General features: G+C 38.2%; 10 protein-coding genes and 4 pseudogenes across 11 annotated transcripts; 9 read left to right on the top strand and 5 right to left on the bottom strand.

Moving 5' to 3' along the window:
* Positions 1-7,141: 7,141 nt before the first annotated feature.
* Positions 7,142-8,077, bottom strand: LOC122701036 (olfactory receptor 2L8-like). The gene has a single exon (XM_043914052.1). The coding sequence runs from the start codon at positions 8,075-8,077 to the stop codon at positions 7,142-7,144; it is 936 nt and encodes a 311-aa protein (XP_043769987.1).
* Positions 8,078-18,291: 10,214 nt separating this feature from the next.
* LOC122701041 (olfactory receptor 2L8-like) lies at positions 18,292-19,227 on the bottom strand. Its single transcript, XM_043914057.1, has one exon. The coding sequence runs from the start codon at positions 19,225-19,227 to the stop codon at positions 18,292-18,294; it is 936 nt and encodes a 311-aa protein (XP_043769992.1).
* A 14,935-nt stretch (positions 19,228-34,162) lies between these two features.
* On the bottom strand, positions 34,163-35,101 carry LOC122701048 (annotated as a pseudogene).
* A 30,800-nt stretch (positions 35,102-65,901) lies between these two features.
* On the top strand, positions 65,902-65,998 carry LOC122701205 (annotated as a pseudogene).
* Positions 65,999-92,440: 26,442 nt separating this feature from the next.
* On the top strand, positions 92,441-93,576 carry LOC122700019 (annotated as a pseudogene).
* Positions 92,734-242,630, bottom strand: PGBD2 (piggyBac transposable element derived 2). 2 transcript variants are annotated; one of them, XR_006342714.1, is made up of 5 exons: positions 242,385-242,630; positions 238,509-238,572; positions 234,175-235,932; positions 180,504-180,651; positions 92,734-93,621 (listed from the first exon to the last, which is right to left on the bottom strand). XR_006342714.1 is itself a non-coding variant. In XM_043912541.1 (3 exons), exons 2-3 carry the CDS (start codon positions 238,523-238,525, stop codon positions 234,171-234,173), a joined length of 1,779 nt encoding a protein of 592 aa, XP_043768476.1. In that variant the 5' UTR covers positions 238,526-238,572; positions 242,385-242,629; the 3' UTR covers positions 233,863-234,170. The 2 variants fall into 2 exon arrangements, 1 of the variants encoding a protein (XP_043768476.1); XM_043912541.1 differs by lacking the exons at positions 92,734-93,621; positions 180,504-180,651 and having other exon boundaries at positions 233,863-235,932; positions 242,385-242,629.
* Positions 105,031-106,413, top strand: LOC122700025 (polyadenylate-binding protein-interacting protein 2-like). Its single transcript, XM_043912548.1, has one exon. It carries the CDS (start codon positions 105,167-105,169, stop codon positions 105,524-105,526), a length of 360 nt encoding a protein of 119 aa, XP_043768483.1. The 5' UTR covers positions 105,031-105,166; the 3' UTR covers positions 105,527-106,413.
* Positions 128,911-130,142, top strand: LOC122700020 (olfactory receptor 2AJ1-like). Its single transcript, XM_043912542.1, has one exon. It carries the CDS (start codon positions 128,911-128,913, stop codon positions 129,877-129,879), a length of 969 nt encoding a protein of 322 aa, XP_043768477.1. The 3' UTR covers positions 129,880-130,142.
* On the top strand, positions 139,846-141,042 carry LOC122700785 (annotated as a pseudogene).
* Positions 151,156-152,124, top strand: LOC122700024 (olfactory receptor 2L2-like). Its single transcript, XM_043912547.1, has one exon. The coding sequence runs from the start codon at positions 151,180-151,182 to the stop codon at positions 152,122-152,124; it is 945 nt and encodes a 314-aa protein (XP_043768482.1). The 5' UTR covers positions 151,156-151,179.
* On the top strand, positions 180,558-182,911 carry LOC122700023 (M-phase phosphoprotein 6-like). The gene is made up of 2 exons (XM_043912546.1): positions 180,558-180,599; positions 182,037-182,911. The coding sequence occupies exons 1-2, from the start codon at positions 180,573-180,575 to the stop codon at positions 182,493-182,495; spliced, it is 486 nt and encodes a 161-aa protein (XP_043768481.1). The 5' UTR covers positions 180,558-180,572; the 3' UTR covers positions 182,496-182,911.
* Positions 184,158-185,516, top strand: LOC122700021 (olfactory receptor 2T2-like). The gene has a single exon (XM_043912543.1). The coding sequence runs from the start codon at positions 184,493-184,495 to the stop codon at positions 185,438-185,440; it is 948 nt and encodes a 315-aa protein (XP_043768478.1). The 5' UTR covers positions 184,158-184,492; the 3' UTR covers positions 185,441-185,516.
* On the bottom strand, positions 210,438-211,028 carry LOC122700026 (thymosin beta-4-like). The gene has a single exon (XM_043912549.1). It carries the CDS (start codon positions 211,011-211,013, stop codon positions 210,804-210,806), a length of 210 nt encoding a protein of 69 aa, XP_043768484.1. The 5' UTR covers positions 211,014-211,028; the 3' UTR covers positions 210,438-210,803.
* LOC122700022 (olfactory receptor 2M5-like) lies at positions 211,545-212,465 on the top strand. The gene has a single exon (XM_043912545.1). It carries the CDS (start codon positions 211,545-211,547, stop codon positions 212,463-212,465), a length of 921 nt encoding a protein of 306 aa, XP_043768480.1.
* Positions 242,631-278,746: the final 36,116 nt, after the last annotated feature.

The raw sequence follows: 278,746 nt of genomic DNA, 5'->3' as shown, positions 1-278,746 counted from the left end.
CTGAGCGACTTCATGTACCACAACTTCCTTATCCATTTGTCTGCTGATGGACATTTAGGTTGCTTCCATGTCCTAGCTATTGTAAACAGTGCTTCAATGAACATTGGGGTACATATGCTTCTTTCAGTTCTGCCCAGCAGTGTGATTGCTGGGTCATATGGCAATTCCATTCCCAGTTTTTTAAGGAATCTCCACACTGTTCTCCATAGTGGCTGTAACTGTTTGCATTCACACCAACAGTGTAAGAGGGTTCCCTTTTATCCACACCCTCTCCAGCATTTATTATTCATGGACATTTTGATGATGGCCATTCTGACCGGTGTGAGATGATACCTCATTGTGGTTTTTATTTGCATTTCTTTTTTAATAAAGAGTGATGTTGAGCATCTTTTCATGTGTTTATTAGCCATCTGTATCTCTTCTTTGGAGAAATGTCTGTTTAGTTCTATTGACCACTTTTTGATTGGGTTGTTTGTTTTTCTGGTATTGAGCTACATGAACTGCTTGTATATGTTGGAGATTAATTCTATGTCAGTTTCATTTGCTATTAGTTTCTCCTATTCTGAGGGCTGCCTTTTCACTGTGCTTATAGTTTCCTTTGTTGTGCAAAAGCTTTTATGTTTAATTAGGTCCCATTTGTTTATTTTTGCTTTTATTTCCATTACTCTGGGAGGTGTGTCATATAGGATCTTGCTGTGATTTATGTCAGAGAGTGTTCTGCCTATGTTTTCCTCTTGGAGTTTTATAGTTTCTGGTCTTGCATTTAGATCTTTAATCCATTTTGGGTTTATTTTTGTGTATAATGTTAGAAAGTGTTCTAGTTTCATTTTGTTACGTGTGGTTGACCAGTTTTCCCAGCATCACTTGTTAAAGAGATTGTCTTTTCTCCAGTGTATATTTTGCCTCCTTTGTCAAAGATACGGTGTCCATAGATACATGGATTTATCTCTGGGCTTTCTATTTTGTTCCATTGACCTATATTTCTCTTTGTGCCAGTACCATACTGTCTTGACGACTGTAGCTTTGTAGTATAGTCTGAAGTCAGGAAGGTTGATTTCTCCAGTTCCATTCTTCTTTCTCAAGGTTGTTTTGGCTATTTGAGGTTTTCATGTTTCCATACAAATTGTGAAATTATTTATTCTAGCTCTGTGAAAAATATCATTGGTAGCTTGATAGGGATTGTGCTGAATCTATAGATTACTTTGGGTAGTATACTCATTTTCACTATACTGATTCTTCCAGTCCATGAACATGGTATATTTCTCTATCTATTTCTGGCATCTTTGACTTCTTTCATCAGTATTTTATAGTTTTCTATACATAGGGCTTTTGTTTCTTTGAGTAAATTTATTCCTAAGTATTTTTTTCTTTTCATTGCAATGGTGAATGGTATTGTTTACTTAATTTCTCCTTCTATTTTTCCCTTGTTAGTGTATAGGAACACAATGGATTTCTGTGTATTAATTTAATATCCTGAAGCTTTTCTATATTCATTGATTAGCTCTAGTAATTTTATGGTGGTATCTTTAGGGTTTTCTATATACAGGATCATGTCATCTGCAAACAGTGATGTTTTACTTCTTCTCTTCCAATCAGGATTCCTTTTATTTCTTTTTCTTCTCTGACTGCTGTGCCTAGGACTTCCAAAACTATGTTGAATAGTAATGGTGAGAGTTGGCACCTTTGTCTTGTTCCTGATATTAGAGGAAAAGTTTTCTATTTTTCTCCATTGAGGATAATGTTTGCTGTGAGTTTGTCATATGTGGCCTTTATTATGTTGAGGTATGTTCCTTCTATGCCTGCTTTCTGGAGAGTTTTTTTTTTTTTTTTAATCATAAATGGGTGTTGAATTTTGTCAAAGGCTTTCTCTGCATCTATTGAAAGAATCATGGTTTTTATCATTCAATTTGTTAATATAGCATATCACATTGATTGATTTGCAAATATTAAGGTACCCTTGCTTCCTTGGAATAAAGCCCATTTGGTTATGATGTATGATCTTTTAAGTATGTTGTTGGATTCTGTTTGCTAGAATTTTGTCGAGGATGTTTGCATCTATGTTCATCAGTGATATTGGCCTGTAGTTTTCATTTTTTGTGGTGTCTTTGTCTGGTTTTGGTATTAGGGTGATGGTGGCCTCATAGAATAAGTTGGGGAATTTACCTTCCTTTGCAATTTTGTGGAAGGATTTGGGTAGGATAGATGTTAGTTCATCTCTAAATTTTTGGTAGAATTCACATGTGAAGCCATCTTGTCCTGGGCCTTTGTTGGAAGATTTTAGATTACAGTTTCAATTTCAGTGCTTGTGATTGGTCTGTTCATATTTTCTATTTCTTCCTAGTTCAGTTTTGGAAGGTTATATTTTTCTAAGAATTCATCCATTTCTTCCAAGTTATCCATTTTATTGGCATATAGTTGCTCACAGTAGTCTCTTATGATCTTTTGTAGTTTTGTGTTGTCTGTTGTGTGATTTCTCCATTTTCATTTCTAATTTTATTGACTTGATTCTTCTTCCTGTTTTTCTTGATGATTCTGGCTAATGATTTGTCTATTTTGTTTATCTTCTCAAAGAACCAACTTTTAGTTTTGTTGATCTTTGCTATAGTCTCCTTTGTTTCTTTTTCATTTATTTCTGCTATGAGTTTTATTATTTCTTTCCTTCTACTAACTTTAGGGTTTTTCTGTTCTTCTTTTTTAGTTGCTTTAGGTGTAAAGTTAGGCTGTTTATTTGATGTTTCTCTTGTTTCTTGAGGTAGGCTTGTATTGCTATCAGCCTCCCTCTGGGCACTGCTTTTACTGAATCCCATAGGTTTTGGGTTGTCATGTTTTCATTTACATTTGTTTCTGTGCATATTTTGATCTCCTTTATGACTTCTTCTGTGATATATTGGTTATTCAGAAGTGTGTTGTTTAGCCTCCATACGTTTGTATTTTTTATAGTTTTTTCTCTGTAGTTGATATCTAATCTTACTGCATTGTGATCAGAAAAGATGCTTGAAATGATTTCAATTTTTAAAAATTTACCAAGGCTAGATTTGTGCCCCAAGATGTGATCTATCATGGAGAATCTTTCATGTGCACTTGAGAAAAAGTTGAAATACATTGTTTTTTGGTGAAATGCCCTCTAGATGTCAATTAGGTCTAACCAGTCCATTGTATCATTTAAAACTTGTGTTTCCCTGCTAATTTTCTGTTTGGTTGACCTATCCATAGGTGTGAGTAGGGTATTAAAGTCCCCCATTATTATTGTGTTACTCTTAACGTCCCCTTTCATACATGTTAGCATTTGCCTTACGTATAGAGGTGCTCCTAATGTTGGGTGAATATATATTTGTAATTGTTTATCTTCTTGGATTGATCCCTTGATCATTATGTAGTGTCCTATGTCTCTTATCATGGTCTTTATTTTAAAGTTTATTTTATCTGATATGAGTATTGCTACTCCTGCTTTCTTTTGGTCTCCATTTTCATGAGATATCTTTTTCCAGCCCCTCACTTTCAGTCTGTATGTGTCCCTATGTTTGAGGTGGGTCTCTTGTAGACAGCATATATAGGGGTCTTGTTTTTATATCCATTTGGCCATGGATTTGGGTGGACTCTGGGAGTTGGTGATGGACAGGGAGGCCTGGAATGCTGCGGTTCATGGGGTCGCCAAGAGTCATGCATAACTGAGTGACTGAACTGAATGTTTATATTCTCCTGTTATTTAAAATTTCTGATTTATCCATTTAATGGTTGCCTAGTGATTTACCATATGTTATATTGAAACACACATAGACATTTCCTTTTTGTTGAACATATATATATATATATATATGTTGTGAATATATATATATTCACAACACACTTCCCTGTCCTTCCTGATCTCTTGTAGTTTGCTCAAACTCATGTCCATTGAGTAGGTGATACCATTCAACCATCTTATCCGCTGTCATGGCCTTCTCTCTTGCCCTCAGTCTTTCCCAGCATCAGGGTCTTTTCCAATGAGTCAGCTCTTTTCATTAGGTGGCCAAAGTATTGGAGCTTCAGCTTCAGCATCAGTTCTTCCAATGAATATTCAGGACTGATCTCCTTTAGGATGGACTGGTTGGATCTCCTTGCAGTCCAAGGGACTCTTGAGAGTCTTCTCCAACATCACAGTTCAAATGCATCAATTGCTCAGCCCTCAGCCTTTTTCATGGTACAGCTCTCACATCTGTACATGACCACTGGAAAAAACATAGCTTTGACTAGACAGCCCTTTGTTGGCAAAGTGATGTGTCTGCTTTTAAATACACTGTCTAGATTTGTCATAGCTTTTCTTCCAAGGAGCAAGTGTCTTTTAATTTCATGGCTGCAGTCACCTTCCACAGTGATTTTGGAGCCCAAGAAAATAAAGTCTGTCACTGTTTCCATTTTTTCCCATCTATATGCCATGAAATGATGGGATCAGATGCCATGATCTAAATTTTTCAAATGTTGAAGTTTTAAGCCAGCTTTCTCACTCTCCTCTTTCACCTTCATCAAGGGGCTCTTTAGTTCCTCTTCACTTTTGCCATTAGGGTGGTGTCATCTGCATATATGAAGTTGTTGATATTTCTCCTGGCATCTTGACTGATAGCCTGTGATTCATCCAGCCTGGCATTTCTCATGATGTACTCTGCATATAAGTTAAATAAGCAGGGTGGCAATATACAGCCTTGACATACTCCTTTCTCAATTTGAACTAGTTCATTGTTCAATGTCTGGTTCTAACTGTTGCTTCTTGTCCTGTATACAGGTTTCTCAGGAGGCAGGTAATGTGGTCTGGTATTCTCATTTGTTTAAGAATTTTCCACAGTTTGTTGTGATCCACACAGTCAAAGGCTTTAGTGTAGTCAATGAAGCAAAAGTAGATGTTTTTCTGGAATACCCTTGCTTTTTCTATGATCCAGTGGATTTTGGCAATTTGATATCTAGATCCTCAGCCTTTTCTAAATCCATCTGGAAGTTCTTAGTTCATGTACTGTTGAAATCTAGCTTGAAAGATTTTGAGCATTATCTTGCTAGAATGTGAATTGAGTGCAATTGTGCAGCAGTTTGAACATTCTTTGGCATTGCTTTTCTTTGGGAGTGGAATGAAAACTGACCTTTTCCAGTCCTGTGGCACTGCTGTTTCCAAATTTTCTGGCATAGTAAGTGCAGCACTTTAACAGCATCATCTTTTAGGATTTGAAATAGCTCTGCTGGAATTTCATCACCTCCAATAGCTTTGCTCATAGTAATACTTCCCTATGGCCCACTTGACTTCACACTCCAGGATGTCTGGCTTTAGGTGAATGATCACACCATCATGGTTATCTGGGTCATTAAGAACTGTTTTGTACTGTTCTGTGGATTCTGGTCACATCTTCTTAATATCTCCTCCTCTGTTAAGTCCATACTGTTTCTGTCTGCTATTGTGCCCATCGTTGTATGAAATGTTCCATTGGTATCTCTGATTTTCTTGAAGATATCTCTAGTCTTTCCCATTCTATTATTTTCCTCTATTTCTTTGCCTTGATCACTTAAGAAGACTTTCTTATCTCTCCTTGTTATTCTTTGGAACTCTGCATTCAGATGGGTATATCTTTCCCCTTCTCCTTTGCCTTTAGCTTCTTTTCTTTTTTCAGCTGTTTGTAAGTCCTCCGCAGAAAGCCATTTTGCCTTTTGCATTTCTTTTTCTTGGGGGTGGTCTTGATCACTGCCTCCTCCACAGTGTCACAAATCTCCACCCATAGTTCTTCAGGCACCCTGTCTATCAGATATAATCCCTTGAATGTATTTGTCACTTCCACAGCATAATCATAAAGGATTTGATTTAGGTCATATCTGATTGGTGTAGTGGTTTTCCCTACTTTCTTCAATTTAAGTCTGAATTTTGCAACATGGTGTTCATGATGAGAGCCACAGTCAGCTCCAGGTCTTGTTTCTCCTGACTGTATAGAGCTCCTCCATCTTCAGTCACAAAGAATATAATCAATCTGATTTTGGTATTGACCATCTGGTGATGTCCATGTGTATAGTTGTCTTTTGTGTTGTTGGAAGAGGATGTTTGCTGTGACCAATGCGTTCTCTTGGAAAATCTGTTAGCCTTTGCCCTGCTTCATTTTGTACACTAAAGCCAAACTTGCCGGTTACTCCAAGTATGTCTTGACTTTTTACTTTTGCATTCCAATCCCCTATGAAGAAAAGGACATCTTTTTTGGGTGTTAGTTCTAGAAGGTGTTTTCCTAAAATATAGATACATATCTCAAGAAAATTCACTAAAGTTATTAAATTTAGGCTACTCTTGTAGCTTAAAATGAACAAGGAATTCTCACAGTCTAAGGGGAAGCAAATCAACTCTGGAGAGTTCCTGAGGTTTCATTCAAGAGAAGGGAAAAGTGTTGGGGAGAGAACAGCAGAAGGGCAGCATCTCATAATTTCGCCAATTGTTCAGTATACTACATTTAGGTGTAATTCCTCTCTTTTAGTATATGTGCTGCCAAAGTGAGCATAATTCCTCTCTTTTAAACTACAGTATGGAATTTGTATCCATTTAGTTATGGTGATTTTAGTAACTAATTATGAGTCAGCTATGCAATAAGATATTTATACAGTAGGATATGAGCTTATAACACCTAATATATATTTAAATGACTTTATCTCATCATCTCATAGTTTAAAATGCACCTTTCCTTAGCATCTTGTATTATAAAAGATACCAGTTTATTTTAATATTAAATGTTGAAAATCACCTAAACCTGGTTCATTTAAAATAATTTTTATTTATTGTATTTCAACTTATCTTGCTAATTTTAATAGTAAGCCAACTAATGGAATTTTAGTTCATCTGAGGTCCACAGTGAATTTATATTTTATTAGAGAAAATTTCTAATAATGTCATAGATTTCAAATACTATTTAACTTAACATGTAAACTAATTTTCTTGAATTTTTCCTAACATAATAATGCCCCCATGAAAAATTAAGGACCTCCATTAGAAACCTGGAAATCACACATGAAAAGTTTTATTTACATAGGGTTGCAATCACCCTGGCTTCCTGAACCACACAACACCTTGGGATTTAAACTCTGAACTGTAGTTTAGTCCATGGTCACAAGCATGTTCTTTTCACAGCTGAGAAGTGTTCCTTATCTACTAAGATACCCCACATCTCCCCATCAACTTCATGAGCGCTGCCACCACCTCCTTATTCCTCAGGCTGTAGATAAGGGGGTTCAGCATGGGAGTGAGGATGTTGCTGAAAAGAGAGAGAGCCTGGTCCTGCTCTGGACTGTGTGAGGAAGTGAAAGTCATGTAGATGAATATGTTTGGGCCAAAGAAGAGACTTACCACAGTTAGGTGGGAAGAGCAGGTGGCCAGGGCTTTTTTCCTGCCCTTGACAGAGTTCATACGGAGGACAGTGAGGAAGATGAGTGTATAGGAAGCTATGATGAGACTGAAAGGCACAACAAGCAGTACAATGCTTGTAACCACCACCACTAACTGGTACACTGACGTGTCTTCACAGGAAAGCTTAATGAGGACTGGGACCTCACAGAAGAAATGGTGGATCTCCCTTGACCCACAGATGGGAAAATGCATAGGGTAGACTGTATGGATAAATGAACCTATGGAGCCTCCAATCCAACATCCAGCAACCATGTGCAGACAGAATCTGGGGCTCATGATGGTGAGATAACGCAGCGGGATGCAGACAGCCACGTAGCGATCATAAGCCATGAGAGTCAAGATGAGGCATTCTGACATTCCCAACATCAGGAAGAAGAAACTCTGCGTTCCACAGCCAATCCATGATATGGTCCTTTTCCCTGTGAAAAAGTTAGAGGCCATCTTCGGGACAATGGTAGAAGTTAATGTCAAGTCAATGAGGGAGAGTTGACTGAGGAGAATGTACATGGGTGTATGGAGCTGAGAGTCCCCCCAAATCAAGACAATGAGAAGTAGGTTTCCCAGGAAAGCAAGGGTGTAGATTAAAATGATCACAAAGTTGAGAACAATGGAATGCTGAAACTCAGGAAAGAGTCCCATAAGGATGAAATCAGTTACTGATGACGCATTCCCACCCACCATGCCTCTAAAAGAAATATAACAGGGCTGGGGAACAAATCAAATGGATTAGAACAACGGACACTCAGTACATGTCTTGTATCAATATGTGGATCTAAAATTTTATATCTTTCCCCTCAACATTGGACTCTCACAATATGTGCCATCAACTCATCAGAAGTATTTAACTACATATTATTTAGCATTTGCCTAGAAGTGTGTTAAATAAAGAATATTAAAAAAAAATGATCCACTTTAATCCCTCTTTGCCTCACTTGGATTCACCTTGTTTTCCTCTTTCTTTCTTTTCTTTCTTTTTTCTCTCTCTTTGTTTTTACTTGGAGAATTTTATCGTAACAATGGATCTACTTTCTACAAATTTGAACCTCAAAATGTATATATTATTTCTGATAGTCATGGACCCTGATTATTAACTCTTATAGATTTGGGCAAAAGAAATGCCAAATTAATTCACTCAACTTAGTTTTGAAAATCACAAATCAATTACTTTTCAAATTTTTAATGAAGCATCCCATTGATTTACTTTTTATGGCTAAGTGCCATCACAAACAGGCTTCCCAAGTGGCACAGGTGGTAAAGAAACTGCCTGCCAATGCAGGAGATGCAAAAGACACGGATTCAATCTCTGGGTTGGGACGATTCCCTGGAATAGGAAATGGCAACCCATTCCAGTAATCTTGCCTGGGAAATCCCATGGACAGAGGAGCCTGGCCGGCTATAGTCCATGGGGTCACAAAGAGTTGGACTTGACTGAGCAACTGAGTAGGTATGCATACCATCATAAATGGAGTAATAGAAATTCCTAGACTTACATAATTATCTGCCAGGAGGCCATCAATATTCCCTATTTTTGACCAAATAAAGCTTATATTTTCAGTTTAGAATTTTAGATTTTCCATGACTTGGTCCAAGATACTTTTTAAAACTTGTGTGTTGTGTGTTAGTTGCTCAGTCGTGTCTGACTCTTTGTGACCCCATGGACTGTAGCCCACCGGGCTCCTTTGTCCGTGGGATTCTCCAGGCAAGAATACTGGAGTGGGTTGCCATTTCCTTCTCCAAAAAAGAGAAACCTTAGATTCCATTAATTTAAAACAGATAACCCAAATTCCAGTCAAATGTACGTTCTCATGGTTTCTCCACATAGCTGAACCTTTGCTTTTATTTCTGCTCAGAATTATCAGTATACTGAAAGGTGAAGAAGAAGCAATTTTCCTATCCACATTCCTACAGTCCCTAATCACATCACACATATAATTATTTATCATCATAGCTAAGAGACAGTGTAGATTGGTGTCTAAGGGCACATATCAGGGGCTGCATGTGTGCTCAGTTACTCAGTCGTGCCTGACTCTTTCTGACCTCAATGGACTGTAGCCCTCCAGGCTCCTCTGTCCACTGGATTTTTCAGGAATGAAGACTGGAGTGGCTTGCCATGTCCTCTTCCAAGGGATCTTCTCAATCCAGGGACTGAACTAATGTCTCCTGCATCTCTGCCCTGGCAGACAGATACTTTACCACTGGGACGCCTCAGGGTATCAGGGGCTAGGATACCCAAATTCAAGCCTAGCTGCATCATTTATTATCTGTGTCTCATTTTCCCTATCTTTAAAATAAGGAATTTAATCAAATACTTCAAGAGGGTAGTCATGAGCCTTAGATGAGTTATTATTATATATGTTTATTATAGTTTTCCATGTATACATCTTTCTCCTCACATAAATGTTAAGGTTTTAAGTGCTAGGATTATGTTTTACTTATCTATATCTCAATAAAACCAGCACAATAGCTATAGAAGAAGATATAGTCAATGAATATTTAATCAGAAGGTTGAACAAACCCCATGGAGTTCAGCAGTACACATTTCCATGTAGAATATATGACAAATCCCTCACTCGATTGGCATTGAAGATGAGAACTAAAGCTCTTTCCCTCCATGTCATCTTACGGAAAAGTGGATTTTCTGCTCCTGAATAAGACAATTGCTGTATATGGGGAAATTTCATATTCTTTGGTGTTTCCTCTCAGAAGTGCAGTGATATAGCATAGACATCAAAATAGCTGGAAATCCTGTTCTCTATTAATGCAGCAGGAATTTCATAATTTAAACAATGCCCTTCTTTGGTTTAACATGATGGTTCATTTCTGAATGTGTTTATCCAGATGATTTTTGTAACAAAATATCATTAATAAATACTATTATTGTTCCTTTAGTAACAACTCTGCTAAAATATAAATTGTGAAGGTAATCTTGTTAGAAATGATCAGGAAGCACAAATTTTGCTAGTCATATTCATATTATTTCAGAAGAGTTATAGAATAGTTCTTGAAATACTTTTACCATCCACTTATTTTTCATTCTACATTTACTTAATAATCACTATATTTTACACATTCTCTACTAGGTGTTGAAGAAGGGGCAACAATGCATTAAGATAAGTCAATACCTTCAGTGAACCATGAGTTTAGATATGAAATCATTTATATCTACTAATGACAGAAGAGTGAAATAAGTGCTATAACTAAGTCTCCTATAGGGTGACATGTCAACACAGAAGACAGAGCTAATGTCTGAGGAAGATGTAAGTGGGTACTTAGGTAAGATTTAATTTGAGTTCTATCTACCTTGCGCTGTGCTTAGTCGCTCAGTCGTGTCTGACTCTTCGTGACCCCATGGACCATAGCCTGTCAGGCTCCTCTGTCCATGGGGATTCTCCAGGCAAGAATACTGGAGTGGGTTGCCATGCCCTCCTTCAGGGGATCTTCCCAATCCAGGGATCGAACCCAGGTCTCCCGCATTGCAGGTGGATTCTTCACCATCTGAGCCACCAGGGAAGCCCCTTATCTACCTTAGTACACAGCAACTCATGTACATTTGAAGATTGAGGCAACACAGACTTTGTTGTGGTTAAAAACGGAGGAAAAAAACAACAACACAACACTTAATGATTGATGGCGAAAATCACATTTCCTAAGTAAGTGGGAAACAAATTAGAATTCTTACACATTTTTTTGTTCAACTGTTTTGAACTATATAACTATGAAAGCCTGAGGTTTTCTCATTCCTGAATAACCTCATGGCATTCTTAACTGTACATTTATGTCACACCATGTAACTTGTCCTGCCATTTACTTCACTGAGTTGAAACATCCAACTCTTTTGGTGTTTTATGTTGAACTCATATGTCTACTAAAAATACTTGATTTCTTTTGCTAGAATAATAATCAAAGGACTTTCAACTTAAGTGTGAGTATGAAGTATGGCAAACATTCTAACATTCAAACATTCTAAATCTCAAAAATCATCAGTATCACTGTAGCCACCCTGTTTGACAATTTGCTTTAGGTCTGTGCTCCTAACTTCAATTACCTAAGCTATGATATTCATTAAGTTTATGAGTGGTTAACTTTATAACAATGAGAATACAACTGGCAAAAAGGTTAATGAAGATGACAGAGTAACGAAGTCAGTGTTTAAAAATTTTGGAGCCAAAGCTTTAAGAAAAAGCATCTATATGTGTTTAATTTTTTTACTTGATACTTTTACTTAGCTTTTTATAAATACTTATTAAATAATAACCAACTACCTGAAAATGAATTGTTGATTGGTGTTTAGGAAGTAGAATCCTTGGATCATAGCATAATGAAATTATATACAGTATTTTAAAAATAGAACAATCAACTATCACTTAGCAAATATTTCTGTATTATTTATTAAATTTTTCTCACAAAAGTGGATCAATTTTATTAGCTTAATTCAATGGAATAAGTACTTACTGAGAGTTGACTCTGAATATATTTCCATTATTTCTCTAATATGGAAGATAAATCTACTTACAACGAGGACAGTGTGATATTAACCTGTAGAATTTTATTGACCCTTTAAAACTTTTTACAATGATATGACTACTACATCATCTTAGGAACAGAGTTTGCCCTTATTGTTAGCATACTTCGAGGTCATACCTATTATGGGTTCATACAAGGCAGATGGAAATGAAATCACAACTCAGTCATCAAACAGCTTTTCTAAAGCAACAGGATTAATTCAAGAAATTATCAAGAGATTAAATTGTTTCCTGAGTTTAGGTGCATCTTTGGATATCAGTTTTGAGTCTAAATGAATAGAAATTCTCTTTCTCAAATGTTTTACTTGACATCTTAAATGGTACCTGCTTAGTATTATGCTGGGTTTGATTATATGAGTATTTGTGACTTATTATTTAAGTGATGTAATTCCTACAGATAGTCAAACAGAAATGTAATTTTATGTAGCTTTCCCCTAGACCTCAATCCCGGGAAGCCTACAGTCAGATTTTTATTTTCCTTTGACAAATACAATCACCAAAGTCTGACATTTGAGGACTTATATAGATTCTCTACATAATTTCCCTTACTAGGCAAGGTTCAAAACTCCTTATTTTTCTGTTTCATATCTACCTTAAATTCTATTTGTTTCCAATCTCCTCTGCCTCTTGGAATTGCTGATAACTTCCAGATTTTCTGTGATCAGGTACATCTTCTCACTATGCAGCATTAGCCCTTTATTTTGCATAGAAAAGTGAATGCAACTGACTTGATGTTGATGGCAAGTCATGCATTTTGAAAGTGAGACCAGTGGCTATGATTCTATGATACTATGTACATTAAATACTGGTTGGTATATCAGCAAAGGTCTAGATAGAATGCTTAATAATTTCCCATCAAGGGTCTGGAGACCTTGGTAGTGAATGACTTATGGGAACACAGTCCCCAGACTTTAATTAATTTTGATCGCAGATTGTAATAGGAAAACTTAGAAATTAACTGGCAAAAGTTAAAATGTACAAAAATATTTCTCACCATGGAAAAATATTCAGATATTTTAAAATATTTTCGCATGATAAACCACAAGGCAAATGATGAATTGCCATCAGGGACATGTAATCTGCCCTATGATAAATTTGAAATATAGAAGGATACTCAATATTCAATGTTTATACATTTACCTCGCCCCCCCCAGAAACTTCCCCCAATTTTTATATGATTCTTTTAGCCAATATGAGTTATAAAAAAGTTAATTATATAGCGGTTTGATAATATAGCTTCATTTTAACATACTAACATATGGTAAATAAAATTAACTGAGATCAGAAGGACCTAAATTAATGGTCATCCCTCCAATTTTTTAACTGTAAATTTTGTTCAAGTAACTTAAATTTCTGAGTTTTAGTAATGTTGTCTGTGAACGTGGGCATAGTAAAGCTGCCTCACTAGGCAGTGTTTTATATAACCCATTGGAATTAACAAAATCAATGGAGTCCTTGCAATGTTTCTCAGGAAGTCAATGTGAAGTCTGTCTTGGTTAATTATTACCTGGTTTTGAGGGTATCTTTTGCATATCTAGAGCAAAACACAATATCTAAAGACTTAATGTTTCCTGTCTCCAAAAGCAGTCTGACTGACTGAATATTTACCCACAAAAACTCAAAAATAATTTGCAAAATAATTATCATGAAAACCAGATTGTTTTGAAATATGCACTTCAATTCTTTAAAAACAACTAGAATTGTCAAAGGAAATAAAAAATTAGGCAAATATATTCAGAAAAAGTTGGAAAAGTAATGTACCTTAGTTAAAAAAAAGGGTTGGGGTGTCAGCTCGAGGTGCCGCTGCCGCAGCCTCCGGAGCCGCGACGCCTAAAGGAGGGAGAAAGGGAGGCCGCGAAGGCCGGGCCGGCAGTACACCAGCCCGGAGGACATCGATGCCCAGCTCCAGGCCGAAAAGCAGAAGGCCAGGGAAGAAGAGGAACAGGGAGAAGAAGGTGGAGATGGGACTGCAGGTGACCCGAAAAAAGAGAAGAAATCCCTAGATTCTGATGAGAGCGAGGATGAAGAAGATGATTACCAGCAAAAGCGCAAAGGCGTGGAAGGGCTCATCGACATTGAGAACCCCAACCGGCTGGCACAGACAACCAAAAAGGTCACACAGGTGGACCTGGATGGGCGCAAGGAACTATCACGGAAAGAGAAGAAATCAAGATCAGAGAGCGAAAGAGCGTTCCATGAAGGTGCATTTAGCGGGGAAGACAGAGCAAGCCAAACCCGCCCTGGCGCCGCTGCAGCAGCCCCTCGCGGCGAGGAGCCCCCCACGGCCTGGGGCCTCCTCTTCATCTTGTACGGAAGTCGTTTGGGGGGGATGGTGGGTGAGGGCTGGGGGAGGGGCAGCCGCATCTTTGAGACAGAAAGATGCAGGACAGCATTTCATATGTAACCATTCAAATGTTTTGACTGTTTTTAGAATTCAGAACCCTTGTTGTGGGGTACCCGGGAAGTGGGTTAAGAGGAGCTTCCATTTGTCTGGTAGATTGCGAGGCAGGGGGAGGTTGGGGCCGCACTAGCTGCCGACAAGTTTGCGATGGCCTGTCTGCCCACCCCCGGTGTGTGTTCCCTGGGTGCTCACTCAGAGGGGCTGGCAGTTGGCAGCCCGTGCCCATGGGTCCCTGAGGGTCACGGCCCATCCCGGCCAGTCCCCTCTGACGGATGCCTCCCCCTGCCCTTCCCACCCCACTCCCTGCCCCCTACTCTGGCCAGGCCCCGGCCCGTTCGTAACCCTGCCCACGGGTCATTCCGAGAAAGCTGTTTACGGTGCAGCACCCAGGCACAACACGCTCCGCAGATTCAACTTGTATATTTGGCAAATTAAACTTGACATTATCATAAAAAAAAAAAAGAAAAGGGTTGGAAATAATTGCATAATTTTATGTTTCATCAATGAAAATGCAATTATAAATTAATATGTAGTATTTTGGCAATATCAACTCTTTGCATACAAATGTATAAATTAATAAGTGTTTAATTTGTACAAGTGGTATGAACAAACATACCATACACTACTCCGGATTTTTGATCAAAATTTTTGCCTTGTTATATTGAATTACTGCTTTGCATGTGTGCTTACACTTTCATGTTATAATGCAGCTGTTTGAGGACAAAGATAACACTAATTCATCTTTATATCATCTGTATTTAGAGTCAGCAACCTACCACCAAATCTGCCCTGCTGCATACATTTGTATGGCCCATGGGCTCAGAAAATTGTGTGAAATTCAAATTTCAGTGTCCTTCAGGAAGGTTTATTAGAATACATTCATTCTTATTAATTTCCATATTAGTTACACCTGCTTCTATACTTTCAGGGTTGATTAGTTGTGGCAGAGACACTATAGATCACAAAGCCTAAAATGTTAAATATCTGAATCCTAAAAGAAAAAGTTTGTTGTCTTTATAAGTTTATTGAAAACATATTCACTAACTGTTAGTGAATATTAAATATGACATTATATTTAATTTTATTCTCCATTTTAAGAATGAAGGGATAATCAGGCTGGTGATATTCCCTAGAATGGTTTCATTCCAAAGATGGGTATATCTTTCCTCTTCTCCTTTGCCTTTAGGTTCTTTTCTTTTCCCAGGTGTTTGGAAGCCCTCCTCAGACAACCATTTTGCCTTTTGCATTTCTTTTTCTTGGGGGTGGTCTTGATTATTGCCTCTTCTACAATGTCACAAACCTCCACCCATAGTGCTTCAGGCACCCTGTCTATTAGATCTAATCCCTTGAATGTATTTGTCACATCCACAGCATAATCATAAGGGATTTGATTTAGGTCATATCTGAATGGCCTAATGGTTTTGCCTTCTTTCTTCAATTTAAGATTGAATTTTGCAACATGGTGTTCATGATGAGAGCCACAGTCAGCTCCAGGTCTTGTTTCTCCTGACTGTATAGAGCTCCTCCATCTTCAGTTACAAAGAATATAATCAATCTGATTTTGGTATTGACCATCTGGTGATGTCCATGTGTATAGTTGTCTTTTGTGTTGTTGGAAGAGGATGTTTGCTATGACCAGTGTGTTCTCTTGGAAAATCTTTGTTAGCCTTTGCCCTGCTTCATTTTATACCCTAAAGACAAACTTGCCTGTTACCCCAAGTATGTCTTGACTTTTTACTTTTGCATTCCAGTCCCCTATGAAGAAAAGGACATCTTTTTTGGGTGTTAGTTCTAGAAGGTGTTATCTTAAGATATAGATACATATCTTAAGGAAATTTACTAAAGTTATTAAATTTAGGCTATTCTTGTAGCTTAAAATGAACAAGGAATTCTCACAGTCTAAGGGGAAGCAAGTCAAATGGAGAGTTCCTGAGGTTTCATTCAAGGGAAGGGAAAAATGTTGGGGAGAGAACAGCAGAAGGGCAGCATCTCATAATTTCCCCAGTTGTTCAGTATACTACTTTTAGATATTATTCTTCCCTTTTAATTATAGTATGGACTTTGTATCCATTTAGTTAATGTGATTTTAGTAACTAATTATAAGAGTCAACTGCCAGGAGCCAACACACGAGACCCTACCCATGACAAGGTCATGAGGGGGAAAACCTTACAGGCAAGGCGGATCAGGTTTTCAGGGATTTCGAAAAGGCCAGCTCACGAGATCCCACCCATGACAGGTCACGAGGAGAAAGCCTGACAGGCAAGACAGATCAGGTTTTCAGGGATTCTGAAAAGCTGCCCCCGGCGCTCACCTTAAAGATGATATCTGTCTTTCTGATGCTTGCTTCAATAGACTTCTCCCTAATTTCTGTGACACAGGCAGAAGGCCTTCCCTGATCTCTTCCCAAATAAGAATCAATTTAGAACTTTAATCAATAAGTTTTCCAGGTGGTGGTATTTTATGAGATTATCCAGGGTGAAAGGAGTGTTTTAATTTAAACTCCTTTGCTGGTAGTTTGTTTGCCAAATGCATTTATGCCCTTGGTACTAATATGCAATGATTGCTTATAATATCCTAATAATAAAATAGCATAAAGAACCTGATTATATAAAAGCCCTAATAGACATAGAGCCTTTTTGAGGGGTGAAGGAGTCCTATTAGAAAACATAAAAAAAAACTATTCTAAAGGTGGTTATTGGGTTGACGTTTACTTGCTGTGTTTTTGCTTTTAATGTGCTAAGGTTGTGTTATAGAAACCGTTGTTAATATAGATCTAGAAAAATAAGAGCTTAGCCCTAGTGTGGTAACAATGAAATGGTTGTTAATTATTAGTCAAGAGTGCTAGGCAGGGTCTGCCTCACCAAAGTCGCAGTCAGTGTGGGGTAAACTTTTTAGATAAACGCAACTGACAACTTCTGCAGAAGGATTAATTTTTATATTAACAAGGTTATACTTCTACTCTGTACTGTTGCCCTATGAGACTGCTACCTTTCAGTTAAGGTCACCATAAAAATGGAAAATAGGTTTACATTCACCTGACCTGCATAAAATGTTAATAAGCCCCATGGCCAGAAGATCATGTGCTAAAATTTACTATAGAATTAGAAAGCAAAAACCATCCTGCTTTTCCTAAAAAACAAAATGATGTAATACTAATCTTGTGTAAGCATGAGTAAGCGTCTTGTACCTTGAAAACATTCTGAGTAAGTGTATAAAAGCTATGGTAAAAAATAAAGCATTGCCAGACCTTGCAAATACCCCCGTCTGGTCACTCTCTCTCTCTCTCTCATCATCCTGAGACTTGGCCCCATCAAGGCTAGTCTCACATGTCTTCTCTCTCTCTCTTGCCGACGCCGTTCATCCCGAGGGTACCCCCTGGATACTGCTGAGGCTGGACCCTGACAGTCAACTATGCAATAAGATATTTATACAGTAGGGTATGAGCTTATAACCCCTAATACATATTTAAATGACTTTATCTCATCATCTCATAGTTTAAAATGCACCTTTCCTTAGCATTTTGTATTATAACAGATACCAGTTTATTTTAATATTAAACTTTGGAATTCACCTAAACCTGGTTCATTTAAATAATTTTTATTTATTTCAACTTATCTTGCTAATTTTAATAGTAAGCCAGCTCATGGAATTTTAGTTCATCTTGAGGTCCATAGTTAATTTATATTTTATTAGAGAAAATTTCTAATAATGTCATAGATTTCAAATACTATTTAACTTAACATGTAAACTAATTTTCTTGAATTTTTCCTAACATAATAATGCCCCAGTGAAATGTTAAGGACCTCCATTAGAAACCTGGAAATCACACATGAAAAGTTTTATTTACACAGGGTTGCAATCACCCTGGTTTCCTGAACCACACAACACCTTGGGATTTAAACTCTGAACTGTAGTTTAGTCCGTGGTCACAAGCATGTTCTTTTCACAGCTGAGAAGTGTTCCTTATCTACTAAGATACCCCACATCTCCCCATCAACTTCATGAGCGCTGCCACCACCTCCTTATTCCTCAGGCTGTAGATAAGGGGGTTCAGCATGGGAGTGAGGATGTTGCTGAAAAGAGAGAGAGCCTGGTCCTGCTCTGGACTGTGTGAGGAAGTGAAAGTCATGTAGATGAATATGTTTGGGCCAAAGAAGAGACTTACCACAGTTAGGTGGGAAGAGCAGGTGGCCAGGGCTTTTTTCCTGCCCTTGACAGAGTTCATACGGAGGACAGTGAGGAAGATGAGTGTATAGGAAGCTATGATGAGACTGAAAGGCACAACAAGCAGTACAATGCTTGTAACCACCACCACTAACTGGTACACTGACGTGTCTTCACAGGAAAGCTTAATGAGGACTGGGACCTCACAGAAGAAATGGTGGATCTCCCTTGACCCACAGATGGGAAAATGCATAGGGTAGACTGTATGGATAAATGAACCTATGGAGCCTCCAATCCAACATCCAGCAACCATGTGCAGACAGAATCTGGGGCTCATGATGGTGAGATAACGCAGCGGGATGCAGACAGCCACGTAGCGATCATAAGCCATGAGAGTCAAGATGAGGCATTCTGACATTCCCAACATCAGGTAGAAGAAACTCTGCGTTCCACAGCCAATCCATGATATGGTCCTTTTCCCTGTGAAAAAGTTAGAGGCTGTCTTCGGAATAATGGTAGAAGTTAATGTCAAGTCAATGAGGGAGAGTTGACTGAGGAGAATGTACATGGGTGTATGGAGCTGAGAGTCCCCCCAAATCAAGACAATGAGAAGTAAGTTTCCCAGAAAAGCAAGAATGTAGATGAAAATAATCATGAAGTTGAGAACAATGGAATGCTGAAACTCAGGAAAGAGTCCCGTAAGGATGAAATCAGTTACAGATGATGCATTCCCACCCACCATGCCTCTAAAAAGAAATATAACAGGGCTGGGGAACAAATCAAATGGATTAGAACAATGGACACTCAGTACATGTCTTGTATCAATATGTGGATCTAAAATTTTATATCTTTCCCCTCAACATTGGACTCTCACAATATGTGCTATTAACTCATCAGAAGTATTTAACTACATATTATTGAGCAATTGCCTAAAAGTGTGTTAAATAAAGAGTATTTAAAAAATGGTCAAATTTAGTTCCTCTTCACCTCATTTAGATTCATTTTGTTTTCCTCTTTCTATTCTTTATTTTTTCTCTCTCTTCACTTTTACTTGGAGAATCCTGTAGTGACAATGGTTCTACTTTCTATAAATTTGAAGCTCAAAATGTATATATTATTTCTGATAGTCATGGACCCTGATTATTAACTCTTATAGATTTGGGCAAAAGAAATATCAAATTAATTCACTCAATTTAGCTTTGAAAATCACAAATCAATTACTTTTTAAAATTTTAATGAAGTATCCCGTTGATTTACTTTTTATGGCTAAGTGCCATCATAAACAGGCTTCCCAATTGGCACGGGTGGTAAAGAATCTGCCTGCCAATGCAGGAGATGCAAAAGACATGGATTCAATCTCTGGATTGGGATGATTCCCTGGAATAGGAAATGGCAACCCATTCCAATAATCTTGCTTGGGAAATTCCATGGACAGAGGAGCCTGGCAGGCTACAGTCCATGGGGTCACAAAGATTCAGACTTGACTGAGCAACTGAGTAGGTATGCATACCATCATAAATGGAGTAATAGAAATTCCTAGACTTACATAATTACCTGCTAGGAAGCCATCAATATTCCCTATTTTTGACCAAATAAATCTTATATTTTCAGTCTAGAATTTTAGGTTTTCCATGATTTGGGTCCAAGATACATTATAAACCTTAGATCCCATTAATTTAAAACAGATAACCCAAATTCCAGTCAAATGTACATTCTCATAGTTTCTCCACAGGACTTAGGTATTCACACAGCGGAAGCTTTGCTTTTATTTCTGCTCAGAATTATCAGTATACTGAAAGCTGAAGAAGAAGCAATTTTCCTATCCATATTTCTACAGTCCCTAATCACATCACACATAGAATTATTTATCATCATAGCTAAGAGACAGTGTAGCTTGGAGTCTAAGAGCATAGGTCAGGGGCTGCATACGTGCTCAGTCACTCAGTCGTCTGACTCTTTGTGACCGCAATGGACTGTAGCCCTCCAGGCTCCTCTGTCCATGGGATTTTTCAGGAACAAATACTGGAGTGGCTTCCCACGTCCTCCTCCAAGTGATCTTCCTGACCCAGGGATCGAACCCACATTTCCTGCATCTCCTGCCCTGGCAGACGGATAATTACCACTGAGACGCCTCAGGGTATCAGGGACTAGATTACCCAAATTCAAGCGTAGCTGCATTATTTACTATCTGTGTCTCAATTTCCTCATCTTTAAAATAAGGAAGTTAATCAAATGACATCAAGAGGGTAGTCATGAAGCTTAGATGAGTTATTATTGTATATGTTTATTATAGTTTTCCATGTCTACGTATTTCTCCTCACATAAATGTTAAGGTTTTAAGTGCTAGGATTATGTTTTACTTATCTACTCTATCTCAATAAAACCAGCACAATAGCTATAGAAGAATATATAGTCAATGAATATTTAATCAGAAGGTTGAACAAACCCCATGGAGTTGAACAGTAAACATTTTCATGTAGAATATATGACAAATCCCTCACTGGACTGGCATTGAAGATGAGAACTAAAGCTCGTTCCTTCCATATCATCTTATGGAAAAGTGGATTTCCTGCTCCTGAATAAGACAATTGCTGTATATGGGGAAATTTCATATTCTTTGGTGTTTCCTCTCAGAAGTGCAGTAATATAGCATAGACATCAAAATAGCTGGAAATCCTGTTCTCTATTAATGCAGCAGGAATTTCATAATTTAAACAATGCCCTCCTTTGGTTTAATGGTGATGGTTCATTTCTGAATGTGTTTATCCAGATGATTTTTGTAACAAAATATCCATTAATAAATACTATTATTGTTCCTTTAGTAACAACTCTGCTAAAATATAAATTATGAAGGTAATCTTGTTACAAATGATCAGGAAGCACAAATTTTGCTAAAGTCATATTCATATTATTTCAGAAGAGTTATAGAATAGTTCTTGAAATACTTTTACCATCCATTTATTTTTCATTCTACATTTACTTAATAATCACTATATTTTACACATTCTCTACTAGGTGCTGAAGAAGGGGCAACAATGCATTAAGATACAGTCTATAATTTCAATGAACCATGAGTTTAGATATGAAATCATTTATATCTACTAATGACAGAAGAGTGAAATAAGTGCTATAACTAAGTCTCCTATAGGGTGACATGTCAACACAGAAGACAGAGCTAATGTCTGAGGAAGATGTAAGTGGGTACTTAGGTAAGATTTAATTTGAGTTCTATCTACCTTGCGCTGTGCTTAGTCGCTCAGTCGTGTCTGACTCTTCATGATCCCATGGATGTAGCCCGCCAGGCTCCTCTGTCCATGGGGATTCTCCAGGCAAGAATACTGGAGTGGGTTGCCATGCCCTCCTTCAGGGGATCTTCTCAATCCAGGGATCGAACCCAGGTCTCCCGCATTGCAGGTGGATTCTTCACCATCTGAGCCACCAGGGAAGCCCCTTATCTATCTACCTTAGTACACGGCAACTCATGTACATTTAAAGTTGAGGCAACACAGAGTTTGCTGTGGTTACAAACACTTATTGATTGGTGGCAAAAGTCACATTTCCTAAGTAAGTGGGAAACAAATTAGAATTCTTACACATTTTTTTATTCAACTGTTTTGAACTATGTAACTCTGAATGCCTGAGGTTTTCTCATTCCTGAGTAACCTCATGGCATTCTTAACTGTACATTTATGTCATGCCATGTAACCTGTCCTGCCATTTACTTCACTGAGTTGAAACATCCAACTCTTTTGGTGTTTTATGTTGAACTCATATGTCTACTAAAAATACTTGATTTCTTTTGCTAGAATAATAATCAAAGGACTTTCAACTTAAGTGTGAGTATGAAGTATGGCAAACATTCTAACATTCAAACATTCTAAATCTCAAAAATCATCAGTATCGCTGTAACCACTCTGACAATTTGCTTTAGGTCTGTGCTCCTAACTTCAATTACCCAAGTTATGATAGTCTTTAAGATTATGAGTGGTTAACTTTATAACAATGAGAATACAACTGGCAAAAAGGTTAGTGAAGATGACAAAGTCAGTGTTTAAAAATTTTGGAGCCAAAACTTTTGGAGAAAGTTTGGAGAAAAAACATCCACATGTGTTTAATTTTTTTACTTGATACTTTTACTTAGTTTTTTATAAATTATTATTAAATAATAACCAACTACCTGAAAAAAAATTGTTGGTTGGTGTTTAGGAAGTAGAAACCTTGGATCATAGCATAACCAAATTATACACAGTATTTTTTAAATAGAACAATTATCACTTAGTAAATATTTCTGAATTATTTGTTAAAATTTTCTCACAAAGTGGATCAATTTTATTAGCTTAATTCAATGGAATAAATACTTACTGAGAGTCAACTCTGAATATATTTCCATTATTTCTCTAATATGGAAGAAAAATCTACTTACAAAGAGGACAGTGTGATATTAACCTGTAGAATTTTATTGACCCTTTAAAACTTTTTACAATGATTCAGTAATATCATTTTAGGAACAGAGTTTTCCTTTATTGTTAGCATACTTTGAGGTCATACCTATTATGGGTTCATACAAGGCAGATGGAAGTGAAATCACAACTCAGTCATCAAACAGCTTTTCTAAAGCAACAGGATTAATTCAAGAAATTATCAAGAGATTAAATTGTTTCTTGAGTTTAGGTGCATCTTTGGATATCAGTTTTGAGTCTAAATGAATAGTAATTCTCATTCTCAAATGTTTTACTTGACATCATAAATGGCACCTGCTCAATATTATGCTGGGTTTGATTATATGAGTACTTATGACTCATTATTTAAGTGATGTAATTCCTACAGATAGTCAAATAGAAATGTAATTCTATGTAGCTTTCCCCTAGACCTCAATCCTGGGAAGCCTACAGTCAGATTTTTATTTTCCTTTGATACATATAATCACCAAAGTCTGACATTTGAGGACTTAATGATAATCATATAGATTCTCTACAGAATTTCCATTACCAGGCAAGGTTTAAAACTCTTTATTTTTCTCAGTTTCATTTCTACCTTAAATTCTATTTGTCTCCAGTCTCCTCTGCCTCTTGGAATTGCTGATAACTTCCAGATTTTCTGTGATCAGGCACACCTTCTCACTATGCAGCATTAGCCCTTTATTTTGCATAGAAAAGTGAATGCAACTGACTTGATGTTGATGGCAAGTCAAGCATTTTGAAAGTTAGACCAGTGGCTATGATTCTATGTATATTAAATACTGGTTGGTATATCAGTGAAGATCTAACTTGATAGATTGTTTAATAATTTCCCTTCAAGGGTCTGGAGACCTTGGTAGTGAATGACTTATGGGAACACAGTCCCCAGACTTTAATTAATTTTGATTGCAGATTGTAATAGGAAAACTTAGAAATTAATTGGCAAAAGTTAAAATGTACAAAAATATTCCTCACCATGGAAAAATATTCAGATATTTTAAAATATTTTCACATGATAAACCACAAGGTAAATGATGAATTGCCATCAGGGACATGTAATTTGCCCTATGATAAACTTCAAAAATAGGATACTCAATATTCAATATTTCTACATTTACCTCGCCCCCCCAGAAACTTCCCCCAATTTTTATATGATTCTTTTAGCCAATATGACTTATAATGAAGTTCATTTTATAGCAGTTTGATAATATAGCTTCATTTTAATATACTAACATATGGTAAATAAAATTAACTGAGATCAGAAGGACCTAAATTAGTGGTCATCCCTCCAATTTTTTAACTGTAAATTTTGTTCAAGTAACTTAAATTTCTGAGTTTTAGTAATGTTGTCTGTGAACGTGGGCATAGTAAAGCTGCCTCACTAGGCAGTGTTTTATATAACCCACTGGAATTAACAAAATCAATGGAGTCCTTGCAATGTTTCTCAGGAAGTCAATGTGAAGTCTGTCTTGGTTAATTATTACCTGGTTTTGAGGGTATCTTTTGCATATCTAGAGCAAAACACAGTATCTAAAGATTTAATGTTTCCTGTCTCTAAAAGCAGTCTGACTGACTATGACTGAATATTTACCCACAAAAACTCAAAAATAATTTGCAAAATAATTATCATGAAAACCAGATTGTTTTGAAGTATACACTTCAATTCCTTAAAAACAATAGACAATTGTCAAAGGAAATAAAAAATCAGGCAAATACATTCAGAAAAAGTTGGAAGAGTAATGTACCTTAGTTAAAAAAGTAACCTTGCTTTTAAATACTTTAACCCCTTCATCACACATGTAACTCTCCAAAGGGTTGGAAATAATTTAATAATTTTATGTTTTATCAATAAAAATACAATTATAAATTAATATGTAGTATTTTGGCAATATCAACTCTTTGCATACAAATGTATAAATTTATGTGTTTAATTTGTACAAGTGGTATGAACAAACATACCATACACTACTCTGGATTTTTGATAAAAATTTCTGCCTTGTTATTTGAATTACTCTAGCATATGTGTTTACACTTTCATGTTATAATGCAGCTGTTTGAGGACAAAGATAACACTAATTCATCTTTATATCATCTGTATTTACAGCCAGCAACCTACCACCAAATGTGTCCTGCTGCACATATTTGCATGGCCCACGGGCTCAGAAAATTGTGTGAAATTCAAATTTCAGTGTCCTTCAGGAAGGTTTATTAGAATACATTCATTCTTATTAATTTTCATATTAGCTACACCTGCTTCTATACTTTCAGGGTTGATAAGTTGTGGCAGAGACACTATAGATCACAAAGCCTAAAATATTAAATATCTGAATCCTAAAAGAAAAAGTGCTATCTTCATAAGTTTATTGAAAACATATTCACTAACTGTTAGTGAATATGAAATATGACATTATATTTGATTTTATTCTCCATTTTAAGGATGAAGGGATAAGCAAGTTGGTGATATTCCCTAGAATGGTTTCATTCCAAATGTGATATCTTTGATGACTAAAATAACCACAATCTCTAGTACTGGTATTTGGTTGCTAACCTTGCAAAAATGTTCTTTTAATTTCCCACCAATAAAGAGAATGGGGCTTCCTTGGTGGCTCAGACAGTAAAGAATCTGCCTGCAATTCAGGAGACCTGGGTTCGATCCCTGGGTAAGGAAGATCCCTTGGAGAAGGGAATGGATACCCACTCCAGTATTCTTGCCTGGAGGATTCCATGGACAAAGGAGCCTGGTGGGCTACATTCCTTGGGGTCACAAAGAGTCAGACATGACTGAGCAACTAACACTTTCACTTCACTTTTCAATAAAGAGAATAAAAAATGTTCAGTTATTATGTGGGAAGTACAAGTAGTAATTATTCACAGTCTTGCTATAGGGCAATGTTAAAACTCTCCATAGCAAATATTGCTAGAAGTGTGAGGTAAGCATACAAATGGATAACAGCCAGACTCTGTATCAAAACAGAATTTTTACCCACAACTTTGAGCAATCAGCCCAGGAAGCCAGCCTATAATCTCTAGTAACCAATTCAAGAGATCAGATGATAACCCAATAGCAACTGATGTGAACCAGTTAAGACCTGATTAATTATTATTAGTCTTAGTTTTTGTGCTCATTTCCAACCTATGACCAATTGGAAGAAGCCAAATATCCTCTCCTAATCAATAACACAGGACAGTCTGGTTTTAGTTAGCCTGCCTATAGCTTCCACAAGTCAAAAACCTCCAATAGGGCATACATGACACCTTCATTTTTCCCACAGTGAAGTTTTCCCACTCCTCTGCTTGACTTTGATTCTCTACCAAACTGAAGTGATGGTAGCTGATTCCCTTACTGTAAAGCCTTAGTCACTCATTTGTGTCCAACTCTTTGTGACCCCATAGACTGCAGCTCGCCAGGCTCCTCTGTTTTTGGAATTCTTCAGGCAAGAATACTAGAAACAACAACAACAAAATTATAGGAGAATAAAATAAAAAGTAAAAAAAAAATACTAAAATGGGTAGCCATTCCCTTCTCCAGGGGATCCTCCCAACCCACGGATCTATCCTGGACCTCCTGCATTGCATGCAGATTCTTTACCTTCTGAGCCACCAGAGAAACCCTCCTTACTGTAAAAGCTCTAATTAAATATCCTTGATATTCTCTCATTTGTATTATTTTCAATTATTTCCACAGTAGTGTTTAAAATGGTGTGTGGATTCTTAAACAGGAGCTATAGAAGAGTTACAATTCAGAATCCTGGGATTTTAAAGTTGTCCATGTCTTCTATAGCAGAGCGTGGCTTATCATTGGACATACAACCTGATGTCAGAAACTGAACACCTGTATATGACAAGTGACTATGCAGCAGGAGGAGCCTACCATGAGCCATTATTTTAAATGGATCAAATTATGAGTTTAACCAGGCGCAGCAATCCAACATATAATGAAAATGATGTATTGAGAAACTGAATTAAGCAGATTCAGAGATCGTAAGTAATGATCCATGAATGGTACCACGAATGGTAGCCTAATCAGTCTTCAAAGACATCTACTTTTGTTAAACCAATGCCTCTTCCTATTCTCATATAAGATCAAAGAATGGAAAAGGCAAAAATGTGAACCTAATTCACTGATGCATTGGTTTAGTACATTGGTTTAAGCCAAAATAAGGGATTTCTTTTACATTATGATCCCATTCTTAGGAGACCCTAAAGGACAGTTTTGTGTGAAAATCTTCCCTCAGGGCAGAGGTTTAATTATATACTCTGTATGTAGAGAGAGGTAGACTGAGATAAGGACATACATAACTTAAGCCATGGTTAATGGTTTGGCTAGTTTTATGTGGCCTGGGGAAGCATAATTTGAAAATCAGAAACAAAGAAGTCTATGGAAGGAGCGTGAGTGTGAATGAATCTGTAAGATAGGAAGAAACTGAGCAGAACTTTCTATTTCATATCAGTGTCTTCTTAGATCACCCATTATTGAATGGCCACTGAAGAAAGAGGTGGGCAGAATGACTTATCCAGTAAAGGTCATGTAGTTTTTATCAATGGCCAACCTGGTGTTTATATATAATAGGACCATGAATGGAATGACTATGAATGCAATGAAGCAGGCTGTGCATGGGTCCAATACCATGGGTACCCTTGAACCAAAATCAATCAATTGGGGATTATCTAGAAACCAATGCTGAATGAACAGTACGATTGTCACATTGGACCATAGTACCCCACACAAGACAAGGAAGCTTCTTCATGGAATTGGCATCTATGGTGGTGAATTTGATTTTTATTCTCTTCACTACCTCTTCCAGTATTTCCTCAAGAGTTTGCACAGTTCCTAATTGAGAAATACTGAATCTTACATCAGTATTGCCTCAGGCAAAGGTGCCTATTTTACAGTGATGGGCCTGTGGCCCATGCATGTATGCCCTCATGATTCTTTCATCCTACCATATGACAATTCATTGGGAAACAGTTAACCTGATAGAACAACAGAATACGTTTAAAGTTTCTTTGAAGATTCTAGCTCAAGGTCAGGGAGATGGGGTGTTGTCTTCTAGGATGTGGTATATGTACTGAATCAAGGGTTATCACATGGTGCTATAACACAATACCTGGAATGTATCAGTGCAAGGGCTAAAGCAATGATTGCTTCTTCCTCCCTTCACTCTGTCACTTGTGACATTTATGCTTCCCATGACCTCAAGCTTAGATTCTGTCAAAATATAGGTCTTGAACTTGAAATGCAACTGTGGAAGTAACTCCTGAGAATAGAAATTGACCAAAGGAGATTGAGACTGGTGAGGGAATTTTTCTTTCTACTGACCTTCAGTTAGATAATTCTGGAAGGCATTATGTATGCTTCTTAGGAGTACCAACAAAATAGAACTCCAGCTACACACAGTAACATTCTTGAATACTGTATAATATGAAAATCTTATAATTGGCAGTCCAGTGGTTAAGACTCTGCACTCCAAACACAGGGGGCAGAGGTTCCATTCCTGGTAGAGGAACTAAGATCCTGCATGCTGAATAGTGCAGCCAGAAAATGAACCAACCAACCAAACAAAAAAGCCCAGTAAAAACTTTGTATTTTTCCACCTTCTCTATGTCACTCTCCCTATGGTATCACTCTTGCTTCCTGAGATCATCTCCCAAGTCCCTGTATCAGGCTCTGTTTTCAGGAGAACTCAAGACAAGAAATTCTTCAAACTTATTTCCCACCACTTTTTCCTTTCCTGCTACTTACAATCACGAAGGCTTGGAGATATCAATACCCTAAGTACTTCACAAATTCTAGAATCCCCTGCATTCTGTTCTTTATCCTGAAATACATTTTCTCTTTTCCTCAACTTGGTTACTCCCTATTTTCATGTTTCAGCTTCAGTAAAACTTCATCATAGATCAACAATACTTCAATTTAAAAAGTAAACTTCATCAGAGGAATCTTCCTTGACACTCCCTAAAATGTATTAAACTTGGAAGTCTGCTCATCCCAACATTATTTTTTACTCAAGTATAGTTGATTCACAAGATTTGATTAGTTTCAGGTGAAATTAACATTTTTCACAGAAAAATGATTCAGATATATAATTTTTTTTTCAGAGTTTTTTCCTTACAGGTTATGACAAGATACTGAATGTAGTTCCCTGTGCTTTACAACAAATCCTTGTTGTTTATCTATTTTACATACAGTAGTATACATCTGTTAATCCCTTACTTCTGATTTATCCCTGTGGCCTTTTCCCTTTGATAACTCTAAGTTTGTTTTGTATGTCTGTGAGTCTGTTTTTGTTTTGTAAATAAGTTCACTTGTACTATTTTTAGACTTCACATATAAATAATATCATATAATGTTTTTCTTTCTCTGTCTGATTTGCTTAGTATGATAATGTCTAGGCCCACTCACATTGCTGCAAATGGCAATATTTCATTCCTTTTGTAGAAGTAATATTCCATTTTCTATTGTGTATGTGTATATTCTTTATCTATTCATTTGTTGATGCACACTTAGGTTGCTTCCATGTCTTGGCCAATTATAAATAGTGTTGATATGAATATTGGGATGCATATGTCTTTTCAAATTACAGTTCTCATTTTTCTGGATATAGGTGCAGGAATGACAATCTTGGATCATATGGTAACTCCATTTTTTAAAAGAAACTGCATACTGCTTTCTATAGTGGATGCATCAATTTTCATTTCAACCAACACTGTAAGAGGGTTCCCTTTTCTTCACGCACTCTTCAGCATTTATTGTTTGTAGTCTTTTTGATGTGCCCATCCCAACATTAAAAATAGACAAATTTTAATTCATATGCATTTTATGGGACTTTGATCACAAACATTAGCATAGTTTATGGCACATAATATTTTCACAATATGTTATATTCAATTTGATAAATATGATTGGTAAATCCTTGAGAGTAATAAGACCTCAGGAAAGAAATGCATCTTAGTTCTCATTTTCTTTACTTAAGCAGGGTATTTAACATGGTTCAGATATATTAAAGAGTCACTATTCTAGAGAACCATATGGTAGATGTCATTTGGGATTTAATTAGAATTTTTTTTCAGTTTTCTCAGGTGATAAATACATCATGAATACCACAAAGTACTATAAGGATACTAGGCTTTCCAGCTGGTGCTAGTGGTAAAGAGCCCTCCTACCAATCCAGGAGATATAAGAGATGCTGTCTTGATTCCCGGGTGAGAAAGATCCCCTGGAAAAGGACGTGGCAACCCACTCCGGTATTCTTTCCTGGAGAATCCCATGGACAGAGGGGCCTGGCAGGCTACAGTCCATGGGATCACAAAGAGTTGGACATGACTGAGGCGACTTAGCACACATGCTATAAACACAAAACAACTTTTCAAGTTATTTTATGAAATGATAGCAAAATTGAGTTGTAGAAAACAGTGAGAAAACAGTTTTAAATATATTTTTTCATGGGCAAAAAACTAATTGTTTGAGGCCCAATCTGGTTGCTTGCTGTAATTAAAAAACATATTTAGCATATGATGTAATTATCCTCTCATTTTACCTTGTTTCTGTGGCCATGTCCCTTTAGTAGCTTCTTTCTTTTGATACTGAAGAGCATGTGTACTATTCAATTGCTTAACTGCTTTGCTGAAGCCAGTGACTATGTTATTAACTCTATGTGCCAAGTATGATCTATCAAATCCCTTATGATTACACAGTGGAAGTGACAAATAGATTCAAGGGATTAGATCTGATAAAGTGCCTGAAGAACTATGGATGGAGGTTCATAACAGGTACAGGAGGCAGTGATCAAAACTATCCCCAAGAAAAAGAAATGCAAAAAAGCAAAATGATTGTCTGAGGAGGCCTTACAAATAGCTGAGAAAAGAAGAGAAGTGAAAGGCAAAGGAGAAAGGGAAAGATATACCCATTTGAATGCAGAGTTCAAGAAAGCCTTCCTCAGTGATCAATGCAAAGAAATAGAGGAAAACAATAGAATGGGAAAGACTAGAGATCTCTTGAAGAAAATTAGAGATACCAAGGGAACATTTCATGCAAAGATGGGCACAATAAAGGACAGAAATGGTATGAAACTAACAGAAGCAGAAGACATTAAGAAGAGGTGGCAAGAATACATAGAAGTATACCAAAAAAAAGATCTTAATGACCCAGATAACCACAATGGTGTGATCACTCAGCTAGAGCCAGACATCTTGGAGTGCGAAGTCAAGTGGGCCTTAGAAGCATCACTATGAACAAAGCTAGTGGAGGTGATGGAATTCCAGCTGAGATATTTCAGATACTAAAAGATGATGCTGTGAAAGGGCTGCACTCAATATGCCAGCAAATTTGGGAAGTTCAGCAGTGGCCACAGGACTGGAAAAATTAGTTTTAATTCCAATGCCAAAGAAGGGCAATGTCAACGGATGCTCAAACTATCACACAATTGCACTCATTTCACATGCTAGCAAAGTAATACTCAAAATTCTCCAAGCTAGGCTTCAACAGTACGTGAACTGAGAACTTCCAGATATTCAAGCTGGATTTGAAAAATGCAGAGGAACCAGAGATCAAAATGCCAACATCTTTTGGATCATAGAAAAAGCAAGAGAATTTCAGAAGAACATCTATTTCTGCTTCATTGACTACACTAAAGCCTCTGACTGTGTGGGTCACAAGAAACTTTGGAAAATTCTTAATCAGATGGGAATACTAGACCACGTTACCTGCCTCCTGAGAAATCTGTATGCAGGTCAAGAAGCAACAGTTAGAACCAAACATGCAACAATGGACTGGTTAAAAATTGGGAAAGGAGTACATCAAGGGTGTATACTGTTACTCTGTTTATTTAACTTATACGCAGAGTACATCATGTGAAATGCTAGACTGGATGAAGCAGAATCTGGAGTCAAGATTTCTGGGAGATACCAATAACTTCATATATGCAGATGACACCACCTTTATGGCAGAAAGTGAAGAGGAACTAAAGACCTCTTGATGAAGGTGAAAGAGGAGAGTGAAAAAGCTGGCTTATAACTGAACATTCAAAAAACGAAGATCATGGCATCTGGTCCCATCACTTCATGGAAAATACATGGAGAAACAATGGAAACAGTGACAGACTATTTTCTTGGGTTCCAAAATTGCTGTGGAAGGTGACTGCAGCCATGAAATTAAAAGATGCATGCTCCTTGAAAGAAAAACTAAGACAAACCTAGGCAACATATTGAAAAGCAAAGACATTGCTTTGCTGACCAAAGGTCCATTTAGTTAGAGCTATGGTTTTCCCAGTAGTCATGTATGAATGTGAGAGTTTGACCATAAAGAAGGCTGAGCACTGAAGGATTGCTTTTGAACTGTGGTGTTGGAGAAGATTCTTGAGAGTCCCTGGTACTGCAAGGAGATCAAACCAGTCAATTCTAAAGGAATTCAAACCTGAATATTTATTGGAAGGACTGATGCTGAAGCTGAACCTCCAATACTTTGGCCACCTGATGGGAAGAGCTGACTCATTAGAAAAGACCCTGATGCTGGGAAAGACTGAAAGCAAGGAGAGAAGGGAAGGACAGAAGACAAGATGGTTTGATGGCATCACCAACTCAATGGACATGAGTTTGATCGAGCTCTAGGAGATGGTAAAGGACAGGGAAGCCTAGGGTGCTGCAGTCCATGGGGTTGCAAAGAGTCTGACATGGCTGAGTGACTGAACAGCAACAACCAGGACACAATACACAGTTATTTGGCTAAGTTTTCACCAAACCCATTTTCTTTTCCTCCGGTGACACAGCTTGAAGATATTTTCCAGCCTACCATTCAGGAAGATGTGGCATAGGACTTGCTGTTGTCACTAAGCTGTGTCTGACACTTTTGCAACCCCATGGACTGTAGCTCGCCAAGCTCCTCGGGAATTCCCAGGCAAGAATATTGGAGTGGGTTGCCATTTTTTTCTCCAGGATATGTTCCTGACCCAGGGATCAAACCTATATCTCCTATATTGGCTGGCATATTCTATACCACTGAGCTGCCAGGAAAACCCATGGTAATTCAGTATGGGTAGATGTCATGTTTGCCACTTCCCTGCCTAGCCTGTAAGACCAACTCAGACATTTCTGCACTCCTTTTTGCTGGATATACATCAAAGCCCATTCAATCTTAGAAATCACATGCTGATGATGTCAGAACCTCTGTCAGTCTGGATCACTGAGTATAAGGAACAGAACCACACATTCTACCTCTCTAAAGATTAGACTTTTATGAACAAAACACAAACTTTTATTGTGTTAGTGAGCTAAGATTTGGGAGGGATATCTGTTATATCAGCGACCATTACTTTTACTAATGTTCTGTCTCTCTGAGATCTTGAAGGGATCGTGGGAATCTTCTCCCTGCATATCAAGACACGGTTCCTTTGTTTGGCTATAATATTGTTGACCTCCATGAGATTCTGATAGGGTAATGAGATACAATCTACTAACAAAACACTGTACTGTCTTCATCTCTCCTTTATTGCTCCCCCACTTTCACCACCCAACTTTTTCTCATAGGAAGTGGGGAGGGATAGGACATTCATCTCTCCTTGAAATTTCTTTCTCAAAAATATGTTGGTTTTGTTTTTCTGAGAGAAATGAATAATGGGAGATGAGGTTAGAGAACTAAGAAACTGTAAAGTAACAAATCTCTGAAAACTCCTAGTGTAACTATGAGGTCAGAATGAGATTTCATTAAGTTAAAAGATATGAAATATAGTCAATAGATAATTGTTCCTTAATAGTTGTCAAAGAAATAAATTTGTTTTTCACTCAATCAAAGAAATACTATTAACCTGCAGAAAACAGTTCTTCTTGGAGAAAATTAATGACCCTGTCTCCTTCTTTGTTCTACTCTCTGACCAGGCTGATACTTAGTCAAATGTTAGAATAAGTAGTCCCAGCTTTTCTATCTCTGTGATGATAAAAAAAATAATGATGGAAATCCTCATCCACTTTTGTGGATGAATTAGGAAACTGAGTATATAGGTTTCCATCTATGTGCTATTAAAGCCTTTTTCTCCAAATATTTCTATGAAAGCAACTCATAACTGAACTTAATTATTTTGTTTCAAACATAATAAAGTAACTGGAGAGTCAATATTTCTAAAATAATATATGTTCCTAAATAGGAATTCTGTGTAGAGGGAGAAAAAGCAAACCAGGAACTTGGACTTCCATATTGAAATTAGCTTTATGGTAATGATATTTCTTAAATTACTTTGATACCAGCTTCTTCCTCAGGACCCTTCTCAGGGCCCCCACCACCTCCTTGTTCCTCAGGCTATATATGATGGGGTTCAGCATGGGAGTAAGTATAGTGTAGAACACAGAAAGACCTTGATCCAATGCTGGGGTGTGGGAAGAGCCAGGTGTCATGTACACCACTATGCCTGGCCCCAGGTAGAGACTCACCACAATCAGGTGAGAAGAGCATGTGGCCAGGGCTTTGCTCCTCCCCTCAGGAGATTTCATTTTGAGAACAGTGAGGAAGATTTGAATGTAGGAGGCAAATATGAGGTTGAAAGGGATGAGGATAAATATGATACTTACCACAAACACCACCATCTCATAATCTGAAGTATCCTGACAGGATAGCTTCAAGACAGCTGGCATCTCACAGAAGAAGTGATTTATTTCCTTTAGACCACATACAGGAAAATGCATGGTGTAGATGGTTTGAATGAGTGAATTTAGAGCACCCCCAGTCCATGATGCTACTGCTATGAGCAAACAGACCTTAGAATTCATGATGACTGTGTATTGCAGGGGATTACAAACAGCCACAAATCAGTCATACGACATGAAGGTTAGAAGGAGACACTCAGCACCACCTAGACTCAGGCAGAAAAACATTTGGATTCCACAGCCGGTGAAAGAGATGCTGTGCTTCCCTAAAGAGTGGTTGATGACCATCTTAGGAACTGAGCTGGAGATGTAGAACAAGTCAATGAGAGAGAGCTGGCTGAGTAAGAAGTACATGGGAGTGTGGAGGTGAACATCCAGCCAGATCAGGAAGATGAGTATGGAGTTCCCTGTGAGGGCAATGAGGTAGACCAGAAGAATGAGGTAGACCAGGAGGCTGGCATATTGGAACTCAGGAAAGAGGCCCAAGAGGATGAAATCTGTAGTAGATATGTTATTTCTTTTTGCCATATCTCAACTTCCTCTATGATGGCTGATGCGTTGTGGGAGAAAAAAATATAGGACATCTCGTAAATCTTATGCCTAGTTATGAACCTTTATTTTAGACTAGCTATTCCCCTATCCATTCTTTCTATGTTTTAGTTGAACAAAATGATATTTAAAATGTCTTGAGGAACTTACAGTCTTCTCACTGCCTGCCAGTGTAAGAGATGTAAGAGATGCAGGTTTGATCCCTGGGTTGGGAAGATCCCCTGGAAGAGGAAATGGAAACCCCTCCACTATTCTTGCCTGGAGAATCCCATGGACAGAGGAGCCTGGTGGGCTAGAGTCCATAGGGTCGCAAAGAGTTGGACACGACTGAAATGATTTAGCACGCACATGAAGAACTTATGGGTGGTGAGCATATGGAGAGTTGGGGAGGGTGAAGCATTCAGACAGGGCATGGAACCTCCATGTCTTGCATATTTCTTTCATCTGAATGTTCATCCATATCTTTTATCACATCCTTTTATGATAAATCAGAAATCCAGTAAAAAAAAAAAAGGTGAGGTTCACCTGTCTTTAACTTATTGTTTGATAAACACTAAATGCTGATCACTAAATGCTGATCAATTTACTCCACTATTTAAAAATTATTTCATATCTACACAGTTATCATACCCATCCAAGAATTAAAAACTCATTATTTGGAATTTCCTAGGACAATGAGACTCCATATTTTGGTCTCCTTTTTGTTTTTGACTTATCAATGGGGCCATTTCCTCAAGTGTCTCAAGTAGATCCTACTCTCCTCTGTCTACATCATTTCCCTTGTCAACCTTTCATAGCTCCATGCAGGACCAAATACATATTTTAAATGGCAAAATTAAAGGTGGTACCCTTTTTTCAAAATTATTAAAAATTTCAAGATGGCAACATTAGATCATTAAATCACACACATGCCACTCCTAGGCACAGGACACTATATGACCTCATGAGTGAAGCTTTTCCTGATTCTATGAGTTCAAGCTCTCAGAACAATATATTTACCTGTCTATCCTCTTTGGAGCTCACTTCTGTATTTCCAACAATTTCTTAAACACTTTCATCACATATCCTGCCAAGACTTCCAATTTATCATGCCAAAACTGAGCTCAACTCTCACCTTTTATGCCTTGATTATTTCAGTCATCGCCTCTCCTCTAACAGAAACATTCAGGCTTATAACATTGAGACCGTGTTTATTTATTCTTCCTTATATATTTAATTAGTTAATTGATCTAACCATATTTAACAATCAGTATCTCTCAGACATTCCCCTCTTTTCCAAACTTATTATTTCACTCAATTCTAAATCTTTAGTCTTCTTCTGCTGATTGTCCAGACTCCTTCTTCTTCAAACATAATCATATTAAAGCATAGCTGTGATTGAGTCACTCTCCGTGACAACATTTGAAATGTTCTCCATGAATTAGTGAATTAAGCTCAATCTGCTTATATTTGCATTTAAATACTCAACAAGTTTGTCACTAATTTAGCTGGCCAATTTTTTTGTATTGCAATAAAAATTTTCCCTTGTAATGACTTACACCATAATCTTATGAAATATCATATCTTTCCATCTTCATGCATTTACTTATGTACTGATAGTTTTCCTTTTATTTAGACCAGGCTCCCTCCAGTAAAGGCTGTCTCAAATCCTTCCCATTATTTAACATTCTGATCGATGTCAGTACCTTTTTGAAGTCTTTCTTAAAACTCTGTCCATTCCAATCCAAATCAAAAACTGATTTTACCTTCTTTCTAAAATATTTGATTCCCTTTGAATTTCAACACTTGTAATAGAGAAGTAACTTTAATACCTGTAGTTGATAATCCCTACATATTGTTCCCTCAGTACAATTTCACAACATGGATCATAAAATAGGTAAGTGTATAAGAAAATATTGGAGTGCAGATATTTCAAGATTATTATATCTTTGCTATTATTCACTTTTGTGAACACATGAAAGTGAAATATTTCTTTACTTTGACAAGCTCAGTGCTCAAGAAGTATGTCTGACTGCTGTCAGAAATCATTGAAACCTAGAGTTAAAATAGCTCATGAAAAAAGGAGTTGAATAAAGACTGGGAGGAGAAAGAGAAAGAAATGGAATGGAGATAAAAGAAGTAAAATAAGAGGAGGGGGAAGAATAAGATGTTAGAGAATGTAAAGAAAAAAGAAGAGGAAACGTGTCAACTGAAATGATGCCCATGGACGTCTCTAGCAGTCCACTAGTTAAGAATCCCCCTTTCCACTGCTGGGGACATACGTTTGATTCCTGCTCAGGGAACTAAGATCCCACATGCCACGAGATGTGGCTAAAATATAAAATAAAATGGTGCCCAAGTTTTATTCTTTTATGATATTATCAGCACATACCGTAGATATTATTTAAAAAACTCTGCTTGTGGGTCACTTTTGAGGCTTAGAAGCCCTGGGTCCTTCTAATCACTTGTGAGTAATCATTTATGTGAATTAATGTACTTGTTAATTAACTTTTTATTTTAACAAATTTTCCTTATGGCTCTTTGTCATAATCAAAATACAGTTTGTGAGAAATGTGCTTCTTCTATTATGTATGATAGTAAATTAGTTTTAGAAAAACCAAGAAATTTTCTCAATCACAAAAAAATTGGTATAGAATCAGCTTTACTGACAGAATTTGACTTCTCTTCATGACCTAATTAGGGCTTCCCAGGTGGCACTAGTGTTAAAAGAATCTTCCTGCCAATGCGGGAGACACAAGAGACGCAGATTCGATCTCTGGGCTGGAAAGATCCCTTGGAGGAGGAAAATGGCAACCTACTCCAATATTCTTGCCTGAAAAATTCCATAGACCAGAGAAGCCTGGTGGGCTACAGTCCATGAGGTTGCAAAAAGTTGGACATGACTGAGCGACTGAACACAACATGACTTAATTATACCATGTTTACAAAGAAATCTGAATTTTCTATGATGAGAGGCAGAGACAGCTAGATAAACACATGCACTCAAATCTTCAAATTGGGTGAGAGTTATTATGCATCAGCTTAATTCCAACTGGCAACCTGGTTTCAAGCTTGGCACTAGAACATGACTAAATACTGGAATGCAGCCAGATTCCATCTCCAAAAGCAGGAGATGTAATGTGCAGTCTATGGACCTTTTTAGAACTAGAATGTGTTACTGAAACCAGTGGACATTTATCACCAACAAATACAAAAGCAAAGAAGTCTCCTGCTCTTGGACCACTGCTTATTAACTGAGATTAATTCCTGTTGTTCATTTTATACTATAGGATAAGGAAAAAAGGTGGGTGGGACACCATAGAAATAGAAGGTAAGGGAATAAGGCAGTTGATAAGAGGGAGAAATAGGGAGAAAAGGAGAGAAATAACTGGGCTCTTAGCTAGAGCTCTCTCGGCTTTTACTGCTACACCCACCACATTGCTGCTTCCCCTGTCACTCAATCTGTTAGCAACAGCTTCAGGCATTAAACCAAAAACTTCTACCTCTAATATCAGTGGCTTACGTGTCTGTTCTGTAGAATCCTATGATAGTTATCGCCTGGCTGTTTTTGGAGGAAAACATGTTTAGAACTCTCCCCTAAACTTCATCAGGATCTAAGTTTCTCTCCACTAGAGAAAAAGCAGAATAGGGGGGTGGGGCTGATGCAGAGAGCTGCTGCTTCTCACTATTCCATCATATAGAAAGAGACCCTGGAGCCTGTGTTCCAGGAGACCCAATGGGAGCAGAGAAGGGGATGGAGCATAGGACATTTCCAGGGCTTATAGAGGTCATGCAAGTCAACCTTTCCTCAAATAAGGTGATCTCTGCAACAACAGACAAGAAAACAAATGGCGAGAACTTGCTTACCAAGCATTAAGTGCGTGTGTGCAAGAACGCTCAGTTGCTTCAGTCGTGTCCAACTCTTTGTGATCCTATGGAGATTTTCCAGGCAAGAATACTGGAATGGGTTGCCGTGCCTTTCTTCAGGGGATCTTCCTGACCCAGAGATTGAGCCCGAGTCTTCTACTGCTCCTGCTTGCAGGTGGATTCTTACTACTGAGCCTCGGGGAAGCCCACCAAGCATTAAATAGTACTAAATAAAGATGCCACAAATATTCACTTAAAAAATAGGTTCATAGTAATAGTACTATTTCCACTTTTGCTGAAGTGAAACAGGGGCACAGAGAGATTCTATAATTTCCCATTCAGCTATCAAGGAGCAGAGTCAGGTTTCAAACCAGGACCCTGAGCAGCTCTACAGCCAGGGTCTTCTGCCTCTCAAATGCCATAGAGCTCAAGGATGTTTTCCTTCTCCTAAAAGTTTTCCACAAGGGTTCACAATAAGTAGGGACACCTGAGTGCTGAAAAAAAGAGAGGGTGGGGAATTTAGGTGCTGGAAAAGTGAAATGTGCTATATTAGAAGTGTGCTACATTTCTAACCAATCTACGTAGAAACAGCACAGATATCAACAGTGATATTGGGAGAGCAGAAAGAGGATGGTGCGAATGGACACAGCACTGAAGTGAGATAGGAAAAAAAATTGGAGAGGCTGTAAAAATATGGATAACAGTCCTTGATAGAAGGCTGAAGGAAGGAGTGATTGTGCCTGACAATGTAAGAAATCATTAGTTACATGATATTTATAGAGAAGTTAACATCTTTCAAGCAGTCCTTCATAATTTATTATTATTCTCATCTCTTTTTCAGTTTTAGTTTTTATCTATATATCTATCTCCACCACTAGTCCATGAGTTTTTTGACTGCTGTGATCCTGCCTCATTTATCTTGATAACCTCCACATTTAGTATTATTTGTAGAACATAGAAGTTGCTAATAAATGAAGAATGAATAAATCATAACTCTATGAAGAAAATAGTATCATCTCTATTTTTCAGACAAGAAAACTGATGTTGAAAGATTAAGAAGTTGGCCCAAGTTTTCACAAGTATATGACATATCCTGAGTCCCTAGTCTGTCATGTCACAATTCCATATTTCATCTCTATTCCCGTAGCATTGAACAACTAATGAGAACACCAGGAGTTTGGCCAAAGGTTTATTTGTGCTGGCATAGTTACCTCACATGAACCATTTATTGTTGTGCTGTAAAATATAGCATGGAAGGAGACAAGCTAAATGGTCTCCATATCCTTTTAGAGCTTTAATTATGAAAATTCTCTGCTGCTTAGTCACTCAGTCATGTCCAACTCTTTGTGAACCCATGGACTGTAGCCCCCCAGGCTTCTCTGTCCATGGGACTATCCAGGAAAGAATACTGGAGTGGGTAGTCATTCCCTTCTCCAGGGGATTTTCCTGACCCAGGCATCAAACCCTATCTCCTGCATTGCAGGCAGATTCTTTACCATCTGAGCCGCTGAGGAAGCCCTGGAAAATGCCCTAGTAGTGGCAAAAAGTGGCAGGGATTTGTTTTTTCTTGGAGGAAGGGCTGAAAATAAAGTACAGGTTAACTTACTATTGTCGTAGTCATTCATTTATTTCTACATCTATTCCCAAGCCCTGACCCAATCATGTGCCTATTAATTGTAATTTTATGCTTCAGAAAATGCTTGTATAATGACTAGAAAATGCCAAGAAAATGACAAACCTCAGGATATTGTTCTAGCAAGTTGATAACCTCTTAGGCTTATTCAAGTCCATCCGATCTCTTTTTCTTATAAATGTTGGTTTTCAGACTTTTGTTCAGTGGATGGTGACTGTTCTCACAGGAGACACCTTGTGTTTTTAAGGAATGAAAACACACATATGTCAATGTGATATTGACAGAAATTAACACATCTTCACTTTCATCGGGTCACAGGCTTAGCCCTGAGGACAGGTTGTGATGCCAAAATAAACTATGGATTAAATATGAGCTGCGTCTGAGGGAGTGAAACCTTCCTCAGAGTATTAAAGTGAAGTATTTCATAAAAGGAAGCAAACCTCTTTCATTCTGGTGACTTAATAGTGCTTAGGGCCTTGTTTCAGATCCCCTGTGGGATTTCTGTCCTTTCACTTTAATGATTAAGATCATCCACTTCCCTGAGCTTCCAGAACTTCTCAAAGGTATACCCACAGTTAAACAGCCACTTTTCCCCCCACTGGACCCTGGAATATGTAAATAATATCACCTCCTTTGGGGCTCTGAGCCTGTTGTCATCTTAAAGTTTCCCTAGGGTTTTGTTTCTTGCTGATGAGTAGAAGGCCTATGAATTCCCGTAATGCTTTGTGAAATTAGCTAAGTAAACACTTGATTTTTTTCTCATGAAAGTAAAAGTATGATGAAAATGTACAAGTATGTGTTAATAAGAATAAGTTCTTATTAAGAAGTTGCTCGCAAGAGAAGATATTCTAGGAGTTTGATGATTCAAATTATAGTCTTCAGGAATAATATGTCATATTTATCAAAAGACTATTAAAAGCTGCATTTGGATAGACTTTCAAGCACCATTCAGAACTGATTCAAATTAAACTACTGGCCTTTTCTTTTATTTTTTTAAATTTATTTTTAGTTGGATGGTAATTGCTTTACAATGTTGTACTGGTTTTTGCTGTACAACGTGAATCAGTTAAAAGAATACATAGATCCCCTTCCTCTTGAAACTCCTTGCCACCCCAACCCCATCTCACCCATCTAGGATGTCACAGAGTATCGAGTTGAGCTCCCTGTATTATATGGCCACTTCCAACTAGCTTCTACTTTACATATAGTAATGTATATGTTTATAAGCTACTCCCTCACTTCATCCCACACTCACCTTCCCCTGCTGTGTCCACAAGTTCATTCTCTATATCTGTGCCCTGAAAATAGGTTGATCATTACCATTTTTCTAGATTTCATATGCTCATTAACATATGGTATTTGTTTTTCTTTTCTCTTTCTGATTTACTTCACTCTTTTTTTTTTCTACTTCACTCTTTACAACAGGCTCTAGGTTCATCCACTCACTACAACTGACTCAAATTCATTCTTTTTTATGGCTGAGAATATCCCATTGTATATATGTACCACAACGTTTTTATCCATTCATCTGTTGATGTACATCTAGGTTGTTTTCAAGACCTGGCTATTGTAAACACCGCTGCAATGAACATTGGGGTACAGGTGTCTTTTCAAATTATGAGTTCCTCAGCATATTTAGGGATTGGGGGCAGGAGGAGAAGGGGACGACAGAGGATGAGATGGCTGGATGGCATCACCGACTCGATGGACATGAGTTTGAGTAAACCCTGGGAGTTGGTGATGGATGGGGAGGCCTGGGGTGCTGCAATTCATGGGGTCGCAAAGAGTCGGACAGAACTGAGTGACTGAACTGAACTGAACTGAACAGCATATGTGCCTAGTACTGGGATTGCTGAATTGTATGGTAGTTTTATTATTAGTTTTGTAAGGAATCTCCATACTGTCCTCCATAGTGGCTGTACCTGTTTACATTCCTACCAACAGTGCAAGAGGGTTGGTTTCCTTTTTCCACACTCTCTCCAGCATTTGTTTGTAGATTTTTTGATGATGGTCATTCTGACTGGTGTGAGGTGATACCGCATTGTGGCTTACGTTTGCATTTCTCTAATAATAAGCGATGTTGAGTATCTTTTCATGTGTTTATTAGCCATCTTTATGTCTTCTTTGGAGAAATGTCTCTTTAGGTATTTTTCCCACTTTTTGATTGGGTCGTTTGTTTTTCTGATATTGAGTTGTATGATCTGCTTGTATACTTTGGAATTAATCCTTTGTTAGTTGTTCCATTTACTATTATTTTTTCCTATTCTGAGAGTTGTCTTTTCACCTTGTTCATAGTTTCCTTTACTGTGAAAAGCTTGTAAGTTTAATTAGATTTCACTTGTTGTTTTTGTTTTTATTTCCATTATTCTAGGATATGGGTCATAGAGGGTCTTGCTGTGATTTATGTCACTGAGTGTTCTATGTTTTCCTCTAAGAGTTTTATAGTTTCTGGTCTTAAAGTTAGGTATTTAATTCCTTTTGAGTTTATTTTTGTATATGGTGTTAGGAAATGTTCTAATTTCATTCTTTTACGTGTAACTGTCTAGTTTTCCCAGCCCCACTTATTTGAAGAGACTATCTTTGCCACATTGTATGTTCTTGTCTCCTCTGTCAAAGATAAGTTTCCTATAGGTGTGTGGGTTTATCTCTGGGCTTTCTATCTTGTTCCCTTGGTCTATATTCTGTTTTTGTGCCTGTACCAGACTGTCTTAATGTAGCTCTGTAGAGTACTCTGAAGTCAGGAAGGTTGATTCCTTCAACTCCATTCTTCTTTCTCAAGATTCCTTTGCTTATATGGAATTTTTTTTGTGTTTCCATACAAATTGTGAGGTTTTTTGTTTGAGCCCTGTGAAAAATGCCATTGATAATTTGATAGGGATCACATTGAATCTGTAGATTGCATTTGGTAGGACAGTCACTCTCACAGTATTGATTCTTCCAACCTAGGAACACAGATGATCTCTCCATCTGTTTATGTTTTCTTTGATTTCTTTCATCAGTGTCATAGTTTTCTGTATACAGTTCTTTTGTCTCCTTAGGTATGTTTATTCCTAGGTATTGTATTCTTTTTGATGTAATGGTAAATGGGATTGATTCCTTAATTTCTCTTTATGTTTTTCTTTGTTATTATATAGGAATGCAAGTGATTTCTGTGCATTGATTTTGCATCCTGCAACTTTGAATTCATTGATTTGTTCTAGTAATTTTGTGGTAGTATCTTTAGGGTTTTTATGTATAGCATCATGTGTCTGCAAACAGGGGGAGTTTTACTTCTTTTCCTTTTGGAATCTGGATCCTTTTAATTCCATTTATTCCTCTGATTGCCATGTCTAAGACTTCCAAAACTATGTTGAACAGTGGTGGTGAGAATGGGTGCCCTTGTCTTGCTCCTCATCTTAGAAGGAATGCTTTCAGTTTTCACCACTGAGAATAATGTCTCTTCTGTGGTTTTGTTGTATATGGCCTTTACTGTGTTAATGTAGGTCTCTTCTATGCCCATTTTTGAAGAGTTTTTATCATAAATGGGTGCTGGTTTTTGTCAAAGGCTTTTTCTTCACCTATTGAGGTTATCATATGGTTTTTATCTTTCAGTTTGTTAATATGGTGTATCACATTGATTTCTGTATATTGAAGAATCCATGCATCCCTGGGATAAACCCAACTTGATCATGATGTATGATCTTTTTAATGTGTTACTGAGTTCTGCTTGCTAGAATTTTGTTGAGCACTTTTGCATCTATGTTCATCAGTGATATTGACCTGTAATTGTGTGTGTGTGTGTGAGGTCTTTGTCTGACTTTGGTATCACTGTGGTGGTGGCCTTGCAGAATGAGTTTCAAAGTGTTCCTTCCTCTGCAGTTTTTTGAAAGAGTTGCAAAAGGATAGGGTTTAGCTCTTTTCTAAATGTATGATAGAATTCAGCTGTGAAGCTATCAGGGCCCTGGGCTTTTGTTTTTTGGGGAGTTTTTTTTTTTAATCACAAGTTTAATTTATGTGCTTATAATTGGTTTGTTCATCATTTCTCTTTCTCCCTAGTTCAACTTTGTAAGGTTGACCTTTGCTAAGAATCTGTCCATTTCCTCCAGATCATCCATTTTATATGCATTTAGGTGTTCATAATCGTCTCTTATGATCCTTTGTATTTCTGTATTGTCTGTTGTAACCTCTCCTTTTTCATCCTAATTTTGTTGATTTGATTCTTCTCCCTTTTTTTCTTGATGAGTCTGGTTAATGATTGGTTTATTTTGTTTATCTTCTCAAAGAACCATATTTGTTTTATTAACCTTTCTATTGTTTCCTTCATTTCTTTTTCATTTATTTCTGCTCTGATCTTTATGATTTCTTTCCTTCTACTAACTCTATGGTTCTTTTGTTCTTTTTCTTGTAGTTTTAGGCATAAATTTAGGTTGTCTATTTGATGCCTTTCTTGTTTCTTCAGGTAGGATTGTATTGCTATAAATTTCCCTCTTAGAACTGCTTTTGCTGCTCCACATAGGTTTTGGGTTATCGTGTTTTCATTGTCATCTGTTTCGAGGAATTTTTATTTCCTTTTTTATTTCTTCAGTAATCTCTTCATTGTTTAGAAATGTATTGTAAATAAAATTAAAAAAAAAAGAAAAAAATAGAAATGTATTGTATAATCTCTAGGTGTTTATGTTTTTACAGTCTTTCCCCCTGTAACTGATATCTGTCCTATAGTGCTGTGGTCAGAAAAGGTGCTTCATATGTTTTCAATTTTCTTAAATTTACTGAAGCTTCATTTGTGACCCAACTGATTCTTGCATTTTCTCCATTTTATTTTCAAGGTATTGGATCATCTTTGCTATCATTACTCTGAATTCCTTTTCAGCTAACTTGCCTATTTCCTCTTCATTTATTCGGTCTTGTGAGTTTCTGCCTCATTCCTTCATTTGTGCAGTATTCTCTGTCTTTTCATCACTTTTTTCTAAGCTAATATATTTGAGGTCTCCTTTTCCTAGGCTTTAGGGTCATATTATTTCTTCCTTTTGCTTTCTATCCTCAATGCATAAGGTTGGTCCAGTTTTTTGTTTAGGCTTCATGTTGGGAGTGACTTGTGCCTGCATTCTGAAGGGCAGAGGTGAGTTTTCATTTTTTCCCTCTGATGAGTAGGGTTGTTTGAGATGGTATGTTTTGGGGTATCTCTGGTAATCTTGTCTGCTGTTGATTGAATCTGTATTTTTCTCTTGCTTGCTAGTTGGGTGAGGCATCCTGTACAGGGTGCTGTCAGCAGCTGGGTGATGCTGGGTCTTGCATTTAAGTAGAGCCTTTCTGGGAGTTCTCACTAATTAGTACTCCCCTGGACTAAGAGTTCTTTGGCAGTCTAGGGTCCTGGACTCAGCAGTCCCACTCCAAAGGCTTAGGACTGATCCCTGGGCAGGGAATGAAGACTCCACATGTTACTTGTTATAGTATTAAAGGTATACAAATGTATAGTATTATATGTATGTATGTATAGTATGAAACTCCAATACTTTGGCCACCTCATGCAAAGAGTTGACTCATTGGAAAAGACCATGATATTAGGAGGGATTGGGGGCAGGAGGAGAAGGGGACGACAGAGGATGAGATGGCTGGATGGCGTCACTGACTCGATGGTCATGAGTTTGAGTAAACTCTGGGAGTTGGTGATGGATGGGGAGGCCTGGCATGCTGCGATTCATGGGGTCGCAAAGAGTCGGACACGACTGAGCGACTGAACTGAACTGAACTGACAGTGTGTATTATATGTATGTATATGTATGTATGTATACATAGTATACATAGTATGTATGTATAGTATATATTATATGTATGTATGTATAGTATGTATATGTATGTATTATAGTTATGTATAGTATACAAATGTGTAGTATTAAAGTATACAAAACAAACAAACAAAAAGCATAACAAAAGATAAAAGTTGAACCCAGAGGAATGGTAAGTGGAAAATGGGACTAATAATAACAAAAACAATGGAGCCTACCCCCACACACATACGCATAAACAAAGCCAAAACAGTCCAAAGAAAAAAAATACACTAGATTGATCTGGTAGGCAAAGGAAATAAAAATTATATTGACCAATTAAAAACAAAGTTAGCTAAAATATAATCCAGGAAGCCAAACCAAATCAGAGTGCCAACTGGTGAATAAAGCAAAGAAAACAAAGCAAACTAACAAACATGGTTAAAAAAAGAAAAGAAAGAAAGAAGAGGAAGAAAAGGTAAGAGGAAAATAACAGAAAAGCAAAGTTAAATAGACGTAATAAGATTTGTATGTGTTATAAGCCTTAGATACATATGTATATGAATAATAGATATATAGCATGGATGTCAATCATTAACATATCTTGGTAGCTTTAACCATTTTAAGATTTGTACTTCCTATTAAACATGTTTAATCATGCTTTGCCATTTCAAAAAAAAAAAAAAAAAAGATTTGTATGTGTTAAAGGATGACTACAGCAGGATAAGAACAATGAGAAAAACAAAGAAACAAGACAGAAAAAAAAAGCACTTCAATGAGCCAAAATGGAGTTAGAAGTATATAAATGAAATTAAAAGTGTGGTTGAAAAAAAGAAAAACAAAGTTCTCAAGGTTGTACTTGAGACCAAAGAAAACAAACTATAAGAGAGCAATTTAATGAACAAAAGAAATAAAAAAATAAAGTTAACCAGTTAAAAACAACTAACTAAAACACAAAAGAGAGAAAGACAAACAAACAAACAACAACCAAAAGAGAGCGCCAAGTGAGAAATAAAGCAAATAGGACAAACAGACAAAAATAGGACAAACAGACAAAAATTGCAAAGAAAATGAGAGAAAAAACAGAAGAGCAAAGTTAAAATAGAAGTAAATATATATATATATATATTTATATTTATATATATATACACAAACAAGCAAGATCAGAAAAGACAAAACAGCAAACAGTAGAAGTAGAAATATATGAATTAAATAAAAGTATTATTAAAATAATTCTGTTCTCATAGGTTCTCAGTTATCAGTGTTCTTGATCCCGGTTTCAGACACAGCCTTCCTCCACCTTCTTAGGAAGCCCTTCAGTTCTGGGGAGGGCTGGTCTCTGGACCTACTGTGGGGCAGCTCAGACTCTAGTCTGGCCCTGCTCATATGTTTACTTGCCTCCAATGTCTGCAGCTGCCAGACCTAGAGTGTTTTCTTATGTGAAAACACTCATTGTCCTTTTACATATTCCATAGACACACAGTCTAACTAGTTGACTGTGTGGATTTCATCTGCACCTTGCGCAGCTGATAGGTTTTCAATTCTCCTTTCTTAGTTGCTCCACCCCTAAAGCCCAGTTGTGGTTTTATTCTCACCTCTGTGTGTGAGCCAGCCACAGGAGTATGCTCCTGAGGTGTCCCTGGAGGACTTGGGTCTGCCCTAGTGAGGACAATGAATAGAGGTGGCATGACTGCTTGGATTGCAGGGATCTTGGCAACACAAGGTGTGCAGAGAATATGGCAGCCAAGGGCATAAGAGATATGGCTCTACTAGGAGCCTTTTCTTGCCTCCAGCAGCAAACACTCAAAGGGCAGCCCTGACTGGTGCCTCTATTGCTCAACTGATAGCACTGCCAAGCAGGGAGAGAAGGTCTATAGTAGTGGCTCTAGTCCTGTACACAACTCAGCAGTAGCTCCTTGCTTTCATGGGTACCCAGTTTTTCTCCAAAAGACATTCCCTATTGTGAATTTCCTCCCTCCCATTCCTCATGCCAAATCCCATCAGTCAACAGCTAGCTGTCTTCTACCTGAGATTCTAGCCCCCAGCCTTGGTGCACACCTGTGGACCTGTGTCTCAGTCTGGGATACATACAGCTGCAGAACTGATTTTGTGGTTTTCACTCTTTTCAGACTCTCACAGATCAGCTGCTTCACCCTCCTTCAACAGCCTCAAGTGCTTCCCTTCTGTTCCAACAGATTTCCCTGGATGTAGGAGTCTGTCTCCTGCTTCAGTTTTCCCACCCCCACTGCAGGTCCTCTCCTGATTTTGCTCTGTTCCTCCACCTCCCTTCTTTCTTTTGCCATACCCAGTCATGTGTCAAGCCACATAATTCTTTCTGTTGGTTAAGGACTCCTGCTAGTATTCTTCCAATGATCTGTGAAAACTGTGTATTCGTAGATGTATTCCCAATGCATTTGTGGACAGAGATCATGCACTCAATATCCACCTACTCCTCTGCCATCTTGGTTCTCCCCAGTCTTTCCCTTTAAATCCACTTTACTCTCTCTATTTGTGATATAATCCTTGAAACTAATGCTGCCATGAGAGTAACTACTCAACAACAACAAAAAACTGCTGTATCAGATCAGAAAAAATTTTATATGGCTTTAACAGCTTTATTGAGTTATAATTCCTATACTATAAATTATACACATTTAAAATGTATAACTGGCTAAGTTTGACATGTTTACCCTATTAAAGCATCACAGCAATCAAGATAGTGCCATGGTAAAATATAGCAGTCCATCTAAAAGGAAATCAGTACTGAATATTCATTAAAAGGACTAATGCTGAAGCTGAAACTCCAGTATTGTGGCCACCTGATGCAAAGAACTGACTCATTTGAAAAGACCGTGATGCTTGGAAAGATTGGAGGTGGGAAGAGAAGGGGACAATAGAGGATGAGATGGTTGGATGGCATCACTGACTCAATGGGCATGAGTTTGAAACTCCGGGAGTTGGTGATGGACAGGGAGGTCTGGTGTGTTGCAGTCCATGGGGTCTCAAAGAGTCAGACATGAGTGAGAGACTGAACTGAAAATATACCACAATTTGGTTATTTATCCATCTATTGATGGACATATGGGTTGTTTCCAGTTAGCGGCTATTAAAACTAAAGCTGTGAAATTAGCTTTTAGAGAAATTAATTTTTTTTGCCTAAAAAAATTGTCAGTCGGTATAATAAAAATGTATTTTGTCAATTATATGGTTTCATTTCACTTGGATAAATACACAGGAGTAAAATGACTGGATCAATATGTGATTTCTGAAGAGCAGAAATTTTTAATTTTGGTGAAGTATAATTTACTTACTTGTTTAATTTACTTACTTGTTCTTTTATGGATCAAGCTTTTAATATTATAACTGAAAGATCTTTGCCAAACTCAAGACCACAAACGTGTTATCCTGTGTTTTGTCTTAGAAGTTTTAGTTCTAGATTTCATGTCTATGATCCATTTTGTTACTTTTTGTATAGGGTACACATATGGATGGATGTTCACTTTTTTTATATGGATATCCAGTTGTTTCAGCGCTGTTTACTTAAAATACCTCCTCAATTTCACCACTCTCACTCAAGAAGTCTCATAAAATAAAATGTAAATGCTTTCAAATCCATTGTTTACTGAAGATAAAAAATACAGTCCTGTACACATATTAAAATAAGATATGCATCACAGCCAATGTCTGCCTCAAAGCAATGAGTTCAGACAGACCAGGTCAAACTCCAATTATCTTCATATAAGTGTCACACAGAATGCACTTTTTAACTTGAATCAGGTAGCATTAACAGGTACATGAAACATCTCAGAACTAGGGAGCTCAAAATGAAATCTTGGGTTTCTTATATCCCAATTGTCACTGAGGCATATCCTTATTCCACAGTCAGTCATAACAAATAAACACTGTGGGAGTCTCTTATTGAAAATAATTATTCTCACTGTTGTGCATGTGTGCTAAATCACTTCAGCCATGTCTGACTCTTTGTAACCCTGTGGATTGTAGCCCACAAGGCCCCTCTGTCCATAGGATTCTCCAGGCAAGAATACTGGAGTGGGTTGCCTTGCCTTCCTCCATGAGATCTTCCCAACTCAGGGATCAAACCCAGGTCTCCCTCATTGCTGGTGGATTCTTTACCATCTGAGCCACCAGGGAAGCCCCTGAATACTGGAGTGGGTAGTTTATCCTTTCTCCAGGGGATCTTCCAGACCCAGGAGTCGAACCGGGGTCTCCTGCATTGTAGGCGGATCCTTTACCGGCTGAGTTACCAGGGAAGCCCATATGTATGTGTGTGTGTGGGTATATACACCATTTCACTTTATTCATTCATCTGCTTCATCTATTGATGGACCCTTCGGTTGTTTCCATATCTTTTCAATTGTAAACAATGCTACCATGAACATTAGGATGTGTGTATCTTTTAGAATTACTGTTTTTGTTTTCTTTGGTATATTTCAAGAGTGGTATATAATGCTGGGAATTGCTGGGTTATATGGTAGCTCCATTTTTAGTTTTTTTTTGAGAAAACTTCTTACCGTTTTCCACGGTGGCTGCTCCAATTTATATTCCCACCAACACTGTATGAAGGTTCTCTTCTCTTCACATCCTCATCAACGTTTGTTATTTGTGTTTGTTTTGATGATAGCCATTCTGACAGATGTGCGATGATAGCTCATTTTGTTTTTGATTTTCATTTCCCTGATGATTAACATTGTTGAGCATCTTTTCATGTGCCTGTTGGCTCTCTGCATGTTTGCTTTGGAAAAATGTCTATTCAGGTCTCCTGGCTATTTTTTAATTGGGTTTTTTGGTTTTTTGATGTTGCCATGAGTTGTTTATATATTTTATATATTAACCACTTATTTCTCTTTCCGTTTTGTTGATAACTTCCTTTGCTGTATAAAATTTTTAAGTTTAACTGGGTTCCATTTGTTTATTTTTGCTTTTACTTCTGTTTTAGGAGGCAGATCCAAAAATATTGCTACAATTTATGAATAATATTTGCTGTATGTATTTACATGCTCCAGTGTTGGATGATATTTATTTACTATTTTTATATTCACTTGATGAACTGACCCATTTGTCAGCATATAGGGACCTTCTTTGTCTCTAGTGACAAATTTACTGAAAGTCTATTTTATGTGCTTTAAGTAATATCACCTCTGCTCTCTCTCTTTTGGTTATCATTTAATGGAATATCATTTCTCATCCCTTCACTTACAGTTTGTGTATGCTCTTAATAAAATAAATCTCTTTTATGAGGCATATTGTTGGTTCTTGCTTTCTTCTTTAATCTATTCAGTTACTTTGTGTCTTTTGTTTGGAAATGTAATTGTTCATTGGTCAGAACTTATAATTAGCATTTTGTTAATTATTTCTGATTGTTTTGTAGTTCTGTTCTTTCCCTTCTTGCTGTTTTCCTTTGTGATTAGTTGACTTTTGTAATGGTACTTTAAAAAATTTCTTTTCTTACTCCTGTGGATCTACTAGGCTTTCCTTTGTGGTTGCCATAAGGTTTACCTAAAGTACATTTAGTTATAATAGTCTATTCAAAGATGATAAAAATAACTTCAGATTCAGTCAAAACCTCTACACTTCAACGTCTCTTCCCACAGAGGCCACTGCTCCTTTTGAAACATCATTTCGACTTGACTCTGATCTTCAGATTGCAGCCATCTTTTATTCTCTTTGCACTTTTGGACCTTGATATACTGCCATATCCATTGTAGTTTTCCTATAGGGTGTCCTCATATTTCCACATTTCTAAGCATTTCCTGTACTAATACCCTCCTAACTTATTTTAACTTGAATGTGCCATCGTTTCATGCTGGCACCTTACTGATACTTGATTGATGAATGATTTTTGATAAGTTCTCTATTGCTTGAATGCCCACTCTATTCATTCACTAATTGCTTCTCTGCCTCAGCTGGAATAATTACCCATCTTTCAACACCTAGAAAAGACATCCTAGGATCTTCCTATGGAAATTTTACCTAGATTACATCTCACCTTAATTATAGCTTAGATAATTTTGCTGAGCACTCTGTTTTTTCATAGAAAATTTTATGGGTTTCTGGCTCAATCAATAGGGTATTATATTTTATTGTAATTATTAATATATCTTCCTTTATCCCTAGTGTAGATTCATTTAATATTCTTGGATATTAACCATCTGAACCTTTTATTGCTTTATATCAATTTTGTAGCACCACATTTGATACAGAGTAGACACATAAGAATTGATACAGAGTAGACACATAAGAAATTTTCCTTTGATAAATGAGTGAATGGATGATTTCCTTACCAAAAACTAAGTTATCTGGAAGGATCAGTATGGGGGCTTCTAGCTTTCACACAACTTAAGAAATTTACACCATGAACAATCCTCTTACTTTTACACAGCTGTATTACTAACGGCAGAGAACAGAGAATGTGTTTCCCATAATCAGAAATGTGGCTCACATTAAGTTGAAGATTCCATTGAAGTAAGTCTATTTAATACTCAATCTGTTTAATATAAAAATTTAACAGTTCTCTCAAAACAGATGGCCTAGCATTTGTTGTAGACTTTTTTGATGGTCATCCTGACTGGTGTGGGATGACACCTCACTGTGGTTTGAATTTGCATTTCTTTAAAAATGAGAATTGTTGAACATCTTTTCATGTGTTTGTTAACCATCTGTATGTCTTCTTTGGAGATATGCCTGTTTAGGACTTCTGCCCACTTTTTGATTGTGTTGTTTCTTTTTCTGATATTGAGCTGCATGAGCTGCTTGTATATTTTTCAGATTAATTCTTTGTCAGTTGTTTGATTTGTTATTATTTTCTCCCATTCTGAGGATTGTCTTTTCACCTTGTTAATAGTTTTCTTCATTGCACAAAAGTTTTTAAGTTTAATTAGGTCCCATTTGTTTATTTTTGTTTTAATTTCCATTATTCTGGGAGGTGGGTTGTAGAAGGTCTTGCTGTGATTTTTGTCAGAGTGTTCTATGTTTTTCTCTAAGAGTTTTATAATTATTGGTCTTACATTTAGGTCTTAATCCATTTTGAGTTTATTTTTGTGTATGGTGTTTGAAAGTGTTTTAATTTCATTCTTTTACACAGAGTTGATCAGTTTTCCCAGAACTACTTGTTGAAGAGACTCTCTTCTCTCCATTGTATGTTTTGCCTCCTTTATCAGAGAAAAGGTGTCCATAAGTGAATGGATTTATCTCCAGGCTTTCTATTTTGTTCCATTAGTTTATATTTATGTTTTTTTTGTACCAGTACCATACTGTCTTGATGGTTGTAGCTTTGTAGTGTAGTCTGAAGTCAGGGAGGTTGATTCTTCCAGTTCCATTCTTCTTTCTCAAGATTGCTTTGACAGTTCAGGTTCTTTTGTGTTTCCATACAAACTGAAATTATTTGTTCTAGTTCTGTGAGAAATACCACTGGTAGTTTCATAAGGATTGTATCAAATCTATAGATTGCTTTGGGTTATTTACATTTTCAATATATTGATTCTTCCAGTCCAAGAACATGGTATATCTCTCATCTGTTTGTGTCATCTTTGATTTATTTCATCAGTGTCTTACAATTTCCTGCATACAGGTCTTTTGCCTCTTTAGGTAAATTTATTCCCAAGTATTTTATTCTTTTTGTTTCAGTGGTGAATGGGATCATTTCCTTAATCTTTCTTTCTGATTTTTCATTGTTAGTGTATAGGAATGCAAAGGATTTCCATATATTATATTATATATATTCTGTATAATTTAGGGACAACTATATTCATTGATTAGCTGTAGTAATTTTATGGTGGCATCTTTAGTGTTTTCTGTGTATAGAACTGTGGAGAGGGTATGGAGAAAAGGGAACCCTCTTACACTGTTGATTGAAATGCAAACTGATAAAAGTATGGATAAAAGTATGGAGATTCCTTAAAACACTAGGAATAAAATCACCAAACAACCCAGCAATCCCAATACTGGGCAAATACCCTGGGGAAACCAGAATTAAAAAAATTCACAGATGGCTAACAAACACATGAAAAGGTGCTCAACATCACTCATTATTAGAGAAATGCAAATCAAAACCACAATGAGGTACCATTACACGCCAGTCAGGATGGCTGCTATCCAAAAGACTACAAGCAATAAATGCTGGAGAGGGTGTGGAGAAAAGGGAACCCTCTTACACTGTTGGTGGGAATGCAAACTAGTACAGCCACTATGGAAAACAGTGTGGAGATTCCTTAAAAAACTGGAAATAGAACTGCCATATGACCCAGCAATCCCACTTTTGGGCATACACACTGAGGAAACCAGATCTGAAAGAGACACGTGCACCCCAATGTTCATTGCAGCACTGTTTATAATAGCCAGGACATGGAAGCAACCTAGATGCCCATCAGCAGATGAATGGATAAGGAAGCTGTGGTACATATACACCATGGAATATTACTCAGCTGTCAAAAAGAATTCATTTGAATCAGTCCTAATGAGATGGATGAAACTGGAGCCCCTTATACAGAGTGAAGTAAGCCAGAAAGATAAAGAACATTACAGCATACTAACACATATATATGGAATTTAGAAAGATGGTAATGATAACCCTATATGCAAAACAGAAAAAGAGACACAGAAATACAGAACAGACTTTTGAACTCTGTGGGAGAATGTGAGGGTGGGATGTTTCAAAAGAACAGCATGTATACTATCTATGGTGAAACAGATCACCAGCCCAGGTGGGATGCATGAGACAAGTGCTCGGGCCTGGTGCACTGGGAAGACCCAGAGAAGTCGGGTGAAGAGGGAGGTGGGAGGGGGGATCGGGATGGGGAATAAGTGTAAATCTATGGCTGATTCATATCAATGTATGACAAAACCCACTGAAATGTTGTGAAGTAATTAGCCTCCAACTAATAAAAAAATTTAAAAAAAAAAAAAAAAAAAAAAAAAAAAAAAAAATTCACATCTACTCCAATGTTTATTGCAGGACTATTTACAATAGCTAGTACATGGAGGCAACCTGGATATCCATCAGAAGGTGAATGGATATGGAAGTTGTGGTATACGTATATATACACACAATGTAATATTACTCAGCTATAAAATAGAATTCTTTTGAGTCAGTTCTAATGAGATGGTTGAACCTCGTGCCTATTATACAGGGTGAAGTAAGTCAGAAAAAGACAAATATTATATATTAACACACACACATATGGAATCTAGAAAGATGGTACTGACGATCCTACGGGGAGGGCAGCAAAAGAGAGACAGACATAAAGAAAAATTTTTGGACACAGTGGGAGAAGGAGTGGGTGGGATGATATAAGAGAATAGCATTGAAACATATACATTACCATAAATAAAATAGATGGGATGTGGGTGTTTGATGTATGATGTAGGGAACACAAAGCCAGTGCTCTGTGACAACATAGAGGGATGGAGTGGGGAAGAAAGTGGGAAGGGGGTTTCAGGATGTGGGGGATACATGTATACCTGTGGCTGATTCATGTTGATGTGTGGCAAAAACCATCACAAATTGTAACTATCCTCCAATTAAAATAAATACATTTAAAAATCATTTTCCCATTTAGATTATTATAGAATGCTGAACAGAGTTCCCTGTGCTGTATAGTAGGCCCTTATTGGTTATCTATTTTAAATAGAGTGGTGTATATATATCAATCCAAATCTCCTAATATATTTAATATACATATAAATGAATCACTTTGCTGTATGCCTGAAACTAACACATTATTTTTAATCAATGATACTGCAATGTAATATAAAAATTAAAAACTAAACACACACACACAAATGACCTAAAAGAGGAAATCTCTGTATTTAAGTCCCTATCCAGTAATTTGTTTTTCAATCAATTACCAAATTTTAACAAGTTTCTCATCAGGCTTGAAAAACAGTATTTGTGTTTAATGATAAAGATAAATGAAACCTTTAATGGGTCACAGGACTGGGCTTTCACCCGCTCAAGAGTAAAGGCAAGATGATATAAATTCAGCACTACTTTGGCCTTTCTTAGCCCCAATAACACCCGTCTCTTTAAATTGTTTCTCATAATATTGCACCAATGTAGATTGGGGGAAAAATGCTTATATGTTGCATTCATGAGAATATACCTCTCTTAAATTCCTCTCCTCCTATTATTCATTCTGGAAGATTCAGTTGATCTTTTTGCCCCAACTCTTTCCCCTACCAATCCCATATTTTAATCTTTCAAACTATCCTTTGAATATTTGCTCATTTTGAGTTATTAATGAAATTATTTGAAGTGAGAAGAAAGGGAAATCTAGCATAAAAAATTGTCCTGTTCATTAGGAAGGCATAAGACGTGATTGTAAAATATACATCTCAGCGTTGTGCTGAGTATCTGCCATAGACCCTTGAAACATTAGCTCATATTTAATAGATTAACAGTTGGGTCAGGCATATATTGTGTGTGTTGACATTCTACAGAAAAGAGTTAAGTAGTTTATATTATGATCAAATTCGTGGGTAAGATTTCAAAGCATAAATGATCTTGTCTCTAACCAATAAAATTAAAATCAAAGGAGTCCTTTAAGGGGAGATTTGATTATGTAAATAACTATAAGATGAATTCTCAATTGTAAGGAAATTCAATACCCATAAAGCCTGAGAAATGTGATTCAAGGGAGACAGAGGAAAAAGTTTCTAAGAGTAGCCAATTCTTGTTTTTTAATTAATTAATTAATTTTAATTGGAGAATAATCACAATATTGTGATGGTTTTTTTTGCCATATATCAATATGAATCAGCTACAGGTATTCGTGTCCCTGCCACCCATCCTGAGCCTGCCTCCTGCTCATTCTCTTTAGAGATGTTTTACAAGTATTCAATTCTAATTCCCCAAGGACGTATTAATTAAAGTCTAGGGGAATATTTCCTCCACTAAACTGAGGTAAAGCTCATGTTTCCTCCATTATGCAAAATGAATCTAAATTGAAGCTTCCTTTGCCAAACACTCTGGGTCTTTTATTTATCACAATAATCTCTGGCTCACCCATCCTGGAGAGATAAAATGGGCACTTGATTATTTTCCCTATGTAAACACCCTTCTTTCAAGTCTGAATTCCATACTTTTCACACTACAAGTTTGCTCAGCTCTGGGGACATAGAGAGCTGGGCATGCCTCACAACATGGTCAGACAAAGTTTATTAGGACATTGAGATCCAAACTGCGTATGATTATTGATTTATTTTTGACTTTTCAAGTTTTACAATTAACTATAATTGTAAAAAAGAAATTCTCACTGTGTTCAAATTCTTCTGAACTAATTATAGGCAGAATTACCTAGAGAGAGAAAACCCCATGGGTTCCATAAGGCAAATGGTCACAGGAGGTTATGAATGGATATTGGCAGACCTGAACTTGAGAAGCAGCTTCTCATCTCTGCTCTCCAGAGTCTTTCTCTCCTGAAATTCTCTTATGGGGTGATTTCCTTACCATCAGGCAAAAGTATTCTCTAGTTGGTGGTAACAGGAAAGCATGAATATCTATCTGCTTTATTCTCAGCTTTAATGAGCCTTCCTCTTTGCTTTCTAGGTGGTGACAGCAATGAACATAGACTTTCTCACTTCCCTCTTAATGCTTAGATGCTAGAAAACTTGGGATGATGAGACAAAGGCCTGAAAAAAACTGCAATTCAGTTTTCTCTGATTAAAAAAATAAAACTAGTAGTCAACATAGCTAAGTATGTAAAGATGTAGGGAGAAAACAGATATGAACATAGAATTTAGAATCACAACAATTTGAGATGCCTTCCCCCTAATGCTTAGATGCTAGAAAACTTGGGATGATGAGACAAAGGCCTGAAAAAAACTGCAATTCTATTTTCTCTGATTAAAAAAATAAAACTAGTAGTCAACATAGCTAAGTATGTAAAGATGTAGGGAGAAAACAGATATGAACATAGAATTTAGAATCACAACAATTTGAGATGCCTTCCCCCTAATGGCCAGAAAGGACAGCTTGAAGGAAGATTATGGTTATTTACTCCAAATTGAAAAGAAAAGAGAGTGGAATTTCAAGAAACTTAAGAATCCATAAATGATCCACTAATTGCATTTATTACAATTCAGTAGAAGCATGTCTTTTACTTGCTGTAATCTCGGATGAGTCACAATTTGTGTATCTACTATTCCTCATATTTAAAATTGAAATGGCTCTGTAAACCTATAGTCTTCATGGGATTGCCATAAGAATGGCATGAACTTGTAAATGAAAGCTACGTAAAAACCTCTTTAGTGTAACCTCAAAGAGATTCACCTTTTTTGTACAGTTCTTCTGTGTATTCTTACCACCTCTTCTTAATATTATCTGCTTCTGTTAGGTCCATACCATTTTTGTCCTTCATTGAGCCCATCTTTGCATGAACAGTTCCCATGGTATCTCTAATTTTCTTGAAGAGATGTCTAGTCTTTCCCATTCTATTGTTTTCCTCTATATCTTTGCACTGATCGCTGAGGAAGGCTTTCTTATCTCTCCTTGCTATTCTTTGGAACTCTGCATTCAAATGGGTATATCTTTCCTTTTCTCTTTTGCTTTTCTCTTCTCTTCTTTTCACAGCTATTTGTAAGGCCTCCTCAGGCAGTCATTTTGCTTTTTTGGATTTATTTTTCTTGGGGATGGTCTTGATCCCTGTCTCCTGGTCACGAACCTCCATCCATAGTTCATCAGGCACTCTGTCTATCAGATCTAGTCCCTTAAATCTATTTCTCACTTCCACTGTATAATTGTTAGGGATTTGATTTAGGTCATACCTGAATGGTTTAGTGGTTTTCCCTACTTTCTTCAATTTAAATTTGAATTTGGCAATAAGGAGTTCATGATCTAAGCCACAGTCAGCTCCTGGTCTTTTTTTTTTTTTTGCTGACTGCATAGAGCTTCTCCATCCTTGCCTGCAAAGAATATAGTCAATCTGATTTCAGTATTGACCATCTGGTGATGTCCTTTTGTAGAGTCTTCTCTTGGAAGAGAGCATTTGCTTTGATCAGTGTGTTCTCTTGGCAAAACTCTGTTAGCCTTTGACCTGCTTTGTTTTGTACTCCAAGGCCAAATTTGAATGTTACTCCAGGTGTTTCTTGACTTCCTAACTTTTGCATTCCAGGCCCCTGTAATGAAGAGGACATCTTTTTTGGGTTTTAGTTCTAGAAGGTCTTGTACATCTTCATAGAACTATTCAACTTCAACTTCTTTAGCATTACTGGTTGGGGCATAGACTTGGATTATCGTGATATTGAATGGTTTGCCTTGGAAACGAACAGAGATCATTCTGTCACTTTTGAGATTGCATACAAGTACTGCATTTTGGACTCTTTTGTTGACTATGATGGCTACTCCATTTCTTCTAAGGGATTCTTGTCCACAGTAGGAGATATAATGGTCATCTGAGTTAAATTCACCCATTCCAGTCCATTTTAGTTCACTAATTCCTAAAATGTTGATGCTCACTCTTGCCATCTCCTGTTTGACCATTTCCAATTTGCCTTGATTCATGGACTTAACATTCCAGGTTCCTATGGAATGTTGCTTTTTACAGCTTCAGACTTTACTTCCATCAGCAGTCACATCCACAACTGGATGTTATTTTTGCTTTGACTCTGACTCTTCATTCTTTCTGGAGTTATTTTTCCACTCTTCTCCAGTAGCATATTGGGAACCTACCAACTTGACTTCACTGTAGTGTGCATTCATTATGGCCCTGCCATGGTGGTCTACATGAGGCCTAGTTCCTATGATAATCTCAAGTTGGACCAAGTCCTCTTTGTACTTGGCCCTGTTCTCACTCCTTTGCTAAATCCTCTGATTTATAGTTTTAGAAACAAAGTATTGGGGGCCCCAAGGAAGGTTCTAATTTGAAGATACAGAGTCAAACTAACAAAGAAGATATGCCCATTTTTAATCACTAGCTTTAATACAGTCTAAATAAATTAGACTCATGTTAAGAAGCCTTATTTTTCAAATTATTCATTCACTCCACAAATATTTAATGATGGTCTCCATTTTAGGTGCTTTTAGCATCACCTTTCGAATTGCTCTAGAACCACAGTGGAATTTCTCAGTTTTTTTTTTTTTTTTCTTTCTCCTGTTTTTAGTGGTTTCACTTGTACTTCCCTGCTTTGAAACATTTTTATAATAATCAATTTCTACCATGAATCTGTGAACTTCCACAAGTATGGTAGAAGTAGGAAACTGATGATAAAACTACATAGAAATTATTGGAAAATTAGATCAATGATAGAATTGAAGAAACTGAAGAAACATATAGGTCTCATTCAATCTGTTAAAGAAGTACACCTTGCCACAACTCCAGAAATATTATATGCCTGAGTTCTCCATCTTCAAAAACATGCATGTATCCATTCACACACAAAATGACCATATATTATCATTCCTGATACACAACACTTTGCATTTCCAAAATCTTAATTAAGTATATTCAAGTTGAACTGTTAACACTGCAACCAAACAAAGAATAGAATAAAGAGAGCCAAGATGATTATAAATTTTGATAATAATTTCAAGGCAAATAAGCACAAACCAGTCAATGAAGTGTTTTCAATTTTTAGCTCAATCAAGTAGTTCATTTGAGTGCAACTAACTCATTTAAATATGTAAATTATAATAGTCCAAAGCATTTCAACATTAATTATTTAGAGAGCCATTGCGTCAATTAGAAACAAAAGGAAATGCAATTTAAATAATAATGTGCAATGACTTGAATTCAAAGACCTGTGTATAACTCAAGTTAAATGTAGGAAACAAGAACTTATTGCAAGCTAGAAATATCTTGAGGTTACATGGATAAAACCCCATGATCTACTGAGTAGATCATAAGCAGCATAATCAATATTTAAAACATTTAAGAGTTATGAAAGTTAACAACTGAACAAAAGTAAAATATGATGTGCCAAATGAGATCAATGACTCAAGAGTATTTCCTGGTTTAGAAATATTAGTTTCTTTAATGATGATTGAGTGAACTATATAAAGACCTGTTGACAGAGAAAAGACCAAATCATTTCAGCCCCTGAGCTATGACTTACAAATCAGTTCTTGTATGTCAAAGAAATTTAACACTCAGCACCTCAGTCAAAACACTATACAATATTGAGAAGATGCCAACTAGTCAGCACTCATCAAAATGAAATAGCCTAAACTTTCTTAAGTCATGCTTCAGATTTACTGAATCAAATCAAGATCCTACATGGTCCATATTCCCCACAAAGCTTGAAAAGCACTGATCTGATCCCATTCCAATTCCACTGTTCATCCCTAATTCCACTGTCTTAATTCACAGTCTCATACTCTGTTCCTTTATTGTTTCAATAGCTTCATTACTGGTCTTCATACCCCAGACTCTTCCAATCTCATACAACATCCATGCAGTCGCTGGAAGTAGGTTTTCTACTAGGACATTATGTTCCTTCCATTTCCACAAGATTTAAAAGAAACAACAATAATGCCTACCTTATAGTCAAACTCTTTAGCATGGAAATTATCTAACTGGACTCCAGACTTAATCTTGACTACTTTCTTTCATTCCTTTCATATACTCACACTTAAACTTCATAGAATTATCTCTGTTTTCCTTCTCAGAGTACTTCTTCCACTATTGAGAAAGTCAAAGTTCTTGCCCAAAATGGCCTTCTCATCTGTCCTAACCTTTTATTCATGGTGTGAACACAGAATTTGAAGCAAAAAAGTTGAGTTTAATCTTGACTTGCCAGACATGGAATGTTGGACAATGTGCTCATGCATCTATTTTCTCATATACAGAACTAGAATTAGAATACCTGTCAAGGACCTAAAGAATTCACATGTCAATTGATACTAGGCTACTGCTGCTGCTAAGTCACTTCAGTCGTGTCTGACTCTGTGTGACCCCATAGACAGCAACCCACCAGGCTCCCCCGTCCCTGGGATTCTCCAGGCAAGAACACTGGAGTGGGTTGCCATTTCCTTCTCCAATGCATGCAAGTGAAAAGTGAAAGTGAAGTCGCTCAGTCGTGTCTGACTCTTAGTGACCCCATGGACTGCAACCCACCAGGCTCCTCCGTCCATGGGATTTTCCAGGCAAGAGTACTGGAGTGGGGTGCCATTGCCTTCTCCGCTATACCAGGCTAGGAGCAGTCATTAAATATCTTTCATGTTCCTCATTTCCTGATTCAAATATCACCTGCTATATGACTATTCTGCTTGATTTTCAATAAAATTAGTCCATTCCTCCCTTCTCTTTCCAGTATGCTCACTCCCAGAGCTTTAAATCTCTAACTCTGCACTTAAGAATGTGGGATGATTGTGATTTCTTTGTCTTGAAAGTAACAGATGCTTTCCTCCATTACTAGCCTGCCTACTCAGGATCACACATCCCTGGATCTAAAGTGTCGCATGTAGCACAGTGATGATTCAGTGTTCCCTTGGTCATATGGTGATCAGAATTGGAGCATCACGCAAAAGTATACATTGCATAATTTAGTTTCATTAAGGAGATTCATGAGGTTAGTAATCTGTTTTTTTTTTTTTTTTAAAAAACAACTAACCAATCAAGAAATATGTTTATAGAAATCCAAGAATTTGCAGGAAAAAAAAAATACAGCATTTATTAAATGAAGAAAATAACCAAATTAGGATTTTGAACTTCTGGGTTTATTTTTCTTTTACATGTGAAGTAGGTTTGTGTAGTTGGTTTTTATTTGCTCCCAAGTGGATATTACAGTTACAACTATTACAAAGGAGCTACCAATATGAATGACCTGAAGACCAACAGAAAAGATCTTCCACAACAAAAGATTGGTGACCATAAAACAGAGGATTATAATTAAAATTTCAGAGGTTTTTCACAAGGAATGAAGAGTAGATCCCCACTTTGTGCTCCTTACCCTGAAGACCCTGTATTGGGAAAATGAGCACTGAGAATATTTGACTTTGAAGGCCAGTGGACTTATTTTTGGAGCACCAAAGGACTGAGGGAAACAGAAACTCCAGTCTTTAAGAGTGTACACAATATCTCATATACTTGGAGACCAAGAATAGAAATAGTAATTTGAAACTTGCTTGGATCAAATCTCACTTGTTGATCTTGGAGAGTGTCCTAGAGAGACAGGAGGCAATTGGGACTCACCTGGGGGACAGAGATGGTGAAACAGATATTTTAGGGAGCTCACCCCACCGTGAGGACATTGATGCAGCAAAGCACCATTTTGGATCTTCCTTTTCATTTATTAGTCTTGGGACATGGCCCCAAACACCAGCTGGTAGGTATCAGTCCTGAGATGCAGCAGACCATGCATCTAGCAAGGCAGACACATTATCAGACCAGATGCCTTTGGACCCACTGAACACCCAGCTGCCCCAGGACCTGATTCCAACCACTAGTGGACCCACGATACAGCCCCACCTACCAGTGGCCAACTAGCACCAGCAGTCAACCATGTCAAGAAAGGGCCCAGTCATCATAGAACAGCAAACCCTCAATATACTCGGGGCACCTTTCTTTCTCAAGGTTGATTTGGCTATTTGGGATTTTCTGTGGTTTCATACACATTGTAAAATTATTCTACCTTTGTGGGAAATGCCTTTGGTATTTTGATAGGAATTGCATTAAACCTGTAGATTGCTTTAGATAATATGGTCATTTAAACAATATTAATTCTTCCAATAATACATGGAAGAAAATAAGAATTAACCATTACCTAGTAGTCAGTTGAATCAGTAATTTAAAAACTTCCCACAAATAAAAGTCCAGGACCAGATGGCTTCAGAGTTGAATTCTACCAAATATTTTGAGAAGAGTTAATAGCTAGCATTCTCACATTTCAAAAGCTGCAAAGAAACGATTGTTTTGACTCACTGTATGAGACTAGAATTACCCTGATCCCAAAATCATACAAGGATATCAGGAGAAAGGAAAATTAAGGCCAATGTCACCGATGCAAATGCAAAACTCCTCAACAAATAATAGCAGACTGCATCCAACAATACATTAAAAGGATCATACACCACAGTCAAGTGGGATTTTATCATAAGGATGCAAATATTTTTCAATATCTGAAAATCAATGACAAACTGACAAATGGAAGCATAAAAACTATATGATCACCACAATAGATGCAGAAAGGCTTTGGATGAAACTAAGCATATTTTAATGATAGAAATTCCTCAGAAAGTGGGGCACAGAAAGAACCTATCCCAACATAATAAAGACCATATATGACAAACCCATAGTTAATGTTATACTCAATGCTGAAAAGCTGAAAGCATTTCCTCTAACATCAAAAAAAAAAAAAAAAAAAAAAGAAAAGAAAAAGAATGTCAACTGTCACCAGTTTAATTTGATATGGTTTTGGAAGTCTTAGACACAACAGTCAGAAGAAGAAATGAAAAGAATTAAAGTTGGAAAGAAAGAAACTGTCACTGTTTGCAGATGACATAATACTATACAAAGAAAATCCTAAAGATGCACCAAAAAAATCGACAGCTTATGAATGAATTTGGTAGTTTCAGAATACAAAATTAGTACACAGAAATCTCTTGGATATCTATACACTAACAGTGAAATATCACAAAGAGAAATTAGAACACAATTTCTTATACCACTGCATCAAAAGTAATAAAATATCTAGGAATACACCTACCTAGGCAAAAAACTTGTACCCTGAAGCTATAAAAAGGTTATGAGAGAAATTGAAGATGACACAAATGGATGGAAAAATATACCATGTTCTTAAATTGGAAGAATCAATATTGTTAAAATGGCCATACTACACAAGGCAATCTACAGATTCAATGCAATCCCTACCACAACAGTTGTTTTTCATAGGAAATGTGCAAAATATTTTAAAATTTATATGGAAAAACAAAACCCTTGAATAGCTAAAACAATCTAGAGAAAGAAGAACAGAGCTGGAGGAACCATGCTTCCTGACTTCAGACTATACTACAAAGGTACTGTACTACAAAGGTACAGTAATCAAAGCAGTATAGTAATGACACATACACGTATAAAAAAACAGACACATGGGTCAATGGAACAGGACAGAAAGCCCAGAAATAAATCCACACATATTAATTAAGGTCAATTAGTCTATGAAAAAGGAGGCAAAGTTATACAACAGAGAAAACAGCCTCTTTAGTAAGTGGTGCTGGGAAAACTAGACAGCTACAAGTAAAAGAATGAAATTAGAACACTATGTAACACCATACACACACACACACACAAAATGGATTAAAGACCCAAATGTAAGGTCAAATAATTCAAAACTCTTAGAGGAAAACATAGGCAGAACATTCTCTGATACAAATCACAGCAAGATCATTTTTTTGATCCACTGCTGAGAGTAAGAAAGTTGAAAACAAAAATAAACAAACGGTACTTAAACTTCAGACTTCTGCACAGCAAAGGAAACCCTTAAACAAAATGAAAATGACCACCCACAGAATGAGAAAAATATTCTCTTACCCTCAGCAGTGGATCAAAAAAATGATCATGCTGCAATTTATATCAGAGAATGTTCTGACTGTGTTTTCCTCTAAGATCACTTCTTGGCCTTTTGGCTAAGATCAAGTGTAGTATCCGTTTTCCTCTAAGAGTTTTGAATTATTTGACCTTACATTTGGGCCTTTAATCCATTTTTCTTTTGTGTGTGTATGGTGTTACAGAGTGTTCTAAAGATATTTATAAACAGAGCAACTGACAAGGGATTAATCTCCAAAATATACAAAGAGCTCATTCAATTCAATATTTTAAAAAAACCAATCAAATGTTGGTTGGAAGATCTAAATAGATATTTCTCCAAAGAAGACAAGTCATTTTCAAAACAACAACAACAACAAACCACAATAAAAACATGCTCAACATCTCTGATCATTGTTGTTGTTCAGTTGCCCAGTCATGTCCAACTCTTTGTGACCCCATGGACTGCAGCACGCCAGGCTTCCCTGTCCTTCACTATCTCCTGGAGTTTGCTCAAACTCATGTCCATTTAGTTGATGATGCCATCCAACCATCTCATCCTCTGTCACCCCATTTCCCTCCTGCCCTCAATCTTTCCCAGCATCAGGGTCTTTTCCAATGAGTCAGCTTTTCACATCAGGTGGCCAAAGTATTGGAGCTTCAGTTTCAGCATCAGTCTTTCCAATGAATATTCAGGGTTGATTTCCTTTAGCACTGGTTTGTTTGATCTCCTTGCTGCCCAAATCAAAACTAAAATGAGATATCATCTCACATTGGTTAGAATGGCTATTAAAAAAAATCTACAAATAATTCTAGAGAGGGTGTGGAGAAAAGAGGAAGCCTCTTACACTGTAAAGTGGGAACGCAGACTTGAATAGTCAGTAAGGAGAATAATATGGCAGTTTTTCAAATGGCTAAAAATAAAGTTACTCTATTGTCCTTCAATCCTACCCAGGCATATATCCAGAGAAAACCATAATTTGAAAATATTTATATGTGGAACCTAAAAAACTGGTACAAAGGTACAAATGAACTTATTTACAAAACAGAAATAGAGTCACAGATATAAAAAAAAATATGGTTATGATGGAGGTAAGAGGAAGAGGGATAAACTGGGAGACTGGGATTGACATATATATACCGAAAGTGAAAGAAAGTAAAGTTGCTCAGTCGTGTCAGACTCTTTGCGACCCTATGGACTGTAGCCTCCCAAGCTTCTCCATCCATGGGATTTTCCAGGCAAGAGTACCGGAGTGGGTTGCTATTTCCTTCTCCAGGGGATCTTCCTAACCCAGGGATTGAACCCAGGTCTCCCTCCTTGCAGGCAGATGCTTTACCCTTTGAGCCACAAGGAATAAATAGATAAATAATAAAGACCTACTGTATGGCACAGGGAACTCTTCCCAATACTCTGCAATGACCTATATGGGAAAAGATTCTGAAAAACGGTGTCTGTATGCATGTGTATAACTGATTCATATTGCTGGAGACCTGAACCACAACACTGCAAATCAACTACACTCCAATAAAAATTGAAAAGGAAAAACCCAATGATCTGAGTCATGAGGATAGGAAGACAAGGTGTCTGTTCCAGTTAAGAACATTTCTTTTAATTTTTTTTTGTTATTTTAATACAATCTCGAAAGGTTACTTTCCATTTATGGTTATTCCAAAATATTGGCCATATCTCTGTGTTGTACATCATGAGAAATGCTGGGCTGGAGGAAGCACAAGCTGGAATGAAGATTGCCAGGAGAAATATCAATAACCTCAGATATGCAGATAACACCACCCTTATGGCAGAAAGTGAAGAAGAACTAAAGAGCCTCTTGATGAAAGTGAAAGAGGAGCGTGAAAAAGTTGGCTTAAAGCTCAACATTCAGAAAACTAAGATCATGGCATCCGGTCCCATCACTTCATGGCAAATAAATGGAGAAACAAACAGTGGCTGACTTTATTTTTCTGGGCTCCAGAATCACTGCAGATGGTGATTGCAACCATGAAATTAAAAGACGCTTACTCCTTGGAAGGAAAGTTATGACCAATCTAGACAGCATATTAAAAAGCAGAGACATTACTTTGCTAACAAAGGTCCATCTAGTCAAGGATATGGTTTTTCCAGGGTCATGTATGGATGTGAGAGTTGGACTATAAAGAAAGCTGAGTGCTGAAGAATTGATGCTTTTGAACTGTGGTGTTGGAGAAGACTCTTGAGAGTCCCTTGGACTGCAAGGAGATCCAACCAGTCCATCCTAAAGGAGATCAGTCCTGGGTGTTCATTGGAAGGACTGATGTTGAAGTTGAAACTCCAATACTTTGGCCACCTGATGCGAAGAGCTGACTCATTGGAAAAGACCCTGATTCTGGGAAAGATTGGGGGCAGGAGACGGGGATGACAGAGGATGAAATGGTTGGATGGCATTACCGACTCAATGGACGTGGGTTTGGGTGGACTCCGGGAGTTGGTGATGGACAAGGAGGCCTGGCATGCTGTGGTTCATGGGGTCACAGAGAGTCAGACATGACTGAGGAACTGAACTGACTGACTGAGTTGTACTTTATAATCCTGAGCCTGTTTTACACACAATAGTTTGTACTTTACACTTCTCCCCAGGTATATTCTCCCTCCCCACCCACACTGGCATCAGCAGTTTGTTTTCTATGTATTTGAGCCTGCTTCTTTTTTGTTTTGTTCACTAGTATGTTATAGTTTTTAGATTCCAGACATAAGTGATATCATAAAGTATTTGTCTTTCTCCGTATGACCTCACGTAGCAGGATAATTGCTTTACAAGGTTGTGTTGGCTGTATAGTCTGAACGCTGCCATACAACAGCATGAATCAGTTATAACCATATGTGTATCACCTCCCTCTTGAGCCTCCCTCCATACTCCCCATTCCACCCATCTATATCCTCACAGAGCTCCAGGCTGGACTCCCTGTGTTATACGGCAGCTTCTCCTAGCTAGCTATTTTACACATAAGTGAAAGTCGCTCAGCTGTGTCCAACTCTTTGCAACCCCATGGATATACAGTCCATGGAATTCTCCAAACCAGAATACTGCAGTGGGTAACCTTTCCCTTCTCTAGGAGATCTTCTCAACCCAGGGATCAAACCCAGGTCTCCTGCATTTCAGGCAGATTCTTTATCTGCTGAGCCACCAGTGAAGCCCATTTTACACATAGTAGTGTATATATGTAAATGTAACTTTCTCAGTTCTCCCCCACCCTTTCCTTCTCCATCTGTGTACACAAATCTGTTCTCTACATCTACATCTCTATTCCTGCCCTCAAGTAGGTTCATCAGTACCATTTTTCTAGATTCCGTATATATACATTAATATACAGTATTTGATTTCCTCTTTCTGACTTCACTCTGTATAACATGCTTTAGGTTCAAGTGTTTCACATTTGTTCCTTTTTATGGCTGAATAGCATTCCATTGTATATATTTACCACAACTTCTTTATCCATTCATCTGTCAATGGACATTGAAGTTTCTTCCATGTTCTGGCTATTAGAAACTGTGCTGCAATGAACATTCAGTTACATGTGTCTTTTGAGTTCAGTAGTGGGATTCCTGGGTCATATGGTAGTTTTTTTCCTGGTTAGTTAGAGCATCTTCATACTGTTCTCCATAGTGGCTGTATCAGTTTGCATTCCCACCAACAGTGCAAGATGGTTCCCTTTTCTCCGCAGACTCGCCAGCATTTATGGTTTGTAGATTTTTTGATGATAGTCATTCTCACTGTGTGAGGTGATACCTCACTGCAGTTTTGATTTGCATTTCTCTAATAATGAGTGAGGGTTTCCCTTGTGGCTCATGAGTGGTATTGATCATCCTTTCATGTATTTATTGGCCATCTGTATGTCTTCTTTGGAGAAATATCTATTGAGGTCTTCTGAGTATTTTTTGATTTGGTTGTTTTTCTGATACTGAACTGCATCAACTCTTATCTGTTTTGGAGATTAATCCTTTTTCATTTGTTTCATTTGCAATTTGCTCTCATTCTGACAGTCATTTTTTTCTAAACTCTTTTGTGTTTACAGTTTCCTTTGCTGTGCAAAGGCACTCCCCGGTGGTCTACTGGTTAGAATTTGGGGCTCTCACCACTGAGGCCCAGGTTCAATTCCCGGTCAGGGAAGCTTTTCTTCTAGGACTTCCCTGGCTTGTAGCTCAGCTTGTAAAGAACCTGCCTGCAATGCAGGAGATCCCAGTTTGATTCCTGGGTCGGGAAGATCCCCTGGAGAAGGGATAGGCTACCCACTCCAGTATTCTTGGGCTTCCCTGATGGCTGAGCTGGTAAAGAATCTGCCTGCAATGTGGGAGACCTGGGTTCGATCCCTGGGTTGGGAAGATCCCTAGGAGAAGGGAAAGGCTACCCACTCCAGTATTATGGTTTAGACAATTCCATAGACTGTGGATCACAAAGAGTCAGACACAACTGAACAACTTTCACTTCACTTCTTAGGTGTGCAAAAGCTTTTAAGTTTAATTAGGTCCAATTTGTCTATTTTTGTTTTTATTTCCATTACTTTTGGAGGTGGGTCATAGAGGATCTTGTTGTGATTTATGTCAAAGAGTGTTTTATCTATGATTTCCTCTAAGATTTTTATAGTTTCTGGCCTTGCATTTAGGTCTTTAATCCACTTTGAGTTTTTATTAGTAGTATTTACACACACATATGTATACATATATACACACACACACCATTTGCATGTTATACATTCATTTATTGATGAACTGTTAGGTTGTTTCTGTATCTCAGCAATTGTAAATAATGCTAACACAAACAGTGGGATGAATGTACCTTTTAAAATTAGTGTTTTTGTTTTCTTCAAATATATACCCAGCAGTGGAATTGCTGGGTCAGATAATAGTTCTATTTCTTGTTTTTTTGAAAAGCCTTCATACTCTTTTACATGGTGACTGCTTCAATGTACATTCCCACTAACTGTGTATAAATATTTCCCTTTCTCTACATTCTCACCAACACTTGTTATTTGTGTTCATTTTGATAGCCATTCTGACAAGTATGAGGTGATATCTCATTGTGTATAATAATATCTCATTATTTGAATTTCCCTGATTATTAACAATGTTGAACTCTTTTCATATATTTTTTATTTTCTGCATTTCTTCTTTGGAAAAAATATCTTTTTAGGTCTTCTGCTCTTTTTTAAAAACTGGTTGTTTGTTTTTATTTTATTTTGCTATTAAGTTGTATGAACTGTTTCTATTTGCTGGATATTAATCCTTTATCAGCCATATAATTTACAAATATTTTTTCCCATTTAATTTGCTATCTTTTCATTTAGTTAATAGTTTCCTTTGCTGTGCAAAAGCTTTCAAGTTACCCATGTTCCATTTGTTTATTTTTGCTTTTATTTCTTTATTTTGGGGAATATTTCCAAAAAACATGGTTAAAAGGGACCATTAGAATTTTGATAGACATTGCACTTAATCTGTAGATAATTTTTGATAATATGAACATTTTCTAATATTAAATATTTCTAATCCATATGAAGAATGTTGTTTCATTTAACTTTGTCTTGCTTAAATTCTTTCATTAATATTTTATAACTTTCAGTGTATAAGCCTTTTATCTCCTTGGTTAAGTTTATTTCTATATATTTTTTATGCTTTTATAAATGGAGTTCTTTTCGAATTTCCTTTTTGAATTGTTTGTTGTTAATTATAACAATGAAGACGTTTTTATTCTTATGTAATAAAAATAAATGTTAAAAACTAATTATCTAGTAAACCATATCCACTAACATGTTAAAAGGATCATACACTATGATCAAGGTGGGATTTACCCCCAAATGCAAAGATTCTTCAATATCTGCAAATTAATGTAGTACAGCACATTAACAAACTGAAGAATAAAAACCATATGATCATCTCACTAGATGTAGAAAAAATTTTAGCTAAAATTCAATAGCCATTTAAAAACTCTCAAGGAAGTGGGAATACAGGGAAACTACCACAAATAATATAGGCCAAACCCAAAGTTAACATCATTTGTAATCATGAAAAACTGAAAATATTTCAAATTGAGGAACAACATAAGATTGACAAAGCAATCTTCAGATAGAAAAACAAAAATGGAGGCATCACACTTCCTGATTTCAAAATATATTACAAAGCTACGGTAAATTAAAACAGTATGTTGCCAGCATAAAAGCAGATATATAGACATATATAACAGAATAGAGGAACGAAAAATAAAGCCAAATATATGTGGCTTTGACAAGGGTGCCAGGAATTCACAATAAGGAAAAGTAGGTCTCTTTAACAAATGGTGTGGGGAAAAGCATATATCTACATGAGGAAGAGAGAAATTAGACCCTCATCTTGCACTATACAAAAAAATACCAACCTGAAATGGATTAAAACTTAAAAGTAAGAGCTGATTCTGTGAAAACCCTAGGATAAAACACAGGGAAAATCTTCAGAACAGTGGTCTTGGTAATGATTCCTTGGATATGATACCAAAAGATATACAACAAAGCAAAAAAATAAAACAAAATAGGACTACTTCAGAGAAAAACTACTGCACAAAAAAGAGGAAGTCAACAGGATGAAAAGGCAACCCATAGAATAGAAAAAAATATTTTCAAACAATATATATAAATGAAGTGATTAATATCCAAAATATATGGCGGTTCAGTTGCTAAGTCGCGTTTGACTCTTTGCAACCCCACGAACTGCAGCATACCAGGCTTCCCTGTCCTTCACTATCTCCCGGAGTTTACTCAAACTTATGTTCATTGATTCAGTGATACCATCCAACCATCTTATCTTCTGTTGCCCCTTTCTCCTCTTGCCCTCAATCTTTCCCAGCACCAGGATCAAAATATATAAGGCACTTCAAATATCAATAGCAAACAAAACAAAACAAAAACAAAAACACCCACAAATAGCCCAATTTAAAAATGATCAGAGGATTGAACAGACATTTCCCCAAGAATATATAGAAACATATATATGAAAAGATGCTCAACATCACTAATCATCAGGGAAATGCAAATAAAAAGCATAAGGAGATATCACAACACATTTGTCTAGTATTATCCAAAGCAACAACAATGGAAAATAACAAGTTCTAAAGAGGACTTGGATAAACTAAAACCCATGTTAACTGTTGGCTGGAATGTAAAATGGTGGAACTACTATGGAAAAAATGTTATGGAAGCTTATTAAAGAATTAAAAATCAAACAACCATATGATCAGCAATCTACTTCTAGATATTTATTCAAAAGAACGGACATCAAGATCTTGAAGAAATATATGCACACACATGATTATGGGGTTTGGCATTACTGACAATAGACAAGAGTTGGAAAAAACTTAAACACTCATCAGTAGATGAAAAGACACAGAAAATGTGTTATATACCTACAATGGAATATTGTGTATGTGTGCATGCATGCTCAGTTGCTTAGTTTTGTCCAACTCTTTGCAACTTTATGGAAAGGTACAAAGTTGTATCTCTTCAGATTCCTCTGTCCATGGTATTTTCCTGGCAAGAATACTGGAAAGGGTTGTTATTTCTTCTTCCAGGGGATCTTCCTGACCCAGGGATTGAACCTGTGTCTCTTGTATTGTGTGTGAATTCTTTACTGCTGAGCCACCGGGGAAGCCTACAGTGGAATATTATTCAGCCTTAACTAAGGTATTCTTCCATATGTGATAGCATGTATGAATCTGGAGAACATTATACTAACTGAAATAAGACAGTGAAAAAAAAAAAGCCCAATATTTTATGACCCCAATCATATGCCATAGCTAAATTTGTCAAATACATATAACCAATAAGATAGTCATTGTTAGTGACTATTGAAAAACAAAATATGGGCATTGCACTTCAACTAGTTTGAAGATTCAGTTACACAAGATAAATTAGGCACTTACTGTACAACACTGGGCCTGTAGTTAAAATTTGTTATTTAGTCACTAAATCATGTACAACTCTTTTGTGACCCCATGTACTGTACCCATCAGGCTCCTCTGTCCATGGAATATTCCAGACAAGAATACTGGAGTGGGTTGCCATTTCCTTCTCCAGGGGATCTTCCCAACCCAGGGACTGAACCTATGTTTCCTGCATTTGCAGGCAGGTTCTTTACCAGGACTTCCCCGGTGGCTCAGATGGCAAAGCATCTGCCTACAATGTGGGAGACCTGAGTTCGATCCCTGGGTCAGGAAGATCCCCTGGAGAAAGAAATGGTAACCCACGCCAGTATTCTTGCCTGGAGAATCCCATGGATGGAGGAGTCTGGTGGGCTACAGTCTATGGGGTTGCAAAGAGTCGGACACGACTGAGCGACTTCACTTTCACTTTCTTTCACTTTCTTTACCACTGAGCCATCAGGGAAGCCCTGTAGTTAAAATATTGGCACTTAAAAATTGTTGAAAGGGTAGATCATATGTAGTGTGTTTTTACTACACAATAAAAAGACTCTTTTAGAAAAACAAATACCATATATTAATATATATATGTATGGAATCTAAAAAAATGACATTGATGGACTTATTTTCAGGGCAGGAAAAGAGATGTAGACATAGAGAACAGGCTTGTGGACACAATGGGAGGAGAAGAGGGGTAAGAATTGAGAGTAGCTCTGGCATATATACACTACTGTGTGTAAAATAGATAGTGGGAAGCAGCTGTAAAGGACAGGGAACTCAGCTCGGTGCTCTGTCATGACCTACAGGGGTTGGATGGGGTGGGGGGGGTTGGGAGGCAGGCTCAAGAGGGAGGGAATATATGTATACTTACAGCTGATTCATGTTGTTGTACAAACACAACATTGTAAAGCAATTATCTCCCAATTAAAATTGTAAAAGACCCTTTCAAGAGGGTCAAAAGACAAGTTACACAAAGGGAGGAAATATGTATAAATTACCTATCTGAAAAAAGAGTATATATAGAATATATGGCAGGCTTTCAAAGTCAATATTAATAATCTAATTAGAAAATGGGGGAAAGAAATGAATAGACATTTCACTGAAGAACATACATAAATGGCAGAAAAGCACATGAAAAGATATTTAACGTCATTACCCATTACAGAAATGCAAATCAAAACCATGATATATCACGACATATCTATCAGAATGAATAAAAGAAAAGACAGTGACAAAAACAACTATTCAAAAGAATGCAGAGATATTAGATGTCTCATACATTGTTTTGGAAGTATAACCAGTCATTCTGGCAATATTATTCAGCAATTATATTCTTGGGCACATATCCTAGAGACTGAAAACATGCTTACACGGAAACCTACACATACTCAAGCAACTTTAGTCAAAAATGGCCAAAATTGGAAACAATCTAACTATTCTAATCTAACAATCTATTCTTCAATGAGGAATTAAATAAACTGTGATACATCCATACCATGAACTGCTACTTAGAAATAAAAATAAATGAGTGATACATTATACAACTTGGATAGACCTCAAGGGAATTTTACTGAGGTAAATAAAGCCAGTATTAGTATTTAACATTTGTCAAATAAACACATGATTCGTATAGTCAAAGCTATGGCTTTTCTAGTAGTCATGTACAGATTTGAGAATTGGACCATAAAGAAAGCTGAGTGCAGAAGAATTGTTGCTTTTGAATCGTGGTGCTAGAGAAGCCTCTTGAGAGTTCCTTGGACTCTAAGGAAATCAAACCACTCAATCTGAAAGGAAATCAACCCTGAAGATTCATTGAAAGGACTGATGCTGAAGTTGAAGCTCCAATACTTTTGCTACCTGATGCGAAGAGATGACTCATTGGAAAAGACTCTGATGCTGGGAAATATTGCAGGCAACCAGAGAAGGGGACAACAGAGGATGAAGTGGTTAGATAGCATCACTGATTCAGTGGTGAATTTCAGCAAACTCCAGAAGATAGTGGAGGACAGAGGAGCTTGGCATGCTGCAGTTCATGGGGTCACAAAGAGACAGAAAGGTCTTAGTGACTGAACACAATGACAACAATAGAGAAGGAGAACAGATTAGTGATTGTTCAGGAGTTAAGGAAAGGGGAGAGAGGGAGATTGCTGTGACTATGAAAAGGTAGTATGGGGGAATATCTGTGATGGAGTCCTTCTGTATCTTGACTGTATGGGTGGTAACACAAATTTACACATGTGTCAAAAATTCATAGATATAAACCCACAAACACAGAGAAATGGGTAGATACAGACTGGTGAAACAGAAGTAAGGTCAGTGGATTGCATCAATTCCTGATTGTAATTGGGGAAAAGTGTGTGATGCTTAATGGGATCACTCTATTATTTCTTATAACTGTGTATAAAGCTCTGTCTCAAAACTAAAATTTATATAATGGTATTTGGAGGCTGAATCTATCACTTGTGGCTTTTTGGGAGGAGAGTTAACGTATTTTTTTCCAAAACATAAAATCTCTTAGTCCATACTGATATAAGTAGTGATTGCAAAAGGAACGAGGAAGGAAAGGAGGAAGAAATGGGGGAAAGAAGAGGGATTGCTGGAGGAACAAGGACAAAAAAGAGGGAATGAAAAAAGGAGGAAAAAATCTACTGTGCAGGGGAATTCCAAATGATGTATATTGATACTTCATCCCTCAAGAAGGTGGAGCTTAACCTCTGTCTTGCCTGGAATATAAGCTGCAATTGGTGACTTCCTCCCAAAAAGCAGGATATAGAAAATGGGAGAAAAGTAACTTTACAGTTTGGAAAACATAGTCAAGTGGTAAGTCATGTAGATATCATGTACCCATAAAATAACATGATGATAAGGGTGCTTTATCTCTGCAATCTTCTTCACCAAAACCTATAACCTTAGTTTAGTCATGAGAAAAGCATCTTGAGAAACAAATCAAGGGATATTCAATGAAATGTCTGATTTAGTACTCCTCCAAACTATCAAGACCGTTAAAAGCAGTCTGAAAAACTCTCTCAGCCCAGGGCAGCCTAAGGAGACATGTTAACTAAATACAGCATGATCTCCTGAAAAGAATTCTGGGTGAGGGAAAGGACATTAGGGCAAAAATGAGTGAAATCTGAAGAAAGTGTATAATTTAGCTATTATTACTGTACAAATATTTCTTATTTGTACTAAATAACCACTGTTAATTCCATAGCAATATAAAATGTGAACAATGAGGAAAACTTAGTGAGAGATTTACGAGAACTTTCTGCAGCTTCTCTACAAATCAAGAACTTTTTAAAAATTAAAAGATTATTTTAAAGTACTATTTGTCTTTAAAAGATATCTAGTTTGAGGAACCAATTCAATTTTCTTTTGAATCTGGGATCTATTTGGATTCATAGTTAGGAGGAAAACATCCAAAAAATCTGCCTGATAAATTCTGATAGGCAATGTACTTGATTGGAGCTCAAAACAATCATTATCAACAGCAACAAAGGGATCATGAGGGGAAGAATGAGGAGATAAAAATATGGAAAAGAAATAAACCTCTTCCAAATACAAGATGCTTCCACATTTCCTTAAATTCTTCAAGGCCCTTGCTGAGTCTGGCTTCAAGAATGTGGCTGCTTTAAAATGCTGTCAAATTTTCTAATATCTTCATTTTATTTCATAATATCTGTTAATCATAGAAGCTTCTCCCCCGGGCAGGGGTTGGTGGTGCAATAACTTAGTATCTAAATCATATTCACCCTCCCTAAGCAAGGTGTCCATTTTGAGCCTTTTTCTATATTTCACCATCATTCCCTCTCCATCCCTACAGCTTGCATATCCAGCAAAAATTATGAGTGATTAAGTCTTTCCATAAAAGCCATGTTAGTCCATCTGCCTTGACACAATTTCCTATGCTTAAAATTTCCTCATTCTTATTTTCACTCATTCCTATTTATTCTATTTTTTACTTTTTATTCAACTTTAGTTGATTGACAGCATTGTGTCAGTCAGTGTTGTACAGCAAATAACTCAGTTTTACACACATATACAGTCCTTTTTAAAATGTTCTTTTCCATTATGGTTTATCCTAGGAGATTGAATATAGTTCCCTGTGCTGTGCAATAAGACCTTATTGTTTGTTGTTGTTGTTGTTCAGTCACTAAGTCATGTTGAACTCATTGCAATCCCTTGGACTGCAGCACACCAGGCTCCTCTGTCTTCCTTGTTTATCCATCCTTAGTATAATAGTTTGCATCCACAAACCCCAAACTCCCAGTCCATCTCTCTCTCTAGCCCTCTCTCTCTTGGCAGCCAAAAATCTGATCTCTACGTCTATGTCTGTTTCTGTTTTGAATTCCTACATACACTTTAAAGTTCAATCCAGATGTTATTAGTTCTGGGAAAATATTCTTTGATCATCAACCAATTTTCCATCTAGACAACTTAATCCTTCCTTGCTTATGTTACTGTAGCAATATCTACATAATTTTCCTGTGGTACTCAACTCCCAAATAATCATCTCTTTTTTTCATAAATCAGTTTAACCCATTTTATCAGACCTTAGTGCATTTATTATTTTTTTCATTTTGAATTCCCATATATAGTAAATCATTTGATGATTTTAACAAAATTTAATTAGTAGTTTAAGTCACTGCCTCTATGAATAAAATAATCTAACAAATATAGGGAAAAAAAGAAGGACTGAGGCAAAATCCTACACTTCTATTGCTTGAAATCCCATTGTTAATTGTAAAAGCATGATAAAAATATCATTAACAATATAATGTAGGTATGGTAAGTTGAGAGAGAGAAATATTATAATTAAATAATTAAAAATATGTTGATATTCATCATGGAAATAAAAGAAAGATGACTTTACTGAGGAGGTAAGAACTAAAACCGACCTTGGACAAAAGGGAGAATTTGACTAAGAATATAGGACAAAGGGGTATTCTAGACACAGGAAGTAGGTCTGGAGTGTGGGTCCTAAAAATAGAAAAGAAGGAGAAACTAAGAAATATTAGAAAGGAGAAATCAATAATTTGATGAATATTTGTATGGTTTCCCTTGTGGCTCAGCTGGTAAAGAATCCTCTGGCAATGTGGGAGACCTGGGTTCGATCCCTGGGTTGGGAAGATCTCCTGAAGAAGGGAAACGCTACCCACTCCAGTATTCTGGCCTGGAGAATTCCATGGACACTATAGTCCATGGGGTTGCAAACAGTTGGACACAACTGAGAGATTTTCACTTTCACTTGTGTGGGATTGATGATTAAAAGTCAAAGAAAGTTATAAATTTGATGTCTGGGGAAATGAGAGCAATACTGACCAAGAAAATAAAAAAATTCAGAGATGTAGATGGTAGTTTTAAAAAACTCTGGTTATATCCTGGGGGAAAGATTCCTCTAGGACATGGGTCCCCAACCTCTGGGCCACAGACCCATACCTGCTATCAGGTCATTAGATTAGAAATCAAGTACACAACATATGTAATGCTCTTGAATCATCCTGAAACTATCCCACATCCATCCCCAGTCCGTGGGAAAATTGTCTTCCAAGAAATCGGCCCCTGGTGCCAAAAAGGTTGGGGACAGCTGCCTAGGACACTACACCTTGGCATCTCAGGCTTTAATGAGCAGTTAATAGGGCTGAGTCCCAACACATCAGACCTCAGGCTGACTGGCCTCTCTACACGGAATCTCAGGCCTTCGAGGAATTGAGGAGATTCCAGCTCTGCTTACAGCTTGACAGACTGACAAGAGACAGGCTTTCCAGATCTACTTAGTTATCTGAAATGGCCTACTTTTCCTCCTGAAATGGCCTTCCCCCACCTTTTTAAACAGTAAAAATCAGAGTCATGGGCAGAAGGAATTTGCTCTTTCTAAGAAATTGTAACTGAGCACAAATTCAAGGTAAGCATCTTGATAAAGAAACAATGCACATTCTTCAGATTGTGAAAATCCATTCCTAATGCTAATTCTATAGTTTTTGTCATTAGTATTTGTGAGGCTCAACTTGTTAAGCAGATAATTATTTAGGAGTAGAAAAGTGTTATTTAAGTGACCAGATAAGTTGTGTGTGCTTTAAGTGGATATAACAATGCTGAGTGTCTTCTCATATATCCCAACCAGATAAAATGCTGAAAATTGCTTTAAAGACAAAAAGAGACCATAAGGCAAAACAAAATATTGCCATTAGGTAGAAAAATGGTTTTTGTTCTGCAAGTATCTCATTTGATAAAGGTATTGAATTCAGAGTTCAAAGGCCTGAATTTCAGCTTTGAGCTGATTGTTTATTTAACTTGTTTTCGTGGAAGGCAATGTGTTAGCTCTAGAGAGAAAAGGTGGAATTCAGCAAACACAGTTCATTGAAGATTTTATGATATAAAGGATAAGATACATGTTAACACATATAACCACAAACAATGATGAAACAGGCTTATATTTATTTTTTCTTTAAAAAATTTATTTATTTTAATTGGAGGCTAATTACTTATAATATTGTAGTGATTTTTTGCCATACATTGACCTGAATCAGCCATGGGTGCAAGTGTGTTCCCCATCCTGAATACCCCTCCCACCTCCCTCCCCATCCCATCCCTCAAGGTCATCCCAATGCACCAGCCCTGAGCACTCTGTCTCATGTATTGAACCTGGACTGGTGATCTGTTTCATATATGATAATATGCATGTTTCAATGTTATTCTCTCAAATCATCCCACCCTTGCCTTCTCCCACAGAGTCCAAAAGTCTGTTCTTTACTTCTGTGTCTCTTTTGCTGTCTCACATATAGGGTCATCATTTCCATCTTTCTAATTTCCATATATATATGTTAGTGTACTGTATTGGTGTTTTTCTTTCTGACTTACTTCACTATGTATAATAGGCTCCAGTTTCATCCACCTCTTTGGAACTGATTCAAATGCATTCTTTTTCATGGCTGAGTAATATTCCATTGTGTATATGTACCACAGCTTTCTTATCCATTTGTTTGCCAATGGACATCTAGGTTGCTTCCACATCCTAGCTATTGTAAACAGTGCTGCAATGAACATTGGGATACATGTGTCTCTTTCAATTCTGGTTTCTTCGGTGTGTGTGCCCAACAGTGGGATTGCTGGGTCATATGGCAGTTCTCTTTCCAGCTTTTTAAGGAATCTCCACACTGTTCTCCATAGTGGCTGCACTAGTTTGCATTCTCACCAACAGTGTAAGAGGGTTCCCTTTTCTCCACACCCTCTCCAGCATTTATTGCTTGTAGACTTTTGGATAGCAGCCATTCTGACCAGCATGAGATGGTACCTCATTGTGGTTTTGATTTGCATTTCTCTGATAATGAGTGATGTTGAGCATCTTATCATGTGTTTGTTAGCCACCTAAGTCTTCTTTGGAGAAATGTCTGTTTAGTTCTTTGGCCCATTTTTTTGATTGGGTCATTTATTTTTCTGGAATTGAGCTTCAGGAGTTGCTTGTATATTTTTGAGATTAATTCTTTGTCAGTTTCTTTGTTTGCTATTATTTTCTCCCATTCTGAAGGCTGTCTTTTCACCTTGCTTATAGTTTCCTTCGTTGTGCAAAAGCTTTTAAGTTTAATTAGGTCCCATTTGTTTATTTTTGCTTTTGTTTCCATTACTCTGGGAAGTGGGTCATAGAGGATCCTGCTGTGATGTATGTTGGAGAGTGTTTTGCCTATGTTTTCCTCTAGGAGTTTCATAGTTTCTCGTCTTACATTTAGATCTTTAATCCATTTTTGAGTTTATTTTTGTGTACGGTGTTAGAAAGTGTTCTAGTTTCATTCTTTTACAAGTGGTTGACCAGTTTTCCCAGCACCACTTGTTAAAGAGGTTGTCTTTTCTCCATTGTACATTCTTGCCTCCTTTGTCAAAGATAAGGTGTCCTCAGGTGCATGGATTTATCTCTGGGCTTTTTATTTTGTTCCATTGATCTATATTTCTGTCTTGTGCCAGTAGCATACTGTCTTGATGACTGTAGCTTTGCAGTATAGTCTGAAGTCAGGCAGGTTGATTCCTCCAGTTCCATTCTTCTTTCTCAAGATTGCTTTGGCTATTCAAAGTTTTTTTGTATTTCCATACAAATTATGAAGTTATTTGTTCTAGTTCTCTGTAAAATACTGTTGGTAGCTTGATAGGGATTGCACTGAATCTATAGATTGCTTTGGGTAGTATAGTCATTTTCACAATATTGATTCTTCCAATCCATGAACATGGTATATTTCTCCATCTTTTTGTGTCATCTTTGATCTCTTTCATCGGTGTTTTATAGTTTTCTATATATAGATCTTTTGTTTCTTTAGGTAGGTTTATTCTTAAGTATTATATTCTTTTTGTTGCAATGGTGAATGGAATTGTTTCCTTAATTTCTCTTTCTGTTTTCTCATTGTTAGTGCTTAGGAATGCAAGGGATTTCTGTGTGTTAATTTTATATCCTGCAACTTTATTATATTCATTGATTAGCTCTAGTAATTTTCTGGTGGAGTCTTTAGGGTTTTCTATGTAGAGGATCATGTCATCTGCAAACAGTGAGAGTTTTACTGCTTCTTTTCCAATCTGGATTCCTTTTATTTCTTTTTCTTCTCTGATTGCTGTGGCTAAAACTTCCAAAACTATGTTGAATAGTAGTGGTGAGAGTGGGCACCCTTGTTTTGTTCCTGACTTTAGCGGAAATGCTTTCAATTTTTAACCATTGAGGATAATGTTTGCTGTGGGTTTATCATATATGGCTTTTATTATGTTGAGTTATGTTCCTTCTATGCCTGCTTTCTGGAGGGTTTTTATCATAAATGGATGTTGAATATTGTCAAAGGCTTTTTCTGCATCTATTGAGATAATCATATGGTTTTTATCTTTCAAGTTGTTAATGTGGTGTATCACATTGATTGATTTATGGATATTGAAGAATCCTTGCATCCTTAGGATAAAGCCCACTTGGCCATGATGTATGATCTTTTTAATATGTTGTTGGATTCTGTTTGCTAAAATTTTGTTAAGGATTTTTGCATCTATGTTCATCAGTGATATTGGCCAAAAGGGCTTAAATTTAGTTTGTGATGAATAGAATTTGGAGTGAGAGTTTATAATGATTGAACTATCTAAGAAAGCATCACTTAAAATTAAAATGGGAGGATATATAACAGCAGTTAAATCACAGAACTCTTCTTTTTTTATCCACAAAGTTATAGAATTTTCAAAGTCTGGATAGTCTGAAATCTCAGTTACTCATCATCTGATGACTCTAGATGAGACACAAGCAACACCCTGACTGGACCAAGGCTCCATTTAAGGCAAGAGAGAATAAGATAAATGGTGACCAATTTTGTCACTAATTTTTTTTTTTTTAATTTTTTATTAGTTGGAGGCTAATTACTTCACAACATTTCAGTGGGTTTTGTCATACATTGATATGAATCAGCCATAGATTTACACGTATTCCCCATCCCGATTCCCCCTCCCACCTCCCTCTCCACCCGATTCCTCTGGGTCTTCCCAGTGCACCAGGCCCGAGCACTTGTCTCATGCATCCCACCTGGGCTGGGGATCTGTTTCACCATAGATAGTATACATGCTGTTCTTTTGAAATATCCCACCCTCACATTCTCCCACAGAGTTCAATAGTCTGTTCTGTATTTCTGTGTCTCTTTTTCTGTTTTGCATATAGGGTTATCATTACCATCTTTCTAAATTCCATATATATGCGTTAGTATGCTGTAATGTTCTTTATCTTTCTGGCTTACTTCACTCTGTATAAGGGGCTCCAGTTTCATCCATCTCATTAGAACTGGTTCAAATGAATTCTTTTTAATGGCTGAGTAATATTCCATGGTGTATATGTACCATAGCTTCCTTATCCATTCATCTGCTGATGGGCATCTAGGTTGCTTCCATGTCCTGGCTATTATAAACAGTGCTGCAATGAACATTGGGGTGCACGTGTCTCTTTCAGATCTGGTTTCCTCAGTGTGTATGCCCAGAAGTGGGATTGCTGGGTCATATGGCAGTTCTATTTCCAGTTTTTTAAGAAATCTCCACACTGTTTTCCATAGCGGCTGTACTAGCTTGCATTCCCACCAACAGTGTAAGAGGGTTCCCTTTTCTCCACACCCTCTCCAGCATTTATTGCTTATAGACTTTTGGATAGCAGCCATCCTGACTGGCGTGTAATGGTACCTCATTGTGGTTTTGATTTGCATTTCTCTGATAATGAGTGATGTTGAGCATCTTTTCATGTGTTTGTTAGCCATCTGTATGTCTTCTTTGGAGAAATGTCTGTTTAGTTCTTTGGCCCATTTTTGAATTGGGTCATTTATTTTTCTGGAATTGAGCTTCAGGAGTTGCTTGTATATTTTTGAGATTAATCCTTTGTCTGTTTCTTCATTTGCTATTATTTTCTCCCAATCTGAGGGCTGTCTTTTCACCTTACTTATAGTTTCCTTTGTAGTGCAAAAGCTTTTAAGTTTCATTAGGTCCCATTTGTTTATTTTTGCTTTTATTTCCAATATTCTGGGAGGTGGGTCATAGAGGATCCTGCTCTGACTCATGTCGGAGAGTGTTTTGCCTATGTTCTCCTCTAGGAGTTTTATAGTTTCTGGTCGTACATTTAGATCTTTAATCCATTTTGAGTTTATTTTTGTGTATGGTGTTAGAAAGTGTTCTAGTTTCATTCTTTTACAAGTGGTTGACCAGTTTTCCCAGCACCACTTGTTAAAGAGGTTGTCTTTTTTCCATTGTATATCCTTGCCTCCTTTGTCAAAGATAAGGTGTCCATAGGTTCGTGGATTTATCTCTGGGCTTTCTATTCTGTTCCATTGATCTATATTTCTGTCTTTGTGCCAGTACCATACTGTCTTGATGACTGTGGCTTTGTAGTAGAGTCTGAAGTCAGGCAGGTTGATTCCTCCAGTTCCATTCTTCTTTCTCAGGATTACTTTGGCTATTCGAGGTTTTTTGTATTTCCATACAAATTGTGAAATTATTTGTTCTAGTTCTGTGAAAAATACCATTGGTAGCTTGATAGGGATTGCATTGAATCTATAGATTGCTTTGGGTAGAATACTAATTTTTTTTTAATCTTAAAGTCTTTCCACCTTTAAAGTCAGTCTAACTTGCCTAGTCATTCAAGCACCCTGTGACATGAAACAGGCACTGATTAGTTTTGATCTCTTGCTTTGAAGGTGATCAATACAGAATACTCAAATAAAAGTTGGATATGTAAAGATATATGCCTATTTTTGGCAGTGCAAACCCACAGAGGCCTGCCATTTATTCACAAGAAATAAAGACTTTTAGGGACTTCCCTGGTGGTCCATTAATTAAGACTGCACTTCCAATGCAAGAGTCATGGATTTGATCCCTCGTTGGGGAACTAGGGATCCCACATGCCTTACGGTATGGTCAAAAGAAGAAAAAAAAAAGAAAGGCTTTTATAGACTGAACAATGGAAGGAAGGCTTAGATCTTTTTGTTATCAGAATTCCTGCATTAAAGCCTGATCAGTATTTTTGTCAAATCTGAATTAATTATCAGGATGGGAGCAAAGAGCTGAGATTAAATTGTACAAGATTAGAAAAGTAAATGGTGCTCCAGTATTTGCACTCACTGTTTCTGTGGAGAGGCTCAGATGGTAAAGAATCTGCCTTCAATGCAGGAGACCTGGGTTTGATCCTTGGGTCTGGAAGATCCTCTGGAGAAGGAAATGGCTACCTATTCCAGTATTCTGGCCTGGAGAATTCCATGGACAAAGGAGCCTGGTGGGCTACAGTTCTTGGATCTCAAAGAGTCAGACATGACTGACAACTAACACTTCCACTTTTTCACTGTTTCTGTGGAGGGGGAAGAGACTCTCCCATCTTCCTGTAAAAAACAAGGGAGATTTGGATCTTACTGTTAATGCTGACACACCTACACACATACATACACACTCACACACACATAGGTGCAGAGAGGACTAGCTTAACAATTTAGAAATGATATTTTTGAATAATGCAATCAACAAATGAATGTTCAAATCACCAGAAGGCAATCTTATCCTACTACTACTTTGTAGGATGGATGTTAAATCATGATTTAGTGATAAGTTTTATCAGGTTTTTGTAACTAATGCAATGCTTTTTCTTTAATGAACATCTGTTCTTTATAAACATTATAAAGTTTAATAGTTTCTTACATTAAATTTAAATAATTATGAGCTTTTAATACACCATTAGAGATAATTTGCATTTTTTAGGATTTTTGAAACTATTTTAATGAGTACAACTTGCTTATAATTTCCTCATTCTTGTACTGTTTTGGTCAGGTTTTTGTAATGAAGTCTTAGGAGTCTCACAGGAGATGGGTGCGTGTCCTTTTGTACACCCAACAAGAGTATGTGTAGGAGTTTAAAGGACTATACAAGTATCAATGAGAAAGATTATGCAGAACTATGAATATCTAAGAAGGAAAAGTTGGTAAGCCTGAGGGAAAGAAATCCTAATTTCACCTGTACCTATCAGGCACATTTACTATAACTAATCATTAAGGTAATATGAATTTTGGAAGAGAGGAAGTTCCTATAGGTCATGTAGAAAAAAACTTTCTCCCTTATTGTTAGTTGATGTGAATTTTCTATAAATCACATATATACAATGAGTTTATTGCCTGAATAGAAGGGTCAATTAGATTAAAAGCTTAAATAACCACAAGTGAAAATAACATAAACACAGTCCTAATGGTTAGTTTGTCCTTAAAATATAAGACCCAGACCAGAAGCTTTGGGTAAACTTGCAGAGTACATCATGTGAAATGCTGGGCTGGTTGAAACACAAGCTGGAATCAAGATTGCAGGCAGAAATATCAGATATGCAGATGACACCACCCTTATGGCAGAAAGTGAAGAACTAAAGAGCCTCTTAATGAAAGTGAAAGAGGAGAGTTAAAAAGATGGCTTAAAACTCAACATTCAGAAATGAAGATCATGGCATCTGGTCCTGTCACTTCATGGCAAATAGATGGGGAAACAATGGAAACAGTGACAGACTTTATCTTCTTGGGCTCCAAAATCATTGCAGATGGTGACTGCAGCCATGAAATTAAAAGATGCATGTTCCTTGGAAGAAGAACTATGACAAACCTAGACAGCATATTAAAAAGCAGAGACATTTTGCCCACAAAGGTCCATCTAGTCAAAGATATGGTTTTTCCAGTAATCATGTAAAGATGTGTGAACTGGACCATAAAGACGGCTGAGTACCAAAGAACTGATGCTTTCAAATTGTGGTGCTGAAGAAGAGTCTTGAGAGTCTCTTGGACAGCAAGGAGATCAAACCAGTCAGTCTCAAAAAAAATCAACCCTGAATACTCATTAGAAGGACTGATGCTGAAGCTGAAACTCCAATACTTCTGCTACCTAATGTGAAGAGCCGACTCACTGAGAAAAAACTCTGATGTTTGGAAAGATTGAGGCAGGAGGAAAAGGGAGTGACAGAGCTTGAGATGGTTGGATGGCATCATCAACTCAATGGACATGAGTTTGAGCAAACTCAAAGAGATATTGAAGGATAGGGAAGCTTGGTGTGCTGCAGTCCATGGGGTCACAAAGAGTAGGATACAGTTTAGCAACTGAACAGCAATAAAATGTCAAGAAAGATGGAAACATGGTAAGGAGTTTATGAGAGCTCTCTGTATTATCTTTACAACTTCTCTGTAAATCAAGAACTTTTCAGAAAATAAAAGTTTATTTTAAAGTATTATTGGTCTATTAAAAGTGTGTAGTTTGATGAACCAATTTAATTTTGTTTTGAATCAAGAACCTATTTGAATTCATATTTAGAAGGAAAATACCCAAAAACTCTGCTTGATAAATTCTAATGGTCAAAATAATTGATTGGAGGTCAAAAGCAATTGCGGACAGCAGCAGCAAAGTTGAGTGTGAGGGAAAGAAGTGTAGAGGAGAGTATGAAAAAGCACAGAATTCTCCAAACACAAGATGTTTCCACATTTCCTTAAATTCTTCAAGGCCCTTGCTGTGTCTGTCTTCAATTATGTGGCCACTTAAGTATGTTGATTATTCTAATACCTGTCTTTTATTTCATAATACCTGCTAATCATAGAAGCTTCTCCCTTTGGTCAGGGTGTACAATAATTTAGTGCCCAGATCATACTCGCTTCTCCTAAGCTGAGTTTACATTTGAGCCTCTTTCTATAGTCTATCGTCATTCCCTGTCCATTCCTATAGCTTCTAATCCATCAAAATTATGGATGATTAAGTTTTTCCATAAAAACCATGTTAGTCCATCTGCTTTGAACCAGCTTCCCACGCTTAAATTTTCCTCATTTCTACTTTCATTCATTCCTACTTATTCTTTAAAATTCAATTCAGATGTTACTATACACATGAAACCATCCTTTAATCATCTACCAATTATCTGTCTAGACAACTTAATTCTCCCTCACTTATGGAACCATAGCAATTTCTACATAATTTTGTTGTGGTACTAATCAGTCATATTATAATCTTTTTTTTTTTTCATAAATCAGTTTCCCCACTTGATAAGATCTTACTGCATATTATTTTTCCATTTCAGTTCTCGGCATATAGTACAGCTGTTGTTGATTTTAATGAAATAGAAATTTAATTAATAGTGTTAAGTCAGTGCCTACTAAGAATAAGATAATTTATGAAAAAGAGGGACAAAAAAGGAGGGAACATAATGAGGACTGAGGCAAAATCCTAGGCTTCCATAGCTTTATATCCTACTGTTAATTGTAAGAGAGTTGGAAAAAATCATTAACAGTGTGATGTAGGTATGATAAGCCAAGGGAGAGAGAGAGAACTATAATTAACTAATGAAAATATGCTGATATTCACTGTGGAAATAAAGGTAGATTTTGATGCAGAGACAAGACTTATACCTGACCTTGAAGAAAAGGGAGAATTTAGCTAAGAAGATAAGAAAAAGTGATATTCTACACAGGGGAAATAGGTCTAGAGTGAGGGTCCTATGAATAGAAATGCAGGAGAAAATAAGAATTGTTAGAAAAGAGAAATCAATAACTTGCTTAATGGTTGTATGAAATTAATGATTAAAATGAAAAGAAAAGTACAAGTTGGAACTCTGGGGAAATGATGGTGGTGTTGACAGGAAAACAAATAAAAAATTCAGAGTATGTAGCTAGTGGGTAGTTTTGAAAAACACTAATTATATCCTGGAGAGAAGATTGCTTTAGGCCACTACACCTGGGCACCTCAGCCCTTAACGAGCAGTTGGTGGGGCTGAGTCAGGAAGCAGCAACGCTCAAAGTGACTGGCCACTCTATGCTAAATCCCAGGCCACTGAGGAATTAGGGAGAGTCCAGTCCTGCTTACAACTTAGACTGAGGAGAGACAGCTTATCAAGATATACTCAATTACCTATCTTTTCCTACTGAATACTTTACTTTTCTTTTTAAACGGTATAATCAGAGTCACTGGGCCAAAGGAATTTTTAATATTTTACACTTTGTAAGAACTTATGACTGAACACAAATTCAAGGTAAGCATCTTGATAGAGAAACAGTCCAGTTTTTTCTGATTGTGAAAAATCCATTCCTAATGTTAATTCTATAGTTATTTGTAAATAATATTTGTAGGGTTCAATCTTGTTAAGCAGATAATTATTAATGAGTAAGAAAGTGTTGGAGAAGGCAATGGCACCCCACTCCAGTACTCTTGCCTGGAAAATCCCGTGGACGGAGGAGCCTGGTAGGCTGCAGTCCATGGGGTGGCGAAGAGTTGGACACGACTGAGTGACTTCACTTTCACTTTTCACTTTCACGCATTGGAGAAGGAAATGGCAGCCCACTCCACTGTTCTTGCCTGGAGAATCCCAGGGATGGCGGAGCCTGGTGGGCTGCCATCTGTGGGGTCGCACAGAGTCAGACACGACTGAAGTGACTTAGCAGCAGCAGCAGCAGCAAGAAAGTGTTATTTAACTATGTGACTAACAAAGTTGTGTGTCTTTTAGTCATTTATGGATATTATTTCTTCTCAAGTGGACATAGCAATGATGAACCTCTTCCCATATAGTCCAACCAGATAAAATGCTGCAAAATGCTCTGAAGTCAATGAGGGATCATAAAGGCAAAACAAAATAATTCTGTTAGGTAGAAAAATGGTTTTTGTCCTGTAAGCTTCTGTTTTGATACAGGAATTAAATCCAGAGTTCTAAGACCTGTAGTCCAATCCTGAATTGATAGCGTATCTAACTTATTTTCACTGAAGGCAACATGTCAGATCTAGAGAGAAAAGGTGGAACTTAGCAAATACAGTTCCTTCCATCACAAATTTTATGACTTAAAGGGTGAGATACATATTAACACATGTAACTGCAATAATGATGAAATATAGGTTTAAATTCAGACTGTGATGAATGGAATTTGGAGTGAGAATTTATAACTGAATCTAGCCAAGTAGGAAAGCAACACTTGTGCTAGAAATAGGATGATGTGAAACAAGCACTTACATCACAGAACCCTGCTTTCTTATTTACAAGGTCAGAAAAATTTCAAAGATCTGGCCTGTCTGAAATCTCAGTTTCTCACCATCTGATGACTCTAGATGAACCACAAACAATGCCCTGACTGCATGAAGGCTCCCTTTAAGGGAGGAGAGAATAAGATAAACGCTGACCATTTTTGTTATTAAATTTATTTTTTAAAATCTTAAACTGTACACATCTAAAATAAGGCTAACTCATTAAGACATTCACCCAGGAGAAAGGCCCTGATTAACTGTGATTTCCTGGTTTGAAGGTAATCAACATAGTATGCTTAAATAAAAGTTGGATATATAAAGATAGATGTCTCAATCTGGCAGTGCCAGCCGACAGAGTTCAGCTAGTTCTTCACAAGAGTGAAGGCTTTTAGTGATTGATCAATGGGAGAACAGACTTAGACCATTTTTGTTATCAGAATTCCTGCATTAAAAACTTATCATTATTTTTGATGAACAAATTTAAATCAATATCTGGATGGAAGCCAGGAGTTGAGGTCAAATTGCACAAGATTAGAAATGTATTGTTGTTCAGTCGCTCAGTTGTGTCTGACTCTTTGTGACCCCATGGACTGCAGCACGCCCAGTTTCCCTGTCCTTCACCGTCTCCCGAAGCTTGCTCACACTCATGTCCATTGAGTTGTATACAATGACCTAATGTTTGAGTTCACTGTTTCTGAGAAGGTAATGTTGTATTAGAGGGGGAAAGACTCTCTGCAAAAAGACTTCTTGCAAAAAGTAAAGGAAACTTGGATCTTGCTGTTAATGTTGACACATATACAATGCACACCTGTGAAGAAAGAACTAGCTTAACAATTTAGAGACGATGTGTGTGTGTGTGCTCAATCACTCAGCCGTGTCAGACTCTTTGTGACCCCATGGACCCCAACAAGCTCCTCTGTCCATGGAATCTTCCAGGGAAGAATACTGGAGTGAGTTGCCATTTCCTCCTTTAGGGGATCTTCCCCGCCCCCGGGATCGAACTGGCATCTCCTGCGTCTCCAGCATTGGCTGGCAGATTCTTTACCACTGAGCTACCTGAGAAGCCCCTTAGAGACAGTATTTTCAGTAATTCCACTAACAAATGAATGTCACAGATTGGCAGGAAAGTAATAGAATAGGATATTAGAATATCTTATTCTACAACTAGTTATTAATAGTTAGGATGGCTTTTAAATCAGTATTTAGTAATTAATTTTATCAAGTTTTTGTTCTAATGTGTAAACTTTTTTCTTTAATCTGTTCAAATGCTTAGACACATCTGTTCTTACTTTATACACTTTCTAATGTTAATTGTGCTTACATTAAATTTGGACAATTATGAGGTTTTAATACACTGTTAGAGTCACTTTGATCTTTTTTAGAATTTTTAAAACTATTTTCATGAGTTCAACTTGTTTACAAGATGAGTACATGTCCTCTTGTAACCCCAGCAGGAGTATGTCTAGGAATTTGAAGGGTTATACAGGTATCAAGGAGAAGGGTTGTATACAGCTCAGAGAGTCTTAAAAGAAAAAGTTCCTAAGCCTGAGAGAAAGGAGCCCTAAAGTTTCTCTGTGCCAATCATGCACATAAATATTATAACTAAAGTTTTAGGTAATATGAATTTTACAATATCAGGAACCCTGTGAGTTCATGTAAAAATACCTTTTTCACTTATTGACACTTGGTATGAATTTATTGCACTGAAACCATGTAGACATAGTGAGTTTATTTGCCAGAGTATAAAGAAGGGTTGATTAGATCAAAAGCTTAAAATAACCTTAAATGTACATAACACAAAACACAGTCCTAATGACCAGTTTATTTGTATGTTTATAATGTCCAAAGCCAGAAGCTTTGATTAAGCAGGAGCATTAAAATTTTTTTTAAATCCTTGTATAAATTAAATTAATACTATTTTTCATGAGCAAATAAAGAGTATATTATATGACCTGGAAATAAATGTAAATTATTCCTCAAAAATATTGCTAAGAAAATCATTGAAAAGATAAAAATGGAAATATCATTTTCTAAAAACAGCAAAAACCTGAAAATGTGCAAGTGGTGACTGTGATTTCTCAACCCAATAACAAACATTATCATTCTAAAGAAAAAACTGTAATGATCAAAAATTGTTCTTAATGTAAGAAAATATATTTCAAACATTAATGATAATGAGTCACATTTAAAAACTTACACTCTGGTTTCTAAAGTACATTATATCATGATTCAGGGTTACCGAAAAAATATGTTAAGAATTGATGCAGATCATCATGGATAAACAATTTTATGCTTGCCATTTTTGTTATAAATTATTTTAAACAAACTTTAAAAAACTGTTTCAGCACTGACTCTTTTTTTTTTTTTTTTAACAAATCTCCTCCCTTTGTGTTGTCATTGCAGAGAGTCATGTGGGGAAGGAATGAGACAGAATCCACAGATTTCATCCTCCTGGGATTCTTCCCTGAATTTAGATACATCACAGCTTTGGTTTCCATTGTTCTTCTTATCTACATGGCTGCCTTCATTGGCAACACTCTTCTGGTCCTCCTCATTTGGTTGGATTCCTGGCTCCATACCCCCATGTACTTCCTGCTCAGTCAGCTCTCCTTAATGGATTTGACTTTGACCTCTAGCATCATACCGAAGATGGTGGCCAACTTCTTCTCTGGATGGCAAAGCATCTCATTCTTGGCTTGTGGGACTCAAAATATTTTTCTCGCTGACAGTAGCCATTGGAGAATGCATCCTTATAACTGTCATGTGTTTTGATCGCTATGTGGCTATCTGCAATCCCCTGCGGTACCCTGTCATCATGAGTCCTAGGATGTGCTGGCAGATGGCTGCCATGGCTTGGGCTGGAGGTGCCCTTACTTCCTTTGGCCACACTGCTTTCACCTTACATTTTCACATCTGCAGCCCCAGAGAGATTCCTCACTTCTTCTGTGAAGTCATGGCTGTTCTTAGGATTGTCTGTGAGGGCATCTCAACCTATGAGAAGGCTGTAGTGGTGACCAGCATCCTAGTCCTGCTGCTGCCCTTATCTCTCATCTTGTCCTCCTATGTTCTCATCTTCCTTGCTGTACTCTGAATGAACTCCCCAGAAGGCAGGAACAAGACTCTGGCCACTTGCTCCTCTCATCTCTGTGTGGTGGGTCTCTATTTTGGTCCAGGTATGTGCATCTACATGAGGCCTGGTTCTGCCAAGACTCCAAAGTTGAACAAGGGTCTCTTTCTCTTTGGGACTGTCCTTACCCCTCTCCTGAACCCTCTTGCATACAGTCTCAGAAACAAAGAAGTTCTATGTTCACTAAAAAAGTTGATGGGGCGGTTTCAGTCCACCAGATAGAGGGCAGAGTTTTCCTTTTAGCTGCAAACAATCTCAGTGATGCACCTGCAAAGAGGCATTTTTTAAATTAAAATATAATCCCTGTAAGAATTATATTTTATAATACCTGAAAATGTCAACCAGTTTTTAAGAGCTGCTTCCCTCAACCTGACTTCATCTAGAAGAAAAAAAAAATGTTTGATATCCTTTCCTTTCTCCATCTTGGAATTTCTGTTCAATTGTCCTAGATGATACATTGATGAGGGAAAAGATATTATGCTCATCAGTCCTCTACACCATTCATACTTGATAGCCTTGTGTACCGTAATATTTGCCAAGTTTCTTGTTGTTTCATGAGAGAAAGGTCAATATCTGCACCTGTAGAATGAAGAATATTGTCAAGCACACAGGTGGTGCTCAAAATCATTCACTTGTTAAATTAATGAGCATTATAAAGTTTGAAGTGTTGTTTTGTTCCACAAAACAGGAATGTAGTACCTCTAAATCCTATGAAAATGCAAAGTCTTCAATCCATGTCACTGTTTACAGAGTAGTTCTTTGATCATCTGCTTTAGAATCACTTATTGCCTTTATTAATAGTACCCATAAAGTTCAGTTCTGTGTCCATCTCAGACCAGCAGAATTAGAATATACTATGTGAGCCTCAGGAATCTGAGTGGAAGACCTTCTTCCAGTGATTCATGTACCAGTGGGTAGGAGCCACTGATCTATTTAATGACTTAGATTCCTAGAGCATCATTACAAAATGATTTTTCAGTCTTAAAGTTTCCTGATCTGTTTATAATGAAGCATAGGATGAGTTAAATAGATGGCAAAAACTGTTATTTAAAAAAAATAGTAGAGGCTTCCCTGGTGATTCAGTGGTAAAGAATCCAGCTGCCAATGCAGGAGACATGGATTTGATCCCTGATCTGGGAAGATCCTACATGCTGCAGAGCAATTAAGCCTGTGAGCCACAGTCATTGAGGCTCTGGTCTAGAGCATGGAAACCACAACTGCTGAGCCCATGCACCACAGCTCCTGAAGCCCATGTGCCCTAGATCCCATGCTGCACAACAAGAAAAGCCACTACGGTGAGAAGCCTGTGCACTACGAGGAAGAGTAACCCCTGCATGCTGCAACTAGAGAAGCCTGCATAGCAATGGAGACCCAGCACAACCAAATAAATTAATTTATTAGCATAGAATAAATTAATAGTGTAGAAACTATTTCTAGCATCTTTTCTGACCACAACAGCTTGAAACCAGAAATTTACCACAGGAAAAAAAATGAGGAAAAAATAATTACATGGAGACTAAATAACATGCTACGGAATAAATGGTTCAATGAAAACATTAAAAAGAAAAATTTAAAAGAAATTAACAGATACCTTGAGGCAAAAGAAAATGAAGCACAACCATATGAAATCTATGGGATGCAGCAAAACCGTTTCTTGGTAGTTCATAGCAATAAAGGCCTTCCTCAAAAAACAAAACAAAACCAAAAGCCAAAAGAAACTCAAACTACCAAACAGACCACTTAAAATAATTAGATAAAGAACAAACAAAACTCAATGTCATCTAAAGGCAGGAAATAACAAAGATCAGGGAGGAAATAAATATATTTTAAAAGAAAAAACAACAGGACAAAAATACAATAAAACCAAGAGCTGATTATTTGAAAGGATTAACAAAATTGACAAAACTCTGCCTAGGTTCACCACGAAGGAAAGAGAACCTCAAAAAATAGAAACTGAAAAAGGAGAAATCTCAATTGATATCTCAGAAATAAGAAAAGAAAATACTATGAGCAATTATATGACAACAAATTTTTGAAAACCTAGAAGAAATGAACAATAGTCTGAGAACATATAGCCCACCAAATTGAACTGAGAGAAATAAATAATTTAAATAGAACAATCACTAGACATGAAATAGAATCTGTAATTTAAAAAACAGAAAGAAAACCAAAAAAACTCCCTACAAAAAAGTCCAAGACCAGATGACTTCACAGGTGAATTCTAACAAATATACAAGGAAGAGATTATACTAATCATTCTCAAACACTTTCAAACTATTGGAGAGAAAAGATCACTCCCAAAGATATTCTATGAATCTACCATTACCCTGATATGAAAATCAAAGATACCACCAAAACAGAAAATTAAAGGCCATGTCTTCGATGAATATAGGTCCAAGAATTCTCAACAACATATTACCCAACCAAATGCAACAAAACATAACAACAATCATACATAACCAAGTAAAATCAACCAAAAAAATACAAATAAAATATCTAGGAGTCATTGTTGTTTAGTTGCTATGTCATGTTCAGTTCCTTGAAATTGCATGAGCAGCAGGCTTTCCTGTCCTTCACTATCTCCTGGAGTTTGGTCAAACTCACATCCATTGAGTTGGTGATGACATTCAATCACTTCATGCTCTGTCATCCCCTTCTCCTCCTGCCCTCAGTCTTTCCCAGCATTAGGGTCTTTTCCAATGAGTCAGTTCTTTGCATCAGGTGGTCAAAGTACTGGAGCTTCAGCTTCAGAATCAGTCCTTTCAATGAATATTCAAGGTTGATTTTATTTTAGGATTGGCTGGTTTTATCTCCTTGCTGTCCAAGAGACTCTCAAGAGTCTTCTCCAGAACTACAATTTGAAAGCATCAGTCTTAAGATTAAGCATTCATCCTTTTTATGATCCAACTCACATCTGTATGTGACTACTGGAAAAACCATAGTTTTGAAATATATGCATCTTTGTCAGCAAAGTGATGTCTTTGCTTTTTAATATGCTGTCTAGGTTTCTCATAAGTTTTCTTCCAAGGAGCCAACTGTCTTTTAATTTCATGGCCGTGGTCACCATCTGTAGTGATTTGGAGCCCAAGAAAATAAAATCTGTCACTGTTTCCATTTTTCCTATCTATTTGTCAAGAAGTGATGGGACTGGATGCTGTGATTTTAGTTTTTTGAATACTGAGTTTTAAGCCAGCTTTTTCACTGTCCCCTTTCACTTGCAGCAAGAGGCTCTTTAGTTCCTCTTCAGTTTTTGCCATTAGGGTGGTATCATCTGCATATCTGAAGTTGTTCACATTTTTTGGCAATCTTAATTCAGCTTGTGATTCAACCAGCCTGGCATTTTGCATGATGTACTCTGCATATAAGTTAAATACACAGGGTCAGGGTACTCCTTCCCCAGTTTTGAACCAATTTGTTGTTCCATGTCCAGTGCTAACTGTTTCTTCTTGACCTGAATACAGGTTTCTCAGGAGGCAGGTAAGGTGGTCTGGTATTCCCATCTCTAAGAATTTTCCACGGTTTGTTGTCATACGCACAGTCAAAGTCTTTACCATAGTCAATGAAGCAAAGTGTATGTTTTTTTCGGGAATTCCCTTGTTTTTTCTATGATCCAGCAGATATTGGCAATTTGATCTCTGGTTCCTCTGCCTTTTCTAAATCCAACTTATACATCTGGAATTTCTCAGTGCACATACTGTTGAAATCTAGCTTGAAGGATTTTGAGCATTACTTCGCTAGCACATGAAAAGAATGCTATTGTATGGTAGTTTGAACATTCTGAGGCATTGTCCTTCTTTGGAATTGTAATGAAAACTGACATTTTCCAGTCATGTGGCCATTGCTGAGTTATCCAAATTTGCTAATATATTGAATAGAGCACTATAACAGCGTCATCTTTTAGGATTTGAAATAGGTCAACGGGAATTCCAACACCACCAATGACTTTGTTCATAGTAATGCTTCCTAAGGCCCACTTGACTTCATACTCCAGGATATCTGGCTCTAGGTGAGTGACCACATCATCAAAGTTATCTAGACCATTAAGAGCTCTTTTTGTGTAGTTCTTCTGTGTATTATTGCCACCTCTTCTTAATCACTGCTGTTTCTGTTAGGTCATTGCAATTTCTGTCCTTTTTTGTGCCCATCTTTGCAAGAAATATTCCCTTGGTATCTGTAATTTTCCTGAAGCGACCTCTAGTCTCTCTCATTGTTTGCCACTGTTTCTTTGCATTGTTCACATAAGAAGGCTTTCTTATCTCTCTTTGCTATTCACTGGAACTCTGCATTCAGTTGGGTATAAGCTCCCTTTCTCCTTTGCCTTTTGCTTCTCTTCATTTCTCAGCTATTTGTAAGCCCTCCTCAGACAACCATTTTTCCTTCTTGCATTTCTTTTTCTTTGGGATTGTTTTGGTCACTGCCTCCTGTACAATGTCACGGACCTCTGTCCATAGTTCTTCAGACACTCTGTCTATCAGACCTAATCCCTTGAATCTGTCACCTCCACTGTATAATCAATTGTAAGGAATTTGATTTAGGCCATACCTGAATGGCATCGTGGTTTTCCATACTTTCTTCAATTTAAGTCTGAATTTTGCAATAAGGAGCTTGTTATTTGAGTCACAAGTGTCAGATTTTTGGCTTCCCTGTTAGCTCAGTTGGTAAAGAATTCCCCTGCAGTGCAAGAGATCCCGGTTCAATTCCTGGGTTGGGAAGATCCCCTGGAGAAGGGATTGGCTACCCACCCCATTATTCTTGGGCTTCCCTTATGGCTCAGCTGGTAAAGAATCCGCCTACAGTGCGGGAGACCTGGGTTCGATCCCTGGGTTGGGAAGGTTCCCTGGAGAAGGGAAAGGCTACCCAGTCCAGTATTCTGGCCTGGAGAATTCCATGGACTATGCAGTGCATGGACTATGCAGTCCATGGAGTCACAAAGAGTCAGACATGACTGAGTGACTTTAAATGTAAATGTAATATATCGGAGTCACAGTCAGCTCCACATTTTGTTTTTGCTGACTGTATAGAGCCTCCCCATCTTTGGCTCAAAGAATATAATCAACCTGACTGTGGTGCTGAACTGTGTGTATTATGGCGATGAACGTGCGTAGATTCATCTTTTGCGTTGTTGGAAGAGGGTGTTTGCTATGACCAGTGTGTTCTCTTGACAAGCTTCTGTTAGCCTTTACCCTACTTCATTTTGTACTTCAAGGCCAAATTTGAGTGTTACTCCAGGTATCTCCTGACTTCCTACTTTTGCCTTCCAATATCCTACGATGAAAGGGACATCTTTTTTTGGTGTTAGGTCTTGGAGGTCTCCATAGAACTGTTTGACTTTAGCTTCTTCAGCTTCTTTGGGCATATACTTGGTTTACTGTGATGTTAAATGGTTTACCTTGGAAATAAACTGAGATCATTCTCTCATTTTTTTGAGCCTGCACCCACTGAGATTGCACCAAGTACTGCATTTTAGACTCTTCTACTGACTATGAGGGTACTCTATTTCTTCTAAAGGATATGTGTAAAAAATCTTATATGCTATGGACTATAAAACATTAAAAAAGAAAATAAAGCAGATTCAAAGAAATGGAAATATATCTGATGCTCTTGGATTGGAAAAAATTAATATTGTTAAATGGCAATGCTACCCAAAGCAATGTACAGATAATGCAATTTCTACCCAATTGCTCATGATATTTTTTCACAGAACTAGATAAAAAAAATCTATTTTTTATATGTATTTTATATGGAATTATAAAAGACCCAGAATTGACAAATCAATCCTGAGGGGGAAAAATCCCAAAGCATGAGGCATAACCTTCCCAGATTTCAGAAAATATTACAAACTTGCACTAGTCAAAAATCTTATGGTATTGGTAGAAAAGCAGACATATATATAAATGGAACAGAATAGAGACCCCAGAAATAAACTCACATACTTAAGATCAATTAATCTTCAACAAAGAAGTCAAGAATATAAAATGAGAAAAAAATCCCTTCAGCAAGTGAAGGTGAGAAAGTTAATCATTGAAATTAGGACACACCCTCACACCATGCATGAAAATAAATTCATGATGGCTTAAAGATTTAATCTAAAGGTTTGACACTAGAAAACTAGAAGAGAGCATAGGCAAAACATTCTGTGCCATAAATCACACCAATGTTTTCTTAGATCACTCTCCCAAGGCAATAGAAATGGAAAAAATATAAACAGATGGGACCTAATCAAACTTACTGGTCAGGTCATAGACTTGGATTACCATGATAGTGAATGGTTTGCCTTCAAAACGAACAGAGCTCATTCTGTCATTTTTGAGATTGCATCCAAGTACTGCATTTCAGACTTTTTTGTTGACTATGATGGCTATTCTATTTCTTCTAAGGGATTCCTGCCCACAGTAGTAGATATAATGGTCATCTGAGTTAAATTCACCCATTCCAGTCTATTTTAGTTCACTGATTCCTAAAATGTTGATATTTACTCTTGCCATCTCCTGTTTGACCACTTCCAATTTACCATGATTCGTGGACCTAACATTCCAGGTTCCTATGCAATATTGCTCTTTACAGCTTCGGACTTTACTTCCATCACCAGTCACATCCACAACTGGGTATTGTTTTTGCTTTGGCTCCATGTCTTCATTCTTTCTGGAGTTACTACTCCACTTTTCCCCCGTAGCATATTGGGCACCTACCGACCTGGGGAGCTCATCTTTCAGTGTCATATCTTTTTCCCTTTTCATACTGTTCATGGGGTTCTCAGTCATGTCTGACTCTTTGCAACCCCATGGACTATGCAGCCCATGGAATTCTCCAGGCCAGAATACTGGAGTGGGTAGCCTTTCCCTTCTCCAGGGGATCTTCCCAACTCAGGGATCGAACTCAAGTCTCCTGCATTGTAGGCAGATTTTTTTTTCATTTATTTTTATTAGTTGGAGCCTAATTACTTTACAATATTGTAATGGTTTTTGCCATACAATGACATGAATCAGCCATGGATTTACATGTGTTCCCCATTCCGATCCCCCCTCCCGCCTCCCTCCTTATCTGATCCCTCTGGGTCTTCCCAGTGTACCAGCCCTGAGCACTTGTCTCATGCATCCAACCTGGGCTGGTGATCTGTTTCACCCTTGATAGTATACTTGTTTCAGTGCTATTCTCTCAGAACATCCCACCCTCGCCTTCTCCCACAGAGTCCAAAAGTCTGTTCTGTACATCTGTGTCTCTTTTTCTGTTTTGCATATAGGGTTAGATCTGAAAGAGACACATGCACCCCAATGTTCATCGCAGCACTGTTTATAATTGCCAGGACATGGAAGCAACCAAGATGCCCATCAGCAGACAAATGGATAAGGAAGCTATGGTACATATATACAATGGAATATTACTCAGCCATTAAAAAGAATTCATTTGAATCAGTTCTAATGAGATGGATGAAACTGGAGCCCATTATACACAGTGATGTAGGCAGATTTTTTACCAGCTGAGCCACAAGGGAGCCCCATAGATTCAAGGGATTAGATCTGATAGACAGAGTGCCTGAAGAACTATGGACAGAGGTTCATGATATTGTACAGGAGGCAGGGATCAAGACTATCCCCAAGAAAAAGAAACGCAAAAAGGCAAAATGGTTGTTTGAGGAGGTCTTACAAATAACTGAGAAAAGAATAAAAGTGAAAGGCAAAGGAGAAAAGGAAAGATATACCCATTTGAATGCAGAATTCCAAAGAAGAGCAAGGAGAGATAAGAAAGCCTTCTTCAGTGGTCAATGCAAAGAAACAGAGGAAAACAATAGAATGGGAAAGACTAGAGATCTCCTAAAGAAAATTAGAGAAACCAAGGGAACATTTCATGTAAGGATAGGCACAATAAAGGACAGAAGGTATGGATCTAACAGAAGCAGAAGATATTAAGAAGAGGTGGCAAGACACACAGAAGAACTATACAAAAAAGATCTTCATGACCCAGATGACCATGGGATAATTATGGTATGATCACTCATCTACAGCCAGACTTCCTGGAATGTGAAGTCAAGTGGGCCTTAGGAAGCATCCCTATGAACAAAGCTAGTGAAGGTGATAGAATTCCAGTTGAGCTATTTCAAATCTTGAAAGTTGATGCTGTGAAAGTGCTACACTCTATACGTCAGCAAATTTGGAAAACTCAACAGTGGCCACAGGACTGGAAAAGGTCCATTTTCAATCCAATCCCAAAGAAAAACAATGCCAAAGAATGTTCAAACTACCACACAATTGCACTCATCTCACACGCTAGCAAAGTAATGCTCAAAATTCTCCAAGCCAGGAGGCTTCAACAGTATGTGAACCGTGAGCTTCCAGATGTTCAAGCTGGATTTAGAAAAGGCAGAGGAACCAGAGATCAAATTGTCAACATCCCTAGGATCATCAAAAAAGCAAGAGAGTTCCAGAAAAACATCTACTTCTGCTTTATTGACTATGCCAAAGCCTTTGACTGTGTGGATCACAGTGGAAAATTCTTAAAGTGGAAAATTCTTAAAGAGATGGGAATACCAGACCACCTGATCTGCCTCTTGAGAAATCTGTATGCAGGTCAGGATGCAACAGTTAGAACTGGACATGGAACAACAGACTGGTTCCAAATGGGAAAGGAGTATGTCAAGGCTGTATATTGTCACCCTGCTTATTTAACTTATATGCAGAGTATATCATGTGAAATGCCAGGCTGGATAAAGCACAAGCTGGAATCAAGATAGCTGGGAGAAATATCTATCTCAGATATGCAGATGACAGCACCCCTATTGTAGAAAGCAAAGAACTAAAGAGCCTCTTGATGAAAATGAAAGGGGAGAGTGAAAAAGTTGTCTTAAAACTCAGCATTCAGAAAACTAAGATCATGGCATCTGGTCCCATCACTTCATGGCAACTAGATGGGGAAAGAGTGGAAAGAGTGACAGACCTTATTTTTTTGGGCTCCAAAGTCACTGCAGATGGTGGGTGCAGCCATGAAATTAAGACGCTTGCTTCTTGGAAGAAAAGGTATGACCAACCTGGAGGGCATATTAAAAAGCAGAGACATTACTTTGCCAACAATGGTCCATCTAGTCAAAGCTTTACTTTTTCCAGTAGTCATGTATGGATGTGAGAGTTGGATTATAAAGAAAGCTGAGAGCCGAAGAATTGATGCTTTTGAACTGTGGTGTTGGAGAAGACTCTTGAGCATCCCTTGGTCTGCAAGGAGACCCAAACAGTCCATCCTAAAGGAAATCAGTTCTGAATATTCATTGGAAGGATTGATGTTGAAGCTGAAACTCCAATAATTTGGCCCCCTGATGTGAATAGCTGACTCATTGGAAAAGACCCTGATGCTGGGAAAGATTAAGGGTGGATGGCGAAGGAAACGACGGAGGATGAGGTGGTTGGATTGCATCACTGACTCAATGGACATGAGTTTGAGTAGGCTCTGGGAGTTGGTGATGGACTGGGAGGCCTGGTGTGCTGCAGTCCATGGGGTCACAAAGAGTCAGACTTGACTGAATGACTGAACTGAACTGATGGGGTCCTCAAGGCAAGATTACTGAAGTGGTTTGCCATTCCCTTCAACAGTGGACCACATTTTGTTAGAACTCTCCACCATGACCTGTCCGTCTTGGGTGGCCCTACAAGGCAGAGCTCATAATTTCCTTGAATTAGACTATTAATCCAACTTTAGAGCCTACAGACTCCAGAACTGAATTGCCTCAGGACAAACAACTAACAGGGAGGAAGCAGAGCCCCACCCATCAGCAGACAATCAGATTTCCACATAAGCAAAAGGTAAGAAAATTTAGAGCCACCAAACCAGCTTTACAATAAATGCTAAAGGAACTTCCCTAGGCAGGAAGCAAAAGAGAAGGAAAAGACCTACAGAAAATAAGCCCAAAGCAATTTAGAAGATGGTAATAGGATCATACATATCAATATTTACATTTAATATAAATGGATTAAATGTACCAACCAAAAGATATAGACTGGCTGCTGCTGCTGCTGCTAAGTCGCGTCAGTCGTGTCCGACTCTGTGGGACCCCATAGACGGCAGCCCACCAGGCTCCCCCGTTCCTGGGATTCTCCAGGCAAGAACACTGGACTGGGTTGCCATTTCCTTCTCCAATGCATGAAAGTGAAAAGTGAAAGTGAAGTTGCTCAGTAGTGTCCGACTCTTCGAGACCCCATGGACTGCAGCCTACCTGGGTCCTCCGTCCATGGGAGTTTCCAGGTAAGAGTACTTTCCATTGCCTTCTCTGATAGACTGGCTGAGTGGATAAAAACATTTTCATGTATGCACTTCCACTTACCACATCACTCTAATTAATATCCCAAATTGCATGTAATTATTTTATATTGTTAGGTTAATTATGTGTCCATTGTGATTTTATATTTTTTTGGTCTGGCTATTGATTGTGAAAACTGGAATACATCTTTTACTATCTTGATTATGTAACTATTATTTGCTTAATACCAATGTATAATAATTGGTCAACAGAAAGTAATAGAATTCTACATTTAACCACTAGCCCCACCTGGGAGGCCACATTACTAAAACTGCCATTTAATAAAAAAGCTGTAATCACTTTTTAAAATCCAAATACTCATTAGAATTATCTTGGAATTTTTTGAAAAACTTAAATGCTCAGATATTGTTTTTCTCTCCAAGGCTCCAGGTGTGATTTTAGTGAGCAGCTGTGCTTAAGAACAACAGAGCTAAAAAAAAAAAAAAAAAAAAAAAAAAGAACAACAGAGCTATATGATGATCTTTTACTTTTATCAGTTTGTTTTACTTTTTATATTTCATATTTAGTGCTCCTATTTCATTTAGTTTATGTTTTTCAAGTTCTCCAGCTATTTATTCTTTTTTCTCAGACCTTTATCAGGTGTAGTAGGAAAACTTTTGTATACACTTATATACAAAATAGTCATAAACATATATGCACCCAACATAGGAGCACTTCAATATGTAAAGCAAATACTAACAACCACAAAGGGAGAAATTGACAGCAACACAATAACAGTGGGGAACTTAAACACCCCACTTTCATCAATGGACCAATCATCCAGACAGAAAATTAATAATGGAACAAGGCCTTAGATTATATGTTAGGCTAGATGGACTTAACATATATTTATAGAGCACTCAATCCAAAAGGAGCAGACTACATATTCTTCTCTAGTGCACATGGAACATTCCCCAGGATTGACCACATGCTGGGCCACAGGTGAGCCTTGGTAAATTTAAGAAAACTGAAATCACATCAAGCATCTTTTCTGCTCACAATGCTATGAGATCAGAAATAAAGTATAAGGAAAAAATGGTAAAAAATACCAACACCTGGTGGCTAAATAATATGCTACTAAACAACCAATGGATCACTGAAGATATAAAAGAGGAAATAAAAAAATACGTACAGGCAAATAAAAATGAAAACATAATGGTCCAAAACATATGGGATGCAGCAAAAGTAGTTCTAAGAGGGAAGTTTACAGTAATACACTCTTTCCTCAGGAAATAAGAAAATCTCAAATAAACAATCTAACCCTACACCTAAAACATGTAGAGAAAGAGAAACAAGCAAAACCTAAATTAGTGAAAGGAAAGAAATCAAAGAAGAGAGCATAAAAAACTGAAATAGAGATGAAGAGAACAATTACAAAGATCAGTGAAACTGAGAAGGGAGGCTGCGGGCGAAGCGCGCGTCGAGCGGGGGAGCGGCGCTGCTTGTGGAGATCCGCGGAGGCCGACCGGATTCGTTGGCTGCCGTCCCCGCTGCCGTGCACTGGATTAAAAACTACATCTAACGCCAACCATGAAAGATCCAAGTCGCAGCAGTACTAGCCCAAGCATCATCAATGAAGATGTGATAATTAACGGTCATTCTCATGAAGATGACAATCCATTTGCAGAGTACATGTGGATGGAAAATGAAGAGGAATTCAACAGACAGATAGAAGAGGAGTTATGGGAAGAAGAATTTATTGAACGCTGTTTCCAAGAAATGCTGGAAGAAGAAGAGGAACATGAGTGGTATCTCCCACAAACTATGGACCAAATCCAAGACCAGTTTAATGACCTTGTTATCAGTGATGGCTCTTCCCTGGAAGATCTTGTGGTCAAGAGCAATCTGAATCCAAATGCAAAGGAGTTTGTTCCTGGGGTGAAGTACTAAAATATTTGAGTAGACGGGGCCCTCTTTTGGTGGATGTAGCACAATTTCCACACTGTGAAGGCAGTATTAGAAGACTTAATTGTAAAAGCTCTCTCTTGTCACTGTGTTACACTTATGCATTGCCAAAGTTTTGTTAGTCTTGCATGCTTAATAAAAGTGCTGAGACTGTTATTAAGTAAAAAGCTGTCAAACATTTACTGAGAATAGAATTGGCCCCATGGCTTGAAATGAAAACAGCAAGGAAAGAAGCACCAGTCAAGTTGTGATAAAGCACCAAATTAAATGATCTCTAAATCTAAATTAAATTCTACTTGTTAAGTGAGTTTCTCAGTTCAGTCTTAAATTTGCGTTCCCATCAAAAAGAATCTCCTTTTTCTGAAGAAGGCTTGCTGGTTAATTGGAATAATTCAGTATAGACATTTAAGTATGTCTTTAGTTACTGAGGTTACAAGGTAGTGAACCTAAGTCTCCTGGCTTTTACAGTGTGTTATCATGTAAGAAAATACTGAATTATCCTAGTGTTACATCTAAGAAAGTATGTGATTTGAGAATTCCATCCTTTTCTAAGGAGTCATTGCATCATAGCTATTACCTGTGTAAAATCTAACATTTGACCAACCCATAATTCAATTGAACAAAGAAATTATTATATAATTTGAGTGGTGCTTTTCCTTGCTTTGTTAACCATCACTACAATAGTCTGCAGCACAACTTTTCTTTTAACAAAGCTAGAACAGTTTTGGCTTCTTAAACTTCTTATTTGGGTAGGTTAAGCTGCCATACGTGTTCAGTGTGAATAGTGTTTAAGTTGAAAATATTGTAAAAAAATTATATTTTTTCAAAAATATTTAAAAAAATAAATAATAGTAGAACTGAAAAAAAAAAAAGATCAGTGAAACTAAAAGCTGGTTCTTTTTCTTTTATTTTCTTTTCTTTTTTTTAAATTAAAAAAAAATTTTTTTTTTATTAGTTGGAGGCTAATTACTTCACAACATTTCAGTGGGTTTTGTCATACATTGATATGAATCAGCCATAGATTTACACGTATTCCCCATCCCGATCCCCCCTCCCACCTCCCTCTCCACCCAATTCCTCTGGGTCTTCCCAGTGCACCAGGCCGGAGCACTTGTCACATGCATCCCACCTGGGCTGGTGATCTGTTTCACCATAGATAGTATACATGCTGTTCTCTCGAAACATCCCACCCTCGCCTTCTCCCACAGAGTTCAAAAGTCTGTTCTGTACTTCTGTGTCTCTTTTTCTGTTTGGCATATAGGGTTATCATTACCATCTTTCTAAATTCCATATATATGTGTTAGTATGCTGTAATGTTCTTTATCTTTCTGGCTTACTTCACTCTGTGTAAGGGGCTCCAGTTTCATCCATCTCATTAGGACTGATTCAAATGAATTCTTTTTAATGGCTGAGTAATATTCCATGGTGTATATGTACCACAGCTTCCTTATCCATTCATCTGCTGATGGGCATCTAGGTTGCTTCCATGTCCTGGCTATTATAAACAGTGCTGTGATGAACATTGGGGTGCACGTGTCTCTTTCAGATCTGGTTTCCTTGGTGTGTATGCCCAGAAGTGGGATTGCTGGGTCATATGGCAGTTCTATTTCCAGTTTTTTAAGAAATCTCCACACTGTTCTCCATAGCAGCTGTACTAGTTTGCATTCCCACCAACAGTGTAAGAGGGTTCCCTTTTCTCCACACCCTCTCCAGCATTTATTGCTTGTAGACTTTTGGATAGCAGCCATCCTGACTGGCGTGTAATGGTACCTCATTGTGGTTTTGATTTGCATTTCTCTGATAATGAGTGATGTTGAGCATCTTTTCATGTGTTTGTTAGCCATCTGTATGTCTTCTTTGGAGAAATGTCTGTTTAGTTCTTTGGCCCATTTTTTGATTAGGTCATTTATATTTCTGGAATTGAGCTGCAGGAGTTGCTTGTATATTTTTGAGATTAATCCTTTGTCTGTTTCTTCATTTGCTATTATTTTCTCCCAATCTGAGGGCTGTCTTTTCACCTTACTTATAGTTTCCTTTGTAGTGCAAAAGCTTTTAAGTCTCATTAGGTCCCATTTGTTTAGTTTTGCTTTTATTTCCAATATTCTGGGAGGTGGGTCATAGAGGATCCTGCTCTGACTCATGTCGGAGAGTGTTTTGCCTATGTTCTCCTCTAGGAGTTTTATAGTTTCTGGTCTTACATTTAGATCTTTAATCCATTTTGAGTTTATTTTTGTGTATGGTGTTAGAAAGTGTTCTAGTTTCATTCTTTTACAAGTGGTTGACCAGTTTTCCCAGCACCACTTGTTAAAGAGGTTGTCTTTTTTCCATTGTATATCCTTGCCTCCTTTGTCAAAGATAAGGTGTCCATAGGTTCGTGGATTTATCTCTGGGCTTTCTATTCTGTTCCATTGATCTATATTTCTGTCTTTGTGCCAGTACCATACTGTCTTGATGACTGTGGCTTTGTAGTAGAGTCTGAAGTCAGGCAGGTTGATTCCTCCAGTTCCATTCTTCTTTCTCAAGATTACTTTGGCTATTCGAGGTTTTTTGTATTTCCATACAAATTGTGAAATTATTTGTTCTAGTTCTGTGAAAAATACCATTGGTAGCTTGATAGGGATTGCATTGAATCTATAGATTGCTTTGGTTAGAATAGCCATTTTGACAATATTGATTCTTCCAATCCATGAACACGGTATGTTTCTCCATCTGTTTGTGTCCTCTTTGATTTCTTTCATCAGTGTTTTATAGTTTTCTATGTATAAGTCTTTTGTTTCTTTAGGTAGATGTACTCCTAAGTATTTTATTCTTTTTGTTGCAATGGTGAATGGTATTGTTTCCTTAATTTCTCTTCCTGTTTTTTCATTGTTAGTATATAGGAATGCAAGGGATTTCTGTGTGTTAATTTTAAATCCTGCAACTTTACTATATTCATTGATTAGCTCTAGTAATTTTCTGGTAGAGTCTTTAGGGTTTTCTATGTAGAGGATCATGTCATCTGCAAACAGTGAGAGTTTCACTTCTTCTTTTCCTATCTGGATTCCTTTTACTTCTTTTTCTGCTCTGATTGCTGTGGCCAAAACTTCCAACATTATGTTGAATAGTAGTGGTGAGAGTGGGCACCCTTGTCTTGTTCCTGATTTCAGGGGAAATGTAAAAGCTGGTTCTTTGAGAAGATAAAATTGACAAACCTTTAATGGAACTCGTCAAGAAAAAAAGAGACAGGACTAAAATGAATAAATTAGGGATGAAAAAGGAGAAGTTACAAATGACATTGTAGAAATGGAAAAGATCATGAGAGACTACTGCAAGCAACTGTATACCAATAAAATGGACAAATTAGAGGAAATGGACAAATTCTTAGAAAGACACAACCTTCCAAATTTAAATCAGGAAGAAATAGAAAATATGAATAATCACAAGTACTGAAACTGAAACTGTTGTTTAAAAACTCCAACAAACAAACATCCAGGACCAGACAGCTTCACAGGTAAATTCTATTGAACATTTAGAGAAATGTTAATACACTTCTGAAACTCTTCCAAAAAACTGCCAAAGAAGGAACACTCCCAAGATCATTCTTTAAGTCCAATATCACTCTGATACCAAAATCAAAGATATTGCAAAAAGAAAAGAAATAAAATCACCAGCCAATATTATTAATGAACATAGATGCCAAAATCCTCAACAAAATACTAGCAAATGGAATCCAATAATACATTAAAAAGATCACATATCATGATCAAGAGGGATTCCTCCCAGGGATGCAAAAAATTTTCAATATCTGCAAATCAGTCAGTGTGATACACCATATCACAAACTGAAGAACAGAAACCATCTCAAAAGATGCAAAGTAAGCTTTTGACAAAATTCAACACCCACTTATGATAAAATTCTTCAAAAACCAGGTATAGAGGAAACCTACTTCAACATAATAAAAACCATATACAGCAAATGCATAGCAAACATCCTCAATGGTAAAAAACAGAAAGTATTTCCTACAAGATCAGGAACAAGACAAGGATGTCCATTTCCCCACTACTCTTAAACATAGTTTTGGAAGTCCTAGCCACAGCAATCAGAGAATAAAAGGAATCCAAATTGGAAAGGAAGTAAAATTGTCTCTCTTGGCAGATGACATGATACTATATATAGAAAACCCTAAAGATGCTATAAGAAAGCTACTAGAGCTCATCAATGAATGTGGTAAAGAAATCTCTTGCATAACTATACACTAAAAACAAAAGATCAAAAAAATAAATCAAGGGAAAACCCTATTTATCATTGCATCAAAGAATGAAATATCTCTGAATAAAACTACCTAAGAAAGTAAAAGACCTGCATTCAGAAAAATATAAAATATTGATGAAAGTTATCAAAGATAACACAAACAAATGAATAGATATACCATGTCCTTGGATTGGAAGATTCAACATTGTGAAAATGACTATACTATCCAACACAATCTACAGGTTCAGTGTAATCCTTATCAAATTACCAATGGCATGTTTCACAGAATTAGAACAGAAAATTTTACAATTTCTATGGAAATGTAGAAAACCATGAATAGTCAAAACAACCTTAAGAAAAAAGGAGCTGGAGAAATCAACCTCCCTGACTTCACACTCTTCTATACTACAAAGCTACAGTCACCAAACAGTATTGTACTGGCACAAAAACAGAAATATAGATTAATGGAACAGAATAGAAAATCCAGAGATAAACCCAATATCTAAGGTAGACCACCTAATCTTTGACAGGGAAATCTAGTGTGCTGCAGTCCATGGGTTTGCAAAGAATTGGACATCACTGAGCAACTGAAAAACAATAATCTTTAACAAAGTAGGCAAGAACATACAATGGACGAAAAATAGTTTCTTCAATAAGTATTGCTGGGAAAGCTGAACATATAAAAGAATGAAATTAGAATAATGCCTAATATCATACACAGAAATAAACTCAAAAAGGGTCGAAGACCTAAATTTAATACCAGACAGTATAAAAGTCTAAGATGATAAAAACAAAAATAAATGGGACCTAACTAAATTGAAAAGATTTTGCATCACAAAGGAAATCATAAACAAGACAAAAATAAACCCTCCAAATGGGAGGAAATGTTTGCAAATGAATAAAATGACAAGAGATTAATCTAAATATAAAAGCAGCTCATGCAGTTCAATATAAAACATCAAACAATACAATAAAAAATGGAAAGAAGATCTAAATACACATTTCTCCAAAGATGAACAGGTAGGTAAATAGCACAAGAAAAGATGCTCAACATCACTAATTATTAGAGGAATACAATCAAATCTACAATGAAGTATGACCTCATAATGGTCAGAATGTCCATGATTAAAAAAAAACAACTACTAACATTAAATGCTATGGATGATGTGCAGAAAAGAAAACCCTCCTATTGTTAGAAATGTAAACTGGTAAAGCCACTATGGAGAATAGCATGAAAGTTCCTCTAAATAGAGCTACCACATAATCCTGCAATCCCACTCCTGGGCATATATCCAGAGAAAACTATAATTCAAAAAAATGCATGCACCTTAATGTTGACTGCAGCAGTATTTATAATAGCCAAGACATGTAAGCAGCCTAGATATTCATTAGCTGAGGAATGGATGAAGAAGATGTGCTACATATATACAGTTGAACATTGTGTGTTAGTAGCTCAGTCATGTCAGACTCTTTGCAACCCCACAGACTGTAACCTGCTAGGCTTCTCTGTCCATGGGATTCTCCAGGCAAGCATACTCGAGTGGATTGCCATACCCTCCTCCAGTAACTGAAGATTACTCACCTGTGAAAAAAGAACAGAAAAGAGTGGATATATATGTATGTATAAATGATTTACTCTGCTGTACATATGAGCATAATGCAACATTGTAAGTTAGCTATATTCAATTAAAAAATTAATATTAGACAAAATATTTTAATAGCTACTTCAGATGCCCAGAAGAAATTACTCCTGAAGATGGCCTTAGGATTTGAGTTGCAACATCAGCTCTTAGGAGTCTGTAGCCTGTTGCCCTGATGTAGAATTTGGTCTTGCCAGCTTCCACAATTGCAGAAGCCAATTACTTTGAATCAATGTCTATTGTCAGTCAATGTCAATGTCTACCTCTTTAACTCCTTCACAGGTATATATACATATATGTGTATATGCACAAACACACACATGCACACACACACACATCCTATTGATTCCGTTTCTCTGGAGACCACTGACCAATACACCAACAAACGAGAAAATATTTTTTAATGCTTAAATAAACAATTTGAAACGACTTACATTGCTAAATCTCAAGAAAACTGGAATCATGCAAAACAGAGAGTCTAAAGAATTCAGTTACACAAGAGAAACAAAAAAAATGTATAGAAAGCATTGTGCAAAAAAAGCACCAGACACAGGCACAAAAGATTTCTACCAAACATTCAAAGATGAGATTATCCTGTTTGAATTATAGAATACACAAAAGAACTATACAGAAAAGGTCTTAATGACCCAGATAACTGTGAAGATATGGTCACTCACCTAGAGCTGGATTTTTTGGAGTGTGAAGTCAAGTGGGTCTTAGGAAGCATTAGTGTTGTGTTAGTCGCTCAGTTGTGTCCGATTCTTTGCAACCCCATGAAGAGTAGCCCGCCAGGCTCTTCTGTCCATGGAATTCTCCAGGCAAAATCCTGGAGTGGGTTGCCATTCCCTTCTCTAGGGGATCTTCCTGACGCAGGGATCAAACTCCGGTCTCCTGCATTGCAGGCAGATTCTTTACCAACTGAGCCACCAGGGAAGCACTTGTTAGTAGGAAGCATTATTACTAACAAAGCTAGTTGAAGTGATGGAATTCTAGCTAAGCTACTTCAAATCCTAAAAGATGATGCTCTTAAAGACCTGCACTCATTATGCCAGCAAATTTGGAAGACTCAGCAGGGGCCACAGGACTGGAAAAGGTCAGTTTTCATTCTAATCCCAAAGAATATTCAAACTACTGTACAATTCTGCTCATTTCACATGCTACCAAGATTATGCTCAAAATCCTTCAAGCTAGGCTTCAGTAGTTTGTGAACTGAGAACTTCCAGATAGACAAGCTAGGTTTAGAAAAGGCAGAGGAACCAGAGATCAAATTGCCAACACTTGTTGGATCATGGAGAAAGCAAGAGAATTCCAGAAAAAAAGTCTACTTCTGCTTCATTGACTGTGCTAAAGCCTTTGACTGTGGATCACAACAAACTGTGGAAAATTCTTAAAAAGATGGGAGTACCAGACCACCTTACCTGTCTCCTGAGATATCTGTACGCAGGACAAGAAGCAACAGTTAGAACTGGACATGGATCAATGACTGGTTCAAAACTGGGAAAGAAGTAAGACAAGGTGCATGTTGTCACTGTGCTTATTTAACGTATATGCGGAGGGCATGTGTGTGCTTCTTGCTCAGTCATGTCTGACTCTTTGGAACCCCATGGACTGTGGCCTGCCAGGCTCCTAAGGCCATGGAATTCTCCACACAAGTATACTGGAGTGGGTAGCCATTCTCTTCTCCAGGGGATCTTCCTGACTCAGAAATTGAACACAGGTCTCCTGCATTGCAGGAAGATTCTTTATCATTTGAGCTACAGTACATCATGTGAAATGCCAGACTGGATGAATCACAAGCTGGAATCAAGATTGCTGGGAAAAATATCAACAACCTCAGATACACAAATGATACCACTCTAATAGGAGAAAGTGAAGAGGAACTAAAGAGCTTTTGATGAGGGTGAAAGAGGAGAGTGAAATGCTGGCTTGAAACTCAAAACACTAAGATCCTGGCATCCAGTCCCATCACCTCATGGCAAATATTAACAGAAGGGTGAAAAGTTGAAGTAGTGACAGATTTTCTTCTGTTGGACTCCAACATGGACTGTAGCCATGAAATTAAAGGATGCCTGCTCCTTGAAAGAAAAGCTTTGACAAACCTAGATCAGCGTATTAAAAAGCAGATACATCACTTTACTGACAAAAGTCCGTATAGTCAAGTTATGGTTTTTCCTGCAGTCATGTACGGATGTGAGAGCTGGACCATAAAGGAGGCTGAGTGCTGAAGAAATGATACTTTCGAATTGTGGTGCTGGAGAAGACTCTAGAGAATCCCTTGGCCTGCAAGTAGATCAAACCAGTCAATCCTAAAGAAATCATTCCTGAATATTAATTGGAAAGACTAATGCTGCAACTGAAACTCCAATACTTTGGCCACCTGATGCAAAGAGCTAACTCATTGGAAAAGGCCCTGATGGTGGGAAAGATTGAAGGCAAAGGAGAAGGAGCAGTAGAGAATAACATAGTTAGATAGCATCATCAACTCAATGGACATGAATCTGAGCAAAGTCTGGGAGATAGTGGAGGACAGAGCAGCCTGGTGTGCGCTAGTCCATGGGGTCAGATAGAGTCACACATGACTTGAAAGTGAAAGTGAAGTCGTTCAGTTGTGTCCGACTCTTTGTGACCCCATGGACTGTAACCTACCAGGCTCCTCCATCTGTGGGATTTTCCAGGCATGAATACTGGAGTGGATTGCCATTTCCTTCTCTGGGGGATCTTCCTGACCCAGGGATTGAACCCAGGTCTCCCGCATTGTAGGTAGATGCTTTGCCTTCTGAGCCACCAGGGAAGTCCATGACTTCCCTTCCAAGACACATGACTCAGTGACAAACAATAAAAAAAACAGGAGTATTGAAATGGAAGGATAACTAAATGAAATATAGTATTGATGATAAAACTTAAAAATAGCACAAAAATTCTGTTAAGCAAATTCATACAATAAAATCTACCTCATCCATTATAAATATATTTATAATTTAAAATACTATAACATATAAAATTGATGAATCTGATTATCTGAAAATAAAAAAACCTTAGCTTGTCAAAAATAAAAATCTCCAAGCAAAGTCAAATGATAAATGAAAAACTGCAGAAAATATGTTTACACTTGTACCACAAAGAATTAATGTTTCTAATATTTAAAACCTTCTTAAAAATGAGAGTTAAAAATCAACAACCCCTTAGAGAAATGGCAAAAGCTTTGAAAGGACAGTTTATAGATATGGAAATGCACATGGTTCTTAAATACTAAAAAATGATCAATCTGATACTCGCTCATAATACAAATTAAGATAATACTATATTAAAAACACAACACCTCACCTACAACATTGACAAATCTCCTAAAGTTTAACAACACATATTATTGGTGAGGCTGTGGAAAATCAGTTCAGTTCAGTTCAGTCGCTCAGTTGTGTCCAACCCCATGGACTGCAGCATGCCAGGCCTCCCAGTTCATCATCAACTCCCAGAGCCTACTCAAACTCATGTCCATTGAGTCAGTGATGCCATCCAACCATCTCATCCTCTGTCGTCCCAAAATAGGCACTTTCAGACATTGCTGGTGGAAACAGAAAATGATACAATCCATATACAAAGACATTTGTATTTAGTAAAATTACATTCACAGTGCCCTCCAACCTAACAATTCCACTTCTAAAATCCTAAACTGAATTTACACGTGTAAAAAATTAAAATGGTGTTGTAACACCATTTATTTTATTTTATTTATTTTATTTTATTTTATTTATTTTTTTTATTTTTTGTCATACATTGATATGAATCAGCCATAGATTTACACGTATTCCCCATCCCGATCCCCCCTCCCACCTCCCTCTCCACCCGATTCCTCTGGGTCTTCCCAGTGCACCAGGCCGGAGCACTTGTCACATGCATCCCACCTGGGCTGGTGATCTGTTTCACCATAGATAGTATACATGCTGTTCTTTTGAAATATCCCACCCTCACATTCTCCCACAGAGTTCAAGAGTCTGTTCTGTATTTCTGTGTCTCTTTTTCTGTTTTGCATATAGGGTTATCGTTACCATCTTTCTAAATTCCATATATATGCGTTAGTATGCTGTAATGTTCTTTATCTTTCTGGCTTACTTCACTCTGTATAAGGGGCTCCAGTTTCATCCATCTCATTAGGACTGATTCAAATGAATTCTTTTTAATGGCTGAGTAATATTCCATGGTGTATATGTACCACAGCTTCCTTATCCATTCATCTGCTGATGGGCATCTAGGTTGCTTCCATGTCCTGGCTATTATAAACAGTGCTGTGATGAACATTGGGGTGCACGTGTCTCTTTCAGATCTGGTTTCCTTGGTGTGTATGCCCAGAAGTGGGATTGCTGGGTCATATGGCAGTTCTATTTCCAGTTTTTTAAGAAATCTCCACACTGTTCTCCATAGCGGCTGTACTAGTTTGCATTCCCACCAACAGTGTAAGAGGGTTCCCTTTTCTCCACACCCTCTCCAGCATTTATTGCTTGTAGACTTTTGGATAGCAGCCATCCTGACTGGCGTGTAATGGTACCTCATTGTGGTTTTGATTTGCATTTCTCTGATAATGAGTGATGTTGAGCATCTTTTCATGTGTTTGTTAGCCATCTGTATGTCTTCTTTGGAGAAATGTCTGTTTAGTTCTTTGGCCCATTTTTTGATTGGGTCATTTATATTTCTGGAATTGAGCTGCAGGTGTTGCTTGTATATTTTTGAGATTAATCCTTTGTCTGTTTCTTCATTTGCTATTATTTTCTCCCAATCTGAGGGCTGTCTTTTCACCTTACTTATAGTTTCCTTTGTAGTCACCATTTATTTTATAATAAATAAAGGAATCAAAAGAAATATCTCAAATATACCTTTCCTATTTTATTTATTCATGCTCTCTTTAGGAATGCAATCCTGACATCATGATGCTTCTTCAATTTTCCCCATTATCAAAGAAAAATATACTAACATAAATACACATTTATGGAATTTTACAGTTTTGTTATTCTATATGCCATTCTGCAAGTTGTTCTCACTTGACATTACCTCATGGACATTTTTCTCAGTAGATTTGGATGTAGCACATTGCTTCTAACATATACAAAATACAAAAATATGAATGTGTGTCAAAATGTTCAGCTCATTTCCAGGATTTTGCTTCCTTGGTTAATGGTAGTTACAATAAAAATTCTAAACATATATTTAAATTGTGGTGCTGTCATTTCTGCAGAATAGTTTTAAGGTATGTGTGTTCTAACATGTTTTTAGTTTACTTTCTTAAAAGACTGTGACAATTTACCCTACCGCCAACAGTTTATGAGAAGGTATATTTGCCTGAACCTTAACTAGCACTTGATAGGGATTATGGAATAAGGTTGTAGTCTGTGAAGCCTTTATATTCACTCTAAAGTGAATTGGTTTAAACAGAGATTTAACCTTGGATCCTAAGGTCACTGACTCAATCATTAATATAATAATTACTCAGATATCTGCTCATGTATATATATCCTAGACTAAAGAATATGGACTAAAATGGTGACAAGATTTAGAAACACCTGGCTAAACTGTATCTTTTTCCCATAATTTCCATTAGCCCTCTCCTCTATTTATTTGTTTGAATAATGCATATTTTCTCACTTTTAATTAAGTGAAAGAAAGTGAAGTTGCTCAGTCATATCCGACTCTTTGTGACCCCATGGACTGTAGCCCACCAGGCTCCTCTGTCCTTGGAATTTTCCAGGCTAGAGTACTGGAGCGGGTTGCCATTTCCTTCTCCAGGGAAGTTTCCCAACCCAGGGATCGAACCCAGGTCTCCCGCATTGCGGGCAGACAGACACTTTACCGTCTGAGCCACCAGGGAAGCAGGTTTGTATAATGCATATTTTCTCACTTTTACTTAAGTACATTGTAAACACCACATCCAGGTAAGTCACACCAGCCTCTTATCATCCTTTGCCACAAGAATGAGTCCAATGATGGGGTAAAGCAGAAGTAAAGTTAAGCAAAATGTTGGCTCAATTTGTGGCAGCCTGAAGAAAAGAATGGTGAATGGTGGCTATTTTTCTTCAGAGAATAATTGTAAATAATTAGATGTGATAAATATGCTAATTTATAACAATATGCAGGTATAAAGTCATGCTAATTAAAGCCTTCAGACAAGTTCCCAGGACATTTCCCCCTGAGGTCCTCAATTAGCAAAGCATCTGGATTGTCAGACACACCCTGCCTCTGATCAGTAACCTTAACTTACAGACACTACTCATATGAATGATGATTTAGGGCCTCTTGGAAGATAAAATGAGCCTCTATCTACCTACACCGTCAACCAATCCTTAGTCTTAGTTCTGACACAGGAAAGGAGAACATAGCACTTATCACCCAGGGAGAAGCACAGAAGACACCTGGATTTCCAGGTGACAGTGACAGAATTCACAAGGTAGCTAACTTTAATATTTACTTTTGCATAAGAGAGCAGAAGATATGCCTATAATTTTCTCGTACTTCCTAAACAAAATTAATCATAGTGACATTTTACAGCTAATTTACATTAATAATGAAATCATGGGCTATTAAATACAATTTTAATTACCCAGTATATTAACTCTGATGGGCCAAGCAGATAAAATTGTCAAATTATACTGAGAATGTAGAAACAAAGTCAAAGCTATATGGATGGTTAACAAATAGTGCCTATCTTCATGTTCTGTATAAGAGTTTTTATTTAATGGTGTTTAGACTTTTAATGTTCCATCTCTAAGACAATTTTTCCTCATAAGTTATATATTAATAATAGATAAGCCTACATGTATTTTGGGCCTAAAATTTTATATTAATGATGGTGATTATGATCTTGGGCTCCAGAGTATGATAGAATTGGGTTAAAACTTCATCCCCATCACCTATATGCTCTGTGGGCTTGGGCAAAGAGTTAACATCTTTCTATACTTTGGTTTTGACATCTGGAAATTGGATGTATCAAGAGCACGCATCTCTGAAGGTCGTCAGTGAGACTGAATACAGCAACGTGTGTGAAGAGCTGAGCTGGTACTCAATAAAGGAAGGCTTGTAACTGTTATTTTCTCTAGTCAGTGAAATATGTAGTGACACAGGGGGATCTGTATAACTTTCTTCTAGATTTTTTACCAAGTTGCATATTTTGGCTAATTTTGTATAGTCACATAAAAATATTAAAAATAGAATTCATTAAAGATTCTATCCAAGGGGTTTCCCTGTGGTTCAGTGGTTAAAACTCTGTACTCTCAATGTAGGGGACTCAGTTTGATCCTTGGTCAAGGAACTAGATCTGGCATGCCACAACTAAACACCTAGTGCAGACAAATAAATAAATATTTAAAAATTTTTTTTTCCAATAAAAATAAGTTAATATTAAACTATAAATCAAAGTAGATGATTATCACATAATCCAACATGTTTTTAAAAGTCAGCTTATGAAAGGATCTTTATGTAAGAATTAACACACCAGTTAGTCTCTTAGAGATCTTGTCCAACAGTTTTTTCCTGACAGAAAACATTTGGAAGGTCATGCTAAAACCAAAGCCATCATGGGTGGGGCTATGATTTGCTTTGAGTTTTTTTCAGTTCCTGACTCATCCAGATTTAGGAGAGGTGACAGACAGGCATTCCTCTTACCAGTGAACTGTTTTGATGTCAGGGAGAAGGATAGGGGTGTGCTCATAGATAATACCTCTGCCCCAGGGTTATTAGGACTGATTTGAAGCTGAGCAGAGGCAATGTCGTTTTTCAAAGAAGTAAGAATTGAACAGCCAGAAGGCCGCTACAGGTGTGGAGTGTCCAATCCCTCTCTGTTCTATTGGGTCTCCGGGAGAGAGGCCACAATAGATGGAGATGTCTCATGAGAATCACTGGACACCATAACAAATGGCATTTCATTGGCAGGTGGGCCAAAAGGTGCCAGGCCATGTTGGCTGTTCATTCTAAGATGTGTAGTACAAAAGAGATGTACTTATTTCCACCTGGCTTTTTGATCTGATACTCTCAAGAAGAGGAAAAAGAACTTAGGAAAAAAACATTGATACAAAGGAGAGATACAGGGGCTGTGGTGACTGAAGAGTTAAATGTATTCTCTGAGAATATAGGTATACGATATGTCATTAAAGCATTCTGATTCTCTGGAGAATTTCTACTCATCTGTTCTTAAAGACTAGATTGAAACCCTTTTTGATATTCATGCCCTATTCTAGTAGGTTTTGATTGTGGTAAGGAAATCTGGGTTTTCATAAAGGTCTTTGAATCTGATGAACATGTAACTTTAGGAGATATTGAGTAAGTTGAGTTCATGCTCTAGAATCAGGTTGCCAGGGTTGGTTTATGGCTCCTTGCCACTGGAAAATTAATCCCTCTAAGTTCCAGTGCTTTTATCAGTAAAGTGAGAATACAGTTAATAATTTATATAAATTAATTCTTATGTATTGTTGAGAGAATTCAATTATAACAAATGCTTATAAAATGCTAGCATTTGATGAGTGATCAATAAGTATTATGTTATTATCACTGTTGTTATGGTGATGAATTGTACCAAATGCTTTAGAATGATGTCAATGTGCATTCAAAGTAGTATATCCAATTGCTATAAAAAAGATGTTTTAAGTGCCATGCAAATAGATCTTAACTCTCTACTAATTCTCTAAATACTCCTAAAATGTGAGAAACAGAATCTATTTGTATGGCACCTAAAGCATTTTAGTAACAAAGGTCTCACAGTAAATTGCTTATCTAAATATTTACATTGACCTAAGGCAAGAGGCAAACCCAAATCTCAGGTCTTCCTTGAAATGAACTGCATAAAAACAGACCCATCAGCAGAAACACTGTGTCTTCTATATTCATATACCTTATTTTGCATTTCTGAGGGGCAGAATATATTTCTAAGTGTACAGTGACTGTTAATTAAAAGCCATCTTGGGAAAAACAAAAACAAAAACATAGGCTCCTTGTTTGACTCTTGGCCTACACCAGGCCTATTGGTAAGAAAAGAGAATAACCTCACCCTGGGCAGAAGTGAAGCTTTGCCAAGGGTTAATTTTTAAATAAGAAGTAAATATGACACAGTGTGGATGACAGTGATTAAAAAAAGGCAGAAAATTAGGTGGATAAAAGATAATTGGTAGAAAATATGAAGGTAACATGGGGAAAATGCAAAGCAAATGGTACCATGTTGTATCACACTATTGGCAGGAGGAATGTGTGGCTACTTACTTATATCTTAACTTAGCAGAGCAAGAAGACCCCAGATTTCTGCATTGCTCTGACTCTGGTGATTGGCATTCCAGCATTAGAGATCCTTCATCTTTCTTAAGGATTTCTTAATGCTAAAAGTTTAACCTCCTCATCACCCAAACATCAGATTAAATATTAGAGCACTGTTTACAGCCAATCAATTACTGGGAATACACTTGAGAATGACAAAAACCTTAAGATTGTTGGGCACTGACATGGTCAAGGGAAATCATCTGAAGAAGATGGTAGCCCTTGTCATAATTTGGCTTGTCAGGAAAATGACCATGCATTGTTTTCAAAGTTCATATATATGTGCACCATCATCAGTGAGCATGATTTTATCTTCCTCTGCCCTCTGTGATCCCTACAGATCAGTCTGGAGAGTGAAAATGTTAAAGGTGTCACAGCTTTCCCAGATGCATAGAATGCAATAGTTCTAATACTAGGGCACCAACCATTTCTGTTAAAAGACTGTATGAAGCATTCATAATATGGCTCAGTGACAATCTAAGTAGGCTGCCTGCCTATGTAACATGTTCACAGAGGGCACTGGAATCCTCAGTAGCACAGCACATGATCGGGGTACCTGACACTTATTGTCAAAAACTACCAACATTCAGGAAACATTCACTGAATATCTGCAATATTCCAGAAGCTTGTGAAAGACTGACTTCATAATAACTTTATTAAAGTCTTCTTCTCTTGCCACTGTACCTCCTCTAGAGCAAGATCATATCAATGTGCATTGTTTCCTTTGTTTATCAGTCTCTCAGTCATGTCTGGCTCTTTGTGACCACATGGACTGTAGCATGCCAGGCTTCCCAGTTCATCACCAACTCCTGGAGCTTGCTCAAATTCATATCAATCAAGTTGGTGATGCCATCCAACCATCTCATCTTCTGTTGTCCCCTTCTCCGCCTGCCTTCAATCTTTCCGAGAATCAGGGCCTTTTCCAATGTATCAGTTCTTCGCATCAGGAGGCCTAAGTATTGGGGCTTCACCTTCAGTGTCAATCCTTCCAATGAATATTCAGGACTGATTTCCTTTAGGATGAACTTGTTTGATCTCTTTGCAGTCCAGGGATTCTCAAGAATCTTCTCCAACAACACAGTTCAAAAGCATCAATTATTCAGTGCTCAGCTTTCTTTATAGTCCAACTCTCATATCCATACATGACTACTGGAAAAACCATAGCTTTGACTACATGGACATTTGTTGGCAAAGTAATGTCTCTGCTTTTTAATATGCTATCTAGGGTTGGTCATAGTTTTTCTTCCAAGGAACAAGCCTCTTTTAATTTCATGACTGCAGACACTATCTGCAGTGATTTTGAAGCCCCCCAAAATAAAGTTCCTCACTGTTTCCATTGTTTCCCCACCTATTTGCCATGAAGTGATGAGACTGTATGCCATGATCTTAGTTTTTTGAATGTTGAGTTTTAAGACAACTTTTTCACTCTCCTCCTTCAGTTTCATCAAGAGGCTCTTTACTTATTCACTTTCTGCCATAAGGGTGATGTCATCTGCATATGTGAGGTTATTGATATATCTCCAGGAAATCTTGATTCCAGATTGTGCTTCATCCAACCTGACATACTGCATGATGTACTCTGAATATAACTTAAATAAGCAGGGTGACAATATACAGCCTTGATGTACTCCTTTCCCAGTTGGAACCAATCTGTTGTTCAATGTCTGGTTCTAACTGTTGCTTCTTGACCTGCATACAGATTTCTCAGGAGGTAGGTAAGGTGGTCTGGTATTCCCATCTCTTGAAGAATTTTCCACAGTTTGCTGTGATTCACACAGTCAAAGGCTTTAGCAGAGTCAATGAAGCAGAAGTAGATGTTTTTTTCTGAATTCTTTTCCTTTTTCTATGATCTAACAGATGTTGACAATTTGATCTATGGTTCCTCTGTCTTTTCTAAATCCAGCTTGAACATCTGGAAGTTCATGTTTCATATACTGTTGAAACCTAGCTTGGAGAATTTTGAGCATTACTTTGCTAGCTTGTGAAATGAGTGCAATTGTGTGGCAGTTCAAACATTCTTTGGCATTGCCTTTCTTTGGGATTGGAATGAAAACTGACCTTTTCCAGTCCTGTGGCCACTGCTGAGATTTCCAAATTTGCTGACATATTGAGTGCAGCATTTTCACAGCATTATCTCATAGAATTTGAAAGAGTTCAACTGTAATTCCATCACCTTCACTAGCTTTGTTTATAGTGATGCTTCCTAAGGCCCACTTGACTTCACACCCCAAGATGTCTGACTCTAGGTGAGTGATCACACCATTGTGGTTATCTAGGTCATTAGGATATTTTTTTGTATAGTTCTTCCATGTACTTTCCACCACTTCTTAATATCTTCTGCTTCTGTTAGATCTATACCATTGCTGTCTGTATTATGCCCATCTTTGCACAAAATGTTCACTTGGTATCTCTAATTTTCTTGAAGAGATCTCTAGTCTTTCCCATTCTATTGTTTTCCTCTATTTCTTTGCATTGTTCACTTAGGACGGCTTTCTTATCTCTCCTTGCTATTCTTTGGAACTCTGCATTTAGATGGATATATATTTCTTTATCTCCTTTGCCTTTCACTTCTCTTCTTTTCTCAGCTATTTGTAAGCCCTCTTCAGACAGCCATTTTGCCTTTTTGCATTTCTTTTTTTTAGGGATGGTTTTGATCACTGCCTCCTGTACAATGTCACAAACCTCTGTTCATAGTTCTTCAGACACTCTATCAGACCTAATCTCTTGAATCCATTTGTCACTTCTACTGTATAATCATAAGGGTTTTGATTTGGTTGTGCCTGAATGGCACAGTGGTTTTCCCTACTTCCTTTAACCAAAGTCTGAATTTGTCTATAAGGAGTTCATGATCTGAGCCACAGTCAGCTTCCAGTCTTGTTGCTGACTGTATAGAGCTTTTCCATATTTGACTGCAAAGAATATAATTAATTCAATTTTGGTATTGATCATCTGGTGATATCCATGTGTAGTGTCATCTCTTGTGTTGTTGGAAGAGGGTGTGACCTCTTGCTATACCAGTGCATTCTCTTGGCAAAACTGTTAACCTTTGCCCTGCTTCATTTTGTACTCCAAGGACAAACTTGCCTGTTACTCCATGTATCTCTTGTCTTTTGCATTCCAGTCCCCTATGATGAAAGGACATCTTTTTTTTTGGTGTTACTTCTAGGTCTTGTAGGTTTTTGTAGAACTATTCAACTTCAGCTTCTTTGGCATTAGTGGTTGGGGCATATACTTGGATTACTGTGATATTGAATGGTTTGTTTTGGAAATGAACCAAGATCATTCTGTTGTTTTTGAGGTTGCACTCAAGTACTGCATTTCAGACTCTTGTTGGCTAAGATGACTACTCCATTTCTTCTAAGAGATTCTTGCCCACAGTAGTAGATAAAACGGTTATCTGAATTAAATTCACCCATTCCAGTCCATTTTAGTATACTGATTGCTAAAATGTTGATGTTCACTCTTGCCATCTCCTCTTTGACCACTTCCAATTTACCTTGATTCATGGACCTAACATTTCAGGTTCCTATGCAATATTGTTCTTTTCAGCATTGGACTTGACTTTCACCACCAGACACTTCCACAACTGGGCATTGTTTCTGCCCAGAGAGGCTCAGCCTCTTCTTTCTTTTTGGAGCTATTTCTCTGCTCTTCTCCAGTAGGCTATTGGGCACCTACAAACCTGGAGAGTTCATCTTTCCATGTCATATCTTTTTGCCTTTTCATATGTTCATGGGGTTCTCAAGGCAAGAATACTGAAGTGGTTTGCGTTCCCTTCTCCAGTGGACTACATTTTGTCAGAACTCTCCACTGAGACTCTTAGATTCCATAAATAGACATGATACTTCCAATATTACATCTCACTTTCTCTCGCTTTTCTCCAGAAAGTTGGAGCCCTGAAATAAAAAAAAAAACCAAAACTGCCTACAATCCTATATCTTGTTCCTCTGCTTCATTATGTTTAGTGCTTCTGACACTTGAAATGCCCTTTCTGAAATGGAAAACTTATTGGTCCATTTAATGCAATCTCATATTTTATTGTATTAATGGTCCTTCTGTTTCCTCAAGCTTACTGAGGACAGAGGGGAGGACTTACTAAAGTTCGTCTAGAACAGACATTGGACTCAATAGACATCTATAAAGTGAAAGAATGACAAATGAGTCAGTGAAATGAGTCATGTTAAAAATGAGGGATTAATTTCTAAATCTATAAACACATAAATCTTGAATTCATCTTCTTTACCATGATTATTAGTAGATGACTACATGTCTTGATGAAAATGTATAGTCTTAGATATACCCTGTAATAAAAGGGAAAAAATGATGAACAAGTGAGACATTTTTGTTGTTCTGGAAATAACTTACAATAAAATATTGGATGCAACTGAAAGATATGTCTAGTTTTCAAATTTTACTTGACTGGCTTACCATGTAAACTAGCAAATATTATACAGCTTTGAGTCAATTTAATCAAGTCAATTAAAATCAATGAGTTTCATTTCCTTGTTTATATAATGCAATTACTATACTACATCTCTGTTTCTTAATCTGATCTAAGAACCACTTGGAGAATATGATTTAATAGGTCTGAAGGAGGGGACAGGTGATTTTTCAATAGGAAGCTGTATATAACTCTGGAACACTTGATTTCATGGAACTGTAAGAATCAAATATTGTATTATCAACTTCTCAGAAGCTATAAGCAGAAAATATGGGAACAAAATCCATCTTGTCACATAGTTATTGATAACCTGCTTCTTCAATTTACAGGCCTAGGCAATCTTGGGAGTTCAAAGTATTATATTTAAGGGAAAAAAGCAGAACTTCTCCTCTGAAAAGGCTGACAATCTACAGGGTTAAAGATTTATCCACAAGGAGAAGGCAAGGGTGGGATGTTTCGAGAGAACAGCAAGTATATTATCTATAGTGAAACAGATCACTATGCATGAGACAAGTGCTCGGGCCTGGTGCACTGGGAGATGCATGAGACAAGTGCTCGGGCCTGGTGCACTGGGAAGACCCAGAGGAATCGGGTGGAGAGGGAGGTGGGAGGGGGGATCGGGATGGGGAATACATGTAACTCCATGGCTGATTCATGTCAATGTATGACAAAACCCACTGCAATGTTGTGAAGTGATTGGCCTCCAACTAATAAAATAAAATAAAATAAAATGTATTATACATTTGGAAAAAAAAATAAAGAGCTTCTAAAAGCAAAAAAAAAAAAAAAAAAGGTTTATCCACAAATAGCTGCGGCTTAAGGCAAACTGCCTCATACACTGTGATAGACTGATGAACACAAAAGAGGCCAGAGAAGCAGCGGGTGCTAACTGGGAGGACCACAGAGGAGGGGACAGTTAAGCTGGGACTTTGAAAGTGGATAATATGATTTGTTAGTTCAAGTAAAACTGAATTGCTGTCCCTCTATCCACTGATTTTTTAAAAATATGCCTCAAATTGGTGGCTTAGTCACAACACTTCCTCCCATACAGCACTCAGAAACCTGTTATAAACTCCTGTCCTTGACATTATTTTTTCTTCCAGTTTTATTGAGATATTGACATATAGCACTGTATAAGTTTAAGGTGTACAGCATAAAGATTTGACTTACATCATGAAATAATTAACACAGTGAGTTTAGTGAACATCATCTCATAGAGATACAAAATTAAAGAAATACAAAAAAATTTTCTTTTGATGAGAACTCAGGATTTATTCTAGTTACAGCTTTCATATTTAACATATAGCAGTTTAATTATATTTATCATGTTGTACATTACATCCCTAATGTTTATTTACCTTATTACTAGAAGCTTGTACTGTTTAGTCAAAAGGACTACCTTCAGCCAGTTTCCTCTGCTCCCATCCCACCAACCCTAGTAACCACAAATATCATCTTTTTTCTGTGATTTTGTTTATTTGATTGTTCTTGAAGTATAATTGACCTACAATACAATGTTATTTTCCTGGTAGACAACACAATGATTCAGTCTTTCTATATACATTTTTATTGGCCATGCTGTTGGCATGTGGGATCTAAGTTCCCTGACCAGGGCTCAAACTCATGCCACCTGCAGTGAAAGCACGTATTCTTAACCACTGGACCACCAAGGAAGTCCTTATTTCTCTACTTTTTAAAATGATCACTATGATAAGTCTAGTTGCAATATCACCACACAAAGATATTATTTAGATATTGACTCTACTCCCCACTCTGTATATTTCATGTTTGTGACTCATATTTCTCTTTGCCCTTCAGCCCTCTATACTCTGGCAACCACCTGTTTGTTCTCAGTATCTATTACTCTCTGTTCATTGGTTTTTAGATCCCACATATAAGTGATATAGCACAGTATTTGACTTTCTCTGACTTATTTCACTTTGCAAAATATCCTCTAGGTCCAATGCACCTTACCAGTCAACCTACAAGAAACATTGCAGAATCACTCTGATTAACTGTGTGAATGTGCACAGCTGTGTGTAATAAGGGACCAGAAGGCCTTGATTCTGCCTCTTGTGCAAAGTAAACTTCTAATTATGCCTACTATATGCATTTAACACTGCTGCCCAGGCAATGTTCTCAAATCTATACTCACTGATACTTTTAATCTGCACAAGCCCCTTATGTTGTGGGTTTGCTTTAGTCCAATTTTACAAAGGAAAGAAGAGAGGCACAGAAGGATGATTCTCCTAGACCAAGGATATCAGGTAGGTAAATGTGGTCTTTTAGCAGGAGCTTTAAACCATGGTGCTGATCTTCTAGAGGTTATACTTATAACTGGTTCACAATAATCTTTCTGCTTATAGAGTTAATAAACCCAACCAAAACTTTGCTAAACAGAAGATATCCTGCCTTTTAAAATAAATAATTTCTTACAAGCTGTATCCTAGCAATCTCTTCCATCTTGACTTTTTGTTTCTCCTTGTGCAACATCAGCTAGTACCAGGAATTACCTTGATGATAGGTTAAAAGTTTACAAGGAGGAAGGTGACTTAGTGAAACTGGCAAAAATCATATTTTTATGGTTCCTCCCTAAATACTGGTGCTATATATAGTTGGTCATTCTTTTCCAGTTCAGTTGACTTAAGAGATACTTGTTGCTGTTGCCCAGTTGCTCAATTGTATCTGACTCTTTGTGAACCCATGGACAGCAGCACACCAGACTCCCCTGTCCTTCGCTAAATCCCAGAGTTTTCTCAAATGCATGTCCATTGAGATGATGATGCCATTCAACCATCTCATCTTCTGTCACCCACTTCTCCTGCCCTCAATCTTTCCCAGCATCAGAGTCTTTTCCAATGAGTCAGCTCTTCACATGAGGTGGCCTAAGTATTGGAGCTTCAGCTGCAGCATCAGTCCTTCCAATGAATATTCAGGGTTGATTTCCTTTAGGATTGACTGGTTTGATCTCCTTGCGTACAAGGGACTCTCAAGAGTCTTCTCCAGCACCACAGTTCAAAAACATCAATTTTTGGTGCTCAGCCTTCTTCATGATCCAGTTCTCACATCCATATATGACTACTGGAAAAACTATAGCTTTAACTATATGGACCTTTGTCAGTAAAGTGATGTCTCTGCTCTTTAATACGCTGCCTAGGTTTGCCATAGCTTGAGTCAGGATCAAAGTAAGGAGGACTCATGGGAAGTGGGAAAGTTCCCCACATGAGAGGAAAAGGTGGAACATAGACCACATTCAATTCTGAAAATGCTTATCTTTACTCAGGTTATCAAGGCTCTACTTCCCATCTTCAAAAGAATCTTTATTTTTCATGAAGCCTCATAAGATTGAGTGAAAATGTTGACTTTTCAAAATGTAAAATCATCATAATTGTTGTGTTGAAGCTGTGTCTGCGAAGGGCCTCAAGGTGATGACTACATTAGTTCTTGAAGAATTTTCATCAAATTGACTGACTTGTTATTGACAGAACATTCAATGTATCTGTGTTCTTATTTGGTTAGTGTTAGTGATTATAGTTTGTAACAGTAGGTACAGTGTGTAAACATTAGGTTATTAAGTAATCCATGAGATAATTAATGAAAATTATATATTTTGAGAAGTTATGCATAATGCTGAAGAGACCTCAACAGGAAAAAAGTTACAAAAAATATTCAAAGGTGTCCTGGGAGTAAGGAAAATAGACAAGGTGTACAGTAACACATCATCAGATGGAACAGTGTTCTTACAGTTGTTTCCTGGGCAATAATGTTCACCCATGGAGAGAAACAATAAGACTATATCCACAGATTTTATTCTCCTGGGGCTCTGGCCTGAGTTCAGCCACCTTATGATCCTTATCTACCTTATCCTTTTGGTCTACTGTATGGCTGTTATGAGCAATGTTGTTCTCATTCTCCTCATCTGGCTAGATTTGCAACTCCACTCCCCCATGTACTTTCTGCTCAGCCACCTCTCCCTCATTGACTTGGCCTTGATCTCAACTTCTGTCCCCAAAATGGTCACAAACTTCTTCTCAGGGGAAAGAATCATATCACAGGTAGGTTGTGGAACCCAGATTTTCTTCAGCTTAACCCTGGGAATTGCTGAGTGCCTCCTGCTAACTCTCATGTCCTATGACCGCTACGTTGCCATCTGTAACCCACTTCGTTACTCAGTCATTATCAGCCATGTCACCTGCAAAAAGATGGTCATTGTGTCCTGGACAGGGGGAGCAATAACTTCCCTGGTTCATACAGCCTATGCCATGCATTTTCCCATTTGTCACCCCCGAGAGATCCTGCATTTTTTGTGTGAGGTCATGGCCCTGTTGAAGCTCACTTGTGAGGACATTTCAGCCTATGTGAAGTCAGTGGTGGTCTCAAGCTTTCTGGTGGTCCTCATCCCTCTAAGTCTCATCCTGGTCTCCTACGCCCTCATCTTTCTTGCTGTCCTCCGCATGAACTCCTCTGAGGGCAGGAACAAGGCTCTGGCTACCTGCTCCTCCCACCTTTGTGTGGTCACCCTCTACTTTGGCCCTGCCATATTGGTCTACATGAGACCTGGGTCTTCTAAGACTCCCAAATTAAATCAATCTCTTTTTATGTTTAATGCCATCCTTACCCCTATGCTTAACCCCCTCATCTATAGTCTGAGAAACAAGGATGTTATAGAAGCTTTGAAGAGTAGAGTCATCAATAGATACCCCCTGAGAAAGATGAAAATACATCTACATTGTCATACTTGATTATAATCTTATGTTAGCATATTTATTTAAATTGCTTTCAGAAGCCCTTAAGCCTTGAAAAATTCTGTTATGAATTATATAAATGTTAGAGGTATTTATTTCAATCTTTTTGTTGTGTGAAAACAAAACATAAAATAATCTGTTCATGGTCTCAGAGCACCATCAAAGAGCCAGTTCTTCTGACACAAAATTCTGAAAAGACATTTATTTTCTAAATAACACAGAACATCATTTTTGCTCAGGTATGCCCAAGTTATCAATGCACTCACCCACTTAAATATACCTGTGAAGAAGGCATGAGCTGCTCCTTAGAACAGTGAGAAAACTCACACTTTCAGGATGGGCTCAGGAAGCAGAACTTCTGATATATACTTTCAAAACTGTGACATTAATATAGTCTGATTTTTCTTGAATGAAGAAGAGCAGCTTTTACATTGCCAAAATATCATACACATTCAACCTAATGTTAGCATTTTGTTTCATGAGAAACAAAGGATAAACCTGTCTTTTCTTTCTCTTGGCTCCAACAAATGTTTCTGTTTCTTTGTACTCCTCCTGAGTTCAAACCCATTGTCTAAGGCAACACAGCACTAATTAGTAGTCTTATGACTACAGAATTTTTACAGTCTGAGAAACTGGGATAAAATAATGGTACCTTCTATCTAGCACTGCTAAAAGGATTAAACAAGTTATAGTGAGTAAGTCAGAAAAGAAAGCAGGAAATGAGTGCTATGTTACAAATGTCTGTGCAACTAAAGGCCAGGCACTGAACTTAGCATTCAGTAGGGAAGTGAGAGAACTAGACTCTTCAAAGCCTTCCTCCTAGGCATGGCATATGGAACTTTATTTTAAAGATAATAAAAATTTACTATATTCACTTTAGGAGGAATGCAAAATGACTGAGTGCTAAAATCAGCCTTAGTCAAAGCTGAGAGAAAAAAATCAAAAACTTTCTCCTACAATGTAAATAGATTCATCTGTACCATTTCTCTATATTCCATATATATATGTATTAATATATGATATTTGTTTTTCTCTTTCTGACTTACTTCACTCTGTATGACAGATTCTAGGTCATTCCATATCACTACAAATGACTCAATTTCATTCCCTTTTTAGCTGAGTAATATTCCATTATGTATATGTAAAATAAATCTAAAATTGTATTAAAAAAATATAAATGATATTGGTGTTTTATTTTAAAAAGTTGTAGTGAAATTTTAAAATATTGTAATTATTGTAGAGAATGATAATTTCTCAGCATTATCAGCTCCTACAATCACTGTATGGTAAATATTTAAACTGATAAGTATCTTTTACTATTTTGATTATGTAACTATTATTCACTTAATACCATTATATCACTATTGGTCAAGAGAAAATAATAGAACTCTATATCACTAAAACTACCATTCAGTAGAAAAACATGTAATTATTTTTTAAAATCCAGATGCACATCAGAATTATCTTGGAATTTTGGAAAATACAAATGCCCATGTATTGACTCCTCACCCCCGCTCCAACCCCCAGGTGTGGTTTTAATCAGCAGCCATGTTTAAAATTCAAATTGTGGTGCCGGAGAAGACTCTTGAGAGTCCCTTGGACAGCGAGGAGATCAACCCAGTCAATCCTAAAGGAAATCAACCCTGAATACTTATTGGAAGGACTGATGCTGAAACTGAAGCTTCAATACATTGGCTGCCTGATGTGAAGAGCCAACTCATTAGAAAAGATCCCAATGTGGGAAAGATTGAAGGCAAAAGGAGAAGAGGGTGGCAGAGGATGAGACGGTTGAATAGCATCACCATTTCAATGGATAAGAACTTGGGCAAACTCCAGGAGAGTGAGGGACAGGGAAGCCTGGCATGCTGCAGTACATGAGGTTGCGGAGTTGGACCTGACTTAGGGACTGAACAACAACAACATGTTTAAAAACAACTGGATTACATGATGATGTTTTACTTTTATCTAGTTTGTTTTACCTTTTCTATTTCATATTCAGTGCTCCCGTTTCATTTAGTTCAGTTTTTCAATTTCTCTGTTTTGTTGTTGTTCTTTTTCACGGCTTTATCAAGCAGAGAAGAAAAGTTTTGTATATGTATGTACGTTGTCGTCATTCAGTCGCTCAGTGGCGTCTGACTCTTTGTGACTCCATGGACGGCTGTATGCCAGGCTTCCCTGTCCATCACCATCCCCAGAGCCTGCTAAAACTCATGTCCACTTAGGCAGCAATGCCATCCAACCATGTTGTCCTAGGTCATCCCTTTCTCCTCCTGCCTTCAATCTTTCCCAGCATCAGGGCTTTTTCTAATGAGTCGGCTCTTCTCATCAGGTGACCAAAGTATTGGAGCTTCAGTTTCAGCGTTAGTCCTTCTACTGAATATTCAGGACTGATTTCCTTTAGAATTGACTGGTTTGATCTCCTTGCAGTCCAAGGGACTCTCAAGAGTCTTCTCCAACACCACAGTTCAGAAGCATCAATTCTTCAGTGCTCAGCTTTCTTTATGGTCCAACTCTTACATCCATACATGACTACTGGAAAAACCATTGCTGGGGTACAGCCTCAGCAGGATCCAGGGGGTGCCCTCAGGATGAACGGTGTCAGGGAGAGAAGACATGTGAGACCAGCCTTGATGGGGCCAAGTCTGCGAGGGAGAGAGAGAGAGAGAGAGAGAGAGAGAGAGAGAGAGAGAGAGAATGACCAGACGGGGGGTGCAGCAGAGTCTGGCAAATCTTTATTTTTTACTGTAGCTTTTATATTCTAAGTTAGTACATTTTTTAAGGGGAAGATAGTTTAATATTACATCAGCTTATCCTTCACGAAACCAGGGTGTTTTCTGCATACTTCTTTGTGAGAGTCTTGTACATTATCTTCTGGCCTTGGGGCCTATTGACATTTTATGACCTAGGTGAATGCAAAGCTGTTTTCCTGTAATCTATTCTTTAATGAACACAAAGGTCAGTCCTTTTGCAGAAGTTATCAGTTAAATTTATCTAAAAGGTTTACAACACAAAGACTCTGCAGCTCTGGTGAGGCAGCCCCTGTTTAGCATTCCTGGTTAAAATGAACAATTCTGAACTCTTATTTTTCTAAATCTTTAACTATAACCACTTTTAGAATAATATTTTTATGTTCTCTAATAGCGCTTCTTCACCCCCGAAGGGCTCTGTGCCTATTAGGGCCTTTTGTGTGATCAGGTTCCTTATGCTGTTTATGATTAAGGTGTTGTGAGCAGTCATGTGCATTAGTATGCATTTGCTAAGCAGGCTAGAATGCCAGCAAAGGGGTCTAAATTGAAACACTCCTTTCATCCTGGATAATCTTATAGGATACCGCCGTCTGGCAGACATATTAATTAAAGTTCTAAGTTGATTCTGTTTGGAGAGAGATCGGGGAAGGCCTTCTACCCGTGTCACAGAAATTAGGGAGTAGTCTAATGTAGCAAGCATCAGAAAGACAGAGATCATCTTTAAGGTGAGTGCCGGGGCAGCTTTTCTAAATCCCTGAAGTCCTGATCTGCCTTACTTGTCAGGTCTTCTCCTCACGACCTTGTCATGGGTGGTGTGCAATGTGAAACCCAAATGACTCCATTTTAGGATAGCACTGCCATTTTGAGTAAAACCCCCTCCCGAGGAGAGAAAACGAAATTTAAAGAGAAAGAAACTCAACGAGCCAATCAGGGGAGCACAGGAAAGTCTCTCCCCCACCTTACTCTAACCCACTAATCAGTAGCTAACAAGACACCTTTAGTTGAAGAATTAACCAATCCCCTTAAGCTTCCCTTCCCGCTTCCCCTGCTATACAGTACAAAAATGATTCGCCGCTTTCACGGGGGGCTCCTTCGCTGTTGTGTGAAGAGAGTCCCTGCTCGAGCTTGTAATAAAGTTCCTCACTGTTTTTGCATCGATCCGCGGCTCCTGTGGTGTTTGGTGGGATTCCGCATACAACAGGTAGGATCTCGTGTGCTGGCTCCTGGCAAACCATAGCTTTGACTAGATGAACCTTTGTCGGCAAAGTAATGTCTCTGTCTTTTAATATGCTGTCTAAGTTTGTCACAGCTTTTCTTCCAAGGAGCAAGCATCTTTTAATTTCATGGTTGCAGTCACCATCTGAAGTGGCTTTGGAGCCCAAGAAAATAAAAGTCTGTCACTGTTTCCATTGTTTCCCCATCTATGTGCCATGATGTGATGGGACCAGATGCCATGATCTTAGTTTCAGGGTAACTACAAACAAAAAGAAGATATGTACAAAAGATAGAAAAAAATCAAAGCATGACATTACAGAAAATCACCAAAATACAAAGAAATGTAGCAAGAGAGGAAGAAAGTAACAAACAAACCAAGAAACAACCAGAAAACAACAAAGTGACAAACTTAAGTCCATACTTATTAATAAATATTTAAGTGCAAATAGATTAAACTCTCCAATCAAAAGAAATAGAGGGCCTAATGCAGAAAAAAAGAAGAAGACCAAAATTCTGCTGTCCATAAGAGACTTCCTTCATGTATTAGACAACACATAGCTTCCCTGGTGGCTCAGACAGTAAAGAATTTGTCTGCAAAGTGGGAGACCTGGGTTTGATCCCTGGGTTGGGAACATCCCCTGGAGCATGGCAACCCACTCCAGTATTCTTGCCTGGAGAATCTGCATGGACGGAGGAGCCTGGGGGGGCTACAGTTCAAGGGGTTGCAAAGAGTCGGACACTACTGAGTGACTAAGCACATAGACTAAAAGTGAAGAGACGGAAAAAGATATCCCATAGAAATAGAAACAAAAGATATCAAGGGCAGCTACACCTATATCTGTATAAGTACGTAAGGAGGAGAAGTAAAAGTATATAAGAAGGAGAAGGGGACGACAGAGGTTGAGATGGTTATGGCATCAGTTACTCGATGGACATGAGTTTGAGCAAGCTCTGGGAGTTGATGATGGACAGGGAGGCCTGGCTTGATGCAGTCCATGGGGTTGCAAAGAGTCAGACATGATTGAGCGACTGAACTGATAACTTATATTGCATGAACTAGGCCTTAAGAAAAAACTATAACAAGAGAAAAGGAAGATTATTATATAATAATAAAGGTGTCAATTAATCAGAATGAGGTAAGAATCATAAATATATATTCACCCAACATTGAAAAGTGAAAGCGTTAGTCACTCAGTTGTGTCTGACTCTTTGTGACCCCATGAACTGTAGTGCACCAGGCTCCTCTGTCTGTGGAATTCTCTAGGCAAGGATACTGGAGTGGATCGCCATCCTCTTTTCCAGGGGATCTTCCTGACCCAAGGATCAAACCTGGGTCTCTAGTATTGAAGGCAGATTCTTTACCATCTGAGCCACAACATTGGAGCACCCAAATATATAAAGCAAACAGATATTAAGGGAGAAATGGAGAGTAAAAAAATAATGGCAAGGGATTTCAATAGGCCACATTCAACAATGGATAGATCATGCAGATGGAAAATCTGTAAGGAAACATTGGAATTAAACTACTTAATATCAGATTTAAGCAGTAGAATATACATTGTTCTCCAGTTCACATGGAACATTTTCAAGGATAGGATATATTAGGCTGCAAAGCATCCCTAACAAACTAAAATGATTGAAATCATACCACATGTCTTTCCAACCACAATGGTATGAAACTAGAAATCAATTACAAGAAGAAAATCTACAAATATGTGGGAATTAAACAACATACTTTTAAACAACCAGTTGGCTAAATAGAACTAAAAAGGAAAATAAAAATCAAAGAAAAGTGAAAATGGAAATACAATATATCAAAACTTAGGGGATGCAGCAAAAGTAGTTCTAAAAAGTTTATAGTGACAAATGCATATATTAAGGGGAAAAATCTCAAATAAAAATTACTTTATGGACATCCCTGGTGGTCCAGTGGTTAAGAATTCACCTTTCAATGCAGGGGACACAGGTTCAATCCCTGGTCTGGGAAGATTCCACATGCCGTGGGACAACTAAGCCAGTGTGCTACAACTACTGAGCCTGTGCTCTATAGCCCATGAGCTGCAACTACTGAGACTGCATGCCACAACTACTGAATCCCATGCATTCTAGAGCCCATGATCTGCAATAAGAGAAGCCACTGCAATGAGAAGCCTGCACACCACAACTAAGGGTAGCCCCCTGCTTTCCACAACTGGATAAAGCCCACACACAGCAATGAAGACCGGAACCAATACAGCCAAAAATAAACAAATAGTAACGGCTAAATTCTTTAAAAAAAAAACAACAAACAAACTAATTTTAAACCTCAAGGACAAAGAAACACTGAGAATCACAAGAACTACTATGAACAATTACATGACCACAAATTAGATAATCTAGAAGAAATAGATAAATTCCTAGAAATGTAAAATCTACCAAGATTTAATGAAGAAACAAAATCTGAACAGACCAATTACTATTTAATAGTAAGAAGATTGAATTGATAGTCAAACACCTCCCACCAAAGAGAAGTCCAGAATTAGATGGCTTGAAAAATGGAATCTAGCAACATGTAAAGAATAATCAATGCCAGTTCTTCTCAAACTCTTCCCAAAATTGAAGAGAAAGGAATATTCCCAAACTTATTTTATGAGGCCAGAATTATCCTGATAGCAAAATCACTGATAGATAAAAACACTGAAGGACAAGAAGTTTACAGACTAAAATCCCTGATAATAAAGATACAAAAAATCCTTAATTAAATAGAGTCCCTTGGACAGGAAGGAGATCAAACCAGTCAGTATTAAAGGAAATCAACCCTGAATATTCAGAATTGGAAGGACAGATGCTGAAGCTGAAGCTCCAGTCTTTGGTCACCTGATGCGAGCAGCCAACTCATTGGAAAAGACCCCGATACTAGGAAAGATTGAAGGCAGAAGGAGAAGAGGGTGACAGAGGATGATATGGTTGCTTGACATCACAGATGCAGTGGACAAGAACTTGGGCAAACTCTGGGGGATGGTGAGTGACAGGAAAACCTGGTGTACTACAGTCAATGTGGTTGTGAAGAGGCAGACATGACTTGGGGACTAAACAACAACAAAAATACTAATCAATCACTTCAACAGCACATTAGAGGAACATATACTATGATCAAGTGAAATTTGTGACTAGAATGCAAGGATGGTTCTACATACTCAAATCAATAAATATAACATATCACATTAATAGAATTAAAGATAAAAATTATATAAGCATCTCAATAGATAGTGGAAAAAACATTTGGCAAAATTCCCAATCCATTCATTACAATACCCTCAAAAAGTGGAAATAGAAGTAATATACCTCAACATAATAAAGGCCATATATGACAAGCTCACAGCTAACATCATATCCAATAGTGAAAGACTGAATGTTTTTCTTCTGGGATTAGGAATAAGAAAAAGGTGTCTATTATAAACTGTACTTTTCCAAATAATACTAGAAGTCCTAGCAAAAGAGATCAAACCAAAAAAAATGAAAGATAGACAAACTATGAAGTAAAATTAGTTTGCAGGTATTAGTGTGAAGGCATTGCCTTCTACATAGGAAATCCTAAGGACTACAAAAAAGTTATAACTAATAAACAACTCAGTAAAGTGTAGAATACAAAACTCATAGAAAAGTTAGTTGTTTTTCTATGCATCAAAAATGAGCTGTCTAAAAAAGTAATACAGAAAATAGTCTCATTCATAACAGCATCAAAACAATGACAGAAGTAAATTTATCCAAGGAGGTGAAAGATCTGTAGAATGAAAATTATAAGACATTGACAAAGAAAATTGAAGAAAACACTAGCAAGTGGAAAGATACCCTGTGTTCAGTGGTTAGAAGAATTTATATTATCAAAAATATCCATGCCTCACAAAGCCATCTATAGATTCAATGCAATTACTATCAAGATTCTAATAGCATTTCTCACATAAATAGACAAGACAATCCTAAAATTCGTATGGAACCACGATCAGTGAGAGGTGGTATCTGCCTGAAATGAATCGTCCATACAGAAGGTGGTAAGAACATCTAGGAAGACTAGGCTTCCTTGAACTCACAGAATAGATTCCATCAAGTTTCTTGTAAGCCTGTTTCTCATATATGTTTGGTCCATAAATGTCTGTAGGTTTGGCAGAATTTAGTCTGAAACTTGCTAAGTTGCTTTCTTATTTATTTTCCCCCAGTTTTAGCGGAGTCATGGGTAAAAGAGCTAACCCTCTCTCACCTCAGTACATCTTTGGCTACTTCCATAATCTTTAATACACACACACACAGTGTGGTTGGTTTAGGAAGATTTATAGAAGTGGTAAAATTCATACTGTGGGCCTATGAAAACTGCTTATTGGAAAATTTGGAACAACAATTTATATCAAGTCACCAGTATGACTGTGCTCTCCATAGTTTGTTAAGGTAACTCCCTGAAGCAATAAATTATTTTGGCATTGATCATTCATGCAAAGGCATCAAGCTGGTATCAGTTCACTTTGGTGGCTCTGAGAGGCAAACTCCATTGAGAGTAATAAATTCTTCATTTGAAACAGAAAATGCAGACTATTTTTAAACACCTGGGCATCCATGAAACGTATGGACATCAGGGTGTATAATAGCACTTTATCAGACCTATTGGCTTCAGTTAATAAATTTGATATGTGACACAGAACAATAGTAATTTCCCACTATTACCTATGGTTACAGGCTCAAAGCTCTGCAGCAATCAAAAGGTACCAGTGAATTCAGTTAGTTATGTAGTTTAAGAGAAAATATGAAATACAATTATGCATGTGTCTCTGGGGCTAAGAGGAGACTGTAACAGAGTGCACAGATATCACTACTGAATATGGGCCCTGAGCCTTAGCCAGGGGGCTTCCCAGGTGGCACTAGTGGTAAGGAACCTGCCTGCCAGTGCAGGAGATGTAAGAGACTTGGGTTCGATCCCTGGGCCAGGAAGATTCCCTGGAGGAGGGCATGGCAACCCACTCCAGTATTCTTGCCTGGAGAATTCCATGGACAGAGGAACCTGGCAAGCTATAGTCCATAGGGTCACAAAGAGTCAGACATGACTGAACAACTTAACACGCATACACAGAACTTATCCAGGACCAGGCTTCTCAAGCACAGCCTGTATCTCCAACATCAGAATCACATGGGCTCCACTTATAGATGAAGGTTTCAGGATCTCATCCTAGACCCAAGTACATTGGGAGTACATTTTATTAATAGTAAGCAGTCCATGTGGTCCTGGTACATAGTAATGTCTAAGAGCCACAAGTCAAAGTGCAAAGTGGTTCAAGAAACCAAATAGAAAGAAAGAGACAGGGCAGCACTTCCTCCCTCTGGCTGAAGGACTCAAGGCAGAGGCCACTGTGTTCACAGAGAGTCAATAGACTACTTTATCTGCATTTCACTCAGATATCTGGGTATTTCTTTTTCTTGTGGATTAGGTTGGCCATCAATGCAAAGGGCAACTGGGGGAAGCTGTAAACCCTTGAGGCAATTTCCTTGTTTCTCTCTATATAAATGAAATAAAATTCCATCTAAGTTGACTCTAAAATACAGTAAGAATGGGCATCAACTTTAAAAGTTGTGTCCTTTCTTATCCTTCTTAGAGACATCAAATTTAATCTTTGCTGCTTGTTTAATCTCTGAATACATTTGGTGCAGGAAGACTTAGAAAACCCATTCTACTAAGAGGGCAAATTTTTCTGAAGCCCTAGTATGTTTCACTATTCAATGGCTCCTACCCTGAAGGAAATTCAATATCAAGTTAAATATATGATATTAGAGTTTCCCAGAACACAATTGTTAACTTCAGGAGATGTGTTTAGTTCATGTTATACCTAAACCATAGATTTATTTCATTAAAGTATCCTTGTGTGATACCAAGATTGCATTGACTGAAACTATGGATATGAAAAAATGCATAAATATTAGAATTGTTCACATTATCAGAAGAAGATAATTAAAAGTGAAAACGCTTGCCTACAGGAAGGGTTAGGACATTGACGGGGAAAAAAAATCTAGTGTCACTTTTATGCTCTAGTTATTAATTTTTCTCCTATGGTTTTAGCACCTTTATGAAGCAGATAAAATTCTGTTTTCAGTTCACCCAAAATCTTCTATGTTATGCCATCAATTACTAAATTTATGTTTCTGGCTTAATTCCTTTCTCATTTACACATGTGTTTAAAAGTCTCTTTTATGTTTCAGGTGAAGCTGGTAAGGAGGAAACATGGAGACAGGAAACAAGACTTTGGGTACAGATTTCATTCTCTTGGGCCTTTTCCCAGGAATGAAACATACTGATCCCCTTCTCTCTGTTGTCCTCCTTATCTACATCATTGCCATCATAGGAAACACCAGCTTGATCCTCCTCATCCGGACAGATCCCCACCTTCATACCTCCATGTATTTCCTGCTTAGCCTACTCTCTCTCATTGACCTGATTTTCATCTCTAGCAAAGGCCCCAAAATGGTGGTCAACTTTTTCTCAGGGAAGAGAAACATTTCCCTGATTGGCTGTGGGGCCCAGATATTCTTTACCTTGACTCTCGGGATAGCAGAGGGTCTCCTCCTGACACTCATGGCTTATGACCGCTATGTGGCTATCTGTCATCCTCTCAAATACTCAATCATTATCAGCCACCAGGTCTCCCAGCTGATGGCTGTGGGGGTCCTGGGTGGGAGGTGCTCTGGCATCCTTGGTCCACACGGCTCATGCCATGCACTTTCCCCTCTGTGGTCCCCGAGAGCTCTATCACATTTTTTGTGAGGTCAAAGCCCTCTTGAAGCTGTCTTGTGAGGATATCTCTGCCTGTGAGAAAGGAGTAGTAGTGACCAGCATTGTTGTGGTTCTTCTCCCCATAAGCCTCATTCTGACCTCCTATACTCTCATCTTCCTCCAGGTCCTGCAAATGAACTTCCCCGAAGGCAGGAACAAGGCCTTGGCTACTGCTCCTCCCATCTGACTGTGGTCACATTTTACTATGCCGAAGCCGTGCTAAAATACATGAGGCCTGGATCTTCTCACACCTCTGTTCTGAACCAGGCTCTATTTATGTTTGACACCATCCTCACCCCCATGCTGAACCCCCTCATCTATAGCCTAAGGAACAGGGAAGTTGTGGGCTCAATAAGGAAGATGCTCTGGATGTACCCTATTTCAAAGCAGGTTCCTATGTCTCATTGAATAGACAGTTCAGAGTTAAGATCTCCCTGGGACGCAGTAGGATCCGATAAAACCCAATGAAACTTTCCCTATCTTCATTTTCTCTCTACAAATGTTGAACTTATACCCTATCTCCTGATAAAGTCAGTTTTAGGTAACTAAATAAGTTCTCTGAGAGCAGAAGAGCACAAAACTACACCAATCTAAGTAAATATATATGAGGTCTGAATAACAACCAGTTCTCTGCATCAAAATAGCCTTTCACCTAATCCCCTCATCTTGCTTCATTTGAGTTGCTGGAATGATAGGTCCTTCTTCTTTCTTTCATTTTTTAAAATTTATTCTATGACTGGAGGAAAATTGTTTTACCATGCTGTGTTGGTTTTTACCATACCACAACACAATTCAGCCATTGGTTCTGTTGAGTCACTCAGTCATGTCCAACTCTTTGCGACACCATGGACTACAGCACACCAGGCCTCCCAGTCCATCACCAACTCCCAGAATTTACTCAAACTCGTGTCTATTGAGTCAGTGATGCCATCCAACCATCTCATCCTATGTTGTCCCCTTCTCCTCCTACCTTCAATCTTTCCCAGAATCCGGGTCTTTTCCAATGAGTCAGTTCTTCACATCAGTTGGCCAAAGTATTGGAGTTTCAGCTTCAACATCAGTCCTTCCAATGAATATTCTGGATTGATTTCCTTTAGGATAGACTGGTTGGATCTCCTTGCAGTCCAAGGGACTCTCAAGAGTCTTCTCCAACACCACAGTTCAAAAGCATCAATTCTTCATGCTCAGCTTTCTTTATAGTCCAACTCTCACATTCATACATGACTACTGGAAAAACAATACCTTCGACTAGATGGACCTTTGCTGACAAAGTAATGTCTCTGCTTTTAATATGCTGTCTTGGTTGGTCATAACTTTTCTTCAAAGGAGTAAGCGTGTTTTAATTTCATGACTGCAGTCACCATCTGCAGTGTTTTTGAAGCCCCCCAAAATAAAGTCTGTCACTGTTTCTACTGTTTCCCCATCTATTTGCCATGAAGTGATGGGACCAAATGCCATGATCTTAGTTTTCTGAATGTTGAGTTTTAAGCCAACTTTTTCACTCTCCTCTTTCACTTTCATCACAAGACTTTTGTTCTTCATTTTGTGCCATAAGGGTGATGTCATCTGCATATCTGAGGTTATTGATATTTCTCCCAGCAATCTTGATTCCAGCTTGTACTTCATCCTGCCCAGCATTTCTCATGATGTACTCTGCATATAAGTTAAATAAGCAGGGTGACAATATACAGCCTTGACATACTCCTTTCCCAATTTGGAACCAGTCTGTTGTTCCATGTCCAGTTCTAACTGTTGCTTCTTGACCTGCATACAGATTTCTCAAGAGGCAGGTCAGGTGGTCTGGTATTCCCATTTCTTTCAGAATTTTCCACGGTTTGTTGTGAACCACACAAAGGCTTTGGCATAATCAGTAAATCAGAAATAAATGTTCTTTTTCTGGAATTCTCTTGCTTTCTCGATCATCCAATGGATGATCTCTGGTTTTTTGCCTTTTCTAAATCCAGGTTGAACACTGGAAGTTCACAGTTCATGTACTGTTGTAGCCTGGCTTGAAGAATTTTGAGCATTACTTTACTAGCATGTGAGATGAGTGCAATTGTGTGGTAGTTTGAGCATTCTTTGGCATTGCCTTTCTTTGGGATTAGATTGAAAATGGACCTCTTCCAGTTCTGTGGCCACTGCTGAGTTTTCCAAACTTGCTGGCATATTGAGTGCAGCACTTTCACAGCATCATCATTTAAGATTTGAAATAGCTCAGCTGGAATTCCATCACCTCCACTAGCTTTGTTCATGGTGATGCTTCCTAAGACTCACTTGACTTCACATTCCAAGATGTCTGGCTCTAGGTGAGTGATCATACCATCATGATTATCTGGATCATGAACATCTTTTTTGTATAGTTCTTCTGTGTGTTTTTGCTACCTCTTCTTAATATCTTCTGCTTTGGTTAGGGTCATACCATTTTTGTCCTTTATTGTGCCCAGCTTTGCATGAAATGTTCCCTTGGTATCTCTAATTTTCTTGAAGATATCTCTAGTTTTTCCCATTCTACTGTTTTTCTCTATTTCTTTGTACTGATCACTAGGAAAGTCTTCCTTTTGTCTTCCTATTATTCTTTGGAACTCTGCATTCAAATGGGTGTAACTTTCTTTTTCTCCTTTGCTTTTCACTTCTTTTCACAGCTATTTGTAAGGCCTCCTCAGACAGCCACTTTGCTTTTTTTGCATTTCTTTTTCTTGGGAATCGTCTTGCTACCTGTCTCCTGTACAATGTCACAAACCTCTGTCCATAGCTCATCAGGCACTCTGTCTATCAGATCTAGTCCCTTAAATCTATTTCTCACTTGTACTCTATAATCATAAGGGATTTGATTTAGGTCATACCTGAATGGTCTAGTAGTTTTCCCTACTTTCTTCAACTTAAGTCTGAATTTGGCAATAAGGAGTTCATGATCTGAGCCACAGTCAGCTCCAGGTCTTATTTTTGCTGACTGTATAGAGCTTCTCCATCTTTGGCTGCAAAGAATATAATCAATCTGATTTTAGTATTGACCATCTGGTGATGTCCATGTGTGGAATCTTCTCTTGTGTTGTTGGAAGAGGGTGCTTGCTATGACCAGTATGTTTTCTTGGCAAAACTATTAGCCTTTGCCCTGCTTCATCCTGTACTCCAAGGCCAAATTTGCCTGTTACTGAAGGTGTTTCTTGACGTCCTATTTTTGCATTCCAGTCCCCTATAATGAAAAAGACATCTTTTTTTTCAGTGATAATTTTACATATATCAGCTCCCTCCTTCTGCTCCCTCCTTGCCCCTCATTCTACCCTTCTAAGTCATCACAGAGTGCCAGACTGTGATTCCTGTGTTACATAGCAACTTCTCAGCAGCTGATGTGTAATATTTCACACATGGTAGTGCATGTATGTCTGGCTTTTCTGGTGGCTCAGACAGTAAAGAATCTGCTTGCAATGCAGGAGACCCGGGTTCAGTCCCGGGGTTGGGAAGATCCCCTGGAGGAGGAAATGGCAACCCACTCCAGTATTTTTGCCTGAAAAATCCCATGGACAGAGGAGCCTGGCGGACTACAGTCCATGGGGTCGCAAAGAGTTAGACATGACAGAGCAACTGACACTAGAACTAGTGTGTATATGTCAATTCTATTTTCTCCATTCGTCCCCCTCTCTCTTTCCCTCACTGTGTCCACAAGTCCTTTTTATATGTGTCTCCATTCCTCCTCTTCGAATAGTTTCATCAATATCATTTTTCTATATTCCATACATATGTGTTGATATATGATATTTGTGTTTCACTTTCTGATTTACTTCACCCTGTATTACAGGCTCTAGGTTCATCCATCTCACTAGAACTGACTCAAATTCATAGATTTAGCAAAAAAGATATAAGAAAATTGCAGTGTTCTTGGAAATAAAGCGACTTATCTGAGACCACAAATTCCATTAGATTTTGTTGGCATCAAACCTCCAAATACCCATTCATTCCAGGTTTTTTAGTCAATAAAATGAAGCAAGAGCAAGCACTTTCTGGCAGTCATCACTTTTGCACATCTAATTGTACACTAAGCCATGTCTATTAACCTATTAGATATGATGAATATGTTTACCCCCTTTTCTTTTTCTTCCACTAGTCTCTAGTAATAACTGCTTATAAATGTTCCAGCTCTGACCCTTTGCATCATTACAGTTTATCCACATCTCTACCAACATGATTTTTCTGTCTGCAAATACCCATCCTCCTGGTCACAGGCTGGTCATGCATCAGTGGCCTCCAATGACCCATAGGGTGAACTATAGATTCCCCTACATGCCAATTAGGCCTTGCACGACATGGTGCAGTGAGTCTACCACCAATTCCACCATCTGCTGAGCTCCAGCAATGCCCAGAAACTTGTAGCATCTCCAGGTGACATGTTCTCTCCCAATTCCTGCAACTTTGCACAGACTGTTTCCCCTGCCTAGAAAGCTGTTCCCATCTCACTCCTCAGTCCCCTCCTCTACCTAGATTTCCCACCCTTCAGATTTTAATTCAATACCGCTTAGTTTGCACAACTTCCTCTGCTCCTGCCACCTACCTTGATGCTAATAGATCTCCCTAAGGAAATGGCAACCCACTCCAGTATCTTGCCTGGAAAATCCCATGGACAGAGGAGCCTGGTGAACTACATCCATGGGGTCACAAGAGTCGGACACAACTTAGCAAATAAACCATCACCAGGACTAAGGTCCCCTTCTGTACATCCTGTGTCTTTCAAAATGCTCACAATATGTAATTCATTAGTGAATTCATTAGTAAACTTAATTTGCAGAGCCAGTGATTCCTACCATCTACCCTCCTGAGAATCCTGGTTTCCACACTAGTTTCAGAAATCTCAGAAATGATCAATTGTAACATTGCTGACTTCATTTCCTTTGTGTAGATGAGGAAAGTGAGGCTTAAACAGGGTTAGTAACTTACTTTGTGGGATAGGGCTACTATATGGCAGAATCAGGGCAGCAAATCAAGTTCTCTCTTGGCTGGTGGAGAGCTATAGCTTGGCAATAATTGAGTCCAACAGAAATTGAGATCATTGGTGCAAGATGTGAGTGGAGGAATAATTCAATTCTTTTCTTTCTTGACCTTGGGAAAGTTTTCTGGTTGATCCAGTAGCTTTACTTTTCTTTACCTGCAAAATGTGAGGAATAACATGTCTTGTGAGACTTTTTTGAGAAGTATAACTATGAAGAGCTGTTAATCCCAAATAGAAAGTATTGAATTATTAAAATTTGCCCCATTAAAAGAAGCATTCAATTTGATGAGACATCAGTCACACTGAATTTTGCTTCATTTTGCTTACTGTCATTAATTAATATATTATATTAGTTATATATAGACATCCACCCTGTTTAAATTCATTTTGCCTAAATAACTAGATTATGTTACTTTTATGCATATTATAAATTAATATACTGTGATAATCATAATAACAACAGCAATTATTATGGGTATGGAACTTATGAGTTACACATATATAATAAATAATCTTGTAACTCCTCTTAATTCCATGACATACTATCTCTTCCATGTATTAGGTCTGATGGAACTTAGTGACTTGGCCAATGTCATGGAAATAAAGAGACAGACCTGAGAATACCCAAATTTCCCACTGTAATCCAGTGCTTTCTCAATTGAACTGTACATATAAAATGAGGGGGGAGGGTCTTAATTGTTTTCCTTTTTGAATCATTTGACTGAGGTTCACTCAGTACTTTTTAAATGTGTTAGTTTCAGGTGTACAACAAAGTGAATCTTTTATACATGTATACATATCCACTCTTTTAGATTCTTTCCCCATATAGGACATTACAGAGTACTGAGTAGAGTTCAATACAGTAGGTCCTTATTAGTTATCTATTTTATTCAATTCACTTTTTTGACCATGGGAATTCATATAAGTAGTTATCATAATACCAGTTGCTGGATCTGAAGTACAGATCCTGTGAATTGTGTGAAAGCTTCCTGTTGTGCAGGAATCCTCCTGCAAAATGCATCCTCCATTGCACACTGCCCTGGTTCTCTGTCACAAAGGTGGGGGTTTTCTCTCTAATCATCTTCCTGGAGCAACAGTGGTGGCCATTTCAATGTTACTACTGACAAGAAACATGAAACAACTTTCTACTAATCCACAGATGGTTTATTTTATTGCAATTAAGTGATTGCCCTGATTGTAACTCCAAGATGGAGACTATGAAGTCTGAGACAAGGCCCAATCACTGGGTATTCAGTATGACTGACCCTGATTCTCTCATCCAAAGACATCCTCACATGTCTGGGCTGACTAAGGTCAGTGGTAAACCTGAGTCTTGGCTCCCAGGCACCCAGAACAGAGACCGATGTCATACACATAAAGGTCAATGAATGATAGAACAGTCCGCTTGAATCCAAGCTCTAGATGGTACCTCAGAATTCCCAGTGTTCTGCATTGTTCCCTAAGAGCAGTCTAGTTCTACCTGTTGTGGAGGAAGATACTTCAGGTAATGGACTGAGCATTAGCAGGAGGCTGGGAGTCTGGACAGACCCAAGTAGGAGCATGACCAAAGCTGGGGGAGCATGACTGAGCGACTAAGGTGAGGGAGCTGGGAAAACTGTCAGGGAGCAAGAGCCTGACGCTATGGTGGGGGTTATAGTCTCTGAAGGTAGATTTCTAGGGTTCAAACTAGGTTCCTCCTCTTACAACTCTTTGGCATTAGATTCTTTTGCAAGAATTAATAAATTCTTGCAGACATCACCTTTCTCTCCTTAAAAATGGAGATGATGATAAGTGTACCTAATTTGTTGGGTTGTGGTCAGATTTTAATGAGTTTATTTATAAAGTCCTTAAAAGAGTTTGTTTAGGTTCATTCATGGGAAAAGCCTTGCATGTGATTGTCACACAAAATAAAGAATTCAAATCATGTTTCTATTATACAAGAAGGGCTATTAATCATCAGCAACACCTTCATTTTAACATTGAGTTGAAAGAATATATTTCTCAAGCATTTACCAAGTCTAAGAAATGTATAAATTATTTAAAATTTTGTAAAGGATTAAAGAATTTATGAAGCATTCTGGAGGAATAAAAAGAAAAATAAGCAAAAAGAAGGAGAAAAAGAAACACAAACAACCTGGGATCTGAGAGAAACACAAAGAGGTAGACCCACCCTGGGGACAGAGGGGGCTTTTGGCAGCTGGTGGCAATTTTTGAGGAGTGGGAAAAGAACAGAATTGCCAGTGAAGCCACAGATGATCAGTGTGTTTGGCTTGATTGAAACTATCCCACCCAGCACCTGTTAGTCAGACTTTCATCTCTCAAAATACAGACTCCTACTCCATGTTAGCTAAGCCACAAAACTCTCAGTCTGATTGGATTATGCCTCAATATATGAACTTGGGGTGACCTCTTTTGTTAACTTCCATGCTCAAAATCATCCATTATAGGTAAGCCAGGTTAAATCAATATTAGATATTTTGTAATGCAATTGACTCCTAAAAATTCATCTTACGGCTATTATGGCCAATTAGGATATACAGTTCACACTCCTTATTATATTTAACATTGAAGACAACTCTGTGAGAAAGGTCTATTGTTATCACCAATTTATAGATGAGGAAACAGAAGTGAGGAAGACAATGGAAATTTCCCAGGTCATGCAAGTACTAAAAAGTGGTGAATCAGAGTTTAAATCTCACTTTGCTTTTTAACCACCATCCTGCTGAGCAGAGAGCTGAGAGTGACTTTTTTCTCTGAATGAATTTGGCTTTGCACCCTGGTAGCTGAGCTAATTACCTACCAGGGTTGGACTGAGCTGACACATTCCCCACAGAGTTCACAGTATCTCTCCTGTCCACAGTGCTGTATTTAATCTCTGTTTCATGGCCTACCAGAGATATTCTGAATCAGCTATGAGCTTGAAGTACCAACTTCACCAAGATCATTAGTTATGACTTTATTCTACTCATAAAGAGCCTAATGTTTGACTTGATGAGCTGCATGATACTAAGGAAGATATAGAAGAATTAAGAATCTCCAGGAGGTGACAAGGATGACAACACATATGATAACCAGGTAGCCCACAGTGGAGAAACAAGTAACTGTCTTACGCTTTTGTGGGGAGACACAAGAGTTAGAAATAATTTGTGACCCTCTATGTGGGGTAACATCTTCAAAGTGCTTCAGAATAAACTCCCAGCTGTATGATAAAACCCTCCTGGAGAATTGAGCAGCTGCATGAGAATTCAGTGAATTGCTAGACCCTGAGGCAGATTATGGGGACTTCCCTGGTGACTCAGATGGTAAAGCGTCTGCCTACAATGCAGGAGACCCCGGTTCAATCCCTGGGTTGGGAAGATCTTCTGGAGAAGGAAATGGCAACCCACTCCAATATTCTTGCCTGGAAAATCCCATGGGTGGAGGAGCCTGGCAGGCTACACTCTGTGGGGTCACAATAAAGTTCATGGATCATCTGTATTTACATATACACAGTTTATAATGGTATTAAGCTGATCAGCTACTAGTTAGTTAGTAATTTGGTGAGTTTAAGAAAAATAGTTAAACTCTTTATGTTGTAAACATAGATGCAATCCTTTGTTCTCAGAGATGTGGTTTAGAGTCCCTTTATTGCCCACCTGAAAATATCACAACATTATTGTCTATATTCCAATGTAAAATAAAAAGTTTTTTTTAAAAAAAGACATCTTTGTTGTTTTCTAGACTTTGGAAAGAAGTTCTAACCAAGCCAAGTTTCAAAAAGAGCATCTTATTATTCAGGCTTCCTTGGTGGCTCAGTGGTAAAGAATCCACCTGCCAATTCAGGAGCTATGGATTTGAACCCTGGGTCAGAAAGATTCTCCAGAGAAGGAAATGGCAACCCACTCCAGTATTCTTGCCTGGGAAATTCCATGGACAGAGGAGCCTGGTGGGCTACAATCCATAGAGTCCCAAAGAATCGAACACATCTTAACATCTTTGTTGTTTTCTAGGCTTTGGAAAGAAGTTCTAATCAAACCAAGTTTCAAAAAAAGAATCATATTATTCAATATAGTCATAAATATTTAAAATACTGGCTTCAGATTTACACATTCACCAAGTATGCTCAAATTCATGCTTGAATTTGTAAATTCAACATACAATCATAAAGGCCAGGGCAGGGCTGCATAGAACCCTCTCCCTAGTCACTCGTTTCTGAGATGAACTCAGTTCATTTGCTTACTTTAACACAATGCTATCATGTTGGAAAATCACTTTGTTAATTCTTTAAACTTAGAAATATGTATGCGATAGCCATATCCAGAGCTGGAAAATTCATGCTGTTCATTTTGATTTTGCACAGGCCGCCTCCCCTTAGTCAAAAGTCCAGTTCCACTCCACTCCTTGCTGAGCAGCTCTAGGACCTTATTTGTGCATAGAAGTTGGAGGAGCTGAACAATGAGGCCAACTTGGATTTGGAAAATCATGGAAAATGCCAGCAGGTAAAGAGTTTCTTGGAAGTAGAACATCAATGTCAGCACCAGGAGCATGTGATTAAGCCATTTATATAATGATACTCTGCTAGGAATTCTGGTTTTTATCCCTGTTTTTTCAACTCTCTTTCTATGTATAGAAGCTTTTCATCCTTTTCTGTGTCCCATAAACTCTGACTGAGTGCCTGGTACTTGCCAGGTTCTTTATTGGCACTGAGAAAATAATACTTAATCAATACATTGCCCTCAGAGAACCTGCATTTTCATGGGGGAAACAAACAATAGATAAATAAACATGCAGATAATAGTAAGGTTTCAGATGATGAAGGAATGTAAAATAAGGGTGAGGGAATAAAGCAAGCCAGTGATATGCTTTCAATAGAATGGTCAGGCAGACATATCATGGGAATAATGTTCGCGAGAAGGTGGATTGAAAAAGGATACTTCTTCCATCACAAAACTGCTACTTGTCATTCTGTGTTGCCATCATGTTTCTCCACCTCCCAGATTTCTCCCTTATCCTTACTTATCCCACCTTCTCTTCTTGACATCTTTCTACAGAACTAGGCAGTAAAATTTCTCACCCATAACCAGGCCACCTGCTTTGTGATCTGTGAGTTCCCTAAGGATAAAACTAGACTTAGTTGGAGAATCTACAAGCAATAAATATGCTGACATTCCAGATTCCAGTGGTGGCTGTGCATTAAAACCCACTTTGGAAGAAGTCTGGGTGTATATCACACCACCAAGATGTATGGAACTTTCATACTGAATGAAGATCACACTTCTAATCCTTATGAAATTATAGCAACAATGTGCCAGACAATGCTAAACAGTATGACCAAAACATATTTTCTTCATTTGCATTGACTATCCTGTCAGATAGATTGCTAAATAATGTTTTTAAATATCAGTGGATGCCAAATCATTAATCTTGCCCACATTTAAATTTACTACTATATATTTGAATTCACTTCATAAATATTTGATTTTCAGGAAAAGATAAAAGTCAGTGGTATATTTACAAAGGAAGAGCAGTCTCACTTTCTGTGTTTTTCTCCCTTGATCCTTCAGATCAAACCAGTCAACTAAGACATGAAGCAAGGAAACGAATCCTCCATTACTGATTTCATTCTCCTGGGCCTCTTCTCAGACTCCAGGCATTCTGGCCTTCTCGTCACCATAATTCTCTTTATTGTTGGGGTAGCCATCACGGGAAACTCAGTCTTGGCCCTACTGATCTGGGGTGATGCCCATCTTCACACCCCTATGTATTTCCTACTCAGCCAGCTCTCTCTCATGGACCTCACCCTAATCTCCACCACTGTACCCAAGATGGTCACTGATTTCTTCTCTGGACAGAGTTTCATCTCTCGCATTGGCTGTGGAGCACAAATATTTTTTTATGTGACGCTAGGAGTGGCTGAGTGTGTTCTCCTGACACTCATGGCCTTTGACCGCTATTTGGCTATCTGCAACCCCCTCAGATACCCAGTCATCATGACCCCCAGAGTCTGTTTGCAAATGGCCATTGGTTCATGGACTGGGAGTATGCTCATCTCCCTTATGCACACAGTTTATGCCATGAATTTCTCTACTTGTGACTCCAGAAAAATTCACCATTTCTTCTGTGAAATTATGGCTCTTCTGAAGCTCTCTTGTGAGGATACCTCAACCTACGAGAAGGTGGTATTAATAACTGGCATTGTTTTCCTCCTCATACCTTTTGGACTCATCTTGACCTCCTACATCCTCATCTTTCTTGCTGTCCTTCACATGAACTCCTGTGAGGGCAGACACAAAGCTCTGGCCACCTGCTCTTCCCACCTCAGTGTAGTGAGCCTCTACTTCGGTCCAGCTATGATCATCTACATGACCCCAGGTTCCTTTCTCCCCGCGGATGTGGACCAGCGTCTCTTTGTGTTTGATGTTATCATCACCCCCATGCTCAACCCCCTTATCTACAGCCTGAGGAACAAGGAGGTACTGGGGTCTCTGAGGAACATTCTATGGAGAAAGTTGATATTTATGAAAAGATGATGCTGTTTTTTCTAAAAACACTCATATTCTCTACTGTTCTCCATTTAATGCTGCTGCTACTAGGAAAAGCTTATCTCTGGATTTCAGTTTTTCAGCAAGGGTACCAAAGAAATGACACTCCTTTCTGATTTCTAATGTGAACTATACTAAAATGGCAACAAGAAAGTTGCTATTTAACACTGTTACCTTGGAGAAATGTCTGTTTAGATCTTTTTCCCATTTTTGATTGGGTCATTTATTTTTCTGGAATAGAGCTGCAGGAGTTGCTTGTATATTTTTGAGATTAATCCTTTGTCTGTTTCTTCATTTGCTATTATTTTCTCCCATTCTGAAGGCTGTCTGTTCACCTTGAAAAGATGCTCAACATCACTCAATATCAGAGAAATGCAAACCAAAACCTCAATGAGGTACCATTACATGCCAGTCAGAATGGCTGCTATCCAAAAGTCTACAAGCAATAAATGCTGGAGAGGGTGTGAAGAAAAAGGAACCCTCTTACACTGTTGGTGGGAATGCAAACTAGTACAGCCACTATGGAGAACAATGTGGAGATTTCTTAAAAAACTAGAAATGGAACTGCCATATGACCCAGCAATCCCACTCCTGGGCATACACACCAAGGAAACCAGATCTGAAAGAGACACGTGCACCCTAATGTTCATCGCAGCACTGTTTATAATAGCCAGGACATGGAAGCAACCTAGATGCCCATCAGCAGACGAATGGATAAGGAAGCTATGGTACATATACTATACATATACTATGGAATATTACTCAGCCATTAAAAAGAATTCATTTGAATCAGTTCTAATGAGATGGATGAAACTGGAGCCCCTTATACAGAGTGAAGTAAGCCAGAAAGATAAAGACCAATACAGTATACTAATGCATGTATATGGAATTTAAAAGGATGGTAATGATAAGCCTATATGCAAAACAGAAAAAGAGACACAGATGTACAGAACAGACTTTTGGACTCTGGGAGAAGGCGAGGGTGGGATGTTTTAAGAGAACAGCATCGAAACATGTATATTATCAAGGGTGAAACAGATCACCAGCCCAGGTTGGATGCATGAGACAAGTGCTCGGGGCTGGGGCACTGGGAAGACCCAGAGAGATTGGGATGGGGAGGAAGATGGGAGGGGGGATTGAGATGGGGAATACATGTAACTCCATGGCTGATTCATGTCAATGTATGACAAAAACCACTACAATATAGTAAAGTAATTAGCCCCCAACTAATAAAAATAAATGGAAAAAAAATAAATTAAAAAAAAAAAACGAAAAAACACTGTTACCCAATTTGACTGATCATAAAATAAATATCCAATTTTCCTAGGGCTCATGGATCAAATTCCTTAGGAAGGTGACATAGGCATTTTTTTTTTTAGGCATATATATTAAACAAGCTTTACATGATTCAAAATAACCTGATTCATAACATGGTCCTGGTGCACCTTTTCAATCACATGTTCTGCGCTGGTCATCAATACACTCTGTTCTGCAACCATATAGGTTTATCCAGCTTTGGACTTTTCAGATGATTTCATGAGTCATTATTTTTATTCTTAGAGTAGAATGACTTGTACCTCTATGTTCGTCTATGGACATGTCATTCCTCTTGGAACTTTTACTTTGGTTTATTGTTGTTCTTCAGTCGCTCAGTCCTGTCTGACTCTTGGTGACCCCACGGACTGCAGCACGCCAGGCTCCCCTGTCCTTTACCATCTCCTGGAGCTTCCTGAAACTCATGTTCATTGAGTCAGTGATGTCATCCAACCATCTAGTCCTCTGTTGTCCAGTTCTCCTCCTGCCTTCAATCTTTCCCAGCATCAGGATCTTTTCCAATGAGTAGACTCTTTTCATCAAGTGGCCAAAATATTGGAGCTTCAGCTTCAGCATCAGTCCTTCCAATGAATATTCAGGACTAGTTTCCTTTAGGATTGACTGGTTTGATCTCCTTGCTGTCCAGCACCACAGTTCAAAAGCATCAATTCTTCAGTGCCCAGCCTTCTTTATGGTCCAACTATCACATCCATACGTGGCTACTTGAAAAATCATGGCTTTGACTACATGGACCTTTGTCAACAAAATAATGTCTCTGCTTTTAATACATTGTCTAGATTTAATATGCTGTTATGCTGCCACTTTGGTTATCAGCTCCTTTATTACTGATTCCATAGTTTTCCTTTAGCCCATTTTTATTCTACCTTTTATTATTGTTGGATCACACTATCACTTTCACAAATAGCTTGTAAGCTACTTAGGATTAAGACTTAGAGCGACCTAGATGCCCATCAGCAGATGAATGGATAAGGAAGCTGTGGTACATATACACCATGGAATTTTACTCAGCCGTTAAAAAGAATTCATTTGAATCAGTTCTAATGAGATGGATGAAACTGGAGCCCATTATACAGAGTGAAGTAAGCCAGAAAGATAAAGAACATTACAGCATACTAACACATATATATGGAATTTAGAAAGATGGTAACGATAACCCTATATGCAAAACAGAAAAAGAAACACAGAAGTATAGAACAGACTTTTGAACTCTGTGGGAGAAGGTGAGGGTGGGATGTTTCGAAAGAACAGCATGTATATTATCTATGGTGAAACAGATCACCAGCCCAGGTGGGATGCATGAGACAAGTGCTCGGGCCTGGTGCACTGGGAAGACCCAGAGGAATCGGGTGGAGAGGGAGGTGGGAGGGGGGATCGGGATGGGGAATACGTGTAACTTTATGGCTGATTCATATCAATGTATGACAAAACCCACTGAAATGTTGTGAAGTAATTAGCCTCCAACTAATAAAAAAAAAATAAAAAAACAAAAACAAACAAACAAAAAAAAGACTTAGTCATCGTTGAATGGTCTATGGGTTTCTCGCAATTAACAGCCTTTGAATAAACATTTGTTGGATTCAAATGTCTTAAATTTTCTTCATATTCATTTGAGAATTTTGAGAGCAAAATAGGTGATGGCTCTTCTTAATTTCAAAATATGTAAGTCAGGACTCACACTGGAACATGATTAATTTCCTAGGTTAGTGTGAAAACAAAGTGATTCCATTTACTCAGATTTGGACAGACTGAGCATAATATATTGGTGTAATTTAGTGTTTACAGAACAATATAAAATACTCATACATTTACCACATTTCCCTCAATGTTTACTATGCATTTGATTAATCATTTAAGTGTTCATATCTAATCTAAGATAGATTTTATTAAATTATATTGAACATCCTTCCTAGGTCATTGACCTAGGTCAACCTAATGTTGACCTAAGTGAAATAGTAAAGCAAAACAAATAAAAATAAACTAGTAAAATATTTAGAGACAGATAAAGGAATTTAAAAATGTTTGAAGCAGAATTAGGAAAAATGAAACTCTCATCAGAAAAATAATCTAGGACTTCCCTGGTGGTCTAGAGGTTAAGCAGGGGACACAGATTCAGTCCCTGGTCTGGTGAGATCCCACATTCTGGGTAACAATTAAGCCTGTGCCACAACTACTGAGCCTGCACTCTAGAGCCCATGTGCCACAGCTACTGAAGCCCACACCCTAGAGCCTGTGTTCTGCAATGAGAGAAGCCCTTACTTGCTGCAACTACAGAAAGCCCATACACAGCAATGAAGACCCTGTGCAGCCAAAAAAAAAAAAAAAAAAAGAAAGACGAGATTGGGTGCATTCAGGGTGGTATGACCATAGATTGGAATTTACCTGCATTACCATAAATATTAGTAGATGACTATATGGTTCTATGGAAATGTATAATCTCAGATGTAAGAGGGAAATGATGGAAAAGTGAGAATTTTTATTGTTTTGGAAATAACTTATAATAAAATACTGGATATAGCTGAAAGACACATCTAATGGGACTTCAAGTTTTAGTTGACTTACTGTGTAAACTAGTAAGTACCATACACTGTGTCAACTAGGTCATGTCATTTAATCTCAGAGTTTCATTTCCTTGTTAATGTAATGTAAACATTGTGCTACATGTGTGTTTCTCAATCTTGCCTTGTTTTAAGAATCACTTAGAGAATATGATTTAATAGGTCTGAAGGAGGGGACAGGTGTGTTTTATATAGGCAACTATAATTATAATTTTCAATAGGCAACTCTAAAATACTTTATTTCATGGAACTATAAGAATCAAACCTTGTATTGCATAGCTAACTTCTCAGACTCTATAAAGTAGAAAATATGGAAGCAAAATTTATTCTGTCACATACCTGTTGATAACCTACTTCTTTAATGAATGGGCCTAGGCAATCTTTGGAGTCAAAGTATTTTATTTAAGGGAAAAAAGCACAACTTCTCTGAAAAGATTAACAATTTACAGGGTTAAAAGAAAGATTTAGCCACAAATAACTCTGTTTTAAGACATATTGCAACATCCACTGTGATAGATTGATAAATGTGAAAGAGGTAGGGGAGCAGTGGGTGTCAACTGTGAGGGCCACAGAGGAGGGTGCATTTAAGCTGGGACTTCAAAAGTGGGTGATTTTTCAGTTAAGTAAAACTGAATTGCTCTTCCTCTATCCACTGGTTTTTGTAAAACATACCTCATGTGGCTTATTCATAACCTTTTCACAAACATCACACTCAGAAACCTGTTATAAATTGTTGTACCTAACATTATTCATTATATTTTCTTCCATTTTTATTGATACGATTAACATACAGAACTGTATAAGATTGATGTATACAGCATGATGATTTGACTTACACATAGTGAAATGATTACCACAATAAGCTTAGTGAACATCCATCATCTTGAGAGTGTTAATAGCCTTGGTAGGGAGGCCAGAGGTCCCCAAGCAGTAGGAGGAAATAAAACTGCAAGTGGCAGATATATTTTTTTTCTTTTCTCTTCTAATCCTGTGTTGTCATGACAACACCTGGTTCACCCTGAACTTAACTTTATCTCAAACCTTGAGCTAACCAATGTGTTTTTCTTATGGAAATGTTTTCTTAAGTTATGCCAATGAGCTATATATTTGCTTGGAAATGTGCCTTACTTCAAGACTCATGTCAATTGTTTTATGGCCGGGGATGACTCACCTTGTACCAATGCTATCTTAAAATGCATGTTGTGGGTGAGGGGACTGGTGCAACTCTGTTTTGAAGCATTTCTTTTCTCTAATGAGCAGTTTGCTAAGCCTGGCATGTTGCAATCCATGGGGTTGCAAAGAGTCGAACAGGACTGAGTGACTGAACTGAACTGAACTGAACTGAACAGGTATATAACTCCTTGCTAAAAACTACCTAGGGGGCACTCTTTCTGTCCCCTTCTGATGTCTATGTCAGAAGCTTTCTCTATTTCTTTATACTTTAATAAACCTTTATTACACAAAAAGCTCTGTACTATCAAGCCTTGTCAGTAGCCCTGGATAGAATTCCTCTCCTCCGGAGGCCAAGAATCCTCCTGTCATTCATGGCTCATAGCAGTAACCTTTCAATCTCATATAGATACAAAATTAAAGAAATAGAAAAAAATGTTTCCTTGGCATGAGAACTCTTAGGATTTACTCTTGTAACCACTTTCATATATAACACTGCTGTTGTTGTTGTTCAGTCTCTAAGCTGTCTTCAACTCTTTGTGACCCCATAGGTTGCAGAATTACATGCTTCCCTGCCCTTCACTATTTCTAGGAGTTTGCTCAAATTCATGTCCATTGAGTCGGTGATGCCATCCAACCATCTCATTTTCCGTCATCCTCTTCTCATTTTGCCTTCAATTTTCCCAGCATCAGGGTCATTTGCAATGAGTCAACACTTCCCTTGAGGTGACCAAAGTATTGGAGCTTCAGCTTCAGCATTAGTCCTTCCAATGAATATTCAGGACTGATTTCCTTTAAGATGGATTGGTTGGATCTCCTTGCAGCCCAAGAGTATTATCCAGCACAATTGTTCAAAAGTATCAATTCTTCCACACTCAGCTTTCTTTATGGTCCAAATCTCACATCCATACATGACTACTAGAAAAACCATAGCTTTGACTAGATGGACCTTTGTCAGCAAAGTAATGTCTCTGCTTTTTAATATGCGGTCTAGGGTTATAAAAATTCTCCTTCCAAGGAATGGGCCTCTTTTAATTTCCTGTCTGCAATCACTGTCTGCAGTGATTTTGGAGCCCAAGAAAATAAAATCATCACTATTACCACTTTTTTCGCTTCTATTTGCCATAAAGTGATGGGATTGTATGCCATTATCTTAGCTTTTTGAATCTTGAGTTTTAAGCCAGCTTTTTCACTCTCCTCTTTCACCCTCATCTAGAAGCTCTTTAGTTCCTCTTCATTTTCTGCACTGACTCAGATGATTGCACTGACTCTCTCACTGAACTCAGGTATCATCTGCATACCTGAAGTTGTTGCTGTTTTTCCCAGTAATCTTGATTCCAGCTTATGAATCATCCAGCATTTTCCATAACATAATGTGCATAGAAGTTAAATAAACAGGGTGACAATATACAGCCTTGATGTACTCCTTTCCCGATTTTGAGCCAGTCCATTGTTCCGTGTCCAGTTCTAACTGTCACTTTTGATCTGCATACAGGCTTCTCTGGGCTTCCCTGGTGGCTCAAATGGTAAAAGTCTGCCTGTAATGAAGGAGACTTGGCTGCTATCCTTTGGTTGGGAAGATCCCCTGGAGGAGGGCATGGCAACCCACTCCAGTATTCTTGCCTGGAGAATCCCCATGGACAGAGGAGCCTGGTGGGCTACAGTCTATGGGGTCGCAAAAAGTCAGACACAACTGAGCAATTAAGCACAGCACAGGTTTCTCAGGACAGAGGTAAGGCCATCTGGTATTCCCAACTCTTTAAGAATTTTTCACAGTTTCTTGTGATCCACACAAAGACTTTAGTATAGTCAATGAAGCAGGACTTTTTCTGGAATTCTCTGGCTTTCTCTATGATCCAACAAATATTGATGTTTGACTTCTGGCTCTTCTGCCTTTTCTAAACCCAGCTTGCACAGCTGGAAGTTTTCAGTTCATGAACTGCTGAAGCCTAGCTTAAAGGATTTTGAGCATAACATTACTAGCATGTGAGATGAGTGTAATTGTGTGGTAGTTTAAACATTCTTTGGCATTGCCCTTATCTAGGACTGGAATGAAAGCTGACCTTTTCCAGTCCTGTGGTCACTGCTGAGTTTTCCAAATTTGGTGACTTATTGAGTGTGGCCCTGCTTCGTTTTGTACTCCAAGGCCAAACATGCCTGTTACCATGTATTCCTTCTTTTGCATTCCAGTGCCCTATGATAAAAAGGACCTTTTTAAAAAATGTTAGTTCCAGAAGGTCTTGTAGGTCTTTGTAGAATTGTCCAACTTTAGCTTCTTCAGCATTGGTAGTTGGAGCATAGACTTGGATTACTGTGATGCTGAATGGTTTGCCTTGGAAATGAATGAATATCATTTGATCATTTTTGAGATTGCATCCAACTACTGTATTTTGGACTCTTAGTGACTATGAGGGCCACTCCACTTCTTCTAAGGGATCCTTGCCCACAGTAGTAGATATAATGGTCATCTGAATTAAATTTGCCCATTCTTGTCCATTTTAGTTCACTGATTCCTAAAATAGTGATGTTCACTCTTGCCATCTCCTGCTTGACCACATACAGTTTACCTTGATTCATGAACCTAACGGTCCAGGTTCCTGTGTAATATTGTCCTTTACAGCATCAGATTTTACTTTCACCACCAGACACACTTACAATTAGCATTGTTTCTGCTTTGGCCCAGGCTCTTCTTTCTTTCTGGAGCCATTTCTCTTCTCTTCCTCAGTAGCACTTTAGACACCTAACGACCTGGGGGCTCATCTTCTGGTGTCATATCTTTTTGCCTTTTCATGTTGTTCACGGGGTTCTCCAGGCGAGAATACTAAGTGGTTTGCCATCCCCTTCTCCAGTGGACCACATTTTTATAGAACTCGCCACCATGACCTGTACATCTTGGTTGGCCTGTCATGGCATGGCTCATAGCTTCATTGAATTACACAAGGCTGTGATCCATGTGATCATTTTGGCTAGCTTTTCGTGATTGTGGTTTTTGTTCTGGAGTTTGTGGGACTGCAGTTCTTGCTTCTTCTGATGCATGTGGGTAAGAGGTTCATACAAACTTCCTGTTGGGAGAGACTGGCTGTTGGGAAAACTGGGTCATGCTCTGGTGGGCAGGGCCTTGCTTAGCAAATCTCTAATCCAACTCTCTGCTGATAAGTGGGGCTGTTCTTCCTCCCTGTTAGTTGTTTGGCCTGAGGTGACTCAGTCCTGGGGTCTATAGACTCAATGGTAGGGCTAATGGCAACCTCCAAGAGGACTTATGCCAACACATGCCTCCCAGGACTGCAGCTGCCAGTGCCCCTGTCTCCATGGCAGGCCACTGCTGATTCACATCTCTGCAGGAGACCCTCAAACACCCACAGGCAGGTCTGCCTTAGTCTCCTGTGGGGTCACTGCTCCTTTCCCCTGACTCCTGGTGCACACAATATTTTGTTTTTGCCCTCTAAGTGTCTCAGTTTCCCCCAGTCCTGTGGAAGTTCTGTAATCAAATCTCATGAACCTTCAAAGTCAGAATCCCTGGGAATTCCAGGGAATGTTCAAACTAAACACACAATTACACTCATTTCATGTGCTAGGAAGGAAATGCTCAAAATACAATGCTTCAAGCTAGGCTTCTGCAGTATGTGAACTGAGAAATTTCAGATGTGCTAACTGGATTTAGAAAAGGCAGAGGAACCAGAGATCAAATTGCTGACATCCTTTGAATCATAGAAAAAGCAAGAGAATTCCAGAAAAACATCTACTTCTGCTTCACTGACTCTGCTAAAGCCTTTGACTGTGTGGATCACAACAAACAATGGAAAATTCTTAAAGAGATGAGGATCCAAAACCCCTTTACCTGTTTCCTGAGAAATCTATATGAAGGTCAAGAAGAAACAGTTAGAAACCAGACATGGAACAACAGACTGGTTCAAAATTGGGAAAGGAGTACATCAAGGCTGTATATTATCACCGTGCTCATTTAACCTGTATGCAGTCCATCATGTGAAATGCTGGGCTGGATGAAGCACAAGCTGGAATCAAGATTGCCAGGAGAACTGTCAATAACCTCAGATATGCAGATAATAGCATTCTAATGGTAGAAAGTGAAGAGGAACTAAAGAGCCTCTAGATGAAGGTGAAAGAGGAGAGTGAAAAGGCTGGCTTAAAATTTATGAAACATTAAAAAATGAAGATCACGTCATTCAGTCCCATTACTTCATGGCAAGCAGATGGGGAAAAAGTGGAAACAGTGACAGATTTTATTTTCTTGGGCTCCAAAATCACTGCTGCTGATGACTTCAGCCAGAAAATTAAAAGATGCTTGTTTCTTGGAAGAAAATCTATGACAAACCTAGACAGCATATTAAAAAGCAGAGGCCCCAGTTTGCTGACAAAGGTCCTTATGGTCAAAGCTATGATTTTCCAGTGGTCATGTACAAATGTGAGAATTGGACCATAAAGAACCCTGACCACCAAAGAACTGATGCTCTCTAATTGTGGTGGTGGAGAAGATTGCTGAGAGTCATGTCATTTGAATGGTGTGGAGATAACAGGTTAATTCTAAAGGAAATCAACCCTGAATATTCATTGGAAGGGCTGATGCTGAAGCTGAAGCTCCAATATTTTGGCCACCTCATGCAAAATGCCAACTCATTGGAAAAGACTGATGCTGGGAAATATTGACGGCAGGAAAAGAAGAGGGCAACAGAGGATGAGATGGTTGAATGGCATCACTGAATCACATTTTCACTATCATTATTGTGAATTCTTTTTATGGAAGGTGGCCTATCTCCACTTCATTTAGTTGATTTTCTCCGGTTTTATCTTGTTCTTTCATCTGGGGCATAATCCTCTGCCTTTTTATTTTGTTTAATTTTCTCTAATTGTGGTTTTCATCCTGTAGGCTGTTGGATTATAGTTATTCTTGTTTCTTCTGTTTATACTATGGAGGCTGAGGCTATCTAAGAGACTTGTTCAGATACCTAATGGGAGTGACTGGTGGTGGGAAAAACTGGGTCTTGATTTGGTGGGCAGAGCCATGCTCAGTAAAACTTTTTAATCTGATTGTTTCCTAATGGGGGGACTGCACTCCTTCCTGGTTAGTTGTTTGGCCTGAGGCAGCCCAGCCCTGGAGTCTACAGGTCCTATGGTAGGGTTACAGGTTTCTCTAGTCGGGCTTAAACCAGTGGGCGCTTGCCAGAACTGCCGCTATCAGTGCTTTTGTTCCCAAGGTGAGTCACTGCTGACCCACACCTGGCAGGAGATCCAACCAACACTCAAGTATGTCTGGCTCAGTCTCCTGTGGGGTCACTGCTCCTTTCCCCTGGGTCCTAGTGGACACATGGTTTGGTTGTGCCCTCCAAGAGTCGAGTCTCTGTTTCCCCAGTCTTATAGATATTCTGCAACAAAATCCCACTGGCATTCAAATCCAAAATCCCTGGGAATTCCTAATTGCTTTGCTGAATCCCCAGGCCGGAAACCCTGACATGGGAATCAGAACCTTTACAACAGTGGGAGACATTCTTTGGTATGCTTGTTCTCCAGTGTGTGGGCTGCCCACTCAATGAGTATGGAGTTGGATTTCATTGTGATTGTGCCCCTCCTACCACTTCTTTATCATTTCTCCTTTGTCGTTAGATGTGGGTTGCCTTTTTTGGTGGGTTCCAATATCCTCTTGCTGATAGTTATTTAACAGCTAGTTGCAATTTTGGTGCTTTGGCAGGCAGAGACAAGTGCATGTTCTTCTCTGCCTACTTGAACCATCTCCATTCATAGGTGCCATAATCTTCAGTTTGGTTCAGTTCAGTCAATCAGTCATGTGACTTCATGGTGCAGTCCATGGGGTCACAAAGAGTTAGACATGACTTAGGGACTGAACAACAACATATTTAAAAACAACTGTACTACATGATGATATTTTACTTTTATTTAGTTTGTTTACTTTTTCTATTTCATATTCAATGCTCCCATTTCATTTAGATTAGTTTCCAATGTGTCTGTCTCTTTTGTTGTTGTTGTTGTTCTTTCTCAAGGCTTTATCAAGCTGAGTAGAAAAGTTTGTGTATGTATGTACATTGTAGTTGTCATTCAGTCACTCAGTGGTGTCTGACTTTTTGTGACCCCCTGGACTGAAACATAACAGGCTCCCCGTCCATCACCATCTCTCGGAGATTGCTCAAACTCATGCCCACTGAGTCAGTGATGTCATCCAGCCATCTCATCCTAGGTTGTCCCCTTCTCCTCCTGCCTTCAATTTTTTGCACATCAGGGCTTTTTCTAATGAGTCCACTCTTTGCATCAGGTGGCCAAAGTATTGGAGTTTCAGTTTCAGCATTAGTCCTTCTAATGAATATTCAGGACTGATTTCCTTTAGAATGGACTGGTTTGATCTCCTGGCAGTCCAAGGGACTCTCAAGAGTCTTCTCGAACACCACAGTTCAAAAGCATCATTCTTCAGTGCTCAGCCATCTTTATGATCCAACTCTCACATCCATACGTGACTACTGGAAAAACCGTAGTTTTGACTGGGTGAATTTTTGGTGGCAAAGTAATATCTCTGTCTTTCAAAATGTTGTCTAGGTTTGTCATAGCTTTTTTTTTTTTTTTAATTATGTCACCTTTTATTATTTTACAGCATATTTCCAAAAAATGCCATTACAGCTGCCTTAACTGCTCTATAAGACCTGGAATCAAAGAACACTGAGAATTAGAACACACACATCAAGCTGTAATACCTACTTGTGCTGAACCATTACTACCAAAGGGATGTTGTTTCTTAAATTAGCAGTTTGATTCCAAGCAGCAAGCATCTTTTAATTTCATGGCTGCTGTCACTATCTTCAGTGATTTTAGAGACCAAGAAAAAAATCTGTCACTGTTTCCATTGTTTCCCCACCTATTTGCTGTGAAGTCATGAGACCAGAGCCCATAATCTTCGTTTTTTGAATGTTAAGTTTTAAACCAGTTTTGTCACTCTCCTCTTTCACTTTCATCAAGAGGCTCTTTAGTTACTCTTCTCTTTCTGTCATAAGGGTGGTGTCATCTGCATATTTAAGGTTTTTGATATTTTTTCCAGCAGGCAATCTTGATTCCAACTTGCAATACATCCAGCTCAGCATTTTGCATGATGTACTCTGCATAGAAGTTAAATAAACAGGATGACAATATACAGGCTTGACATACTCCTTTCCCAGTTTGGAACCAGTCTGTTGTTCAAGGTCCCGTTCTAACTGTTGCTTCTTGACCTGCATATATATTTCTCAGGACGCAGGTAAGGTGGTCTGGATTTCCCATCTCCTTAAGAATTATCCACAGTTTGTTGTGATCCACACAAAGACTTTAGCATACTCAATGAAGCAGAAGTAGATGTTTTTCTGGTATTCTCTTTTTTATTGATGATCAAATGGATGTTGGCAATTTGATCTCTGGTTCCTCTGCCTTTTTAAAATCCAGCTTGAACTCAGTTCAAGTTCTCAGTTCATATACTGTTGAAGCCTCACTTGGAGAATTTTGAGCATTACTTTGCTAGCATGTGAGATGAATGCAATTGTGTGGTAGTTTGAACATTCTTTGGCATTTCCCTTCTTTGGGATTGGAATGAAAACTGACCTTTTCCAGTCCTGTGGCTACTGCTGAGTTTTCCAAATTTGCTAGCATATTGAGTGCAACACTTTCACTGTATCATCTTTTAGGATTTGAAATAACTCAGGTGGAATTCCATCACCTCCACTGGCTTTCTTCATAATGATGCTTCCTAAGGCTCACTTGACTTCACACTCTAGGATGTCTGGCTCTAGGAGAGTGATCCCACCATCGTGGTTATCTGGGTCATTAAGATATTTTTTTTAAATTAATTAATTTATTTATTTTTTCAGTGGGTTTTGTCATACATTGACATGAATCAGCAATAGATTTACACGTATTCCCCATCCCGATCCCCCCTCCCACCTCCCTCTCCACCCGATTCCTCTGGGTCTTCCCAGTGCACCAGGCCCGAGCACTTGTCTCATGAGTCGTTCTTCTGTGTATTCTTGCCACCTTTTCTTAATATCTTTTGTTTCTGTTAGGTCCATGTTTCTGTCCTTTATTGGGCCCATCTTTGCATGAAATGTTCCCTTGGTATCTCTAGTTTTCTTGACGAGATCTCTAGTCTTTCCCATTCTATTGTTTTCTTCTATTTCTTTGCATTGATCACTTAGGAAGGCTTTCTTATCTCTCCTTGCTATTCTCAGAACTCTGCTCCAGATGGATATATCTTTTTTTTTTCTCCTTTGCCTGTCACTTCTCTACTTTTCTCAACTATTTGTAAGGCCTCCTCAGACAACCATTTTGCCTTTTTTGCATTTATTTTTCTTATCATTTTTCATAATCTTATATATAAAAATCTTTAAAAAGTAAAAAATGCTGGTTGAACAAATTCAGCAAAGTTGCAGCACTCAAAGTCAGTACAGTAACAATAAAAAAATCTGGAAATGATATTAAGAAAGAAATTCTACTTTAAATAACATCAAAAAGGATGAAAGAGTTAAGAATAAACCTAAAAGAGTAAAAGGCTTAAGAATAAAACTAATCAAGAGGGTGAAAATTAGAAAACATGGCTCAAAACTTCAAAATATTGCTGAAAGTAACTAAGGACCCAAATAAAAGAGATATCCCATATTTACAGTTTTGAAAACAATACTGTTAAGATATGAAATTACACAATGTGATCTAAAGATTCAACTCAATTCCTATCAGAATCCCAATAGCATTTTTAAAGAAAATTTAAAAAAAACCTATACTAAAGTCATATGGACTCTCAAGGAACACTCAGTCAAATTCTTGAAAAAGAAGAACAAAGTTGGATGCCACACACTTCCTGATTTCAAGATATATTACAAAGCTTCAGAAATCAGAATATGGTAGTACTGAAACAAAAACAGGCATATAGGCCAATGTAATAGATAGAAAGCAACAAGCAGGAATATATGATCTTTGACAAGGATGTTAAGACTGTTTAATTGATTAAAAAAATCTATTCAGAAAATAGTGTGGGTAAAACTGGATATCCACATGAAAAGGAATGCAGATGAACTTTTATATTACACCATATACAAGAGTTAACTTAAAATAAGTTAAAGACCTAAATGTAACACCAAAATAAATAAATAAATAAATCTCTAAGAAAAAGCATATGGAGAGTTTTCATGACATTGAAATTGGCAATGATATAATAGGTGTGACATGAAAAACATGGCAGCAAAAGGAGAAATATAAATATAAAATATAAAAATGGAATTACAAAAATGCCCAGTTCCCAGTTTTCCCTGGAAGACTTTTGGCTACATAAGTACCTATGTGCTGCCTGAGGGTACACTGCAACAAAAAGCTGGAAAGCAAAACATTACAGGAACTCATCAAAATACAAAAGAACATAGCAAGAGAGGAACAAAGAAACCAGAAAATAATTAACAAAATGGCAAATATAAATCCAAACTTATTACTAAATATCTAAGTGTAAATAGATTAAGTTCTCCAATCAAAAGACATAATGGCCTAACGGAAGAAAAAAAAAAAAGACCAAAATTTTGCTGTCCACAAGAGACTTACTTTTTATTTTAGGCCATCCATAGACTGAAAGTGAGAAGGTAGAAAACGATTCCACAGAAATAGAAACCAAAAGATATCAAGGATAACTATACATCTACCACATGAAATAGACCTTAGGAAAAAACTATAATAAGAGAACAGGAAGCTTTTTATATAATGATAGAGGTGTCATAGAAGGCTATAAGAATCACAAATATATATTCACCCAACATTGGAGCACCCAAATAGATAAAGCAGACAAATATGAAGGAAAAAACAGAGAATAAAAAACAATGGTAAGGGATTTTAATAGCCCATATTCAACAGTGAATAGGCATTTGCAAGGATAGGTTGTGTCAGGCCACAAAGCAGTCCTAATAAATTAAAGTCATGAAGAATGCTAGGATGGATGAAGCACAAGCTGGAATCAAGATTGCTGGGAGAAATATCAATAACCTCAGATATACAGATGACACCATCCTTATGGCAGAAAGCAAAGATTTAAAGAGCCTCTTGATGAAAGTGAAAGAGGAGAGTGAAAAAGTTGGCTTACAGCTCAACATTCAGAAAACTAAAATCATGGCGTCTGGTCCCATCCCTTCCTGGCAAATAAATGGGGAAACAATGGAAAAAGTGACAGACTTTATCACTGCACTTTATCACTTTATCACTTTTTATGCACTTTATCACTTTATCATCTTTTTCAAGACAGATCTTTATCACTGCAGATGGTGACTGCAGCCATGAAATTAAAAGATGCTTGCTCTTTGGAAGAAAAGCTATGACAAACCTAGACAGCACATTAAAATGCAGAGACATTACTTTGCCAACAAAGGTCCATCTAGTCAAGGCTATGGATGTGAGAGTTGGACTATAAAGAAAGCTGAGCACCAAAGAATTGATGCTTTTGAACTGTGGTGTTAGAGAAGACTCTTGAGAGTCCCTTAGACTGCAAGGAGATCCAACCAGTCCATCCTAAAGCAGATCAGTCCTGGGTGTTCACTGGAAGGACTGATGTTGAAGCTGAAACTCCAATACTTTGGCCCCCTGATGTGAAGAACTGACTCATTTGAAAAGACCCTGATGCTGGGAAAGACTGAAGGCAGGAGGAGAAGGGGACGACAGAGGAAGAGATGGATGGCATCACCGACTTAAAGGACATGAGTCTGAGCAACCTCCAGGAGTTGGTGAAGGACAGGGAAGCCTGGTGTGCTGCAGTCCACAGGGTCACAAAAAGTCGGACACAACTGAGTGACTGAACTGTACTGAATAAATTAAAGAAGATTGAGATCATATCACATATCTTTCCAAACACAATGGTATGAAACTGGAAGACAATTACAAAGGAAAACTATGAAATATACAACTATGTGGAAATTAAACAACATATTTCTAAACAATCAGTGGGCCAAACAGAACTAAAAGGAAAATTAAAAGTAAAAGACAAATCAAAATGGAAAAACAACATGCCAAAACTTAGTGGACACAGCAAATGCAGTTCTAAAAATTTTATAGTGATGAATTCAAGGGGCAAAAAAATCTCAGATAAAAATCCTTACTTTAAACCTTAAGGAACTACAAAAGAACAAACTACCTAATCTAAAGATAATAGAATAAAGAAAGTAGCAAAGATCAGAGTAAGGACTTCCCTGATGGGTCAATGGTTAAGAACCCATATTCCAATGTAGGGAACATGGGTTTGATCCCTGGTTTGGGAACTAAGATCCCATATGCCACAGGGCAACTAAGCCTGTGAGTCACAACTACTGAACTCATGCAATCTGGAGCCCACATGCCATAACTAGATAGAAGCTCGAACACTGAAATGAAGAACCTGCATGCTACAACAAATACCCGACATGCTGCAACTAAGACCCAAAACAGCCAAATAATTAAATAATTAAAAAGAAAAAAGACCAGAATAAAAACCAATGAAACAGTGATGAGAAAGACAATACAATGAAATAAAAAAATACTCAGCAAGGTTTTTGAAGAACCTTTAGCTAGACTAAGAAAAAATTAGCAGGAAACCCTGCACAGACTGCAACAGAGGGGAGCTCTGAAACCTCAGAGGAAAGTTCAGCAACAGATGCACAAAATGCAAAGTGGAGAAAATTCAGCACAGAGATGAGTTCCAACGTACACGTCCCAGTCTGAGATGCTTGTCTGTGTGCCCACTGTAGTGAGTATGGGCTGGGTGTTAAGGCTCAGACTTTGGAGGTCAGGCCCCAGGGAGAGGACTGGGGTTGACTTCCCTGAAGGGGGATCTCTAAGTGGGTTAGCATGACACAGTGGAGGGACTCTATAGAAAAAAGCTAGGGACTGCCACAGAGGCAAGAGATTACTGTCATGAGGACCCTCTAACTCTGTGCGATCACAGATGGCAGGACGCCACCTACACAAGTGTTGAGGTAGGACGGGCCACTCCTGCAACCCCAGAAGCTGGTCCACCAGCTGTCGCCAAGGCTGCATGAGTGCGAGAGGTTGGGGACAAGATGCTCCTGCCCAGAGGTGGGCATAATGGCTGACATAGCTGCTACCAAGCTGCTACCAAGCATAGGTCACTGTCTGCGCTTTCCTGGGAGCCTATGCATCTTGGCACTGCTAACGGACCCATGACTCAGGACCAACCCTGGGAGTACATATGACCTTCCTCAGGCTAAAACAACTTCCTGTAGGCAACTGCCACTGCAGGCACTCCAAATACATCCCATCTGTGCCTGCTGGACCCTTTCCTCTCCCCAGCCCAATTGAGCAAGTGGGCAGTTTGGGGCAGCTGCTGCTTTGCCCCCTCTTGTCTGGGCAGGGAACAGATGCCAGAGAGTGGCCTACAAACAAAAGCAAGGCCAAAACCAAAGCTGAACACCAGGGGCTGTGAGAGCAAAGAAAAGGAAGGGAATTCTCTCATGCAGAAATAGGGGCAATGGATTAAATCCTTACAACTGGCTTGAAGCTGTGGACTTCAGGGCCAGTTGTACACTTTGGAAGCCAGTAAAAGCTAGAGTAAGGCCACATCTGACACCGAGCCATCCCCACAGTGCCCACAGCAGGTCCAGAGACATTCCTAAAACCATTAGAGGACTTCCTGAGTAGGCAGATTGGCTGGAGCTCACTGTGTGGCCAGGAAACTGACAACTGAGTGCACAGAAAAATTGTCTTACTACCAGTCTCTACATATTTTCTTTTTCTTACGGTTCTAATGTTGTTCTTTTTTATTATTCTCATAATTTTTCTTACTTTTTCCTTTTTTTAACCCTGTTTCTTCTAAATGAATTTATTTTATTTTTTTCTATTTCTACCATACTGTTTGTTTACATTGCATTCTTTCTATGTAATCGGTTTTGTATTTTTGCTGCTCTAGTTTTTCTTTTTCATTGTTTCTTTACATTTATGGGTTTATTTACTGGTTTTGAAGAATTTTCCAAAATCACTGCTGATGGTGACTGCAGTCATGAAATTAAAAGACGCTTGCTCCTTGGAAGTAAAGTTATGACCAACTTAAACAGCATATTAAATAGCAGAGACATCAATTTGCCAACAAAGGTCTATCTAGTCAAGGCTATGGTTTTTCCAGTAGTCATGTATGGATGTGAGAGTTGGACTGTGAAGAAAGCTGAGTGCAGAAGAATTGATGCTTTTGAACTGTGGTGTTGGAGGAGACTCTTGAGAGTCCCTTGGACAGCAAGGAGATCCAACCAGTCCATCCTAAAGGAGATCAGTCCTGGGTGTTCATTGGAAGGACTGATGCTGAAGCTGAAACTCAAATACTTTGTCCACCTGATGCGAAGAACTGACTCATTTGAAAAGACCCTGATGCTGGCAAGATTGAAGGCACAAGGAGAAGGGGACAACAGAGGATGAGATGGTTGGATGGCATCACCAACTCAATGGACGTGAGTTTGGGTAGACTCTTGCATCTGGTGATGAACAGGGAAGCCTGGCGTGCTGCAGTCCATGGAGTCGCAAAGAGTTGAACACGACTGAGCAACTGAACTGAACTGAACTTACTGGTTTTATTGTCCTTTTTTCGCTTGTATTTATACTTCCTTTTTTTTTCTCTACTGTTTTTTTGCTAATTGTGTGAGTTTCTTCAAGTGTTCTTTTCAGTTCAGTGTTGCTTTAACCACTTGTCTCGGGGTTTTGTCAGTTCATTCTTTTTGTTTGTATGTTTGTTCACTTTATTCTTTTTCTATCCCTTTCTCTTTTGTTCTGTGTGGCATGTGAAGTCTTGGGGCTCCAGAAAGGGGTCAGGCCTGAACTTCTGATTTGGGAGACTCAAGTCCAGCAAACTGGAACACCTGAAAACACTCAAATCATGGGATACCAATTGATGAGAGCTCTCCCAAAGACCTCCATCTCAACACTAAAGGCCAGCAAGCTCCAGGACTGTATGCTTTACAGCAAATCTTTAGCAAAACAGGGATACATCCAAGCCCATTAGCAGACAGGTTTCCCAAAGCCATACCAAGCCCACAGACACCCCAAAACATACCACTGGTTGTGGCACTGCTCTTCAGAAAGACACCGTCAAACTCCACCTACCTAAAGGCACCATCAAGCTCCACCCACCAGAACACAGTTACAGGTTCCTCCACCAGAAAAACTTCACAGGGCACTGATCCAACCTCACCCACTAGGGGCAGATTCCACAAATGAGAGGAACTGTGACCTTGCAGTCTATAGAAAGGCGATCCCAAACACAGCAAATTAAACAAAATGAAAAGAGAGAAATATATAGCAGATGAAGGAGCATGGTAAGAAACCACAAGACCAAACAGATGAAGAAGAAATATGCATTCTATGTCAAAAATAATTTAAAGTAATGATAGTAAAGATGATCCAGTATCTTGGGAATAAAATGGAGGCACAGATAAATAGAACAGAGATATAGAGTGAAAAGATACAAGAGATGATTAACAATGACATAGAATAAATAAAGAACAATCAGCAATGAACAGCACAATAACTGAAATGAAAAATATACTAGAGGGAACCAATAGCAGAATAATTAAGGCAGAAGAATGGCTGAGTGAGAAGAACTGCAGAATGGTGGAAATAACTGAAGCAGAGCAGAATAAAGAAAACAGAATGAAAAGAATTGAGAAAAGTCTCACAGACATTAGGAACAACATTAAATGCACTGATATTCAAATTATAGGGGTTTTCAGAAGAAGAGAAAAAAAGGGTCTAGAGAAAATATTTAAGGAGATTATAGATGAAACTTCCTTAACATTGGAAAGGAAATAGCCACCCAATTTCAGGAAATGCAGAGAGTCCCAAACAGGATAAACCTAAAGAGAAACACTAACTAACAAAAATTAAATACAAACAAAAACTACTAAAAGCAGCAAATAGCATAAAAGGGAATCCCAAGGGAATCCCTATGAAGCAAACAGCTGATTTTTTAGAAGAGACAATGCAGGTCAGAAGTGAGTGGCAGAATATACTTAAAGTGATGAAAGGAAAACACTCACAATAAATATTACACTAACCAGAAAGGATCTCCTTCAGATTCGATGGAGAAATCAAAATCTTTAAAGAAAAGCAAAAGCTAAGAGAATTCAGCACCACAAACAAGCTGTAGAACAAATGTGAAATAAATTTCCCGAGATAGAAACCACATGAAAAAAAATAGACCTACAAAGACAAACCCAAAACAATAAGATAAATGATCATAGCATCATATAAATAAATAATTACCTTAAATGTAAATGGAATAAATGCTCCAACCAAAGACACGGATTGGCTGGATGAATACCCAAAAAAAAAAAAAAATCCCTTCAGAAACCCACTTCAGACCTAATGACAAATATTGATTGAAAATGAGGGACCAGAAAAATGAATTCCATGCAAATGGAAATGAAAAGAAAGCAGGGGTAGCAATACTTGCATCTGATAAAATAGAATAAAACAAACACTGCTAAAAAAATAAAAGGACACTACATAATGATCAAGTAATCAATCCAAGAACATATAACAATTTTAAACATATACACACCCAATAGGAGCACAACACACAAGGCAAATGCTAGCAACTATTAAAGGGGAAATCGACAGTAACACAATAATAGTGGGGGACTTCAAAACCACACTCATACCAATGAACAGACCATCCAGAAAGAAAATTAATGAAACACAACCTTTAAATGATACAATGGACCAGATAGACATTATTGAGATATACAGGGCATTTCACCCAAAAAGAGTAGATTTAACTTTTTTCTCAAGTGCACAAGGAATATTCTCCAGGATAGATCACATCTTGGGTTACAAATAAAGCCTTAGTAAATTTTTAAAAAATTAAAATCATTTCAAGCATCTTTTCTGACCAAAACACTAGAAGATTAGATATCAACTACAGGGGGAAATACTATTAAAAAAAATAAACACAAACACTTGGAGGTTAAACAATACACTTCCAAATAACTAAGAGATCACTGAGGAAATAAAAGGGGATCAGAAAATAACTAGAAACAAATGACAATGAAAATCTGACAACTTAAAACCTATGGGATGCACTAAAAGCAGTGCTAAAAGGGAAGCTGATAACAATACAAGCCTACCTCAAGAAATAAGAAAACTTCAAATAAACAACATAAAGTTATACATAAACAACTAGAAAAAGAAGGTAAAAAACCCCAAAGTTAGTAGAAGGAAAGAAATCACAAGGGTCACAGTAGAAATTAAAAAAAAAATGGAGACAATAGCAAAGATCAATAAAACTAAAAGCTGGTTCTTTGAGAACAGAAACAAAATTGACGAATCATTAGCCATATTCACTGAGGAAAAAAAGGGAAGACTCAAATCAATAAAATTAAAAATGAAAAAGAAGTTACAATAGACAGCACAGAAATACAAAGTAATATAAGAGGCTAGTAAGAGCAACAATATGCCAATAAAATGAACTACCTGGAAGAAATGGACAGATTCTTAGAAAAGTATCATCTTACAAGGCTGAACCAGAAAGAAATATGAACAGACCAATCACAAGCACAGAAATTGAAACTGTAATCATAAATCTTTCAATAGCAAAGGTCCAGGGCCAGATGGCTTCACAGGTGAATTCTACCAAACGTTTAGAGAAGAGCTAACAGTGATTCTGCTCAAATACTGAGAAACTTGCAGAGAAAGGAAAATTCCCAAACTCACTCTATGAGGTGACTATCACCCTGATACCAAAACCAGACCAAGATATCACACAAAAAAGAAAAATACAGGCGAATATCACTGATGAACATAGATGTAAAAATCCTCAACGATATTCTAGCAAACAGAATTCAACAGCAAATTAAAAGGATGATACACCATGATCAAGTAGGGTTTATCTTAGGGATGCAAAGATTCTTCAATATAAGCAAATCAATGTGATAAGGCATATTAATATTAACAACCTGAAAGATAAAAACCATATGGTCATCTCAATAGATGCAGAGAAAGCTTTCAACAGACTTCAACATCTATTTATGATAAAAAAAAAAATTCCAAAAGTAGGCATAGAAGGAACCTACCTCAACATAATAAAGGTTATACATGACAAACCCATAGCAAACATTATTCTCAATGGTGATAAATTGAAAGAATTTCGTATTATTCTCAATGGTGATAAATTGAAAGAATTTCGTATAAGATAAGAAATTAGACAAGGGTGCCCATTCTTACCACTATTATTCAGTATAGTTCTGGAAGACCTAGTCATGGCTATCAGAGAAGAAAAAGAAATAAAAGGAATCTACTTTGGAAAAAAACAAGTCTCTCCCCTCAAGATTTGCATATGGCATGATACAATACATAGAAAACCCTAAAGATGCCATGAGAAAATTACTACAGCTAATCAGTGAGTTTAGTAATCACTAATTTAGTGATTATATTTAGTATATAATTAATTTACAGAAATCCCTTGCATTTCTATACACTAACAATGAAAAATCAGAAAGAGAGATTAAAGAGACAATTCCATTCATCATTGCAACAAAAAGAATAAAATACCTAAGAATAAACTTATCTAAAGTGACAAAAGACCTCTGTCTAGAAAACTGCAAGATACTGATGAAAGAAATCTAGATAACACAAACAGATGGGGAAATCCACCACACTCCTGGATTGAAAAAATCAATATTGTAAAAATGAATATATTACTGAATGCATCTACAGATTCAGTGCAATGCCTATCAAAACACCCAATGGTATTTTTCACAGAACTAGAACAAAAGATTTCATAATGTGTAGGGAAGCACAAAAGACCCCAAGCAGCCAGAGTAATCTTCAGAAAGAAAAAGAGTTGCAGGAATCAACCTTACTGGCATCATATTACATGACAAAGCTACAGTCATCAAGACAGTGTGGTACTGGCACAAAACCAGAAATATACATCATGGAAGAAGATTGAAAGGCCAGAGATAAACCCACACACCTATGGGCTCCTTATCTTTGACAAAAGAAACAGAATATATAACAGAGAAAAAACAGCTTCTTCAATAAGTGGTGCTGGGAAAACTTGACAGCTACATTTAAAAGAATTAAATTAGAACACTTCCTAATACCATACACAAAAGTAAACTCTAAATGGATTAAAGACTTAAATTTAAGGCCAGAAACTATAAAACACTTAGAGGAAAACATAAGCAGTACACTCTTTGACATAAATCACAGTAATATCCTTTTTGTTCTACTTCCTAGAGTCGTTCTTGTTCAGTCACTCAGTTCTGTCCAGCTCTGTGACCCCATGGACTGCAGCATGCCACCTATTCTTCACCATCTCCTGGAGCTTGATCAAACCCATGTCCATTGAGTCAATGATGCCATCGAACCATCTCCTCCTCTGTTGTGCCCTTCTCCTTCTGCCTTCAACCTTTCCCAGCACTGGGATCTTTTCCAATGAGTAGGCTCTTCGCATCAGGTGGCCAAAGTATTGGAGCTTCAGCTTCACCATCAGTCCTTCCAAAGAATATTCAGGGTCAATTCCCTTAGGATTAACTGGTTTGGTCTCCTTGCAGTCTAAGTGACCCTTAAGAGTCTTCAACACCATATTTTGAGAGCATTAATTCTTCCACACTTAGCATTTTTAAAAAATTAATTTATTTCTTATAATTGGAGGTTAATTAGTTTACAATATTGTGGTGGTTTTTGCCACACATTGACATGAATCAGCCACAGGTGTACATATGTCCCCCTGTCCAAAACCCCCTCCCACCACCCTTCCCATTTCATCTCTCTGGGTTGTCCTAGTGCACCGGCTTTGAGACCCTGTTTAATGCATTGAACTTGGACTGGTCATCTATTTCACATATGGTAATATACATGTTTCAATGCTATTCTCTCAAGTCATCCCACTCTCGCCTTCTCCCACAGAGTCCAAAAGTCTGTTCTTCATATCTGTGTCTCTTTTGCTGTCTCATCTTTCTAAATTTCATATATATGCGTTAATGTACTGTATTGGTGTTTTTCTTTCTGACTAACTTCACTCTGTATAATAGGCTCCAGTTTCATACACCTTAGAACTGACTCAAATGCATTCTCTTTAATAACTGAGTAATATTTCATTGTGTATATGTACCACAACTTTCTTACCCATTCTTCTGCTGATGGACATCTAGGTTGCTTCCATGTCCTAGCTATTGTAAACAGTGCTGCAAGGAGCTTTGGGGTACGGGGGTCTTTATCAATTCTGGTTTCTTCAGTGTTTATGTTCAGCAGTGGGATTGCTGGGTCATATGGCAGTTCTATTTCCATTTTTTTAAGGAATCTCCACACTGTTTTCCATAGTGGCTGTACTAGTTTGCATTCCCACCAACAGTGTAAGAGGGTTCCCTTTTCTCCACACCCTCTCCAGCATTTATTGTTTGTAGACTTGGATAGCAGCCATTCTGACCGGCATAAGATGGTATCTCATTGTGGTTTTGATTAGCATTTCTCTGATAATGAGTGATGTTGAGCACCTTTTCATGTGTTTGTTAGCCATTTATATGTCTTCTTTGGAGAAATGTCTGTTTCATTCCTTGGTCCATTTTTTGATTGTGTCGTTTATTTTTCTGGTATTGAGCTGCATGAGCTGCTTGTATAATTTTGAAATTAATTTTTTGTCAGTTGTTTCATTTGCTATTATTTTCTCCCATTCTTTTTTTTTTTTTTTTAATTTTCTCCCATTCTTAAGGCTGTTTTTTTCACCTTGCTTATAGTTTCCTTCCTTGTGCAAAAGCTTTTAAATTTAATTAGGTCCCATTTGTTTATTTTTGCTTTCATTTCCATTACTCTGGGAGGTGTATCATAGAGAATCTTGCTGTGACTTATGTCAGAGAGTGTTCTGCCCATGTTTTCCTCTTGGAGTTTTATAGTTTCTGGTCTTACATTTAGATCTATAATCCATTTTGAGCTTATTTTTGTGTATGGTATTAGAAAGTGTTCTAGTTTCATTCTTTTATGAGTGGTTGACCAGTTTCCCCAGCATCACTTGTTAAAGAGATTGTATCTTCTCCATTGTATATTTTTGCCTCCTTTGTCAAAGATAAGGTGTCCATAGGTGCGTGGATTTATTTCTTGGCTTTCTATTTTGTTCCACTGATCTATATTTCTGTCTTTGTGCCAGTACCATACTGTCTTGATGACTGTAGCTTCGTAGTATAGTCTGAAGTCAGGCAGGTTGATTCTTCCAGTTCCATTCTTCTTTCTCAAGATTCATGCTTAGTCTTCTTTAGAGTCCAACACTCACCTCTACAAGACTACTGGAAAAGCCATAGCTTTGACTTTATGAACATTTGTTGGCAAAGTGATGTCTCAGCTTTTTAATATGCTATCCAGGTTGGTCATAGTTTTTATTCTAAGGAGCAAGCATCTTTTAATTTCATGACTGCAGTCACCATATACAGTGATTTTGGAGCCCCCAAAAATAGTCTGTCACTTTTTCCATTGTTTCCCATCTATTTGCCATGAAGTGATGGGACCAGATGCTATGATCTTAGTTTTCTGAATGCTGAGTTTTAAGCCAACTTTTTCACTCTCCTCTTTCACTTTCATCAAGAGGCTGTTTAGTTCTTCTTCACTTTCTGCCATAAGGGTGATGTCATCTGCACATCTGAGGTTATTGTTCTTTCCCCCAGCAATCTTGTTTCTAGCTTGTGCTTCATCCAGCCTAGTATTTCACATGATGTACTCTGCATATAATTGAAATAAGCACGGTGACAATATACAACCTTAATGTACTCCTTTCCCAATTTTGAACCAGTCAGTTGTTTCATGTCTGGTTCTAACTGTTGCTTCTTGACCTGCATACAGGTTTTTCAGGAGGCAATTGGAAATAAAAACAAAAATAAACAAATGAGACTTAGTTAAACTTAAAACAGCAAAAGAAACTATAAATAAGATTAAAAGACCACATTCAGAATGGGAGAAAATAATTGCCAATGAGGAAACTGACCAAGGATTGGTCTCCAAAATATAGAAGCAACTCATACAGAATCAACTCGATACCAGATAAACAAGCAGCCCAGTCAAAAAATGGAGAAAAGATTTAGACATTTCTCAAAAAATACAGAAAGCCAATAAACACATGAAAAAATACTCTCAACATTACTCATTATTAGAGAAATGAAAATCAAAACTATAACGAGGTATTACCTCACATCAATCAGGTTGGCCATCATCAAAAAACTACAAACAATAAATGGTGGAGAGGATGTGGAGAAAGGGAAACCTCTTGCACTGTTGGTAGGAATGTAAATTACATACATAAAATATTACTCAGCCATAAAAAGGAAGAAATTTGAATCAGTTGTAGTGAAGGGGATGAACCCAGAGCCTGTTACACAGAGTGAAGTAAGTCAGAAAGAGAAAAATAAATATCATATATTAATGCATTCATCTGGAATCTAGGAAAAGGTATTGATGAACCTTTTTACAGAGAAGAAATGGAGATGCAGATGTAGAAAGCGGACTTTGGACAATGCAGAGGAAGGAGAAGCTAAGAGAAATTGAGAAAAGAGCATTGACATATATACATTATCATGTGTAAAATAGATAACTAGCTAGAAGCTGCTATACAACACAGAGAGCCAAGTCTGGCACTCTTCAATGACCTAGAGTGGTGGAATGGTGATGGTAGGAAGGCTCATTTGAGAAAGGTTCATGAAAGGACACATATACAATTATTATTAATTCACATTGATGCCTGGCAACATTTACACAATAGTGTAAAGCAATTTTCTTTCCCTCTAAAAAAACCCCACCCACCCAACACCTGTCAGTTAAACTCTCCTCTCTCAAAATGCAGCCTCCTCTTCCATGTTAACTAAGCCACAAAGTTTTCAATCTGATTTTATTATGCCTCAGTATATGAACTGGGGTGACATTTTTTGTTAACTTCCACACATCAAAATCATCCATTACAGTTAATTCAGGTAAAATCAATATTAGCTATTTTGTGATATACTTGACTTCCAAAAATTCATCTCAATAGAAATAAAGACCAAGTGGGATATACTGTTCATAAGCCTTATTTCATTTAACACTTAGGACAACTCTATGAGAAAGGTCTATTGTTATTGCCAGCTTAAGGATGAGGAAACATACGGGAGGGAGACGATGTAAACTGCCCAGGTCACAAAGGTAGAAAAACGTGAATTAGGGTTTAAATCTCACCTTTCTGTTTAACCAACATCCTGATGAGCAGAAGCCTGAGGGTGACTTTGTTCCCAGAAGAATTTGGCTCTGCCCCCTGGTACCTGATCTAATTATCTACCAGGGCTGGACTGAGATAACATACTCCGTAGTTCATAGTGTCTCTCGTGACCACAGGGCTATTTAATACCACAGAGGTATTTAATCTCTCCTTTGTGGGCTACCAGAGAGACACTGGAGCTTGACGTTGTGAGCCTGAAGTACTGGCTTCACCAAGATCTTCTGTTATAAGACTTTACACATAAAGAGCCTAATGTCTGGCTTGATGAGCTGCACAGTACAAGGCAAGATACAGTAGAATCAAGAATCCGTAGGAGGTAACAAGGATGACCACACACATGATAACAAGTCAACCCACAATGGAGAAAGAAGTCATTGTCTTCAGCTTATGTGAAGAGACCCAAGATGAGAAATAATTTGTGATGCTCTATATGAGGTAATACCTTCGAAGTGCTTCAAGAGAAACTTGAAGCAAAACCCTCCTGGAGAGTTGAGTAGCTGCATGAGAATTCAGTGAATGGTCAGACCCTGTGTCGGATAGTTTCATAGAACACTTCTATTTACATGTACGTAGATTATAATGGCACTAAACTTATCAGCTACTAGTTAGTTAGTAACTAGTCAGTTTAAAGAAAATAGCTAAAATCTTTGTGTTTTAATCATAGATGAAATCCTTGTTTCCCAGAGATATTGTTTAACACTTCCTTGTATTCTAGGCTTTGGAATGAAATTCTAGCCAAGCCAAGTATTTTTTTTTAAGTAACTTATTATTTGATTCACATGACAATTATTTAAAATATTGGTTGCAGATTTACAGATTCAACAATGTACACCCAAATTCATGCTTGAATTTGTAAATTCAAGATATAATCATGAAGGCCTCTTATGTATGAGGCCAGAGCTACATAGTATCCTCTCCCCAGCTGCTCTTCTGTGAGGTAAACTCAGTTCATTTCCTTATCTCAAAACAATGGTATCACGTAGCAAAATCACCTTTTCAACCTTCAGGCTTAGAAATATGTGTGTGAAAGCCATATCCAGAGTTGGAAAACTCATAGTGTCCATTATGACTTTGCACAGGCCACCTACCTTCAATCCAAAGCCAGCTCCACTCCACTCCTTGTTGAGCGGCCATAGGACATCAGTTGTGCACAGAGGATGGAGGCTGAGAAGCTGAAGACAGAGGCCAACTTGGTTTTTGGAAAATCAGTGGGCAGTGCCAACAGGTAAAGAGTACCTTGGGAGTAGAACGTTAAAGTCAGAAGTAGGGACATGTGATAGAGCAGTTTACATCACATGATACTCTGCTAGAAACTCTGGTCTCTATCTCTGCTTTTTCTACTCTCTCTCTATATATAGGTGCTTTTCACACTTCTGTGTATCTTTTTATTCAATTGCCCCATAAACTTCACTTGAGTTCCTGCTATCTGCCAGGTACTTTACTGAGGAAACAGTAGTAAACAAATTCTTTGCCCTACAAAAACCCCATATTTTCATGCGGGAAACAAAACAGTAGACAAACATGCAAATAATATTAAGATTTCAGATGGTGACAATGAATATGAAGGAATAAAGGAAGCAAGTGATATGCTTTCAATAGAATGGTCAGGCAGACACGGCATGGAAATGATGGGCAGGAGAGGGTGAAGGAAGGGGCACGCCTTCCATCACAAGCCATTACTTGTCATTCTGTGATGCCATCATATCTCTCCACTTCTGAGATTTCTCCCTTATCCCACCTTCTCTTCTTCTTCTTCTTCTTTTTTTTTTTTGGAACCTGATGTCCAGTTGCTGTTGTGTCTAACTCTTTGCAGTCCCACGGACTTTAGCTTTCAAGTCTCCTCTGTCCATAGAATTTTCCAGGTAAAAACACTGGAGTGGGGTGCTATTTCCTACTCCAGGGGATCTTCCTGACCCAGGGATCAAATCTGATCCCCTCATGTCTCTTGCATTGGCAGGCAGATTCTTTACCACTAGTGATACCATTTATTTTTAATTGGAGGATAATTGCTTTACAGTATTGTGTTGGTTTCTGCCATATAACAATGTGAATCAGCCATAAATATACATATGTCTCCTTCCTCTTAATCCCACCCCTCTTCCCATCCCACCTCTCCACCACATTCTCCTCTTAACACCTTTCTACATAACTAGGCAGTAATAGGAATCTAAGTTATTTATTTTTACTCACTGAATAATTGTTGTGCTTCTGATAATACCAAGACAACTGAAATAATTTTTTTATTTATATTTTAAGGCAAATGAGCTAAAATACTTTTTACACTAACAAAAATAACTTATACATGTGATTTCTGTTTGTGCTATTTATTTACTGCTTATTGCTCATTTTTCTAACAAAAGTTGGATTTTCCTCTCCAAGGTCAAACAGGAAGAACATAAAAAACAAAAACCTTCAAAATTATGTCAAAATTAAAACTATGCTATAGTTTAGAATTTGTAGGGAAAAAATCTTTGTCAAATGCTATAGTCTTTAAGTGTCATTCATTTTCCAAAATAGTAGTTCACTAATCAATGAGACTAGGGAGCTCTAATAAGTGTAATTGAAAAAAAAGTTCAGTGTCAAACCATAGAACTTCTGTATTAAAAAACTAAAGAGATTAGTTGTCCAAGAACTTGCTGCGCATGAAGTTCATGCAAAGGGGACTGGACTCAGAAACCAAGAAACAACTAGAAGAGGAAGAAAAGAAAATCATTAGTGAAGAGCACTGGTACTTGGATTTGCCTGAGCTGAAAGAGAAAGAGAGTTTCATTATAGAAGAGCAGAGTTTCTTGTTGTGTGAAGATCTTCTCTATGGAAGAATGTCATTCAGAGGATTTAATCCTGAGGTTGAGAAATTAATGCTTCAGATGAACGCTAAGAACAAAGCAGAAGAAGTTGGAGAGCAAACAGTGGAGCTCGATGTGTCAGATGAAGAAATGGCTAGAAGATATGAGACCTTGGTGGGGACAATTGGGAAAAAGTTTGCCAAGAAAAGAGACCGTGCCATTTACGAAGAAGATGAAAATGGAGACATAAAACCAATTAAAGCAAAGAAGATGTTCTTAAAGCCCCAAGATTAAAGTGGAGGCCTTAGGATATGGCTCAGGGATGAGAGCATATTTTGGAACTCACTCTGTCAGTTCCTCTGTAGTTATTAGGGCCGTAATGTTTATTTATAAAGAAACGTATACTTTTGGAAACATGCTGTTTTTGAACAGACGTGTGATGGATGTTATACATCCTTTGCTTAGCAGTGTTCATCAAGAGTGGACTTTTAACCCTTGGTCTTCAAATGTACATAGGTATGTGGTAGCTTCCTAAAGAATATTTTATCTCAGATTTTTTTTCTAATATAACTCTCCAGTCACTAACCTTGAATTGAACTCATGAAAACTAATACCAGTGTTAAAATTGCCCTTATGTTTATAAACATGTCAAGTCAGTTCATACATATATTCTGGAATCATGTCATGAGAATTTATTATATGTTAATTCATCAAGAACAAACTTGCCTGTTCAGGCTAAGAATTTTCATGCTACAAAGTCAATGTCAGTGTGTGGAATTATGTTTTTTGTTGTTGTTTAAGCCTTTAATTAATTTTTAGACATTGTTCTATAATACCTGTTTTCATAAAAACAAACAAACAAAAAAAACTAAAGAGACTTATTTATTAATGTAAGAATTTCCAATCTTTAATATGCTAATAAGTGCTTCCTAGGGGGAGATACAGTATACAAAGTTTCACCAACCTATTTCATAAAATGTCTTACAGAGTGCTGTTTGGAAAATTTGTGTTCAATGTAATTCCTACAGTTATGTTATTCCAAAGTGATCAGATAAAAAGCTGACAAATGAAACTCTAATACCATATTTATGGGATAGCTAAAGATGAATAATCATAATTTTACCTACATTTGCTACCATGTAAATATAATATCCATAATATTGAGTTAAACAATTCTACTCATTTCATGATTATTTTCTAGTAGTAGGATGTATAATTGTAGTGAGTTAAAAATGGTGATGATGTATGGCAAAAACTACTACAATATTGTAAAGTAATTAGCCTCCAATAAATTAAATTTTTTAAAAATGGTGATGAGCCATACTTTAAAAAAAAACAAAGTAAAAAAAAGAATAAGAAATTGCTGTTAAAGGTCTATGAACACATTTTTTCCCTATTTTATATTAATACAGTTCTTAGCCATAACTCTTTCTCTACTTTTTTCTGTGCCTTATCCTCATCGATAATGAGATGGCACGAATGCCAATAACAAAGAGATAAAGCTAATATTTTAGATTAAATAATACAGAAAGCTATGAAAGCACTTGCTCAAATGGGTATATACTATTGTATGAGAAAATTAATATGACAGGGAAATCATGAAAAAGCAATGCCAGTATCCCTCTAAACAGTTTGCATTACCTAAGCATCATAAGTATTATGAAAGCCAGTGTAAGTCAATCTCAAGGATTCTAGAAGAATCTCAATGACTAGAGCTATAAAACTTCCTCCCCATGACAGATTAGGTCATCTGCTTAGTGATCTATGAGTCCTTTAAGGACAAATCTAGACTTAGGTCAGTGTATATGCAGTAAATCAGCAGAGATACCAGACCCCATCAGTTGTGCATTACAAACCACTTTGGAAGATGTCTGGATATTCTCTGTATATCACACCACCAAGTTGTATGGGAATTTTCATACTGTATGAAAATCTCACTTGCAATCCTTGTGGAATTATAGCAACAATGTGCCAAACAATGCTAAACAATATGACCAAAAGATACAGTCTTCATTTATGTTGTCTATCCTGTCAGATGGCTTGCTAGATAGTATTTTTAAACAGCAATAGAGGCCAAACCATTAATCTTTCTGGCATTTAAATACATTCAGTTCAGTTCAGTTCAGTCGCTCAGTCGTGTCCGACTCTTTGCGAGCCCACTTGAATTCACTTCATAAATACTTGATTTTCAGGAAAAGATAAAAGTCAGTGGTGTATTTACATGAGAAGAGCAGTCTCATTGTCGGTGTTTTTCTCTTCTGATCCTCCAGATGAAACCAGTCAACTAAGACATGCAGCAAGGAAACGAATCCTCCTTTACTGATTTCATTCTCCTGGGCCTCTTCTCAGACTCCAGGCATCCTGGCCTCCTTATAGCCATCATCCTCTTCATTCTTGTGGTAGCCATCACTGGAAACTCAGTCTTGGCCCTACTGATCTGGGGTGATGCCCACCTCCACACTCCCATGTACTTCCTGCTCAGCCAGCTCTCCCTCATGGACCTCACCTTAATCTCCATCACTGTCCCCAAGATGGTCACTGATTTCTTCTCTGGACCGAGTTTCATCTCTCGCATTGGCTGTGTAGCCCAACTCTTTCTTTACCTGATGCTAGGAGTGGCTGAGTGTGTTCTCCTGACACTCATGGCCTTTGACCGCTATCTGGCCATCTGCAGCCCTCTCAGATACCCAGTCATCATGACCCCCAGAGTCTGTTTGCAAATGGCCATTGGTTCATGGGTTGGGGGTATGCTCATCTCCCTTATGCACACAATTTATACCATGAATTTCTCTACTTGTGACTCCAGGGAGGTTCACCATTTCTTCTGTGAGGTTATGGACCTTCTGAAGCTCTCTTGTGAGGATACCTCAACCTACGAGAAGGTGGTGTTGGCATTTGGCATTGTTTTCCTCCTCATACCTTTTGGACTCATCTTGACCTCCTACATCCTCATCTTTCTCACTGTCCTCCATATGAACTCCCCTGAGGGCAGACACAAAGCTCTGGCCACCTGCTCTTCCCACCTCAGTGTAGTGAGCCTCTACTTCGGTCCAGCTATGACCATCTACATGACCCCCGGTTCCTTTCTCTCTGCAGATGTGGACCAGTGTCTCTTTGTGTTTGATGTTATTATCACCCCCACGCTCAACCCTCTTATCTACAGCCTGAGGAACAAGGAGGTACTGGGGGCTCTGAGGAAGGTTCTATGGAGAAAGCTGATGTTTATAGTGAAAAGATGATGTCACTTTTTTTTTTTTTTTTAAGAACTCATATTCTCTATTGTTCCCCATTTAATGCTGGTGCTATTAGGCAAAATTTAACTCTGGATTTCAGTTTTCAACAATATTAAAGAAATGACACTTTTTCTTTCAGATTTCAAATAATGTGAACCATACTACAATGGCAACAGGGGAATTCCTATTTAACAGTGTTACACTACTTGACTGATCATAACATAAATATCCAATTTTCCCAGAGCTCACAAATCAAATTCTTAAGGAAACTGACTTAGGCATATATATTCAACAAGCTTTACAAGATTCAAGATAACCTGGTAAATAACATGGTCCTAGTGTACCTTTTCTAGCTGCTTTGATGGCTCAGATGGTAGAGAATCTGTCTGCAAAGCAGGAGACTCAGGTTTAACCCCTGGGTTGGGAAAATCCCCTGGAGAAAGCAATGACTACCCACTCTAGGATACTTGCTTGAAAAACACCATGGACAGAGGAGCCTGGCAGGCTACAGTTCATGGGGTTGCAAAAAGTTAGACATGACTGAGAAACTAACCATGCACACACAACATAGCTTTTCAATCACGTCCTACACTTACCATCAATACACTCTAATTTGCACCATATTGGTATATTCAGGTTTGCACTTTTCAGATGATTTCATGAGTTCTCAATTTTATCATTCAGTTCAGTCCCTCAGTCATATCCAACTCTTTGCAACTCCATGGACTCAAGCACTCCAGGCTTCCCTGTCCATCACCTACTCCTGAAGCTTGCTCAAACTCATGTCCATCGAGTCAGTGAAGCCATCCAACCATCTCATCCTCTATCATCCCCTTCTCCTCCTGCCTTCAATCTTTCACAGCATCAGGGTCTTTTCTAAGTCAGTTCTTCGCCTCAGGTGGCCAAAGTACTGGAGCTTCAGCTTCAGCATCAGTCCCTCCAATGAATATAAAGGACTGATTTCATTTAGGATTGACTGGTTTGATCTTGCAGTCCAAGGGACTCTCAAGAGTCTTCTCCAACACCACAGTTCAAAAACATCAATTCTTGGGCGCTCAGCTTTCTTTATGGTCCAACTCTAATATCCATACATGACTAATGGAAAAACCATAGCTTTGATTGTACGGACCTTTGTCAGTAATGTCTCTGCTTTTTAATATGCTGTCTAGGTTTTTCATAGTTTTTCTTCCAAGGAGCTCTGTCACTGTTTTCATTGTCTCCCCATCTATTTGCCATGAAGTGATGGGACCAGATGCCATGATCTTTGTTTTTTGAATGTTGAGTTTTAAGCCAGCTTTTTCACTATCCTTTTTCACTTTCATCAAGAGGTTCTTCAGTTCATCTTTGCTTTCTGCCATAAGGGTGGTGTCATGTGTATATCTGAGGTTATTGATATTTCTCCCTGCAATCTTTATTCCAGCTTCATCCAGTCCAGGATTTCACATGATGTACTCTGCATCATGTAAGGCTTACCACACTGAGGTGGGAAGAGTGATTGGCCAGAGCTTTGTTTCTTCCCTCAGGGGAATTCATATGGAGGACAGTAAAATAAGTTAAATAAGCAAGGTGACATGATACAGCCTTGACATACTCCTTTCCCAATTTGGAATGAGCCCATTGTTCCATGTCCAGTTCGAACTGTTGCTTACTGGCCTCCATACACATTTCTCAGGAGGCAGGTAAGTTGGTCTGGTATTCCCATCTCTAGAAGAATTTTCCACTGTTTGTTGTGAGCCACACAAAGACTTTAGTACAGTCAATGAAGCAGAAGTGGATATAGCAGGATCACTCTGATGGACTGTGAATGTGCACAGCTCTGATTTATAACACATCTGAAGGCAGTGACACCGTCTCTTGTGCAAAGGAAACTTCTAATTATGCCCAATGCATGCATTTAACACTGTTGCCTGTGCAATGTTCTAAAATATATACTCAGCAATTCTTTTAATCTGCACATCATTCCTGTGTTGTGGCTATGTTTTAGTCCAACTTTAAAAAGAAAAGAAGAGAGACATCAAAGGACAATTCCTCTAGACCAAGGATATCAGGTAGATGTAGTCATTTGGCATGCACTTCAAACCCTGGTACTGATCTTTTAGAGGTTATATTTTTAAATTGTTCCACAGTACTGTTTCTATTTATAGAGTTTATAAATCTTACCAAGTGTTTGCCAAACAGAAGATATTCCACTATTTAAAACAAACCACTTCTTGCAAGCTGTTTCTTAACAATCTCCCCCATCATGATCTTGTGTCTCTCCTTGTGCAGCATCAAGTAGTACTAGGAATTAACTTAATAATAGGTTTAAACTTTGCACAGTCTAGGGTGACTTCTGGGAAACTGGCAAAAATCATATTTTTCAGATTCTTCCCTAAATACTGGTGCTATGGTTAGTCATTCTGTTCTAGTTAAGCTGACTTAAGAGATGCTTGAATTGGGAGGATTCATAGGCAAATGGGAAAATTCCATATGTGAGAAGGAAAAGGTGAACACAGACCATATTCAATTATGAAAATGCTTTTTTAAACTCAGATTATCAAGGCCTCTACTATCCATCTCAAAGGAATCTTTTTTATTTTCCATGAGGCCTCATAAGACTGAGTGAAAATAATGACTTTTCAAAATATAAAATCATAATACTTCTGTTGAAGCTGTGTCTGCAAAGGACCTCAAGGTGATGTTTGAATTAGTTCTTAAAAAGAAATACACATGATACATGTGAAATAGAGAGTTAATGGGAAGTTGCTGCATAATACATGAGCCCAGTCTGGCATTCTGTGATCACCTAGAATGTGAGATTGGAGGAGTGGAGGTAGGGGTTATATATACATATATATATATGTATATATACATATATATATATAATTACTTTGTCAACAAAGATCCATCTAGTCAAGGCTATGGTTTTTCCAGTAGTCATGTATGGATGTGAGAGTTGGACTATAAAGAAAGCTGACTGCCGAAGAATTGATGCTTTTGAACTGTGGTGTTGGAGAAGACTCTTAAGAGTTCCTTGGACTGCAAGGAGATCCAACCAGTCCATCCTAAAGGAGATCAGTCCTGGGTGTTCATTGGAAGGACTGATGTTGAAGCTGAAATTCCAATACTTTGGCCACCTGATGCGAAGAGCTGACTCATCTGAAAAGACCCTGATGCTGGGAAAGATTGAGGGCAGGAGGAGAAGGTGACGACAGAGGATGAGATGGCTGTATGGCATCGCCGACTCAATGGACATGGGTTTAGGTAGAAACCAGCAGTTGGTGATGGACAGGGAGGCCTGGCGTGCTGCAGTTCATGGGGTTGCAAAGAGGTGGACACAACTGAGCGACTGAACTGGAACTGGATATATATATGTACATGTATACATACATATAAGAAGAAAGAAAGAAAAGATGGAGATCTCAAATTAATAAAACATAATGAAAGAGAAAAAATAATAACAAATATCTCCAAAATACAAAAAAAAATCTATAAGAGAATGCTATGAACATTTGCCAACAAATTGCACAACCTAGAACAAATGGACATGCTTCTAGAAAGTTTCTAGACATATACAGCTGACCAAAACTGAGTCAAGAAAAAACTAGATAATTGAAACAAATCCATCACTAGACATACAATAAAATCTGCAGTTTTTAAAACAAAAACAAAAACAAAAAAAACTCCCTGCAAACAGACGTCCAGGACTGAATGGTTTCACTGGGGAATTCTATCAAACATACAAAGAAAAACTTATACCAATACTTTTCAAACTCTTCCAAAATACTGAATGAAAAGGAACATTCCCAAAGTCATTCTAAGAGACCACAATCACTGTGATTCCAAAACCAGACAAATACACTCCCCAAAATATATACATAGGCCAATATCTTTGATGAATATAAATGCAAGGATTCTGAAGAAAACATTAGCAAACTGAGTCCAACAGCACATAAAAAGAACCATATGCTATGATCAAATTGGATTCATCCCAGGGTCAGAAGGATGATTCAACACATGCAAATCAATCAATGTGATACACCACATGAAACACCACAGAAACATATGATCATCTAAACAGATGCAGAAAAATCATTAGATAAAATTCGACATCTATTCATGATAAAAACTCTTACCAAAGTGGGAATAGAGGGAACATAGCACAATAAAAAGCTCTGCATGACAAACTCACAGCCAGCATAATACTCATCAATGAAAAGCTGAAACCATTCCTGCTAAAATCTGAAATAAGACAAGATGCTCACTCTCACCACTTCAGTTCAACATAGTATTGGAAGTCCTAATGATAGCAATCACACAAAATATACCTATATTGGAAGAAAAGAGGTAGAATTGCCATTATATGCAGATTACAAGATACTCCATATAGAATACCCTATAGACTACATACGAACACTATTAAAAAAGGATAGGCAAACTCAGCAAGGTAGCAGGATACAAGATTAACATACAGAACTCTGTTGCATATCTTCACACTAATGATGAAATATCACAAAGAGAAAGTAAAAAAAAAACTTTTAAAATCACATCAAAAAATTAAATGAAATACCTAGGAATAAACCTGACCAAGGAGGTGAAAGACTCTATGCTGAGAACTATTAAACACTGATAAAGGAAATTAAAGGTAATTTAAATAAATGGAAATATATTCCATGCTTTTGGATTGAAAGAATTCATATTGTTAAAATGTCCATAATACTCAAAGCATTCTACAATTTAATGTGATCTAGAAGGCACAGTGGTAAAGAATCTGCTTGCCAATGCAGAAGATGCAAGAGACGTGGGTTTGATCCTTGTGTCAGGAAGATCCCATAGTGTAGGAAATGGAAACCCAATCCAGTATACATGCCTGGAAAATTACATGGGTAGAGGAGCCTGGTGGGCTACCACTTATGAGACCATAGAGTTGGATTAGGACATGACTGAGCACACATGCAACACACTATCAAATTATCCATGACATTTTCACAGAACTAGAGCAAGTAATCCTAAAATTTATATAAAACCACAAAAGATCCAGAATTGTCAAAGCCATTCTGAGGGAAAAGAATAAAGCTGGAGGAGTAACTTTTCCACACTTCAGACAATACTACAAAGAGATAGTAATCAAAAAAGCATGGTATTGGCAAAACAGACACATAGATCAGTGGAACAGAATAGCAAGCCCAGGAGTAAACACTCACACTTACAGTTATTCATTTTTTGGCCAAGGATGCAAGAATATACAATGAAGAAAAGACAGTGCATCAAGCAATGAGTGTTGGGAAAGCTGGGCAGCACAGGTAAATCAACAAAGTTTGAAAGTTCCTTCACACCATACACAAAAATAAGCTCAAAATGATGCAAAGACTTAAAAATAAGGCATGCCACCATAAAACTCCTAGAATATAACATAGGGAAAACATTCTCTAACATAAATTGTAGCAATAATTTCTTAAGTCAATCTCCCAAGGCAAAAGAAACAAAAGCAAAAATAAAAGGAACCTAATCAAATCTAAAAGCTTTTGCACAGCAAAGGAAACCACATATAAAATGAAAGATAATCTATGAGCTAGGAGGAAATATTTGCATATGATGCAGCTGACATGGGTTTAATTTCCAAAATATACAAACAACTATTACAATTCAATATCAAATAAACAAACAATCCAATTGAAAAATGGGCAGAAAACTGAAGCAAAGAGAATATTTCTTCAAAGAAGACATACATATGGCCAAAAAAAACCACACATGAAAAGGAGCTCAAAGTTACTAATTATTAGAGAAATGCAAATCAAAACTACAATGCAGTATCAAATCACACCAGTTAGCCTGGCCATCATCAAAAAGTCTACAAATGATAAATGCTGGAGAAGGTGTGAAGAAAAGGGAATGCTCCTAGACTATTGGTGGGAATGTAAATTTGTACATCCACTATAGAGAACACTATGAAAATTCCTTAAAAACTAAAGATAGAATTATCATATGATTCAATAATCCCACCCCTGAGCATACATTTGGAAAACACAAAAGCTCTAATTTGAAACATACATGCACACCAATGTTCATTGCAGCACAATTTACAACAGCCACAACATAAAACAACTTAAATTTGCATTGATAGATGAATGGATAAAGAAGATACAGTACATATATACAAGGGAATATTACTCAGCCATTAAAAATTAAATATTGACATTTGCAGCAACATGGATTGATCTAGAGATTATCATACTAAGTGATGTAATTCAGACATAGAAAGACAGATATCATATGATATCGCTTATATGTGAAATCTAAAAAACAATGATACAAATGAACTTATTTACAAAATAGAAACAGACTCACAGCCATAGAAAACAAACAAACAGTTATCAAAGGAGAAGAAGAAAGACAGATAAATTAAAAGCTTGGGATTAACAGATAAATACTACTGTATACTAAATAAATAAACAACAAGATCCTACTGTATAGCCCAGAAAACAATATTTAATATCTTATAATAACCTATAATGGAAAAGAATATGAGAAAGAATATATATAATAATCACTTTGCTGCATACCAGAAAATAAAACAACACTGGAAATCAACTATACTTGAATAAAAAATTTAAATTGGAGAAAGATTTCCCCAGAATATAAAATACGCAAGGTATTTACATTGTGAAGTAATAACAAAAATTTTAAAATTAACCAAGTGAACACATAACTCCCTTCATTACATAATGGGAGGGGAACAAAATGCATGATCATGTCAGTGGAGGTAGAAAATGATTTGACAACATTTAATATCTTTTCATGATTAAAAAAACACTCAATAAACTAGAATTAGAAAGAAACTACCTGAATATAATAAAGGCCGTATGTGAAAATCCCAGGGTGAACATCGTACACAATGGTGAGTCTAAACTTGTTTTTCTAAGATTAGGAACAAAACACTGATGTACACGCTCACCATTTTTTTCAACATAGTGATGAAAATCTGGACAGAGTAATTAGTCATAAATAAATAAACAAATGTATAGCTTTCAAATTGGGAAGGAAGAAGTAAACTCATCTCCATTCATGCCTAGAGACATTCCTTCAGCATTTGTTGTAAAGCTGGTTTGGTGGTGCTGAATTCTCTGGACTTTTCCTTGTCTTTAAAGTTTTTCATTTCTCCATCAAATGGGAGTCTTACTGGGTAGAGTATTCTTGGTTTTAGTTTTTTTCCCTTTCATCAGTTTAAATGTATCATGCTCATTCCTTCTGGCTTGCAGAGTTCCTGTTGAAAAATCAGGTGATAATCTTATGGCACTTCCATTATATGTTATTTGTCATTTTTCCGTTGATGCTTTAAATGTTTTATCTTTGTCTTTAATTTTCGTCAGTTTGAACACTATGTGTCTCAGTGTGTTCCTCTTTTTGTTTATCCTGCCTAAGATTCTCTGCTCTTCATGGACTTGGTTGACTGTCTCCCTCCCCATATTAAGGACATTTTCAGCTAGTATTTATTCAAATATTTTCTCAGGTCCTCTCCCTCTCTTCTCCTTCCAGGACCCTGGTAATGGAAATGTTGGTGCATTTAATGTTGTCCCAGAGGTCTCTTGGGCTGTCTTCATTTATTATCCTTTTCATTCTTTTTTCTATATTCTGTTTTGCAGCACTGATTTCCACCATCCTGTTTTCCAGGTCACTTATTCATTATTCTGCCTCAGTTATTCTGCTATTGGTTCCTTCCAGTGTATTATTCATCTTTGTTTGTTTGTTTTATAGTTAGAGGATGAAACTAAACTAATTTAGAGGGTGAAAATTACAAAACATTGCTGAAAATTACAAAATACTGTTGAAAGTATTCAGTTCAGTTCATTTCAGTCACTCAGTCATGTCTGACTCTTTGAAACCCCATGGACCACAGCAGGCCAGGCCTCCCTGTCCATCACCAACTCCTGAAGCTTGCTCAAATTCATGTCCATCGTGTCAGTGATGCCACCCAACCATCTCATCCTCTGTCATCCCCTTCTTCTCCTGCCAAGTATTAGGTTGGTGCAAAAATAATTGTGATTTTACATTGTTCAACATTGACATTTGACATTGGAATACATTCTTAAATAGGTGTAGTTATGTTACACATCATTTTAATGTGCATTTCTCACTTTATGTTTCTTGCAAATGGCATTATTTGATGTTTGTTGTTGTTGTTCAGTCACTCAGTTTTGTCTGACTCTTTGCAAACCCATGGACTGCAGCACACCAGGCTTCCCTCTCCTTCACTATCCCCCAGTTATTTTATATTTATTTTAGAATATAGAAATGATGGTAGGCAAAAAGCAAATTCAAGAAACTTTCTTATTCAAGTTCAAAATAGGTTGCAAAGCAACGTCCAACATCAACAATGCATTTGATCCAGAAACTACTAATGGATGTACAGTGCAGCGGTTATTCAAAAAGTTTTGCAAAGGAGATGAGAGCCTTGAAAATGAGGATAGTAGTGGCTGTCTTTGGAAGTTGACAATGACCAATTGAGAACAATTATCAAAGCCGATCCTATTACAACTACACAAGAAGTTGCCAAAGAACTCAATGTCAACCAATCTATAGTCATTTGATATTTGAAGCAAATTGGATAGGTGAAAAGGTTTGAAAAGTGGGTGCCTTGTGAGCTGACCGAAAATAAAAAACATCATCATTTTGAAATGTCATCTTCTCTTATTCTAGGCAGCAACAAAGAACCATTTCTTGATTGGATTGTTATGTGCAACAAAAAGTGGATTTTACATGACAACTGGCAACAACTAGCTCAGTGGCTGGACTGAGAAGAAGCTCCAAAGCACTTCCCAAAGCCAAAATTGCACTAAAAAAAGGTCATGGTTACTGTTTGGTGGTCTACTGCCTGTCTGATCCACTACAGCTTTTCTGAATCCTGGCAAAACCATTATATCTGAGAAGTATTTTCAGCAAATCAATGAGATGCACTGAAAACTGCAATGCCTGCAGCTGGCATTGTTCCAAAGAATGGGCCCAATTCTTCTCCATTACAATGCCCCACCATATGTTGCACAATCAACCCTTCAAAAGTTGAATAAATTGGGATAACAAAGCTTTGCCTCAACCACCATATTCACCTGACCTCTCACCAACTGACTGCCACTCCTTCAAGCATCTCAACTTTTGCAGGCAAAATGCTTCCACAACCAGCAGAAGGCAGAAAATACTTCCCAAGGATTTGTCAAATTGTGAAGCATAGATTTTTACGCTACAGGAATAAACAAACTTATTTCTCACTGGCAAAAAAGTGTTGAGTGTAACTGTTTCTATTTTGATTAGTAAAGATGTGTGTGATTTTTAAAATTCATAGTCTGGAACCACAGTTACTTTTGTACCAATCTAAATAAATAATGACCCAAATAAAGGAAAGATATGCCATGTTTACAGATTGAAAGATTTAACATTGCTAAGATATCAAGACTATACAAAGTGATCTATGGATACAACACAATTTCTTTCAGAATCCCAATGGTATTTTTGAAGATTTTTTTAAAACCTATCCTAAAATTCATACGAAATGTCAAGGGACACTCAATAGTCAAAATCTTAAAAAGGAGCAAACTTGGATGCCACACACTTTCTGATTTCAAGATATATTACAAAATTGTTGTTCAATCGCTAAGTCATGTCTGACCCTTTGCAACCCCATTCACCTGCTTCTCTTTTTGCTCTCCATCTTTCCCAGTATCAGGATCTATTTCCAATGAATTGGTTCTTCCCATCAGGTGGTCAAAGTATTGGAGCTTCAGCTTCAGCATCAGTCCTTTAAATGAATATTCAGAGTTGACTTTCTTTAAGATTGAGTGGCTTGATCTTGCTGTCCAAGGAACTCTCAAGAGTATTCTCCAGCACCACAGTTAGAAAGTATCAGATCTTTGGTACTCAGCCTTCTTTATGATCAAACTCTCACATCTATACATGACTACCAGAAAAACCATAGCTTTGACTATACAGACCTTTGTCGACAAAGTGATGTATCTGATTTTTAATACACTATGTTTGTCATAGCTTTTCTTTTAAGGAGCAAGTGTCTTTTAATGTTGTGGCAGCAGTCATTGTCCACAATGATTTTGGAGACAAGAAAATGAAATCTGACACTGTTTTTACTTTTTCCCCATCTATTTGCCTTGAAGTGATGGGACTGGATGCCATGATCTTAGTTTTTTGAATGTTCAGTTTTAAGCCAACTTTTTCACTCTCCTCTTTCAACTTCATCAAGAGGCTCTTTAGTTCCTCTTCACTTTCTTCCATTAAAGTGGTGTCATATCCATATCTGAGATTGTTGATATTTTTCCCAGCAATCTTGATTCCAGCTTGTGAGTCATCCAGCCCAGTATTTTGTATGATGTACTCTGCATGTAAGTTAAATAAACAGGGTGACAATATACAGCTTTGACATACTCCTTTCCAAATTTTGAACTGGTCCATCGTTCAATGTCCAGTTCTAACTGTTGCTTCTTCGCCTGCATACAGATATCTCAGAGGTGACAAGAATACATAGAAGAACTGTACAAAAAACCTGGTAATGACCCAGATAACCATGATGTGATGGTGTGGTCACTGATCTAGAGCAAGACAATCTGGAGTGTGAAGTCAAGTAATTCTTAGGAAGCACTGCTACTAACAAAACTAATGGAGGTAATGGAATTTTAGCTGAGCTAATTCAAATCCTAAAATGATGCTGTTGAAGGGTCATACTAGATGCTGGGAAAGATTGAAGGCAGGAGGAGAAGGGGATGACAGAGGATGAGATGGTTGGATGGCAACAACGACTCAATGGACATGGGTTTGGGTGGACTCTGGGAGTTGGTGATGGACAGGGAGGCCTGGCATGCTGCAGTTCATGGGGTCACAGACTCGGACATGACTGAGCGACTGAACTGAACTGAACTAAATATGCCAGCAAATTTGGACAATCCAGCAGTGGCCACAGGACTGGAAAAGGTCAATTTTCATTCCAATCCCAAAGAAGGGCAATGCCAAAGAATGTTCAAATTGCTGTACAATTTCATCCATTTCACGTGTTAGCAAGATTATGCTCAAAATCCTTCAAGCTAGGCATCAGCAGTACATATGTGAACTGAGAACTTCCAGATGTTCAAGCTGGATTTAGAAAAGGCAGAGGAACCAGAGATCAAATTACCAACATCTTCTGGATCACAAGGGAATTCCAAAAAAATCTACTTCTGCTCCCTATTACAAAGTTACAGAAATCAAAATATTGCAGTATTAAATACAGACAGACATGTATACCAATGGAATAGAATACTGTGCAACAAGCCCAGGCATTTATGATCTTTGACAAGGATGATAAGACCATTCAATAGATTTTAAAAAATCTATTCAGGTAATGGTGTGGGTAAAACTGGAAATCTACATTAAAAAAAAAATGCAGTTGAACTCTTATATTACACTATATACAATAATTAACTCAAAACAAGTTAAAGACCTAAATGTAACACTGAAAAAAAATAGTAAAACTCTTAGAAAAACATATTGGAGCATCTTGATGACACTGGACTTGTCAAGGATATAATGGATGTGACACTAAAAGCAAGGAAACAAAAGGAAAAATAGAGAAATTGAACTACATTAACCTGTACCTTTCCATGCATCAGAAGAGAAAGCAACCAATGAAATGAGAGCATATATTTGCAAATCATATAACTGCTGCGACTCAACAATAATAAAAAACAAATAACAATTTAAAAGTAGCTAAAAGACTTGACTAGACTGTTCTTCAAAAATGATATACAAATCACATACAAGCATGTGAAAAAATGCTGAATATCATTAATCATTAAAGAAATGAAAATCAAAACCACAATGAGATATCATTTCACACCCATTAGGATCCTTACCAATACAAATGAAAACAAGAAAAATCAGAAGTATTGATGAGGATGTGGAGAAACTGGAACACACGTGTATGGTGGTGAGATTGCAAAAAGGTCTAATTGCTATGTTAACAGTATTGTGGTTCCTCAAAAAATTGAAAATATGCCTACAACTTGTTGTTGTCTAATTGCAAAGTCATGTCTGACTCTTTGCGACTCCATGGACGGCAGCATACCAGGCTCTTCCGTCCTCCACTATCTCCCAGAGTTGGCTCAAATTCATGTCCACTGAGTCAGTGATGCCATCCAAACATCTCATCCTCTGCCACCCCTTCTTCTTTTCCATTCAGTCTTTCCCAGTATCAGAGTGTTTTCCAATGAGTCAGCTCTTTGCATCAAGTGGCCAAAATGTTGGAGCTACAGCTTCAGCATCAGTCATTCCAATGTATATTCAGGGTTGATTTCCTTTAGGATTGACTGGTTTTATTTCTTTGCTGTCCAAGGGACTCTCAAGAGTCTTTTTCAACACCACAATTCGAAAGCATCATTTCTTTGGTACTCAGTCTTCTTTATGGTCCAACTCTCACGTCTGTACATGACTACTGGAAAAACCATAGCTTTGACTAGATGGACCTTGGTTGGCAAAGTAATGTCTCCGTTTTTTAATATGCTGTCTAGGTGGGTCATAGCTTTTCTTCCAAGGAGCAAGCATCTTTTAATTTCATGGCTACAGTCACCATCTGCAATGATTCTGGAGCCCCCAAAAATAAAGTCAGCCACTGTTTCCACTGTCTCCCCATCTATTTGCCATGAGGTGATGGGACCAGATGCCATGATCTTAGTTTTCTGAATGTTGAGCTTTAAGCCAACTTTTCCACTCTCCTCTTTCACTTTCTTCAAGAGGCTCTTTAGTTCTTCTTCACTTTCTGCCATAAAGGTGGTGTCATCTGCATATCTGAGGTTATTGATATTTCTCCCGGCAACCTTGATTCCAGCTTGTGCTTCATCCAGCTCAGCGTTTCTCATGATGTACTCTGCATATAAGTTAAATAAGCAGGATGACAATATACAGCCTTGACGTACTCCTTTTCCTATTTGGAACCAGTCTGTTGTTTCATGTCCAGTTGTAACTGTTGCTTCCTGACCTGCATACAGGTTTCTCAAGAGGCAGGTCAGGTGGTCTGGTATTCCCATCTCTTTCAGAATTTTCCACAGTTTATTGTGATCCACAGTCAAAGGCTTTGGCATAGTCAATAAAGCAGATATAGATGATTTTCTGGAACTCTCTTGCTTTTTCGATGATCCAGAGAATGTTGGCAATTTGATCTCTGGTTCCTCTGCCTTTTCTAAAACCAGCTTGGACATCTGGAAGTTCACGGTTCACATATTGCTGAAGCCTGGCTTGGAGAATTTTGAGCATTACTTTACTAGCATGTGAGATGAGTGCAATTGTGTGGCAGTTTGAGCATTCTTTGGCATTGCCTTTCTTTGGGATTGGACTGAAAACTGATCTTTTCCAGTCCTGTGGCCACTGCTGAGTTTTCCAAATTTGCTGACATAGTGAGTGCAGCCCTTTCACAGCTTCATCTTTTAGGATTTGAAATAGCTCAACTGGAATTCCATCACCTCCACTAGCTTTATTTGTAGTGATGCTTCCTAAGGCCCATTTGACTTCACATTCCAGGATGTCTGGCTTATCATTGTTATTATGAGATCCTAAGTATGATCTCACTTATATGTAAAACTTGAGAAAGCCAAACACTTAGAAAGAGATTAGATTAGTAATTTCCAGGGATTGTGGAAAAAAGAGGCTTCCCTGGTAAAGAAGCTGGGAAAGAAACCGCCTGCAATGCAGGGGACTCTGGTTTGATCCCAGGGTTGGGAAGATCCCTTGGAGAAGGCATAGGCTACCACTTCAGTATTCTTGCCTGGAGAATTCCATGGATTGAGGAGCCTGGCAGGCTAACATTCCATGCGGTCGCAAAGAGTCAGACACGACTGAGTAATTTTCACTGTGGGGAGGAGAAAAGGGGAAGTGCTGGCCCAAAGACTTCAAAGTTTCAGCTAGGCAAAATATATAATTTCTGCAGACCTAATATATAATATAGGGTCTTTGACTAACAATGTTGTTATATACTTTAAATTTTATAAAAGTGCAAATATTATGCCAATTGCTCTTACCACGAAAGGACAGCCAACAAACTAAAAATGCAAGAAGGAAGAAACAGTTGTAAATGATGGATAAACTTTATGACGTTGATAGTGATGATGATTTCATGGGTATATACTTTTCACCAAAACATAAGGCTGCAAACATCAAGTACCTACAGTACTGTGTATGTCAATAATACCTCAATAAAATAGTTTGAAAAAAAATGAATACTGCCAGTATTCCTCTGAACTTACAAAAATTTGTTGGATAAGTCAGTTATTACTATAAAATTTTCAGGGGCAACCATATATCTTGGTGTGTGCAGTCCTACTTTAAAATTAACTTTAAAGTCCATTTTTAAATGTTATTCTAAATTTTATGTATGTTTTCTTTCACATGTTTTCTTTTCACATAACATCATCATGATTTGAGGACTTGAGTCTGTTATTTATCATGTTTATTACTCTTAGGCATATCAGAGTACAAGTAATGTCTGTCCACTTTTTCTCCTAGAGCTAGTAAACAGGCACAGAACAAGACCAATACAATAACATTTACCCTGCCATTGATCTTATGCAAGGCCTCCAAAGTCAGTAAAGATAGATTTTTCTCAGCCTTCCACCTATTAATATGTGTAAATTTTCCTTATTATCTAGCCTGTTTTTAATTACTAGCATATTTTCCCTGTGCAATAATTTTGTCACTTTCTACTTTTTTGACCAATAAACAGTTTTAAACCAAGAAAAAAGAGAGAGAGACTAACAGTTTGCCAAGTACTGTGTACAATTTTACAGTCCCCCTCAGCAGAACATGAGAGTCCAAGTCTTTCATGTCATCTTTGTATGGTCCACCTTTCCAATTTTAATTTTCCACTAGATGTGCGTTATTGGAATTCAATTATGATTTACATTTGTTGAGGTTATTAAATTTTTTATTATGGTAAAATATATACACAACATAAAATTTACCATTTTGAATATTTTTAATTGCATGATTCAGTGGCATTATGTATATTTATATTGCTCTGCAACCTTCACTACCACCTAATTCCAGAAATATTTTCATCCTGCAAACTAAAACTCTGTATCCATGAAATAATAATGCTCCATTTCCCCTGCCCCTAGCCATTGGTAAGCATCATTCTACTTTCCAACTCTATAAATCGTACTATTCTATGTACCTCACACAAGTGGGATCATACAGTATTTGTACTTTTGTAATTGATTTGCTTCACATAGCATAATATCATCAAGGTTTATCTGACTTGTAGCATGGATCAGAATTTCCTCTTTTTAAGCTGAATAAACATCCCATTCAGCTATTCATGGTCACTTGCATTGCTGCTACCTTTTGGATATCATAAATAATCCTGCTATGAACATAGGTGTATAAATATTTGTTTAAATTCTAATTTATATTTTCTTAATGACTACTTATATTGGTCCTCTTTTCATGTGCTTATTTATCATGGGTATATTCGTTGGTGTGGTATATGTTCATACCAGTTTCATATTTTTAATTAGGCTTTTGTTTTCTTATTGTTAAGGCTGCAAAGCTCTTTATACAGTCATATGTGATTTGCAAAGAGCAGAAGGTAAGTTTGATGAAGTTCAATTAATCAATTTGTTCTTTTATGGTTTTTGCTTTTGGTGTCATATCTACAAAATCCTTGCCCATCTCAATGTGAAAAATATTTTCTCCTATGAATTCATCTAGAAGTATTATAGGTTTAGGTTTTACATTTAGAGATAATTTTAATATGGTTAATTTTGTATATTATTTGTAATAATAACAATGTAAATTATTTTCTATATAAATACCCAACTGTTGTAGCACCTTATCCAATGACTTCCCTTTGAGCTTTTGTTAAATTCATCTGTCTCTTTATGTCCAATCTGAATGCCTTTGTTCCCTTTTTTTGCTGGATTGCATTGCCAGTGCCTCCAGTACAATGCTGAATACAAGTGTCAGGAGCAGATAATCTTATTTCTGATCTTAGTGAGAAAGTAGTCTTTCTTTCATCATTATGTGTGATATTAGTTGTAGGTTTTTCACAAATTTTCATTATTAGTTTGAGGAAGTTCTCTTTTATTTTCAGCCTAGGGAGAGTGTTGTTGTTGTTGTTTTTTTTTTTAATTCAGAAATGGATGTTGGATTTTGTCAAATGCTTTGTGTGTCTACGGATAAAATCATGCTTGTCTTTCTTTCATATTAACTCTGTTGTTCATGATATATTTTCTTTTTTATATAGTGCTGGATGTGATTTTCTAAAGTTGTAGAAATTCTGTATTTATGTTCATGAGAGATATTAATCTACATATATAATTTTTATAATATCTTTGGTGTTGGTATCAGGATAAAACTAGGCTCATAGAATGCTTTAGGAACAAGTCCATCTTTTAAAATTTTCTGAAGGAGTTTATATAGAATTCATATAATTTCTTCATTAGTAATTTGTTAGAATTTAATAGTGATATTATCATGAACTAAATTTTTCTTAGCTGGAATACTTTTAACTAGAAATTTAGTTTCTTCACAATCAAAGGGCACAGAGTGACTAGATGGAAAAGACCCAACTAAATGCTGACTAAAAAGGTCACAATTCACTAAAGACAAATATAGGCTCAAAGTGAAGGGATGAAATAAGATATTTCATGCAAGTAGCAAACAAAATAAGGTGGGAGTAGCCACACTTACATCAGACAAAATAGACTTCAAGCTGAAAATAGTAACATGAGAGAAAGAAAGAAGATCACTGTATAGTCAATACATCAAGAAGATGCAACAATCATATACACACCCAACATCAGAGCACCTAAATATATTAAACAAATGCTACAGATCTAAAAGCAGAAATAGGCAACAATATAATAATAATAAATAATTATTGATTATTAATTGCTATTATTGATTATTATTATTAAAAGTGAACTTCAATAATCCACTTTTCAGAATAGGTAGGTCATCCTGATAGAAAATTAGTAGGAAAATATTGGAATTCAACCACAGCTTAGACCAAATGTATTTAACAGACCTTTATAGGACATTCCATCCAATAGCATCAGATTACACATTCTTCTAAGTACACCAGAATAAATCATATTCTAGGCCACAAAAAAAGCCTTAGCAAATTTTAGAAAACTGAAATCATACCAAGTATCTTTTCCAACAACAATGGTATGTAGGCAGAAATCAATAAGAAGAGAAAAGCTGGAAATTGTACAACATGGAAACTAAACAAATACTCTTGAACAAACCAATGGATCAAAAAAGAAATCAAAGGAGAAAGTATAAAATATTATTAAATAAATGAAAATGGAAGCACAACACACCAAAAGCTTTGAGATGCTGCAAAAGCAATTCTTAGAAGGAAGTTTATCTATAAACGTATATATTAAGAAAAAATATATGTCAAATAAAAAAACCAAACTTTAGGCCTTAAGGAGCTAAAAAAAAAAACAAATTAAGCCCAAATTTAGCAAAAGGGCAGAAGGAAAGATCAGAGCAGAAATAAATAGTACAAAGATCAGAAAAATAATACAAAAGATCAATGAAGCTAATAGCTGGCATAAAAAAAAGATTAAAAAAAGAAACTTTTAGCTAGACAATGAAGAAAAGGAAAATACCTAAAAAAAATAAAATCAAAAATAACAAAGGGAGATGTTACCTTTGATAACACAAAAATACAAATGATCCTGAGTCACCTATGAGCATTTATAGGCCAAGAAATTGAACAACTTATAAGAAACTTATAAATTTCCAGAAATGTACAATCTACCAAGACTGAATCAAGTAGAGATACAAAATCAGAACAAACCCCAGTAATGTGAAAGGAGATTGAATCAGTAATCAAAAACCTCCCAACACAGACAAGCCCAGAACCATATGCTTTCATTGGTTAACTCTACCAAAGCAGTAAAAAACAATTAAAGTCAGTTCTTTCCAAACTTTTCCAAAAAACTGAATTGTAGGAAACTCTCATACTCATTTTTCAATACCAGAGTTACCCTGAAATCAAAATCAAATATGATACTACAAAAAAGAAAATTACAAACCAATATCCCTGATGAATACAGGTGTAAAAATTCAGCAAAATACTAGTAAAACAAATTCAACAGCACATTAAAAGGATCACACTCAATGATCAAATACTATTGAACCTTGGGATTCAAGGATGGTTCAACAGAAACATGTAAATAAATGTGATATACCACATTAATGAATGAAAGATAGAAATATTAGAATCATCTTAGTAGGTGCAGAAAATCATTTTACAAAATGCAACATATTTTTTTCACAGAAAAAATCTTCAACAATTTAGGTACAGAAAGAATATACCTCAGTATAATAAAGGCTATAAAACACAAATTCATAGCTAACATTATACTCAATGGTGAAAGTTTCAAAGTTTTTCCTTTAAGACCAGGAATAAGATAAATGTGCCTAATCTCACCAATTTTATTCAACATAGTACTGCAAGTCCTAGCCAGAGTAGTTACAAAAGATAAAGAAATAAAAGTCATCCAAATCAGAAAGACAGAAGTATTTGCAGGAGATAGGATATACATTGAAAATCCTAAAGACTTAACCAAAAAACTCTTGTAATTAGTTAACAATTCAGTAAAGTTGCAAGATACAAGATCAACCAACAGAAATTCATTGCTAATATTTATAAACACTAACAGTAAAGCACTGGATAAAGAAACAAGGAAGACCATCCCATTCACAATAGAACACAAAAGGATATACTACTAGGAATAAATTTAAACAAAATGTGAATGATCTATACAACCAAAATGGCAAGAATTTGATAAAAGAAACTGAAGAAGACACAAACAAATGCAAAAATATCTTGTGCTCATGGGTTAGAAAAATTAATATTATTAAAATATTCAGAGTACCCAGAGCCATCTATACATTCAAGAAGATCATAACTCAAAAAGACACATGTACCCAAATGTTCATTGCAGCACTATTTACAACAGCCAGGACATGGAAGAAATCTAGATGTCTAGCAATAGATGAATGGATAAAGAAGATGTGTTATATACAATATATATACAATGGAATATTACTCAGCCATGAAAAGGAATGAAATTGTCAGTTAAAGTGATATGAATGAACCTAGAGTCTGTCATACAGCATGAAGTAAGTCAGAAAGAGAAAAATAAGTATCATATATTAATGTTTATATATGGAATCTAGAAAATGGTACTCATGAATCCACTTGCAGGGCAGGAATAGAGGCACAGATGAGAGAGCAGACTTGTGGATATGGAGGGAGAAGGAGAGAGGGAGGCTTGAGGAAGATCTGAGAAGAATTGAGAAAGCAGCACTGACATGCATACACTACCATGTGTAAAATAGATAATAGCCCCGGGAGCTCAGCTTGGTGAGCTGTGATGACCTAGAGGGTGAAATGGGAGGATGGGAGGAGGCTCAAGAGGGAGGGATATACGCATGCATATGGCCAATTCACAATGCTGTACAGTGGAAACTAACACAATATTATAAAGCAACTATATTCCAATAAAGCACAAACAAAGAACAACTTGGCCCCTGGAAAAGGAAAAAAAAATTCAATAGAATTTTTACAGAAATAGAAAAAAATAATCTTCAAAAAGGCACTGAACAACCAATGTTTCTGAGAAATGGCTCACCTCCCTGATTTCAAAGTTATGCTTCATAGCTATAGCAATAAAAGTGGTATGATGTTAATATTAAAATAGATATATACACCATAAAGCAAAATAAAGAGCCCGAAATTAAACATATGCATAAACAGTCAATTATTTGACAAGGAAGTCAAGTTCCCTTATTTATGATGATAACACATTGTCTCAACCTCACATTGTCCTCTTGAGAACTGTATGAGGCAAGGTAAACAAAATTATTTATGTCAAATCTAAACTCCAGATACAACTTGCTGTTTCAACTTCAAAGCAGAAACATGCAAATCTCAGTAACACACTCCTCCCACCACTCCCATGCACAGCTCATTCTGATCAGAGACCAGAGCAGGCACCAGGGCAACAGAAGTGTCTACAGAGATCCAAGGAATCTGCTTGTACTGGGTCCTTTGGGAAAGGACGACATAGAAAGGGCAGAGAATGGTTCCTCATGTTACAGAGAAACAGAGAACTCCTGTTCCCAGCTCCCATAACTGGCTGAAATGAAAAATCGGGGGAACTTCCTGAGCATAAGAAACCTATCTTTGTAACAATTTCTGGATTTTCCTGTATGGATGACAACAAAAAATAGTTCTGTCTGTTTGGCTGGATTAGCCCAGGAAAATGGTCAAAAGCAAAGAAATAAATACATTGTCAAACTGCGCAATTATGGATTCAACTAGAAAATTATGGTGAGGAAGAAAAGGAAAATGGTCTACTTTATGACATAACATTTACCTTGCTTGTATTTATCATATGTCATAAGAAGTTTCATCTCGAATGATTCAGAGTCTAATCTTTTGATAAACCATTTCACAAATTCAAAGTTCCACATAGATTCAACAAATGTATTTTGTGAGTTGCCTGTTAAAACACTGCCTTTAAACCAGAAAATAGCTGTCTTCTTTTACCTAGTGATTGACTTGAAAGTGATATTAAAGAAATTTCACAGAAGTGATAAAATTTGGAATACTTAAGAAAATCTTCTCAGAAATAGCTGTGAATTGTAGGTTCCTCTAAGCATGTAATGTTCTATAAAGGAAAGAATGTTCCATCCATCAAGATTAGTTAGTCAATAACCAATAAACAACAAAGCCCCTCTCTCTATACCATGGACATATTTTCTTCTAAACTATATTTCCTCTCCTTCAGCAACCATCAGAGTAATTAGAATTTGATTTTGCTCTTAAAGGGAAGGTGAAATGGAAGAAACAGTGTGTGATCCTTAGGAGTGGTCCTGTAGGGAAGCATAGAAAAGAAAATTAACAAGGTTGACAGTTAACTAAGAAAAGAAAGTAGAGAGGAATAGTGAGTGGAAGAGTAAAATTTTAAATGAGAGAAAGGGAGATGGAGATGCTTTTTGGAGATTAAGTGTGTGACTTTAAGTGGCAGGTGGGCTTGAAGTCAATAGGTGTGTGGATAATGGAGAATAAGTAGATGAAGAGAAGAGATGCTGATTCCATTGCATGCATGCATGAAAGGGTGCTAGGAATGTCCCCACACTCTGCATTTCTGCTAATTGGTTCCTAAGGCCAGAATGACTCCTTTAAAGGTCCGTGTCTTTGATTCTTGAATTTATTTCCTGTGGAACTCAGTGCATTCTCATAGAGGATAGCCTGTTAGATCATGGGGCATGCATTTAGCAGATCCTTTGCTAAAGATATTTAATTAGAGAAAGGGTGTCAGAACAAGAGGGCATAAGTCCTTCCAGGATAAAAAGAAAGTAATTCACCAACAAGGCAACATTGGAAATGGGACGGATCTCGAGATGAATGTCCCATGTAATATCATCAACCAAAGGATTCACTGGCATGTGAACTCACTGGAGATGCTAAGGGTAAGGACATTCTACCCAGAGTAATTAACTTGTTTACTACTTTGCTCAGGGCTGCCAACTGTGGAAATCAAAGGTCTGAATCTACACATGTGACAATATAAGGGTTAAGACCCGGAAAAAGAGAAGTTGCAGAGCAGGCTATAATGCCTAATAACTTAGGTTTATATCAAGTAGCAGATTCAACCATAAAATGACTGATTTTTCTAATCTGGTTCTGCTTGTCACTTTGGACCACTTTGCAGTCCAACCAAAATGATTCATTTACCTAACAATTAAAAATAGAACAGTTATCAAAACAGTTAACCTGACAAGATATAGAAAATAACCCAAAATATATTGTCACATCTATTTGCAGATTTAAGGGTTAAATATGAATATCTTTTAAATGGGTGGGCTCAGGAAACTCAAACAGGGGCTCTGTATCAACCTAGAAGGGTCGGATGGAGAGGGAGATGGGAGGGAGGGTCAAAAGGGAAGGGGTATATGTATACCTATGGCTGATTTATGTTGAGGTTTGACAGAAAACAACAAAATTCTATAAAGCAATTATCCTTCAATAAAAAAATAAATAAATTTTAAAAAAAGGTTTTATGCATAAATGAAATTTATAAATTTATTCCCTGTGGAACTCAGTGTTCCATTTAATGTATAAAATTGAAATACATTAATATTAGGGTATGTTCTAGGTGGTAAAAATTCACACACAAACTATAACAAACTAATAATTTGGAAGTTAAAATTAGTTTTTTCAGAGCTTTCTAAACACTTTTTCACAATTCTTATCTATGAGAGTGAATTTTATGCTGATCTAGAGCATTATTGGTTGTTCTTTAAGGGTTCTAGAAGTAAAACAACTAATGTAGATAACTTTATTAAAAATCTTTTTATTTTATATTGAAGTATGCTGATTAACAATATTGTAATAGTTTCAAATGGACAGCAAAGGGACTCAGCCATACATATACATGTAGCTATTTTCCTCCAAATTTCCCTCCCATCCAGTCTGCCACATAACATTGAGCAGAGTTCCATGTGCTATACAATAGGTCCTTGTTGGTTGTCCATTTTATTTTTTAAATTTTTTAATTGGAGAAAAATTGCTTTATAATGTTGTGTGACTAGCTTATGAAATAATTTATAGTCAAGTCCTGATAGTAAAGAAAAGCAAAGTAATAGTAGAGTTGGGTAAATTTCTTTCCTTGTTGGGCTTCCCTAGTGGCTCAGACGGTAAAAAAAATCTTCCTGCAAGGCAGGAGATCTGGGTTTGATCACTGGGACATGAAGATACCCTAAAGGGAATGGCTATCCACTCCAGTATTCTTGCCTAGAGAATTCCATGGACTGAGGAGCCTGGTGGGCTGCAGTCCATGAGGTCACAAAGGTCACGACTGTGAGACTAACACTGAGAGACTAACACTTACTTTTCACTTCCTTCCTGGTTAACTAGCTGGTCGATTTGGAACTAATCATTTAACCCTTTCTGAACTGTAAATCCATCACTAAATCAAAGGTCTGAATCTACACATGTGACAATATAAGGGTTAAGACCCGGAAAAAGAGAAGTTGCAGAGCAGGCTATAATGCCTAATAACTTAGGTTTATATCAAGTAGCAGATTCAACCATAAAATGACTGATTTTTCTAATCTGATTCTGCTTGTCACTTTGGACCACTTTGCAGTCCAACCAAAATGATTCATTTACCTAACAATTAAAAATAGTTTTTAATTCTTCCAATAAGAATCTGAGTAAAGTTTGGCTGATGTCTTGCCTAAAGATCTCTGGGGATAAAAGTGAAGTAGATTTTTCTAAGACAAATTTTAACTTTAAAGGTCAAAGCTTCTGCAAATATACAATCAACTTGAAGAATCTTTGATATAGGTAACCTCAATCCTGCCTGGCATGCTGCAATGCATGGGGTTGCAAAGAGTTGGACACAACTGGGTGCTGAACTGAACTGAACCTCAACCCCAATGATCCTTGCCTGCCAATATTCATACCCTTATGTATTCTGTCTTTAACAAAGGGCTGGGCCTTTTTACTCATTACTTCTGATATTAGGTTACAAAAAGACTGTGATTTCCATCCTGCTCTCACTATCTTCCTTCTCCCTCCCCTCTTTCTTGAAGGAAACTACGATGATGTGAGCTGTCCCATGGAAAGGCAAGGAACTGAGAGAGGCTCCCAGCCAATAGCCAGCAAGGATTTGAGGCCATTGGTCCAAAAGCCCAGGAGGGCTGCACTGAACCCTGCCAATGACACCTGAGTGGGCTTGGAAGCAGATCTTCCCCCAGTGGAAAATTCAGATGTGATTATAGCACCAGCTAGTACTTTGATTATAGTCTTGTCAGAGATCTTTAGGCAAGACATCAGCCAAACTTTACTCAGATTCTTATTGGAAGAACTGTAAGGTAATAAATTTTTGTTGTTTTATCTTGGGATAATTATTATGCAGCAATAGTAATTAGCAATTACTAATACAGGCTCCAAAAAAAGAAAGAGCCAAGAACTGGGATCATGGATAGGGGAATGAGGAACTTCTCTCCTGAGTGACTAGATTCAATAAGCACTGATAGAACAGGTCAAGTAAAGTGGTAAAGGAATGTAATACAGTATTCCTGCTTTGAACCGGCTTATAGGCCTTGTACAAACACAAAGTAACTTAGAAGTGACAGGGACTGGCAGCTGTTTACCAAACCTATTCCTGTTCTGTCTATTCACTAAGCTAGAAACACTTCCCAGCCTCCCCTGGAATGTGACTAGATCCAAACATTAGGGGAGGCTCAGGCAGGGCAGTAGTTTCAGGCTTGATCCATTAACCTTTTCACATATTGCCTGCTACCTATTTGATACAGAGGAGCAGAACAACCTTAGAAATCAACATTGAAGGTGGTAAGGAATAAAAGCAGGAGCAGGTGAGCATGAGCCTCGGTCTGTGAAATGTCACTCAGAGGAGAGCCATCTACCTATCAACAATGTCTATTTTGGGCTTCATCTGATGAGAAATACACTTCTATTATCTTAATAAGCCACTGAGATTTGGCAGATTATCTGTTACATGAGCTAGCATTATACTATTAAATGTAGTACAGAACAATACAAGACTATATGTAATTAACATCCTTAATGAGGATTTGAAAGAGGTCTATAACTGAAAAATGCTGGGACATGATTTTTAGTCATTTCTCTTCAATGTTAAGTAGTGATATGACTTTGAAGCCCACTTTTCTGGGCTAGATAATATTTGAAACGGTTTCAAATGCCTTCCTTTCTAAATGTCTACCTTTGCAGAATGCTAAGTCTTAAATTTGATATTTCAGGTCAAAGACTGTGTGAGGTTACCCTTAGCCATCATACAATTCCTCTAGCATTTGAAAATGAAGCAATTTGCATCTCCATTGTACAGTGTATCATCTATACTCTTCCGTTATAACATCTTTCATCTATTTTTTTTTTTTTTTTTCAGGTTTTAAAACTTTTTATTTGCATATTAAAAAAATTGTGCATTCCAATAATTAAAATTTGAACAACAACAAAAAAAAATGGCACTCTGATTAAACTGCATTTTACAGCCCGCAGAACACCTTGGACCAGCTTTTTACTCTAGATTTCACTGTCGTCCCACCCAGCTTCCTCCTTCACCAACATGCAAGTTCTTTTCCTTCCCTGCCAGCCACATAGGCAGATGGGAGAGGCAGGCGCGGCCTACGTTGTCAGTAGTTCTCCATTCTTTGATGTGAAAAGGGGTAGCACAGTCATTTAAACTCGATCCAACCTCTTTGCATCTTACAAAGTTAAACAGCTAAAAGAAGTAAAATAAGAAGGCAATGCTTGTGGAATGTACAGTGCATACTGGCGGCGCACGCTTCATTACGACTCGCCTGCTTGCTTCTCCTGTTCAATCGTTTCTTTCGAAGGCAGTGGGTTTTTCTCTTGCGTTTCCGTTTTCTTCAATTTCGACTTATCGAACTTCTCAATCTCCGCCATATCGGGCTTGTCAGACATTGTTGCAGAGGGCGCGGAGCGAGCTGCGAGCGAGTGAAGTCTGGTCTGCGCTGTGGCTGCTGCCGAGTGCCTCATCTATTTTTCATATGTACCTTTCATTGGTCTTCTTCTTCAATAAGGCTAAAGGTCTTTGGCATCAGAGATTATACTTTATTCATCTTTACATTCTAAGACTTAGCATAGTGTCTGGTACAGAGTAAGATGGAAAAACAAGTGATTGAGTGAGGGTGGAACAAATGTCATAAAATGTCTCAGGGACTGAGACAGCATAAACAGGAGAGGGCAAATACATCTCTGAGTAATGAGGTGGGAAGGAGGGGAGATGGTAGTATTGGAATTTGAGTTACTATGTACTAGATGTGGGTTAAACATTAATTATTCCAGGTGGTGGCAATTTGTTCCATGAGTAAAGGAAATAGGTGGGGACTTGAGAGAGCCTACCTAACCAAAAAACTGGTCAAATTGCTGTTATCTGCATAAGCATCCTAGCCTGTTGATGCTTTATATAAGGATTAAAAAGGGAAGATCTTGGAGGACAGAATCCAGTAAATCATGAGTTCTACAACTCTTTCCCCTAGGGTTGATTAATTCTAACAAGGCAGAGACATGGACAAAAGAAATGAGTCTTCAAATACAGATTTAATCCTCCTGGGCCTCTTCCCTGATATGAATCATGTCAACTTCCTTCTCTGTGCCATTCTCCTGATCTACACCATGGCTCTCACTTCAAACTCCATTCTAATCCTCCTAATCTGGGTGGATTCTCACCTCCACACACCCATGTACTTCCTGCTCAGCCAACTGGCTCTCATGGACATGACATTAATCTCTAGCATCGTACCCAAGATGGCAACTGACTTCTTCTCAGGGAAGAGAAACATATCACGAGTGGCCTGTGGGACTCAGATCTTCTTCGTCCTGACTGTAGGAATTGCTGAGTGCACCCTCATCACCCTCATGTCCTATGACCGATATGTTGCCATCTGCAACCCTCTGAGATACACCCTCATCATGAGCCAGAAAGTCTGTCTGCAGATGGCTGCCATCTCCTGGGCTGGGGGCGCCCTTATATCACTTGCACACACGGCCTATGCCATGCATTTCCCCATCTGTGGTTCCAGAGAGATTTCCCATTTCCTCTGTGAGATCATGTCCATGCTAAAATTGGCCTGTGATGATGTCTCCGCCTATGAGAAGGCTTTGGTAGTGACAAGCATTGTGGTGCTCCTCATCCCCTTGTCCCTCATCATGTCCTCTTATGCTCTCATATTCCTTGCTGTCCTCCACATGAAATCTCCAGAGGGAAGGGACAAAGCTCTAGCCACTTGCTTTTCCCACTTAACTGTAGTGTGCCTCTATTATGGCCCTGCCATGGTGGTCTACATGAAGCCTAGTTCCTACCATAATCCCAGACTGGACCAAGTCCTCTTTGTGCTTGACCCTATTCTCACTCCGTTGCTAAATCCTCTGATTTATAGTCTTAGAAACAAAGAAGTGTTGGGGGCCCTAAGGAAGGTTCTAACTTGATGATACAGAGTCAAACTAAAGGAAGAAGATATGCCCACTGTAATCACTAACTTTAATACAGTCTAAACCTTCGATTGTGTGGATCACAATAAACTGTGGAAAATTCTGAAAGAGATGGGAATACCAGACCACCTGACCTGCCTCTTGAGAAACCTATATGCAGGTCAGGAAGCAATAGTTAGAACTGGACATGGAACAACAGACTGGTTCCAAATAGGAAAAGGAGTAGGTCAAGGCTGTATATTGTCATCCTGCTTATTTAACTTATATGTAGAGTACATCATGAGAAATGCTGGGCTGGATGAAGCACAAGCTGGAATCAAGATTGCCGGGAGAAATATCAATAACCTCAGATAAGCAGATGACACCATCCTTATGGCAGAAAGTGAAAAAGAACTAAAGAGCCTCTTGATGAAAGTGAAAGAAGAGAGCAAAAAAGTTGGCTTAAAGCACAACATTCAGAAAACTAAGATCATGGCATCTGGTCCCATCACTTCATGGGAAATAGATCAGCAAACAGTGGAAACAGTGTTGGACTTTATTTTTCTGGCCTCCAAAATCTATGCAGATGGTGATTGCAGCCACGAAATTAAAAGACGCTTACTCCTTGGAAGGAAGGTTATGACCAACCTAGACAGCATATTAAAAAGCAGAGACATTACTTTGCCAACAAAGGTCTGTCTAGTCAAGGCTATGGTTTTTCCAGTGGTCATGTATGGATGTGAGAGTTGCACTGTGCAGAAAGCTGAGTGCCGAAAAATTGATGCTTTTTACCTATGGTGTTGGAGAAGACTCTTGAGAGTCCCTTGGACTGCAAGGAGATCCAACCAGCCCATCCTAAAGGAGATCAGTCCTGGGTATTCATTGGAAGGACTGATGCTGAAGCTGAAACTCCAATACTGTGGCCACCTCATGCTAAGAGTTGACTCATTGGAAAAGACCCTGATGCTGGGAGGGATTGGGGGCAGGAAGAGAAGGGGATGACAGAGGATGAGATGGCTGGATGGCATCACCGACTCGATGGACATGAGTTTGAGTAAACTCCGAGTTGGTGATGGACAGGGAGGCCTGGCGTGCTGTGATTCATGGGGTCACAAAGAGTCGGACACGACTGAGCGACTGAACTGAACTGAACTGAAATAAATTAGATGCATGTTAAGAAGTATTACATTTCAAATTATCCATTCATCCACAAATATTTAATAATGGTCTCCATTTTAGGTACTTTTGGCATCATCTTTAGAATTGCTTTAGAATCACAGTGGAATTTCTCAGTTTTTTTTTTTTTTTCTATTTTTTGTGGTTTCACTTGTACTTCCCTGCTTTGAAACATTTTTACAGTATTCAGTTTCTATCTCGAAACTGTGAACTTCCACAAGTGTGGTGGCAGTAGGAAACTGATGATAAAACTCCACAGAAATTGGAGTTTTGGAAAACTGGAAAATTAGATCAACGATAGAACTTTATACCTCTGAGAAACATATAGGTCTCATTCAACCCCTTAAAGAAGCACACCTTGACATAAATCCAGAAATGTTACATGCCTGTATTCTCCATCTTCAAAAACATGCATGTATCCATTCACACACAAAATGACTATATATAAACCATTCTTGATACACAAAACTTTGCATTTCCAAAACCTTAATTAAGTATACTCAAGTTGAACTGTAACACTGCAACCAAACAAAGAATAGAATAAAGAGAGCCAAGATAACAGATTTTGATAATAATTTAAAAGCAACTGAGCACAAACCAGTGGATGAAATGTTTTCATTTTTTAGTCAATCAAGTAGTTCATTTGAATACAACTAACTTATTTAAATATGTAAAAGTATAATAGTCCAAAGCATCTCAACCTTAATTATTTAGAGAGCCATAAGGTCAATTAGAAAGAAAAGGAAATGCAATATAAATAAGAATGTGCAATGACTTGAGTTCAAAGATACCTGTGTAACTCAAGCCTAATGTAGGAAACAAGAACTAACTGCAAACCAGAAATATCTTGAGGATACATGGATAAAACCCATTGATCTACTGAGTTGATCATAAGCAGCATAATCAATACTTGAACCATTTAAGAATTATGATTTGGACAATAAAGAAAGCTGAGTGCCGAAGAATTGATGATTTTGAACTGTGATGTTGCAGAAGACTCTTGAGAGTCCCTTAGACTGCAAGGATATCAAACCAGTCAATCCTAAATGAAATCAGTCCTGAATATTCATTGGAAGGACTGATGCTGAAGCTCCAGTACTTTGGCCACCTGATGCGAAGAACTGACTCACTGGAAAAGACCCTATGCTGGGAAAGACTGAAAGCAGGAGGAGAAGGGGATGACAGAGGATGAGATGGTTGGATGACATCGCCGACTTGATGGACATGAATTTGAGCAAGCTTTGGGAGTTGGTGATGGACAGGGTATATCTCTCTTTTTCTCCCTTGCTTTTTGCTTCTCTTCTTTTCACAGCTATTTGTAAGGCCTCCTCAGACAGTCTTTTTGCTTTTTTGCATTTCTTTTTCTTGGGGATGATCTTGATTCCTGTCTCCTGTACAATGTCATGAACCTCCGTCCATAGTTGATCAGGCACTCTGTCTATCAGATATAGTCCCTTAAATCTATTTCTCACTTCATTTGAATGCAGAGTTCCAGAGAAGAAAGCCTTCCTCAGCGATCAATGCAAAGAAATAGAGGAAAACAATAGAATGGGAAAGACTAGAGATCTCTTCAAGAAAAGATACCAAGGGAACATTTCATGCAAAGATGGGCACAATAAAGGACAGAAATGGTATGGACCTGGCAGAAGCAGAAGATATTAAGAAGAGGTGGCAAGACTACACAGAAGAACAGTATAAGAAAGATCTTCATGACTCAGATAATCATGATGGTGAGATCACTCACACTCACCTAGAGCCAGACATCCTGGAATGTGAAGTCAAGTGGGCCTTAGGAAGCAACACTATGAACAAAGCTAGTGGAGGTGATGGAATTCCAGTTGAGCTATTTCAAATCCTAAAAGATGATGCTGTGAAAGTGCTGCACTCAACATGTCAGCAAATTTGGAAAACTCAGCAGTGGCCACAGGACTGGAAAAGATCAGTTTTCAGTCCAATCCCAAAGAAAGGCAATGCAAAGAATGCTCAAACTACCACACAATTGTACTTATCTCACACGCTAGTAACGTAATGTTCAAAATTCTCCAAGCCAGGCTTCAGCAATATGTGAACCGGGAAATTCCAGATGTTAAAGCAGGTTTTAGAAAAGGCAGAGGAACCAGAGATCAAATTGCCAACATCTGATGGATTATCGAAAAAGCAAGAGAGTTCCAGAAAAACATCTATTTCTGCTTTATTGACTATGCCAAAGCCTTTGACTGTGGATCACAATAAACTGTGGAAAATTCTGAAAGAGATGGGAATACCAGACCACCTGACCTGCCTCTTGAGAATCCTGTATGCAGGTCAGGAAGCAACAGTTAGAACTGGACATGGAACAACAGACTGGTTCCAAATAGGAAAAGGAGTAGGTCAAGGCTGTATATTGTCATCCTGCTTATTTAACTTATATGCAGAGTACATCATGAGAAATGCTGGGCTGGAGGAAGCACAAGCTGGAATCAAGATTGCCGGGAGAAATATCAATAACCTCAGATATGCAGATGACACCATCCTTATGGCAGAAAGTGAAAAAGAACTAAAGAGCCTCTTGATGAAAGTGAAAGAAGAGAGCAAAAAAGTTGGCTTAAAGCACAACATTCAGAAAACTAAGATCATGCATCCAGTCCCATTACTTCATGGGAAATAGATCGGGAAACAGTGGAAACAGTGTTGGACTTTATTTTTCTGGGCTCCAAAATCACTGCAGATGGTGATTGCAGCCATGAAATTAAAAGACACTTACTCCTTGGACGGAAAGTTATGTCCAACCTAGACATCATATTAAAAAGCAGAGACATTACTTTGTCAACAAAGTTGTGTCTAGTCAAGGCTATGGTTTTTTCAGTAGTCATGTATGGATGTGAGAGATGGACTATAAAGAAAGCTGAGTGCCAAAGAATTGATGCTTTTGAACTGTGTTGTTGGAGAAGACTCTTGAGAGTCCCTTGGACTGCAAGGAGATCCAACCAGTCCATCCTAAAGGAGATCAGTCCTGAGTGTTCATTGGAAGGACTGATGTTGAAGCTGAAATTCCAATACTTTGGCCACCTGATGCGAAGAGCTGACTCATTTGAAAAGACCCTGATGCTGGGAAAGATTGAAGGCAGGAGGAGAAGGGGACAACAGAGGATGAGACGGTTGGATGGCATCACCGACTCAATGGACATGAGTTTGGGTAGACTCCGGGAGTTGGTGATGGACAGGGAGGCCTGGCGTGCTGCGGTTCATGGGGTCGCAAAGAGGGGGACATGACTGAGTGACTGAACTGAACCGAAGATTTATGAACGTTAACAACTGAACAAAAATAAAATATGATGTGCTAAGTGAGATCAATGACTCAAGAATATTTCATGGTTTAAAAATATCAGTCTCTTTAATGATAACTGAATGAACTATGCAAAGACCTGTTGACAGAGAAAGGACCAAATTATCTCAGTCCCTGAGCTATTACTTACAAATCAGTTCTTGTATGTCAAAGAAATTTAACACTCAGCACTTCAGTAAAATATCATACAATATTGAGAAGATGCCAAGAAATTCACACTTATCAAAACGAAACACTCTAAACTTTCTTAAGCCATGCCTCAGATTTACTGAATCAAACCAAGATCCCATATGGTCCATATTCCCCACAAAGCTTGAAAAGCACTGATCTGATCCCATTCCAATTTCACTGTTCATCCCTAATTGCATTGTCTTAGTTCAGAGTCTCATACTCTGTTCCTTTATTGTTTCAATAGCTTCATTACTGGTCTTCGTACCTCAGACTCTTCCCATCTCATACAACATCCATGCAGTTGCTAGAAGCAGATTTTCTAGTAGGTCAATATGTTCCTTCCATTTCCACACAATTAAAAAAAAAAAACAATAATAATGCCTACCTTATATTCAAACTCTTTAGAAATTATCTAACTGGACTCCAGACTTAATCTTGACTCCTTTCTTCCATTCCTTTCACATACTCACACTTCAACTTCATAGAATCATGTTTTTCTTCTCAGAATACTTCTTCCACTACTGGGAAAGTCAACATTTTTGTCCAAAATGGCCTTCTCATCTGTCCTAACCTTTAATTCATGGTGTGAACATAGAGTTTGGAGCAAAAAGTTAAGTTTAATCTTGACTTACCAGACATGGAACGTTGGACAATGTGCTCATGCATCAATTTTCTCATATATAGCACTGGAATTAGAATACCTGCCAGGGACCTAAAGAATTCACATGCCAATCAATACCTGGCCTGGAGCAGTGATTAAATATCTTTCATGTTCCTCATTTCCTGATTCAAATATCACCTGCTCTATGATCATTCTGCTTGATCCTCAATAAAGTCAGTCCCTTCCTCCCTTCTCTTTCCAGTATGCTTGTTCCCAGAGCTTTACATCTCTAACTCTGCACTTAAGAATGTGGGATGATTGTGATTTCTTTGTCTTGAAAGTGACTGATGCCTTCCTCCATTACTACTGTGCCTACTCAGGATCACACAGTCTAAACTGTCACAGGCAGCACAGTGACAATTCAGTATTCCCTTGACCATATGGTGATCAGAATTGGAGCATCACACAAAAGTATACAATGCATAATTTAGTTTCATTAAGGACATTCATGAGGTTAGGAATCTGTTTTTTTAAAAACAACTAACCAATCAAGAAAACTGTCTACAGAAATCCAAGAATTTGCAGGGAAAGGAAATATAGCATTTATTAAATGAAGAAAATAACCAAATTAGGATTTTGAACTTCTGGGTTTCCTTATTTTTCTTTCTTTTACATATGAAGTAAGTTTGTGTGGTTGGTCTCTATTTGCTCCCAAGGGCATATAAAAGTTACAACTATTACAAAGGATCTACCAATATAAATGACCTGAAGACCAACAGAAAAGATCTTTTACAACAAAAGATATAAAGAAAGAACCACAATGCAACAGGGAGGAGGGCCAGAGATGCAGAGTGGTCAGGACCAATAATCACAGATTGGTGATCCAAACAGAGGAGTATAATTAAAATTGTAGAGGTTTTCCATAAGGAATGAAGAGTGGATCCCCACATTGGGCTCCCTAGCCTGAAGGCCCTGTATTGGGATGATGAGCATTCAGAATATTTGCCTTTGAAGGCCAGTGGGGTTTATTTCTGGAGCACCAAAGGACTGAAGGAAACAGAGACTCCAGTCTTGAAGAGTGTACACACACACACACAAAGAGTGTACACAATATTTCATATACTTGGAGTCAAGAATAGAAGTAGTAATTTGAAACTTGCTTGGCTCAATCTCACTTGTTGATCATGCAGAGTGTCCCAGAAAGACAGGAGGTCATTGGGACTCACCTGGGGGACAAAGACACTGCAATATATATTTTAGGGAGCTCATTCCACCACGAGGACTCTGATGTAGCAAAGCACCATTTTGGACCCTCCTTTTCATTATTAGTCTTGGGACATGACCCCAAACACCAGCTGGTAGGCATCAGTCCTGAGATGCAATGGGCCATGCACCTAGCAAGGCAGGGAAACATTATCAGGCCAGATGCCTTTGGACCCACTGAACCACCAGCTGCCCCAGGACCCAATTCCAACCACTAGGGGACCCATGATCCAGCCCCACCTACCAGTGGCTAACTAGCACCAGCAGTCAACCATGTCAAGGAATGGCCCAGTCATCATAGAACAGCAAACCCTCAACATACTCGGGGCACCTTTCTTTCTCAAGGTTGATTTGGCTATTTGGGATGTTCTGTGGTTTCATACATGTTGTAAAATTATTCTACCGTTGTGGGAAATGCCTTTGGTATTTTGATAGGAATTGCATTAAATCTGTAGATTGCTTTAGATAACATGATCATTTTAACAATATTAATTCTTCCAGTAATACATGGAAAAAATAAGAATGAACCATTACTTAGTAGTCAGTTGAATCAGTAATTGAAAAATTTCCCACAAATAAAAGCCCAGGACCGGATGACTTCAGAGGTGAATTCTACCAAATACTTAGAGAGGAGTTAACACCTATCATTCTCAGATTTCAAAAACTGCAAAGGAATGATTGCTTTTGAACTCACTATATGAGATTAGATACTTAGTATCTTGATACTAAGATATCAGGAAAAAAGAAAATTAAGGCCAATGTCACTGATGCAAATGCAAAAATCCTCAACAAATAACAGCAGACTGCATCCAACAATATATTAAAAGGATCATATACCACAGTCAAGTGGGATTTTATCATAAGGATGCAAACAGTTTTCAATATCTGAAAATTAGTCAATGACAAGTTGACAAACTGAACCATAAAAACTATATGATCATCTCAATAGATGCAGAAAAGACTTTGGATAAAATTCAACATGTTTTTATGATAGAAACTCTTCAGAACGTTGGCACAGAAAGAACCTATCTCAACGTAATAAAGACCATATATGACCAACCCACAGCTAATGTTATACTCAATGCTGAAAAGCTGAAAGCATTTCCTCTAAGATTAAAAAAAAAAGATGTTTACAGTCATCAATTCAACATAGTTTGGAAGTCTTAGACACAACAATCAGAATAGAAAAAGAAATGAAAAGAATTAAATTTAGAAAGAAAGAAAACTGTCACTGTTTGCAGATGACATAATACTATGTGAAGAAAACCCTAAAGATTCTACCAAAAAAAATCTACAACTCATGAATGAATTTAGTAAATCAGGATACAAAATTAGTATACATAAATCTCTTTGATTCCTATATGCTGTGAAAGATCACAAACAGAAATTAGGACACAATTCCTTATGCCATCATATCAAAAATAATAAAATATCTAGGAATACACCTGCTGCTGCTAAGTCACTTCAGTCGTGTCCAACTCTGTGTGACCCCATAGACGGCAGCCCACCAAGCTCCCCTGTCCCTGGGATTCTCCAGGCAAGAATACTGGAGTGGGTTGCCATTTCCTTCTCTCGGAATACACCTACCTAGGGAAAAATCTGTACCCTGAATCTATAAGAAGCTTATGAAAGAAATTGAAGATGACACAAATGGATGGAAATGTTCTTAAATTGGAAGAATCAATATTGTTAAAATGGGCAATCTACAGATTCAACACAATCTCTAAAACAACAGTTATTTTTCATAGGACTAGTACAAAATATTTTAAAATTTATGTGGAAAAACAAAACCCTTGAAAATCCAAAGCAACCTACAGAAAGAAGAACAGAGCTGGAGGGACCATGCTTCCTGACTTCAGACTATACTACAAAGATACAGTACTACAAAGGTATAGTAATCAAAGCAGTATAGTAATGACACACACAGACACACACACACACACAAATAAAAAACAGACACATGGGTCAACAGAACAGGATAGACAGCCCAGAAGTAAATCCACACACATTAATTAAGGTCAATTAATCTATGAAAAAGGAGGCAAGAATATATAATGGAGAAAAGAGCCTCTTCAATAAGTGGTGCTGGGAAAACTAGACAGCTACAAGTAAAAGAATGAAATTAGAACACCCAGTAACACCATACACATATACAAAGAAATGGATTAAAAACACAAATATAAGGTCAATACTTCAAAACTCTTAGAGGAAAACATAGGCAGAACATTCTCTGATATAAATAATAGCAAGATCATTTTTTTAATCCACCGCTGAGAGTCAGGAAATTGAAAACAAAAATAAACAAATGGTACTTAATTAAACTTAAAGTTTCTACACAGCAAAAGAAAGCCTTAAACAAAATGAAAAAGACCAGTCACAGAATGAGAAAGATACTTGTAAACAGGGCAACTGACGATTACTCTCCAAAATATACAAATAGGTCATTCGGTTCAATATCAAGAGAAAAAACAATAAAAAATTAGTTGGAAGATCTAAATAGGTATCTCTCCAAAGAAGACATGCAGTTGTCCAAAAAAACACAATGGAAGCATGCTCAACATCTCTAATTATTGTTGTTGTTGTTCAGTTGCTTAGTCATGTTCAACTCTTTGTGACCCCATGGACTGCAGCACGCCAGGCTTCCCTGTCCTTCTCTATCTCCCAGAGTTTGCTCAAACTCATGTCCATTGAGTTGATGATACCATCCAACCATCTCATCCTTTGTTGTTCCCTTCTCCTCCTGTCTTCAATCTTTCCCAGCAGCAGGGTCTTTTCCAATGAGTCACATCTTCGCATCAGGTGGCCAAAGTATTGGAGTTTCAGTTTCAGCATCAGTCCTTGCAAAGAATTTCAGGGTTGATTTCTTTTAGGATTGACTGGTTTGATCTCCTTACTCTCCAAATAAAAACTAAAATGAGACATCACCTCACACTTGTTAGAATGGCCATCATTAAAAAAAAAAAAATCTACAAACAATTCTAGAGAGGGTATGGAGAAAAGAGGAACTCTTCTTCACTGTAGGTGGGAATGCAGGCTTGAATAGTCACGATGGAGAACAATATGGAGGTTCTTTAAATGACTAAAAATAAAGTTACCATATTGTCTGTCAATTCTACCTAGGCATATATCCAGAGAAAACCATAATTTGAAAATACTTATATGTGGAACCTAAAAAAAAAAAATGGTACAAATGAACTTATTTGCAAAACAGAAATAGAGTCACAGATATAAAAAACAAACTTAAAAAAATAAATAAATAAAAACAAACAAACAAAAAAAAAAACTTATGGTTAAGATGGAGGTAAAAGGAGGAGGGATAAAGTGGGAGATTGGGATTGACATATACATACTGCTATATATAAAATAGATAAACAATAAGGATCTATTGTATAGCACAGGGAACTCTTCCCAATACTCTGCAATGATGTGTATGGGAAAAGAATCTAAAAAAGAGTGCATATGTGCATGTGCATAACTGATTCATATTGCTGTAGATCTGAAACTACACAACATTGCAAATCAAGTACACTCCAATAAAAATTGAAAATAAAAAACCCAGTGATCTGAATTATGAGGCTAGGAACACTGTTGCTGCTCCAATGAAGTCCATTCCTTTTAAATTTTTTTGTTATTTTAATACAATCTTGACAGGTTACTTTCCATTTATGGTTATTACAAAATATTGGCCACATCCCTGTGTTGAACAATATAATCCTGAGCCTGTTTTACACCCAATAGCGTAAAAATGTCCACTCCTTTTCACTTCTCCCCAGGTATATTGTCCCTCCCCACCCACACTGGCAACCACCAGTTTGTTTTCTCTGCGTTTGAATCTGCTTCCTTTTTGTTACATTCACTAGTTTGTTGTATTTTTTAGATTCCACATATAAATGATATCATAAAGTATTTGTCTTTCTCCATATGACTTCATGTAGCAAGTGCTCTGTCTATCCATTTGGAACAATTGCAAAATTTCCTTCTTTTAAAATTTCTTTTCTTTTTTTTAAATTGGAGGATGATTGCTTTACAATATTGTGATGTCTTCTGCTACACAACAGCATGAATTAGTTATAACCATATATATATCACCTCCCTCTTGAGCCCCCCTCTCACACTCCCCATTCCACCCATCTAGGTTCTCACAGAGCACCAGACTGGACTCCCTATGTTATACTGCAGCTTCTCCTAGCTATCTATTTCACACATGGCAGGGTATATGTAAATACTACTTTCTCAGTTCACCCGACACTCTCCTTTTCCCCCTGTGTCCACAAATCTGTTCTCTCCATCTGCATCTCTATTCCTGCCCTCAAATAGATTCATCAAATAGTACCGTTTTTCTATATTCCATATATATACATTAGTATACAATATATGATTTCATTTTTTTGACTTCACTCTGTATAACAAGCTTTAGGATCAAGTGTTTTGCCGGGGTCCAGCCCTGGCTGAGTCAAGGGGTTCCCTTCGGATGAGCGGCGTCGGCGAAGAAAACGAAGCGAGTCGAGTCTTGGTTGAGTGCAGAATCAAGACTACTTTATTCTTTTACATCAGTGCTTATATACCCTAAAACCAATAATCCTTTATAGAGGTTTAAGGAGGAGGGAATGATAAGATTGTACCAGGTGCAGCAGCTAGTCAACTGTGAAAAGCCATCTACAAACCTTATCTTGGGAAGCTCAGCCCCAGGCGGACTTAGCTCTGGTATGTAATCCTAAGGGTGAGAGGTCTCATGAATTCCCTTCTGATCACACCCTAAGGAATCTTCTCAATCTTGTAATGGACTCTTTATCTAGTTTTACTTATGGGATAGATAGGCCTGTTGCTAGCAGACTTGGTTTTGTGCTAGAAGGGTTTTTGTGCAATCATGAGCATTCCAGATTCTAAATTGGCAATCATAATTCCAACAGAGCCAGAAGAGGCGGGATATTCTGTGTAATATTTTCCTTACGTCCGGCCTGTTAATTGGGACCCATGTGCCCCCAGGGACTGTGTTGCTGCTATGCAAAGGTTTCAAGAAGGGATTTTAGGTAAGAGTCAGACTAGTTTTTAGGGAACATAGAATGCCAAGCATCAGATGAAAGGACGAAGTCCTGGGAGTGGATGGTGGGGTGGTCCCGAGAAACCCAGGGAGGGCCAGACGCCTTTGCGTGCCAGGTCCTTGAACCCGGCTCCCGACAGTGTTTCACATTTGTTCCTTTTTATGGCTGAATAACATTCCATTGTATATATGTACCACAACTTCTTTATTCATTCATCTGTCGATGGACATCCAAGTTTCTTTCATGTGCTGGCTATTGGAAATAGTGCTGCAATGAACATTCAGTTACATGTCTTTTTTTTTTTTTTCCATTTATTTTTATTAGTTGGAGGCTAATTACTTCACAACATTTCAGTGGGTTGAGTTATGGTTTTATCAGGGTACATACCCAGTAGTGGGATTCCTGGGTCATAGCTTTATTCCTAGTTAGTTAAGGCATCTCCATGCTGTTCTCCATAGTGGCTATATCAATTTACATTCCCAACAACAGTGCAAGATGGTTTCCTTTTCTCTACAGACTCACTAGCATTTATTATTTGTAGATTTTTTGATGATAGTCATTATCACTGTGTGAGGTGATACCTCATGGTAGTTTTGATTTGCATTTCTCTAATAATGAGTGATGCTGAGTATCCTTTCATGTGTTTGTTGGTCATCTGTATGTTTTCTTTAGAGAAATATCAATTGAGGTGTTCTGCCCATTTTTTGATTTGGTTGTTGTTTTTCTGATATTGAATTGCGTGAGCTCTTATATATTTTGGAGATTAATCCTTTGTCAGTTGCTTCATTTGCAACTTTCTCTTGTTCTGAGAGCTGTCTTTTCATTGTGTTTCAAGTTTCCTTTGTTGTGCAAAAGCTTTTAAGTTTAATTAGATCCAGTTTGTTTATTTTTGTTTTTATTTCCATTACTCTGGGAGGTGGGTCATAAAGGATCTTGTGATTTATGTCAAAGAGTGTCAAAGAGTGTTCTACCTATGATTTCCTCTAAGATTTTTATAGTTTCTGGCCTTGCATTTAGGTCTTTAACCCATTTTGAGTTTAATCAGTAGTATTCATATATGTATGTATTCCTATATATATATAGACACACATACCATTTGCATGTTATACATTCATTTGTTGATGGACCATTAGGTTGTTTCTATATCTCAGCAATTGTAAATAATGCTAACATGAACACTGGGATGCATGTACCTTTTAAAATTAGTGTTTTTATTTTCTTCAAATATATACCCAGCAGTGGAATTGCTGGGTCAGATAATAGCTTTATTTATTTATTTATTTATTTTGAGAAATATTCACACTATTTTCCATGGTGACTGCTTCAACTTAAATTCCCACTAACAGTGTATAAATGCTCCCTTTTCTCCACATCCTCATCAACACTTGTTATTTGTGTTCCTTTTGATGATAGCCATTCTGACAAGTATGAGGTAATATCTCATCATGTTTTTTATTTGAGTTTCCTCGATTATTAACAATGTTGAACTCTTCATGTGTTTGTTGGCCGTCTATATTTCTTCTTTGGAAAAATGTCTTTTCAGGTCTTCTGCCCTTTTTAAAAAACTGGTTGGTTGTGTTTATTTTTCTTTTGCTATTAAGTTGTACAAACTGTTTATATTTGCTGGATATTAATCCCTTATCAGCCATATAATTTACAAATATTTTCTCCCATTCAATATGTTATCTTTCCACTTAGTCAATAGTTTCCTTTGCTGTGAAAAGCTTTCAAGTTTAATCATGTTTGCTTTTATTTCTTTACTTTGGGGCACCAAAAAAGATGATTAAAAGGGGCCATTAGAATTTTTGATAGACATTGCACTTAATCTGTAGATCACTTTCAATAATATGAACATTTTATAATACTAAATATTTCTAATCCATATGAGGCATGTTGTTTCATTTAATTTTGTCTTGCTCAAATTCTTTCATTAATGTTTTATAATTTTCAGTGTATAAGTCTTCCATCTCCTTGGTTAAGTTTATTTCTTATATTTTTGTTGCTTTTATAAATGGAATTCTTCCTGGATTTCCTTTTTGAATAGTTTGTTGTTAATTATAAAAATGCAGAAGCTTTTATTCTTATGTAATAAAAATAAATGTTAAAAACTAATTGTCTAGCAAACCATATCCACTAACAGATTAAAAGGATCATACACCATGATCACAGTGGGATTTACCCCCAAACGCAAAGATTCTTCAATATCTGCAAATTAATGTAAAACAGCACATTAACAAACTGAAGAATAAAAAAACATGATCATGTCCCTAGATGTAGAAAAAGCTTTTGCCAAAATCCAATACCCATTTATGGTTAAAAACTCTCAAGGAAGTGGGAATACAGGGAAACTACCTCAAATAATATAGGTCAAACCCATACTAACATCATTTGTAGTCATGAAAAGTTTAAAATGTTTCAAATTCAGGAACAAAGTAAGATGGACAAAGCAATCTTTAGATAGAAAAACAAAAATGAAGGCATCATACTTCCTGATTTCAAAATATATTACAAAGCTATAGTAAATTAAAACAGTATGTTGCCAGCATAAAATATATGCCAGATATACAGATATATGTAACAGAATAGAGGAACCATGTATTTCCCCATTTGTGGCTCCAAAGAGATTCCCCATTTCCTCTGTGAGGTCATGGCCATCCTGAAACTGGCCTGTGAAGACATCTCTGCCTATGAGAAGGCTGTGGTGATGACAAGCATCATACTGCTCCTCATCCCCTTGTCCCTCATCATGTCCTCTTATGCTCTCATCTTCCTTGCTATCCTCTGCACGAACTCTCCTGAGGGCAGGAACAAAGCCCTGGCCACCGGTTCCTCCCACCTGACTGTGGTGATTCTCTATTTTGGTCCAGCCATGCTGGTCTACATGAAGCCTAATTCTCACTACAGTCCCAAGCTGGACCAAGTTCTTTTTATGCGTGGTGCCGTCCTCACTCCTATGATGAACCCCCTCATATACAGTCTGAGGAACAAGGAGGTGGTGTGTGCTTGGCAAACGGTGTTGGGATGCTGCCTAACCTCAGTTTAGATACAAATACATGATGGATGTTGATCACTAGCTCTATTTCATTCTAAAACAGTGCTGCTTAGATTCCATTTCAGCCCTGGTCTTTTCATACTTGAAATTGCAAAGGGATCATTGACTCCATGGGTTCAGTTCATATATACATAAAACTGGTGACCTGTGTTTATCCTCTTCATGCTTCTTTGAGAATTTTAGGCCCACATCCTCAAATTGGGCACTCTAGGACTGATGATGATGGTGGTGGTAATGGTGATAGCGGTAGTGATGAGAACAGTGTTGGTATTGGTAGTGGTGAGTAGTGATGGTGGCAATAATGATGGTGGTAAATGGTGTAATTGGAGTGATGGTAGCTGAGGTGGTAGATGTAGTGACGGTAAGGATGATGAAGTTTCACCAAGAAAACTGGATCAATGATGCTTTTTTCAACTACAAAGGAAATGCGAATCTATTATAGTCTTTGAAAGAGGCCAACCATGACTGAAAGTCCTGAAATGCTTCAGTTTATAAAAGACCCTTGTGCTGTGCTGTGCCTAGTTGCTCAGTCAGGTCCGACTCTTTGTGACCACAAGGACTGTAGCCTGCCAGGGTCCTCTGTCCATGGGGATTTTCCAGGCAAGAGTACTGGAGTGGGTTGCCATTGCCATCTCCAACAAAAGACCCTTAAGTGACGATAAAAACTAAGTTGAGTTCTTGGTGTCAAATCTTTAAAATTGAAGGGGCTAAAAACAGACCTAAACAAAAATCCAATTAAATCACTCTATTTTAATCTTGTAATAACCTATAATTTCAATAAAAAAATTGCCACCTTCCACACGTTCAAATATTACCACATGTCTGAACATACTATATTAACAAGATAGAAAAGTTTTGCAAAAATTTACAAAAACACACACTCTGGTTTTCCTTCCCATAATTTTTCAGGTGAAATCAATCGAGGCTAAACTATGAGGCAAGGAAATAAAAGTTAACACAAGACTTCATTTTCTAGAACTGTTCTCTAGAACTTTCTTGCTACCTCACTTCCACTCACCTTCTTTCCTGGTTGATTGTCCCTGGAAACACAGATCTGATTTTCCTTCATGCAATCTGCACCTTCTTCCCTGCCCTGCCTCATCCACCAACATCCCCAAGAGCCCCCAGCTTCTAAAGAATAAGAAAGCACTCAAAAGGGTTGTGGAGCACATATTTTCCTTCATTGACATCTTATTTGCTGAATGTTTCCTCTTCTGTGTCTTCTGATCTGTGGCTGTCACTTTCCAAGGGTCTGGGTGAAATGCCTGCTGAGTGCTGGGTTAGGTGGCTTGTTTTTTCTAAACCTTATGGTTTGTGCCATATATTCCACTACCAGTGTTCTGGAGCTGGTTCATACCGACTCACAAGAGCTAATTGTTAAATCTTAAATAATTCTGCAAGTTGGTTGTTAAACCACTGATAGCATGGTGGAGGTATTCAGACCATGGCAGCTAAAAAAGACTATCAACTAAGGCTTTTAATTTTTTTTGTCTTAAGAATATTTTTTTCGAGAGCTAATTTACCAACACATCACTGTCTCCACCTACATCTTGAAGAAGAGAGTCATTACTTCTTCTGTGAAATCACTGCCTTCCTGAAATTTACTTCTGAATTTCAAAAGACATAGTGTTTGGATTTCAGGGTTTTTTTTTTAACTTATCCTTTTTATAACTTACCCTCCCCAACCCCTATAAGCACTCCTCCCAAGTGCTGAGCCCCTACTCTTGTGCTGCCACTGTTACATCTACAACCCCAGAGACGACTCATGTACACAGGGAAAAACAACTTATTTTTCCCTTTGATTCACTGTACACCAACATCCCTTATTTATCATTTAAGAAACAAGGACAGTTGTTCTATCATTCAAGAAATAAGTGAGAGGGTAAGAGGCAGGAAGCCGAGCGGTCTCCAAACGGAGGAAATAGGCTGCAAGTGTCAGCCATCTTTTTCTTTCTCTCAAGTGGCAGGAGGAAACTAGTGATACATTTTTTTCCCCCTTCTCTATACAAATTTAAAAAGAGGTTTCTCTTAAAATACTGTGTTGCCATAATGACACCTGGTTCCACCTGAACTTAACTATTTTCAAACCTTGAGTTAACCAATGCATTTTTCTTATGGAAATGTTTGTCTTAAGCTATGTTAATACACTACGCATTTACCCTAGCCTCTGTCCTCAAGTCTGTTCTGCTTAATGACTCAGAATTGACTTGATAAATCAGTATGTTATACTCATATATTGTTTCTCTAATCTATGTAAGCAAAAGTATTTGTATGGTAATCTGCCTTTCTAGAAGATTCAAGTCAATCGTTTTATGGCCCGGAATGACTCGTCTGGTGCCAAGATTATCCCAAAATACATCTTATGGATGAGGGACCTGGTGCCATTGTCTGAGTTTTAAGACATTCCTTTCTTTCATTAACAGACTGCTAGTAACTATATAACATCCAGCTAAAAACTAACAGGGGGGTATTCTTTCTGCCCTCTTCTGATGTCTATGTCAGAAGCTTTCTCTATCTCCTTTATACTTTAATAAAACTTTATTACACAAAAGCTCTAAGCGATCAAGCCTTGTCTCTGGCCCCCGATTGAATTCTTCTCCTCCAGAGGCCAAGAATCCCAGTGCCTTTTTATGGCTCAGCAACAACCATTCACAAGGACAGTTCTTCTATCATTCAAGAACAGTTCTGAAGAGTATTAACATTCAACAAGGACAGTTTTGAAGAGTATTAAGATATTTAAACAAAACATTTGATGAAAACTGAACTGACATTCCCAAGAAGCTCAAATATTCCCAAGCAATAGGAAGAAATAGGAAGAAAACTACAAAGAACAGCATAATAAAATTGCTAAAAATCAGTGATAAAGAGACAGTCTTAAAGCACCTGAAGAGAAAAAGACACATTATGTAAGAACCAAGAGAATAAGAATTACAAGAGACTTACCAAAAAAACAAAAAACAAAAAAACAATGCAAGTCAGAAGACAATGAACAGGTATCTTCAGAGTACAGAAAGAAAAACTTGTTTATGCAGCATAACAACTTTTCAAAACTAATGTTAGCAAAAATGCCAGAGTAAGGATTTCTGAAAATAAATTTCATACCCATAAAAGCAATGAAAACACTAGACATTTTTCCAGAATCAACTTTTTCAGACTTCTGAAAATTAAACAAAGGCTTTCAGCAATCTGGAGAAGATTTACTTGAGAAAAATGGCTGAAACTTACTAAATTGGTGAGTTTTATGGCCTTTTAACTCATCTATTCTTATTGTTCCCTCTCCTGTTTAGCTATAACCTTGAAAAACAACAGCCTGAAGTGGAAAAAACAGGAGCAGGGCAATAACTGGAGTGGCAAGTCAGGAATGGATCTCCTTCAAAGACCAGTCCCCAGAGAATTATCATGTACTCTGCTCATTCCCTGGAAGATCCCCACTAGCAAAATCATCTATATTTGATCCGACTGAGCACTCATCCAGTACAAATAGGCCCCACAGGCATTTTGAAAAAAACAATCAAAGGCGACTGTTGGAACATCGTGACTGCCAAAGGCAATACATACTATTTGGGCAAAAATTGGTTAACCAAAAGGCTTAAAAAGAAAACTTGGGGAATGAGATATCTGTAGCAGACTCTGAAAAGCTTTCACACAGTCCTGGGATTCTTGAAGGCCGTGTGCTTTCATAGGATTGTGTACACTGCCAGAGATGTGCGCTTCCTCAGGAATACCTGAGAAGCTCTAAGCACTCACTTCTGGTTAACAGGGAGGCTCAACACAAGCTGGAAGTGAAGGCTGAGGTGAAACTCTACACTGCCTGACTGAATGCTGAAGGCAGGTCCCAACATGCAAACTGAGGTCCACAACAAAGACTGGGAGACTTATTGGAAGAGGGGAAAATGAGTTGTTCAATTGATACAGAATTTCAGTTCTACAGATCTTTTGCACAACAATGTGAACATAATTAACACTACTAAACTATATATACTTAAAAACAGTGAAGATAGTAAATTTTATGTGTTTTACATTTGTTATTTTATAAAGACATAATTGTCTGGTAATCAATGAAGCCTTAAGACAAAGTCATTTTCATTGTTCATTAGAAGAACTTCAATGTTATACATGTTTTCATAGTCTGGTATACTGTTTAGTTTTTGCTTTTGTTTTTTTAAAGTTTTGTCCAGCTTCTTAACAACTGGAAGGATTTTGAAATGCCATTCAGAATAACCAGGACAACTTTCATAACCTTTCCAATTGAAAGATTCATGAATGGTTCTGCTAGGGTAGACAAGGTGACATTCTGTTCAAGTGCTTCCCTACTTGTAGGATTGGTGACCAACCATAGTTTCATTTTGTACCCTAAATTCCTTTGGGAATATGCCAACAAGGAATGTCATCTGGCCTTGACTGCCAGTTGTGAGACTTGGCATTGTCTACACAGATTCTACTGTATTAGTTCTGGCATCATTCAGTGGCCTGGAATAGCCTGCACATGTTCCTACATCAATTACAACTTGAGACTATCCATCAGTCTCACAGTCAATTTTTCCTTTAGCTCTTAAGAAAGTGTTAGTCGCTTAGCTGTGTGTGACTCTGCGACCCCAGGGACGATAGCCTGCCAGGTTCCTCTACCCATGGAATTCTCCAGGCAAGAATACTGGTGTGGGTAGCCATTCCCTGCTCCAGGGGAGCTTCCTGACTCAGGGATTGAAGCCGAGTCTCCTGCCTTGCAGGCAGATTCTTTCCCATCTGAGCCACCATGGAAGTCATAATTGGCCATTCTGGAGCTTCTGGAAGCTTTACAAACTGTTTTCACAACCATTCAATTAATTCAGTTGGATGATAAGTTAGGTAAAAAATACCTGGTAAGTAAACGCTAAAATCTCAGGATCATCATGACACAAGAGACAAAAACTGAAAAGTAAAATTTGATCAACAAACTTCTTAAGACAAATGTTTTTAAGTGTCCAGGCTAGATTCCTAAAGATGTGCCAAAGGTATAAACATTTTTTAATATCCACTTTTTAAGCATTTCAAACCTACAAAAGTTCCAGCGGTACAGATAGCTAGCTCCTATTACTTATCTTCCCCAGATGTTGACATCCTGAATAGTACAATTGTCAAAGGCAGGAAGTGAATATTTATAAAATGGTGTGACTTCAGACCTTATTCAAGTTTCATCAGTTATCCCACTAAACCTTTTTTGTGGAACCTGGCCAGTATCACACATTGCATTTGCTATACTTCGTTGGTCTCATCTAATCTTGGACAGACCCTCCTTTTCATTTTCTTTTACAACCTCAACACTTTCAAAAGGTATTAGCTAACTGTTCTGCTAAATATCCCTCAATTTGGGTCTGTCTTCTGTTTTTCTCGTGATTTAGAATTCAGGTTTTACCTTCTGGGCAGGAATATCACAGTGTACCTACCATACCTGAGGTGAGGTGGGTAGCACAGGACATCTATATCTCAATACAGGTAGTATTAACTTCGGTTGGTTGTGGTGGTGTGCCTGATTTTCCCACTAAGTGGTTACTGCTTATTCCCTCTGGAAATCTTGTCAGGAAATTCTCTGCCCTAAGGTTAGCATCTACAGATAGTTATTACCTGCAAAATTACTGCCGTGATGTTTGCCAAATAACAGTATTTTATTTCCATCCTCCCTTCTCCATTTAATTATTGGGATTCTACTGAAGGAAGGATCTGTCCCTTTTCTCCCTTTTATTTACATCACAATGGACCAAACATTTGCTTTTCTGTTTTTAATTTTTAAGATTTTGGATGGACCTGTTAGATCACCTTCAGGAAGGTTGTGCAGATTCATACTTCCTCAGGTTCTGCATGAGTCTGTCACCTTCCTATATTCATGCCAACAGGAATTATGTACAAATAAATTAATTTGTTTAAAAAAGGACATCTCAGTTTAATTCAGTTGCTCAGTTGTGTCTGACTCTTTACAACCCCATGGACTGTAGCACGCCAGGCTTCCCTGTCCATCACTTATGTATCTTCACTGTTTATCTTCCATTTGTTATTTTACATATAAGTGCACATTTTATCCTTGCCACCTATGTGTTTATAAGATCTTTTTGCACTGAAGATACTACTACAAATGGAATAATGTGAAACATATCTTCTCAATTTCCTCATGTTTTCCTTTGCTAATGGATATTTTAGTTTTATATGGTCAAATACATTGATATACTCTTTTTATTCGTGCTATTGTAGCAAGTTCTTTCCCAAATAAAAATACTCAACATGCTCTCTTAGGTTTTTGATTAAGTCCAAATTTTTATATGTATTTCTTATATTCTTCTGGATTATATTCCACTAGGCTTTCCAACATAAAATTTTTTCTTTGTTTCAATACTTTCCCCCAAAGTTCAGGAATTTTTAAAGGTAGAATTTAAATCATTGGGGAAATATATTTAACCTTTAATAAATGACGCTGACCATCCATTTAGGTGAAAAAATTCCCTCCTTCACACTACTTAAAAAAATGGATTCTATATGGATATATACATGTATTAGGAAAATATTTTTTATCAAGAAAATACAAACTCTATAAATCTAGTCAGCTGGTTAAATAATGGCAGATTATCTATCCCTGGATAGTTTGCTAGCATTAGATTACAATGAAATAAATATGATTAAGATATCCTTCATCATATTGATACAATATTGCCTATATCAGATTAGTATAACTGATAGCATATACTATAAAATCCTTTTACTGTTCACAAGTTTCTCTAAGGTTTTGGTTACATTCAATTGTCCTTACCAGACAGCTATACCCCAAAGGAAGAATTTTATTTGAATAAAAAGGGCCCATAAGTTGAAATAAATAGCTGTATAAAATATATCTTTACAAAAATTTATGATGACTAATATAAATATTAATGTATATTACATGTAGGCATAATAGAAGATAATTAAAAGGTAACTGTAATGAAAATGGGGAAAAATACAAAACCAAATCAAGGACTCAGGTTCCTTTTTGTCAACACTACACACAAGTGCCCCAAATGCTCTCTGTACCTAGCTGTAAACATCTCATTGCAAACTGAATACCCAGAGGGCCCCCTCTGCCCATCAGGCATTACCGGATGTGGTATGCCCTGAAGCACTTGGCGTGGACGCCCTTCTGGCACTTCTCGCAGCGGGTGTTGGTCTGTGAGTGGCACAGGGCGCAGCGGGTCCTCTTGTCCTGGTGGATGATCCAGTGCCCAATCATGTCGAAGCGGCTCTCAGTTTCCAGCCGCCGGCTTCTCCTCCCCTGGGATGACGTGTCTGCATTGCTCTCTAAGTACACACAGGCCACATATCTTCGGAAGGCCAGGAGGTCCACCTGGGCATCGTGGCAGCACATCCTATGCAGCTGCCAAGCATTGTTAAGAGCTGCATCAATAACATAGCCAATGAAACTTGAGTACCACTTCATGCCCCGGATCTTCACCTTGTACTTGGCGATGTTCTGGTCCATACGGCCAACACCCCCCACCTTCTCCTGGTACAGTCTCAGCAGGGAAGGCTGATGAACCTGGGTCTGCATCTTGGCTGCTCCCGAGTGATGGCTGGTCAGCCCCACCGGCTCTATGCCCACAGCATTGGAGCAGATGTTGACCACACTGCTATCGTGCCAGCGGCACACAATGATCTCCTCACTCTCGTCAACTTTGTAATCAAACGAACCCCTCTTCATTTTCTTCAGTTCTTTGGGATCTTTAAGGGGACAACGCTCAGTTCTGTACTCACGAACAGTTCCTGTGGCCTTCACTCCTTTCTTCCTTAAAATGGACATCAATTTGACACTTGTAAAAACCTTGTCAAAAAATATGTGGTATGGCAGACAGCCACGCGTCTGAAGTGCATCCACAAATTTCACCACCATACTGCCTCCCAGGTCCAGGCCCCTGTCTGGCTTAGTGAACAGTGTGCCCTGGGAGGGCTCGAACCACACCAGATAGCCCCTGCTCGTTGTCCCACACCAGATCTTGTAGCCCAGCCGCACAGGCTTCCCCGCAGGCAGCTGCTTAGACCCCCGGTGTCCAAAGTATTCACACATGGATTCGCCAAAGCTATAGAACTCTTCCAAGGGTGCATGCTTCCGGAAATTGTAGTTCATGCGTACGATGAGAGGCCTGACCTTGGCAAACCTATCACTTTCATCAAGCTCATTGTTATCTGCAAAATGCAGGTATGAGAAGATCAGTTCAAATCTGTCCCTTCGAATTGCATCAGCCACAAGATGATGATGTGAGTCAGGAGATGTTTCCCAAAACATCCTTCTCCTTGGATAAGAGATATACCCACTTAAAATCAAAATGCCCAAGACACACTTCAATTCCTGGGCTGTGAGACCCAGGTTGACATTTTTCTGCCTAGCATAACGATTGGTTTCATTAACAATAAAATTAATTGTTCCTTCATCAAAAAACAGTTCAAAGAGACCTACAGGACTCAGTTCCTGGCTTTTGAGATCTTCCATATGAGGATCTGTTGCTGTCCAACTGCTGAAGTCCGGGCGGATATCTCTTTTGGTCCAAACACGTTGAGGTTCCACTACTGCCTTCCGTTTCTTCGTGGCTGGCTGCAGTTGCAGGTCATCCTCCTCCTCCTCTGCGGTGCCAGAGTCCTCAGGGACCACAAAAGCATGCAACACATTACCGGGCACGTGGGTTCCTCGCTGGCTATCTTCATCACCTGAGTCTTCATCAGTGAAGTCCCCTGCAGCATTTTTGGGCGGTGCAATGAAGATCTCTTCCCTACTGTGAGATTTCTCCTCTTCCAGAGCATTCAAAACCTCAAGTAACTTCACAGACTTCAGCTTTGAGCTGGTACTTCTCCCAGTAGAGAGGCCGCTGCAATGACAGTAAACAGAATGAAGAGAGGCCATGCAGGAAAGCTAGAACTTCAGCAGAAAACTCCACCAAACCACTGTCCAAGAGGGGGGCACTCCTGCTGTAACAGCATCTCAGATCCAACACCACCAGGCAATGTGCCAGATAAGTCAACTTTCCAGACAAACACAGATTACTCTTCTGATCTGTGTTTTAACAAAGGGAGGTGTTCTAAAGAGGTATTCCATACTTCCTTTTCTGCTTAAAGTCTTTGACTAGAGGATTCCCTCTAGTGATGAGTCCAGATGCCACTGTCATCATCTGGTTAACAGTAACTGCCAATGGGAAGGTTGGGCTGCTGAAGTGACCTCCACTGATGTCTCTTGACTCAGTGACCCAAGCAGCCCTGGTTTTGTGCTTCTGCCTTACCTATCTCTTCCCTTGTTCTTACTCACTTGACAAATATAAGTTTCCTCACTTCCCAAATTCTCATTCTCCCTACCTGAACTCTCACTACCCAAATTCAAGACCTAGCCAGATTCAGACAGATTTTCACATGGCTCCCTCAACATCTGCTATCCTACTGCATCCTGCCTGCCAAATGGATTTGGAAACATGGAAACCCCTGCTATTCTAATTCTGCCTGTCCATGTGGGAACCAAATACAAGAGATGTTTGTAGTTAGTGCTGCTCAGGGACTGCAGTGGGCACACTCCACTCCCCGACCTGCACAGCACTTGTTTCCAAATGAAGGAAACAAATGACATATCAACAAGCAAGTAGCTACACAGGATGGCATCAGGTAGTGATGAGGGCCTTCCTGAATAAGGGACAGAGAACACAGCAAAGGAATAGGGCTGGGGGTGCTACTTTAGACAGATGATGAGGGAAGGCTTACAGGGCAGACAGACTGGAAAGGTGAAGGAGTGAGCCTTGCAGACAGCTGAAGACAGGGTATCCCAGATGGAGAGAAAGAACTGCAGGTACAGGTAGACAAGGTCCTGTGGTCAAAGGGTCTTGACATCTATGAACAGCAAGGAGGTTAGTGATGCTGCAGAACATAGTGAGGGGAGAAGAGTAGAGCAGAGGTTGCTAGGTCCAGGGCCAAGGCTCCAGAGGGGTTCAAGAGTCCTGATGAGGACTTCCAGGTTATCAGAGGAAGTCCCTGAGGGGTATGGAGCAGGACATGAGTGGTCATCACATCACTGTGGCTATGAGAATGGACTGGGCTTGAGAAGGTGGGCACTGCTGCTGTCCTGTTCCCTGGCCACTGCATGAAAAGCCACACACCAGAGGGAGGATACAGGCTTTACCATGAAGGCTATTTCTCTGCAGGCCTGCCTGTAAGTTTTGGAGTTTAGGTTGCATTAGAGACGCACTCCAACCTCACTTTCAGGGCATTGGCTCCACCAGCCCCCATGCTAGAGGCTAGGGCACAAGACATCTGACCTCTGGGGAGATGAGGTATACCTCAAGCTCTCTGGGCCAGCCAGAAAGGGAGAGGAAACCTGAAGCTCTGCCTCTCCACAGGCCTCAAACTAAGATGTGTTCTCAAAGAGCATCAGCCCTTTTCATGCCTCCTCCAGCCACCCATGGTCTACAGCAGCAGATCCAGACCTGCCCAGCCATGGTCTTGGCTAGTCTCACCACTCAAGCTGCTGCATACCCACAGGCCCTCAAACACCTCTGCCTGGCTCTTCACACCTGTATAGTGAGAAAGCCTGCAGGAACTGAGGCAGCCCCACACAGAACCCTCTTGTGTCTTGAAGGATGGGGAAAGCAAATCACATCTTTAGCTCAAGTGTAGAATTAGAGCTACAGAGCTGCATCCATACTGCACCCCCACACACTCCTTTGTCTGCCTTGCCTTTTCTCCTGTCTTCCTCTCTCTTCTCCCTCCTTGGTGCTTCATAGACACCAAGTGCTTAGGGTGGCTAGCAGGACTGAGCTGAAAATGTTAAAAACTTGGCCTTTCAAAAGCAAAGGGGTAAATACAGTTAGCCTTGAATAAATAACACAGGTTTATGTGAACTAACAGAAGACTCTTGAGAGTCCCTTGGGCTGCAAGGAGATCAAACCAGTCCATCCTAAAGGAATTCAGTCCTGAATATTCATTGGAAGGATTGATGCTGAAGCTGAAACTCCAGTACTTTGACCACGTGATGCAAAGAACTGACTCACTGGAAAAGACCCTGATGCTGGGAAAGATTGAAGGCAGGAGGAGAAGGGGACAACAGAGGATGAGATGGTTGGATGGCTTCACTGACTCGATGGACATGAATTTGAGCAAGTTCCAGGAGTTGGTGATGGACAGGAGGCCTGGCGTGCTGCAGTCCATGAGGTCGCAAAGAGTCAGACACGACTGAGTGACTGAACTGAACTGAACTATGTGAGTTCACTTATACATGGATTCTTTTTCAGTAAATATGTACTAGAGTACTACATGATCCTCATTTGGTTGGAGCCAGCAAGGCAGAGGGCTCCATTATAAAGTTACACACAGATTTGTGAATGCACAGAGGTAAGCAACCCTAGTCCCTATGTGTTGAAGAGTCAACTGTACTTGCATAAAGCCTTTCATCAAACATTACTCCTACCTTGAAGATGAAGCCATGATATACTGGGAACACCAGGTTATCTTTACTTGCAGAGTCTAAGAATCTGTAAGAAAATGGAAGTCAGTTTTAAGAAATCATATGCAAGACAATAGGACCTTCTGTATCATTTGAGGGAAAAAAATCTCTAGATTCACTACTAACCAGAGGGATATAGATCAAGTACACACAGAAAATGATGTGCAGTTGACTGGCTAGTCAGAGGAGAAAAGAAGCAGCTCCTTCATCTCACACCTCACAAGAAAATACATTCTGGGACAGTGTTTCCCATAGTCAGAACTATTGGCATGGTGTTTGTTATAGGGGGCTCTCCTATGTATTGTGTGATGTTTAACAGCATTCCAGGCCTCCGTTTACTACATACCAGTAGAACAACTGTCCTACTGGTTGTGAAAAACAAAAGGGTTTCTAGACATCACCAAGTGTTCCCTGGTGGGAAGGACAGGAGGTAAAATCTCCCTTGGTTGAAAACTACTGTCCTACATCAGTGCTGCCAATAGAATTTGCCACAATGATAGAAATATTTTGTATCAGTGCTATCCAAGACAGTAGGCATGAGACACATGTGAAGATTAAGCACTGGATATATGGCTAATGTGACTGAGACACTGAATTTTTAATTTTATGTAATTTTTAGTAGTTCTAATTTACATAGTCACATGTGGACAGTGGCTACTTTTTAGACAGTGAAGTCCTAAATGTATTAAGCACTAATTGCAAAAAAAAAAGCAAAACCTTAAAACTTTTGAAGTATATTAATGGCCACAGCATGGGGAAACCTTTCTTTTAGAAAACACAGAAACTCAAAGGAGGATGGACAATTTTAACTATATCAAACTTCCAACAAATCTGTAGTAGGTTGTTTTTGAACTGTGGTGTTGGAGAAGACTCTTGAGAGTCCCTTGGACTGCAAGGAGGTCAAACCAGTCAATCCTAAAGGAAATCAACCCTGAATATTCACTGGAAGGACTGATGTTGAAGCTGAAGCTCCAATACTTTGGCCACCTGATAGGAAGAACTGTCTCATTGGAAAAGACCCTGATGCTGGGAAAGATTGAAGGCAGGAGAAGGGGACGATAGAGGACAAGATGGTTGGATGGCATCACCGACTCAATGGACATGAGTTTGAGGAAGCTCGGGGAGATGGTGAAGGACAGGGAAGCCTGGCATGCTGCAGTCCATGGGGTCGCAAAGAGTCGGACATGACTGAGTGACTGAACTGACTGATCCCTAGAAGCCAACACAGCTCCTGGCATGTAACAGGCACACAGTAAATACTTTCTGAACTGAACAACTTCTGCTGCAGAGCAAATGGCCATACTGCAGGGCATTCTCCCAATTCTATAGCAGGCTTTCATTTTCATCTTAACTTTTTGGCTTTAAGACAGCTATTTAGTAAAGTACTAAGGAACTCAATTCTTAATTCACCCTAACAAAAATGCATTCCTCAAGATTCTCTAAAACTTTGCATAGGAAATGTCTAGCAATGGAAAGCCAACTGATACAGTGGACTCAAACAAGAACAGAAGGGATAGTTCGGCAGAAACGGTAGGAAAAGCCATTTCTCTCTTTCAGGGGACCTCTGGCTGTGCTCCTCAGTCCCTCCATCCCCTACTGTACGGCCCTTCCATTCTTCTTGCCCTTCTTGACAGAACCACCAGAGGAAATGGACAGGAGGAAACAGTGCCTCTCCAGGCTAAGCAAATTCCCGACGGGAATGATTTCCAGAAAGAGGCTCTTGGGCAGCCATATAAAGAAGTCCTTAATTTCTTCACTCCTTTAGCAAACATCAGAAGTGCCTATAGATACCTAAGCATGTATAAAATCACTACTTTGACAGAGCCACCAAAAAGAAGAGGTAGGAGAGATTAAGGTCTACAAAACAAGACTTAGTTAGATCTAGTCAGGAAAGTCACAGAACTTCTTTCTAAGGAAAGGATAATTAGAACTTCCCTAGGAAAGAGACCCTCCAAAAGAGTACAAATTCCCTGAGGAGGCAGAGAACAGCATCCCAAGCAGAAGAAACAGCAAACACGCGGGAAAGCAAAGACAGTTATGACAGGGTAGAGAACCCAAGGGTGAGGGTATACAAAGAGACTGGATCAGCTATGCCATGTCTTGAAGGCACTGTTTAAAGAGACTTATCTTTAACGTAAAGCAAAAGGAAATCAAAAAAGATTATAGGCAGAGCATGACACAGTTGGGTTTACATTTTAATAAGTTTATTCTGACTGTGGTATAGACAACTGAGTGAGGGCACCAAAGCAGACATAGGGAGATAAGAGAGATCATCAGGATGGTGGTGTTTATGGCAAAAAGTGGGCCAGCCCAAGTAGGATTCAAAAAGTAAACCAACAAGTTTGGATGATTGAGGGGGAGGGAGAGGGCTGATCAGGGAGGCCTCCCAGAGTTAAGGCTTAGTGGCTAAGGTAGGGTGGTGCCATTCACAGAGGCCAGGAGCAGGCTATGGCATTAGATGTGGGTGATTTGGAGCTGTGAGATGGAAATGCTTTTGAGATAACCCAGAAAGGTACTGAAAGACCACAGTCCCTCTGGGTCTGAGACAAAGAAATGGCCTGGGATAAAGTCATAAATGAGTCAGTTTTCTGAAGATTTGTGGAAGCCCCAAAGCCACAAGAATCCCTGAAGCCACAGGTGTTACCCAGGGAGGAAGCTCACATTGAAAGAGAAGCTGGAAAAGGAGGACATCTTCAGAGAGGTCTAAGAGATCTAACGGCAGGAGGTTGACCTGAGAGATAGAAAAACCAGGAGATGCTGAGCAGTCAAGGGCCGGATGTGTCAAGGCACAGGTGTGCAAAGCTGTGGCTCAGCTGGACATTCTCAGTTGGACATTCCCAGAGGCTCAGCTGGATAGTCTCAACTGGCTCTGGCATCCAGGAAGAAAAGGCTCTTTGATTTGAGATCTGATGTTCCTACAGCCATTCTGAAGGATCTTGGAGGTGAGGGGACCTCTAGTGCTTAAAATATTAAATTTTCCAATGAGACAGGACAACTAAATGGAACTAAACCCTGACTTGGATCCTATACCACAAAAACGAAACGGTTGAGAAGAGCAAAAAATTCTGAACAAGGCCTGTAGACCTTACGTGTCCTGGTTTTGCTAACTGCTCTCTTACGTAAGATGTTAACATTTGGGGAACCCAGGTGACTCGAACGTAGGGATTCTTTGTATTAGTTTTCAAACTTGTCTCATTTTTTAAAGTTACTTAGAAAAAACATTTTTTAATAAGGCATTTTATAAACGTAAATGCCTCAAAGTTAAGCCAGGTGCAAAACGGCTCAAGAATGGCCTTTGTGAGATACGGGGCCCTACTCGTACTTATCTCAATGCTAAACAAAAAAGGGGAAGAGAGGAAAACAAAGATGCTATGCAACCTCAGCGATCCCAGAAGCAGGCAGAAACTGTGGAAATGCCAAAATCGCCCTTCACAGCGCACCCCAACGCAGAACCTCCTCTCCCCCTAAAGGGCAAGGCCTCTAAGCACGCCCGATCCCGCCGACCCCGCCCACAAATGTCCACCCGCTCCGCCCCCAGCGTCAGCCAGCCCCAGCTCCGCCCACAGCAGTCCTTCCCGCCCCTGCCCGTCCTTGCCCCACCCCCGATCCCGCCCAAGGGCCCTGGCCACTCCTCCCCTAGTACCTCCAGCGTTAGTTAGCCCCGGCTACGCCCACAACCAGGCCTAGCCCAAAGGCTGCCACCCCCACTCTCGCTCCGCCCCAGTTGACCCCGCCCCGGTGCCAGCCCCGCCTTCCGCCCCGCAGGGGGACCCCCTCAAACGGCTCTCTGAACTCGAAGCCCCGAGGTCCGTTGTGCCTGTACCAGTCCCACCTACTCACCGTCCGCCCGCGGCAGCGAGGCCCAACGCCTGGGGCACCGTTGAGAAAAAACATAGCTATGGTCCGCCGCTCCCACATCCAAGAGGGGTCCAGTCGGCGGTGCAAGCGGGGCGACCTCGACCTGCGATGAACAGACTGGGGCCTCGTGGTTCGTGCCAGGTACCACTCGTAGCGCGGAGCCTAGAGCGCCTCGGCGCTGTTGGCGTCGGCCGTCGCGGCAGCGCAACGTCCGGCAAGAGAGCGCTCCACTCGCTTTCGGCCCGCCTTCCGCCCCCCGCCCAGGACACACCCCTGCTTAGGACACGCCCCCTATCCCAGCAACCAACGAGACTTCAGGGCTTCCGCGGAGCTCAGAGGAAACCGGGAAGTGCCTCTGAGGCCAGGGCCAGGGCAGTGAAACGTACTCGGCCCCTCTTGCATTCTCCACTTGCCCGGTTCGCTTACTTGATAGCCTAGGCACTTTCCTCTCTATTACTCACTAAGGCACGAAACCTTTTTTTCTCTCTAGGTGGGTGGTTCTCCAATATAATTCCAATAACAGCTTCACTTGGGAACATGATAGAAGTGCATATTCTGGGGCCCCATCCCAGAAATACCTAATCAGAAATTCCGAGGCTTGGCCCAGTAACCTGCTCAACTTTACACCTTGGACTTTTTAGTTTGGATAATTCTTTGTCCTGGGGGCCTGTCCTGTGTATTGCAGGTAGGCTCACCAGATGTAAATCAGGGTACTCAGTTAAGTTCAAATTTCAGATAAATATATACCCTAAGATTAATCTTAGATTGGCATGCTGCAGTCCATGGGGCAGTAAAGAGTTGGTCAGGACTGAACAGTAAGATTAATCTAGCAGTTAAGTATTTCATCTGGTGACGCTGTTGTTCAGTCCCTCAGTCCTGTCCAATTCTTTGGGACCCCATGGACTGCATGCAGCACGCCAGGCTTCCCTGTCCTTCACCATCTCCCAGAGTTTGCTCAAGCTCATGTCCATTGAGTCGGTGGTGCCATCCAACCATTTCATCCTCTGTCTCCCTCTTCTCCCCATGCTCTCAATCTTTACCAGCATCAGGGTCTTTTTCAATAAGTTGGCTCTTCCCATCAGGTGGCAAAGTATGGGGGTTCAACTTCATCATCAGTTCTTCCAATGAGTATTCAGGAATGATTTCCTTTAGGATTACTAGTTTGATCTCCTTGTTGTCCAAGGGACTCTCAAGAGTCTCCTCTAGCACCACAGTTTGAAAGCATCAGTTCTTCAGCACCCAGCCTTCTTTATGGTCCAAATTTCACATCTGTACTTGACCATAGCCTTGAATATGTGGACCTTATCAGCAAAGTGATGTCTCTGCTTTTTAATATGGTAGGTTTGTCATAGCTTTTCTTCCACAAAGCAAGCATCTTTTAATTTCATAGCTGCAGTCACCTTTTGTAGTGATTTTGGAGCCCAAGAAAATTAAGTCTCTCATTGTTTCCATTTTTTCACCATCTGTTTGCCATGAAGTGATGGAACCAAAATGCCATGATCTTAGTGTTTTGAGTTTTGAGTTTTAAGCCAGTTTTTTCACTCTCCTCTTTCATCAAGTGGCTCTTTAGCTCCTCTTTACTTTCTACATAAGGGTGGTGTCATCTGTATATGTGAGGTTATTGATATTTCTCCTGCAAGCTTGATTCCAACTTGTGATTTATCCAGCCCAATGTTTTTCATGATATACTCTGCATATAAGTTAAATAAGCAGGGTGACAATGTACAGTCTTGACATATTCCTTTCCCAATTTTGAACCAGTCCATTATTCCATGTCTCTGTTACTTCTTGACTGACATACAGGTTTCTCAGGAGGCAGGTAAGGTGGTCTGGTATTTCCATCTCTTTAAGAATTTTCCACAGTTTGTTGTAATCCAGACAGTAAAAGGCTTTCTCATAGTCAGTGAAGCAGAAGTAGGTATTTTTCTGGAATTCTCTTGCTTTTCCTGTGACCCAGCGGATGTTGGCAATTTGATATTTGGTTCCTTTGACTTTTTAAAATCCAGCTTGTGCATCTGAAAGTTCTTGGTTCAAGTACTGTTGAAGCCTAGCTTGGAGGATTTTGAGCATTACCTTGCTAGCATGTGAAATGAGCACAATTGTGCAGTAGTTTGAACATTTTTTGGCATTGCTCTTCTTTGGGATTGGAATGAAAGCTGACCTTTTCCTGTGGCTACTACTGAGTTTTCCAAATTCACTGGCATATTGAGTGCAGCCTTTTTATACTGTTCATGGCAAGAACAGTGGCAAGAATACTTGAGTGGCTTGCCAGTCCCTCCTCCAGGAGATCAAACCAGTCCATCCTAAGGGAAATCAACCTTGAATATTCATTGGAAGGACTGATGCTAAAGCTGAATCTCCAATACTTTGGCCACCTGATGTGAAGAGCCAACTCACTGGAAAAGACCCTGATACTGGGAAAGACTGAAGGCAAAAGGAGAAGAGGGCAGCAGATGGTTGGATGGCATCAGCAATTCAATGGACATGAACTTAGTGAACTCTGGGAGATGGTAAGGGACACAGGGAGGCCTGGTGTACTGCAGTCCATGGGGTCACGAAGAATCAGACACATCTTAGCGACTGAACAACAACACAGAGTGAAACACTTTAACAGAATCGTCTTTTAGGATTTGAAATAGCTCAGCTGCAATTTCATTGCCTGCATTAACTTTGTTCATAGTAATGCTTTCTAAGGCTCACTTGACTTCACACTCCAGGATACCTGGTTCTATGGAAGTGATCACATTATCATGGTTATCCAGGTCATTAAGACCTTTTTTGCTGTTTCTACCTATAGGTATTTTTATTTGCTAAATCTGGTAGCACTGATTTAGGATTTTGAGCATCCCTAGGCTGTATCCACTAGGTGCCCATAGCAAACCACACCCCCTGTTCCACCAGTTATGAGAACATCAACTACAAACTGGCACTTGCCATGGGTGCTTTCCATCTACTTCTACAAGGATTAAGTCATGTGCTGCTGCAGCTGCTGACCTTCAACACCCCCTGAAGGAGTTGAGGCTGGAGAGGAATGAGGCGCTCTGTGCTCAGAGGAAAACTGGCAGGACAGGTTCTTCAGATAGTTAGGTATTCTCAGGAGCTGATTTTATGAGCCCAATTCTCATATCATCTCATATCTAGAAAAGCACCAAAATCCTTCATGGTGATGACTGTTTCTTGTGACTAGCAGAAGCTTCACGAGACTAGTAGAAACCTTTTGGAAAATATGTGCTTGTTTGCAGGTACTCCCCCCATTACTAAAATCACATATATACTGACCTTTCCCCCTTGCCTCTGTGGAGCAGTTTCTCAGAGGTATCTGAGGTGCTGTCTCCTGAACTGCAGTCCTCATTTTTGCCCCAAATAAAACTTAACTCACAACTCTCACATTGTGCTTTTTTTTTGGGGGGGGGGGAGGTTGACAACAACTAAAATTGTCTGCAGGTACTCTGAAGGGGGTGGTGGGCAAAGTCCCCTTTCCACCCAGGATTACCCCCATCTCCTGCCTATACACACACTTTGAGACTCAGCTCCATAAGGTATATATGAGTGTACTTTACAGTAAAATGTGCCTTGACCTCCAAGGGATTTTCTAAACACAAAAATCCTTGGGACCAAATTGTGCTAAATATTCAAGAAGAGGGCCAAGTAGTGAAGATTCTCTATTGACTTCTCTAAGTTGGCATTTCTCCATAAGGGTTTTTGGTTAGTGTAAAGTGTAAACCACCTAGGTCAGGAAAATAAGTCACCATACCCATTTGTGAGATTCTGGAGCCAAGGGCACACTCAAGTTTGTCATTGTTTATTCCATAAATCTGTATTGATGGCCTGCAAACAAGATACAGCAGAGAACAAAAAAGTTCTTGTTCTCATTGGAGTCTCTTTTTAATAAAAGAGGCACTCAAGAAACAAATAGTGTCAAAGGTGATAGGTGCTGTGAAGGAAAAGGAAGCAAGTTAAGTGGGTAGATGAGTTCTGGGAGGGTGGGGTGCTATTTTAGGTAACATAAGTGCAGTGTTTCTTACCTTCCTTTGTTCCCCATACCTACATCTCATTCATTCACATATTCGGCAAGATCTGTTGCAGTAAAAACAGAAATGAGTGAATGGCCTTTGGCACATACCAGTCAAGCAGGCCTGAAGGAGTTAAACAATCTTTGTTATTCTTTAGCTGTTACTACTAGCAAACACTTGTAGCTGAATTTGTCCTTCACAAAGCTAATCACTCTCTGACTGATATATAGATTATATTCTGCACCTGGCATTCTTTGCCCCCTACACTCTGTAACATTCTGGATTTCAAAAAGAAGGTCATGGGCCAATAACTTCAGGGTCACTAGACCCAGTTGCTAAGTTGCCTGATGGCAGCTGTGGCCATTTTGAGACTTTGAAGAATTAAAAAAAAAAAAAATGCAAGACCTTTAAGAGGATATAAAACCTCTCCCTATTCCTGAGCAAGGGGGGCACAGTTCTTGAGGAGCTAGCCGGCTGTGTTTCCCTTTTGCCTGGCAAAAATAACAAAGCTACTCTTTTCTGTTTACTCCAAACCCTGTCCCCGTATTTCTATTTGGATATTGGCAGATAGGGAGCCAAGACTTTGGCAATACAGCTACCGAATGCCCACTCTGTGACAGTCACTGCTTACATTCCAGTGAGAGAAACGGACAGTAAACAAACTTGTAAAATATGTGACATTTATTGTAAGTGGAAAGTTCTATGGAGAAAATAAAATCAGAAAAGGGGGATGTTGTATCCTGTTTTAAATAGTGTGGTCATGGAAAGTATCCCTGAAAAAAATTATTTTTGAGGGAAAAGCCAAAAGATATGAAGAATAAGCCACGCAGAATTCAAGCAGGGAAATACTTGAGATGGGGAGAATAGCATGTTCTAAGACCCTGAGGTGGGATGAACCCCAACACTTTGGAGGAATGGAATAGCTGCAGCTGAGTAAAGAAGGGGAATTAAAACAATGAAGTTGGAGAGATGATAAATTATGTGCCAGATATGTGGCCAGCCTCTGCATGCATTTAGGGTTCTAGGTGAGGAAGAATGCAGTCTGATGAAGCTTTTATAAGTGCCCTTTGGGGTGAAGCAAGAGCAAAGAGCCAGACAGGAGGCTATCGCAGTGGTTCAGAGCAGAGATGATAGTGACTTTGAAGGTGCGAATGGTGGAGTCAGAGAGAAATAGTAGCGTTCTGAAAGTATTTTGCAGGTAGAGTCATGGTTTGCTTATAGATTGGATGTAGAACATGAGAGTAAGGAGTCAGGGAGCACTCAAGGTTTGGGGCCTTCACAAGTGGAAGAATAGGGTTGTCATTGACTGAGAAGGGAAAGATGGCAGAAGGAGCAGGTTTGGTGGGAGATGAGGAGTTTGGTGTTAGATATATAATCCTCAACATTCAAAAAAATAAGATCATGGCATCCAGTCCCATCATTTCATGGCAAATAGGTGGGGAAAAAAATGAAAACAGTGACAGACTTAATTTTCATGGGCTCCAAAATCACTGCGAACAGTGACTGCAGCCATGAAATTAAAAGATGCTTGCTCCTTGGAAGAAAAGACATGACAAACCTAGACACATATTAAAAACCAAAGATATCACTTTGCGGACAAAGGTCTGTATACTCAAAGCTATGGCTTTTTCCAGTAGTCATGTACACATGTGAGGTTTGGCCCATAAGGAAGGCTGAGTGCCAAAGAATTGATGCTTTTGAACTGTGGTGCTGGAGAAGACTCTTGAGAGTCCCTTGGACAGCAAGGAGATCAAACCAGTCAATCCTAAAGGAAATCAACTCTGAGTATTCATTGGAAGGACTGATGCTGAAGTTGAAGCTCTGATACTTTGGCCACCTGATGGGAAGAGCCAACTAATTTGAAAAGACCCTGATGCTGGGAAAGATTGAGACCAGGAGGAGAAGGGGGAGACAGAGGATGAAATGACTGGATGGTATCACTGACTCAATGGACTTGACTTTGAGCAAACTCTGTAAGATAGTGAAGGACAGGGAAGCCTGGCGTGCAGCAGTCCATGGGGTTGCAAAAATCAGACATGACTGAGCGACTGAACAACAACAACAACAACATAATCCTCATTCTTTTGGGACCTTGCTTCACAAGTTAGTAGAGGTGACTGACTGGCTTTCTTTTCTAAGTGGAGAAATACTTACTCAACTCATACCCACCTCTGTCTTAATTGATGGTTAGGATCCTGAGCTAAGTCATTTTCTCCTGCATAAATGCTCAGTAAAAATCTGAGATTTTGCCTGGATGACTGGTTTGTTACACTCAGAATTTAGCTTCCTCATATAAATAATGAAAATATTCACAACCCCTTGCTGATTCATAGAGTTTAGCCTGGGAAGCGATTACACTGAACCATCCCCCTCCATTCTAGATCCCCAATTCCTTCTTCCTCAGATAACAGAAGGGGTATGTGAAAGGATTTCACTATTCATACAGCAGTACCTGTGCTGGCAACTGTGGCTCTTCATTCACAAATCACCTCAAATAGAGGATGGAGGGCTCTGAGAATGAGAGGCCAACACTCTTCCAGAATAAACCTGCATACAAACCACTAGAAATATCAGATCCCTATTGTAGGATATTAAGATCATAGAGATTTGGGGGGAGGGGGTCTAAGATACATGGAGAAATAAGCATAGATCTAAATGGAGAAGAAAATAATCATGAAAAGATGGACTGAGGTGGAAAAGAGAAGAAAGAGGAGAATGATGGGATAGTACCAGGGTCCTCCAGGTAAGCCCATCTAGTAACTCAGGTGCTCTCTCCTTGACTGATGTTACCTTAAAACAATAAAACAACCAATTATTTTACCAGCAAAAATGAGTTTATTGGGGGGCAGCAAAGAACTGCAATTATAATGAACCACATGCAAGTCCTATAAAAGGAGAGGAAACCTTTTATAGAAAAGAAGATGTTGGGATGGGCTGTTACAATAAGTCCACTGAAGTACAGTCACTTTTCATTGGCTGAGTTGTGACAACATCACATTGGTTGTGCTGTTGCCAAACAAGGAGAAAAACATCTTTCTTCCTCACCCTGTCAGTGGGTAAGGTAGGGTCATTTCCAGCCAGAGATGCAAAGCATGTGTCTTCCTATTGAGATCTGTATTGACATGGAGTGGTATATGTGTGAAGCTTCCCATTCTGGCCTCCCAACTCTAATATAGTTCCCTTTTATTAATTTTGACACTCAGCTGCCTTCTCAGAGTACACTGAAGGAATTTTTTTTAAATAAAGAAACAATTTCTTTGCTAGCGGTATTGGAGGTTTAAACCAGCACTGTAGTGAATTGGTTGATGCTCCCTCAAAAGCTATATCCACCCAGAACCTCAGAATATGACCTTATTTGGGATAAGAGTCTTTGCATATATGATAAAGGTGAAGGGAAATCATCATGGATTATTGTGGGCCTTAAATCCAGTGATGAATGTCCTTGGTGTTTTTTGACTTGTGGCTGCATCAATTCAATCTCTGTCTCTTCAACATGTGTCTATGTGTGCTTTCTGCTTTTCTGTCTCCTATAAGGACACCCATCATCTCACTTTTGTGTTTTAAGCTGTTGCTCATAGTATTCTGGCAAACAAACAAAAAATGTGTTTTGTTAGTTGTTTAAGTTTAGGGCTCAGCATGGTAGAATCTTGGTTTTCATGTATTTTAAAATGCTAAAATCACTTTTGTAGCTTATTTTTATTTCAGTTAGAGCTTTTTGATGGCTTTGGTTAAAGTTTAACTTTATTTTTTATTTCTCTTAAATACACTTTTTGCTGAATTTTGTTGAGTTTGCATATGCTCACAATGACTGGTATGAAATTTATCAACCCTTATATATGCTTCTGAGTATAACTCAGTCAAACTTTCATTTATTGCATAATTTTTATTATTGCTGTGTCCCATGAAAGTGAATTAAGCAAGGAGTAATGAGCTACATAAACACTACATAGACAGTGTGCTCAGTGCTTGCTCCTTTCAGCTTTTTATAATGTAGAGAGAATTCTGAGATCATTCTAAGGGAGTATTTGCATCTAGAGAGCATTTGTCACCTAGGGAGCATTTTGTTAATGTTACATGTGAATGCTAGCACATGTAACTTTATAAAAAATTAATTACAGAGGTTTGAAAAGCCCATGTAGACATTTTCAGTGCCTTGCTTGGAATTAAGCTACATTAACAATTTTTAAAATTTGAATTGAGACTAAACAATATGCCACTAAATAACCAAGAGGTCACTTAAGAAATCAAAGAGAAAACAAAAAATACCTAGAAACAAAAGACAATGAAAACACAACCCAAAACCTATGGGATGCAGCAAAAGCAGTGCTAGGAGTGAAGTTAATGGCAATACAATCCTACCTCAAGAAATATGAAAAAACAATGAGAAAACAGAAAGAGAAATTAAGGAAACAATACCATTCACCATTGCAACAAAAAGAATAAAATACTTATGAGTATATCTACCTAAAGAAACAAAAGACCTATACATAGAAAACTATAAAACACTGATGAAAGAAATCAAAGAGGACACAAACAGATGGAGAAACATACCGTGTTCATGGATTGGAAGAATCAATATTGTCAAAATGGCTATTCTACCCAAAGCAATCTATAGATTCAATGCAATCCCTATTAAGCTACCAGTGGTATTTTTCACAGAACTAGAACAAATAATTTCACAATTTGTATGGAAATACAAAAAACCTCGAATAGCCAAAGTAATCTTGAGAAAGAAGAATGGAACTGGAGGAATCAACCTGCCTGACTTCAGACTCTACTACAAAACCACAGTCATCAAGACAGTATGGTACTGGCACAAAGACAGAAATATAGATCAATGGAACAGAATAGAAAGCCCAGAGATAAATCCACGAACCTATGGACACCTTATCTTTGACAAAGGAGGCAAGATATACAATGGAAAAAAGACAAAACGTTTTTAACAAGTGGTGCTGGGAAAGCTGGTCAACCACTTGTAAAAGAATGAAACTAGAACACTTTCTAACACCATACACAAAATAAACTAAAAATGGATTAAAGATCTAAATGTAAGACCAGAAACTATAAAACACCTAGAGGAGAACATAGGCAAAACACTCTCCGACATGAATCACAGCATGATCCTCTATGACCCACCTCCCAGAATATTGGAAATAAAAGCAAAAAGAAACAAATGGGACCTAATTAAACTTAAAAGCTTTTGCACAACAAAGGAAACTATAAGCAAGGTGAAAAGACAGCCCTCAGATTGGGAGAAAATAATAGCAAACGAAGCAACAGACATAGGATTAATCTCAAAAATATACAAGCAACTCCTGCAGCTCAATTTCAGAAAAATAAAAGACCCAATCAGAAAATGGGCCAAAGAACTAAACAGACATTTCTCCAAAGAAAATATACAGATGGCTAACAAACACATCAAAAGATGCTCAACATCACTCAATATCAGAGAAATGTAAATCAAAACCACAACGAGGTACCATTACACGCCAGTCAGGATGGCTGCTATCCAAAAGTCTACAAGCAATAAATGCTGGAGAGGGTGTGGAGAAAAGGGAACCCTCTTACACTGTTGGTGGGAATGCAAACTAGTACAGCCGCTATGGAGAACAGTGTGGAGATTTCTTAAAAAACTGGAAATAGAACTGCCATATGACCCAGCAATACCACTTCTGGGCATACACACCGAGGAAACCAGATCTGAAAGAGACAGGTGCACCCCAATGTTCATCACAGCACTGTTTATAATAGGCAGGGTATGGAAGCAACCTAGATGCCCATCAGCAGACGAATGGATAAGGAAGCTATGGTACATATACACCATGGAATATTACTCAGCCATTAAAAAGAATTCATTTGAATCAGTTCTAATGAGATGGATGAAACTGGAGCCCATTATACAGAGTGAAGTAAGCCAGAAAGATAAAGAACATTACAGCATACTAACACATATATATGGAATTTAGAAAGATGGTAATGATAACCCTATATGCAAAACAGTAAAAGAGACACAGATGTACAGAGCTGACTTTTGGACTCTGTGGGAGGAGGCGAGGGTGGGATGTTTTGAGAGAACAGCATTAAAACATGTTTATTATCTACAGTGAAACAGATCACCAGCCCAGGTTGGATGCATGAGACAAGTGCTCGGGGCTGGTGCACTGGGAAGACCCAGAGGGATCGGGTAGAGAGGGAGGTGGGAGGGGGGATCAGGATGGGGAATACATGTAACTCCATGGCTGATTCATGTTGATGTATGACAAAACCCACTACAATATTGTAAAGTAATTAGCCTTGAACTAATAAAAATAAATGAAAAGCAAACAAACAAACAAACATGAAAAAGTCTCAAACAACCTAACCTTACACCTAAAGCAATTAGAGAAAGAACAACCCCTCCCCCCTCCAAAAAAATCCTCAAAGTTAGTAGAAGGAAAGAAATTATAAATATCAGAGCAGAAATAAATGAAGAAGAAATGAAGAAAACAACAGCAAAGAGCAATAAAACTACAAGCTGCTTCTTTGAGAAGATAAAAAAAATAGATTAACCATTGTGTTAAATTGCTTCAGTTGTATCTGACTCTTTGCGACCCTGTGGAGTGTAGCCTGCCAGCCTCTTTTGTCCATGGGATTCTCCAGGCAAGAACCCTGGAATGAGTTGCCATGCCCTTCTCCAGGGGATCTCCCCAACCCAGGGATGGAAGCCATGTCTCTTACATCTCCTGCATTGGTTGATGGGTTCTTTACCACTAGCGCCACACTAGCCAGACTCATTCAGAAAAAAATTGAGAAGACTCAAATCAATAAAATTGGAAATGAAGAAAGGAGAAATTACAATTGACACCACAGAAATACAAAGGATCATAAGAGACTACTACAAGCAACTATATGCCAATAAAATGGACAACCTCAAAGAAGTGGACAAATGTTTAGAAAAGTACAACCTTCCAAGCCTGAACCAGGAAGCAATAGAAAATATGAACAGACCATTCACAAGCACTGAAATTGAAACTGTAATAAAAAATCTTCCAACAAACAAAAGCCCAGGGCCAGATGACTTCACAGGTGAACTCTATCAAGCATTTAGATAAGAGTTAACACTTATCCTTCTCAAACTCTTCCAAAAATTGCAGAGGGAGGAATATCCTCAAACTATTTCTATGAGGCCACCATCACCCTGATATCAAAACCAGACATAATATCACAAAAAAAGAAAATTACAGTCCAGTATCACTTAAGAACATAAATGCAAAAATCCTTGATGGGAAACTACCAAATAGTATCCAATAATACATTAAAAGGATCACACACTACAATCGAGTGAGGTTTACACCAGGGGTGCAAAGTGTATATATACAAATCAATCAATGTGATACACCATATTAACAAATGAAGAATGATGCAAAAATTTGGGGATGAAAAGGAAGAAAAAACCTACATAATAGGAATTAGAAAAATCAGCCCTTTAAACCAGAATTCTTTCTAAAATGTAAATTTTGAAATTGTCTTTAATTGAGAAATAGGATGTTTTAAAGAAAAAATTTTTGGAAAAAAGTTTTAAGTTTATTATCTTATGAGCAAATTTCAAATAAATCTGTCATAGCTCATTTATAAATATTGTCTTGCTTTAAGGGGTTGATGATTTTTTTAGGGTGTTTGTAAAAATGCCATAAGACATATTTAAGGAGGAAAAGGAACATGAGGAATTAAACGTCTATCTTTATTTAAGTGATCATTGAGTTTATTTCATGTGTATGCATATACATCTACACATGTATGTGTAGGATAAATTTTTACATATAAAAATTATCATGTCTGTCAAGCATGAACTAAATAATACTTTACAGTTGATGATGTTGATAAATAGCATTCAATCATAGCTCAGCTACCTGAGCTTAAATGTAAAGGCCTTCATTAGCCCTGAGAAGAATCACGGGCTACTCAACAATTAAGAATGCCACATGCATGACATCGCAGTTCTATGGGATCACTAGCAGGTTAGTCATCTGTTCATCAGGGTGTCTTATTTAGGGGAATGCATGAAGTTTTTAGGCAAGATGACTCTGAAGAAAGAATCAGATGCCAAGTATAGAGTCAGGCTAGAATCTCTTGCTATTAACAGGCCCAGGGCAATGAAAGTGGCATTAACCAAGAGGCTGCTGTTTCCCCAAACTTGTTAAGGGATGATACTGACTGTGATATGCATGCTGATAAGAATTGAACTGATTGAATGCACTCTGTATGATTAAGGAGTTAATGTCTTATGTAAAATTTAAAATTACTATTGGTAAAGAATATCCATGGAGATGATAAATATATGCACAATTAAACATAATATGTGTTATGTAACACCAAGAATACAATGTACATGCTTATGGTAATACTATATTTATATTATATAGTATTAATTCCATGATACTTATGTATGACAACATATAGTATATACTATACAAAATTTCTTACATAGCATTAATAGAAATATTAGTGGGGAAAGACATGGAAACTTGGCATAGAGAGGAATATGTCACTCTTTTTCACATCTTCTATATAGATATAGCACATGAAAAGAGTTTCAATGAATATAAAGAATTCATTTCTTTGTGTTAATATATATCCTTATATTTTAAAAATATTATTTATCCAAATTTAACAGAGAGTGCGACAATCCATAGTGTATAATGCCCTTCCCTTCATTTAAACACTTGAAGGAGACATGGTCTCTAACTGCCATGTTGACAATAGACAAGTAGGGGCCAGCAGATGCAAGGAGAGAAGCTGGGAGGCTACAGAGATGTCCAGACAGAAGATGGTCTGGGAGCACCTGGTCTTGGGACCAGGATGGGAGCAGTGGAAGTGCTAAGAAGTTCAAAGTAGAGCTAATGGAATCTGCTGATGTGAGTGTGAGAGGAGTCCAGAACGACCCCCTGGATCTTGTTTTGAGCAGCTGGAAGTGTGGGAATATTTTTATTTAAACTGGGAAGATAGCAAGTTTGGGCTGGGCTGGACAGAGATTAGCAGATCAATTTGACCCATGTGAGGTGCCTATTAGATATCCCAATAGACTCATGTGGAGCTCCTGGCTAGACAGATAGACTGGGGTAGGCAGAATATAAATGGTATTGAAAGCTTCCAGCCTCAAGGAAAGCACAAGCCATGAGGGTAAGTGGATTGGATTGCAGGGTATGAGTGGAGCTCCTTCCAGGCCACCTGTCCTCCCAACCAAGGAGGCTGAGCTGAGTGAACTTCAATCTCTCAGTGGCCTCAATGCCTACCTGTGCATGCAGGCCAGATCTCAGCTGCCAACCTGGAGAGGGCAGGGTGCCTGGAGAGGACGTGGCCTGGGAGCCCAGACAATTCAGACAAATCTCAGAGAAGGAGCTTAGGGTTCTGTATTCAATTCAAGTTTCTGTTATATGAAGATAAAGCAGAAACTTGGGGTTGAACTCTTCCTGAAACACATTGATCTGCTCATAGTCTGGCAACAACCACTGAGTCACTCACAAATCATTCATTTTTATTAGAACAAGGCCCCTGAACTTCGACCTCCCCGACAGAAGCCAGCCCCCCACCCCAGGCTATAGTTCCTAAATCTCTGAGTTTGCTCATTTCCCTGTAATTTAGCTCTTCCCATTCCACCCCAAAAGGGATATCAGAAAGTCACATTTCCAATTAAATGAGGGAACTGATTAACAGGGTTTTGAATAAAGCAAGGGTTGACTTTGTTTTTCCTGGTCCACCAAAGATAGATAGGAGTCTTTCCCCACCCTCATACCTAAGCTGCTGCTTCTTCAGCAGCTTTCTCAGGGTCAGAGTCCATCAGTCACAACATTCTCAAAGGCAGTCTTGCCACAGATTTGCTCCCTTGAGCAGCAGACCCCTCGCTGCTCACATTCTCCTGCTTATATATTATACCCAAGTGTGTTTTCAGTTGGGCTGGCAATATGGCCTCTGCATATATGGGGGCCACTCACACCAAAAAGAACTAACACTGCAGTGTTGGGACTAGTCTCCATGAAGTCAGAGCAAAACTAAATAGCAGTCGCAGTCACACCCCTCTGGCTGCTTTCTGTTTAAGTTCCCAAAAAACAGCCTGTTGTTGGGGATCCCCAAGACCATTCTCAGCTTCAATAGAAGGACTCACAGAACTGAGAAAATCTGTTATATTAATTGCTATGGTTTATTACAGTGGAAAGATACAGATTAAAATAAGTAACAGGGTCCAGGTTCCCCCCAAAACATACAGGGTCCAGAAAAGACTAGGAGCAGGCTTCTAGGTGTTCTCTCCTGGTGGAGTCATACAAACAGTGCTTAGTTCTCCAGTAATGACAACACAAAATACTGTCATCCAGAAAAACTCCCCTGAACTTTGGTGTTCAGAGTTTTATGGAAGATTTTATGGTTGACCTTAGTCTCCAGCCCTTGCAGAGGTCAAGTTGACACTGCATGGCCTAAGGTACCCAATATAACTGAAGTTATTGTTGTAGACTATATGAGGTAGTCCAAGCCTCAGGCAAACAAAGACTCTCTTATCAGACAAGTTATTCCAAGGTCTTATAAGTTACCTCCCAAGAGCCAGGCAAAGCCTTCTTTGCTATGTGCAAGGTTTGGAAGCTCCAGACCTCAGTCTTTACTGTCTAGACCTCATAAAGGGCTTAGAAACTTTCATTGGTCATTGCCTAGAAAAGAAGAAATTAGCTGTAAAGACTTTGGCTATAAGGGGTTGGACTTTTCTTCAAAGCATATTTTAAAAGTATCTTTGATGATTTTCTTGTGAATTTCCATCAAAGCACATAATTCTTATTAAGCAAAAGGAATGATGGGGCTTTCCTGGTGGCCCAGTGGTTAAGAATCCACCTGCCAATACAGAGGACACGGGTCTAGGAAGATTCCGCATGCCTCGAGGCAATTAAGCCCATGCGCTGCAACTGTTGAACCTGCAACTAGAGAAAGCCTGCACATAGCAACAAAGATGCAGAGCAGCTAAAATATATACATAATATTTTAAAAAGAATGATGTTACTGAGTAAAAATCTTCAAAATTTAAATGAGGAAACTCAAAAAGTTTAACCCATAGTCCACTCTCATAATTACAGATTTTCCCAGAAATATCTGTGACACAGCCAATCCATTTAATCCTTACCCTCTGGGTCCCGCTGATATCTGGCCTTATGGTCGACACCTAGAAGAAAGTACAGTGTGAGCATCTCTCAGGCTAGTGGGTTGCAGGCAGGGATTCCCCATCCTTCAGAGAACCATTAATGTCCAACATTTTGAAAAATGAAATGGAAGACAAGATGAAATTCAGGCATCACACCTGGCAGAGGCAGATTCTGTATAGCTTCTATTTCAGTTATGCTAACTGTAAGTATGAGTGTGTGTGTGACTATGTAAGTATAGGAGAGTGTGTGGGGAAGTGTGTGTACATGAGTGGGCTGGGTCCTTTCATGACGTATATTACTCCTATGGCCCTTTGGCTGGTTGGAGGCAGCATGGTTAAGTGGTGAAGGATAAGAGTCAAGGGCCCAGGGGCCTGGCCTTGAGTCCTGGCCCTGCATGTTAGGGATTTTGTGACTCTGGGTAATTTTCTTGATCTCACTGAGTCTCAATTTCTTTAAAAAAATAAAAAAGTAACTACCTCAAGGTTATCATAAGGACTGAATAAAAAACTTAAATGTAAAGCATCTAGTATCATGCCTGGCTCAGTAAGTACTATTTATTTTATTTTCATCATTCTTATCACTGTTGCTATTATTATAGATCATGGTCAAACATGAGAAACAGTGTTTGAGAAATAGTAACCTAGAGGATAGGATTGACAAAGCCAAAGTCAGTGGCTTCCATCAAGCCAGCCCAATTTTTTTAACATCTGAAGAAGGGATCATGGTTTTGTACAGCCCAAGCCTGAGGGGTAGAAGTTCGCTTTAGGTTTAAGTTCCCCTGTGGGCAGTGAGCAGACAGACTTACTTCCCAAAGCAATGGCTGGACACTTGCCCAGGCTGGAACATTCTGCTTTTTGTGACACATGTTCCTCCCACCACCTCTTAACTCAAAACCTATCTTCGCTAATCAAGTTTAACATCATCAGTAACAAGACAGACTGACATCAGGTATGCCCTGACACAATGCTATGGGAAGGACACAACATCCTTTCTGTGACACTTGGCCAGAATGCAAGTCCTCATTTACCAATGAGTAAAAAGCCAAAAAAAAAAAAAAACCAATCTGAGAGCCATTCACAGACTTAGAGAATAAACTTATGGCTGCCAGGAGGAAGGGATAGCTAAGGAGATTGGGATGGACATATGCACACTGCTGTATTCAAAATGGATAACAAATAAGGACTTACTGTGTAGCAGATAGACGTCTGCTCAGTGTTATGTGACAGCCTGGATGGGAGAAGGGTTTGGGGGAGAATGGATACACGTATCTATATGGCTGAGTCCATTTGCTGTTCACCAGAAACAATTACAATGTTGTTAATTGGCTATACCTCAACACAAAGCAAAAATTTTTTAAAAATCACAGTATCCTTGATTGGACACAACACCAAAAAATGCAATACGAGATACTGTTTGGACATTAGTGAAGAAGCTCCTGAAATGTAAGTAAATCCTGTAGTTTAGTTAACTCCCTTCTTTTGATAACTCTACTATGGTTAGCATTAGGAGAACCTGACTGAAAGGGATTCTCTTTTTACTATTTTTGTAACTTCTCTGTAAATGTAAAACTTTTTCTAAATAAATAGCAACCATGTCTATGTGTGTATACACACATACACATATATGTATGTATGCATATAAACATATATATGCATACGTGTGTGTGTGTGTGTGTATTCCATGTTGAGTGAGTTGGCTGCCAGCAAGCCACAGGGTTTTAGCCTGTAGAGTTTTTCTGATTAGCCTGCTCTTTGAGAAAGCATGAGAAAACTTCCACTGCAAGTTCCCTATTGACTGTTTGCATTATTACAGAAAAGTAATCAACTATTTTTTTTTTAAGTTTCCTACTAAACACTCCAGGGAGGACTCATGTGGCACTGGTTAGGGAGGACTTATTATGCTAAGTCCCTAGGCCCCACCAACATTCCCTGTCCCCAGAAGGCCAGGGCACGTGTGCTGTGGGACCTGAGCCACACATGAAAATCAGCTCCTCCAACTCCCATTTCCCATCCCAACACCTGGGAAGATACTTTTCAGTTGCACTCTTTGTTCAAAACCTGAGTCTGTATAATTTTAATTCAAAGAAATCAAACTTTCAGATGGAGCAGAAACAATCCCTGAAGGAGTCCTGGAAGTGATGAATCTCTTGGTACCAAATTAACAATCTCTTTCATTTTTCAGCTCAAAAGAATAATTAGACCCAGAGGTTAGAACTCATTTAGTTGATCACATTAGGACGGATATAGACAACACTATTTCTACTAATGGAAGTACACTTAAGTATCAGGCTGATGATATTGATACTAGTAACATCATTAACAAGAATTTATACACGCATACCATTGACAACTCTGATTTCTACCTTTATACCAATAAACTGTAAGCATCCCCCATAGAAACCTGGCAGGAGCTGAGAGCTCTGTCTTCATCACTTTGCCAGTTTGGATGTGGGGCAGGTTTTGCAAACCAGAGATAATCTCAGCAAAGCCTTTGGCAACCACTGTCTGCACAAAATATCTTAAAACAGATTATTAAGGGGGAGCATATCGTACTTTGATGTATGCATGCAGGATAGGAAAGCTTGCTAGGAAGAGATCAATTTCCAAGCTAGCTAAGAGCAGAAGCTTGACGGGGACTTGACAAGAGGAACTTGTGAAAAATGTTCACCCAGCAAGGACTTTGTACAAGAAATTTTGTTCTAACATCAAATTTAATATATAGGCTGGTCTCAAGCGCTGCATGTATTTATTTAGCAGTTACTACAAATTTGATTGTGTAGCAGGATATTAAAATAGGATTCTTTCTGCTTCAGTTTAAACTGAGTCACCGGGAGTTCCCTGGTGGTGCATGGTTAGGGCTCAGTGCTTTCACTGCCGTGGTCCATGTCCAGGTTCAATTCCTGGTCAGGTAACTAAGATCACAAACACAGGGTGGCCAAAACAAAGAAATAAACTGAGTCACCAATCTGAGGGACATCAGATACCACACTGTAAGATAGATCTCTGGATGCAGAATTTAGGAAAGAAGCAACTGGGGAACCAGTCCCTGGATCTTTTCTTTTTTTATCAATGTAGATAGATGGGGATGGTGATGGAGATCAACAGGACCGATGAGATTATCTTTGTCAAGCCTTGTTGATGGTGAGAAATGGGGTGGGATCCTTTTATTAGTTTTGAGTCTAATAATGCGAAGGGGTGTTGTTTCTGAACTGAGACTAGGTTTGAAAATTCAAATGATGGTAAATCTGTAAAATAGCAATTTTCTATTGCTGCTATAACAAATTAAATGCAAATCTATTGGCTTAACACAATACAATTTTTTGGTCTTACTGTTCTGAAAATCAGAAGTCTGACACGGGTCTTGCTAGACTAAAGACAAAATGTTGGCAGGACTGTGTTTCTTTTGCAGACTCTAGGGGCAGTATGTTCCCTTGATTTTCCAGCTTCTAGGAGATGCCTGCATTCCTTTGTTTATGGCCCCTTCCTCTATCTTCAAAGGATCATTGTTGAGCTAAGTCCTTTCCATGTCACTTCACTCTGAGCTGCTCTTCTGCTTCTATCTTCCACATTTAAGGGACCTTGTGATTATATTTGGCCCACCTAGATAATCTAGGGCAGTCTCTCCATTGCAAAGTCCATTGATTAGCAAACTTATTCTATATACTCCACGTGCAACTTTAATTCTCCTTTACTATGTTACATAATATATTCACACGTTCTGGGGATTAGAATGTGGATTTGGGGGGAGGCCATTGTTGTGCCCATCACAGGAGCCTAAGAGTGAGTCTAAGTGGCCTGGGTATGTGCACGTGTGCATGCTAAGGTGCTTCAGTTGTGTCCGACTTTTTGTGACCCTATAGACTGTAGCCCTCCAGGCTCCTCTGTCCATGGGATTCCCCAGGCAAGGTTACTGGAGTGGGTTGCCATGCCCTCCTCCAGGGGCTCTTCAACACAGGAATCGAACCCACATCTCTTATGTCTCCTGCATTGGCAAGTGGGTTCTTTACCAGTAGGACCACCTGGAAAGCCCACAAGTGGCCGGGCCCTCTCCAAATTTTCTCCTGTAAACAGGAACTGACTATCCTTCTGAACACATTTTTAACGGACTGTAGTAGACATGTAAAACTGTGTTTAACCTCTCCACAAATGGTGATTATGATGGAAGAAATTTTTACACATTGAGGTTTGAGGAAGTCATTATAGCTTATACATGATTTAACTTTAACTTTATGCTAACTAGAAGAGCTTGTCTTATGGCCTGTCAAACATGCATTGTACATCTGCTTTAACTATTACAAAAAATAATGTATTTAAAAATCAAAATAGAGTAACTATGGTTCAGGCATCCACAATGGAACTGGGTGGCCACTGTGGATATGGTTTCATGTATGTTCTTGCATCACTGAGAACTTAAATTTTCTGAACTGTATCAGACTCAAAGATGCCATCAGTCATTCTCAAAATGATACCTTTTAGCCTCTGCCAGCTGTAAACTCTTGGTATCAAGGTCTCCGCTGGCAACTCTTCTAGATGCCTAGCAATCCTTGCTTAACAAGTATACTTAATTCTTGCCAGTTCTAGTCCTCTTATCAAACAATTTATGTGATTTTGTTTTTTGTCTTCATAAGCCCCTTGTTATTTTGTAGCTGGCTGGGACACAATTTGAATGCTTCTCAAATCTATGTCTCTCAGGCTACGGTTCTCAACTTGGCTCAGATGAAACTTTTCTATTCCTTTTATGGACTGATTATTTCCATTGACAGTTAGTATACTGCCTCCAAAGCAAAAAATTGGAAAGACAATCTTCAGTCTTGAGGAGCTTATATAAATGTAGGCAAGACTTGTGTAGTATTCATGAAGTCATTAGTGAATAACACACAACTAAGGCATATTCCCTGGTGGTTCAGTGGTAAAGAATCTGTGTGCAATGCGGGAGACCCAGATTCAATCCCTGGGTTGGGAAGAGCCCCTGGAGAAGGGAATGGCAACCCACTCCAGTATTCTTGCCTGGAAAATCCCACAGATAGAGGAGTCTGTTGGGGTACAGTCCATGGGGTCACAGCAACAAACACAACAACATTTGTAATGACTGAGAAGTATCCCATTATTCATTTAACCATGACTGTTTTAAAAAATCCCTCAGTGAATGAATCACATTTAGATTTTTTTCAACATTTCTCATATAAAAATAATACTTTCATGAACCTCTTTTACACATCTTTGCAATATTTGAGTAATTATTTCCTCAGAATAAATTTCTGAAAGTATTATTGCTGGGTAGGAGCTGCTAAGTCATGTCAGTCGTGTCCGATTCTGTGCGACCCCATAGATGGCAGCCCACCAGGCTCCGCCATCCCTAGGATTCTCCAGGTAAGAATACTGGAGTGGGTTGCCATTTCCTTCTCCAGTGCATGAAAGTGAAAAGTGAAAGTGAAGTCACTCAGTCGTGTCCGACTCTTCCCAACCCCATGGACTGTAGCCTACCAGGCTCCTCTGTCCATGGGATTTTCCAGGCAAGAGTACTGGAGTGGGGTGCCATTGCTAGGTAGGAGGGAATGTATTTTTTAAAGGGTTTTACATATATATTACCAAACTTTCCTCCAGAAAAGTTATATCAATTATTTTATTTAAAACTTTACAAATCCCATACTCTTAAAATGACTGTCATCTTAATTAATTTTTTTACAATTTCTTGTCCATCTTACTTTTTATGATTAGAAGCTAATTTTTAAAATTAATTTATAAGACAGCATATGTTAAGAATACTATTCTTTTGTCATGAATTGTACTCATGTTTATGTTTTGTCTTTTATTTTATTTATGCTAGGTTTTGTACACAGATTTTTTTAATGTAGTCAAATACATATTTTTTTCACTTTGGTTTCCATAATGTTTGGTTAATTCTATGTTTAGAAAGACCTTCTGCACTTAGGGCAGATGAAATAATTCATCTGTATTTTTAACTAATACTTTTACAATCCTCCCCCTTTTTTTGGATTTAAAGCCTTAGTTGAGGATTCTGGAAAGTTTGTCTTGGTGGTAAAGTTTTTATTGTATTCAGTCCTAGAAACAACCAGAGAAGCTAGATGGCACAATCTCATCAACAGTATTTATAACAATATTAAATGACAAGCTATCCCTATGAGGGCTTCCCAGGTGGTGCAGTGGTAAAGAACTGGCCTGCCACTTTTCGGGAGACTAAGAGATGAGGGTTTGATTCCTGGGTTGGGAAGATCTCCTGGAGAAAGGCATGACAACCCACTCCCTTATTGCCTGGAGAATCCCATGGACAGAAGAGCCTGGCAGTCTATGGTCCATAAGGTTACACAGAGTTGGACACTACTGAAGAAACAGCACACAAGCCTGCACATATCCATATAAACCCAAAGTACCAGTGGGGTGAGGACAAAATAGTGGGTCACAACACCAGCATGCTTTGGTGTCTGTGTGGGGGAAGCAAAGCCAAACAAGAAGATATCTGACAACCTGAAAACAGGAGAACAACAAAACTGTCAATAGATATTTATTGGAAAATTCAGCAAGCCAATTTGAGAACAGCAGACGAAATTAGAAGGGATTTTGCCCAATCCAATAGTGACTGTGCTCTGAAAAAAACAGCAATAGACCAGGAAATGTCAGAGAGTGAGCAACCACTTTTTAGAAGCAATAGAAGAGATAGCTCCATGAAGTTAGAAAAGCTATCCTGAACCATGGCTCCTAATGTGTAGGAAAACAAATTTCACAGGGAGGTGAACAGCAGAAAAAAAAATCAAGGTCAAATTATTACTGAACCAAATAGGGTCCTCTCACTCATTCACAATATAGCCAATTGATTGATACTAGGTTGTGGTGAAGGAAAGTGCAATATTTATTGCAAGGCCAAACAAGGAATATGAACTGCTAATGCTCAAAAGACCTGAACTCATCAATGGCTTTCAGGGAAAGGTTTTTAAAGACAGGGTAAGGGAGAGAGTTGCAGAGAGCATGATCACTTCATAGACATTTTTCTGATTGGTTGGTGGTGAGGCAATCAGGAATGAACATCATCAGCTTCATGGTTCAAACTGGTCTGGAGCCTATGTGCTTGTGGTAGCATGCAGTTAACTTCCTTCACCAGATGGGGGTTTCAGTATCTGCAAAGTACCTCAAGGACATGGCTCAGAATATCATCTTTGGCCCCGGAGAAAAAGAACTAAAGATGTTCGGTTTAATGGCTAAACTATTATTATTTTGTCTTGCTTGACTATTTTCCTTTGTTTCTGCCTTTTCTCACTTCCTCTTATTAAATCTGTTCTTTGGAACTCAGGGAAGGCTTAGGAGGCTAAAGTTTTTCTACAAACATGAGGCATGGCACAGGAAGGGGCTGGAGTTGTCTGCCCCAGAAAGGCCCCACAGAGTTCTCCTTGGATTTATTTTTGTTGCTCAGTTGCTATCATATCCAACTCTTTGTGACCTCAAAGACTCAGCAGGCCAAGCTTCTCTGACTTTCACTGTCTCCTGGAGTTTGCTCACATTCACATCTATTCAGTCGGCAATGCTATCCAACCATCTCATTCTCTGCTGCCCTATTCTCCATTTGCTTTCAATCTTTCCCAGCATCAAGGTCTTTTCCAATGAGTCAATTCTTCACATCAGATGGCCAATGTATTTGAGCTTCAGTTATAGCATTAGTCATTCCAATGACTATTCGGAGTTGATTTCCTTCAGGATTGACTGGTTTGATCTCTTTGCACTAAAATGGACTTTCAAGAGTCTTCTCCAGCACAATTGAAAAGAATCAATTCTTCAGCACTGACTTTGGAACCTAAGGAAATAAAATCTATCACTATTTCCAATTTTTCTCCTTCAATTTGCTATGAAGTGATGGGATTGGATGCCATGATCTTAGTTTTTCTAATGTTGAGTTTTAAGCCAGCTTTTTCACTCTCCTCTTTCACCCTTATGGAGCGGCTCTTTAGTTCCTCTTCACTTTCTGCCATTACAGTGGTATCTTCTGCATATCAAAGGTTGTTGATATTTCTCCCGGCAGTCTTCATTCCAGCTTATGATTCCTCCAACCCAACATTTTTCATGATGTATTCTACACATAAATTAAATAAACAGGGTGACATTATACAGCCTTGTCATACAACTTTCTCAATTATGAATAAGTCAGTTGTTTCATGTTTAAGATTCTAACTTTTGCTTCTTGACCTGCATACAGGTTTCTCAGGAGACAGGTAAAGTGGCCTGTTATTCCCATCTCTTAAATAATTTCCCACAGTTTGTTGTGATCCACATAGTAAAAGGCTTTAGCATAGTCAATGAGGCAGAAGTAGATGTTTTTTTGAAATTCTCTTGCTTTCTCCATGATCCAACAAATGTTGGCAATTTGATTGAGGGTTTCTCTGCCTTTTCTAAACAAAACTTGTACATCTGGAAGTTTTCAGTTCATACCATGTTATTATAAGAAAAAAGAGAATAAGAGTGAAATAAAATCTCTACTAACAATGGAAATAAGCTATAAAGACATGCCAATGACACAAATCACCCATGAGTTCAAAAAGAACTAAAATACATTTAGAAAATAATATAAGATGTGAAAAAACAATAGAAATAAAAAATAGAAAAACACTGGAGTTTTTGTATAACAAAGAATTAGAATAACAGAAAAATTGATATTACAATCGAAAACTAAACTGGAAGGAATACAAAAATAAAAGACCATGTCAAAAAATGTCTTAATACAAATAGAAGATGAAAAGGAAGAAAACAATTTAAAATAAATAAATAAAGAAATGAAAATGATTCAAGACAATTTTTTTAATTTAACATAATAAGGAAAATCCACAATATGGATAATGTGAATACATTATAAAGAAAAATAAAGCAAAGTAACAGAACAAATTCTGAAAGCTAGAATTTAAAAAACTTTCAAGAAAGAGACAAAAAAAGATTTGAACCTATATTTGAAAGAGTACACCATAAGTCTAGGTATACCAACCTAGAATGAGTGATACAGAGATATAAACTAGTAAAATTATTGGATTTGAGAGAAAAAGAAAAAGAAATCAGTTGAGAGTGTTCACAGAAAGAATAAGTGACTTGACAAGAAATAAATTAGGTTATCATCAAACTTTTGGCAGCACTCATACCAAAAGAAATTGACATTAAAATACTTAAGGAAATTAATGATTTTATGATTAATGATTAAGGATTTTATCACCAACAAAATTGATATGCATTGTGACCAAAGGGAATAGACAAAAGGTTATTATGATGCAAGAGCTCAAAGAAAATTTTTCCTATGAGCACTTTTGTTATGTATCTGCTAGAGAATGGGCTTTAGACAAAGAAAATGACAGGAGAAAACGGACATAAAGAATATACGGGGACATTAAATACAGAGTTACTTGTAGAACTAATACTAAATAAAGGTTGAAAGAGAAAATAGTTTGCAGTGTCTATATGGTTCAATCATGCAAATATAGTACAAACGTATTTTAAATGGAGAGAGAATGAATAGAAAAAATGTTAATCTGTTTTCAGCAATTATAAAATTGATGGCAGTATTAGTATTACCTTTGTTGAAACTGTTGTTTACGTGATATATGGAAAAACAAACAAATAATACTAAATCATGCTAATTCCATTATTTCCTCTTTTCTTGAGATCCAGGATTCTCAGGGTTTAAGAAATGAGGTAAAGATGTATTATAGAAGAGATTTAGTTTTAAAAATCTTTGAAGCTGCATTTAATTTATAAGTATGAATGTATGAAGTGTCTAATGTTTCCATTCTGTCCACTGAAAAGGCTTATAGATAATAACCAACCAAGTAGTATTGAGTATTCCTCACCCCCAGAACAGATCATGGTTTTGAAATACCATTTCCTTGTTAAAGAAACTAAAGAGACTTGGACAAATGGTTGACTCCAGGTCCAGAACAAGAAGTACACAAGATAAGCCTAGAACATCTTGTAATGCTAGAAAGCCAAGAATCTAGAAGAACTACAAGGGTCATGACTAAAGGACTTGAAGGTCAACTTGAAAGGGCTACCACCAGTCAAAGATGGGACAATTATTTTTTAAGATGCGACAATCTTAACTTCAATAATAACAATAACTGCAAAGGGTTAAAATGTATCCTATATGTTTAAAAATCATAATTTCATAATGATACCAAAAAATTATTTGGTTACACTTGGAGAATTATATAGCATAGAATATTATCTTGAAAAATAGTGAATTAAAGAGAAAAATTTATCTTTCTTGTATGATTTATACCAATAGGTATAGAAGTGGAAATGCCTCTTTATAAAAAGTATTCCAACTAATAAAAAAAGAAATGATTGTTTTAGAATATCACATTTGTAACTCCCAATGAAGTAATGGACTTAACGGATTTGGGCATTGAGCATCAACAGTTGCTAATATCACAAAAGACAAATTAGACATGAGGTTCCTCTTGATGAAGGAATATACCATCTCCTGCCAAAGGGAACAAACCTGGATCTGACCAAGCCTCTCAACCAGTTAACCCAAAGCTCTGAGGACAGAGAAGCAGGGAAAATAGCACCACAAGTTCGCAAACAGCGATGTGCAGACTAGGAGAAACTACAAGTCAAACATCCAGCACCTTTAACAGATTGTGAATTGTAAAATGAAGGAAGGATGAGACTAAATCATAATGTCCGGGATGTTCCTTGAGTAATAAAGTTATAGAGAAATGCAGATGAAACTGTTATGAAATCAGCTGGAGGTTGCTTTGCTGGGTGAGGCCAGTGTGACTGAGGTGGGCACAAGGAGGGGGCCATTGGATGACTGCTTTTTTTGCCCAGATGGTGGTTATAGGGTGGCAATTCGTAAAATATATTATGTCATTTGTTGGTTTTCTGTATTTGTGCTTCATTTAACAATAAAAGTAGTTGCAAAAATTTAGTCTATCTGGATTTATTTTGCTTTGGCATTGAGTAGTCATCTAATTTTATTTATTTTTCCCAAATGGCTAGTAGCTTTGTAGAACTTCATAAGAGCCACAGACCCAAGTGACAACTCATATAATACATTCAAAAGACAGTTACTTTTTCTTAATTGTTAATGAAGTTGAACATAGAGAAAAGGCCTTCATGATGTAGGTTTAAAACTCAGGTAGAATGGACATATGCCCAAGGGAAATAAAAAGTACTTATCACTACCAAAAGTCATGTGCTAAAATGCTCTCACAACTTTAGTCTCAAAAGCCAAAAACTGGAAACCACCCGACTGTTCATCAACAGTGGGATGAGTAAATAATTATGGCATATCATGAGTGTCAAAAATGATACCAACTTACTACACCAACAACATAAATAGATGCAGGATTCCCCAATGGCTCGACAGTGAAGAATTCACCTGCCAATGCAAGAGACATAGGTTCCACCCCTACCCCTAGTCCAGAAAGATCTCACATGCTGAAGAGCAGCTAAGCTGGTGAACCATAACTATTGAGTCTGTGCTCGAGAGCACTGAAGCCAAACTCTGAACCTGGGGGCCACAGAGCCGGTGCTCCACAACAAGAGAAACCACCTTAATGAGAAACCCACACACTGCAGCTAAGAGTAGCTCCACTTGCAGCAACCAGAGAAGACCCAGCACAGCAACGAAGACCCAGTGCAGACAAAAATAAATAAGTAAATAAATAAAATTCTTTTAAACAAATATGAATAGATCCTACAAACACAGAACTGAGAGAATGGTGATGCTGTCTAAATGAAGTTCAAGAACAGGTCATAATAACTGTATTTAATGCATTAAATTTAAAATACACTTAAAATTTAAATTTAAAAAGTAAGTAGCATGGGAAAAATAGGTAGAAAAGTCAGGAGGAAGTAGGACATCTAGGTAAAGCATTAAGCATGGGGAATATTTGATGCCAGTTTAGTAGTTCTCAGCTAAATATAAAACCAGCCCAAGGCTCACAGTTGAAGCTCTGGGCAGGGCAGGAGTGGCCAGTGAGAGTGACAATTCTGAGTACAGAGTGCAGAGCTGGAAAGGGACCTCAGCAATCTTCTGGCCCAGAGTCTCCAAACTCAGTGCTGGGGACCCAAAAGCTACAAACATTCTTCAGCAGAGGTAGGAGGAGTGAGGAAGAAGAGGGCAGGGAAGACCCACAAGAATCCTGAGTGCCACTGAGAAAGGCCCACAGGGCACACAGTGGGAAAAACAGCCCCTTTCCTGTGTGAGGTCTGGTGGTAAATAGCACTGACCAAACAAGAAATCAAAGAAGCAGTCCAGCCAAGAAGTGTACAGCTGTGAGAACTGCCTCAGTTCTGGGTTGTGTGGCTGGAGCCCCAAGATGAGTAAGCAGGTTGGTCTACTCTCCCACTTCTCTGGGGTCTCTCCTCCCTCACCCTCTTCTTCTCGTGGAACCAAGAGTAACCCAGAGACTCCAAGACTGACCAAAACTCACACTGAAATGCAAGTTGCCCCTAACTTGTGAGTCACTGTGGGTCATCTCCTCTCACATGATGCTTCTGATGCTGGGAGCAAGGATGACATTCAGAAAGGCCAGGAACCAGGCTCCACTGTCTCCACCATTTCTAGCTGCATGGTGTGGCCTTGGAGGTTGACTTGGCATCTCTAAGCCTTGCTTTGATCATCTATAAAACTGAAGCAATAGCACTGTACTGTGAGATGAATTATACTATGTAAAGTACAGAACTGGCTCAAAAAGAGGGCCCAACCTCTGTGACTACTCGTACTGGAGCCAAAGCCTTGGGCTTCCAATTCACTTGCTTCTTGCACAACTGTGAGTCAGCTCTGCCCCTCCCTGACCCAGGTCAGGCTCCATCGTCACTTTTCCTCTTCTCCACTGCCCAGGACCACTCTGTGCGGAAACTTCTCCCTCAGAAACTCCTGCATACAGAAGGAAAATGAGCTTAATTATGAGGATGACTGGAGAGGCAAGAGGTGTGATTTACTGAAAGTTTGTCTCTGCCAAATTCATATGCTGAAGTCTTGACCCACAATGTGCTGTTGTTCAGAGCTGGAGCCTTCAGAAGGTAGTAGGTTTAGATGAGATCATGAGGCAGGAGCCCCTGGATGGGAATAGTGCCTGTAGAAGAAGAGGAAGAAAACAGATCCCTCTCTTCCTTCATTGTGTGAGGACATGTCAGGCAGGTGGCTGTCTGCAAGTCAGGGAGGACCCGAGCGTCCTGAGGACCCACATCTCAGCAGGGTGAGAACAGACCTCAGAACTTCCGTTTCAAACCCAGCTTCTGCCACAGGCCTCAGTCTTTAGCAATGCAGACTGCAGAAGACTATCTTCACATCTTTATTTGGAATTCAGTTCAACATTTCTCATATGCTTTTTCTGAGCCAGACACCAGGCTAAGGGCTGGAGCTTCTACAACAAAATGTGAGGTTTGTTGATCTGAAATAAATAGACTGCCATTTATTTCTCCAGCAAAGACGGGTCTATTTGGGTTCAACAAAGAATTACAATTCAGGGTCTGCAACCATGACAAGCCAGATGCAAGTCTCTCTTGCACAGTAAAGGAAGGAGAATGCTTTTATAGAGTGAAAAAGGAAGCTGGAAGGGTTATCCTAAGCCAAGAGTTCCAGGGTTGTTGACTCAGTCTTTACCAGAAAAACCATCTCTTCATCCCACCTGGGCTCTGCTATCATTGCAAGGTATGAGAGCTCCCCCTTCTGGTCTCCCAATCCTATTTAAATGAGATTGCTGTTGATTGATTTTTTTGTATTTGCCCCTTTGAAGCAAGAACTTTCTTTGAAAGCAGAACTGGTCAAAAATCAGGTTTTTTGGTTTCAGCGACTTTTCATCTCAATATCAAGAAGGACCTTTGCTGCTAGTAGTGTCTCAAATTTAAGGGAAATGGCACGTTTTGGAGACCTATTAAGGTCACATCCAAATAATGAGGAGGGGTAGGAGAGAGAAGTCTCAAGAAGGTTTTACCTAAAGACTATTATCTGTTATCAAGATCACAGATATTGAAGATCATATGAAGTGTTATGTATCATCAGAGGTTGGGCAACAAACTTCCAACAGGCCTGGTCCAGATATCTTAGAAAAGTAGTCTCATCAGATGTCATCTACTTCAGTTTGAGGAAATCTATACTTTTAGGTCACCAGACAATATGTAGATTCAGTCAGAGTTTGGCACTTTTTTAAGGTATATCACATGAATCCAAGAGTTCTATTCCTTGGAGTTTGGCAGCACAAGGGTTGGTTAGTAGTACCTGATTGGAGTCTTTCCAGTGAGGTTAAGTAGAGTTCTTCTGGATGGGACTTTTGCAATATGAAATATCTAGGTTGCAAAGTATAATATGATGCTTAAGGCCTTCATTTCCCAAGAGCTCACTGTGAAAAAACTGCTCTACCAAAAAATGGGCTTCCCTGGTAGCTCAGATGGTAAAGAATCTGCCTGCGATGCAGGAGACCCAGGTTTGATCCCTGAGTCTGGAAGTTCCCATGGAGAGAGGTTGGCTACTCACTCCAGTATTCTTGCCTGGAGAATTCCATGGACAGAAGCTATATGACATGTGACCATGGGGTCACAATGAGTCAGACACGACTGAATGACTAACTACTGCACGTCGCCAAAAAAATGGTTATTTTTTAATAGAAGCAATTAGGTATTTGTAGCATTGAAGGATCTCTCCTTTCATCATCTGTCAGTCAAAAGAAGCACAATCCAATTGCATTGGGCGTTCTATGACTATCTCAAAGGATGACAGTTTATAGATTATAAGAAGAGTGATGTTGACATTTAGAAGGACCAATGTTAATGCTTTTAGCAAGGGTATTGGAAAGGCCTCTATGAATTTTTGCTGACTGAATTTTAATAATGCCATTAGTGCATTCAACTAAACCAGATAACTGAGGATGATAAGTACAGCTGAAGTGTTGTAAGATCTGCCAAATAGCACAGTTTGTTAAAGTACTTAACCAGAAAATTAGGTTTTACTCCTCAATCACTATGCAGTTTGAGAGGAGTTTCCCAGGTAAACAGAAATTTTCCCGAAGGACTTTAGCTACAGAAGAGGTCATAGCCTGTCTCCAAGAGAAGACTTCAGTCAAATGTGAAAACACACAGACCATGACTAAAACATATTTATATTCATGAGATGAAGGAAGTTGAATGGAATCCATTTGCCAAAACTTGAATTGTCCATTGGGCCAATTAAAATGTCCTGGAGCAGTATGAACATGTTTCTCTGGGTTGTATTTTATATAAGTGGGGCAAGTGAGGTAGGTATTTTCTGTGACCTTGTTCATTTCCCCTCATCAACACTGATTCCTGAGTGATATCATGTTGTCAGTAGACCAATGGCTTAATGTGTGTACAGTGGTGAACATTGGGGATTTTAGAATCTCTGGTAGGACTGAGTTATTATTTGACCTCAACTGAGAAAATTTGATCAGGTCAACATTTGTTCAATTTCCAATCTTGTTTTTCCCTTCCTTGGGTCCATTGTTGAGCTTCTCTAACCAGTGTTTCTTTTTTAATGTTTATTTGGCTGTCTTGGGTCTTAGTTGTAGCATATGAGATCTTTGCTGTGACATGTGGGATCCTTCACTGTTGCATACAGACTCTCCAGCTGTGGTGCTCAGGCTCAGTAGTTGTGTTCCATGGGCTCCAGATTCTGCAGGATTCAGTAGTTGCAGCATGTCGACTCTCTAGTTGTGGTGTGTGGGCTTAGTTGCTCTGAGGCATATGGAATCTTAGTTCCCTGACCAGGGATCAAACCCGAGTCCCCTGCATTGTAAGTTGGATTCTTAACCACTGGACCACCTGGGAAGTCCCTCTAGTTAGTTTTTCTAAGTTATCATTTGGGGAAATAGGGCTTCCCCGGTGGCTCAGATAGTAAAGACTCCACCTGCAATGCAGGAGACCTGGGTTCAATTCCTGGGTTGGGAGGATCCCCTGGAGAAGGAAACAGAAACCCACTCCAGTATTCTTGCCTGGAGAATTCCATGGACAAAGGAGCCTGGTGGGCTCCAGCCCATAGGGTTGAAAAGAGTTGGACACGACTGAGTGACCATCACTTTCCTTTGGCCTGTGACAGAGGTTTGACTACTGCTGGTCCCATTAAAGGCAGCATTCCTTGCCAAAATGTCAGCAAAGTGATTTCCCTTAGCTTCCAATATGTCAAGTTTAGAATGCCCCAGAATCTTAATAATTGTGAAAGTGGCAGGTTAAAGTATTGCATCTAATACTTCCTGAAGATGGGGACCATTTAAAATTTTATTTCCACTAGAAGAAAAGAAACCATACTGCTTTCACAGCATTCCAAAATCATGAGCTATGCAGAAAGCATGTCTACTATCAGTATAAACATTGGCAGCTTTGTCCTTGGCTAAAGTACAAGCCTGTGTAAGAGCATATACCCACCTCAGCCTGTTGAACAGAAGTAGCCATAGTAAAGACGCTGTCTTAACAACATCAAAAGGAGTTGCAAGAGGATCTGTTGTGTAGTCGCTAAGTCATGTTCAACTCTTTGCGACCCCATGGACTGTAGCCCACCAGACTCCTTGGTCCATAGAGTTCCTGTATACCCAGCACGATATTTACCTTAGTCTCCTTTCAAATACGAACCATTGGTGAACCATGAGAAGTCAGTGTTACTCAAAGACATATCTAAACATCATCATGGGGAATCAGAAAGTGATCCATCAGCATTAAACAATCATGAGGGACATCAGATAGTGGGAGGAGAGTATCAGGGTTAAGGATATTAGAACATAAAGTAGTTAGGTAAAGAGGGTTATCAATAGGACTTCATATGAGGTGAGGCAGCTGACTGAGAAATGTTGAGTGTGATGAGAATTCTAGAGAACTTTGACTGAATGAGATGCAAAAATGGTTAAAGGGGATCCCACAATGATTTTCTCAGAGGTCTTAACCAAAAAGGTAGTATCCATAATGGCACTCAAGGCAAGGAGGGTATCCGTGTGCCATTGGTTCAGTTGCTGACATTAATACCCTAAAAGCTGATGGTGGTCCCCTGTAGGGTGAGTACCAACTCACTGTTGGGTGAGTACCCCAAGGGCATACCCTTCCTTTTCACAGACAAATGGTAAAAGGGAATCTGATAACTGTGATGCCCAATTCATCAAACTCTGCTTTAAGGCCTTGAAAACCATGTTGTCAGGTTCTTTTCATAAAATTGGGACGCGTTCTTATTCTTTAGTAAAACATAAGTGGCTTATGCTTTAAGTCTCTTGAAGCTTGACCATAAGAGAAAAATTTGTAATTCAATTCTAGCAATAAACAGCTAGTCTGAGAAAACTTCCCAGTTGGTACTTAGTACAGGGTTTTGGAAAACATTATTGTTGCTGTTCAGACATTTCTCCAAAGAAGACATACAGATAGCTAACCAACTCATGAAAAAATGCTCAACGTCACTCATCATTAGAGAAATACAAATCAAAACTACAATGAAGTATCACCTCACACCAGTCAGAATGGCCATCATTAAAAAATCTACAAACAATAAATGCTGGAGAGGCTGTGGAGAAAAGGAAAACCTCGTACACTGTTGGTGGGAATGCAAACTGATACAGCTACTATGGAGGACAGTATGAAGATTCCTTTAAAAAACTAGGAATAAAATTACCATACGACCTAATAATTCCACTACTGGGCATATATCCTGAGAAAACCATAACTGAAAATGACACATAATGACATACATACATCAATGTTCACTGCAGCGCTATTTACAATAGCTAGGACATGGAAGCAACCTAGATATCCATTGCCAGATGAATGGATAAAGAGGCGGCAGTACATATATACAATGTATATTATACATGTTTTACATAAAAAGGAATGAATTTGAGTCAGTTCTAGTGAGGTAGATGAACCTAGAGCCTGTTATACAGAGTGAAGTGAGTCATAAAGAGAAAAAAAATCACATATTAACACATATATATATGGAATCTAGAAAGATGGTATTGATGAACCTATTTGCAGGGAAGCAATGGAGATGATTGCCTCCTCCTTTCTAGAATGAAAAACACTAGATATCTCTTCAAGAAAATTGGAGATACCAAGGGAACATTTCATGCAAAGATGGGCACAATAAAGGACAGAAACAGTATGGACTTAACAGAAGCAGAAGATAATAAGAAGAGGTGGCAAAAATACATAAAAGAACTATACAGGATCTTAATGACCCAGATAACCATGATGGTGTGATTACTCACCTAGAGCCAGACATCCTGGAATGTGAAGTCAAGTGGGCCTTAGGAAACATCACTACAAACAAAGCTAGTGGAGGTGACGGAATTCCAGTTGAGCAATTTCATATCATAAAATATGATGCTAATCAATATGCCAGCAAATCCTAGAGTGCTGCACTCAATATACCAGCAAATTTGGAAAACTCAGCAGTGCCCACAGGACTGGAAAAGGTCAGTTTTCATTCCAATCCCAAAGAAGGGCAATGCCAAAGAATGTTCAAACTACCACAAAATTGCACTCATCTCACATAATGCTCAAAATTCGCCAAGCTAGGCTTCAACAGTACATGAACGGAGAACTTCCAGATGTTCAAGTTGGATTTAGAAAAGGCAGAGGAACCAGAGATCATACTGATAACATCTGTTGGATCACTGAAAAAGCAAGAGAATTACAGAAAAACATTTACTTCTGCTTCATTGACTACCCTAAAGTCTTTGTGTGGATCACAACAAACTGTGGAAAATTCCTCAAGAGATGGGAATATCAGACAACATTACCTGCCTCCTGAGAAATCTGTATGCAGGTCAAGAAGCAACAGTTAGAACCAGACACGGAACAACGGATTAATTCCAAATTGGGAAAGGAGTACATCAAGCCTGTATATTGTCACCTTGCTTATATGCAGAGTACATCATGTGAAATGCCAGGCTGGATGAAGCATAAGCTGGAATCAAGATTGCCAGGAGAAATATCAATAACCTCAGATATGTAGATGACACTACTCTTATGGCAGAAAGTGAAAAAGAACTAAAGAACCTCCTGATTAAAGTGAAAGAGGAGAATGAAAAGTTGGCTTAAAACTCAACATTCAAAAAACGAAGATCATGGCATCTGGTACCATCACTCATGGCAGATAGATGGGGACACAATGGAAACAGTGAGAATTTATTTTCTTGGGCTCCAAAATCACTGCAGATGGTAACTGCAGCCATGAAATTAAAAGACACTTGCTCCTTGGAAGAAACGCTATGACAAACCTAAACAGCATATTAAAAAGTAGAGACATTAACTATGCCAACAAAGGTCCATCTAGTTCAAGCTGTGGTTTTTCCAGTAGTCATGTATGGATGTGAGAATTGGACCATAAAGAAAGCTGAGAGCTGAAGAAGTGATGCTTTTGAACTGTGGTGTTGGAGAAGACTCTTGAGAATCCCTTGGACTGCAAGGAAATCAAGCCAGTCAATACTAAAGGAAATCAGTCCTGAATATTCATTGGAAGGACTGGTGCTGAAGCTGAAGCACCAATACTTCAGGCATCTGATGCAAAGAACTGACTCATTAGAAAAAACCCTGATGCTGGGAAAGACTGAAGGCAGGAGCAGAAGTGGGTGACAGAAGATGAGATGGTTAGATGGCAACACTAACTCAATGGAGATGAGTTTGAGCAAGCTCCAGGAGTTGGTGATGGACAGGGAAGCCTGGCATTCTGTAGTCCATAGGGTTGAAAGAGTCAGACATGACTGAAGGACTGAACTGAACTGAACTGAATGGAGATGCAGACATAAAGAACAGACTTGTGGACACAGTGGAGGAAGGGGAGAGTGGGACGAATTGAGAGTCTATCATTGAAACATATGCTTTACCATATGTAAAACAGATAACCAGTGAAAACTTGCTGTATGATGCACGGAGCTCAATCCCAGTGCTCTGTGACAACTTAGATGGGGTGGAAGGTGGGAGGAAGTTTCAAGAGCGAGGAAACATTTGTATGTTCATGGCCAATTCATGTTGATGTACAGCAGAAACCAACATAATATTGTAATGCAACTATCCTTCAATTAAAAATAAATAAACTTTTAAAAACTGAATAGTGTTGCAATGTTTTTTAAGTGTTGATCTAAATTACTTTGTCCAAGGATTATAAGAGACTATTATGAACAACTATATGGCAATAAAATGGACAACCTGGACGAAATGGACAAATTCTTAGAAAAGTTCAATCTTCCAAGACTGAACCAGGAAGAAATAGAAATTATGAACAACCCAGTTACAAGCACTGAATTGAAGCTGTGATCAAAAATCTAAAAATCAAAAGCCCAGGACCAGATGGCTTCACAGGAGAATTCTATCAAAAATTTAGAGAAGAGCTAATGCCTATCCTTCTAAAACTCAAAAAATTGCAGAGGAAGGAACACTTCCAAACTCATTCTATGAGGCCACCATCACCCTGATACCAAGACCAGACAAAGACAACACAAGAAAAGAAAACTACAGGCCAATACCACTGATGAACATAGATGCAAAAATCCTCAACAAAATTTTAGCAAACAGAATTCAGCAACACATCAAAAAGCTCACACACCATGATCAAGTTGGGTTTATTCCAGGGATGCAAGGATTCTTCATTATACACAAATCAATCAATGTGATATACCAAATTAACAAATTGAAAGATAAAAACCATATAATAATCTCAATAGATGCAGAAAAAGGCCTTTTGAAAATTCAGCACTCATTTATAATTAAAACTCTTCAAAAAATGGGCATAGAAGGAACCTACCTCAACATAGTAAAGTCCATATTTGATAAGCCTACAGCAAACATTATTCTCAATGGTGAAAAAGCTGAAAGCATTCCCCTGTAGATCAGGAACAAGACAAGGGTGTCCACTTTCACCACTGTTATTCAACATAGTTCTGGAAGTCCTAGCTTCAGCAATCAGAGAAGAAAAAGAAATAAAAGGAATCCAGATCAGAAAAGAAGAAATAAAGCTCTCACCATTTGCAGATGACATGATACTGTACGTAAAAAACCCTAAAGATAGTATCAGAAAATTACTACAGCTAATCAGTGAATTTATCAAAGTTGTAGGATACAAAATCAGTACGCAGAAATTACTTGCATTTCTATATACTAACAATGAAAAATCAGAAAGAGAAATTAAGGAATCAATCCCATTCACCATTGCAACAAAAAGAATTAAATATCTAGGAATAAAGTTACCG

The sequence above is a fragment of the Cervus elaphus genome, chromosome 9, assembly GCF_910594005.1.
Source record: "Cervus elaphus chromosome 9, mCerEla1.1, whole genome shotgun sequence".
Classification (NCBI taxonomy): Eukaryota; Metazoa; Chordata; class Mammalia; order Artiodactyla; family Cervidae; genus Cervus; species Cervus elaphus.
This window is presented reverse-complemented; position numbering and strand designations above follow the sequence as displayed.

Coding starts and splice junctions, on each gene's coding strand:
- LOC122701036 (XM_043914052.1), bottom strand. CDS start 8,077: ATGGTGGGTGGGAATGCGTCATCAGTAACTGATTTCATCCTTATGGGA.
- LOC122701041 (XM_043914057.1), bottom strand. CDS start 19,227: ATGGTGGGTGGGAATGCATCATCTGTAACTGATTTCATCCTTACGGGA.
- LOC122700025 (XM_043912548.1), top strand. CDS start 105,167: ATGAAAGATCCAAGTCGCAGCAGTACTAGCCCAAGCATCATCAATGAA.
- LOC122700020 (XM_043912542.1), top strand. CDS start 128,911: ATGGAGAGAAACAATAAGACTATATCCACAGATTTTATTCTCCTGGGG.
- LOC122700024 (XM_043912547.1), top strand. CDS start 151,180: ATGAAGCAAGGAAACGAATCCTCCATTACTGATTTCATTCTCCTGGGC.
- LOC122700023 (XM_043912546.1), top strand. CDS start 180,573: ATGGAGGCTGAGAAGCTGAAGACAGAG. Junction 180,600..182,036: donor CTGAGAAGCTGAAGACAGAG/GCCAACTTGGTT, acceptor TAAAGAGATTAG/TTGTCCAAGAACTTGCTGCG.
- LOC122700021 (XM_043912543.1), top strand. CDS start 184,493: ATGCAGCAAGGAAACGAATCCTCCTTTACTGATTTCATTCTCCTGGGC.
- LOC122700026 (XM_043912549.1), bottom strand. CDS start 211,013: ATGAGGCACTCGGCAGCAGCCACAGCGCAGACCAGACTTCACTCGCTC.
- LOC122700022 (XM_043912545.1), top strand. CDS start 211,545: ATGGACAAAAGAAATGAGTCTTCAAATACAGATTTAATCCTCCTGGGC.